This window comes from Rhipicephalus microplus, chromosome 9 (genome assembly GCF_043290135.1).
Source record: "Rhipicephalus microplus isolate Deutch F79 chromosome 9, USDA_Rmic, whole genome shotgun sequence".
NCBI lineage: Eukaryota > Metazoa > Arthropoda > Arachnida > Ixodida > Ixodidae > Rhipicephalus > Rhipicephalus microplus.
The window spans coordinates 104,088,294-104,376,651 of record NC_134708.1 but is presented as its reverse complement, the minus strand read 5'-3'; the positions used below and the strand labels follow the sequence as shown (position 1 = coordinate 104,376,651).

At 46.3% G+C, this 288,358-nt stretch overlaps 2 protein-coding genes across 2 annotated transcripts; both read right to left on the bottom strand.

The window, feature by feature from the left end:
• Nucleotides 1-2,553: 2,553 nt before the first annotated feature.
• Nucleotides 2,554-6,134, bottom strand: LOC119163113 (uncharacterized). Its single transcript, XM_037415047.2, has 2 exons — nt 5,788-6,134; nt 2,554-3,812 (listed from the first exon to the last, which is right to left on the bottom strand). The coding sequence occupies exons 1-2, from the start codon at nt 6,076-6,078 to the stop codon at nt 2,679-2,681; spliced, it is 1,425 nt and encodes a 474-aa protein (XP_037270944.2). The 5' UTR covers nt 6,079-6,134; the 3' UTR covers nt 2,554-2,678.
• An 85,323-nt stretch (nt 6,135-91,457) lies between these two features.
• Nucleotides 91,458-254,334, bottom strand: LOC142772319 (uncharacterized). The gene is made up of 7 exons (XM_075874519.1): nt 254,279-254,334; nt 209,189-209,387; nt 150,846-150,894; nt 126,994-127,094; nt 115,743-115,819; nt 96,750-96,813; nt 91,458-91,580 (listed from the first exon to the last, which is right to left on the bottom strand). The coding sequence occupies exons 1-7, from the start codon at nt 254,332-254,334 to the stop codon at nt 91,458-91,460; spliced, it is 669 nt and encodes a 222-aa protein (XP_075730634.1).
• Between the last annotated feature and the right edge of the window lie 34,024 nt (nt 254,335-288,358).

Genomic DNA, 288,358 nt, shown 5'->3' with positions numbered 1-288,358 from the left:
GTACCACTCCCGGTAGTCCTTTCAACAGCTCGTTCATGATTGCCTGGAAAACCTCAGGTGCACTTGAGATTCCGTACGGCATTCGAACATACTGGAACAACCCCATGTGAGAGTTTATAGTCAGCAAGGGTCGCGAGTCAGGGTGCACCTTGATTTGCTGATATGCCGTCGAAAAGTCCAGAAAGGTGAAAACCTTGCCCACAGCCAGTGCAGTGAACAAATCCTTCACCGCGGGCAGTGGGTAATGGCCGGTCTTCACACATGGATTCACCGTCAATTTATAGTCTCCACACAATCGTACTGTGCCGTCTGGCTTGTGAACAGCTACCAGCGGCGTGGCCCAGTCGCTGCGGGTTACGGGCACCAGTACGCCCTCTTTTTGCAAGTTGCCTAGCTCATGCTCGTCAGGTTCACGAATGGCATACGGCACAGACCACGCCTTGCAAAAGACTGGCATGCTTCCTTCCTTAAGCACCAGTTTTGCTTGGTAAGCATTTATCAACCCTAACCCAGGTGAAAAAACGCTGGCATACCTTGACAGGATGCTGTCGACAGACGGTTGTGCGTGCACCTCGTGAATGCTGTTTAGGTCCATTCCGAGGTTCGCAATCTAGTCGCGGCTTAGGAGTGCTGGCTTCTCTATTGGTACCACGATGATTGGCAGGACTTTCCGCTGTCCCTTATAATCGACCAAGACCTCCGCTTGGCCTTTCACTTGTAGCGTCGCTCCGCCGTAAGTCTTGAGCTTCATCTCGCACTTCGCAAGCTGCGGCGGCTACTTTAGCTGCCGGTAAACGCATTCCGGAATGAGTGATACGGCTGCGCCCGTATCTACTTGCATCTTCATAAGCTGGCCGGCTATCTGCACTCAACTTCTTATGGTTGTTCCGTGCCCACCAGATACACACCGTGCCGCAGCAGCTCTGTGCCTCCGCTCGCTTCGTCACTCACGTTGTGGGTGGTGCCAGGCGCCGGTTGCTTGCATCTGCACATGCGCGCCAAATGTCCCACGCGCTTGCAAAGATGGCATTAGAATTTACGATAACGGCAGCAACGGGCGTCATGCTCTTGACCGCATTGATAGCAGCTTTGCATTGAACTGTTCTTCGGCTTGCTGGCGAACTCCGGTTGCTTCCCCGTCTTCTTTAGAGCGTGAATGTCGGCATCCGTATTCGCAGTTGGTCGGAATCCCCTCGACTCTCGCTCCGCTAGCTCAACGCCCTTAGCAAAAACGCAGGCCGATTCAAACGTCAGTTCCTTCCTCTTCAGTAAACCCGTTTGAATGGTGGATTTCCGTAACCCAGCGACGAACCGGTCCCGTAAAGCGTCGTCGAGAAACGTACCGTAGTTGCACTTGGCTGCCGTGTGCTTCAGCGTGACTGCCGATGCCGCGACGGACTCCCCTTCTCCTTGGTACCTCCTGTTGAATTTGAAACGCTCCGCAATGACTTGACTTGAAGGCTTGTAGTGGCCATTCAGCACTTTCACCGTCCTCGAACGTCCTCTCTTCAGGTTTTGCAGGTAGAAGAAGGTCCTTGAGCGTCTTGTACGCTTTCTTTTCTGTGGCAGAGATGAAGGCTTACTTTTTAAGTTCTTCGTCTTGTACGCCAGCTACTTTGCAATAGTGCCCAAATAGTTCTACATACGATGCAAAATCTTCGTCCCCTTCTTCTATGAAGGCGTCAAATTCCCACATCTTCGCCATACCTTGCCTTTCGCCTTCCAGCTGTCGTTTCTCACAGGATCCGCCCCCGTCGTTCGGTGCAGCCTATCCCATCCTCATCGCCATCTGTTGTAGCCGGTGAGCAAGGCGACGCTGGACTCAGTTGGTGGCGAAGGTTTATTGTCATAAGTAAGCGGCTCGCATGCCAATATAAGTACAGGCACATGACGTAGCCTGTGACGTCAGTACGGCGCGTCATACGTTGGCTACTACAATTAATATGCGGCGTTTAACGTCCGGAAATTCCATACGAATATGTGAGATGCTGTAGTGGAGGGCTCCGGAGATTTCGACAACCTGGGCATCTTTACCGTGCCCCACACTCTGAGCACGCAGGCCTACAGCACTTCCGCCTTCATTGAAAATGCAGCCGCGGCAGCAGCCGGGATTTGATCCCGCGACCTGCGGGTCACCAGCCGAGTACTTTAGCCACTAGACCGCTGCGACATGGCTTGGAAGGTTAGTTTCATTGGGAACAACGACCCCTCACCTTATGAACAACTTTCGTGTATGCGTAGAACTGAACTGTAAAAGCACTTTTGTTGTGTCTCACATATGTGTGCACTATAGCAACACTGGTATACGATGACCATATCCTAATATAAGGCTAGGTTCTAAGAAAGTTTACCACGAAATGTTGCCAATGAAACACCAGTACAATTGCTAAGGAATGGGGACTGACTTCAGAGTCAGAAATTATGACTTGATTTCCCTCGTATACGGACAAAGCTAAGAAGACGCATGAAATTTCCCAACGGCCAGCTCCTACTTATTGCAGCCGACAAAAAAAAAATACCACCAAACAGACACGAAAATTGAGGCACGCAAAGTTTAGCAACAGCTCCTTTATTGAACTGCAGTCATCACTTCGCTAAGCTCATGCAAAACGCACGCGTCATGTGTTAAACGTACAGATAACAGCCTAATGTAATATAGGCAACGAAAAACATTGGTGCTAGGCGTTCTCACGTTGGGAATCGGTGGTTTTATTGCGCAAAACCTCAATTTCGAACTCCATTTTTCGTCCACGAAGGCAATCGTTCTTCTGCAGGTGATCAACTTCTATCGAGAAGGTACGGCGAAAGTGTAGCAGCCAGTCATCGTCGCGCTTACAATGGCAAGGCTCTTGAAAAGAAGACAGGTGAAGGCTCTTGCACGACTCTCTGTTGAACACCTTTACCCTAAGTGAGGGCATAAAGACCCGGGAGCCAGCCAGCTTTCCGTGAAATTCCACCCGAACGAAGAGGAACAGGTAGTTCCTGGAGATGTCGACTGTAAAGTACGCGTCTTTCGTGTGTAGCACGGTGAGCTGAGCAAAAATTATGGAGTTCTCCATCACGGACATATTCACGTCGCAGTTCTTCAAGGTTAGGTTGTACTTCACGGCTACATCAACTTCCGTCCAAGAATTCATCATCGACAGATGCGTTGTCAATTTTAAATGACACTTCACGTCTTGTGGTCCGCTGTTTGTGAAAACGTGTTGTGGATAATCTTGTGAAGAAGTCTGCCGCATGGCCTTCAGAACATCTGGAGGCAGCTGCGCGAAGAAGGACGGCTGGCGGCAGGTCTTCGACTTCTCCAGGTGAAGCATTCGCAGCGGCGTCGTGCTGGCCGGCTCCACTGGGTCATTTTCATAGTACGGCTGGTCCGCCACGCTTGTTAAGATCGCTGCCGCCGCGTTAGCTCGCTCGGCCTTGGAGGATACATTCAACTCGCGAGTGAACTCGGCTGACTGGGATTTGTGTCGTCTGAATTGCTGGGTGAGCGCGTTCAATTTGCTCTGCATTGGTGGCATCAGCCGGTCATGGTGTGGGTTCGTCAGCAGTGCCGTCATTTGTTCGACAGAGGTTTTCACGTATTGAGCTACTACCGCCGTGGACTCTGAGGTATTATAGGTAGTGTCCTTCGAAAAGAGACCAGCAGTACATCCAGATGCGTAATGCGAGGTGAGCACGCTGTGGAAGACTTCCTCGCCGCACCGGAAACACTCGACGATGTGAAACGCGCATTTGTCCTCGTAGTGTGTCAGTATTTCTTCCATAGCTCCCACAAACTCGCATCCATGCACCTCGTTCCAGCAGTGGACCTTGACATGTAGAGGAAAACAGACTTATTTGCATCCAGCTAGTACTCTTTATCACATTTTCACTATAAAAGAGTTGGAATCATTGGATGGTCTCGTGTGATTTTTAGACAGACAATGAATACGAAAGACAAGTAATTCAAAGAAAGCACAAGATAATTTATTAGCGGAGATGAATGAGGTGGCAGTTATTAAGGGGCGTTATTCTAGTACGTATACTTCTCTACGTTACCATGGTGCTGGCCACAGGTTTTGAGTTTACTGTGTTACCGGAACGCGCACACTTCAAATGTAGGGCTTGCCGTATATAAACGTGCACGTGCGTACAATTGACCAAATATTTATGAGCCACGTGAGCGCATAGCAAAAGCTCTTTGCGATATTTCCGCAATATCAACGAATGACGACAGCCCCACAGCACTCGAGACGCATCGCTCCTTTAATCTACGGCTCGCCCGTGTTGCGACATAGTGCAAAAAACGTTTTCATGCTTCACATTTCAACATATCGTCTTTTTTTTGCATTTGATTCTTTTCGATTCTGCACCGAGAACAGTTTTCGCGTCTTCTGTTATCAGTCGTAATCCTTATCACAAAGTGTTACCTTACCAATGGAACGCCATTCGAGGCACGCCACGATAGCGTTAATCATGCTATGAAAATGAAAAGGGCACGTTTAAGCTGTACCCAACCGATTCGTGTGAATACTGCTAATAATGCGCTACGGGGCAGTTGAAAATTGAAAGGCCACTGAATATTGCGACACTTTGTGCAACCCAAGTCATGAAGTTTGCGCATAATATTTACCGGGAAAAATAAAAAAAAGGTAAATGTTGTAATAAGGCTGCTGCGAGGCATTGAAATCAAAAGTAGAATGCACAATGTTTCTGCAATAACAATTTTGTGCTTTACTGCTTTATTCTGGCCACCTATACGGTGCCATGCGTCCAGCCTGTAGGGTGCCTTAGGGCTTACAATATACCTTCGGTAATCTAGCTAAAACAATGTGATCGTCATTCACAATTGCACTATGGCTCATTTCTACTCGACGGCTGTGGTTCCCGCAATACTGGGAGTAGCCGTGAATTAGGGTGACTTCCGAGATAGTTCGCAATCGTAAAGCATATCATATACGGTGGGTACCAAAGTGGCTGTAGTGTGTACGCGCCACAAAAGTCCGCGCTTGCGCAGATTCTTTCGGGTATACAGTAAAAAGGTAACGTTAAGATGTATACATCCAAGCTAAAAGGCCCTAATCTTCAAGCAATACTTTCCACTCCTTAGCAGGTACACGCCTCATAAACAGTTATGAGAATTAGCTCTGGGTAATGGCTACACGAGACGCTGCAGCTAACCTCTGTGCATTTTTAGTACACATAGCTAAAACGCAGAAAAAATACGTAGTAGCTTACGACAGTGGCACAAAGCTGTACTAACAATGGAGCTAGCGACCAATCTGGCTCATGTCGGCTTCTATAAGGCCGAATAAACTGTTGCGAAGTTTGGCTAAGCATTGCAACTCATAATCATGGGGACAGAACAATAATGCTTGAAGTGTCGTCGTTGCTACGTAAAGGGAAGAAAGAGAAACGAGAAAAAAAGGAAGGCAGACAGGTTATTTGTTAAGCTCCAAGTTAAAGCAACCATAGGCACCATCGTTCAAACTATCAATATTTAAACTGGCAGTCAAAGTTAGAAAGGCCTGATAGAAAGGCCACGCTAATAAATAGCACTATTTCCTGTAACAAGAACCTAATACCACTTCTACTTTTTATTCCTAATTTTTATTACCTATAAAAAGGAAAAGGGCGTCGAGAGAGTGCCCATGAGCAATGCGCTAGAGGTTGCAAATCATGACAGTTTTTTTGTTCACTCTGCACAGCATAACTTCCATATTAAGCAGCTTCCCTCTTAAAAAAGCTGCTGCGTCAACTTGCAGAATAGAACACCCTGGATGTACTACGCTCTTCGGTTCTCACCTTCAAGGCCTTCGCTTTGTTGTCCGGAAAGTCGTGGCCACTGCATTCCGCACCTACGAATGGTTCTCCATCCAGGGGGCACAGGCCATCAGCGCCATTTTGAAAACTGACTGCGTGGCACGCTTGGCAGAGGACGTGCGAGCATGGCAACACAAGTATCCGCTTCGGAATCATGCGGCAGAGGTCACACACGCGCAAGCTCGGCAACTCGTCGAAAAGTCTCGTAGGCTTCCAGTTCATGCCGGCAATGACATGACCGCGGAAACGGTACACACGTCTGCGTTCCGCCATAAGGAGCAGTGCGTGCTTTCAGCCACGAATACTAAGAGCACTGCTCCAGCGCGAATACTTCGTAGCTAAGTTTATAGGCGAGCTTATCGCTTCTGTAACTTTCTTTGTGTGCTTCAGCTGACGTAGCTGAAAGAACAGATTTGGCTACGATTATGCTCACGCTATCTCGTTCACCCCTGTGGCTGTCTCACGGCTGCAGAGGTGAACACTACGTAAACGAACTACCCGCTTATTCGGTATCACTAAAGCACAAAAGTGCTGTGACCTTTTCCACGTAAAATGAAATGGTTCTAAGGTATCATAAAATGAAGGTATAGTTGATAAAAAATTTAAATAATCGCTGATCAAAGATCTGCATAAAAAAGGGCTGACAGGGTCCGTTCCAAACTCATGTGAGACGGCCAGAAGGGCACAGCAATGTTTTATTATTTTGCATCTCTGTCATCCTACTTTTCTTCTACCATGCGAAAGGTTGCTGTAGGGCTTGGATTGATATGTGTGGTTTAAAGTCCCGAAACCACCATACTGTATACGAGCGCATGATATCGGAAGTACGCTGTTATATATCACCCTATAATACTATGTCATAGTGTGAAACGTACGTGTGTTATGCACAGTAGATATCCGTAATACTCCGAATACGTCTGTTGCTGTTTTTACAATGCCGTGATTGCTGGTGGCATGGTAATGTGAATAATTAATCACAGGCATTTTTACGTATGTATACTACATCATACAAAGATAATAGTCAATTTAATGTTGTTTACTGAATCCAGCAGAACGTTATTTCATACAGCAAACAAACGCACGAAGAATGTTTTTTTCCTTTTCTCAAAGAAGAAATCGGGTCACTAGGCAACACAGATTGTGATTCGACAATGCTCTAGAGAGTACATAATTTTTTAAAAACTGAGAAAAAGCTAGCAACATTGTTTAAGGGCATCTACTCCAAGGCTGGAATGTCAAGTCATTCGCAAAACCTGAATTTCATGTTCTCCAACATGAATTCCAACATTAAACGTCATTCGCAATTGCAAGTTTCCTACACACTAAGAAAAAAAAGAATCTGAAGAGACGGTTTATGACACGCTATTTCTTTTGGGTACTCACTTGACGCCTTTTAGAACGCAGATGCAGAAAAAAGAGAGTTGTTATTCACGAGAAGTCATAGAAATTTCGCAAAGCGAATTTCGGTTGCCTTCTGTGACGAAGGATCCACCAAAGAGAGAAAGGGACATTTGCCAAGAGCACGCACTCGGCCGCAAGAGGATCGAGCTTTCCCCGTAACCTCCTCACCCAAAACAGTTTTCCAAATTTTCGCGTGAAATAATAGGGACGAAAATTCCGCAGAACACAAACGAAATTTTGGTGGCAAAAGCAGTGCAAGAGTAAACAAGGATAATAAAGATGCGCAAGATTGTTGTACAAGCTCGTTCTTCGCTTTGTTTCGTTCCTTCATGTGAATAGATATTATCCTCCACGATGAATTGAAAATTCGTGAAAGACCATCCCGTCATCAAGCGAGACCAGCGATGCGATGACATAGACAAAGAAGATATCGCACCTAGCGGCGTAGGGCAGTTCTCATGCGTGTTCCGATGGCATGCCTTTTTATATACACGCTACGATAGTTTGTGGTAATGAGCAATAGTTTGCACGACACTGTTGCTCTTCAGCGCGACAATACAATGTCGTCTGCTGCAGATGATGACTACGAAGTGAGAGTGCTCACTTATTTAGATCCCTTAAAGTACAGCGTATTAAATGCGTATAGTTATATTTAATGAATGTTGGTTGGTTATGACTGCGCCAAAGCTAGGAATTAGGTGCTTTGATGTAAGCTTACAAAGGTTCCTGACGAAGTTTCTGTCCTCTGTACGCACACTTCTTTTCGCACTCGCGTTATCAGATCACAATAGCTTGGTCTAAAGTAGTAGACAAGCTTGTTTTAAACCCAACCAGTGTTTGAAGCTGTCAAGTGAAAAAGCGCGTCGCCCAGCTTACGCTTGGCCATGTCATGAGGTGCTTGATATCCAGAGACAAAGAGAAATTTTTACAATACGATGGTCGTAAAAGGAAATTGCCTTTGTTTCCAATTCAATGCGGTATATTGTTTTGTCGTTTCCAATGCGACGAATCTGAATTCTGAGGCAATACAAAGTATTAGGCGTTGTGTTTTAAGAAGACAACAATTGCACCCATCACAATCAAGTAGTTGAAACATTGTTGTCATCTGCCGCTGGTGTGCTGTCGACATTTTTTTCTGGAGCGGGTAAAATTATAAATATATTGCACCTTGTTTGAATGCAGTATTGATTATTCTGTGTAGTTTAACGTCCCGAAACCACCATATGATTATGTGAGACGCTGTATTGGAGGACCCAAAAATTTCGCCCACCCGTGGTTCTTCAACGAGTACGCAAACCTGGGCACACAGGCCAAAAGCAGTTTCGCCTCCATCGAAAATGCAGCGACCGCAGCCGCGATTTGATCCGCGACCTGTGGGTCAGCGGCCCAGTACTTTAGCCACTAGACCACCACGGCGCGGCTGAATCACACATAGTCACGAGGTGAAGACAGAGTTCGCATTGAACAGGCGGAGAAAGCATCAGCAGGTCGGTCGTTTTTTTTTTCCGCGCCAGAGCCTTCGCCTTCTATCTCATTATTGATTTTCGCATAAAAGCGTGGAGATGCGTGAGTGCACTGTCACCTTCGTCTTTCTCACAGCACGCACGTGGCATTTGCCTTTCTCCTTCATTAGCATCGTTCCGTTGCGCTGCCAAGCCACTCTACTTATAAATATGCACCTACACGCATTGGAGCCCACAAGATAATCGAGAGTTTGTTGGATAAGCAGGCTTTCATCCGGACGACATGCATGATTTCTGGTGGATGTTTTCAACGACTGAAACTGCAATTACCATCGCGGATAACTTCGTAGTCGACGTTGTTCAAGCGTCGGGTGACTCGATATGGGCGGAAGTATCGTCTTAATAGCTCTGTGTAAGTCCACATCAACGTGTAGGGATCCAGACGTATACCTTGTCGCCTGCTTTGTAGGTGACTAATTTGTTTTGTTGGTCGTACTGTTTCGCATCTTTTTGTAGCTGGTGACAAATGCGCACGTGGGCTAGCAGTTGGGCTTGTTTGGCGAGCTTACCAAATTTTTCAACTTCGGCTTGAGTGTTGCCACACTCGTGCGGAAGCATGGCGTCCAATATTCTCGGCCGAGGTTTAAATTGAATAGCGTCATTGCAGTAGTTTGCTGCCGCGCGGTATTATAGCTGAAGTTCACAGAATGCGATATTTCAACCCAGTTCTTATGTTCTGTGTCGACATACATGTGCAGCATGTCTGCGATGGTTTTTATAAAGCACTGAGTTAGTCTGTTGGTTTTAGGATTGTACGTCGTTGTTCTCAGGTGAGCTGTACCACTAAGCCTGAGAACTGACTCCAAAAGTTCTCCCATGAACGCAGTTCCTCTATGCGTGATTAGAACTGTTAGAGCATTGTTGCGATAGACGACGTTTTCTATGCAGAAATGAGCCGCTTCTCCTGCTGTGCGCCTCGGCATGGCCTTAGTCTCTGCGTAGCGAGGCATGTGATCAGTGGCACAATTAATTCGTCTGTTACCTGTGGTAGAAGCCGGAAATGGGCCCAGAAAATCTATACAAATTTGCACGTATGGCTTTGTTGGTTTTTGAAGGAATTGTAATATGCTTGCCGGCTTGCCGTGCAGCGCTTTTAGTCTTTGGCAGTCAGCACATTTTTGGACGTGATGTTCTACACAGGCAGGTAGCTTCGGCCAGTAGTAATTATTTGTTTTGCAGTAGGGACAATGTTCGAGCGTAGCCAAGGTTACTGGGGTTCGCTTATTCAAGACAGGCTCCCAGAATTTTTTTTCGCTGTGATGCAGGGACGATGAGCAAGTAATAGCCGCCGGTGGAAGAAACGTTCTTCTTGTCTAGAATATCGTCCCTAAACAAAAACAGCAGTCTTCTGGTGAAAATTGGCCGCACGTCTTCTTCGCGGCAAGTCGATAGGTGGAAGCAGGTAAGGTTAACTGTGCTGCTCTTGTGAAATAGTGGCCGCGTTGATGACTTTCAAGAATGCGGCAGCCATAGGCTCATCAGTAATAGCGGCAGGCTCGACGGGTGACAACGAGAGACAGTCAGCGTCAGTATGCTTCTTCTCTGATTTATAAATTACACCCATATCAAAATCTTGAAGCCTAATGCTTCAGCGCAGCAAAGTGCCAGATTTGTCTTTCAAGTCAGTGAACCAGCAAAGTGAATGGTGATCACTGACGACCTTGGATGAGCGGCCGTACAAACATTATCGAAATTTGAGAACCACCTAGACCCCGGCGAGGAACTCCTTTTCGGTAGTCGAGTAGTTCTTCATGCAAGAGAGAGCTCTGCTAGTATAAGGCATCACTTTTTCGGAGTAATCTTGCCACTCTATCAGTATGGCGCTCATGCCTAGAGCGCTGACGTCGATGTGAACTGCTGTTGGCGCTTCCTGGTCAGTGTGCACAAGAACTGGAGCTGCTTGGATGTGGTGGCTCCGTTTGTTGAAGGCAGTTTGTTTCTCGCCCCGAAGAAAGAGACATCCTCTCGTGTAAGCTGTGTCAAAGCTGCCGCAATAGACTAAACGTGGGCGATGAATTCTCGATAATAGGTGCAAAGTCCTGAGAAGCGCCTAACTGCTTTTCTGTCTTGCGGTGCAAAAAACTTTGCAACAGCGTCAATTTTGCCCGGGTCAGGTCGAACACCTTCGTGGCTGACGACGAAGCCTAAGAATCAAAGTTAATTGAAACTAAAATGGCGCTTCTCTGTTCTTAAAGTCAGACCAGCCGAACGTAGAGTTTGCAGAACTGTGAAGGAGCGACTTAGGTGTTTCTCGAATGTAGGTCAGAAGGCAATAACGTCTTCTAGATAGACCACAAATGTCCGCCTCTTCAGACATAATGGCAGATTAATCACCAAACGTTGAAAAAAAGGATGGTGCCGAGCGTAACCTGAATGGGTGCACTTTAAATTCTCAAAGAACGTCGGGAGTCTTGAAAGCAGTTTTCTCACGGTTTCTCTGGTCGATCCCTATCTGCCTATGGCCGCTTCACAGGTTCATAGATGAGAATTAGCGCGCATTCCACAGCCAATCGAAAGAGTCATGTACGCGTGGCAATAGATATACGTCTTTTTTTGTGACTTGGTTTACCTTGCGTTCATCTGAACAGAAACGTAAGCTGCTGTCTTTCTTTTTAACCAATAAGACGGGAGATGCCCAGGGACTTTTTGAAGACTTTATTACGTCGTCTTTAAGCACCTTTCGAACTTACTTTTGAATGTTCTTGTGTTCTTTCGGAGCCTCACGGAATGAATGTTTTGGGATTGGTCTCGTATTTTCTCCAACAGTGGTTCGGTACTGGGTCATTGGTGTCTGCTTCACCTTTGGCGGATACGAAAACAATTTCGTAACTTGTGTATCAGCTCTTAAAGGCGCTCTTTATCTTAGGGTGACAGGCTAGACGAAATGGAAATAGACGAAAGCTTTGAGGCTGGGACGGTTGCGTCATATGGTTCCAAAGAGAAGCGATCGTTGCGTTGGTTTAAATAGTCGTATAGGGAATTGTCGCACCCTTCTGGATGTGATGGTGCTCGTTTCTGAAGTTTAGCCCGCCCGCCAGTTCGTACCAGAACGCTTCTCGCGTTGAAAATACATTGGGTACGCAATAGCGTGACTACCCTACTGAAACGTTTCGTATGCAATCTTACGGAAAACATGTGGACTCCGTACGATTTCCTTTTGAGCTCTGCGGAAAAGACCTGGATTTTTATGGAAGCATACGGATGTTGTATGGCATGTACGGAAGACTTTTTGGAAAAAATGAAAGGATACGGAAATTATATGAAACATACGGAACATTTCTTTTGGAAGATATGGAAAGATACGGAAGTCATGACGTATATACGGAAAATTGCTTACCGAAAATACGGAAAGATGTGGAAATATGGAAAACTTTACGGAGCATACGGAAACTTCATCAAGGAAGTTATACGGAGCATACGGAATATTTCTAAAATAAGGAGTGCGAGCAGACTAAAAAGACTGAAGATGTTAATGTTTCTAGGTTCAAATGGCAGTCTGAGCTACGAATACAATTCGATTCGTAGTGGTGCTACACCGCGGCCAGAAAAAGTAATGTCATTGTGATTGTACGTGATGTCAATGTCGACAATTTAGAAAGAAATGGCCACAAAAAATGAACAAGAAAATTGTAGAGTGATAAAAAAGTTAAGATATACAATATTATTATTCCCTTGCCAAAATGACGAGCACATAAACGAAAAAAAACGTCGAAAGGACGAGCGCTCATTTGCAACATTTATTCGTCAGTTATTCCTCTTAAAAACATACTAATTTGCTAAATAATTACGCATAGAAATTTAATATCGAAGAATAAATTGTCACCATGAGCCAAGACGACCCGTTTAACCAGTATACACAACGCTGATAAAATAACCACAAGGAACACGGCATGCGCGGCGCGACAAAAAAAAACTAAACAGCAAGATGAGCGTTTCAGGTCTATTCAGGTTTTCTAGAACGCGAACCAACAAATGAACACCTGGTATCTTGTGGTGCGACCGCACACATGTCGAGCTACTTGGTTATTGGCTTTCATGCAAGTTATCAAGAGAGAAAATTTAAAATACAGATGCATGAAGCCAAATTGCCTCTCAGGTTTACTTTAGGATAGGCAGTGAATCCTCATGCACATGAATAATGCCTCTCTAAAGTACACAGAAAAATGAAATAGAACAGAAAAAAAAGAGAGGAAGAAGATGAAAGAAAGGCAGGTAGCTTAACCAGGTTGATGATTTGCTGCCCCACAGTGTAGGTAGGGTTAGAGGAAGTGGTCAGAAAAATAAATAAGTATGAGAGCACAACTGATGTGTACGGACACATAATGATGCTTGTCATTGATGCACGGATGGTCGTGTTTAGAGCTGTGTCGTTTTGAGATTTTCAAAAGCATTGTTTCAACCCAGCTAGCAGATTATGCTTCCATTGTAGTGCTATATAAGAGACAACTTATGGGCCAGCTCTAATGAATAAGAAGATTATAGATGAAACAAATGCTTTAAAATATACAATGACTTCATGGACGCATACAAGCAATGTAAAGCGCAATAAAGTGAGGACGCATGAGCTTCTCTTGACGCTTCAGTTCTACATGGATGCTTCAACTGTGCTGCAAAGAAATTTACCCATGTCTCTGTGTGCAACATTGTCCTTTTTAAACTATCTATATGTATACCTAGAATTCCTACTGCGAGTGAAGCTACGTAGCGCGCCATAACTCTTCCTTTCATTAAAGCAATTTTTCAAACAATGAACATTCTTCATTTTCTGTCTCTTGACTTCATGCCGGCAATTCTTGGTTTGGCTCGAGCACTATTGTGCAGCCCTTATTTTGGAGGAATCAAAAAACGTCACCCATGTCAGACGTCTGTCGCTGTCTGCGCGCCGGCACGCGTTATCTTAGAGCTCTCGCTCCCTCTCTCATAGCAACAGCTGCGAGCTTGCGCGCTTATCCTCGCACCCAGTAACCAGAGCAAGGTGGGGTGGGCAAAGTAGAGGAGAGTAAGTATAGTGGAGGAGCGCTCTTGCGAGTGAGGGCGTTTGAATCACAGGAGATTGGCGGAGGTCCTGTCTGAGTGAAGACAGTGAAGGAGACGATCGGTACAGTGCCTCACCGCTTTTCTCGTCGTTCACCCTCTCTTCTTTCAGTGCCCCACTGTCCCGTCCACTCAATCGTATATATAATAAAACGAGCATGTAGTGGGTTTCTGGCTGTTGCGTGGCTAGTGTCATTATTACTTGTGCGTGTCAAAGGGATTCGCCGGCAGAATAGACGACGACGAACTCGCGCTGCTCAATCAAAGCTGCTCCGCTGTTCGCTACACTGTTGCTTGCACTGATTTGATTACTGTGACAAACTGGTGGAGGTGCTGGGTACAATCCCAATTCGCTAGTTTGAACTCAAGCCACTTCAAGCTTCTGCCACCACTCAACAATTCTGGAGGAAAACCTGGCACCTTGCCTCAGCGGCCGCTTGCTAAGACCAGCTCCTGAATTTGGTCCCTTAAGCTCGGCAAGATTCACCACCACAACGGCACGTCAGATGCAAGAGAGCAACGCAGACCAACTCGCAATCACCCCAAGCGTCGTCTACACAGCACGCACCCTGAAGCCGTTTCATGGTGATGTTATTTGAGGACGCAGATGACTGCCTAGACCACTTCGATCGGATCGAAGCCGTTAACAATTGGAACGACACCAAGAAGCTTCGCTACGTCTATTTCGCACTGGAAGACTATGCTCGCATCTGGTATGAGAATCATGAGCCATCTCTCACCAACTGGCAAGAATTTCAGCGACAGCTATGCCAGGAGTCTAAAAATTCCGAAAGAAAAGAAAAGGCTGAGCAGGCTCTGCAGAGCCGCGTTCAGAAGTCAAATGAAAACGTGGCTATGTTTGCCGAAGACATGTCACGCTTGTGTAAGTGCGCTGACCCAGGGGTGGATGAAACAAGAAAAGTCCGACTCCTCCAGCGGGGTATCAACGAATTACTTTTTGCTGAACCCATACGCAAGCTTCCAACTATTGTCGATGAGTTCATCGCGGAAGCTACTACCATGGAACGGGCACTTCAGCAACGCTCTCCACAGTACGACCACCAAGCTTCTGTTGCCGCGGTGTCACCTTTCACCCGTGGACAGGACTTATCAGCACTCCGCGAGCTTGTGCTGAGCGTGGTCCATGAGGAGCTCGAAAAAGTCCGTCCTACTTCTGCTCACCCAAGTGCGACAATTCTGGGAGACATTATTCGTGATGAACTCAGGAATGTGACCCAACCATGGCTCCGAATGCGTGTGGAAGCTTCTGCTCTGTCTTACGCCAAAGCATTGAGGAGTCCTCAACCTTCTACCGGACGCCGGCCACCCTCTACTTTCTCACCATCACCCCGTCAACTCGCACCTGCAAATAACTACAACAGCACTTTTCAGTATGACGTTCCGCGTGAAGCCACCCGTAAATCTGACGTATGGCGCGCCTTTAACCACAGGCCTCTTTGCTACAAGCGGGCCATCTGTACCACCAGTGTGCGTATCGCAGGAAGGGCCTTTAGGGGTTTCACCCTAACGCGTGTCGGCCAAGCAACGGGGAGCGTCCTCGAGATATTCAGCAATACCTAGCAGCGCAGAAGCCGTTTCCTCCAGCATAAAGCCACCGGCCATGCTCACCTTCTCCTCGGCGCTTCGACTCGCCTGGTCATTACGCCACGTTCTCTAGTGTACAAAACATGTCTCCAAGTTCTGGCCCACGCCAGGAAAACTGAGGCCAGCGTCCTCTGGGGGTAGGGCTGCTCTTGACTGATCTGACGAACATCCTCCGCCACAACACGTTAACGACACCGATATTTCTGTCACAAAAATTTCTGAACGCAACGCAGTAATTTCCGCCGATATTTTTATAACCGTCGACAATCGCTCGACCACCACACTCGTGGATACTGGCGACGATTACTCCATTATGAATGGTGACTTCGCGGCTGCTCTCCGAAAAGTGGTAACGCCATAAAACGGTGCGCAGCTCCTTACCGCGGGTAGTCATCTAGTGATGCCGGTCGGGAGGTGCACTGCCCGAGTACATATTGGCACTTCGGCCTTCATCGGGACTTTCGTCGTACGGCGGGAATTATTTCTATCCATGTTTTGAAGTGTGCTAATTTTGATATAGCGCTACGCTTTTTCGTTGGGCTGTTTTTCTCTTTTTTCTTGATAATTGAACTGGCTACTCGGCAGAATTTTGTGTTTGTCAATATATGAAAACAGCCTTTGGTTTTGGCGCTTTCAAATATTTTCGACAGAATAGGGAGGACCGATATCGGTCTGTACTTTGGCATGTCATTGTTAAGGCCATCTTTATCTATAGCACCTATTCGTGGTAATTTGTTCTTGTGTGGGAAAACAAGTGCTGAGAACAATAAATTATTAATGTGAGTAATAGCCCCTAAAATAAAGTAAGATACTAGTTTTGATCTCTTAGCAGCAAACTCCTCGTTTTCTGGCCCATTGCATTTCCTAAAATTAACTAGAGGGCAATCTGGCGCTGCGATCGTTCAGTGACCTTGGGAATGATGGGTAGCACGCACATTTGCCTACTCTTCGTACTTGCGGGCGGCAAATCGTATTTGCGGCTTTGTTTATTGCCATGTTTCTGTTTTGTTTTGAAAAAGAGATTGAACCGTTTTGGACTTCGTGAGCCGATTTCGAAAGTAAGTCTAAAAAATTAAAATGGTGAAGCGCAACCGCTAAACATTTGCTGATACTTGTTTCGTAAGAAAACAGCTCCAAGCCACACAAATACGCACGAAGCCAAAAGCAGGCCGGAAGTACGAATATTAGACAAATGTGTGTACTACCCATCATTCCCAGGCTCGCTGAACCGCCGTGCGTTGCAGCTCTCATAGACACTAGTGCCAGAGTTCCCTGCAGTGTATATTACGAAACTCTAGGTCTGGTCCAACATTACTTTTCAGCCACCTTATTGACGCTTCGACATTAGCAGTAGGCATTGGTTGCAGGAATATTGTACGTTCGATCATAGCTATAGCTGAGATGATATTACAACAGTCATTTTTCTTTGGTTGTTTATAACATCCAGCATTTATGAAATGTGTGCTCAATAGGTTGGTCAAGTCGTTTCACATATATGGGCCACTTACCATCATTTCTTTTATATCGCTGCACTGATTCATTCTATTCCTTACTTCATTCCTAATTTTCTATACTTCAAAACTGTTATCCAATACGCTCTCCATTTCGCAGTGTAGTAATTATTCGTAGCTTTTAACAGCTCAGTGGTCAGAGTAATTCCAATTTTTTGTACCTACAAAACACCTCAGTATTCGACAACAAATGAATACGTGAGACAGCATATTCTTAACATTCATAGGTTGATATAAATTTTTGTTCACCCAGTGCTTTGAGTAACTTTTTTTTTATCACAACGCGACAAAATGACCATTCGAGTACTTATTTCTGAAAAAGCATTGACCCATAAAGAAAAATGACGGGGGCAGTGTCGGCATTTGTTTGCTCCAACACAATTTTCGAGCGAAACCCTTAAACTAAGTTGCTACATAATTCGTCTGAGATTTCGTTTAGACTCCATTGAAAATATATCGGCACATGGCTCTTACTTTTATGAGAAGCAGGCCGCAGAAATGCTGGTGTTGGTCACTATTAACGAAATAAGAACATCCGCTTTTATTGTGATCTGCGGAGAGGCACTTGTTATACAAATGTCTAATAACAAGGAACTGCGTGTTGCAATTCTAGTGGGCAAATGTGCGTAATTTTTGCTATTATACATAGTCAATATGGTTTCAAATTCTTCAGAGTACTGATCTGATGATTTGAGATCAACGTTTATATCCATGCAATGACATATGAAGTCAGAATGAAAAGAATTGACGCACAATAACGTGTGAAAGAAACGAATAACTTTTTTCCCGAGTAACTTTTTATACACAACCACAGCAAGCTTCTGCACTTCAGAACATGACCTTCAACGTGTCGTCATTTATACCAGAAAGTTGAGAAACTTTTGACAAGCAAGTGATTCCTTGAAGTGTATAAAAAAGCCCCCTCCCACAATAACGCAGCGGCAGATATGTGCTCCGAGTGGTACCCAGATAGATAAATACCCCAAGTCCGTGAATATAAAATCCTAAAAACATTCTCACGTTGATTGTCACGGTACAAGAGCCTATAAATTGAGAAATTTCACTTTTTATAGATGCTTCAGTTAGGGACATGTGGAAAAAGAGAACGCTTTCAGGGAGTGAGAATTCAGAAGAAAGAGTCAGTCTTGTGAAAATTTATACCTTGTTCATGCTTGAGCATGATTAAGTGAAGGCGAAAATGTTCAAGACGTTACGCTAGAAAATATGCCACTAATCATGAGCCCCAGTTTCCGCACCTAACTAAATAAGATCAGCTTGTGTGGCAAATTGGGGTACGAGCTACCTTTATTAGTTTCTTGTCCGAGTTGTTCGTGTGTTCATCCAGACAAATTTTCTGTTTTCTTTTCCTTCCTAGTTTCTGCTAAAAGCAGCGGTGTATCCACCTGTGTAAGGTTCTCGTTTCCTTTAATGTTCATCTTCGCCTTATTTCCAAGCACTGAACTGTCTATGTTCACTTTTCTGCATTCGGACATAGTCATGAAAGTACAGTCGACATTGTTCTGCTAAATGCAGTTTGACTGACATAAATATGCATATATGCTTTTATAAATTAAATGCAGGAAACAGAGCATGGACACTGAATTCGGCACCGATGACTTCTCGTCTTGCTTAATAGTTGCCATCGCAAAATATCGGACAAGCATAAAAACTATACAAAGGTCCCGTGAACACACACCTATGTACTTTGTCAAAGTTTTAGAATACAAGAAATTGTTCAATGAATAGAAAATTTAGTACAACAGCAATATTCAACTGAAATTCAATTGTCAGCGCATAAAAAATTCACCAAGATGTCACAGCTACAACACATTATTAGGTGGTTGAAGATTGTCCCTCAACTGCAGTACATCAGGGACAATATGCGAAACAGCTATGGTAATATATATGACTGCAGAAGTGAAAGCTACAAAAACACGAAAATGCAGGAAAGGTTTAGTGAAGAATTGCAGCTCACACTAACCTTGCTCATACTATTTCAATGACATTTACTTTTTATCGTTTTACTATTTACGTTTTTGGTTCCGTCGAGGGCTTCACCCTAGCGCTTTCAGCGAAATCTGTAAGTTTTTTATCTGGGCACACACCCAACATTTTTGCTGTTGATATTGGCCGTCTATTCGAACCACAAGACTTTTACAGATCTTTTCAGATGCGGAGCATTTCTTAGTCGCATCATTACCAGACCCAATTATAAAACATTCACGCGATACCCCATCCCCTCCCCCTCTCTGCGACGCATTTACTTGAGTTCCCCCCTCTCCTCGCCACGAGAAGACGTGGACGGCTTTTTATAGAGGAGCTCACATTTGTTGGTGAGTTACCAACTTGTTAAACTCGGAGGTGTCCGAAAAATGCACATCACTTCTTTTTTCTAGTAGAAGATGAACTCTCAGGAGAACACACTTAGGCAAAACAACTTGAAAGAGTTTTTACGCGCGTCATTTTGAGGAGCTGTATACGTTTCATGTCTCAACTGACCGAAGAGGAAAAGAGGTTATTTTTCAGAGCGCACGATGATGAAGCGAACCGGAATCTATATAACATAAAGATATAAAATCACTTGGTTTAAATGGCTGTTTGAGCGAGTAAGTTCCCACTTTAATAGACGCTGTAGAATGACAAGAACGTTTACAAAAGGCAACGAAACACGCTTCACATACGTTCATTATAGTTCATTTCAATATTACTGCGAACCTATTTGACGAAACCACAGGATAATATGAACGCTCCCTTTTCACTATGTAGCAACTGATACGGCCGACACTTTAAGTATCCCGGCTTTTTATTTGCATTGCAAGTGCAGTTCTTTTTCTCGTCATAACAGGCGTTGTTTCTGTCACGTAAAGCTTATTGTCAAGCTGTTTACTTTAGACAGGACTATTTCGCTTGTCAAAGCCTTTATTATTACGTTATGAGAGAACGCGTGCAAAGTACACTGGGTAATTAGGTAATAAACTACGAAAACTGATACGCTCAAACTTGAGACCTGTCACTGGGCTTTGGTTTGAGCTAGTTGATGACGAATACTTAGAAAAAACATCAACGCACGAAGCACAGAATAACTGTCTACAGTTTCTTACGTCTTCGTATCATTCGCACCTGAATAAGATTGCATGTGTCTAATATATTGGATAGTACGAAGCACTAATTGGCCAGAAGGTGAAAGTTATTTATATAGCACGCCTGCGTGCTGGCGGCGTTGCGAGACACGTGATTGCTTGTGTTAGTTTCAGTTTGGACAATTCATCACAAATACAGGGCCACTCACCTTGGTGAAAGCATGTTTGAAAACGTATTGATTCAGCGATGACACGACTGACTTCTTTTCTGAACTTAGTGTGCATCACTTTGGCTCTATTGGGCTTTGCAGTGAGGTGCTCTCAAAGACGTAAGTAAAACGCACGAAACGGGTAACACAGTCACTGGCATGCTTTGCATGAACACGGGATTGTTTATCACGCGTTACTGTTGTAGGTGTACCTATCTCACAGTGACAGAATAGTGAGGTGGCGAAACTCACTGCTTCACCAATGCACCATGTGCATAACAAAGTTCTTGTAGTTGCAGCCGTTTATCCGTTAGCTGGCAGAAAAGATAATTTGGGTCCACTTTTTCGCTTCAGTGTTTTTAATGAACGTAGCTGGCGTGTGTCGGAAGTGTGTTTTAATGTACGTGGCCGGCGTGTATCGGCAGCATTAAAATGGGTATGTTACCTCTCTGACTCTTTCAAAATGATTTCATGGTGTAGTGTCGTACACCTGAATGGTCTTGAATAAAAGTGAATAATTTTCTTCGCTTAGAAAGAATTTTAGCGCGAATTTTCGCTTGCACTGTGACTTAAGGCTCGTCGTTCAGCCTTTGCTGAAGGGTTGACAGGAGGGCTAGTTGGTACAAATTCATAATGAAATAATTGGAAGCGCAAACCAACGGGACACAAGAGAAGAGACAAACAAGCGCAGACCTTGCTGATTACATTTCTTTGCGTACTACAGGCTCTTTCAGCATTTATCTATCTATCTATCTATCTATCTATCTATCTCTCTGTTGGCCCGTCCATCCATCCACCTGTTCGTCAGTCCGGCCGTCCGTCCGTCTATCTGTCTGTCTGTCTGTCTGTCTGTCTGTCTGTCTGTCTGTCTGTCTGTCCGCCCACCTACGTATTGGTCTACTTACGTCTGGGAAGGACACCCACCTACATGTGACTGCTCTCGTGATCATCTCCTTAACATTGGTTGAACCAAAATTAGTACGAGAAGGCTTGAAAGTATGATAATTCTGACTGTCTAGTCATGGTAACAATAACGTGAAAATCCCGTCGCGTAAGACGCCAAACCTCAGGTGGACAGTTTATATCTACCGAGGAAGGGCATGAACAGACGTTAGTAATTTAAATTGGTAAAGAAAAACGCAAAGTGGAAGCGCTGACTCGAGGGATCCAAAGAATATATTATGGGGAGGGCAAAGCCAAAACTTTTGGGGGGAGGGGGGACCTTCTTAAATATTGGGAAGGCACCTCTTGAAAGTGTCTTTTTTTTTTCTGTACGCCGTGACAGAAAAAAATTGTTGGTGGGGGCTAAGGGGCTGAAGGCCCTGCTTGCAATCCCTTGGCTACGCCACTGTGTTATGTTTCCAGCAGAAATCAAACTCGAGCATTCTGCATGATAATAAATTGAATTACCACAGAGCCCCGCTAGGTGTGCGACCTTCTTTGGAAAAATACCCTGTGCAGGTGTAACGTTGGTGAAATGTCAATTGTGATTGCTCTTCTGCCCATCTACATTTATATATATTTCATAATTACTCCAATAATACGAGCGTTAACTTGGTTTAGCATCATTTGTAGCTAATTGCCATCTATTGATGATAGTTCATGTATATTTCTCCAGAACAACCATTCTCACAAGCACAAGCAGTACATTTTCGCTAACTGCTTGTGGTGTTCACTCTGCCCACCTTCCTCTTGGCATCGTTGCGGAACTACTTATAATAAACGTATTCGAGTATTTAAAACAAATGTCAATGGGTGTAACATTTGTACATTTCATTAGCGCTATTTTGTAACGTTTCACTGAATGAAATATTGCACCACAGTCATCCTCCCTCCTCATGCTTCGCATGAGATCGATTTCCAGGGTACAGGAGATGTGCCGTATTGTGTCTACTCACTTCTTTACTTTCTTTGCTGTCAGAATTTATTCTGAGAACCTTACGGCAGCGCACATGTTATCACCACAAAAATCACGTTTGAAACATGGATCCTTTTGACAATGTTCACGTAAAAAGTCACTCGTTTCTTCTGTGTAATTCAAATATAGAAAACAAAGTTACTTGCGCTGGTTTTCAAGTGATATTTATTGAAAGGCAAGCAGCCAGTTTTTTTGACATGCGCTTAGGTTATCTCCATTTGAAATGACTCAATGGTGAGTTGTATATTGTCACATTCTAAATAAAGGTGACGATTTCAAGGTGGCTTCACAAGGTCCAAGTCCCGAGAGTGGTCGGCACAGCACAGCCAAACCAAAAACACATGCACGAGAACTACATGTAGCTCTCATGCATGCGCAAACAAAGACGCTGCACATGCACATGATGCACTGCACATGCACATGGTAAACAATCCGTGTTCATGTGAATGTGCCGATGAAGACGCTGTGGCGTCTTCGTCTGCCTCTTTTACGCTGGCCAATTATGCGCTTGGAATGGCCCCTCCTCCGGAAAGAGTATTTCAATGCTGTACTCGGCGAGAACTTTCTGTCGAAGCACAGCCAAAGCTACGAGACCGGAGCTTGTCTACATGTGTTACTACACCAAGTAGTCGACTTCCGCGCGATTTAGAATTCGCTTTCGCGAGCGCATCAACCCTATACTTTTTGCATGACCATCATACAATAAATCTTACAATTATTTGGGAAAAAGTGAATTAAATGTTCATTTTTTAAAGGGAAGAACTTGAAACTTCTTTGAGGCGCTGAGATTCGTTTGAAAAGGAAAAGAAAGGTACGGCCGAGCAGGTCCTGGGCGATTGCTACAATGTAAAGCCAAGAAATCATTTCCTCAATTTTAGTCACATAGTTGGTCGGCATCGTTGTTTTCCTTCTGTTAGAGACGCTGGAACTTGCTGGATGTGCTCACATTAATTTTAGGGGACGTGAAAGCAACGAGAAGAAGGAGAAATCGTGGCACCGATCGGTCCTGAGCGGGCGTCTTACGTTCATAAATGTAAGTGGGTGAAACGCAACCTTTCGTCGGCCAACAACCCTCTTTTTTACAGTGAACAGGGTAATATACATTAACGCGTGTATTACCCAGGCGAAGTGCAAGAAATGACTCCCTGTGTAGAGACCGACCGTTACGGTACGTGATCTTCAGCGTTGAACAACATTAATCAGCGAAAACACTGACCACGTATACAACACAATTTAGGACAAGATTCATTGGTTTTACGTACAGTTTGTAATCGCATACTTCTTCCAAGCAGCTGTTATTCCTGAAGACTGGCAGGTCGCTGGTGTCACTTTCAAGGCGGCTATAGCAATTACAGTTTCATTTTTGCTGATGATATCACTCGCACGAAAATTCTTGGTAAAAGCTCGTGCGGAAAACAACGTATTTCAAGACGCACCACTGTGTACATCTTTCTTTGCTCGATGAATACCGATCATCTAATGAACATGCATGTGCTCGCTCACAAACTTTTATGTGAAGTTCCTGCAACCGAATGAAGCCATAGTTGTTTACCGGGGCAGAAAAATGGTAAAATGGCACCAGAAAATCAGAAAACTATAAACAACAAAGAACGAAAAACCTGCATGAGTCAAGCTTCATAATAATAATCTGAACAATCTTGAAGATAATACTTTATCTCTTGTTTTTATATTTTCTCATATGCTATGCAGTATACAAAAGTTAGAGTTCGTGGACTACATGCAGAAGCGTACTAAATAAGGGTGTGCAAGGACTTTGTAGCCTTAACTGTGCTGCTACAGAAAGTTGTCGCGGAGTATAAACAATGCGATTGCGGTAAATAAACAAAAACCTAATGTTCCAAAAATCATGAGTGTCACGAGGTGTTGTGTGCTTTTAACCGCATCACTTGCACAATCACAGGCTGTGACTTATTGATTGATATGTGGTGTTTACCGTCCCAAAACCACCGTATGATTGTGAGGGGCGCCATAGTGGAGGGCTCCGGATATTTTGACCACCAGGGGTTCTTTAACCTGCACCCGAATCGGAGCACATGGGCCTACAACAGTTCCGCCTCCATGAGAAATGCAGCCACCGCAGCCGGGAATTGATCGCGTGACCTGTGGGTCAGCAGCCGAGTACCTTAGGCACTAGACAACCGCGGTGGGGCAGGCCGTTGCTGTCTTCTACATGATGGTTACCCTTCGTCTGGAAGAACTTCGTAGTTGAGGTCACTCACTCGTTAAAGAAATTTGTAAGGACTTGACTTGATTTATGATTGATGTGTGGGGTTTAACGTCCCAAAACCACCATAGGATTATGAGAGACGCCGTAGTGGAGGGCTCCGGAAGTTTCGACCACCTGGGGTTGTTTACCGTGCACCCAAATCTGAGCACACGGGCCTACAACGTTTCCGCCTCCATCGGAAATGCAGAACATTGTAAGGACTGAAATAGCGACTCAGAAATTTTTTTGGGAAGACCTGCCGGTGCGGCAAAAGGAGGTCTAGACTACAACTTCGTCCCTGGTTGTTAATCGACTCGTCTGTGGCGGATGTTGTAGGGTCGTGTGTCGATGTCTTGTTGTTTAATCATGCCCACACTCGCCGGTTGGCGCACTTTTTCAGGTCGTTGAACAAAACTTTCGACATCTTCGTCAAGTTTGTCGATTCTGTCAGTGTTGCATAAAAGCGTGACATCCAACATCGTCCGGACATCACCACCATAGAGAAAAAAAATGGCGTGAAGAGGGGTTTTTTTTTGCATGGCGGAATCGAACCCGGATGTTATGTAAGCGAGCACCTCATCTCACGTCTCGTTTTGTACGTCTATGTACATAACCATCATATCAGACACTGTTTCGTTCACCCTTTCGGTCCGACCATTCGTTTGGGGGTGATAGGCTTTAGATGTGTGATGCAGCTGTAACTTAGCTGAAAGACATGTTCAAGGAGCCTTCCCATAAACACCGTCCCTCTATCTGTGATGAAGCAGAATTGAGCGCCATGGCGTAGAACAATGCTTTCCGTGAAACACCGAGCAACTTCAGAAGCTGTGCATTTGGAAAGAGCGACTGCTTGGTACGTAGCAGGTTCAATAATCTCTAGCGACGATTATTCACTTGTTTCCCGAAGACGACGAGAGAAACAAGCCGAGGATATTCATGCCGACCTGATCGTAAGATGTTCCGGGTGGCTCAATAGGGTGAAGTAATCCTGAAGGCTTCACAGATAGGGACTTTGGACGCTGGCATTCGCTGCATGCTTGGGCATTTAGGGGCGAAGCTCTTCATAGCAACACCCATTCATCCCGGTCGTAGTAGTGTGTAACCAGTCTCAACGCTAGTACCAGATGTAGGTATAAGTAAATGCGCGCAACCTTTACAATTGAAGTGAAAACAAGCTTACGTTATTCATTAATAATAATTGTAGTTCTTTCTGCTAAAATAACTTACAGGGACTAGTATTGGTGACCTATTCTTCAATAAATTTTGCCTTGAATTTGATGCTTACAAAAAAAAAAACTAGTATCAGAAGGACGCGCATTAAGCACTATCTGACAATAAAGGGTTGTCACGTTAAACTCGTTGGGCGTAACCTCCTTGGCTTTAGAAAGGTTGAGCGAGGGTTGGGCCGCAGTGCAATGAATACAGAAAACTTGTATATAAGCCATGAACGCAAGGTGGTGAAATGTGGGAAGTAGACACGATGCGCAGGCCACAAGAAAGTGTGCGTGTGCCACCTCTCGTTTAGTCGCAAGAATGTCCGCTGGATGACGGTACTTCAATATGTGGAATTTGTGATGATAAGATTTGAGATGGTGGTACTTGGAGTGTTCACTAGATGGACAGACAGAGAGATGCACGCACGGTCGCATGGATGAACGGAAGGACAGACGCAGGGACGGGTGCATGGAAGAACGCAGGCACGGACGCACGGATGGACACACAGATGGATGCATGGACAGACGTACGGATCCACGCATGGACGAGTGGGTGGACGCATGGACGGACGGAAGCAAGAACGAACGGACGGATGGACACTTCGCCCCACTCTTCAGTATTCACCTCGTGGATATGCATATTTTTTGCTTAAAGCAGCGGTAAGTTTCGACCAGTAGTTAGACTTGCTTACACTAACGAGTGTCCGGGTAATACACAGGTGGCCAGACGAATCTTTGTTATGGTAGGCAAATAGACGTTCGTCACTAAGGCTTGCTGGAGTGGCCAATCGATAAGTTCGCTCGCTGGCACCTGTGTTCCTTTTGTACAACACGCCCTGTTGTGAACAAAATAATGAGAATCCCCGAGCTACATGCCAGGGCAGAGATACATTGTGGCCCTCGAGACGTTTAATCATAGGTCGCAATTCGACCTCTCGCTCTTCTGTAGCTGCGTCTGTTATGCTACTGGCTTCAAGAAAATATGAGTTATCTTCAATGTTTATGCGGCCGACTCAACTGACGCGTGTGAAAATGTCTGCATCTTTGTGCGGACGACCCAATTTATACGCGATAGTAACGTCATACTTCTGCTATCGAAAGCTCCACCAGGCTGGTCGTCTGGAAGGGTCTCAAGTTCGCCAGCCGGCACAGCGAATGGTGATTCGCTGTGCTGGCTTGACATCTTGAATGGACAGCCAGCACCTTGAACCGACATCTGCAGTGGTAAGGCTGGAACTCAGCAAGTGCCCATACGACGGAAAGGCACTTCTTCTTTGTGGTGCTGTAGTTGGACTCTAGGTCAGATATGGTGAGGCTTGCGTCAGCACAAATGAATTTTTTCCTGCCGCTGTCTGTGTACCGCGCCCAGACCAATCTTACTGGCGTCGGTCTGAATTTCAGTCTCGGCTGCCTCGTGGAAGAGCCCAAGAACAGGTGGTGATAACAGGCGATGCCACAGCTTGGTGAACACCGGTTTTTGTTCGGAGCTCGAAACGAATGATCTGTCGTTTGTAGTGAGCGAATAAAGGGTTCGTGAGTTTTTGAAGAACTGCTTATAAAGCGCCAGTAGTATGCACATTACGCAAGCAACTGCCGAAGACCTTTTCTATCAGAAAGAGTCAGGAAGGCTGCTACAGCGACTGTTTTCTCGGGGTCAGGACGGACGCTTTCCGCGCTCAAAACATGAGGAAGGAACTTGAATTCGTCGTAACAAAAGTGACATTTCTGAGGCTTTAGCTTAAGGTTAGTCGATCGGATTGCCCCGAGTCCTTGTCTTAGCCGATTTAGATGTTCGTAGAAGGTGGCTGAAAACAAGACCACGTCATCAAAGTGGATAAGGCAGCTTTTTTCACTTTAAGTCGGCCAACACAGGGTCCACCGTGCGCTGAAAGGTAGCTGGTGCACAGCAAAGAAAAAACAGGACCCCTCAAAATTCGTAGAGACCATTCGCCGGGACAAAGGCTGGTTTTTCGCGGTCACGTTCGTCAACCTTGATTTGCAATTAGCCACTTTTCAATTCAAAGGAAGAAAAATACTTCACATTGTAGCCGCTCAAGAGAATCATGAATACGTGGTAGTGGATAAACGCCTTTTTGTGACGTTGTTGAGCTTTCTGTAATTGACAAAGAAGCGAAAGCGTGCCACTTTTATTTTTGACCAGGACGACAGGTGATGACCACGGGGTGTTAAAAGGCTGAGTAACACGATCGTCAATCTATTCCTTCACTTGCTCCTTGACTGCTTGACGTTCTTTCTGCGAGACACGGTATGGCTGTTAGTGAATAGGTCGCGCATCGTCGTAATTTTTATGCACTGCATGATTGGCGTCTGACTTCTATCTATCTATCTATCTATCTATCTATCTATCTATCTATCTATCTATCTATCTATCTATCTATCTATCTATCTATCTATCTATCTATCTATCTATCTATCTATCTATCTATGTATCTATCTATTTATCTATCTATCTATCTATCTATCTATCTATCTATCTATCTATCTATCTATCTATCTATCTATCTATGTATCTATCTATCTATCTATCTATCTATCTATGTATCTATCTATCTATCTACCTATCTATCTATCTATCTATCTATCTATCTATCTATCTGTCTAACCGCCTACGACTTTTAGCTCTCCTGGCCGTTTGTATAATGGTATCAATACCAAACTTAGTATGGCGTAACGCGACTGTAGAAGAACATATTTTCTAGTCATAACGGGAAAATCATGACATGGATGTCGTGAATGTCATCATTTATATTTCATGGTCCTGCAGCTCTTGTGGTGATTTCGTTGACATGGCGTGTTGCAAAACTGGTATGGTATGTCATGATTGCATGGCGAACACAAGCGACAGACCCTAACATGAAAATCATGGCATGCATGTCATGTAACAACATGACTACATGTCAAGCTCATGATGCGCTCGCGGCCGTTTCGCTAGCGTCAAATATACAAAATTTGGTATTGCAGTACGTAAATGGATGACCAAGGTATGTGACTGGTGCAAACATGATCATCATGAGGTGCGTGTCATCTAACCACATCCCTACACGCCACGCTCATGATGCGCTTGTGGCCGTTTCGCTAGCTTCACCTACGCCAAATTTGGTATTACGTGACCTGAATGGATGACGAAGGTATGATAAGGTCCAAGCATGATAATGTTACGAGAAGGAGGCCAACTCGGAGGGGTATTCAGAGATGTAATTACGGCCGGTTAAGTGAACAGCACCAGCCACACAGATTATCTCGCGCTAGTCTATATGCTGTGTCTTCTTCAACTCCCTGCACTGGCACGTAGCATGACCCCCGGTGGTGGAGGCACCGTTCCGTTGTTTAAAGGTCATTATTTGACGCATTCTTCTAGGACTTGATCCGCGAGACGTGTACAACAGCACTAAACCGCACATTAGATGATGATGGATAGATGGGAATGATCTCGTAAGTGACAGGTGTTACTTTACCATATATAATGTAGGATCCCGTGTAATGAGACAGACGTTTTTCCGATAAGCCCAGCCGACGATGAGGGCACCAGAGTAAAACAAGGGTACCAGGAGTGAATTGTACGTCTCTATGTTTCGGATCGTACCGACAGCATTGGTTGGTTTGCGACGCCATCAGCCGAGTGCGAGCAAGATGACGGGCATGATCGGCTCACGCAATCGCATCGCAGGCATACTCGCTGGTGAACGAGGTGTGAGCTGAGATGACTGTGTCCAGTGGTAAAGTCGGCTCTCTTCCGTACAATAAGTAGAGCGGCGAAAAGCCCGCTGTGTCGTGACGGCATGAATTATACGCGAAAGTTGCGTAAGGTAAGGCAAGGACCCAGTCTCGGTGGTCGGGCGACACGTACATAGCGAACATATTTGTTAGAGTGCGGTTAAATTGTTCTGTGAGGCCGTTTCTTTGAAGGTGGTAAGCGGTTGTCAGTGTGTGTTGCGTGGAACAAGAATGCAGAATGTCGGCGATGACTTGGGATAGAAATTTACGGCCACGATCTGTGAGAAGCTGTCTCGGAGCACCGTGAATCAATATAACGTCCCGTAACAAGAAGTCAGCGACGTCCGTTGTACAGCTGGTCGATAGAGCTCGCATAATAGCGTAGCGTCTAGCACAGTCTGTAATAACGGCTATTCATTTGTTTCCCAATGTTGATGTGGGAAAAGAACCAAGCAGGTCTAACCCAACGCAGCAAAATGGTTCCGCGGGTATGTCAATTGGTTGAAGATTGCCAGCGGGTAGCAGCGACGGTGTTTTAAGACGTTGGCATAGGTCACACGTGGCAACGTATCGGCGTACTGAGCGAGCAAGGCCTGGCCAGAAGAAACGAGGCCGGACGCGCTTACACGTTCGGGATACGCCAAGGTGTCCAGCCTTGGGAGCGTCATGAAGTTCAGTGAGAAGACAGCGGCGCAAATGCTCAGGCGAAACAATGAGAAGATTGGGCCCGTCTGGTCGGAAATCGGGACGGTATAGCACAACCTTTTGAATGACAAAGTAGCGGACGGAAGCGTCATTTGGAGAGGATTCCATATGGGTGATGATGTCAGGCAGCACTAGATCGTGCTTCTGTTCTTCCCCAATATTAAGGAAGTCGGACACTGACAAGACAAAGTTTTCCGTGGGCTCGTCAATGTCCTCAGGATCATCAGCAGGGTTTCGGGAGAGGCACGTGGGATCATGGTGTAGGCGGCCAAATTTGTAGACCACCGAATAGAAAAACTCTTGCAGGCGCAAAGCCCAGCGACCAAGGTGGCCTGATGGATTTTTCAGAGAGTTAAGCCAGCAGAGCGCGTGGTGGTCGGTAACTACCGAAAAGGGGCTTCCGTGTAGATAAGGTTGAAATTCCGCCACCACCCATACAAGAGCCAAGCACTCACGCTCTGTGATAGAATAGTTACGTTCAGGGGTGGATAGAAGGCGGCTGGCACATGCAAAAACGCAATCATGGTCATGTTGTTTCTGAGCCAGCACTGCACATATGCCATGTCCACTTGCATCTGTACGGATTTCCGTAGGGGCAGCCGGGTTGAAGTGTGCCAGAATCGGAGGAGTAGTGAGAAGAGCGATGAGAGTTGAGAACGTAGAAGCCTGTCCTGTGCCCCATGAAAACGGGACGTCTTTCTTGAGGAGTTCCGTAAGCGGCCTCGCTATGTGCGCAAAAATTTTCAGGAAGCGTCGGAAGTAGGAACATAGACCGATAAAGCTTCGTACATCCTTCGCAGATCATGGTAAAGGAAAGTTTTGGACGACGCTGATTTTTGCCGGTTCTGGTTGTACGCCGTTAGCGTCTACTAAATGGCCAAGTACTGTGATTTGATGGCGTACAAAGTGACGATAGGACGAGATGAGCTGCAGGCCAGCGCAACGGAAGATTCTCAAGATGGCTGAGAGGCGCTCTATATGATTTTCAAATGTTGGTGAAAAGACGATGATGTCGTCTAAGTAGCACAAACAGCTGGACCATTTGAATTCTCTGAGCAGGGACTCCATCATTCGTTCGAAGGTGGCTGGAGCGTTACAAAGGCCGAAGGGCATGACCTAGAACTGATATAGGCCATCGGGGGTGATGAATGCCGTCTTTTCACGGTCCACTTTATCTACCTCTATCTGCCAGTAGCCGGAATGAAGGTCTATGGAGGAAAAATAGTGGGACCCTCAGAGGCAATCAAGCGCATCAGCTATTCGTGGCAGGGGTACACGTCTTTTTTTGGTAATTTTGTTACGGTGTCGATAATCAACGCAGAAACGCCATACTCCTTCTTTCTTGTGAAATAGCACTACAGGAGAAGCCCAAGGACTGCAGCATGGCTCAATGATGTCTTTGGCGAGCATTTTATTGACTCCACTTTGGATAATGTGACGCTCGGCCGCTGACACCCGATATGGACGGCTATGAATATGATTCTCATTAACTGTGTTTATGGGGTGGGTCATACCAGCAGCTTTCCCCAACGAATGGCCGCTGAGGTCAAAAACGTCGATGTAGGACAGCAGAACCTGGTGAAGCTCATCAAGCTGCTGCGGCGTTAAGTTGGAAGCAATCATTGACTTAATAGCACTGTCGGAGCAAGTAGCAGATTGATGTTGAGCGTGGGGGTCAGAAGGAGCAGCCATTGTGAAAACAATTACCGCATTGTCTTCTAATATGCAGAGCAACACCAAAGAAATCCCTTGTAGCAGCGCTTGAGGTATCAAGCTGAAGTTCATAACTGGGAGGCACATAGAATTTTCTGCGACGGACAGAGTGGTGTGCGGTAATGTAATGCCACGGTTTATGTGGACATCGGTGATAGGGGTCAGAATATAGTCACCGTCGGGAACTGTTGGTACTGAGACAAGTTCTGTGTTGGTCACTGTCTGTGGAGGGAGGCGCGCGTGTCCCGTTATGCAGAGATGACTTGGCCATTGTGCAAGAGGTTCTGTTGCGGGCAAGTGTAGATGAAGCGTACTGGTCGAACGGTCTAAGAGGGCGGAATGCGCTGACAGAAAGTCGAGGTCCAAGATTGCGTCGTGGGTGCATTTATCAAGGACGGAGAAAAGAACAACTGTGTGTCAATCTGCAATGCTCACACGAGCGTAGCACATTCCAACGATAGATGCTATTCCGCCATTCGCAACACGGACGAGCTGAGTGGTCGCAGGTGTGAGAACCTTCTTGAGCTTGCAGCGAAAATCACTCGTCATCACGGAAAGTTCAACGCCAGTGCCGACAAGAGCAGTGACAGGTACGCCGTCTACTTGTACGTCTATGAGGTTTCGTTTTCTTTGTATCGTGAAGAGAGGATTTTCGGTCAGTCCGAGCGATGCAAAGCCACCTCCGGGGCCTGCAACACTTAGTTTTCCGTCGGGGAACCTCGTGGGAAGGCGGCGAAAGACTTTCGGTGGGGCTGTGGAGAACGAGACTGGCGACGTTGGGGGGATGTAGAGCGAGAGAAGCGGTGTTCAGTAGCAGGTTTCTGGGCAAAGTAGTCGCTGCTGGTCTCAAGGCGATAGACAGGACGTCCATGGATGGGACGAGAGGAGGCTTGTGCAGGAGGATTCCAGCGACTTCTGCAATGGCGAGAATTGTGCCCGATTTGGTGACACGAGAAGTAGATTGGCTTGTCATCGTGTGTTCGCCATGCGGACGGATTACGGAACGTTCAGGGAGAGCCAGTCGGGTAGAAACGTGCAGGATGGTAGTCGGTGTGGGGAGGTGGTGAGATAGTGTGAATTTCCAAGCTGGCGATTTCCCGCCAGACGACTGCTTGAATGAGGGGCACCGTAATTGGAAGTGAGGGGTCATGGGATGATGGTCTCACATTAGCTGGAGCAGCCGCTTCAAGTTCACGCCTGACGAGTCACGTCAAGTTGTCATAGGTGTCTGGTGGATGATATCTGTCAAGACACGAGGACGTCGCAGTGGTGTACGGAAGGCGGTGGAACTTATGGGAGATGTGCCTGCTTTTAGCTTGTTGGAACCGGCGGCATTCTAAAATGATCGCATCCACAGATGACAAATTGTTGAATACCAACATGTCGAAAGCATCGTGGGCGATACCCTTTAGGATATGCGCAACTTTTTCAGGCTCGGACATGTTTTCGTCAGCTTGGCTGCACAGTGAGAAGACAGCCTGAATGTAACCGATGTAGGGCTCCACGTAAGATTGTGCGCGAGTCGACAACTCATTTTTCGCAGCTTCACGACGACCAGAGGTGTTGCCAAAAAGCTCACGGATTTCTTCCTTGAAGCTGGCCTAGCTTGTTATGTCATGCTCGTGGTTGTCAAACCAAACACGAGGGGTTTCATTGAGATAAAAGATGACGTTTTCGAGCATAAGTGTGGGATCCCACCTGTAAGTGGCGCTGATGCGTTCGTAGAGGCGTAGCCATTTGTTGACGTCGGGACCTTCGCGGCCCGAGAACAGGCCGGGGTCTTTGAGTGCGGAAAGCGTCACGAAATATGTTGCTGCGTCACGAAATCCTATGTTGTTTGTTAAGCTGTGCGTGTGGCTGCACCAAACTAGCGCCATAAGAGCAGAAGGTACAGGAAAATCATAAACTTGTTTTGGTGCTGTACCTCTCCTGCGCTTTTTGAAATGAATGATGCGATTTAAAAGTTGTCGTTGCTGCGCCACTGAAACAAATGGGGAGGTGCAGCACTTGGTGAAATGGGTCATGTGGTGCAGGCACATCGAACAAACCCTTAAGTACACTAGCGTCCTAGCGTTTCACCCCCATCAAAATATGGAATCTGTGGCTGAGATCAAACAGTGTGCTGTTGAGCTATGCAGTGCGCCACAATCTAACTAATAGTGTTACAGTTTCAACGTTATCGAAGAGTAGATACTATGCCACAGTAGACAGCCAGTGCTTGTGGCCAATCTAAAGCACCCCTCCGTGACCACTCCTCTATGCACCCCTCCATGCCGCATTCAACCTCCTCTGCAGGTTGAATGCGGCAATATGTGTGGTAAAACATGCAATAATACAGCATTGAATGTGTGAGGTTCGAAATTACCTGTTGTAGGACACATTCAGATGTTTCAACGTGCTTACAGAATAAACATTCGGGGGTAGTCATCCTGTCGTTGCATGGCAGTCTGGAAAAACAAGTAGCATCACCAGATATCAATGCATGAAATTATTGCGTATTCTATGCATGAAATTTTTCCAAGTAAACAAATAAATTCAGCTAACAAGTAAACAGCAGTGTTTTAAATATATATTTAATAATACCTCATTACACGTGTATCACTCAGGGCTGCTTCTTCCAAAGGCATGTGATGTAGCAGTTTCCTTGCACATTGTACACAGCTGCTTCCATGTGAGGTAGGTCAGGTGGCTGTAGCAGAAAAAGAAGTATGTCTCAATTATGTGACGCTTTCTTTGTCACACCAAAGCAAAACCAGACCCATAAATATGTGATGTTTCTCAAACGCGACTGCGGTAAACTATTAAGTAACAGGTTTTTTGCACTAACGTATGGGCTAGCTACGAAGAAACATGCGAGCCAACAGTGATTTAGTTGCCTTTTATCATCGCAACAGCCTGATTGGTGTTACCTGGCAATAGAATTTTAGACTTAACTATTGAGTCAGCGCCACGTTCCCACGTGAACTCACGCCGCAAGCAACAAACGTTTTTTCGGTGACAGAATTAGACGTTAAACAATTTTACAATTTAATATTGCAATGCGCTGCCACCGTGTCATGCCTAAGCAGTCATTGGCAAAAAAACTACATATGTTGAAATGAACCTACTAGCTCCACAAAGAACAGTCCTTAAAAAACCGAAGTGGGTTATACTCACCGACCCGGGCTTGCAACGGGTGTTCATACGGTAAAAGCTTCAACGGCCGCTTCATTCTCCGGAAGTCACTTGATTTCTCTTCGCGAAAGCATAAGAACAAGCTGAATTAACACAACGAGAAAGAGTGTGTCGGTCGGCAGAGGCTCGAAATATTTACAGCGAAACGAAACTGTCCGAGACTCATCCGATTGTACCACGAGCAATTCCACGAACGTACCACGAGCCGTCACACCCGTTGGCCGCCGTATACTCTGAAATGAGAATAATGATGTCGATAGGCTGCTGACCTCAAGTCAGCTGGAGCAAACACTATTACAAAAAAATAATGACGCAGCACATCTTTAAGAAAAAACCACTTGCTAGAAGAACAAGTTGTTTTTATTTGTATTGGTACGCAAAGATGCAGTATTTAATTATTTTAGAATTAAAGGTTGGCCCCAACGACGACGCCCCCGCAAAAAGTGAAATAGTGTGAGGGGCGAGAGAGGTTAATAAATCCACATTAGGTGTTTGACGCAGGAACGCCTCGTGGTTGAATTTTTCGCCACCTACAGGTGATCCCTTGAAGTTAAGAGTTTCCAGGGCCATGTACGGCGCTGACGCGGTCATCGTAGAAGGCTTTCCATACAAGGTGTCGCGCGTAACACATACTATTTGAACACCAGTAAAGCAGTAAGCACGAAGCGAAATGAGGTGGACAAGCCCATAGCTGCGAATGATTGGACTACACTTCATCGTACGCAGCCTGCGAAGGAGCCCCCTAAGGCCTTCCCGTCCTACAGCTTCCTCCGAGCCTGCTCACGTTGAGGACGTGTTAAGGGCAGATCGACAGATTATCCTGATGCTACCATCCCTGGTCACTGTTCTTGTTGACCTACTGAGAAGCCTAGGAACTACAACTGCTCGAAGTGGCCTACGGGTGCTGGACGCGTTCAGCCCAGTCCTCGCCGCCCTCACTTAGAACCATGGTAGGATATCAACAATCATGCCACAAAAAGGTCAGAGAAGCTTATCAGTTATTCAGTGGAACACAAGATGATTGAGATCACGGATTTCCGATTTTCGTCAGTACGGGTTCTTGAACCGCTTTTGAATTATCGTGATTTCTGAACCAAACTTAACAAACCCAATCAGACTATCAAAATACGTATCGATTCCGCCACAAATCTGCAACGAAAGCAGCAAGGTTCTTGTGTACATTTGTCGTGAGCTTATTTAAATTATTCATCCTTTTCCCCTCATGACAAAAACCAGTATGTTTGCCAGACTGTGAATCGAAAACCTTCGCTTTCACATTAGTGCGTATTTACTAATCTCCTTCAGCTCACCTTGAGAGAAAAACACTGAATTACATACTTGCTAGCGTACCGAGTCCATGGATAATTACAAGGGACTTCAACGCTTCCACCTAATTTGGGGAAACTGAAAGTCGATGCCACAGGCGGGGAACTGGCTTTACTTGTGTCGGCCCATGAAACTTCTCTACTTGATGACAAAAGCCTTAGATTTCTACGCAGCCCACGTACAGCAGCTGCTTGGACTCGACATTTGTGTCCCGTCGCTTCGCCACAAGCGCCAAGAAGTTTTAGACATCAAGAGGCGTGGTAGCAATCGCATACCCAGTTATCTCAACATAAAAGGCTTTGCCAGTCATCAACCGCCGAAAACCATCCGGAGGATCGGTTTGTTTGCATTCACAACCTTTCAGAAGACGCATGTGCAAAAGGCTTGTGCTCAGGCATTGAGCAAGCAATCAAAGAAGCATCGCAGAGTGCGATGTGCACGCTGACGAGCTCTTCAAGGCCTTCGGAAACGGGCGTGAGGTTTGAGTGACTTCGTGAGTTTTGTCGGCGTGCAGAGCACAGATATCGGCGCCTAAAGTCCATTAAAGTTCTACGCGTAAAAGGCGCATGCAAAAGAAGATCCAGCGCAGTATGAATAAACTGGAGTTCCAACGATAGGTGACGTTTTGCGATTCTCTGGACCCTCGCAAACCCCTCTCTCAAATATTAGGAACCGTGTGAGGCCTACGCATATTTTCCGAACAAAGTTTCACGTTTGAAGCCCTGGCGGTTTTCCAACGTAACAAGGACATCGAGGTAGCAGAAGATTCTTGTAATAAAATTGCGGACTCAACACATTGCACAGGGGTCCTTACTGCTGCTGCCGCACCAAACTCTTTTGATCCGTGCATGGACCTGCCTTTTTCGGTGGAATTGTTGGATAAACCATCTTCGTCGCCCGGGCCAGATGGTATATCATACAGCCTATTGTGCAACCTCTGTGATCATGCACGTAGTGCTTTACTGGACGAGTTTAATGAGTCTTGGCCTGCTGGAGCTCTTCCCAGAGAATGGAAAACAAGCCGTTTCGTTCTAATTCTCAAACATGGAAAATCACCTCTAGAGCTGACGTCATACCGACCAATAGCGCTGGCTAGTTGCATGGGCAAGCTGATGGAGCGAATGGTTCTTGCCCGGCTCGAGATGTTCTTAGAACAATATCTGAATCTATTCAGACGCCATGACCGGCTTTCGTCGTTTTGCTAGCTCCATTGACTACGTCATTGATTTCGTGACATGCGTGCAGCACCAGAAAATGAGCCAACGGCTATCTGTAGCATTATTTTTGAATGTTAAAGGAACTTATGATATTGCCTCCCATTAAGCAATACTTAATGCCCTCAAGTCTGTTGGGTTGGGTGGGCCAGTGTACCGCTGGATCTGCCACTCCCTTCACATGAGATCATTGCTTGGGAAACTGATAATAGGCCGACATTTGAGCATTACATACACCATGGTGTTCCTCAAGGTGGTGTATTGAGCGCCACACTATTCAGTCTTGTCAAGATCAGCTTCGCAGAAACTATACCAGAATCTGCGCAGATATCTATCTATGCAGACGGTATTGTTGTTTTGACATCTGGTGTAACACGTCCACAGATTCCTGCGAAACTTCAGAAAGCTGCACACCCTATTTCGGCATACCTTAGAGGGCAAAGCCTGGAGATTCCTTCAGACAAATAGGCGCCAGTTGCGTTCACACAGAAATCAACGACGTCATGTCTTATCACCATCAATGAACAAATTATCTGCTGCACCCGCACGCAAAGGTTCTTGGGAGTGATCGTGATTGCAAATCTCTGCTGGAATTTCTTTGTGGCCACTCTGAAAAAGCGCGTAACAGACATCTTCCAACTTTTTAACTTCCTCGGAGGAAAAAAAGTGGTGCACGTCAGTTTACGGAATGTTGCACCTATACAGGACGTTGTTCCTGGGGTTCGTGCGGTACAGCTTGCCTGTTTTGACGAAGACCTCCAAAGAAGCGTACGTATAAGCAAAAACGCCCAAGGTCAGGCACTCAGAGTTTGTCTTGGATTATCATGCTGCACATCCACAGCGGAGACCATGAGAATCGCCACAGATCATTCGGCCTCAGTGCACATTACTCTAGAGGTGCTTTGAGTGCATATTAGGCACCTTGCTCGCGCCCTTGCCCATCACCTCGCTGCGCTTCAAGAAGGCCGACCGAGTGCCTCGTTCTGTAGGAGAATATTGAGTTGCCGTGAGTGCCTTCCAGCAAACTACACACCTCCGGAAGGTATCCTGCCACTACCTAGCGTTTACACCGTCCAAACCTACGCATGAAAGTGTCAGGAATTCAAAAACAGGTAGATGTCTCGACACCATCTTGGAAGCAGCTGACCCTACACGTGCTGCACGAAGGATACAAACACCACGTTAAACTCTATACGGATCGTTCAAAAAATGTTAAGGAGTCTGCAGGAGATGTGATCTGCCCAGCAAAAGGCAAAACTATCCAATTTCGAACATCTCACAAAACAAGATCGACAGCCGCAGAGCTCCACTGTGCACTTCGCGGGATTGATCAAGAAGCACCTCTAAAACAGTGCATTTTAACCGATTGGAAACCAGCTCTGTATTTTATTCTAACTGTGCTACGTCGTAGACCTCAAGACGAATCGGTGCTGGAAACAGGACAATTGTATCAGCAAGTACTACAGAGAGGACATGATGTACCTTTTCAATGAATAACAGGCCACTGCGGAATCATCAATAACGAGCATGCTGACCCTGCACCAAAGAACGTTCACGAAAATGGCATGATGGATCTCATTCCACTGTCAAGAAGCAAAGCAGCAGCAAGAATTAATACGCTTGTACACGATGTCACCAGGTCTCTGCGGAACACGCCCGCATTTCTACGCACCCGTCTTCACTGTCTGGACCAAAACCTGCGACTTTTCATCCCATCTGGGTTATCCAGATCTGAGACAACTGTTCTCTCACAAGTGGCTTCGGGTGTATTTTACGAACGCCTTTGCTTGCCGCATCAAAGGGGCAGAAATCGTTGCTTGTGATCATTGCGGCGCTGACGGAACAATTGAACATATTTTGTGTCAGTGCCCTCAATAAAACTCTTAGAGACAGTCCTTGTCAGCAGTGTTTGCACGCCTCGATGATTAGTCACTTTCCGAAAAAAACTATATATTTCGGAAATATCAAGCTTCACGCCAAAAAGCGATGAAGGCCCTGATAAAGTTTCTGCGATAAGCCTGCCTCGACGAACGTTTGTAATGTTTTATTGTGTTTGTGTGTTTTCGCTTCTATCCCACTTTCTTCATCTCACTCCCTTTGTCTTACTTTTTAGCCTTCTGTTTCCCCTTCCCTAGTGTAGGGTAGCAAACCAGACAGTTGCTTTCTGTTTAAGCTCCCTGCCTTTCTTAATACCAGATCTCTATCTTTCTGAAATAACGTACCCTATACTTTCCATGCCATCATTCTCTGTTAGTTCATAATAATACTGTGTCTTCAAAAAGAAAGCGAGCCCTTAATTCCAGAGTTCGCTTCCTATTTATTGGTGATGCATTTCACGTTGAAAGTAGTAACAGCTCCGTACGCTCATTTGTGAAGCCTTTTATTCCTGACTCACTAAAACAGCAGAATACATTCATATATAAGAAAATACGCTGTGGATTGCTTGGCACATATCCGCTTTTCAGCCGCATATTCATCATGTTTTTGTGTAGGACAGTGGCATCACTCAACTCTCAAATATAGCTATGCCGTTAAAATCTGTCCAGAAAAAATGGGGACCAGCGTTAGGTAGTTGTGTCGTACGATTATTGTGACCTCTGTCATTAGCTCCGCAACCACTACAGCACCAAATGGCGGAGGCCATGCGATAATGCAAAAACCCATTTATTTGCAGATCTTGAAAACGTCAAAAAAGGCTGCGAGCCCGGGGAGATGTTGCGCTGCATCAGCAGTCTCGTAATACCTGGATGAGGTGAAAACACATGCGGCGTGGAGGTAGCACATGCTGTGTGCACAAAATTACGTATACTGTGCTGCTGGTGTACTGACAAAGTGTACCGCCGAAAACGAGACAAGAAGTGCGTTCCCAAGAATCTATGTCTAACGTGAGATATTGTTTCAGCAATACTGTGACTGTGGAGGTGGCTGAGATTTGTGGAATGTCATACAATAAAATAGGTCATTGTGAAATATTCAGTGGCTTGAATTGTTTATATCAGCGTGTATACCAGCAGTTAGAAAAAATCCCCGCTAATATAGAAACATGAGTTTCAAAATCCGCATATTGGTTGCACTAAATCTATTTTGATATCATTTTTATATTCTTTGCTGACGGTACACTGTCAGCATTCCGATTTCCAACTGTAATGTTGAGCTTTTCAGCCGCATACTACCCCCGTCTTAGAGTAACGTAAACATAACTATCACGACTAATATGAATAGCGTTCGACCTGTCGGTGTCTCTAAATTGACTAAGTCGAACACATACTGTCCAATATCATAATAATATTTTAGTCTCTTGTAGTGCCGGTATTGGCCGCTAAGGGCTGAGCCACTCGGACGCCTCTCGAATGGGCTCTGCCAGTTTTTCACTTTCGTGGCTCACTTTCGCGGTGATCGTCTTTCGCGGCCAGACGATCACCCGATTCGTCCGATGCCAGATTATACCAGGTGGGCCTACTTTTTTTTTGAGCCGTGACACTTCTTTTAAGTTCCCACAACGGCGTCGTCCTAGCTACGCCATCGCAGTGCCGACGCAGTGCCATCGACGCGCTGGCAACTAGGCGACAAGCCAGGCCCCCGGCTCGTTCGAAGCCTGCGAAATGAATGTTGTGGAAATAGAGGGGGAGACGCTGTCTCCCGAAGAGTACAACGACACTCAAGGATGGGTTGTGGCTTATGAACGACGCAAGAAAACAAAAGACAAGAGAAACGCGGAACCAGCCAAGAACGCGGGAGGTGCGTCCATGGAAGCGTCTCGGAGACTGAAGGTTTTTTTGCATCGCCGGCCAGTGCCAAAAGAACCGCAACTACCAGAAGACGATTAGAAGGTTGTAATACGCCCAGGAGGAGGTCTGGACTTGACGCGACAGAGTCTAGTGGTCATACGAGACTGTGTTCTACGAGCGGCAATAGTACAGCCTGACATTGCTGGGGAAGATACTCTCAGAATCAACATTCGACAAAATACCATGATCATGAGCACACCTAGTCTGGCCAATGCGAAGGAATACAGCAACATCAAGGAAATTATGATCAATGACAAGAGCTATGCTACAGCCGCTTATGTAACAGCACCAGAAAACACATCCAAAGGGGTTATCCACGGAATACCGAAGTATGATAATCAAAAAGACATAGAAAAAAAGCTTGGTCAATCAGAGGAACCCGACGATTCTACATACACAACGTATGGGACTTACGGACTCAGTGGTCATTGTTTTCGAAGGGTTGTTTGTGCCGTATTTTGTATACTACCGTGGTGCCGAATATAGGTGCTTCCTATACAAGAAGCAATATGAAACATGCACTACTTGTGGTCGAATTGGACATCGGGTGGATGCTTGCCCACAGCCTGACAGCAAGAAATGCCGTGGTTGTGGGGTGCTCAATCCAACTGAAAACCACCAGTGCGTCCCTAGGTGCAGCCTTTGCGGGAAAGGCCATCTTACAGGGGACAAAAAAATGCAAAGAACGGTTTAGGACCTCGTACCTTTTGAAGAAAAGATGGTGGAAAAAGGAACAACAACAAGGCGATGAACAATGAGAATTGAAGATTTTGTCGAACACTAGAGCAACACAGGCTTGGAGGGAAGGGTATTCACCAGCAAATCCAACGAAGGAGAATGGCAACGCCACTCAGGACAGAGGGGGACGATGCAGAGATCGTTCCAGCTCCTTCCCGCGGCTCGCCGAAGGGGAAAGAGAAGGGACTCAACACGAACCCAGATCCACATCCAAATCAAGGTCCACTCGTCAACACAGATCCAGGTCACGGGCCAAATCCAAGACAAGGGCAACGACATCACCTCAAGGACAGTCCCACGAGGGTCCTGGTGGCGGTCGGGGCAGTCAACAAATGGTGAGCTGGGTGGGCGAGGTATCAGGGGGGTCTCTCCGGTCTGGGAGTTTGCCTGAGGTTGTGGCAGAAGGGTGCACCTTAGGTCAAGAGCTAAACCATATTAAAAAAATGCTAGAGCAACTCACCCGTGAAAACGCGAAGCAGAGGGACGAAATAAAACAACTAAAGGAAGAGAACTCTAAACTCAGGCAAAATCAGCTGCGCGAGTCAGCTAGCTCCATAGCATCGTGTAGTCGAATTTTACCTCCAGCGCCTGCACAGGAGTCAGGAGTGCCTGCAGCGAAACGAAGAGCAGAGGAAATATCTCCTGTAGAAAATGAAGACCTCTCAAAATCTCTGGAAAAGAAAGTCGAGAGTATGCTCGGAGAGCTTACTAAGGAAATGCAACAACAATTCCTCTTCCCAGGATTGCAGCTGCAGCTCGTAGAAATAAAACAAAGAATAGATAGCATAGAAAATCGACTAACGCTGGTGGAGAACACGCAAACAGATTTGAGGTTTATAGGAGCAGGCCCGGTTAAAACTACCACTAAACCCTACAACCGGCCGACTACGACCGAAGTAATCTAAATCGCAGGGAAAGGGACCATTCCTAGACATGGCACGACGTAATCAGTATAAAATTTGGCAGTGGAACTGTCGTGGGTATCGCCGGAAAAGGGGTAACTTACAACAGTTCCTAAACGGAAAGGAGGCACCAGACGTCATCGCCTTACAGGAAACTGGAGGAATGGCTAAATTGTCGAATTACAAATCCTGTGGTACCCCTGATGAAAAAATGTCCGTAACAACCCTCGTGCGAAGAAGTCTCACGGTGATAGAACATGATACAGAAATCTGCGATGTCGATCATGTTCTTGTTGAGTTAGTTCCATCGCAGAAGAGTGGTGAAAGTCTATTCATAATAAATGTCTATAGCAGCCCTAGACAAAAAACCAAATTTAGGTCACTTTTTAGAAAAACGACCAGCATTACTAAAAAGCAAGCATTGGTTATAGTAGGAGATTTCAACGCGTTGCATGATAATCAAGTTATGACAAAGAAAACATCAAAGGTAGAAATCTCTGGATCGATGCCCAACACGAGGGCCTTACGTTAATAACCGACCCCCTTTTCCCAACTAGGATTGGAAACAGCGTATCCAAAGACACGTCTCCTGACCTCACGTTGACTATCCCGGCTGCGGCGGCTGCATTTCCAATGGAGGCGGAAATGTCGTAGGCCCGTGTGCTCAGATTTGGGTGCACGGTAAAGAACCCCAGGTGGTCTAAATTTCCGGAGCCCTCCACTACGACGTCTCTCATAATCATATGGTGGTTTTGGGACGTTAAACCCCACAAATCAATCATGACCTCACGCTTACTAAGAATATCATCGAACCTTATTGGCTTAATACACAAGAAAATATGGGCAGTGACCGCTATATAATTGAGACCACATTTCAAGCAGGTCCACGTAAAAGAGGAGGCAAAGAATTAAGGATGGTTGAATGGGATAGCTTTAGAAAAATCAGAGAGAAGGAAGCATGCGATGTCATCGAAGACTTAGATGAATGGCTAGGGAACCTTAAGCAAAATATTCAAATCGCAACTAAGACCATACAAAAACAGAAGGACTAGAAAGCACAGACAGTAAGCTTCTACATATGTGGGAGGCAAAAAAAATCCTAGAAAAACAGTGGAAAACACAAAAACACAACAAACGCCTTAGAAAAAGGATAGCCACCCTCAGTAAAGATATTGAGAAGTACGTGGAGCAACTATGCAGACAACAATGGGAGGAAAAGTGTGATGCGATGGAAAAACAAATAAGTCTCTCTAAAACATGGAACCTGTTAAGATGTCTGATAGACTCGGAAGCGAACAAGACAGCACAACAGCAAAACTTTATTAGACTTGTCCGTAAATACAAAGGCACGGAGGAAGAACTGATCGAAGAAATCAGACAGAGATACATTGGGGATACAACCAAAGAACAATTAAGCTCGTACAAAAGTAAAGAAAATGATTCCCTAGACCGCCTCATATTAGAGGCCGAGGTACGATCGGAACTAATGAAACTGAGCACAACATCAGCCCCGGGCCCCGATGGGATCACGAATAAAACGCTCAGAGACGACAAATCTATCACAGCCCTTACCGAATATATGAATAAGTGTTGGGAAAAAGGTAAGACACCCAAGCAATGGAATACGGCAACAATCATAATAATTTACAAGCCAGGCAAGAAACTAGATCTTGATAATCTTAGGCCTATTTCCCTGACATCCTGCATAGAAAAGTTATTAGAGCATGTCATCCTAGCTTGCCTGTCAAATTATATGGAAGACAATGAGCTCTTTCCTCATACGATGGTAGGCTTCAGAGCAAAACTGTCTACACAGGACATTATGCTTAAGATTAAACACCAAATAATTGATTCGGGTCTCAATACACACGACACAAAGGTCTTAAATAGATGTTAAAAAGGCATTCGATAATACATCACATAAAACTATACTTGCCAATCTTCAAGCGTTAGGGGTAGGAAAAAGAGTATACGATTATATAAAAGACTTTTTAACTGACCGGACTGCAAGAATAATGCTAGGCGAAGCAGAATCCCAAGAGTTTATTCTGGGCAGCAGAGGTACGCCGCAAGGCTCAGTCCTATCACCCTTTCTTTTTAACGTGGCCATGATAGGTCTCCCTACCAGACTGAAGTAAATTCCAGGACTCCACCATAGCCTCTATGCAGATGACATTACCTTATGGGTAGCAGAGGGTAGTGACGGATACATAGAGGAAACTTTACAAGCAGCAGTTAATGTTGTAGAAAAATATGCCATCCATACAGGATTACAATGTTCACGGAAAAAATCGGAACTTCTTATCTATAACCCGACATGAAGCGGTCGGAAAAGCATCCAGGAAAAACCGAACATTAAAGTCTTTGTTGGAAAAACGCAAATACCTACGGTCGAAAGTATAAGATTTCTGGGACTCCGAATCAGCTCAAACGGACACAACGGAGAGGTGATTAGAATACTTGAAACCAGTGCGAAGCAAACTATGCGTCTATTTAAACGAATTGCAAACCGGCACTATGGTATGAAGGAAAATAATATGATAAGACTGGTACAGGCTTTTGTCATCAGTCGTATTGTATATGTGATTCCGTACCTCAGACTGCAAGTGGCCGAGAGAGAAAAGATTGACAGAATCATTAGACGAGTTTTCAAACAGGCGATCGGACTTCCAATTACTACCTCTAATGATAAATTACTTCAATTAGGGCTTCACAACACATCGGAAGAGCTTATAGAAGCTCAAAGAATTGCACAATATGAAAAACAGGTAGAGCCATACTAGAGAAACTGGGTATAAACTACGCAAACCAATTTGGTGCCAAAAAGATATCCCGTATGAAATCAGGAAATGTTTAGTGATCTTACGGATTCCAAAAAACATGCACCCCGAACATCACAAAGCAAGGAAAGCTGAAAGAGCGAAAAATATACATAACAACGTAAAAGATTTACCGGAAACAACATACGTAGACGCGGCCAAATACAAAGGAAATGACAACATGACTATAGCAATAGTGGACTACAAAGGAAATCATAAGGTCAGCGGCTCGGTGAGAACGAGCTTTGCAGAAGAGGCGGAGGAAGCAGCTATTGCAATGGCCATAGCATCCACCTCGAGTTCACTCATTGTTAGCGACTCGCAGACGGCTGTGAAAAACTTTGCATGAGGGCGAATATCCCAAATAGCTTTAAGAATATTGGTTGGATGCGAAGACCAACGAACAATAGAAATAGTCTGGGCACCCGCTCACTCCTCCTTGCCCTGCAATGAGGCTGCACACCAGACAGCTCGAGGACTTACAGACCGAGCCTCTGGATTGCCCTGGTCGAACGGGGAGGACGATGAGAGATTTGAGCGGATGACTGCTTACAGAGATATTGCAGAGTATTACAGGCTAAGCTGGAAAATTTATCCTCCCACGCACTCGTCATTGAACAAAGGACAGGCGGTGGCGTGGCGCCTACTCCAGACCCACACGTTTCCTAGTCCGGTAACAATGAACCGCTGCGTGCCGGAACTTCATTCGGACAAGTGTACATTTTGCCACAACAGGGCGGACTTGAGCCACATTTTATGGACATGCCCACATGCCCCCATGAGAGGCGAATTTCCAGACAGGAGTGGATGGGATGCCGCGCTCCTCAACTCTGACTGTCAATTACAAGCCCGCTTAATACGGCAGGCCGAAGACGCCGCCAGGGCCCATGGGATCATGGCCGTCGTCTAGGTTTGGTCCTCCCTTCTCCTCTCGCACCTGAAAGGGGAAGAGGACCTTTGTGCTAATTAAATAAAGTTTGTTCATCATCATCATCTTGTAGTGCCACAGGTATTTGGCTTCATTGAAAACTGTTCATACTTATTAAGCAAGAACAAAAATTGGCAAATCCCACGTACAGTTGGAATCGATGATATGCGAAGCAGGAATGAGAAAGGTTGATATGTCATTTTAAAATCAGCGCGATGTTACGAGGTTGAGGTAAATGATGCCGTACATGACATGCGTGTCATGACTAATATGTTTGGAAGTGTCGTTTACCTTCGTAATTTATTCACGTCACGTTATACCAAATTTAGTATATGTGGAGCTAGCGAAACGACCACGAGAACGCTATGTTGTCTCGTTCTTTCATGACACGCTTGTCAGGATTACAAAGTTTGCACCAGTCATATACTTTCTTCAATCATCCACGTCACGTAACACAAAATTGGGTATACGTGGAGCTAGAAAAAGCGCCGTGAGCGCATCATGAAGGGTCCATTATACTCCAATGCAGTGTTAACACGCGCGCACGCTGGGCACTGTGACGCTAGTTAGCAGAACGCCTGTACTCTATAGTCTGACGCCAGGCGTGAACACTGTCTGTGGGCGCGAAATGCGACATCCTGCATTTCGTGCCAACGCGTTACCCAGACAACACTGCATATCCCTGTTTTCATGGTGGAGGGATGCCGGCTGCGCTGAAACGCGCATGCGTCAAAGCAACGCATCGCGGCGTGCAGTTGCTAGTATATGGCAAGACCGGCGCCTGGCGTGGAACGCTGGTGTGACGCGACGAAATAAACGCCGGCAAGCACGCGCAGCGCGTCACGTTGAAATGTATTGGCGCCTTTACTGTGGTATGTAGTCATGTTCTCACGTGACACGCACCTTATGATTATCATGTTTGCACCAATAATAATATACCTTCGTCATCCAATTGACGTCACGTAATGCAAAATTTGGCATACGTGAAGCTAGCAACATGGCCACCAGTGCATTATGAGCGCAGCACACAGTCATGTTGTTACATGACACACTTCTCGTGATTATCGTGTTTGCACCAGTCACATAACTTGGTCATCCATTCAAGTACCATAATACCAAATTTCCTAAATGTGACGCTAGCGAAACAGCCGCGACGGCTTCATGAGCGTGGCATGTAGTCTTGTTGTTACATGACACGCATGTCATGAGACGCATGTCATAGAATCTGTCGCTTTTGTTTGCCATGTAATCTTGTGATACCATACCAGTTTTGCAACAAGCCATGTGAACGAAACCACCACAAAAGCTGCAGGACTACATTCTAAAAAAATATCGATTGAAAAGGGTGTCTTTTTGTCCCACAACAATAATCGTCGTCAGGCTTGCGTGCGCTTCCTTTCTTGAAAACTCGGTGCTGGCCACTTTCCTATCGAGAATGCATTGTAACCCTGATAGTGGGCATCTCGATCGTGACCGGAATATACCGGGCGTGGTGCAATAGCGCAATGATGGAACGCAAAATAGATGACGATTATTGTTGTGGGACAAAAAGACACGCTTTCTTGCTCGGTCTTTTTTTAGAGTGTATGAAATCTTAATCATGATATTCATGACGTACATATTATAATTTTATTGTTATGACTAGAAACTTATGTTTTTGTACAGTCATTTTATGCTATACCAAGTTTGGTATCGATATCATTATCTAAACGGCCAATAGAGCTAAATGTCGTAGGCGGATAGATAGATAGATAGATAGATAGATAGATAGATAGATAGATAGATAGATAGATAGATAGATAGATAGATAGATAGATACGCTCAAAGTCGCTGAAGTTCGCTAAGAAATACTTCGCACTTAAAAAGAGGCGACGTAAAATAGATGCACGCAGGACAATCATTTTCTAGCAACTACTTGTCCTAGCGAAAACTATCTAAAAAGTGTCTTGATACACTTTTTTGAGTAACCATAGAATTGTTTTTCTAGAGAAGTGTATATCCTCACAAATAGAATGCCGCAAATATTTTAAGAATCTGTCCAGTACGAGTGGAGCTACAAAGATTTTTCACACGGTGCAATCACATTCTCTATTCTCTCGTCCTGACGAAAACGCTGGAGTCGTGCCTCGTGACCTCGAGAAATTTTTTTTCTTCGAAAACGCGGCTTTTTCAGTGCAATCATGCACGCATGCCTAGACAAGTGATGGCCTCTTGTGGCGACCTTTGGAACAACCAAGTGTACCATGTTCAAATCAGCCAGTGACCGATAGATGGGCTTAGTCGCCTTAATTCCGTGATTTGTCGATAAAAGAGAAAGCTGTTTTTAGCTGACTTTGATAATTTATTGCAAATTCCAGGCTGCGTGGTGCGCTCTAATACATGACTCGAGTGTTGTCAGAAGCCGCTACTATCAATGGGCAGCGTTTTCTGACCACGCTCAACAAATGTTGCAGGGCCCCTTTAAGACAACTGCAAAAGCTGAATGAACATGTAAGCGCACATAGCGATACACGTAAAATAATAAACAGTAAAAAAGCACAGAAACGTTCACGCCACTTTATCTGATACGAAAGTGTAAGAATGACTTACACAGTGTTGTTTGTTTTGTGAAATAAAAATGAACAAAAAGACGGTCCTCTGATTGCCCAAGATGTTTGGTTATAATGTTTATATTGAGTGTCAATGTTATCAACGAGGGCGGGGCGGGGGGGCACTCCTGTTCATTTCAGTAAGGCACGAGGAGTTTGTTTTGACGTCTTTTTAGGCTGGCCATGTACTTTCAGGATATGACTTTCACACACCTGCCTGTCTAACATACATACACATGCCCACAAGTCAAGGATATCCTCTACGTTATCTTCTTGTTCAATTCCACATCCTTCTTTATGTGTACTGTGGCACAGTTTTTGATACTTTATTATTCTGATATTTTTAATGTTACCTTTGAGCATACACTCCTTGATTTCTTTTTTTTTGCTAGAAATACTACTTTCGTGTTCTATTTCTTTGCAACTTTTGTTATTCAAGGAGAAAGACCATGCATCCGGAATAAAAGCCACTTCTGTAAAGGAATCAAACTGTCTGCACATTTACCTTGCTCATTATTAGTGTAATATAAAATTCTTCAGAATTTTAAACTGGTACTAGCCCTTGTGAATTACTTCTTTTGATCAAATTTTCCCGTTCAGACGCACGTTACTTACCAGTGTGTAAGAACATGGTAAGTTGTAGTTTTGCAGAAGTTTTTGGTTTATTATTAATACTTTGTGTGGTATGCTTGGTGATGCAGGTCAGCCGTTGCACAACATTTTCTCCGGCTGCCAGTATTGCTTTTTATCACACTCAGTCGAAGCGTGTCCGACCAGATTAGCCCTGACCACACAGACACTGCGGCGCCAGCATGGCACCCCGTGAAGGGCAGCAGCGCCTGAGACTGCCGAGCATTTCGAGTTCCTGGTAACTACGGTGGTATCTTACACCATGCCGGTAACTCTGAAAAAAGAAAACCCACCCTCATGTGGGCAACAGAATGAGTGGGTTGAGAAATTTCATTCTGAGGACCCCTTGATTGCCTAATGGCACTGTCGGCCTACGCATGCACGAGTTCTTTCCAGGATTCCGCGTGGTGGGGGGACTGGTCTCATCGGTTCAGCTGACGCTGCTAGCCGTGTACTGTTTGCGCACTTTAAACTTGACGGTGAGATTCCGTTGCGATACCCCGAGATCGCCGTCGACCTTTCGCCACAGTGCGGCTTACTTCTGGCGGCCCTCGGAAGTGCCGAACGTGTTACGCGTTAAAGTGTAGCCGAAGTCTCAGCAACCTTTGGTGCATGTTGATTGATTGATATGTGGGGTTTAACGTCCCAAAAGCACCATATGAATATGAGAGAAGCCTTAGTGGAAGGCTCCGGAAATTTCGCCTTTGGGGTTCATTAACTTGCACCCAAATCTGAGCACACGGGACTACAGCATTTCCGCCTCCATCGGAAATTCAGCCCACAACCTGCGGGTCAGCAGTCGAGCACTTAAGCCACTGTACCACTGCGGCGGGGCGTTTTGGTGCGTGCTTCTGCATTGACAAGTCTTCGACTGCTTCCGCACTGATTCCTGCAAATATGCTTGTAAGTATATCCGCGTGTGGTCAGCGAACAGTTTCTTCTACCGCCCACAGGAGACAGGCAAAATATGGCTGATAAGTCGTGAGGCAGCGTCGTTGGATGCTGCTTCACATATTTATTTATTTACAGGTACCTCAAAGACCCCAGTGAGTGGGGTTTTACGTGAGGGGTGTTGAAGCACGAAAATTACACAACTGATCAACAAACACAAAAAAAGAAAACAAAAACTGCACGAGCGTATCACGAAATGGTATCAAGCACGCTCTGTTAATAAAAAGCATACAATGCCAACCAACGAAGCATACCAACGAAGCATAAAAAGCATACAACGCCAACCAGCGAAGCAGATAACACCACTAAGGATAATCGCATACATGACACAAAAATAATCAGTACAGAAGTTTTTCAACGGCAGCTTTGAACTGAATCGGGTTTGTTTTGGTGACACTTTCAGGAAGGTTGTTCCATTCGATGGCTGTCAGAACAGGAAATGAATTTAGATAGGCGGTCGTGCGTGCACAAGGTGGGTATACTGCTTTTGAGTGGTTGAGGTGATTCGATGGGTGGTGAGCAGTTTTTATGTGGAGGCTTTCGCATGATAACGAGTTGTAGAATTTGTGGAAGAGGCAAAATCGTGCTACTGTACGTCGTGTTTTCAGACTTGGCAATTTATTTATGCGTTTAAGAAGTGTTACGCTTGTGTGGTATGAATAATCGGAAAAGATGAATCTGGCCGCACGGTTCTTAACGGATTCAAGGATGATACTTGAGTTAGCTTGTGGTAAGTCCCAGACTGCACACGCGAATTCCAGCTTTGGGCGAACAAGCGTTTCGTAGGCCAATAATTTAACTGTGGACGGAGCCAGGTTAATGTTACGTCGGAGGAAGCCCAGCGCGCGATTCGCGTCACTGGTAATGCGATTTATGTGGGATGACCATGTAAGGTCGTGAGAAATAAGAAGACTCAGATATTTAGTGGACGAGACAGGAAATATAGCGGAGCCACTTAAGAAATATTTGTACGTGGAATAGGAGTGACGCCTGTGGAATGACATGATGGATGTTTTCTGAACGTTTAGCACCATGAGGCATTTGTTGCACCATTCGTCTATCTTCCTTAGGTCTTGCTGGAGTGCTACGTTATCACTGGGATCGATAATAGGGCGATAAATGACGCAGTCGTCCGCGAACAACCGAATGCTTGAAGAAATATTGTCTGGTAGGTCGTTGATGTATATGAGAAAAAGTAAGGGCCCGAGGACCGTCCCTTGAGGGACACCTGATAGGACAGGAGATAAGGATGAAGAACTGTTGTTAGCGTAGACAAACTGCTGTCGGTTAGTTAAAAAGTTTGAAAGCCATGCAAATACATGTTCGTCAAGCTTTAAATGTGAAAGTTTAGATAGCAAACGCTTGTGGGGAACTTTGTCGAAGGCCTTCTCGAAATCTATGAAACTAGCATCGACGGGGACGTTAATGTCTAATTTAGAAATAATGTCACTTAGAAAGAGTGCCAATTGAGTGTCGCAGGAGAGACCTTTTTGGAAGCCATGTTGATTGGGATGAAAGAACTTTGCGGATTTCAGAAAGCTAGCTATGTGCGTGTAAATGATATGTTCCATTATTTTAGAGCAAACACATGTAAGAGAGATTGGGCGAAACGCGTTATCTGAGGCTTTCTTGGGGACAGGTACCACTTTTTCTGTTTTCCAATCTTGGGGAACAGAACCTGTTGAGAGGGACTGCTGGAAGATATGGCTAAGAATGATGCTAGAGAGGTGTTTGGTGTTTTTAAGAATTTTTGCATTTATGCCGTCAACGCCTGAGGCCGAAGATAGCTTCAGGGAGTCAATGACGTTTGAGATGCCGTGTGGTTGGAATGTAATGCTGGGCATGATGGAGTGCAATTTAGTAGAAAGGGACACAGGGCCGTCGTCTGGCTCGCGGGTGAATACTGAGCAGAATGTGGAGTTAAGGGACTCGGCAACCTTGCAGTCAGGAATAGCAGTTCCTGAGGAGTCAAGCAAGGAAACTGTAGGGATTACGTGTTTGGGGTTAATGGTCCTCCAGAACTGCTTAGGGTTGGTGCGAATCAGAGCTGGCAGTGTCGACGAGAAGAAGGTGCGTTTGGATTTAGACGGGAGTGAATCGAACTTTTTCGATGTTGCTCGATATTTATCCCATGTGCGTGGGTCGGTGCATGTTTTTGCCGCTCTAAATTGCCTATTTATTTTTCTTTTGAGCCGTTTTAACGTAACGCTGAACCATGGGGATGCGATCCGCTCTGTTATTGTTTTTGTAGGTATGTATTTTGCAATCAAACGTTGCGTTTCACACTTAAAGATTGACCAATTTGTTTCAACCGAGCGAGTTTCGAAATCCAACAAGAACGAATAGCAAAAGTGGCTCAGTTCAGCGTTCATATCGAGATAGTTACCTTTATCGTAAAGTGTTATTGTTTTCGATAATTCCGGTAGGCGTTTGTGTAGGCAATGAAACGTACCATGAATAATAGCATGGTCACTGATACCATCCAGATAGGTGAGTGGGGAGAAACTATCAGGGTGAGAAGCAAGAACCAGGTCAAATAGATTGTTCAAGTGGTTTGTAGTTCTTGTGGGTGATGTGACCAACTGCGAAAGCCCGAACGAAAGACACGTGTTTATGAAATCGCTTTCGACGCTTTTGTGCGCTGGCGTGATAGCGGGGTTGCACCAGTCAATAGCCGGAAGGTTGAAATCACCAAAAATTGCAATACGCGTGTTGGGGTGAAGGGTTGAGACCAACTGCAACGCGTCGTGGAAATTGGGTACGAAGGAGGCGTCGGCATCTGGGGGGCGATAGCATATGCCAATTATGACATGAGGATAGGCAGCTGTGCATCGAATAAACAGTATTTCGAGTGGGGAACTAATGACAACACGACAGCACTGCAAACTACGATGGGCACCCAACAGGACACCACCGCCTCGCCTGTTTACCCGATCACATCGGAAGACGTCGAAATCTGGGAAATAGAGCTGTACGTCTGCATTACTTATAGAGGGGTTTAGCCATGTTTCTGTAAGAATTACAAAATTGGAGTCGGTTGAGGTAACGACGTTGCTTAGTTGGTCCCTTTTGGGAATCAGGCTACGGATGTTAGTAAAAATGAATGATATGATACTGTTATTGGAACTGGGAGTTGTGTTTGCAAACCGCTATGCATCGCGCTGTACAACCTTTTCGCTACTGTGGTCATAGAAGTAAGTGACGTCACCTATCTTTAATTTATCATGTCGTAGCTTGTAGGAGGTTCCTTGTGCTTTGCCATATTCAACCAACTTCTTGCGAGCCACGCGTGTATTAGGCGAAAAATCTTCAGAGATAGCAACATCCGACTCCTTAAATTTCCAGCTGGCACTAACAACCTTATCCTTATTTTTGAAATAGGCGAATTTCACAATATTCGGCCTTTTTTTAGCCGGGTGTAATGTGCCCAGCCTGTGCGCCCGCTCGATGTCCCGTGGTTGGATGTTTATCTTTAGTGCGGCTGAACAGTGACTAATAACCTTTTCTTCAGACTGCGCCAACGTTTCGCCTGCATGGTCAACTAGCCCAAAAAACTGCAGGTTTTGGCGACGAGCCCTGTCTTCGGAATCGTCGAGGCGGGACGACAAATGAGAAATTTGTTTTGCGTTCATTTTGGCGAGATGCCCGATTTCCTCTACCTGGGTTTTAATGCTCACAAGGGACGCGCAGTCTCCCTCGATTTTAGTTAGACGTACCTTAATGTCCGCGAACATGGTATCGGTTTCGTCGAGTTTGGCTTTCATGAATCTCATTTCGCTTAACAGTGTTGACTGGCCGTTTTTGAGTTCATTAGGAATTGCGGCTATATCACATGGTTCATCAGCGGAAGGGGCACCTTTTTAGGAGGACCGGGGTTCTCTTCTACATCTCCGCATAACATCAATAAATCCAACAAAACAAGACTGCAATCAAAAGCGATAGAAAAACAACACTGTGGGCTCGGCAGCACAAGCAAGGCAGGATAACGCGTGCGTCGCGCGAACAAAGAACAATTGTTGGGTACCTGCATGAGAAAGATGGTATTCCGGTGAGCCCAAGCCATCGCTCGCGTGCCGCCGAGCCCACTGAAATGGGCGCCGGTCCGGGGATGCTTTTTATAGGCTTCGGGCGTTGTCGATGGCGATCCGATCTCTCTTGGCCATTTGTGAAGCATGCGCAGGGCAAGGGGCAGCCAGGTTGACGCGTTTTCCACAGGGCAGCGACGTTGCAGCACGTGCCAGAATCGGAGATTGCTGGACTGGTTGTCAGGCGGAACCGGAATTTCCGACGAAGGCACGTGGCGTCCCGGTATCGCGTTGATGGCGCAGCCAGGGGTATCCTTGGGCAGGGCCGGCGAGCAGGCCAAGAACAGAAGCTGCATGAATATCATCAGGGTTTTCTTCGGGCAGATGGTTCATAGTTGTTTATTAAAGTTTTTCTTCCTCCTCCTCTACTAGATAATACAGCTTTCACTGTAAAATGCTAACAACCAGGCGAAATCGAACGTGAGACCCCTTGCACCGGAGCCCGTGTAATTACACTGTGGGCCACGAAGTCGCACGTCCTCCAACATTTGAACATCAAGCTACTTATAGACCTTTGCATAGGGCAAGGAGGTCCCGCCAAGCAACTCACATTCCTCTTCTCTGGCATGCAGGTGACAGCTTGGAGTGTATGTGTTGGTGCTGGTATATGTGGCATTATCGAGCAATTTGCCATGTATTAAGTCAACCTGCGGATTTTTTTTTCATTGCTATGACGGCCAAGTATTGGTCATCAGGGAACCAATGGGCTGTTTTTAGGGGCAGTAAAAACTACAGAAAAAGGAAACCGCTGTCGGAAGAAGTATGCTATGTGCGTTACCAGACACGGAGTTTTTGTGACTGTGGACTCTTCAAGATGCATCGTTTTCCTGTTAAGGAGCAGCAGCCTCTATGGCTTCTAAACTTAAACAGGAAAAAGTTTGTACCATCCGCGGGTACTCGGGTGTGTTCAGAGCACTTCTTCTCTGGTAAACGAACCGCAACGACTTCAACACCGATGCTCAAGCTTGGCTGTGAACGGAAGGTACGCAGCCTACAGCTATTCCAACGATGACAATATTTGCCCGATAAAAAGCCCCACGTAACATTTCTCTCTATCTCACGTGAATGTACCGCGGCACCGAGAGTAACTCAAATATCGCAATTAAAAAAAGAAAATAAAAAGAGTGCGTGCAGGAGCATCAGCGTCATTTGATGTAAGAGCTGTATTCAAGTGCACACTTGTAAAAAAGAAAAAAAACGTGAGCGAGTAAGATATGGTCATGCCGTCACAGTTGAGAAACAAATCAGACAACAGCTAGTGCGGAGTTAACGAAAACTGTCAGTGCCACGAAATAAAGACGAGCCACTGCACTCCAACGCGCAGCTTCATTCATGAGCGGTAGCCGACGCGATGGCATGTCGCAAAAAAATGTAAAAAAAGTGAATGACTACAGCTTCTGAAAAATATTCACTATGCACTCGAAATGTTGTTGCTCTTTCTGGAAAAGAAAACGTGAAAATACTGCACATTCTTCAAGCAGAAACAGTGCTTTGAATACACTGCATCAACAGAGGCGGACTCGTTCGTGACACTCTATAATGAAGCAACTGACATTTAACGGCTTCAACGTTGTCAGAACGTCTCATTGACTAATTTTCTAAAGAACCTGGATCACTTCAGTCAAATATCACCGCGTAAAAACAAAAAAAGGTATGATAAAACCACAGCCGCGTGCTTACCATCTGTGCAAACAGCGAGCTTCCCGCATGTCAGGTGGGTTGCCAGACCAAAAAAAGGCCGTCCGCTAGCAAAATAGCAGCGCCCACAAAAAAAAAAAACGTCTATACACACCCCTCGTTCATGGCCATGCCCATCTTGGAGGAAATATACGCGTGTTTTCAACAATACCGAATAGATGGCCCCATAAGCGCACTCTGGCTACATGGCTAAAGCCCCTAGACCTTTACAAAGTAGCGACACTCTTTTCGTACGCTCTCATTTCCCCTCGATGTCCTCTCTCCTTCGCACTCATTTTTGAACGTGGCACCACCGGCCTCGCTCATGCCTAGCAAATGCCCTTTCGCGGAGAGAGCGCTTGCTTGCCAAGCAGCGCACTGGACGCAGTCGTGCCGTCCGTCCGAGTCATCCAAAAATGATCTAAACGAGTGTTACGACAGCTCTCTGCAGCGCCGTATAGCGTAGAAAATATTTTAGCGATGGTGAAGCACACATACGGGTCAAACAAATGCATTCACCAAGGGTGAACTTGTGCCCAAAACTGAATGGACTGTTGCCGTAACACTGCGATTCAGTCGAGTACCAGAAAGGCTGGTCAGCTGCCTTTTTACCCTGTGCAAGATGTGGGAGCGCATGGCACATACGAGTCGGGTTTGGCCAGGTGCTCCTGCCACGATGGTTTCTGCGTGGCACAACAATACCGCGCGCGTGCGTGCACCGGGTGCATTGTGTTTGGTGCTTTCGTTAAATGAGTCGAGATGTCGGAGCAACATGTGCAGAGAACACTCGCAATAACTCAGTGAAAGCAACAGCTCGCGCTGAAGAATGACGTGGGACGGCGGAGTCGCTGACGGCCAATTATAGCGCTTGGTGAAGCATTTAGGACTTTAATGTTTCAACACACCAGAAGGCGTATTTTATTTATATGTCATACCTTTGAACAGCTGTGGTTGTTTTGTTGAGTGGTAGACCCACCAACCATATTCCGCAAATGCGCCTCGTTGACGCATCTGACGTAAAATTTATATCGCTGCAAGAATGACCTAGTGAACGAGCGAACTAGTCTACTACCGCAAGTGATTCCTTGGTGAAAGCTCCAGTCGCGGTTGTAAACCTTCGCGACAAATAGCTTGTAAACATTCACCTGAATGGTACGTACCCACGTAATGACATGGTTTGGCCGCAAATAACACACGCACAAAGTGAAAGAACACTTTGTGTGCGTGTTGTTTCCGGCCAAAATATGTCATTAAGCAAGTACCAACTAGGCCAACAAGCAGTATTGTTACAATGGTACGTACACGCGTGACGTTCCTTAATCATGAACGAACCGAACGACTCCGTTGGTTACGCAAGCTTTACACAGCTTTTCTCGCATCGCATGTTCCCTGGCCGATGGTAAACCTAATGAACCAGAGAAAGTAATGTGCTCCGAAATATACGAATACACGAAACAAGTGCATATTCTTCCCAAAAAAGGAACCATATGGTAGTGCGAAGCGGCGGGGAGATGGTTCGCTTGGCTGTGAGAAGCTATGCTTTATTCATAGCTTGTGCTGGCGCTAACTATGACCTGCTGACAGCGCTGACGCTGGCGCTCATCGTGGCGTTACGTTGCAGATAAACCTGGGAAGGCGCACAGCACGCAGTGATAGAACATTGTTTCATACTGGAACATGCCAATCGTTGCTAATGGGCTTTGAGAGACAGAAGACGCAAATTGTATGCAGAGACCCACAGTCCACTTTTAGTTAACGCGCATGAAGCGAACTTTTAGTGTTCGACAACATGCAGGAGAAATCTTGAACCAACATTACGTGAAAGTTAAGATCTACTGTTTATATGTACGGGCTGGCCAGTGCTGCGCAATCAGTTGTTTCACAGCGAAAGCTGTATTGAGATCACAAGTCGGGTCAAGTGCAGCTGTATGTTGTCCACCACCGCTGCCGATGTCCATAATCACATCGCGCGAAATTACAACAAAAACCTAGTACCAATGACGCTGTGGGGCTTGAACTCTGGTCCGCTAGGTGCAATCCCAATATTCTACCACAGAGTTACGCCGGTGCTTGTAACTTGTTGTTAAACTTGACTTAAGCAGGCATCGACCTAGCACCAATAGCACAGTGGGGCTTGAACCCGGGTCCACTGAATGCCAGCCCGGTATTCTACCCCTGAGCTACTTCGGTGCTTGTGACTTTTCGTCAAACTCGCCTTAGGCAGGCTTGAGGTCGAGAAATCAATTCCGTCATACGACTTATAAAGTGTTTTACAACAGCGAAAGAACAACCAGTCATCGCACAATGCGATTAGCGTAACGAGTGTGCCGTCAAATGCTCCAAACTATTACAAAAGCTTGTTCTTGTTTCTCTATTACTGTGCTGCATACCCACTTCAGCCATGATTCCTCATTGTCGTCAGCCACTGCATGGACGATTGGCACAAGATTCCTGGCAAGTATTTTGCCGATACCACGCTTCTCAGAAATATGACGAAATATAGCATAGCGAATGCCGGCCTATTACCCAAAAGTTTATTATTAATGCTCTAGTGAGTACCAAGCAAGTGCGCTTGCAGCAGTTACCCAATGAGTGTTTTTAAAAGGCTCTTAAAGGCTGCTTTTCTAGCTTTCGCTGTGACTGCGCTGCGCCTACCGCGCAGGCCTAGCGTTTATTTTTAATCAAAAGACTCGTTGCAACCATGCCTTTTGTAGCAAATTGTTGAGCTGAATGGTTGGTATCATCAAGAGCTTTTGGTTGCTACTAGAGTCGTTCTGCCATCAGCGTGTGCATCAGCCACCGACGGCAACCCGCCACATAGGGATGCGAAGAGCGCTGGTGTTCACTTCTATTTGTATCCTTCCGTGTATGTTTCATATGTGCGTGAAGTCCCCTGTATGTTGCGCACTGCTTACGTTACCCGCCCTCTCATACTCGTGTCTTACCGTGTGTGTGCCGCAAAGCGAACACGTCGCGCTGCTAGCTGAGTCAAAAGAGAGTGCGCAGCATAATGTATTTGAGCGCTAGACTCTGGAGAATAGACACACGGGAGAGGAGAAATGAAGTGAAGACAGCATTCTGCCGCATCCTCGACCTCATCTCAGCTCTTCGCAAGAGCACGTGGAGAGTTGGCGCATGCGTAGTAAGGGTTGTGACGCCACACGCCGGATTGCGCTTCGCCGTAAGCTGGTTTCCATCTGAAAGCTGACATCTGCTGCATTAACCCACCGAGTCTAAGGAAAAAATTGTTAGACTCCCAGCAGGAATTCAACCCCAGAGTTCAGCGAGGCAACCGAGTATCCTACCACAGAGCCACGCCAGGTCTCGCAACTGCTTTTCGATCAGATCATAATGTTTATGAAACGTCATTCGAGAATGCAGTGATGACTGTTTATTCCTACAATAACTCCGCGAAAAAAAAAAGACACATGAACAGACAAAGCGCAAGCACAAGCGCAGACTAGCTTCTGAAAGTTTATTGAGGAAAACGCAAATATACAAAGCAAGAACTAACGAAAAAGATTAGAGGCTGGCAGTTGGATAATCTATGTATAGTTGGTGCGATGCGACCGATGGCCTCGCCCCAAACGAGTTGTCATACATGTCGATATGAACATTCGGCATATCCCAGGTATCTAGAGAACCGACACCATGCGAACCCTGCAGACAGAATGTGACCATGTTGTATTTTCTTGTGACTGACACTCTATGAAATTATGCCGAATATGTACGCCAAGGTTGTACGCGAAACATTTTGAAGAGTTTCACGTGGTTAAATAACCAGATCTTTAACTTTCGCAATGAGGCCAACAAGAACATGAGTGTCAGAAGCGATAAGCTGATACAAAGCAATGGTGCCCGCGAACAAGGTAGCCCTGGACACTGCTAATAAATGAACGTCAACCCATGGCACCTAGTACGTACCTGCAATTGACGTTTACCCGACGTGATGGCTGAATCATAGCAATGGATATGCAGCGTTTAGAAAATTGAATATTCAGCACTGCAACGATAATAGACATTTTATGAACATTGGAGTCTAGACTGCGCTTGGCTCTGTCGTACAATGCTTGACTGCTACGCAGATATTTGGGGTTCGAGTATTTTTTGGTCATGACATTTATTTTTTCTATTCGTCGGGTCAACGCTGCTGATGTGATATTTTTTACTTAAAGCTCACACGTAAGATTAACCCATGCGTGTTCTCGCCCCACCCGCCTTTAGGTGCCACTGTCTTGAGGAAAGTGTTTGACGATGTACGCGATAAGATTGTGGCATTATTCAAATCATGAACAGCGAGTCACATTTGTCAACATGTTACGCCCCATACTAATTTTTGTTTAGTCCAAGTTATGGGAGAGATCACGAGAGCATCCAGACGTAGGTGGCTAGATAGATAGATAGACAGGTAAATAGATAGATAGAAAGATACACAGATAGATAGATAGATAGATAGATAGATAGATAGATAGATAGGTAGATAGATAGATAGATAGATAGATAGATAGATAGATAGATAGATAGATAGATAGATAGATAGATAGATAGATAGATAGATGCCCAGCAGGCCTGCACGCAAAGAAATGCATGACATTTACAAAAACAAGTGCTCTTTCTAAAGTGTTGCGCTTCTACTGTTGTATATACGGTACGCTACCCGTAGCCTGACACTCGTACGACTTTACTTTCATTGCATGTCCCTGAATTTGGTATGTGCTACAGCTTAACATATATGATACATTTACCAAATGTTCTTAACAATACGCACGTGTTGATGTAATGTTCCCAGGTAAGAGGCATGTTGAGTTTTGTTGTGAGGTTTCTGTATTTTGCTTCTGAATGTATTACGTGTTAATATGTGATGTAGCCCATAAGATTTTTGTCTTTTACTCCGGATACAGCTTACAAGGTCGTCTAAAGTTCTTTTTTTTACTACTCCACACACGGCCTTTAGCTACAACGTGCCGTAGCTGTGACACAAAGCAGCTAGTATAGAGCATACCACAGCCAACGATATAACCAGCCTTCTACTTCAAGTAGCCAGGATTTGAGAGTACAAACCTCCGGCTAATTTGTGGCTCCGCTAGGAGATGAGCCGCTGAAAAGACTACTTCCGCGCGGGATAGCTATGGGTCACGCCACCAGCAAGTCTGTCAAGCTGTATACAATCAGTCTATAGGGGTTGCATTCTATGGCGACAGCGTTTAGGAGCTTGTTTCGCAGAAATCTTGACGTCGGCGTCCTTGCTTGTGAGCGAAAAAATTATGATCTATGCGTGACCGAAAAATAAGAACAATGGAAATAAAATACACAAATGATAAAACATCCAGGGGCATAGTGAGGACTGAACCAGGGGTGTTTGGGTTTAAGTGGAGATTGAACCGACGTCGTTTGCAAGGCAAGCGGATGTTCTGCCACGCGGTGACGCCTCAGCTTGTGAGAGCAATTAATAGAGCTTCCTCTGCTCGAAAATGCCGTGAAAGTAGCTTTCTTGCTTCCCAAATACACGCGTACTGTACACATGCGTAACATTGCAACATGAAATAATGCAGTAACACTGCCGTGGTACAAGCGTCCATCGCCAACGGGCGCCATCATATTTGATCATCATAGTGGTTCTGTATTTGAAAGCCTGTACCACACTACAAAGACACACGTTACTGCACCGATTCCTTTAAGGCTACGTAGTAGGCGGCATATAGCAAATCCTAAAAGGTTTCATGCACTAAGTATTTGAAGTATGCACTAGAAACAGGATGTTTCTGTCACGTTCAATTTGTAAAGGCGAAGCTTTAGGGTTCCTGTTTTGTTTGGTTGGTTTTTCGGGCAATAAACTGGCACTTTTAGCAGCACACAATCAAAAATGTAGTGATGTTTTGTTGACTCACTCTTGTGGCCTCACACTGCGTGGGACACTGATGCCAGTTGTCTGTTTTCACGTTCGATGAGAGATCTGATAGTATGGCTTTGCAAGGCTTTGCCCTGTTAATTATTAGTAATTTTCCAAAGCAACTCAACTAGATATCGCAACTTTTCTGGCGGAATTCATTTTGTAACAAGCAGGTGATTACAACGCAATGGCGAGTGAAGCTGGGTGGCAATAAAAGGTTGTAGTTGCTGGTAGCGTTGCTTAGTTTTATGTTAAGAGGTTCACGTGTGAGAATGAAAACCAGACAAACAAACATGCGCTAACAAATAGTCTTGTGGGCTATATGTTGGAAAATATTAGGAAGTGTGTTTAGATTTTACGAACTCATTTTAGGATAAAACAGGCTGATGCCGGTGGTCCATTGCATTGTTACACATAACTTCTCCAACGTATAAATAAACCTTTGTATGCATTTCCTATTATTGAAAGCAAATAATACACGCCTTAATCATTGAGCACATATTTATTGAAGAAAGAACTCTCTCATTGCAGTCGTTCAGTTTGTTCATATTTAGACATGCTTCGTTTAATGGTAATTTTGCTATTAAGTATTCTGCTTATTACACGTAGTTATGTATATACCTCCTGGAATGAACAGGTATAGCCATCTAAACGTGACTTAAAATATAAAAGTAACGCTAGAAAAATGCCTACAAATAGAGGTGGACCGGTTGCTTAATTTGTCAGTAGACTATAGCAAAAACGTGATTTACATGAAGCATAACTGGTCATATAAACATTGAAAATAAAGTGTGTGTCTTATGAAGAATTCAACACTACTCGTAAAAACCGCGAACCCAAGCGTCATCTCCTCTCCAACTGTACTTGTCGCTTTGGTTTCCCTGTAACACGTTGAAACCTTACACTACGATGAAGAATAGAATAACAAGCGCAGCAAGTTGGTACGCACTTATTCTAAAAACACGGGGCGTGGAAACATGGAAACAATACCGAAGTCATGGTACCACAAACTTCTATATTACCTGAAGCTACACGCAACGAAGCAAAAAAAAAACAAGGAACGAAAACTCATGTGCATTTGCCCACGCAGTGGGCGAACATATTTATATGCACACGTGGAATATACGTGCAAGAAGCTTTGTGGTGGATGCCTTCATATTATTCTTGCATCATGCATTCGCACCACTCTTTGAGGCTTGGTTTGGCAGCATTTGGTTCACTTTGCGTTCTAATTCTGTGAAAGACGTTCCAATCAACAACCTCAAACTCTCGAGAACGGTCGTTCTCAACCTCCAGCTTAACCTCGAGAAGACAGTGATCACTGCCGAAGCTATGGTTGTTCATATGACATGCTCTACATTCTTGGCGATGGTTAGGTCGGGTGTTTCTACAGACGGAATTGCCTAATCTTGTGTGATACCCTTTACCCGTAATCAAGACCAGGTCTTGCTCGTCCGCAGGATGCCATAGGTTCCTGCCTTCGGGGTTCATTGAAGTACATTCGTGATGACTGGGACAAGCGAGCCATAGGGGCAAAACCCTGAGCGCGAAATTGAAATGAAAATGGGGAAAAAAAGAAGGTAGTTCAGTGAGCTTGCGTGGCTGCCTTCGATGGGTGTCGGCGCTTTCAACCTCGTGTACTGGGGGCTCGCCCCCGTCGAGCGTGACCTGGACGCCAGCAAGGTGTCATGGTGTGGGATATCGACTTTAGCTCGAGCCAGCGAGCTACACGAGAAGGCATGTCTCACCATGGACGCTACCACGACGGACTAAACACCACGTTGCCCGGTGCTACGGTCACCGCAACGACGGTGCGAGTGAGTGTATTCAGTGTAGTGGCAAGTTCATAGAGCCAATGGGGACAATGGGGAAATTCGGAAGCGGTGGTAGCACCGTCTGGGTTTTGTAGAGAATCGCAAAAAGATTGCAAAATGACTATTTTACTAATAAGTGAAAAGGGCTTCGTTATCTTCTACACCTAAATATATTCTTTAACCATATAGAAGTAAGAATATTGTTTGTATAATTTATAACTGCGGATAAAATAAATAGGTTTCAAAAGCACTAAGGTGTTTTGATAAGGCGGCTGGCCTTCCGCATTGCAGACAACATCGTTGTCGTCTGTTTCTGTAATGTGGCTTTCCCCCGCTCGTTGTAGCAGCCCCTTTTCCAATTTCTATCGTTTTCACATTGTACATTGTAGCAAACTGTTCAACACAATCTCATAAGTATTTTGCATACTTACTTTAGTACGTTGTCATGCCGCATACAGGCCGAGCGAAGTGACAACGCTGGTGACAGAAGCTTGCAACAATAAATTGTTTTATTGCAAGTCGTTCGATCGTTGTTTACAGAAAATAGAGGCCACGTAAGCAACTTTTTAGCACGTAGAGCAGTGAAAAATATGCATGCATTAGCTTTCACGTGCAAATACGTTATGCGTACTACGCACAGCCCTAACGCCGGTGCCAGGAGCACAGAAGATGTCCAGCGCTGGCTGATATATCCATCGCACTGCAGGAAACCTTCGCTGCAGTAAGTAAAGGCATACCGCTTACTTCCCTGCAATAGTGTAGCTCAAGATTTTGCCACAACTCGTTGACAGTATTCGGTGAACTTTCTGTATTGACATCAACATAATTGCGTGCCTTTCACGAGCAGTGCGGCGAGACTGTTTGTTTCCTGGTCTGCACTGTCAACTGAAGTGCGTCACTTTCCAATTTTCTGAGGCAGTAGTGAGAAAGAAGCAGATGACGAGGAAAAAGTCTAAAATATTACAGCCAGCCCGCTCCAAAGTGCTGTCGCTGTCTTGTTTAATCCTCTACAATGGCGTATTCATCAAAAACCTTCAGCGACCCAATCTTTGACATGACTTCCTCAAGAACGACGTGCCACTTCCTCGATGATGCATTTTGTCATGCGACACTCGTGGCCGGTATCAATCCCCCCAGCTGTGGATGGCGTCTATGCTTCCTCTGTGTTTTCTGGAGACTTGTCCAGCCACACATTGTTTCACGCCAACAATGCGCATGAACTAATCTTGCCTAGAGACGGTGTGCTTGTTTCCTTTTCGCCTGTTCACGCCTCAGCGCTTCAAGAACCCTCAATGGATGGCGTCGAGGCCTCCTCGGTGGCTCACGGGTGAGCACATCGCGGTGCAGCTACGCCAGCACACGATCTTCTGTTGCCCGAGAATGGCGCTCAACTATCCCGTTGTGATCGCCTCTCTTAAAGGAATTGTCTGGCACCGGATCAGCCAAGGAGTGCTTTTCACGCTCCTTCTTGGAATCCCGCCATATTAAATATAGTAACCACCTTGTACTCCTCAGCCGTCACTACCGGCTCCACGCGCGAATCACCAGATAGAGCAGCGGTCCTGTGGCGTACAATCACGCGGCTTTGCGTCACAGTCGATGCCGTGACAGATGCGAGCCTCACCGTCTTCCCAGTATTCTTCCGGCAAGAATCGCCGCCGGCGCTATGCTGGACGTAGCCGCCTCACACGACCTGGAGGCCAGCACACCCGAGCGACTCAGAGTTCCGTGTTGTCCTCATGCCGCTCGAGGACAAGCTTGGTGGCTTCGCATTGGCACTCTGTGCATTTTCACTTGCGTTTCCATAATTGCAAGCCGCCGGCGCAATACCAGAGCTCAGTGGCTTTGATGAGCACACCCAAGATTGCGTGGCGACCCTCCACGCTCTTGCGAGGCCTGGTCGGACCAGCAGAAATTGTGGGCTGCCATCGACCACCTTCCAGATGATGCTCCGGCTTGGCACAGTTAGAAAGGCGTGAGGCAGAAGACTTGCGGACTAAAGCAACGAGCTCGTTGCCAGTTTCGGATGCACACACTCGAATCTCCCTTCCACCACCCAGTCCAACCTTACCGCTACCGGTCACGGAGCTCTAAGGCGGTGTCACATTGAGGCTGACACTTCCCACTACAGGTCAACGATAGACGGCTGCACAACTGGGTTTAGTACCAACACCACACTGAAGCTCTGGTGTGTTCTTGCCTCAAAAATTGGTGCTAGAACAGGCCAAACAACCTATAGTACTACACACTTGTGCATTTAATGAAACGCACATGTCCACATATTTTGCTGAAATTCGCCCTGACCAGAAGGAGGTGGATCTGACGCTTTTCAATGCCTGAATGAAAGTGAAAAACTTGCCAACTCACTCAAAGACGTCCCTTCTGAAGACATCAAGGCTGCTGACACCTCTCTAATTGTTTTTGATGATCTCTGCGCGCATCACAAGTCTCCTGATTTGAGACAGCTTGTGACGAGGATGTTCCACCTGCACGCATGTATTGCAAGAATCACTCAATTGATAACGTAAGGGAGCCCCAAAGAGGGAACGTGAAAACAGCAAAAGCCAGGTTAGAGGTCAGCGCTGATATTCGACCCCGCTTTAAGCAGACGTCAAGAAAGACTCTCAAACATTCCCGGACTAGCTGCAAAATGCGCCGTGATTGGCGTTTGGTGCGGGATTTTCCCACACCGGATCCATAATTTCTTTCCCTGTTGTTCAAAGTATGGCGAAAGAAAGGCCAGCGTCATGCGATGAATCTTCAATCACGTCGATGCAGTAGGACGCATCCGCCAGAAATACCACCTGGAAACGTGCCCGTGAAGCGCCTCCTGCCATCAAGCTTCGACCACTGCAAAGCTTTCAGCTCTCTCCACAAAAAAACAAAAAAAAAACATTGAGAAATCTTACCTTCGAATTTGCAGGGAGGCTGAGGCAGCAGACAACCGCGACACAGCCAATGTCAACTGCTAAAGTCATCATCCGCAAAGGTTCTAGCCAAGCTTTAGCGTCTTCAGCGACATACTGAGCGGCCCCGACGACATAGCCAGTGCCGGCCGCCGGGAACATCTTGGACAAATTTCCAGGTGAGTTTTCTATATGGCTCATTGAAGCCTTTTCTGAACAGCCAGTGTCGCTCACCGGAGGCATTGTCAGTAGCCCGCACGCGCGCAGTCATAGCCAAGTGTGAGGAAGAGCGACACCGGCGCGCAGGCTGGGGCGTCTTGACTGTTGGCGTACTTCGCCTCTACCAGATGTCACATGTACATGACGTCGACGATGCTAATCTTGAGTGTGCAAAAAAACCTCCTTAAATCGCTCAACGTATGGCGGAAAACATTTAAGCTCAGAATATAGAAATACTCACTCGCACTGACAGCGGCGAACAGGGCGTCGCCCATCGATTATCTCACAACCGGTGACGTGTGTCGACATATATACATGAGCCGTTCAAAATGCCTGCGTTATCAATAACGTAAGTTCCTGAAGAATTTTTCAATCTTGACGTTATACGTATGTTTGCATCCGTTCTACAACTATCTCGATACTTCTTGATAGATTGACGCGGTTGCGTCAGACAGCTCTCACACGCGTAATGAGTCGATAAGAGAACTTCACAAAGCCAGGTGGCACTGTTGTTACAGGTTCGTGACGTGAATGAAGGGAACAGACAGCAGGTCTAGAAAGAAACTGTTTATTCGGGCCGAACTTGCGGCCACACAAAAGAAAATAAGACACTGACACCGACTGCAGCGAACAGAGCATCGGCCATCGATCAAGCGACAAGTGGTGAGGCTGTCGGCTTTTATGCAATTGTCATCCATCATCGAATATTCTAGCGTTATTTAGCCCCGACGTAGGTTCCAGAATAAACTGTCCTGCTTACGAAGTTGGCGCAATCTTAAAGAAATGACCTACTGCCGTCCCAAAACTTCTCGAACGCTGTTGCCCTAGTTTGCGCAGAGAAATACTGACAGTGAAACTGGGTAAAAACAAAACATGAAAGAGATTGTGGCAGTGCCCCCCTCTGCAAAAGGCATCATCCCGATGCTCGATAAAAAAACGAAAGTACAAAAATAAAGAAAATAAACAATAGGTACAAGCAATAAAGCATGGCAACAACAACAAAATGCAGACCTCAGGTTTTCGCATGAAATTCCTTGATGCGCATGGCATAGACGACTTGAGGTCAGCAAGGCATCATGAAGAGCTCGCATTGTCGTCTGGATCAACCTCGTAGTCGAGTGGGCCGAGACGTCAAATTACTCGGTACGGCCTGAAGTACCGTCGCAGAAGTTTTTCACTGAGGCCACGCCGGTGTATCGGCGTCCGTATCCAGGCATACTCCCCGAACTGGTACTCCACTAAGCTTCGTCGAACATTGTAACGGGCGTGGTGGGTCGCCTGCTTAATCTTGATATGGAGGCGTGCATGTTCAAGAGTTTCTGCGTGCTAAGGGTAGGGGTGAGACCGAGGTACTCTTCATCAGCGACATTTGGAAGCATGGCGTCGAACATCGTCACCGGGCTCCTCCCATATCTACTAACTTGTATGGCGTTGTCTGTCTCGTTTCTTAGACAGCCGTATTGTACGCGAAAGTCACGTACAGAAGGATTTCATCCCACGTCTTGTGCTCAACGTTGACATACACATGCAGTATATTAGTGATGGTCTTATTGAAGGGCCACTCGCCAGGTTTGACAATTTTGAGTTGACAAGTGCAAAGCGTAGATGAGACGTTCATGATCACGTCTGCCAAACTTTGCAATGCTACGCACCGCGGAAATGGGTCAAATTTCAAGATGAAAGCTGCACCATCTCGTTTTTGTCGGCGCACGCCTAAAGAATGAGGGCATGACGTGGGCGTATCATTGGCCCTACGTACACGGCAATGCAGTGGCGTTGGTCCTCTACGTAGACGAGTCTGCTTTGACGTTGTCAACAGTATACCACCTGATATAGCTAAAATTATTTAACACAACATGTGTAGCTTATGTATTTGTTGCTTTAAGATATTAAAAAAACTTCAAGTAAATAATGAGACGCAATCAAAAGTTGTGCGCGTTTTTCTTTCATTTGATCCCCTGAAATGCTTAGAGATACGGGGCTAGTGCACCAGCTTTCCGCAAGCGTCCGTGGCCCCGCGGTCAGCGCATTGAGCAGACGACCACCATTGAATGCTCCTACGCGTTCTCGCACTCATTGTGCTAATCTACTCTACCACATCTGAGCCAGCGTTTCCAAACCATCCCGCAGAAACAGGCAGAAGACCACAAAGTAATGCTGGTCAACAAAGCAACGCCACTTGCCCGCTCGGGGGTTAGACTTGTTTGAGCACTTCATGCGCACGTCACCTCTTGGTCGGATGCCGGAGAGGGTGGGGAAGAAGTTTGGCTTGCGAAGGCTACGCCAAGGAGCGGCAAGGGTTTCGAGATCGCCTCTTCTCACACTCGTTGCGCGCCGCTTCAAAAAACATGTTTTCTTGTCTCGTTCTTAACCGAAATAAAATTTCGAAGAATTTTTGTGGTAAAACGTTCCTCATCAGACACCCAACAACTTTCAATGTCTAGCTAAAATTCGGCATAGGGCCTCATGAGTGGCCCTTTAAGAAGCTTAGTGAGGCCACTGGTCTGTGGATGGTAGGCGGTGGTCTGGCGGTGACTTTCCTGACTGTAATTCAGGACCGCCTTAGTTAGGTCCACTGTAAAGGCCATAGCTTTGTCAGTAATGAGGATATGTGGAGCTCCGTGACGCAGGACGATGTTCCCGACAAAGAAGTTTGCTAGTTCGGTGGCACTGCCTTTGGGCAGGGTACATCTCGGCGCAGCGCGTGAGGTAGTTGGTTGCTACGACGATCCATTTGTTCTCGGAATCCGACGTCAGGAACAGTCCCGGTAAGTGCATGTCGATTTGCTGCAACGGGCGTAAGGTAGCTCGATGAGCTGGAGAAGTCCGGCTGGCCTAGTCGGCTGTGTCTTTCGTCGTTGCTAGTCCGGGTGTGTCTTCACATAACGACTTGCATCCACAGAAAGGCATGGCCAGTTGTACTTCTCCTGTATTCTTGTGAGCATACGGGAAACACCGAGGTGTGCAGCCGTCGGGCCTTTGTGTAGTGCATCTAAAACTTCTGGACGTCACGCTTGCGACGTGATTTATTGACGCTGTACGTCAAAAAGCTCGACAAATGGTAAACTTGAAGCGTTGAGGAGCAGCGGGCGTCATGCTGCTAAAATGCGGGCAAGCGCGAGCTCGTGTCTGGCGCTGCTATTGACGCTAGTGCTTGCTTGCTCATGTATTTCATCGTCGCCTTTTCTTCGGTAAATTTGCCCCCGGAGAACAGAAGAGCCATCCTGGCAACTCAAGGCGTTAATAGTATAGCATGGTCATAATAGGGTTTGATGCGAGAGACGTGGACAGTTTCTCGGCTTCAACGACGCAAGTCACCAGATGGTGTCAAGTGCTCCACCTCGTATTTGACAGGAGAAGCCCGAGCAACAATGTGGTAGGGGTCGTGATGGCGGCCAAGAACTTGGAGGGCCAGCCAGGAGTATTCATTGGGAACCAGAGCCAAGCTAGGGCATGAGGTCAGTCGTCGTCCCCCTTAAGCTTCTCGTGACCTTGGTCCTTTTCGTAAAGAAAGGAGCCAACTGCCGATATTCTTCTGTGACACTGGCAATGTCGGAAATAAGACTCTACTCGCATGCGTCAAATGCGTAAGGAAACACGGTGTCTAGCATACACGATGGCTGACGTCCATGTATAAGAACGTTGAGACTCTCGTAGGCGCTTGCGTTGCAGTGTTGTACGCATACTGGTCAATGGAAGGACGGCGTTCTAGTTTGCCTGGTCGGATGTGGTGTACAACGTCAGCATGTCACCAAGAGTGCGGTTAAATTGGTTAGTCAGGACATTTGTAAGCGGGTGATAAGTGGTCGTCTTGCGATGAACGATGTTACCCTGAACGAGCAGTGCTTCGATGGCTTCGCATAGAAGAACACGTGGTCTGTCCCTCAGAATTTCCGCGGAATGTGCCGTGGCGTAGGGCGAATTAACGTAGAATAAAAAACGCATCTTCTCTGGCTGCTGCTGTGGGTAATGCTACCGTTTCTGCATAACGCGCAAGCTGGTCTCTTTCGATAATGATCCATCTATTCTCAGAAGTAGACGAAGGAAGCGGGCCATAGAAATATATGCCAACGCGATCAAGTGGACGCGCCGGACACGAGAGAGGTTGAAACGTACCAGCCATCATTGAGCGGGAGCCTTTCGTCGCTGACAGGCTGTACAAGCGTGGATATACTTGCACAAAAGTGAATAAATTCTGTGCCTACAGCACCTCTGACGCAATTGGGTGTAAGTTCTTAGCACGCCTGCGTGGGTGATTTGCGAATAAGCGTTGAAAGCAGCACACACTTGTATGCGCTTGTGGTGAGGTTTCACAAGCAGCCACCTCCGATCAATAGATGTGTAATTCCGCCGATAGAGGAGACCATTATATGTGGCGAAACGGGGCGCTTGACGACGTAGAGACGTGGAACCGTGGGAAGCTGATGAACCCACCAAAAGTCGTGCAGGTGACAGATCCACGCATCTTTGCATTGCTCTTCTGGCATGTCGGTGACGTCGACTGGCAAGAAGGAAACGGACGTTGAAGCCGTGGCGGATGCAAAAAGTTAACGAGAAATAGCGTCCACGTCAGACTACATCTAGCCTGATTAGTACACAAAAAGAACGCCGCACATTTTCAGCCTGAGCACCCAGCGACGGAGTCGTTTCGACCGATCTTTCATCCACGAGAGCAGACACACAGCGTGGTTATCGGTGACGACGCCGAAAGGGTGGCCGTAAAGGTACGGATTAAGGTTTGCTAGAGTCCAAAATATGGCGAGGCATTCTTTTTCGTGACAGAAGAACTGCACTCGGCTTGCTTCAGAGTTCGACTTGCGTAAGTGACGACGTATTCCTTGTATCCCGGCTTTTTTTTTGAACCAACACGGCACCAAGGCCGACACCGTTGGCATCAGTATCAATTTACGTGGGCGCATCCGAGTCAAAGTGACGTAGTATTAGAGGCAATGTTAGTGAGCGGCGAAGCGTCTCGAAATATGTGTAGAACTTTCGTGACCAAGCAGTAGAAAGGCCGCTGAAAGCTGTCGGAAATTGTGTAAGAGGGGCGATAATATAAGCGAAATCGCGCACGAATCGGCGAAAGTAGGAACACAGCCCAATAAAACTTCAGAGCGTCTTCACGGAAGTGCGCTTGGAGAATTTCGACGTGGCACAAGGTTTCGCAGGGTCCAGCAGAACGCCTTCTTTGCAACCAACGTGACCGAGTATCTTCAACTGGCGTGCTGCAAAATAACACTTCTTATGTTGAGTTTAGGACCAGCTGAGCTGAGGCCCGACTGAATCCTTCGAAGGCAGACAAGGTTAGTCGGAAAATCTCTAGAGAAGACGACGATGTCTTCCAGGTAGCAAAGGCATGTGTTTAGCTTATAGCTGCAAAGGACGGTCTCCATCATCTGTTCGAATGTAGCTCGGGCGTCGCACAATCCGACCAGCATGACGTTAAACTCATACAGTCCATCAGGCGTGACGAAAGCGGTCTTCGAAAGATCAGTGTCAGCCATCAGTACTTGCCAATACCTCAAGCGTAAATCTAGGGAAGAGAAATATTCAGCTCTTTGTGAGCACTCGAGAGCATCATCGATGCGTGAAAGCGGGTACATATCCTTCTAGGTTATCTTATTGAGGCCACAATCGTCGACATAGAATCCTACGATACCAGCCTTCTTGCGCACAAGGGCGACAGAAGAAAACCAGGTAACCAGGTACTTCGGGACGGCTGAGTCACTTCCCATTGAAGTATGTGCTCTACTTTTTTGTTAATATACTTGCGCTCTACCGCGAAACTCAATAGGGTTGTTGGCGTTACGGAGCATGCGACCTGGTGTCGACGTAGTGAGTGACGCTCTTCGTGCGGCCCAAGGCTGGCCGGGTGCACTTGGAAGATGAGTGGAAATCGTGCCCAAGAGCGAAATGTTTGCTGTGTAGAGAAGCCGCCGAACACTGAAGTAGGTCTAACTCTCAAGTGTTCTCTAGTGGGTCTACCCAAAAACGACGCCGCTCGCGCTGAGAGTCCGTGCTTGGCCGTCACTGTCGCCATTGTGTATGCTCGCTGTGTGCCTGCTAATAAACGCCATAACAAATTGGTGGAGAGTGCTACGATCCCCTTCGATGCTCTTGGAACTAAGCTCATGTATCCTGCAATCTATCATGTCCCATGACGCCTCTCAGCAAACGCCTCCTCCCATGCCACTCCCTTGTCCCAGTGTCCCCAGGATCCGAGATCCACCCACCTTCACGGGCACCGAAGGCATTGACGTAGAGGACTGGCTCGCCATTTACGAGCGCGTGAGCGTGCCCAACAATTGGGACGAGGACGGCAAGTTGACAAACTTCGTGTTCTACCTTTCTGGCGTTGCAAGCTTGTGGTACAACAACCACGCGTCCGATTTCGCAACCTGGTGCGATTTCAAGACCGCTATCACCAACGTTTTTGGCCGCCCTGCCGTTCGTAAGCTGCAAGCCGAGCAGCGCTTATGCGAACGTGCTCAGCAGGCCGGTGAATCATTCACCAGTTACATTGAAGATGTCCTGGATCTGTGCAAGAAATCCAACGACAGCATGTCCGAATCAGACAAGATCCGGAACGTCATGAAGGGCATTGACGATGATGCCTTCACGATGCTGCTTGCCAAAAACCCAGGCACACTAGCTGAGGTCATCACACTGTGTCAGAGCTACGAGGAGCTCCGCCGGCAGCGTTCGATGACCCGTCGCTCCACACCAAGGGATGCAGGGCTTGCAGGCTTGGAGGCGAGCTGTGATCAGGTGGCACTGCTGGCAGACCGCAAGTCCTTCATACGTGAGGAAATCACGCGGCAGTTCTCTCTCCTGCCCTTTGCCCAACCACCGGCTGCTCACCAATCAGCCACTACCATTCTTCCACCCATCCGCCGAGCAATTGAGCAGGAAATAGCGGAGGTCATGCCTGCGTACCAACCACAACAGCTTCCGGCCCCTGCGCCCCCAAATTACGCCCAAGTGGTCGCCAGGCCGCCTCCAGTCGTTCAACCACCCGCCCCACTGACTTACGCCAAAACTGCCGCACGACCTCCATTCTTTGCAGCAGGTATGCTGGCTACATATGTTGACGTGACCTCTCACCCTCAGCTCCAGCACCCCCTGCAGCCTTTCCAGCCACCGCTCCGTCCATCGGCTCTTGCGTCATGGACAAGACCTACCCCAGCGAACCGATGGCGCAAACCCGACAACCGGTCCATATGCTTTGCCTGCGGTTACGCCAGTCACGTAGCCCGCTATTGCCATCACGTGTAGCCGGCTCCAATTTCTTCGCCTGTTGCTGGCCACCTCAGCCATTCCTATCATGACGAACCACCGTCTATGCTACCGCCGTCTCGCCCAGGTCCATCTCCTCGAAGGTCGCCATCTCCACGACGTCGTTCCCTGTCCCCCATGAGGCGCAGTTCGGCTACTCATGAGCGGGAAAACTAGTCGTCGCAGTCCCCGAGGCAAGGACTGCGATGCTATTGCAATGTGAAAACCCTCAGAGCCGTTCATCTAATGTCATAGACGTGCTTGTGGACGGTGTTCATGCATCTGCTCTTATTGACACTGGAGCTGCAGTATCCGTTATGGACGAAAACTTTTGCCGCTTGCTTCGAAAAGTGACGACGCTGATTTCTGAGTTGTCCCTTCGTACTGCCGGTTCGCATCGTATCCATCCTTCAGCAGAGTGCACAGCTCGCGTTGTCGTTAAGGACGTTCTGCATGTCGGCAAATTCATCATTTCTGCATGCTCTCATGACGTTATCCTGGGGTGGGATTTTCTCTCCCGCAACGACGCCGTCATCCATTGTGCCGCTGCCGAAATTGAACTCTCATCCTTCTCGCATTTGACGCCGGAAGACAGTCCCTCGAAACTGAGCAAGATTCTCGTGAAAGATGGTACCATAGTGCCTCCAAGCTCCGCGATGGGTGTATCTGTCTACTGCGCTGGACTCTCCGACACAATTGCACTCGTTTCGCCATCCGACCGTGCTTGCCGAAGGAAAGGGTTGCTAGTACCTTTCGCGACCATGCAAATCACCTAGAGCAACGCCGCTCTTTTTGTGACAAACTCATCGCTTTACACTGTTACCTTAGTTCGAGGGGAATGTCTCGGCAGAGTGGAACCAGTGGATAACGCACAAGTCCTGGACGTACCTGATGACTCGCGTTGTCCCAATTCGCGTACCATCAGTGCTGTTTGCACTTATGATTCATCATCTCCTGATGTATTTGGCCCCTACATTATTGACAATTTTACGTCGGTACAGCGTTTCCAGTTTCTGGACCTGCTGCGAGATGTCATTCTTCTTTCGATGTCGGGCGAAGTTCTCTTGGTCGCGCGTTCGCTGTTACACATCGTATCGACACTGGTGCCCATCCACCATTACGGCAACGTCCCTACCGCGTGTCGCCTGCTGAACGTCGAGAAATTAACGAGCAGGTTGATGATATGCTCAGACGCGACGTTATTCGGCCCTCGGACAGTCCATGGGCGTCTCCTGTTGTTCTTGTTGCGAAGAAAGATGGTTCTGTGCGGTTCTGTGTGGACTATATACGGCTCAATAAGATCACTCGCAAGGATGTTTACCCACTGCCACGCATCCATGACGAAATTGACAGCCTTCACGGAGCCAAATTTTTTTCTTCTCTCGATCTGCGCTCGGGGTACCCATGGCTGATGACGCTTGACCGAAGACTGCGTTCATCACACCCGACAGCTTGTACGAATTCAACATCATGCCGCTTGGCGTATGTAATGCACCTGCGACCTTTGAGCGCATGATGGACACCGTTCTGCGCAACTTGAAATGGCACACGTGTTTGTGTTACCTCGATGACGTTGTTGTGTTCGCCCCAGATTTCTCCACGCATCTCCAACGTCTGAAAGAAGGTTTTGCACGTGTGAGCAATGCCGGCTTGCAACTAAATCTGAAGAAGTGTCGCTTTGCAGCACGGCAACTCACCATCCTTGGGTACGTCGTGTCTAAGGATGGCATTCTTCCTGACCCAGCCAAGCTTCGGTCCGTGGCTGAATTCACCAAACCTGCGTCCGTCAAAGAACTGCGTAGTATCGTGGGCTTGTGCTCATACTTCCGACGCTTCATACGAAACTTTGCTACGATTATATCACTGCTGACGAAGCTCCTTGGAAGTAACGGGCCCCTCAATTCGTGGTCGTCTGAGTGCGACGGCGCGTTCGCGAAGCTCCGTCATTTGCTGACGTCTCCTCCCATTCTACGCCACTACGACCCTACGGCCCCGACGGAGGTGCACACAGACGCCAGCGGTGTAGGCCTCGGCGCTGTCCTGGCGCAGCGCGAACCCGGATTCTCTGAATATGTCGTAGCATATGCAAGCCGTACGCTCACGAGAGCCGAGACAAACTACATCGTCACGGAGAAAGAGTGGCTGGCGATCGTCTGGGCCCTTACAAAGTTTCGACCTTATTTGTATGGTCGCCCATTCGATGTCGTCACCGACCATCATGCACAATGCTGGCTTTCGTCCTTGAAGGATCTCCCAGGCTGTCTCGCCCGTTGGGCTCTTCGCTTACAAGACTACGACATCCGCGTGCTGTACCGCAACGGATGCCAGCATGCTGGCACCGACGCCCTCTCGCGCTCCCCTGTGCCTGAAGGTAATGTGCTCTGCTCAGTATCCTCGGCTGCTGTTTCTGCCATTGATGTTGACATCATCGCTACCGAACAGCGAAAGGATAAATGGATCGGCCCGCTCATCGACTTGCTCTCTAATCCATCCGCAACGCCATCCACGCGTGCCTTGCGTCGTCAAGCTCGCCATTTCGCCATCCGTGACGGCCTTCTACACCGACGCAATTACTACGCCGATGACCGGCAATGGTTACTCGTGATACCCCGCAGTCTGTGGTCAGAGATATGTGAATCCTTCCATTCTGATCCGCAATGCGCGCACTCTGGGGTATTCAAAACCTACCATCGCGTTCGACAACGCTACTTCTGGCGCGGGATGTACCGGTACGTGGAGCAGTTCGTTCGCTCCTACCTCGCTTGCCAACGCCGCAAACCGTCAGCACACATGTCACCAGCCAGTCTGCAACCGTTACCTTGCCCTGAGCGTCCGTTTGGGCGCATAGGTATCGATTAGTATGAACCACTTCCTCTGACGACGGCTGGTAACCGCTGGGTCATCGTCACCGTAGATCATTTAACGCGATACGCGGAAACCGCCGCTATCCCTGAGGCTACTGCACGTGATGTTGCGTCCTTCCTACTGCATCGATTCATACTGCGCCACGGTCCACCTCAGGAGCTTCTCAGCGATCGAGACCATGTCTTCTTGTCAGAAGTCGTCGAAGTCATTCTCACGGAGTGCCATTCTGTCCACCAAAAAACAACTGCTTACCACCCGCAGACGAATGGTCTGACCGAACGCTTTAACCGCACCCTCGGCGACATGCTTTCGATGTACGTCGCCGCCAACCACACGAATTGGGATACTATACTGCCCTTCGTCACCTACGCCTACAACACCGCCCCTCAGAGCATGACCAGTTTTTCACCTTTCTTCTTGCTGTAGGGAAGGCACCCGTCACACACCATCGACACGATACTCCCGTACACGCTGGATCCATCTGAGTGTGCACCTATTGCCGAGACAGCCAGGCTTGCTGAAGAGTGTCGCGAGCTGGCCAAGACATTTAAGACGCATGAGCAAGAGCAGCGGAAGAGCATTCGTGATGGCTCCACCACTTCTGAACCCACGTTCCTTCCTGGTTCCCTTGTATGGCTCTCAATCCCGACCTTTTAGCTGTCCTTTCTTCCAAACTACTCCCGAAATATGAAGGTCCCTACCGTGTGATCGAGCGCACATCTTCATTCAACAATCTTGTCGAGCCAATTGAACAATCTTCGGACATGCGCCGTCGCGGGCGTGACATAGTCAACGTGGAGCGCCTGAAGACTTACTATGACCCGCTCGTAGTGACAAGCTGTCAGGTCGCTAGGCGGCTCCCTCTTCGACCCCGGGGTAATTGTAGAGAAGCCGCCGAACACTGAAGTGGGTCAAACTTTCAAGTGTTCTCTAGTGGGTCTACCCAAAAAGGACGCCGCTCGCGCTGAGAGTCCGTGCTTGGCCTTTACTGTCGCCATTGTGTATACTCGTTGTGTGCCTGATAATAAACGCCATAACATCTGCGATACGATGTTGGTAAGTCATCGGCAATCAAAAGACGACGCATATCTATCGCTGAAAACGTAAGAACAGGTGGCATCATGGCGTTAAGCTGAAGGTAAGCTTCGTTCTCGGCGATGTCCGCGAAACTCCAGAGGTTGGTGCCTTGTAATCAACCCACAGATTCCCCTCGAAGCAACGTCATGATATACGTGAGTGAGTTTGCAACGAGCACGATCGTGTCAACAGATCGAATTGAAAGTACTGCAAGCGGCAGTCGTAAGCTGTGGCGACAAAGGAAGACTTGCGATGGAGCGGCGAGGGCTGCCCCATCCGGTGCAGTCAGGCACGTTAGGGTGACAATGATCCACGTGTGGGGGCAATATCTGTGCCCTCGGCGACAGGTTCTTGAGCAGGAATATTCTCTGAAGGAGACGTCTGTAAGGGCAACAGAGCGACTCCACCACGTGAGCAGTCTATGATGGCTCTATGGCTTGAGAGCAAGTCCCACCCAAGAAAAATGTCCTGGGAGAAGGAAAGCAGGACGACACCTCGATCACGTAGAGTGCGTCTGATTTGTGATCCGCGCCATGCACACAGCTGATGGGGCAATGCAATGAGAGCTAGCAGTACGGAGAATCAGTCCTGACAGCGACGTCGTCAGCTTCTTTAGCTTGCGGCACAGTGTCTCAGAAATCACGGACACGGTGGCTCCAGTGCCCATAAGTGCTACAGCGGTGGTTCCTTCAACGTCGACGTCAGTAGCAATTTGCGACGAAACACTTGAAAGTCTTGGGCAGTCCAACTTTCCTCCACCTCTTGCCTCTGAAGCTGCAGCAATCAGTTTCCCTCCTCAGTACCCGAGTGGCGACGCATGGGGAACCGAGAGTGTCGTCGAGGAGATGGGGATCGGGCACTGAGAGAGAAGAGGCGGTTATTTGAAATTAGAGTGGGTGGTGTGCTTGGCGACTGGGGATCGGGCATGGTCATCGTGTTGAAAAAAGAAGGTAGATAGCGGCGGCAGTGGCCAGTGACGAGGCCAGCGACAGCACAGGTGAAGCAGATGGGCCTGTTGTCTGGCGTTCGCCACACGAACGCCGGACAACAGGGCGCTGGGCGGTGCAATGACGGAGGCGAAGGTGCTGCGTAGGGAAGCGGCGGTGCAGAAATCGTGGTCGGTGGTGAGGCGGAAACTGGCATCGCAGGGCGGGCATAGAGTGACGGCTGCTTAGGTGGCCGAGAGGCGACAGCAGCGTAAGTAAGCGGCGCAGAGACGGGCTCAGAGACGGAGTCATCGAGTGGAGGCTGCTGAGGGGGCCAAGAGGAGATGGCAGCGTAGGTAAGTGGCGCAATTACGGGTAGTTGCTGGGACATTGGAGGCAGTGCCTCCGAGATTTTGGTGCGAAGGACTTGCTGAATATCAGGGGCCAACGTTTCCGCAAGTGGGTTCGTGAAAGGAAGCTGACGCGCTGCCTCCTCATGGACGAAATCCTTGATGATCGGTAGCAGCGACTTCTGGTCGGCATGGTGAGCAGTAAGCTGCAAGCTGGATGTTGTATCGGGCGTTGTGAGGACTTGACGTGCAATATAGCGCTGCCGACGCAACTTGTCGGAGCTTTGAAACAAGGACACCACTACTTCGACAATAGGGGGGGGGGTTGCTTGCGAGCAGCACCTGAAAGGCGTCGTCTTCGATGCCCTTGAGGATGTGCTTGATTTACTCCTCTTCAGTCATGGTGGAGTTGACATGGCAGCAGTGGTTCAGTGCATCTCCAAAGTAACTTGTAAAGTTTTCCAGGGAGCTGCACCCGTCGACGCAAGCGCTGCTCTGCTCGAAGTTTGCGAGTGTATGGCCGACGGAAGACGTCCGTAATAGAAGTCTTGAAGACAAGCAATAATAGAGGGTCACTCTTGTGGTTGTACCACAATTGAGTGATGTCCGTAAGATAAAACTAGACGTACCGAAGCTTAATTTGGCCATCCCACCTGTTACTGGCACTGGTACGCTCATACTTTCTTAGCCATCCATCCACATCTGAGTCTCCGGAGCTGGTGAAAATGGGCAGCTCTCACTGACGATGTATAGCGCCGCAGGTACGGGGACGGCTGAGGGTCCAGGCTGCAGAGGGCTCTCATTGGCCATGGTAGTAATGAGGTCACGAATCTGGTGAATCTTCCGGGAGCGAAATTCCTGGTCGATACACGGAATCCACGTACCTCCACCAAATGTGGCATGATATATGGACACTGGACGTCAGGAAGGCTCGAAAAATGGTAAACGTGAAGCGTTAAGGAGCAGCAGGCGTGACGCAGCCAAAATGCGGGCAAGCGCGAGCTCGAGTCTTGCGCTGCTATTGACGCTGGTGCTTGGTAGCTCATGTCTTTCGTCGTCGTCTTTTCTTTCGTACATGCAGAATGTACCACGGTGAAGTAGTGCGCTCGATGTGGCGAGGTTTTCTTTAGGAGAATGCCATTACGCAACAAATACGGTCATAGTCCTCACTTAAATACCTTTGGAACAACGAAAGACTTGCCGAAGAGGTATTCTACATGGCCCTTGATTTTAGTGTCGGCTTGCTGTCGTTCTGCGAAGTCGTCGACGCTTATGCTGGATTCACACGTCTGACGTGATCGTGGACGGATTAGTGACTGACATGCAGCATGTGGGATTTATCCGCTGCTCGCATTCACACGACAGCGCAGAAGGCGGGAATGAATCGGCTCTACTCTCGCTGTCAGGTGCGTAGACGACAGCGCAGACGGCCGAGGACCACAGAGCAGAAAACTGCTTAACTATGACAAAAAAGCGTGGTCTCGTCATTCAGCTTGCAGCCGTACGGAGCTGGTCCTTCGATGCTCTCACAAGTTCGTTCATTTTCAGCGATAGCCGCGTACTGCGCGCACAGTTCAGAATAAAGTAGCCTAACCTTCGTATTGCGCGCTCTTCACGGCAATGGTGACTTAGATTACAGTGGAAAGAATTATGGCTTTTAGCCGAATGCATTTCGCCGCCGTCAGTTTTGTTTCTATCGCCGAAAATTACCAGTGATCCCATTTGCGATTTTTGTCTGTCGTTTTGAAAAGCGCTCCCCGCGGAACGAAGAAGGAGCATAGGAACGGTTGACGTATGGCGACGTAGCACGCAATCCGTGGGGTCGATTCCCGAATTCGTCCTTCGTGTGAATCCAGCTTTAAGGGTCCCAAGAAGCAGCCCCAAACCTCGTTGTGCTGTGGCTGCAGGTGAACGGGAGCGTGGGGCAGGCAGTCAGCGTCAGAATTTCTTCGCCCGTTCTTGTAAACGATGGTGACGTGAAACTGCTGAAGTCGCAGACTCCACCATGCGAAGCGGCCAGAAGGGTTTTTGTAGTTAGCTTGCCAACAGAAGACATGGTGGTTGCTCACACCTTTGAAATGTTTGCCGTAGAGGTCGGGGCGCAACATGAGGGCAGCCGAAATGATGGCAAGACAATCCTTTTTCTTTTATGGAATACTTGATTTCTACCTTAGCAACCAGCTCACATAACTGTTGACTCTTGCAAGTCTGTCAATCTTCTGCACCAGGATGGCTCCGAATCCTAAACTGCTTGTGGCGGTGTGGATTTTCGTCTCGGCGTCTTCGTCGAAATGCGCAAGTATCGGTGGTGTCCACAGAAGCCATTTTAGTTCTAGAAATGCTTGCTCCTGGGGCGTTTTCCACATGAACTCGACGTCAGTCTTTTGAAGGTTAGTGCGGCAATTCGAACGAAATTTTTGATATAGCGCTTTTACAGGGCACACAGCCTTTTTTGTCGGCAGGTGGCAGGAATTCGGCGATGGCTGTTGTCTTCTGAGGGTCAGGGCATACTCCGGACTTGCTTGTTACGTGTCCCAAGAACGAGAGCTGCTCATATTCAAGGTGGCTCTTTTCTGGCTTTAGATTGAGCCCGTAGGTCTTGTACACTTGGAGTACAGCTTTAAGGCGCCTTATATGTTTGTGGAAGCTTGAGGAAAACATGACGACATCGTCCAAACACACGATGCAAGTCTCCCACTTCAATTCAGTCAGCATGGTTGTAATAACACGCTGTAACGTCGCAGGCGCCGAGCAAAGTTCAAAGGGCATGACCTTGAACTTGGGGATGCTGTCTGGTGTAATGAAGGGAGTCTTTTTTTGGTCTCGCTCGTCAACTTTGAATTGCCAGTAGCCAGTCTTGAGATACATTGATGTAATGTATTTCGCGTTGTGGATTCGGCCAAGGGCATCGTCTATTTGGGGTACAGGGTATACGTCCTCCTTCGTAACCTTGGTGAGGCGCCTATAGTCAACGCAGAAGCTTAGTATTTCATCTTTTTTCTTCACTAACACCACCGGTGATGCCTATAGACTCTTTGAAGGCTGGATAATGTCACTTGTTTCTTCATGGCCTCGCGTTTCCGCGTTCAAACTCTGTACGGCCTCCGATGGAGTGGCCTGGCATTTTCGTCTTTTCTGATTGGATGATTTGTAACAAGGGTCTGTCGAACTCTTGATGATGACAAAAAGCAGTTCTTGTACTTCAGGACCAGGTTTCTGAGCTGTTTCTGTTTATGCGTCAAAAGGCATGCAATAACGTCAAAAGCTGGTTGAAAAGTTCGAGTCGTCAAAGTAGATTCCACAGAATCAATTACTGCGAAAACGTTACTGGCTTTCACCAACTCTTCAATGTGCGCAACCGTCATGCCTTTGCTCACGTGCTGGCACTTGCTGCTGGGGTACGTAGCATCAATCCGCCGTTCCCTTCTCGCTGCTCGGCTGTTCCTCTGGCAACGCAAGTTTCAAGGCCGATCCACAAGTGCTGGTCGCTTTCAACGACGCCTTGCATGTCTGTTGATTCTTTAGTGCCGCCGGAATTCCTAATGCTAGAGCGAGGAGCAACGGCGGCTTCCTCTCCAAGCTCATATAATGCGTGCTTTCTTGATGGCATGTGCGGTGGCAGTGCTTTTTTGGTGCATAGCGTCTTCGACTTCGTTCCCAGGTCAGTGAAAGTAGTAGAAAAGTACGCTCAAGAAGCCCTTTCCAAGGATGACATCAATTGATCAATGCTGTAGTACGACGAAACGTGCGGGATAAAGCTGGCTGTTATTGGTCACTGTGGCCAGTGTAAGTAGGTGACCTCTTTTTTTGTTAATTATAAGGCCTTCCCAGGCAGTCCTAACGTGTCACTGATGACGGAATAGTGAGCACCGGTACGGACGAGATCTTGGACACTGTGGCCGTCGATGAAAATTTGGAGGTCGCTAGTTTGTCGCTTCACGTTGCAGTTCGGTCGTGGCGTCGGACCACGTCTACGACGGTTTGTACCACTGCTTCGACATTGCGTCATGAAGTCGTCTTTTGGCGATCGCGTTTTGATATCAGGATTATGTTGACATCGCAGTGGGCTCTCGATATTTTGACGCGTCATCGTCGTAGGTAGCAGAGGATCTTCGGAAGTTTGTCATACAGCTACCGCACTTGCATCGCTTGCTGCCTTCAGTTTTGCGAGTGTGGACTGGGAGAATGGCCTTGAGTAGGGCCTGTGTACTGGCGACGGTGAACAGTTGTCGTCGGAATGCGGACTGTACTCCCGCTAGGTAGTCGGCGTTATCACGTGGTGTTTGACCCCATTGGGGACACGGCGCGTTGATGTCGAAGCCCCGTAGACCCATCTGTCGGCACTGGCAACAGCGCTAGATTTGCCCGGCCTCTCCGCAATGGTATCAGAGTGGACAATTTTCAAGTGCGTGCCAAACATCGGCTTTTGTCAGCGCGCTGCGCTGTCCCGCAGACGAATGGTAGTGCGTCGGTGGTGTTGGTGACAGCGGTGGCATCTGGCGACAGAAGTGTGACGGGGTGATATCTTGGCGTTGGCGTACAGGAGGAGCATGACAGCCGACTGCAGCAGCATAGCTCATGGCTGGCCGCTGCGGCTGCGAAGAATGAAAACGCCGAGCAATTGCTGGATGTCCTGGCGTACGACGTCTGTGATGGAATCCACGTGATGCTGCGATGAAATAACCGATTTTCACAGCTCTCCATGCACAATTGCTCTGATTGTCTCACGCAGGTCGGCGGTTCTTAGCGCTCGTATATAAGCGTAGCTTGAAGACGAGAAGCTATAGTTGTGCTGCCATGTGCGCATCTCGAGCGTCTTTTCTATTGTAATTGCTTCCGAAATGAATTCAGCGACTGTCTTTAGGGATTCCTGATCAAGCACGGTGAAGAGTTATTGCTTCACTTCTCGCATGATCAGATGGACAATTTCCTCCTTGGATATATTTGGGGTTATCGGGGTGGAAGAGACAGGTCATTTTTGACGTGAAAATTGTGGCACTTTCATTTGGCAGCTGCACCCGGGTCTCCAGCAACGCAGCAGACTTCTCTTAGCGAGCGGCGCTCGTAAATGTTTGCAGTAATACGCCGCAGAATAGATCCCAAGTTTCAAGGGCAGACTCCTGATTCTCGTACCAGGCCCGTTCCGCATCTTCAAGATAAAAGTAGACACTACGGAGCTTCTCTTCCTTGTCCAGTGGTTGAGGGCAGTTACACGGTCGTAGCTCTCCAGCCAAGTCTGGGAGTATTCAAACAATGACCCATGAAAAATCGGTGGTTCCCTTGCCTGCTGCATCAAGATTGTGGGCTGTGGGAAAGCAGTGTTTATAGTTCCCGCGGTCGAGGTCATGGTCTTCGTCTTCCGAGCCTTGTCTTGTAGAAGCCCGTTTTTTATGGTAATTCTTGCTGCCTGCGGCTTGTTCAGTGCTTGTGGCTGGCGTCGGTGTCTTCTTCGTGGCGTGGGCTCATGGCTTGGCGTTTTCTGGTACATGAACGAAGCAGCACCTCTACCAGATGCAAGCTGAAAGATTGCTTTAGTTGAGAGAAACGCTGCGAAGCGAGCGCTTGGCGGGGAGAAACCGAATATGTTTTCGTTTCTGCTGTACCAACAGAAGCCACGGTGGACTGAAGACTCCAGCGGGCTGCTAACAAATTCTGCAAAGCACTGCCGGAACATAGGCGACGATTTTTAAACCTGAGAAAACTGGGTTATCGCCCGATATCAGCCTCACAACAGGCATAAAGTAGCGCCGCGAAAGAGGGATTGATAAGAAAAGAGGTTGGCGGTGCGTCGAGGGTGTTGAGGTAACGATATTCTGTGCCGCTACTATTTGGCGTGACGGAGCTTTCCTACTGAGAGAGGGGGGCGAAGGAATTGACTGATTTGTGGGGTTTAACGTCCCAAAACCACCATATGATTATGAGTGACGCCGTAGTGGAGGGCTCTTGAAATTTCGACCACCTGGGGTTCTTTAACGTGCACCCAAATCTGAGCATACGGGCCTACAACATTTGCGCCTCCATCGGAAATGCAGCCGCCACCGCCGGGATTTGAACCCGCGTCCTGCGGGTCAGCGGGGGACGAAGGAAGCCGGGGCAAAGTGGCCGCTGTGACAGCTCAGTGGTCAGAGACGAAAGAAGCCGGGGCAAAGTTATTAGCGCTATCTTTTGTGCCACTTGCGAAGCAGAACAATATTCGGCAGCGAATTGTCGCGATAGAGAAATATACTGTATAAAGAGTGACAATTGGAGCCTTTTCTCAGCCCAGTCAGAAGGGGTCTGACCGACCGTTAGAGGGCGTAACCATCCTTTCTTTTACTCCTTTGTTAAGACACGTAATGGTCTCTTCAAGAGGACATCAAATACCCAAGTTTGGCATCGATTTTTGCAAAAAAAAATTATTGATTTGCGCAATTTTGCATATATGCTCTACATTATGTCCCGCTGATGACATTTAAAGCCTTACAACAAAAACAGTGAGGTATGACTAGAAAGCGTTGTCTTTCAGCATTTGTTTTGCACAGAAAGGCATATTCATGTCATGCAGATGTACTGTACATGTATTCTCTTTGTGGAAGCATGCGTGTGTAGCATAGTGTTAAAGACACTCGCTTTCGAAGAATAAGGGTACGAGTTCCTAACCCAGCATCGGAAACATAACTTTCTGTTACTTTGTTTATGCTGAAGACATTATCGGGTCTTACCAGTCACTCGTGGTGCTGAAAGCAGTGCAGTAGGTGGGCCGCAGGGCTCTACAGGAGTGTCCGCTCTTCATGCAAGTATGTTGCTCTATGTAGTTCCAGAGTTTGCTAACCTAAAGTATTTTTACTTCCTGACCAGATGTCATGGCCTTGTGAAGAGAACAAAGGGAGCTCAATCTAGGTCGAATAAAAATCTGTTTATCTGTGCGAAACTGGTGACCACGCATAAGAAAACTAACCCTCTATTGCATGAACTGTGAAAAAGTCATTTTAGAAGCATTTTTCAGCTTTAGTAAATATTGCAGGAACCTAACCCTTTACAAAATTTTCCTAGTTTTAGCGGTGGTGTTACTAAAAATTAAACATTGTCTCAAATATCACGAAGCATGAAGAAGCAGAACGTACTTGTTCCAATAGACGAAAAGCAGCATCATGTAAGGTTCTCAGTTTAGCGCGATGTTTGCATTGAAATGAAACAGTTTTTTGCTGCATTCTGGTGCATATGTTTTGCCCCTCCTGCATCTTACTGAGGACCTCTTTGTGCAAGATTGCAGTTTACATATTTGTCTCTCCTCATCAAATTCTGACCAGTGGCTGACTTGGTTAGATCAGACGTCTTTGGTGGCCTTGTGGCAGCTGGCTCCCTGCATTTTTGACTTAAACCTGGAATTCAATGTCTTCTCACGGAGGCCTACCTGGTTGCTTTTGGGTAGGCACTTGTAGTGAGAGATATGGCATTCTGCAATTGAGGCAATGGTATGCTTTTCCTTCGCAAGCTGCTCCTGCACCCTCCCATACATTAGCCATGCTGCTACTACCGAATGTCTAACCGACAGACAGACAGACAGACAGACACACAGACAGACAGACGGACAGACAGACAGACAGACAGACGAACGAACAGACGAACGTACGGACAGACGGACGGACGAACGGACGAACGGACGAACGGACAGACAGACAGAGAGACAGACAGACGGATAGAGAGAGAACATTATTGAGGTCCTGAAGAACACTACCTCAGGGAGGTAGAGCAGGCCTTTTGGCTAAGATCAAAGCGTAGTCACGTGGCTTGACCACCCTGCACTTTTGATCTTCGTGAAAGCAACCGGAACCCGCGCGGTTACAGTGACTTCTTTTTCCCTTTCTTTATCCATCCCCTATCTACGGTTATCACTGGTCTCGGGTGCCTGCTGCCTGCTGCTGCCTAGATTGCTGCCTGCTGCGTGCTTGCCTGGTGTTCTGCTGCTATCGCCGCTCGGACCTGCTCGCCTGGCCTCGCCACCCAATCCGCTGCTTGCTGTCTGGGTCCGTTCGCAGCCTGGCTGCCTGGCCAGCGGCACTCGCTCGTCGCTGACCTCACCGCCTGCTCCGTCGCTCAGTCCCGCCTGATGCGTGGATCTGGGCTCGCCGCCTGCCCAGCGGCGCTCGCTCACCGCTACCGCCTGGTGCCGACAGCTCGCCCTCTGCTCCCGCCTGCTGCTCCGACGCTTCGCCAGCCATGGGGTTGCCCTTGCAGGCCTCCCTGCCGCCACGCCCTGGGATCTGCCCAGACCGGTGGTGGTCACCGCGTCCTATGAGGTTGGCCTAGAAGCACGGCCCTACCGCCTAGCGGGGCCGCTGGAACATGGTCTCCGGAGGCAGTCCTGCCCCTGATGACAGAGAGGATGACGGCGACCCTCCTATTCAAGAGCGCCAGTCTGAGCGTGCGGGTACTACTCTCATGCTGTTTTTATCTCTCCCGGTGACGTTCCACTGCTGCGAGGAGGGCTGCGTGACCGCCTATAACCTGGAGGTCTGGAGGTCGCGCCGCCAGTCGCTGCAGCCGCATCTTGAGGGGGAGCCTGGCGTGTGGATTCCCAGATGGTGTACCTCTGCACTATCTGCGGCGCTACGCTGGGAAAACGGCTGCTTGGTGAACCTCCAAGCTGCTGCTCCTCCCCCCCCCCTTGCTCACCGGTACCAATGCCCGACCTGCTCGAGCTCCTTCACTTCGAAGAAGGAGCTCTACAACCATGAGTAGCGGTACCGGAGGGAGGAGGCACTCCTGGCCAGGCGTAATGTTTTCCGTGGTCCACCAGAAGTTGCTGCAGCTGGTCCATCGGGACGGTCCCGTTGTGCAGGGGGCACGAGGAGCTCACCTCAGAAGAGCCCACCTAAATGGGCTTCACCCCCACATCACCCCTTTCGTCAGAGGTTTCCCCTACGCAGATCGAATGTGAGGTAACGGCGGAGTGGCTGAACATCGCGGACCAACACCCCCTACCCAACCACCATTTTGGGGCCCCTCTCACAGCAGGTCACACCCACTACCCCTCCGAACAGTCATGGGGCTCTAGCGGCGCCCATACACGGAGCAAGGCCCGTCGTCTCTACGAGTCTGTTGTCACAAGGCTCTTCGGATGACGACGGTATGGGGGGCGGCCCTGTGCATCGGGCGGCCGACGCGGGCGACGACCCGACGGGCGGCCTTGTCAACCTGGCAGCACCTGCAGTAGAAGACGTCAGCTCCTCGGAAGAGTACGCCAGCTCAACTGAGGACGACACTTGGGAGCAACCTTAACAAAACATGGGGTGCGTCATCGAGTCACCAGTGCCTGATGAGCAGGCGATGCCACTCGTGGACGACATCGGCAAAGCGGGACGAGCACCCACCGACCTGACAGCGCCCCCTTGTGACCTCACCGGCAGCCACTACAGCACACAGGACGAAGCAGCTGACACCCTGGGGCCCGCGTGTGCCTGGTTCCTGGCGGAGGTGATGGCGGAGCTACGGGACCTTGGCCGGGGCCCAATATAGGTGGAGCAGTGGGCGTGGTTTGAGCCCATCCTGGACCACGACGAGGCAGCCACCATTGATCATCTATGTCTGTCCTGTTGGGGCTCGCGCCAAACACTACCTCAGTACGAGATAAACCTTAATAATGCTTCTCTGATACAGAGACTATAAAGAAGGAAGCGGTGACAGGTCGTCCGTCTCAATGTAGAGGGCCCATCCAAGCTCTGCTCCATCGACCCAGGCACCCTCCAAAGCCCCTACACGCAACTCTGGCCCTTGTAGCCGTGAATACAACTCTTCGTATGTCACGAGCACCCACGATGGAGGAAAAGAAGGCATGCCATTTGCTCCCAGATCAAGTCGTAGCCAAGCTCCGGAGGTGTGAAAGTACAGCTCCTGGGAAGACCTTCTGACCCACCACCACTGGAGGCAGGTATATCCTGACGGACGGTTCCTGGCGGCGGTGTTCAACGTCTGCCTTCTATACCACCGCGCACCCCAGAGCTGAAAATTATCGAGGACCATCCTAATATACAAGAAGGGCGACCGCGAGGATCTTACAAACTGACGACCCATTGCTGTTGGTTGAAAAATCGCCAAACTGTATGCCGGGTGTATCACAACCCGGCTGCAGTGGTGGTTGGGCGACCATGTGGCCTTGTCTAGGTGTCAGTAGGGCTTTTTGTCGTACGATGGGGTGCTTGAACACAAATTTGTGCTGCAGGGATGCCTGGATGACGCCAAGTCAAAAGAAGAGGAGCCGCACAACATTCTTGCTTACGGCGATGACCTGACTCTGCTCGCCGAGGATCCCGTTACCTTGCAGCGCCTGTCTTAACGTCGTGACAGCCCTCTCGGACTGGCTGTGACTTCGACTCTAGCCCGCAAACTGTGGAACCCTTCACCTGACCGGGCGCTACCCGGTGTTCACAATGCCCACCACTTTCACAGTTGGAAGCGACCCGGTCCCGGCGCTGGCGCACTACGAGGGGCACCGTTTCCTGCGGCAACCTGCGGGCTTCTTGGTGCTCCCGGACCAAACGACCTTCGACGAGGCCAGCCACCTAGGTAGGAAGCTGCTCTCCTCAGTGCTCAACCCAAGGCAGAGGCTGGATGCCATTAGAACGTTTCTCTATCCAGCTCTCAATTTCACCGTGCGGGTGGGCCGCGCCACCTAGGAAGAGAGGCAGTGCTTGGACGACGAGCTCTACCCCCTCATCAAGAAGACAGTCTATGTGCCGGACAGACATCAAACAACTATGTGTAAGGGAGCGCATGAGTTGGCCCTGCAGGGATCCGTTTGGCGGCGGAGCTTAGCGACAACTGCCGGGTGGACGGGACCTTCAAGCTCCTGACGTCGATGGACATGGAGGTCTGGGAGAGGGCAAGGAAGGCGCTCCACGAGGTGGTCTCCAGGCGGCTCCGATGCAATGCTCAAGACGAGGACATCAAGGCCTACCTTTCGGGTGACACGGAAGGCGACTTCAGACAGACCCCCACTCAACTTCAGTCTGTCTGGACGAAGGCCCGCGAAGCCTCCCGCCGCTTAACTGTCGCCTGGGAGTTACAATACCAGGGCGCCCACATCACCTGTGGAGAGGCCATGGTGGCTGCGCGGAACAAAAACAAGCCGGCGAAAACCCTCCGGGTCATCCTTAGCCAGAGCCGGGACCGTTCCCTCGAGGCGAAACCAAACCAGGGCAAGGTGATAGCGTGTGTAGTGGCGGACCCCACTACCTCCCACTTAATGCGGACCAGCCGCTACACCAGATTCAAGGAGGGGGGCTTCATCCACCAAGCCAGGCTTAATTTTCTTCCCCTAAACAGCACAGGCATTTGGGTATCTGCAGCGGACGAACGGTGCTGACGCTGCGGGTACAGTGAGGAGACGCTACCGCACGTTCTCTGTCACTGCATGCGGCAGAGCCGGGAAACGACAGAGCGCCACAACGCCATAATCGCACGCACCAAGAAGGCTGCCCTCGGGAGGTTGATCGTCATTGGGGAGAACCAACTGGTTGGTCTTCCCGGCCTGCGACCCGACCTGGTCCAGGCACGAGGCGAGGAAGCCCTGATTCTGGACTTCTGCTGACCCTTCGACAACATACTCCAGGCGTTCAAAGAGGCCCGGAAGCTCAAGGAGGAGATGAACGCCCCCTTACAGCGATATCTCCTTCAATGGTTTCAGCGCGTCACCGCCGACGCTATCGTCGTCAGCTGCCTGGGGTTGTGAGATTCGGCAAATGATCGTGTCACCCTCAGACTGTGTTCTAAAAATTATCTGCGCAACATGAAACGCTTGTGCGTCAGTGACACGATCGCGGCTTCTACTGACATTTAACACCACCACAACAGAGTGTAGTAATTATATTGTAGATAGCCTAGTTTTTAGAGAAGTGATTTTTCCATGTCTTTAGATTTATACACCTCTTCATTTTCACAATTTTAACCTATTTGTACTAATAGTCTTTTAGCCCTTTTGTTACCGGTTTTTAACTTCTACACTTTTAACAAGTTTTGCATTTGAGTTCAATTTGTAAACATTATGTTTTTGTGTACGTTATTATGGTTACAGGTAACTTATTTAATAGATTAAATACGATGCACCGTGCTCGGCGAACAAGATGGCGACAGTTCATCAACAACCAGCCACCAACGTCATCTTTCTCTTTCTTGCAGCAAGGCTGTGCCGGCTGTTGTGTGTCGTAACCCCTGCCCCCCCCCCCCCCCCGGCGGTAGAAGCACCGTCTCGGTGGTTGAGCAACTCGGATGCGGTAAAAGGAGGGTGATAAAGCTTGAGTCGAGCTATGTGCACGATGTCCCTCGAAGGTGATGATGATGACGTTGAATCAGCCGGAACGATCTCGTATGTAACGTCAGTCACCTGGCGAACGACGTGGTATATGGTCCAGTGTAGCAAGACAGCAGTTTTTCAGAAAGCCCTACACGCTGAGTGGGGGATCAGAGGAGGACAAGGGAACCTGGTGAAAAGTGCACGTTTCGATGATGGGAATTGTAGAGCTGTCTTTGGTGCTCCTGTGAGGCCTGCGGGCGGCTGCGGGCGAGTTGGCGTGTGCGTGGTCGGCTCGCGCGATGGCTTCGCCGGCATACTCAGTGACCGAGGGCAGCAAGGTGTCAAATGGTAAGGTGGGTTCTCGGCCGTATAGAAGATAGAATGGTGAATAGCCGGCAGTGCCGTGATGTGACGAATTATATGCGAACGTCACAAATGACAATTGAACGTCCCAGTCCTGGTGGTCGGCCACTACGTATTTAGAAAGCATGTCGGTTATGGTGGGGTTGAGGCGCTCCGTAAAACTGTTCATTTGCGGATGGTACGAAGTGGCAAACATGTGCTTGGCAAAGCAAGAGCACAGGATTTCATCAACGACAGCTGATAGAAAGATCCGGCCCCGGTCAGTGAGAAGTTGGCGTGGAGCTCTGTGTACTAAAATATAATCATATACCAGAAAGTCCACCACATCGGTTGCGCAACTCGTCGGAAGTGCTCGTGTGATAGCGTACCGTGTCGCATAGTCAATGGCGACAGCGATCTATTTGTTGCCTGAGCTGGAGATCGGGAATGGGCCAAGCAGGTTGAGGCTAACTCGAAAAAAAGGCTCCATGGGAATGTCGATCGGCTGAATGAATACAGCTGGTAGGTAAGATGGCTTTTTGCAGCGCTGGCAGGGCTCACAAACGGCGACGTAGCGTCGAACAGAGCGGGCAAGACCAGGCCAAAGTAAACGATGACGTACATGGTCGTATGTGCGAGAGACACCTAAGTGGCCCACCAAAGGAGCGTCATGAAGTTGATTGAGAACAGTCGCACGAAGATGTGCTGGTAAGACGGGGAGCAAGTAATGACCATATGGATCGAGGTTACGGTGATACAGGATCCCGTCTTTTACCAGGAACATTTGTAGAGATGCGTCGCGACGCATTGACTCAAGCTTGTGAGATGATGGTTCGCAGGGAAGCATCCCGGTGCTGTTCGTGGCCAAGGTTGAGTAGCTGCGTCACAGAAGGTCTGGAAAGGTGTCAGTATGGGCAGCCCCTTCCACAGGGTAGCGTGATAAACAATCCGCATCTTGATGTGACCGCCCTGTTTTGTACGATATGGTAAACGTGTATTTTTGTAATCGTAGGGACCCACGAGCGAGGCTTCCTGTGGCATCCTTGAGTGAGGCCAGCCTGCAGAGCGCGTGGTGGTCGGTGAATACCCGGAATGGACGCCCGTATAAGTATGGGCGAAACTTGGCGACTGCCCACACAAGAGCGAGACACACGCTCCGTGATTTAGTAGTTGCGCTCGGCGGTAGATATAGCAGTCGGCTTGCATATGCTATATCACGGTCATGTCCGTGTGGGTGTTGCAATAGCATTGCCGCGATGCCGTGCCCACTAACGTCAAAGCGAACCTCGGTTGGAGCTGATGGATCAAAATGTGCTAAAATAGGCGGTGTTGTAAGGAGCGTCGTGAACTGGGAAAAAGATTAGGCTTGATCAGCACCCCAGAAAAACGGGATGTCCTTATTCAGGAGGTTTTTCAGTGGGCGTGCAATGATGGCGAAGCCCTTAACAAACCGTCGAAAGTATGAGCACAAGGCCACAAAACTGCGAACGTCTTTTGTTGACTTCGGAACAGTAAAATCCGTGACGGCGCAAATTTTCTCGGGATCCCGGAGGACTCATGCGGCATCGACGATGTGGCGAAGTAAGGTTATTTGACGACGAGCAAAGTGGCATTTTGACGAGTTCAGTTGAAGTCCGGCTCGACGAAAAACTTCAAGAATCGCCGATAAACACTTGAGATGGGAGTCGAATGTGGGCGAGAAAGTGAAAACGTCGTCTAAATAACATAAGCAGGTCGACCATTTAAACCCTTGAAGCAATGAGTCCATCATTCTTTCGAATGTGGCCGGCGCATTACAGAGACCAAAGGGCATAACTTTGAAGTGATAAAGACCGTCAGGAGTGACTAATGCGCTCTTCTCACGGTCCATCTCGTCCACAGCGATATGCCAATAGCCAGACCGAAGGTCGATAGTGGGAAAATACGTAGCACCGTAAAGGCAGCCTAAGGCATCGTCGATTCTAGGCAACGGGTAGACATATTTCTTCGTAATTTTGTTGAGATGCCGATAATCTACACAAAAGTGCCTTGTTTCATCCTTCTTTCTAATCCGGACGACAGGAGAAGCCCAGGGGCTACAAGAGGGCTCGATTATGTCTTTTGCAAGCATCTTTTACCCCCGTATTCACAAACGCTCCTTCACTGAAAGACTCTCCTCGACTTAAAAAGGTCGATGGGAGCGCCATCTCTTGGCAGACCATGTCACTGCATATCGGCAATATTCTGCAGCGATTCTTGAGAAGCGCAGCGTCAATTTCAGTCGAGCAGTGGCGCAGTGCTCAACTCAGTGAACTGAAGGATGAAATTCGATTTGAGGAGCGTTTTTGAATACGGGGGTTACACTTTCTGTTGAATGACTGTACGCTCGAACGCGGAAACACGGTATGGACGTCAGTGAATGGGACTCTCGTCACCAGTATTGATGCGATGAGTAACAACACTCGTTCGTCTTAAAGCCGCGCTGGCGAAGTCAAAATTGTCACTAAAGGACTCCAGGACTGACGAAGGGCTTCCGTTTGATCAGGAGCGAGGTCTGATGGCACCATGTGGTCAACGTCGACGGCCGATGAACGTTATAGAGTTGGTTCATGGTCTTAGGTGCAGCACTTATCCTTTCTGAAGGGTTCAACCGTATTGCCTTGTAGAGCAGTAATTTTGGCCAGGGAGATACCTTGTGGAAGAATTTGGGCAGTGAGGGCAAAATTGACAATAGGAAGGCATTTGCGCTTTTCAACGATTGTCAAAATGGTGTGCGGAACAACGACGCCATGCGTAAGCATCACGGCTCGAATTGGTGTCACCATGTAATCGCCGTCAGGTACAGGTGGTGTAGAGAAGAGGTCTATAGGTGTGACACAGTTAGGCGGAAGGCGTGCGAAATCAATGCAGCAAAGGCGCCTTTTGGGTGGGTTGGTCAATTCAGAAAGTAGAGGAATTTCAAGGTCAAGACAGCCGGCTTAACGATCTATAAGTGCCGAGTGAGCGGTAAGAAAATGCATGCCTAGAATTACTTCATGAGGGTTTTTCTATAGTGGTGAAAAGAACAGCAGTGCTTCTATCGGCGATAGTCACAAGGGCAGAGCACATGCCAATAATGGCGGCAGTTCCCCCATCGGCGACTCGAACGGAGCATTTATTGGACGGACGCATGGACGCACGAACAGACAGACTGGCAGACGAACAGGCAGATGGATGTATGCGTGTGGCGAATATGTGCCGCAGTCGATGCGAGATACCACTTCATTGAGCGTTCACTAGATGGACGCACGGATGGTAGGACAGGCCGACTAGAAGGCAGACGCACAGATGGACAGACGTGCGGACGAATCGACGTACAAACGAACAAATGGATGGATGGACTCAAGAACGGGCGCCGGAACAATTGGATAGACTTATGGAAGAACGCACGGACGGTAGGGTGGACGAACAGACGGACGGAAGCATAGACGCGCTGAGGGATGCTTAGCCCCACTCATTATCATTCACTCCATGGACATGCTGTAATTTTTTTTATCTCGCGCGAGGTGGTTACGGACACCGGCGGTGGCGGCGGAGGCACTAGCGGCGCACAACTGCGCGTGACCCGAGTTGTGATCTCATAAAAGCTTTAGCTGAAAAATTACCGATTTCTCGCGTTTGCCCCCTCCGAGTTGGGCGCGACATCCCAAAATGCATTTGCCTCTGTTTGGCTTTCGTTCAAGACATAAGGAATCACTTGTTCTTATTAATAGCGCATAACTATGAGAATAACTCCAACAGTATCTCGTTCTCAAGAAAGCAGCCCACATCTTCAGGAAAAAATGGTAAATGGTATGTGCCAAGTATGGGACGCTGTGCAATAGAGGGTTAAGACAATGGCACTGATAGCGGCCAATAGAGCTTCGGCTGTCGATCAACTGACAAGCGGCGAGCCGTGACGTCTTTTATACAAATGCCATCGAATATTCCAGCGTTATTGCTAGCGGCAACGTAGGCTCCAGAATAAACTGTATTGCTCACAAGGTGGGAGTAATGCTAACAAACAGATCTACTGCTGTCTCGAAGCTTCTCGAACAGTGTGGGAATAATTTGTGCGGGAAATTACAGACAGTGAAACGGGGTGACAACAGCCCATGAGAAGAGAATATGGCAATAAATTCATACAATACAAACACTCACCACATACACATGTCTAACGTTAAAGTTCCCAGTGAAATGTGGCACAAAGTAATGACCTCCAGTCACTAGATCGTCAAAGCTTGCAACGACAGGTTCTGTTGCATAGTCGGCCAAAAACATGATGTAGTCTGTCGTCTTTCTTACAGTGATTCTTACGGTAATCTCAGAGTTCACGGGCCTTGCAAGGTCCTTTACTGCGCCTGGAGCAATAACTCTAATTCTGGAAAGGAGGAGCAGGAAAGAGATGCGCGTAGGTAAGAACTCAATAATAACAATGATAGAGGAAGTACAGCTTGCGTGCAACAGAGCAGCGAAGAACACGTGTAAATAAATGCCATTACCATTTAAAAAAACTGCACGTTGATTGCCTTTTTTAGTTTACGTTATTCAGTTTTGTTTTCAGAAATCATGGCTTCAAAAAAAAAAAAGCTGCGCTCTAATTTGCTTTTGTTTATTTCTTCTGTAGTTACGCTGTAACTAACTTTAGCTTCCGCTGATTATATATTCAGCGAGAGAGAAAACGAGCAATGTGGGAACATAATGACCTGAAAGATACTGGACGCTAACGCCGACATCCCCGTGGTAAGATTGGGGGTGAGAACGCCCGTTTCGAGATTGAGTTCCTCTCGTTGGGCTTAAGGCAATTATGTCGCTTGTGTAGCAGAGTGAAGTAGGATGAGGGACTGTGGGACTTCTTCTACAGCGAAAGCTGTTATGACATCAGACCTTGGGTCACGCGCGGCGCCGTATCTCTCCGCCACCGCTACCCGTAAAATATCGCGCGAAGTTATAGTAAAACCTAGCACCAATAACACAGTGGGGCTAAGACCAAAATCCTCTGGATGCCAGCCCAGTAAGTTACCATAAAGCCTAACCTGCTGCTTCGAACCTAATGTCAAACTTGCCTTAGGCAGGCTTGATGTCGGATAAGCATTCGCGTTCATATGACCTATAAAGCATTTTAAGACAGCCAAACAACAATCAGTCGTACCACAATGCGAATAGCGTAAGGGGTGGGTCGTCCAATGCTCCAATACATAACAAAACCTAGTTGTTGTTCACCTATTAACTGTGGCACATACCCACTTCAGGCATACTTGGTCATCGTCGTCAGCCACTGGATGAAAAATTGGCACAAAATTCCTTGCAAGTGTTTAGCGGATACCATGCTTCTCAGAAGAATGACAAAAATAGCATAGCCAATGCCAGGCTACAACTCAAAATTTTTTATTATAATGTCGTAGTGGGTATTAAGCATGTGTGTTTACAGCAGCTTTCCGATGAGTGTGTTGAAAAGGCTCTGAAAGGCCACTCTTCTAGCTTTCGTTGTGACCGTGCGGTGTCTTCCGGGCACGCCTGGCTTTGTTTAAAGACGATTGGGGACCTTCGACGCAAAAGTGTTGGCAAAAGTTCTGCATGCCTGCCCGCCCGCGTACCTGTCTTCCTGCGACGCCCACCAATGTAGCTCAAGCTTTAGCGTTTGTACTTGTGCCATTGTCAATTTATAAGCAATTAATGCGCATGTCTAAGGCACCATAACAACACATATATTCTGGATGTGCATCTTTTACTAGCAAAGACATACATAATTTTGAGGCCCGTAGCGCTTATCATGCGGCGCTGACCATGCAACGCTTGCACGAAAAGGCACGTGTTTCTGACGCTTTGCTAAGACGAGACGGAGGTAGCACATGTCCGTCGCCTTGCGTTCTACACCTTACCATCTTTGCGACGGGTGTGCAGACCAGTCTCAAAGCCAGGGGCTTTATTCTCTAAGAAAACTGCCTGATAGTGCTCATGTCTCACATGTGACGTGACTTGATGCACTCGTTCGCCTCCGCTGCACGCTCGAGGCACCCTAACGCGGCGCCTCCAAAATAACATTCACAGATTTTCTCGCATAGAACAGCGAATAAAATATTCACTCTCTCCAAACGCAAGTCTATCGTCTTTCGACGACATTTGCAGATTAACATTAAATTACGGGGCCAAGTTTTTTCTCAATGCTGTGCATACCAACGACATGCACATCGACGGACTACAACCTAGGTTGCTCTAAATGTATAATTGCCGTATTTAAAACGTTTATTAAAGATCATAAAAATTCTAGAACATTACACCACATAAAAACTCATAGTTTAGGAAACGTCGTATATCTTGACCTAATACCTTGTGATAAATATCTATAAAACTGTGAAGACCTCGCCACATTGTAGAAAAACTATGCTGAAAATAAAAAAAGCAGCCCACTCAAATGTCTTTAAAATACGTTTCTCAGAAGTTTCTAAGATGCCATTTGCACATACAATTTTATTTTTGCTGATTATTATGTCCTACGTTAGGGCACTTGCATAGGAAGCTGTAATAATAATTTTCAGTTGCTTTGCTCTGTAGTCGCTATTACAGAGGGACAGCTAAGGATGTTCGCAAAAAAAGGGATCATGTCGTACTTCTAAGTTTAGAACAGCTTCAATTCTTGTAAAGCATGAAAACATAGAAATCGAAATTGAGAAAATCTTGCCACTTCATGACATAATACAGAACTTGGCAAAGTGAAAAAGACATGATACAAATATGGTGGCACATAAAATAAATTTTGTTGCACGATTAATGATGAGGAACAATTCTGTCACAGAAATAAGGGCGCTCACATGAAACCTATTATCCGTCACAACCATTCTGTGATACGTAAGGTTCGCCTCAAGTAGCTGTAAATAAACACAATCATCAAGAAAAAAGGTTGGCCCCGTGTCAGCATGTTAATCTGCAAATGTCGTCGATCGAAAGACGACAGTCTCGCGTGTGTAGAGCGTGAACAAAACATTTATTTGATGTTCGGCGCAAGAAAATAGGTGAATAGTATTCAGAAGGTGCTGCGTTAGAGTGTCTCGAGCGTGTAACGGAGGCGAATAAGCGCATCTAGGCACGTTAAAAACGAATGCCATCTGGCAGGTATCTTCGAAAACGAAGGCATCCGCGACCGCGGAGAAAGATGTGCGCCAGTTACGGAGGTGATAAGGTGTAGAACGCAAAGTGATGGGTGGATGCCACCACCGTCTCGTCTTAGCAAAGCGTTGAAAACACTCGTCTTTTTGTGCAAGCGTTGCATGATCAGCGAAGCGTGATAATCGCTACGGTCCTTAAAATTACGTATGTATGCCTTTTCGAGTGAAAAACGCACATTCAGAATAGATATTTGTTTTTATTGTGCCCCAGACCTGCGCAATAATTGATTTTTATTACCAATTGCACAAGTATGAGCGCTAAACCTTGAGCAACATTTCTGGGCGCTGCGAATCGCATCAGCCGTTTCAAACATCTGGTACCGTTAAGAATGAACAAACATACAAATGTACAGACATACAGACCAAAACTTTCGCGTCGAACGTCCCCAAGAAAAACTATCGCCTTTAAACAACGCCAAGCCTGCAAGGAAGGCGCCGCAAAGTAACAGCGAAAGCTAGAAGAGTGGCCTTTCAGAGACTTTTACACATTGGGTAACTGCTGCAAGCACAATTGGTTGATGCCTTTTGCGGCATTAATAAAGAAAATTTACGGTAGTAGGTCGGCATTCGCTATGCTATTTTTTTCATTCTTCTGAGTAGCGTGGTATACGCTAAATTATTGCTTGAATTCAAGCGTAATTCCTCATCGCTAATCAATGACGAATTATGCTTGAAGTGGGTGTGAGCCGTAGTTAATAGCTGAACAAAAACAAGCTTTTGTAAAGGGTTGGATAATTGGACGACCCGTTCGTTACGCTTTTCGCAATGCGCGACTAATGCATGTTCTTTGGCTGTTTTGAAACGCCTGATAATTTATATAAACGAGATTGCACGCTCGACATCATGCTTGCCTAAGGAAAGTTTGCCAACTAGAGCCAAGCACCAGCGTTGCTCAGTGGTATAAACTGGGCTGGCACCCAGTGGACCCAGTTTCGAGCCCCACTTTGTCATTGGTAATACGTTTTCTTTTTCTATTTTCGCGCGATGTGGTTAGGAACACCGGTGGTGGCGGCTTCAGCGGAAGACAATGGTGCTGCACGAGATCCGAGTTGTAATCAGATAAAATCCTTCGCTGTAAAATTGATAAGTAGCTGCAAACTTGTAGTTATCTCGCATTGATAAATCTGTTATACCAATACTGGAGCGGAATGAGTTGAAAGACCCTCCACCAACCCCAAGCACACAAAGCATTGTAATTAGGAAGGAAGACGCGTTCCAAGCAGAAGTTCGCAGTTTTCATTCGTTCCAAAATCATTATTTGGCAGTGCTACACAATACCACTGTCCCTGGAAATCAACTCCTAAGTGTTGAAAACTTGAAAAACGCCAGGGCTGCGCGGAAGCCACAGCACAGTCACAGCGAAAGCTGAATGGTGGCCTTTCAGAGCTTTTTCTGAACACTCATGGGGAAAGTATTGCAAACACACATGTTTACGACCCACTAGACTATTATTATTAAACTTGTTCGGTCAGTAGGCTTGCTTTCGCTGTGCTATTTTTTGTTATTCTTAGAAACGTGGTATCCGCTAAACACTTGCAAGGAATTCTGTGCCAATCGTTCATGCAGTGGCTGACGACGATGAGGATTTCTGACTGTGTTGGGTATGCGCCACAGTTAATAGGGGAACAAAGACAAGCTTCTGGGATGAGTTGGAGCATTGAACGGCCCACTCGTTACGCTATTCGCGTATTCGACGACTGGTTATTCTTTGGCTGTTCTAAAACGTTTGATAAGTCGTATTACCATGATTGCTTACCCAACATCACACTTGCCCAAGGCAAGTTTGTCAATTAATCACAAGCTCTGGTGTCACTCAGTGGTAGAATACTGGGCTGGCACCCTGCGGACACGGGTTTGAGCTCCACTGTGTCATCGGTGCTAGGTTTTTGTTTGGGTTCCAGACCCCAGCGGTGGTGGCGGTGGTGGACAACTGCATGTGACCCAAGTTGTGATCTCATAACAGTTTTTCCTGTAAATGTTAAAACTGCTAAGCAGTTTCGGGCCATTGGGGCAATAATAGGTACTAAGAAATATTACGGCAGCTTAGAGGTATTGCTGCCAAGTCTGAAAAAAGTGCTGAGGTCAGCAGCCTTTGTTTTACTTCAGGTGTCTTCTTTTCATCCTCTTTGTTTTGTTTTGTTTCTTTATATTTGAGTTCTTTTCTCTTCATTTTTGTTGATATTTTTTATCCCCACTTTTTCTTTTCCTAATTTCTCCTTGTAGTTTTCTTTGCTTCATCTTTCACTTTGAACTCGTGGCTTATGCTCTGGTGTGCTTGCAGCGATAGTAGTGATGTTTCCGTTTAAAATGATCGTCAGCGCATTCGAAGAACTTCAAGCAGAAGATTTTGGCACTTGCGATCTCTGAATAAGCTACAGTTTTTTTATATGGGCCCTTTACCTCTGTTAGATCATGCTGCGACGGCAGCATAAGAAAGCCAGACTCTCTAAGGCATCCGCACTTGAAATAATGGTTGCAAAATAACTGCAGTTAAAGTTCATTGCTCGCATAATAAGTATTCAGCAACTTTCTCACAACAGGTCTCTCGTGAGTAAGTTAGCAATGAAAAATTATTCGCAATGAACTCCACCACCAATACAAAAGTTATTTCAAAAGTTATGAATTCCAAACAGCACCTCCCACATTAGATAAAAATGATTATAGGCGGCAGTGTCTGTTACCAACTGCATCCGCTAAACGAGATCCACTTCGTCAACTTTTTCCCTACTGTCGTTGACGACAAAGACGTGCGCTTGTGACGGATATGTCGTGAATGGCTACTACTAGAAAAAGCAAACGCTGAGCGCGACAAACGGCTTTGTGTAACACTTTACCCTGCCTCACTACCGCGATCGAACAAGGTCGAAGAAGAGATGGTTACGGAACGCAACTCAATTCTGAATATTTGTTGCCTTTCTCGTGGCTTCAGGGTTCACATTCTTCGAGCTTTGGTGTGGTTAATGCGTTGCACGTCATAGTGATTATTTTCTCTATAAGTACATTATTCTAGACCAAAAGTTTTTGCAATAAAAAAAAGATACTTCTTTAATGGCCAGAAATCGGAAGCTGTAAGGTAGATCTCATTAAAGTCACGCTGGCAGTAGTAGCAAAGTTGTTAGAAATGTAGCAGGATGAGCGCTTTCGGGCAGTTTTGAAAGGTCAAATTAACGCTGATTGAGCTATGTGCGATACGGTGGACGCGTACTTTAGTCACGATCGTACTGATGTTTGCTAGAGCTCTGATGTAGGTGTGGGGGTGCTTGGCGGGAGTTTGGGTGGAGATAACGAGGAAAAAGTTTAGCGTTGGTATTAATCTATGCAAAGATAATGCCACAATAGATCATTGGTCAGGTAAAGATTAAAGTACTAGTAGCTATTAGGCTGTTCCTATTTAGTTAATTTTGTGTCGTTCATAAATTTCCTAGATACTGAAAAACGTGTGATGGGTTATGCTTTTACGCTTCTTTGCTTTAAGAACCATGAACCCCGTATTGCACCAATGAGATACGCTATAAAGATCAGCTTGAAGAAGTAATTTGTTGTTTTCGTTAGTTATTCTTCGGTACAGTACGCAGCCGTCTACATTAATTTTTATGCATGATTCAAAACTATTGGCTAGATCCTTGATGTAATCTAAACAATATTGGCCGATCCCACGTGCCGTAAGAGTAGATGACTTGGGAAGCACAAATTAGGAAGGTCAATATGTCACTTTAAAATCAGCACAACGTTGCCAGGCGGACATGAATCACGCCGTACATGACTTCTGTGTGATGATTATCTTGTGTGCACCAGTCATATACCTTCGTCATCCATTGATGGCTCGTAACACCAACGTTGCTATATGTGAAGCTATCGTAACAATCACGAGACGACTATGAGCGTAGCATGTAGTCATGTTTCACATGACACGTATGTCATAATTATCATATTTGGACGTGTCAGTTGCCTTCATCGCCTGTTCACGTCACGTAGTACTAAAGTTAGCATATGTGAAGCCAGCAAAACGACCACGAGCGCAACATGAGTGTAGCATGTGGTTATGTTATTACATGACAAGTATGTCATGATTGTTATGTTCAGACGGTCATATATATTCGTCATTCATTGACCCAACGTAATACTAAGTTCGCTATATGCGAAGCTAGCGAAACGGCAACGAGCGCATCATGAGCGTGGTATGTTGTCATGTTCTTAGATGACCCACAAGTCATGATTATCGCATTTGCACCAGTCACACTTTCCTCATCCATTGACATCACCTAACACCAAATTTAGTATATGTGTAGCTAGCCAAACGTCAAAAAGTTCAATTTAAGCGTAGCATGTAATCATGTTGGTACATCCCTTACGAAAATGCCAGATATGGCCTATATATGTTTTCTATAAGGCCTTATACGATAATATAGGGCCACTTATAAAGTTTTTTATGGCCATATATGAATTCATAAGGTTTATAAAGTGGTTTACGTATGTCTATATAAAATCAGATATGGCAATATATGAATTTATATTGTTATATAAAGTGATTTATATATGGCTACATTCTCTCATATATGAGCAAATTTACATGAATATAATGCACTTATGAGGTTTTGTACTGCCATGCATGAGAGACTTTATGTCTCATATCAGGGTACTTATTAAGCTGTATAATCCCATACATAAGTGTACTTGTATATATATATATAAGGGCTATTATAAAGCTATAGTATATACTGCCATATATGACAACAAATCGGCTATGAATATTAATGTGTCTGACAATCTTTGAAATCAAGGAAAATGGAGCATGGGCTCACTGCCTTCATAGTTTCTTGTGCTTTGATAAGAGAGGCATCATTAAAGTACTAGACACAACAATCATGTCTCTAAATAAAGAAAATAAATTAACTTTTTAACCACCAGAAAATCGTTTTTAGGTTGAATAGGAGAATATCTTTCCTCTGCAAATAACCCACCGCCCCTTTAAAGTTTAAAACATTCAGCCCCTGGCAATCACCGCGGAGCAGTGAAATTGAAAAAAGTCATGACCTAAACCAAAACCGAAGCTCCGACGGGGTAAATAAACAGCTAGACGAAAACGTCACTGTTCACAATGGCGATTGTAAGCGTCTGCATCTATATAACGTAAGTGTGCCATACTTGCTCTAATTGCATACAAAATCCGCCCAAGAACAGAGCGAAGTCAATCAACGGCTGGTAAAACGAAATAGCGCATTCTGGATATCTAGAAAGAGCAAGGCAGCTGCCTTAATCCGAGCTTCAGTTTTTTGTGAGAAATTTGCATATTTTTTGTTCGCTAGTAAATGCCAGCAACTACTTTCGATAAAATTCAAAAAGCGGCAGCGAGCTATTGACAAGAAGAGCTACCATTTCCCCATTTGGCCAGACCACAAGTCTTCCTCAGATAAAAAGTTATTCAACTCAGTATTCTTCACTTCACTTGTAACTAATTGATGTCTCTAATCAGCTTAAGATGCCTGGTACCACAAAAACATTTGAAGGCAGCGTGGAAATATCTTTTTGTATTTTCTCAGGATATTTCCTAATTAAAACACCCTGTGTAGAGTGCTCACAAATTGATGTGCATCCATATGTGATTTATGCCTAGTTGCATTGATATTGATGGTATAAGACCTTTTATGAGCATTGTAAAGTTTGCTAACTGCACCACAGAGAGGCGCACTCACACATATATGTGTGTCCAGGTATGTACATAGCTATGTATTTGATTAGAAGGAACATAGTTCTTCTGCGGGCATAACTAAAAATTTGAACATTGAATGTGACAAATATTCAATGATTTATGAGTTTATGACACTGGTGAAGACAAAGGTTTTCGCATAATTATGTTTTAACCTACAATATAATTTGGGCCAATTACTAAACATTACCTCAAAAGATCATCCTAAGAAATTACCACACTATCATATACTAATGGTTCTGAAATATTTGCATGCATTTTTTTTAAATACCATAGCACCGACTTGCCAACAGCCATTGTTCATACTTAGAAAACGTATAGAAACTCCAAATCTGTGAAGAAAATATAAATGCCTGAGGTTCTTTTTCTCCTCAAAAATAACAGTCTCTTCTGAACCTAATGCTTTAGTATTTGTCTTTATTAGCTATGAAATTAAAAAGACACAATAACCAGCAATGCGTAACTTCACGCCAAACAAGAACTAATGCCTTCGAGACTTTTTTGACAAATAGATAGTACAACCGTTCTCATAAATGAAATTTGTGGATTTTATAGACTTGATAAACCTTTCATATGATAATTTTGCTGTTCAGATGTTGGTGTTTGTTTTTATTCTTTTGGAATACTTGCAGGCTACTTTTGCAGTTATACTCATCCTGGCTGAGTAGTCTTACACCTGCATTGTGTTTTAAATAAAGTGATAAATGTGCATTAGATGGGAACCACTCTATCTCAAGAAACGTTTTATTTTGAAAATCGCTCTAATGAATATTTCAGCCAAATCACTTGTATATGCCACATTTGTTAAGAAAGAGTCACTTTCATATCTACTGCACTGTGATTTCGATTATATTTACAAAAATGCTTCTGAATAATGTAACAAATAAAATCTTGTAATAGACGTGCAAAAAGAACTCGTTATTAATAGTCAAGAGCCATATATCAGCTGTAGGTAGCAGTTCATGCTATAGATAACACTCTAAAGGCACATCAGAACATTCCATAAACACAGAAGCACATCACTAAAATATGTATAATGAAGCAGAAGCATTGTTGTAGTGTGGTGCAACTGCGTAGCACAATAAAATTGATTATGTAGCACCAAATTTGGAATTCTTTTTCTACAAACTAACCTACATTAGGTGTTGTTCGGTCAGAACGTGAAGATTATGTGTACTTACGTTACGTGAAATGCATAAAAGCGGCAGTTGTTTCCTCCCTACTCGGCTGTTGCTAATTGCAAAAACTCAATGCCGGATTAAGGTTCAGCAGAACACATCGTAATTTGTCAGGGAAACAACAATGAAAGCAATAAACGAAAAGCTCCAGTAAGCAAATAAGTATATGTACATTCAAATAGCTTGTATTGCATAGCTGATAGCAAGATCAGTGCAAATATGAATTATCATGGGGAATACATATATGAGGTGTATGTAGTAGCAAATATACTGCTGTTACATCGAGCACCCGACAAAGGCTTTTACATGGTCACATGCTTTTGCTTCAGTTTTCTGAATACCATCTGTGTTTATTAGTTTTTAACATAAAAAAATTGCACTTCAATAGAGTGTTTCTTGCCCTCGTTATTGCGTGAAAATTACTGCACTCTATTACAAAGTTTTACTCTAAATATAGTCAATGCCCCTGTCTGCACAGCGCTGGCAAGTGTACTGTCTCATTTCTCTCTTACTTATTGCCTAATGTTTCACACTACCCGCGTTGCAAGCACTTGCAAACAAAACAGGAAAACTGAACCAGTTTTCTTTTGCTTGATGTAAAATGGGTAGTGTTGCATATATAAATAATCTTTGTACCTCTCGAAAAGATTGTAAACCTTCACAGCTTGTGTAATGTTCACTGTACATGCAGTCTATATTAGCTCTGGTAAATTAGTCATTTGAATTATGCACTGTTTTGAATGTGGAACGGAAGGGAAGATATCGGCATTTGTCATCTTGTTCCATTACTTGCCCATCCCTCTTTTTTTTCTTATTATAAGGCACTCCTGGCACCAACGTTTCACACTCAAGTTGCTTGTATCTTTTGAGAGTCCTGAAACTGAGATCATTCTGGCCGACCATAAGTGACGAGCATTGCCTAGAAGATATCCTTATTTGATTTTAACGTAAAGGCAAGTACTCATCTGAGTTGTGAGCATCTCTTGACACCTTTTCTGGTTTGATGTAGACGGAGGCCCCGCGTGATTTCCAGTCGTCAGGCGAGTATTGTTTGGCTGCTTACGCCAGCACTGCTTAAAAAAACACGGTCGAAGCTTCATATGGTTTCATTCGTCACTGCCCTCGGGTTCCCCGATTCAAAAACAGGACATTCAGCGTCGTCCGCCGAAGCCTGAGCGCTTGTAGTCTCAGCCTCGTATTCAAATCCCAACTTAAACGTATCCCTATTATTTGAGTCAACAGCAGCCATATGTCCTCCCTTAACGCGTTTCGTCAACCTACTTTGTACTTATCGCAAAACTTTCGTCGTACTTAAGCAAGGCTCGGTAAAGGTAGCCCAAGACCTATCTTCAGGCTTCTTAACAGCATGAAGGGGGAGGACAACTTTGCGTATTTCGCTGATTATGTAGAGTGCGAAAAAGAAATATTGATGGGCACAGCGTACGCATACATGTCACCGCAGGGGCAAGGCCACAACGATCGACGGAGCCCGATGACCTACCACAAGCAAGACTTTTCATGCCGCTCAAGCCTAACAAAAACTGCCGTGAAGAACCTGCTCGATGTGCTGTTTCTGCCGGAAAATAATCATGGTCATGGGTTTGTTGTGCCACGTCTCGTGCAGCTGCTTAATAAATCGCACCTTTTACGTAGTTGGCAAGTTTCAACTTCAGAGTGATGGCCTTGTCAATGTTTCGTACCTGACCGTGTAGTGTAGTCAAGCCGAAATCTGCTATGTTTGCAAAAAAACACTTTTTCTCATACCGGTAAAACTTCTAGAAGTGCTGAAAACACTTTCCTAGTTGTTTGATAGGCCGTTCACGTATGTATGATGTGTTGAATTCTACGCGAACTGTTTTACATTTTTTTTTCTTATTTTGTCTGAAGTCACACGGTGTCCCTTTTGGTACTTGTTGATAAAATCCGCCAGGACATTGCTACTTTGTCTTGGTAATTTACTTGAGTGCATTATTCCACAATAAATGCATATTCATAAATAATGCTGTAATACTGCTCAGTTTATCTAATAAACAAGGTGAAATTTAAACGTGAAAGAAAATGGCAAACACTGTAGGAAGCATATTAAGACTAACAAACACATAAATTGTACAAGACATCGAGATAACCACAGTAATCTGATGACCGCACTGCTTCGAAGATAGTTACAAAAAAGTAGCTAGACGAAAAACGCGTATTTCACCAAAAACTGCCAGTCCCTGAACGAAACTTTCTGCTGTTTGCATTTGGATGCTTCTCTGCATACTGTTATTGGTTTATTGCCATAAAGTTTATTTATTGCTGCCCGAGGTAATGATTTTGTAGCAAAATTTTACTTAGCCTCGCACCCCGGAGCTATACTTCAGGAATTAACAAAGCCTTTCGTAGGGCGTGCTTGTGACAAGAAAAAAGGGGTTTTTTTATACTTATCTTTTACTTTTCATATACATTTATTTTTCTTCCTATTTCATAAATGGCCTTACCGCGATAACTTAGACATTTCATGAATACGGCAGTGAGAATATATCCGCTGTATTCATGAACCGACCTCAACTTATCGCAATAAGACTACTTACAAAAGGACGAAAAAGTTATAGGAAAAATACAAGGTGAGTTTTAGAAACATCCCTAATATTGTGATTAGTACGCCTTATTAAGGTCTATATATTTCAACAGCCAACACAATGTGCATTCATGTATGGCCTACCAAACAACTGGAAAATTTTTTTTTCGCAAACATAGCAGATATGTGTTGGACTATACTTGTGACCTAGTCGGCTATAAGACATTGACAAGACCATCGCTCTAAAGTTGAAGTTTGCCAACTGCACAAAAAGTGTGATGCAATAAGGAGCTGCACGAGACGCGGGCACAGAAAACTCATGACCATGAATTGTTTCCGGAACAAACAGCACAGCGAGCAGCTTCCTCACGTCAAGTTTTGTGAAGCGGCGACAGCACAAAAAGTCCTGCTTGTGGTAGGTCACCAGGTTCTGTCTATTGTTGAGGCCTTGCCGCAGCGGTGACGTGTATGCGAACGCTGCGCAATTCAATATTTTGCGCTCTACATAATCAGCGGAATACGCAAAGTTCTCCAACTCCTCCACGCTGCTTAAGAAAACCTTAAGGTAGGTCATGGGCTACCTTAACCAGCCTTGCTTAAAGGGGCCCTGAAACAGTTTTCAGGTAACCATGGAATAATTTCACTGGAAGAGGTTATTGCCTCACGAATTCAACGCCGCAAAAAAATTTCAGAATCCGTCCAGTGCGAGTGGAGTTACAAAAATTTGTCGCAAGCTGCAGTTGCATGCCTTCTTCTCTCATCCCGACAAAAGCGTTGAAAGCTAAGCAAAGAGGGATGGCAGGGCCACAGAAAAACGTCACGCGCGCCTCATGGCCTTGAGCAATTTTGTTCTTTTTTTTCCCTCGAATGCGAGGCTTTTATTGTGTGATCGCGTGCACACCTGTAGACAAGTAGCGGCCTCCGACAGCACTTTATGAAACGAGCGAGCACGCCATGGTCAAATAGGCCGAAGGTTGATAGATGGGCTTACCACGAGTGATCTTTAGGCATATTTCGTGATTTGTAGAGAGAAGAGAAAGCAATTTTGAGCTGAATTTGATAATCTATTGTGAATTTGAGACCGCATTCTGCGCTTTTGTATTTGGCTCGCGTGTTGTTGGGAGCCTCTACAACTGGTCGGCTAAGAATTCTGGCCATGCTAAAAAGCGTTGCAGGGCCTCTATTTATTAAGACGAAAGCTCTGCGATAAGTATAAGGTTGGTTCTTGAAACGCGTTAAGGGCGGACCTATGGCTTAGGAGTTGAAGTTAGGTTTCTGAATACTGGGTTTAGTCACTGGAAAGCAGTCCTAACTGCGGGGCACTCGTTTATTGGGTATTAAGGCGGGCAATAAAATAGTTCTGAAATAAGGATGCTAGCATTGATTCCACATTGCGTTATAGCAGGCATGATTCAATTCCAATGTTATCGAAGTTTTAGCGTTATGCAAAGCAACAAGTTATTGTGAAAAGGTTGCAAACAAAACTTTTACTTTCAGGGGCCTTTTAAGAACTGGAGAAGTGGAAGTTACGAGGTAAAAGCAAACTAAGTTATTGAAAACACAAGGCCCCAAATGACTGTGATAGTTAATAGCTTTACAGAAGCAAAAGAGACCAACAAATCAAGAGCAGGAAATATAAGTGAGACTGCTTATGCATCACTTATGGTAGCAATCAAAATAACAAGAGAAACGGAAGTACAGTGTTTATGTCACATATGGTTACCGAGTCAGCTGGTCTTCGAAAACAACAGCCGTTCTTTTGTGGCTTTCAGACGCCTTGGTAGCGTGATAAAGTAGGAGAGACAAGAACATCAGAGAGCGTTGCAAGTTGACAGGCAATATAGATACTGGACAAGTGGTGTCCGGATTTTTTTTGTTGAACTATGAACCTATGCTTAGTATTGCACCACGCCATGACACGTACACATCTGTGTGGCATTTCACCCATGCTGAAAACTCTGTTACATCCTCATTGCCAAGCAGCACATACACACCTCTACTTTTCTGTGGAAGTATGCATAACCGTAGTCCTGACACCTTCATCAGGTATCTTATTTTGCTGGCTAGCAAATACTTTATAACCAAAACCTCAGAATAAAGGCTAGTATGTGACAGCTTCTAGCATGTGTCCCACGCAGCACTGCTTTGCTTCAAGGTAATATAACCATGCTCTTTTTACGCTACCACTCATGATAAATTTAAATATGCTGCCGCATTTTTGCAGTCTCATCTGATTAGTCAGAAAGGCCAATATTAGTGGGACATGTTTGTGCATGAATATTGTTCGGACCCTCCAAAACTTTTGGAATGAGTATCAATGCAAAGTATGCTTCAACTTCCTGGAATGGAGATGACATTCATCTCATTTCTAACTTTTCTCCCTTTGATAGAGGCTACACGTCTTGTGTGTTTGAGGTGAGCTAGTTTTTGCATTTCTTTTAATGTAGTTCCACCGTAAACGTCAAACTAGACACTTCTTTAGAAGCTGCCCAGTACTCCCACTTGCCTTGAGCTGTGGTTGTGCTGCAGTGACTTTATTTCTCTCTTTACGTACAATACAGATTGAACGTGAACCTTTAAAGCTACATTTAGCTTAGATGAACTGTGACAGTTCAGAAAAGTAAGCAAAATGAAGATTGAACATACAAAGCTTAACTACTAAGAAAGTATGCCTTAATTCGTCTCTTTAAATTAGAGCCTTTTCTCGTGTAAAGTTCATATGTCATGTTTTAATTTCCTAAAAACCTCATCTGCAACCTTGTGCAGGTTAACTTTGGTCGAAGAAAGTGGTGGGTAGTGGTGTTTTCTGTGAAAAAAGAGCAAAATACTCTTTCGCACATCATAACATTGTACAACTAGAGCATCACTTTTGCCCCCTGCTCTGGTTTTGTCCCAAATGTCAAGGTCACCACCCTTAAGGGGACGGACGTTGTGCACAGCAGCGTGAATGACTGAATAGTTTTATTTTTGTTCTATCATAGGCAAATAAAAACTGAGATTAAGCGAGGCTGGCTGGAACGAGAAGAATTGGGCAAACATGGAGTTTTTTCTTCTTATGCAGTTTCATCTTCCACCATGCCATTGTCCAACAAAAGTAGTACATTCTCATTTCGCACCTTTAAGTGAAAGCTCGTCACATATACATTGTAATTGCGATGTTGTGGTTAACCTTTGTACATAAGAATTAAGGCATGACTTCATTAGTAGAAAACACAAGCTGTCTAGAGAAGTCTGTGCTGGCATTGTTCGCAAGCTTATCTTGGCTGACTTGGTGAGTATCTACACAAGGGAAGTTCAAATAGCAGCGGCAACAATATCATAACAGTAGGGATACGAAAATATATGGCAGAACATGTGCGCAGCAATAACTATGCATCATACCGACTGGATGAAGTCTATGTAAAGCAATTGTTCAGGAAAGAAGCTGGAAGTCGTGTCTGTATCTGAAGTTTGTTATGCTGTACTTTCTTTCATTGCAGTCAGCGTAATCGTATTCTCTTTTTGCTGGTTCCCTGAAAGGCCGTGCAAATGTTTTCTTAGAAGCAGTCCTATGATTCAGTAAGAAATATTTTATTTAACATAAAAATGTAAGAAACGGCTGCATCCCTTTTCTTTCGAAGATTTGTAATCCTACACACACATGTTATGCTTTTTCATGATATAGTTCATGCAAAGCTAAGTGTACATTTGCGCACGTTAAAGAACCCCCGCTGGTCTAAATTTCCGGAGCCCTCCACTACGGCGTCTCTCATAATCATATAGTGGTTTTTGGACGTTAAAACCCACACATCAATCAATAAGTGTACATTTGCTTTCATACAAATAAATTAAAACCAGATTGATTGCTTAGATAATAGTACTCATCATTATACTTCCAGCCTCTACCTTGATTCTTCACCCCAAAATATAATGTCGTGTAATGATGGCGCTGTTTAGATTGAGATTGGGTCAGTTTTTCCCAAAAGAAACTTAATCAATAAGTCACTAATATGGTTGAGTTAAAACTTCATCTAATGAAGTTCTAGATTATGAAGTTCTTGATCTAACAAAAAATTCTATTCTCCAGAAAGCACTCATGTGTTATCACCAATGTGTCGTCATATATTATCATCACCTCGAAATAACACACTAGCTTTGTCATCAAAACCGATTTCATGAAAAAAAAAATTGAGTAATGGAGTGGTCACTTCCTTCCGATGCCGCAGGCAAATTTTTGTGCGAGCTTGTGCTCTCCAATTCGTCAAAAATTTTGGGCGCCCTACTCCCCCCATGAAGCAAGAAAAAGAAAGGAGGGAGCACGACATCACACTGCCAGCCTTTGCAAGCCAAGCCGTTTTGCAGCCCGCAGTGTCGGCCCAACACATGACCTTGTGCACGTATAATGTCATGGGGTCGTGACGTGGCTGAACGCGGTAGACTGATAGTCAGGTCGAACAGCTTATTTGGCAAACCTGTGCCCGGTAAACAGAAAGTCGGGTTACAGTAAGTAGGTTACAGAAGTCGGGTTACAGTAGTACAACAGTAGTACGACAGTAGTGAAACGTGTTGGCAGTTATAAACTTGCTACTGAACATTCTAGCATTATCACTAGCAGCGACGTTGGCTTCAGAATAACCTGAAAGATTCACGAAGTGTGGGTAAAAATCTTAACAAAATGGTTTACTACAGCCTCGAAACTTCTCAAACGCCGTAGGCGTGGTTTGCGCGGAACTTAGCGTAACATGGCGATAACAAAACTTGAAGAAATGAACATGGCGTTGCCCCTTTCTAAAGAAGGCATCGTCCCAGTGCTTTAACTGAAAATTAAAGTTTGAATATGATGTAAGAAAAAAGAAGCAATAAATTACGATACAGCAACAACATCAACAAAAAATAGACAGAGTTCGTTAACGCACATAAAACGGCTAGCGGCGCATGGCATGGACGACCTAAGATCGTGATCGGCGTCATTGAGAATTCGTGATGCCATCGGGAACAATTTCGTAATCGAGTGGGCTAAGCCGTCTTATAACCCTGTATGGTCCAAAATATCATCGCAGAAATTTTTCGCTGAGTCCACGTAAGCGTATCGGCGTCCATATCGAAACACAATCACCGGGCTGGTATAGACGTCTGAGTCTGGAGTTTTGCGGACACGCAGCGCCACCTGCCGAGGTAGTTTTGAGTAGTGCAAAGCCCGACTCCCTTGCTCAGTTTTCTGCGCAACCAGATACAACTACAGCGTACGAAACAATGATTGAGGTAAATATTAGATGCATTTCAGCAGTGAACTCTCAAAAAGGAGCTATGAATTTCTCTGCGCTAGTTGGATGCGTTACCGAACTAACGTGAAGTGCTTGCTCGTTCACTCGCCTAAGCCATGGTGAAAACAGCAGACGCAACTGATCTGTACTCTACAAAAAGACTCCGGTCGACGCTTCTGTTGCATTGGAAATTACCACAAACGTAGATGACCTCAATTTTGCTGACTTCCGCAGCTTTCACAAATCAGAATGGCGTGACATTTTCGCGTCGTATTGGGTAAGCGAATATTCGCATTCTCCACATCCATTTTATTCAGTACGCGGGATAATGTAGGTCTTCTCTTATTGTTTCGAGTATACTTGACGGCGAATGGTAGAAACTTTCGTTATGAAGCTTAATATACACTCTGACTGCGGTGCGCGACGTGCAACAGTATATCGACAGGTGACGCCCGGCCGCGATATACAACTCACACGCTGCGACCACCGATAATCTGAAGTTATCATCATCACACAGCATTATGCACACTAGGGCTTCGAAAGCTCCAAGTGTCGGCTTTAACTACACTCTACGGCAAAATTGCCCGAAAAAAATGTAACGGAGCCCAATAGGTGCGCGCGATGAACGGATAGACTATTGAGAAGCAACCACAAAGGGTAGCGTGCCACGTGAAACCACTTAGTCTCTAAACACGCTCCAAAGGGATTAACCGCCCAGGGATTGCAGGCAGCGCGAAAAGCGTTGCCAAGGTGACCAACCATTCTTCTCCTCCTGTGCTGGCTCAGTTTTTCCCCGTATTTCGCCGGCGACGGTTGGCGTTGCGTCGCGCTCAAAGTGCTCGACCCCGGCCGCCTGAATTCGACGATCTAAGAATTGTGACGTGGTGCTTGTGTGTACGCTTGGATGAGCGTAAGCTGCTGCTATTGCGTTTCGCTACAATCATGAAATCTGACCACCGAACCTTCTGTCTCCCCCTAATCGGCTTGCCTTTCTTGGGAGTCCAGTTATTTACCCTGAATGACCTGCGGTTATCCTGTCAATGCGCTACATGCCCGGCCCATGTTCATTTCCTCTTCTTGATTTCAACTATGATATACTTAACCCCAGTTTGTTCCCTAATCCACCCTGCTCTCTTCTTGTCTCTTAAGGTGACACCTACCATTTTTCGTTTCATTGCTTGCTGTGTCGTTCTCAATTGAAGCTGAACCCTCTTTGTAAGTCTCCTGGTTTCTTGAGAGATAGTGGCAATATACCTGTCATATTTTGAGAGTGCTTGCCAAATGTGCTCCACCCCATTCTTATTCATCTAGTTACTTTAATCTCGTCGTTCGGTTTGCGGCCACAGACAAGGTGGCCGCAAAATGTACTTGTATTGCTAATGTCATTTTTTTCACACAAAGCGAGTTCAAACAAATTTCAGAGTTAAAACAAATTTTGAACTCCGAATGAACTTACTCGGATGGGCCTTTGTATGTACCAGAGTAGTGTGCGACGGTACCGATTTCCATTCTAACGAACTTCAAAATCGAATCCTGCACCAAAGAGCCCAAATAATTTTAGTAAACATGTGCATAATATAAATGCAATGAACATATCTTGAATAACCATTTCATTGTAAATGCTGCACAATAATATTCACCGACTTCTAAAAATGCACCTCCTAGCAAGCATGTCGCAATGAAAATGACATCTTGCGCCCGCCACGTGTTTTTACGAGTTTACCTTCTGCGCTTACACAGCTGTTATGATATGGTGTAATTGCACTTACGCTTTGAGGAACATGTATATCTTCATGTGTGCATGTGTTATTGGTCCCTTTATGCTCCGTTGTGTTTATGAACGCTTACACAAAGCTTGTGCAGTGTGGCAATGTGCAATGTCTGTGCAATATGACTTGGTTTCAACTAATAAATGAGTGAGCAATCAATGCAAATGAGAAAACACTTGCATTTGCGCATGAGCACTGAGGCAGCATGCCCAGGTAGCCCAAAACATTGTGTCAATATGGGTGTTACAGTGGCTACAAGGTATATGAAAAGTGGTAGCGCAACATTACATCGAGGACCGTGTATACAGAAGTTAGTGGCTTGTTACCACCATCGCCAGCTACGCATGGAGACAGCTAACACCAAACAAAAACTGAAAAAAAAAAGAAATATGATGACACAAAAGGAAGCCGTAGTGACGTCGTTCATTTACCCTACAATGCAGGCAATTTAAATATTTCCAAAATGACGATGTTTACGCGTCGTTCTAAATGCGTGATTTTATTGCGGCCTATGGCTCACAATTGCGTACCCGAAAGAAGCGGAAGACCAACACTAAACTTTAGCAAGCAAAGTCATTTCATTAGCCAAATAGTGTAGTTGCAATATACAGCAAAAACATCGCAGATGAAATTGTGACACACCTGTTCGCAAGCACAATATCATATTAGTTTGAAAACTCACAATGGCAAATCGTGGGAAAGCTACTGCAGCGGGACAACAGCCTTGAGAATATCACTTTGAATATCACTTGAGAATATCACTACCAAAGAATGCCGCGCCTTTTTCCTTAGCGTGTCGCATTCGCCACCAAGGTGAGGGAAGGCTAGCTTTGAGCCAGCATTGGATGGCGGCAGTCTCAAGAGCGGCTATTTACGCATTCTTTGAGCTTGTTCAGCCCTCAAATGTCATGACGGTGAACATTACATCAGCAAATAAATAAACTACGGTAGGTATACGAAGAGAACCACCCCGCACAATTGAGCGAAACCTCGCGTACCGTGCAGTGCCCTAAACTAAACACAAGCTCTGATATCATATCGAGTTTATTCGAATAGGTCGCGAAAGTTCGGGTGCAAAGTGGTTCAAAAGCCATTGCCAGCAAAATAGGCTTCGGGAGTTATGGGAGCGTGAAAGGAACAAACGTGTGTAGAACTATGTGCAGAGGAAAAAACGCCAATAGTGAAGAACAGGTTTTTTTTTTAGGGCAAAGGGATTACAATGTTTTAGAAATGACATTTCTTTTCCAGCAGTAATTAATAGGCATAATGAGTAGAAAATTCGACAATCTATGTTATGATGAATAAAAAAATTACTTTTCTTGCACTCTCTGCCCACGCCACTATTATTTAGGGCAGCCCGTGCACTGCATGAAAAGGCACGTTCGTGAAAGTTGTCTGCAATTAAATCCCCTCACGCTTTTTACTCCCGTATTCTAGAGCACCCCTTCACTCAACGCTTCACCTTCACTTGAGAATGCCGATGAGAGCGCCCTGTCTAGGCACGGCAAGTCACTGCATATCAGCGATAATCTACAGCGATTCTTGAGTAGCGCAGTGCCATTTTCAGCCGAGCGGGGACGCATTGCTCAACTCTGTCGAGTGAACGGTGGAAGTCGAGTCGAGGAGCGTTTGTTAATACGGGATAAGTGTTTCTGACTTGCTTGCATTATCTGCTGTAGCAAAGTTGTAAGGCGCATTTTATCTTTGGTGGACGTTTTGAGTGCAGTGTGCAATAGGTGGCAGCATGATGTGGATTACATTCAATGCCGAGTGATTTCGTCGTTACCCGCAGAACCATTGTGCTGTGCAAGGATGCAGTAACAACAAACGTATACCCCTGCGACCCTTGATGTCCATGTCTTCTAAGTAAGAAACAAGGACAACAGATCGTCATACTATGCTCGCTGGTCTTTTATGCATCAGTATTCTCGCAGACCAGTTTCTTTCTTGAGCACGCAGTGTCTACCATTTTTCGTGTTACGGGTGGGAAGATTGGAGAGTTAGCTTTGACGCTACATTTTGCATGCCTGCATTCACAGACATAAAATACTTTATTGCAGCATAATGCAAAACATAGCGTACGAGTTTCGGCCAAGTTTGAGTGCTTTCTACCATTGCGTGCAGTGTAATTTATTTGAGATATAGTCACTATAAAGAAAATACTAGCGTCATAAATCAGGCGTGACTAGGCGTCATTACTTCCTGTTAGAACTGAAGCCCACGAGTATTGTGCATGTGAAAGGACCGGCGTATCTGCGAACTTGCGAAGCAAATATGACATTCTGCAAATATAATACAATATTTGAATCAAAGCTGTTGATTGCTTTGATCCAAGTGCGGAAGATTCCATGAACGCCGATTGAAATTTGCAGGAATACCTTGCATTGTAATACAGAGGCAAACTAAGTGATATTAAACTCAAACAGTCTAGTCATAAGCTGGAACTGGATGAGCGTGCGTTGACCTGAAGCTAACTGGTCGAGGACTCGTCGGCGATTGCCTCAGCGCGAGTGCTTACTGGTGAAAAACCATGAAAAGTAATTCAAGATCACATTTCACAATATTGCGAACAAGAGTATGTTACGTCTTTACCAGCTATTGTGCCACTTGCGCTTTATTTTTTGTTCCGCTAGAATGGTTCTTTTTTCACAGAGATGGCGAAAGCCGTATGAGCATCCGATCAGCCGTTATTTTTTGAACGTATGGGATTCTATGTAACTTTCACAGTTATATCTACCTTGAGAAGATTGCATGGATACACCCCTCCCACCCGTGTGTTTGCGGCACCTCAAGACAAAATTACGCAAGAAGCCATTCATACAGTTGTCGCATAAACAATAAAATAAATTTGTAGTAACCTAGACATATATAACTTACGACTATATATTCGAAAAAAAAACTTATTTGAGCCTTCAATTTCGATTCTTTGCCGCTCTTCACCTAGCGGCACCTAAATAGTCGGCGGGTGTTGATGTCTGTGGCAATAAATTTCCGAGTTTCGCGACGCATATGATTTGATCGCGGTAGATATAAGTGACCCAATCTCGGCTTAATATTGCCGGCAGTGAGGAATTATTGGCATCACCGATAACTTTAGCCGTAGCACTGGGCCAATATAGCCACCCTTCATTTAATAATGAGTTTTCACCGGCAATTTAGACCTGGTTTGCCACTGTCCACTAGTATGTGCTGGGGTAGTGATTTTGTAGTTTGTTTTGGAGGACCGCTTTTGTAGTTCTGCAGCCAAGGTCGCCGGAGGCACAGGCTGACGTCAGCGAATATTGGCCATCTTTGCCGCTGTTAATCCGATGTTTGGTGAGCGATTGGCTGTAGGACGGTTAAATTGGGTCCCCTTTGTCGTCCCTAAGGCACTGTAGAGCACAGTAGTTGTCTTTTGATGATAATATTCAGCTTCTGGAACATTTCTTCGTTCGAGCTGATGATTACGATCTGATGAAGACGATTATAGCCTAAATTATGTTCATTGATCTGCGTATTGATCAGACGTGGAAGCGTTGTATTTACACATTTTATTACCGGAACATCACGAGTGCGCTCTTCTCTGTAGTTTTATTATTTGTTGTGGTAGTCTAGAGGCTGTGGTGCGTGACTCCATACCCGCATAACACGGGATCTCGCATTATACTCGCAATATATAGCCACTTTATCTACAGGCTGTTCAGAGTTAATAAATTGATATGATGGCTTTGATGATGATGATTGTGGTGCTTTTTCCCCGCCGCGGTGCTCTAGTGGCTAAGGTACTAGGCTGCTGACCCCCACTTTACGGGATCGTATTTCGGCTGTGGCGGCTGCATTTTCGGTGAAGGCCGAAACGTTGTAGGCCCGTCTGCTTAGATTCGGGTGCTAGTTAAGAAACTCCAGGTGGTCGAAATTTCGAAGCCCTCCACTACGGTGTCTCTCACATACATAGAGTGGCTTTGGGACTTTAAACCTCACATATGAAATCAAATCATTGTGGTGCTTTATAGCTGAAAGGTCGTTTGATATCCAACAAGCACCGTTTCAGTTGATAAGAGATGTACACAATGATAACTTACATGGCTGTATAGAAGCGCTAAAGTTCCTCGTGCTACGTAGGTCAAAAACAAAAAATCATTAAATATATAACTGTGACCTGAAATGTGTGTAGTCAGAATAGATGGTGAAAGATTGTCATATCAAAGTCAAGGTGGATATACTTTTATTAGGCTTACGAGTCTCGTCAGCGCCCTTCCCTCCAAGGGCCACGAGGCAGGTGCTTGCACAATGTACTCACTGTAACAGTGGCCTCTCTGGAGAGGTCGTTCTACGGTATGCCTGTCTATATGACATGAAGTGTATGCGCATCTCTCTCACAAACCAACAACAATTATTCTGAGCGTGTCTAGTTCTTTGCACTAAATTAAAATGTTAAGCGCTGCAAGTGCTTCACCACATCTACCACACATAGGTGGATCGCCACCGGCCAGAAGGTGTGAGCGTATCGTAAATGTGTGTATGCTATATTTAGCATTCTTATGAAATCTATGTCACGTGACTTTCATACTGGCAGCCATTGACTATGTTGTGGTTTATTAACGAGGACCTGAATCTGCGTTTTCCTATCACACATTTTTTGCCAATAAGCTTTGATTTTTTTTCTAAAAAAGGTTTTATACCAATTGAGTGCAGGGATAGCTATGATGTATTCGGAGAGGTTTCATTGTTGAATGCAGCTAGCTAGTCCGCCAACACGGTTCTTTGTATCTCGTGATTCCACGGCACCCAGCACTGAGCTGCATGTTCTTTAGAGCACATACCTTGCACAGGTTTGAGTTGAGAAAGGCTAGAATGGGATTTTTGTGCCTGCACAGATTTTCAGGGCATTTACAATGCTTGAAGAGCGGGTGTACATAACTGCACTTTGTAGATTTAGTTGCTTTATGTGTTTTACCGCTGCAAGTATCGCGTAAGCTTCTGCTGTGTAGATGCTGGTGTTATGATGCAGAGTGCCGGCATCTGTAAACAATGGACCGATGGCTGTGTAGGACACTGCAGTGTGGGTCGCTGAAGCATCTGTGAAGAGTTCGGGACATCTGTATTCATGTTGCAGTACCAAGAAATATCTGCGGATATGTACGGTGGGCATGTGCTTTGCACCTCTAAGAAAGAAACATCACAATCTGTGATCTGCGACTGCCACGGGGGCGAGTAAGTAGGGCTGTCTCATAGAAGGCCAGTTTTGAAAGAGAGCAGAACCTGAGATGCCAATATTTGTAGAATGTGAAAAGTGTTCCTTGTCTGCGATCACTTTACTATAATATTGTGTAAAGACACGGAACACCTCTGCAAGTGGAGCGACCATTTGTCCTATTCCACGTACACACTTTCAGTGGAGCTAGTGCGAAAAGCACCCACAGAGAGGCGAATGTCTAGATGGTGAACAACATGAAGTATAGTTAGTGCAGTAGGTGCCACAGACTAATAAGTTATTGCTCTATAGTCAAGGCGAGTACGTATGAGGCCTAAAAACAAGTTCATCAAGCACATTTTGTTGCTACCTCATATAGTACGTAACAACACTTTTAGAACATTAATGGCTTTTAAGCATTTCTTTTGTTTATAACATGATTTGCAGTATGAAGGTTAGAGATAAGACAAAGAGTGTCACGTACCGAGCACTGATTTACAATAAAAAAAATTTATTTTTCACACCAGGCATGTATACCTATGCAGCTGTTGTCTGAGATCAGCACAGCTATCTTGGAAATCCGAGAGATTGCAAATAGGGTAGCGCTTAAGGAGGTTAATGAAGAGGACCAAGTCAATCCTCTCAAGGATGAGATAGTTATCCATGACGTTGACACAAGTCTGTCAGGTACACGTGATGGCAATATAGGTGACAAAAGTATAGAGCACCATGGTCTCTGCAGTAGTTAGCTGAAACCTCTCGGCTAAAGAAAGAGCACGTCATGCGTATCTGAGACTCCTGCTTCGGAGCCCAACGAAAAGCGAATGGCAATGACAAACCCTAAAATAGAGCCAGAAGATGATCATCATTCGAGCAAGAGCGGCTGAAACTCCCAGAGTAGTAATAGAGCTTGGAACGCTGTGAGCCCAAAACATGGTACTCCGTACCGTGCGGAGGCACACCAACTTCAAGACAACCGAAAGATGTGGCGTGCTTGGGACTGCGTAGCTTGGTGCTCGGACACCAATGTTTGGATTGACTACTGCTCCATCTATATGAACATCGAGAAGCCACCACAGTACACAGAAGCACATAGGAAGAAAGAACTCTGGTTCTGTGCTAGTACGTGCAAGATAAAGGAGGAAGAATACAAACCTGGTTGACCGATTCTGAACTGAACTGCCACACGACAATGGACTTCGAACTGGATGCATAACAGCAACAAAGGTGCCAAGCTAAAGGCATTCCTATATTCTTCAACACCTCGACACCCAGAAGTGGCACGCTGCATGAACTACTAACCGGGCCAGTCAAAAGGCGTCAACTCCTTTTTCTGAGAGGGCAAGCGAAGCCCTACTCACGAATGCGTCCGCCATGCTAGTAATCTCCAGGGTATCTCTTACTTCATGGGTAAGCTGGTCCCATTGACGCTTTTTAAATACATATGACAGCAAAACAGGGGCCCACCCACAATCTCGGCAATGAATGCCTAGGTGGCCAGACACCATCGAGAAAACGCTGTAAGCGTGTTCGTTGAGACGCTCATTCAGATATCACCCAATTTGTACTATGTATTGTTTACCACAGGACAATGGTACGGAATACACTATGTCATAAACGCATGCAACGAGCTTATTCCGATGCTTAGTTGGGCATGTGGTGGTCACCCTAGCTCCCGTGTTGATGGCCCTACACATGCTAGCCAGCTTCTCAGGAGCAGAAAAAAATAACAACCTCGACGTCACATCTGTCGGCTATTCTCTTTAGGTTGTGGGCAACGCCAAGGATGTAAGGAAGTACAGCGCACTTCTTATTTTGCGGTCTGTTTTCCCGCGTGTGAGCAAGCAACCTTGGACTAATTGGTTGTTCTTTGATCAAATATTCAGCCATTGTGGTCATTAAGGTACACGGTATCCTGCATTGGCGAGGCATTCTGCCAGCATAATATTATTGGCTTGGATCTTGTGTAGCATGACCTCCCCGAAAAATGCGCGAAGCACGCTCAAGCAACCAATTTAGATAAAGGTTAGCTTGTCGCCCAAGATTAGATAAAAAACTTACGATCACCATGACCAGCCAGACGTTGACCATTCAGTTCAATATCAGGTTCTGAGTGAATGTCTTTCTTTAAAGAGAACCTACACATGCGTTTTTGTTTTCATAAAGGGGGGGGGTTCAGTCAGAACGCGTTGTCTTCTGCCCATTTGCAGAACTTGTTTAAACTAAACTAAGCCAGGCGCTCACACAATACCAAGTTACTTGACCGGAAGCCAAGCGGGACGTCGTCGACATATGTGCAGTAAAACATATTGCCGGGAATGGGCAGGCGCAGGTGATTCATTTTGATAATAAAACGTTTTCAACTAAGTGCATCACCTTTCGGTACATTCGTTTTTCTAACAAATGTTAAGGCACGAACGCTGCCCACACGGACACGGAATGGTCGACAGAACAAGTAAATTTCAATTATGAAAAGCATTCTACCACCCACGCCAAGGGGCAAGTAACTTAATATTCCAAAGCGCCATGTCGTGTTCTAAGCCTTCTCTATATAGAGGAAGACAAAAATAAAGCATTGTTGTGGACGAAAGCGTCTCGAATCTGTGCCTCAATAAGTACCACATGGTAGGAGGTGGATCTACCCTCACTAGTCACGCAAACTGAAACCGGCAGAGCAAAATGTTTTTTTTTCGAGAAAACGTACGACTCGGTGGTTTCAAGGAAATGTACAACTCGGAAATGATTCTGCAGATTATGCTGCTCACACGTCACACCAAGAAACAAACAGCGTTCCAATTCCGCTTTCAAGAGCGGATGCGGCGAGACAGATTTGTCAACTGAGCCGCAGTCTCACACTGACTGAGTGGAACACACGAAGCATGCGACGTACAAGACTGCACGAGCTCGACGCTTCACTAACACTCCGGCCTCCACCCGGCCTACATCAACGTGATGCTTCGCTTCTCTATTGCTTTTGGCTGGTAGTTGCTTTCACGAAAGCTTATAAAACGTTAATCGGAATTACTGATAGTGCGGCGTGCGATGTTTGCGGCACTGATGAAAGTATCAAACACCTGCTGTGGCACTGTCCTCGATTTGCCTTAGATAGACAAGTACTTTCCAACGCAACGCGGCGACGGGATGATCGGCCTCTTTCTGTGCAGGCGGTAATACAGCAACATCCACATACCTCGACAGCCCGCAAGGCAGTGAAAGCCCTGCTGTGTTTCCTAAGAGAGACAGGCTTGTGTGAATGCTTCTGGCATGCAGTAGAGTTCTACACGCTGCAGTGAAATTACTGTCAGTCTCTCCCTTTTTTCTTTTCCTTCTCTTCCACCTTTCTCATCTTTCTTGTCCCCTTCCCTAATACCCCGGTGTAGGGTAGCCAGCCGGATGTCCTTCTGGTTAATCTCCTTGCCTTCTCCCTTTTGTTGCTTCCCCCTTTTTTCGCATAAATTGTGCAAATATGTACCTATAGAGACACTAAAGGCAACTATTAAGTCGACATGAATTGTTGAAATAATGGTCGGTGGTTCTCATTGGGTTAGCGCACTTCAACTTACAAGCCGGACCATCTCACGTCCCTGTTGCCGTGCACAACGTTGCCCGGCTTTACTGCGTGGCCGCGGACGCAAGTAGCATCCGAGGGAAAGTAGCGCGAGGCACATCCAGAACTACGGTGTTCGTTGGCTCCGAGATGGCAGACGTGTTTCGGCTAAACTGGACCCCGCTAGATGGCACGACGTGTCCAATTCAACCACGCAAGTTTAATTTTTCGAACCACTCGGGCCATTTCCTATAGTAAAGTCCGGTGGTTCTTTTTTTCATGAATCAAAGAGAAGCGAACAAGCAGCACTTTATTCCGTTTTTTATGCACAGAAGGTTCTTTACTTATTGCAGCTACTCCGAATACTAGTAAATAATTGTTGGTGGGTCACCTGACATCAGCTGGATGATTTTTAGAATGTTCTTTCATAGCGCACGTGTTCACGTGCATTTACCCTAATTTCTCAGTAAGTTGGGCCCTGCTCTTAATAATGTTGTCGCTTTATTGGTTGTCGTACATTGAGCTCTCAGTCTCACATAAATTCTTATTTTACTTTAGTGTTCCTTTACAAAGGTGTACACAAAAGCTATCAGAAGTAAAAATCACATAATTTGGTTCATATAATTATCTAATTATTTTATCACGTACTACAATGTCCTCATATATACTTATAAATTAGTTAGTTCGCAAAATTATACACAGCCAAATACTAGCGCGGAAAAATTGAGTATTTTAGCCCCTAAATGCCAAGGTATAAGTGCCTTAGATAATAGGTCCTAAAATTTCTATTCCTGTTCTGCATTGACTCCTTTGCTTGACATAGACATCCATGCAGGGGTAATAAATGGCCCCCGTTCGTACGCTTGGCTTTTATATTGTGCTACATTGGACTTACATAATGCATTATTTCCATCATATGTCCTACATACCACTATGCAGGTCATGTGTAGGTCGTGCATAGGTCCCATTTGGGCCCTATATACTACTGTGTAGCTCCTGCATAGGTCCTATTGTGATCCCAATCACCACCATAGGTTCGCATACAGTGCATATATTCATCCTTGTAGGTCTTGCATTAAACTTGCATTATAAAAGTTTATAGGTTCTTCACCAGAAAACCCTCCATTTGACTAACCATGTCCCCCCCTGGCATGTCGGCTTCATGCAACCTGGCCTTATGACTTAAAAGGCTACCAACTCATGCACTAAGAAATACTTCTAACAGCCCAAATATATCACAGCCACTTTCGAAAACAATTCATGTCTTATATATGCATATGTAAACCTCGCTAGAGAGCTTCGCAAGAGAATTCTGTTACGCAGCTTTCCATCGTTGAGCTGCCGCTCATTTCTTCCAGTGTCCAAAATGACTTTTCATTGAACTTAACAGGCGTTGCTGAATGGCTTTGTAAAAACTTTCGGCCTCGCAAACAAACTCACGCAGATCTTTAAATCCGAAACAGGGCGGAAGAAAAACTGCTTCAAAGCCACTGTTTTGGAAAAAATAAGTGTCTAACGTTGTGTTTGTGAGTATTTTGTCTAGTTATGAATGTGGTGGCCGTCAAATTTGAGGGTGAAGACATGCCAAGCCTACCGTTTCAATTATTACGCAATAACTTTAGTCGACTAATTTTTCTTATTTTTGCGGACAGCTAGTGGGGGGATATTATAAGCTTTCATTAGTTCAGTTGTCGAATCAATGCTTTTGTATTTATCAATAATTAATCTTATCGGTTTCTTTTGTAGCGCTTTTATTCCCTGTATATCATTTTTTGTGTACAGATCCCATACCGGAAATGCCTCAGTGCTCATATACTCATATTTAGGTCTAATAATAGCCTTCTAAGCTTGAAGTCTAACATTCACAATAGCCTTTGCAAGCTTCCCTTTGAAAAACCCGGTTTCCGAAATGCACAAGTGCAGGTTGATAAAATGTGTGCCGACCACGTTATGTCACCTAAAACGGTGCCCCCAAGTGTTGCTATCACAATCATTGCTTCGCCCATTTCGCAAAACTTTGACTTTTCAAGAATAAAAATAGTTTCGAGTCACGCTTTTTCATTTCTGCCTCGGATTCTCCTGGATAGCTAGATGGGTTTTTTGTAGTTGACTTTTTATGATCATTCTGTTCTCTCCGTAGATTTATGTTTTTCATTGTGCAAATCACACTTCGAAAACCACAGTAATTGCTGTTGTGTCTACGCCTAGATATACTCACAAGCCCACTCTCCATTGGTAAAGTGGCGGGTGAGGTGACGTAAATGTGCTTTGAAAGGTGCATGTTGGTGCCAGGTCCTATAATCTCCCAGTGGAAAGCACCTGCAACAGACAAGGTACTAAATAAGCTGCAAACTCTGTTACCTTAGTTAGCTGCAGCCGTTAACAAGTTCTACACACACTAAGGTTGAAAGAGGGCAGAAGTAGTTCTTGAAAGTTCGCTTCATACAATCTTCTAAACCTTTGTAGCAGTAAACGAGCTTAGAAAAGTCAGCAGTTGTTATATCACTCTAACACGAGGAATCGAAATCTTGGATGCGGTGATGCAATTATCCACTTACGCTAGGTTGAGTGATTGATACGTGTGGTTTAACTTCCCAAAACCACCATATGATTATGAGAGACGCCGTAGTGGAGGGCGACGGAAACTTCGATCGCCTGGGGTTCCCGCTTACCCTAGCGGCCCACCTGCCATAAAGCCTGCCACCTGCACACGCGTGAGATTTGCTCATTGTGCACGGCACGCTTCACCGCTCAGGCTTAGGCGCCTTCAAAAAATATGGCCGCACTGCTTCAAGCAGTTGCCGTCGATTATAAATCTATCAAGTGCCCGTTTTTCACTCTAGTAAACTCCGACTTGATGCCTTTATTTGCTTTTCATTTATGTCGTTTGGCTTCGATATCACAGCGTTCAGTTATATATGGCGCAGTTTTCGAGAGGCATACTCAAATCATCAATGTTGTAGGCTCAGCGTGTCATGATGGTTGTTTCAAAAATCTCGGAGGGCATACCTTGTGCGTTTTCTAGTAGTTTCTAATACTAGATTGTTGGCATCACTTGTCTTCGTGTGAGCTTAGCCGCAGGTGATGTGGTTTTGCGCGGCACTTTTCCAGAGGCGAATAACTTTAGGATCTCATGTTTTCTGTCACCTGCCCATGTGTCCGTCGCAGCACAGCACAAGGAAGGCACCCTCTACTCTCCTATGATACATCCTTCATGGCGCAGCACACACAAGTACTCTCTGTGGTTCTTCCGAACATGCCACATAACCAATGGGCATACCGTAACTTTCATGGAGCAGGGAAGCACAAAATTTGCTGCTATGGCAGTTATCATGCTGCTATGCAAATTACCCGCCAGCAGGCATCATGTTCATAAATTTTCCGACGTCTTAGGACAACACACTTTGGAGGAAATGACCTGATTTTGAGGAAGGAAGAAGACGGCGAAGCTGTTGCTGCTTGGCTAAGTAGCTCTGTCTGCATTTATCGTTATTTTTGTTTATATTACTGCTCAGCACTGCTCAAGACGTCAGACTACTCGAAAAGGTACCTGCCGTATCGGCGACCGACGCGTGCTGCGCAGCCCGCCGCGTCGAAAGGTGCTAGAAGAAACGAAACAAGCATCAGTGAGAGCGCCGCCATGACCTCCCAAGGTGTGACACCAGGACAGAAGCACCTGCTGGTTTGCGTAAGCATACCTGACTCCAAGCGACAACACAGCGTTGAATCAGAGGACGAATCAATTGTCGTCGGGGACCATAACGGGGCGAACCTCGCAGATCTAGACATGGAAGACGGTGGTTTCAGCCTTGTGCGACATCGCAAAGACAGGATGGTGGGCATTCCTGTGTTAATTGCTCCAACAACTGAAGGAGCTAACTTCAGGCAAGTGAACCCTATTGACCTAAACAAAGAAATTGAAACTATTCTCTGTGGAACCCCAGTTAAGAGACATTTCACAGCCCCGAAAGCCCTGCTCATGGATATAGAGATGGAACACCAAGCAAATATGCTTCTAGAGACCAACACTATCTGCGGCATTGTCATATCTGCCCCTGTACCACACAGCTACATGAAAAATACATTCATTATAAAAGGAGTCCCAAGATGGTACTTGGACGAAGAGCTGTTAACCTAAGAGTATACCACGCAAGAAGAATCGTACGGCGGGTTCAAACCTCATTCTCCGAGTGGAAATCAAGGTGCACTGGCTCTCTGGTTCTCACCTTCGCTCCCGATTCAGAGCGTTCAGAGAATATCAACCTTGGCTTCACCAGAAACGAGCTTGTATACTTCGTGGAGACGCCGCCACGCTCTTTTAAATGTCAGCGTTTTGGACATGTTGCTAAGCACCGTCATGGGGAACAAAGGTGTAAGCGCTATGGGGGGCCTCCTGACTCTAAGATGTGTACAAGTCAAAAAAAACTTGTGTGTGCGAACTGTGGCGGTGACCACCCAGCTAGCTACGGCCGATGTCCAGCACGAACAGCTGCGCAGCGAAAAAATAAGACGTTTGTTTTCGGCCCGAAGACTGCGAACGAACCATCGCTCACAAAGAAGACGTCCGGCACGCCACAACATGGCGGTTTGGGCAACCAGTACGCAGGAAATTTAAATCCAACAGGAGCTGGTACTGAGTCAACGCAAGTGCTCAACGCTGGTGAGAAATTTATCACTAAAGAGTCCGCCAAGTGCACCTACGCTGATGCACTGAGCCCACCTCAAGTACCATCTGGAAGCAAACAGCAAGAAAACCTCGAGCACGTTATTCGCGCTCTGTTCACCGCACTACATTCACACGTCGCTAAGATACCTGCGAGTTCAGCGAAGGACATGTTGTAAGCAGTCCTGGCTCTAGAGTCAGTGTTACTTTGCTCTGCTTCCACACACACACAGTAGAATAACGGCAATGTCTCACCCACCTGGTCTATTTCATCCTTCAAAAGTGCCCTTAATAATGCAATGGAACTGCGCCGGTCTTCTAAAACGTCTGTGCGAACTCAACCTTTTCCTGCACGACATTCCAATACTGACTCTAGTCCTCTCCGAAGCCGGTCTACCGAATGCAAGGACGCTCCCAGGGTACACCCGACACGGCGACCCGAGCATAACGTCGTTTTCAAATGGAAGCGCAACGATATACATAAGGCGGGAAATACGTCACGTCGCCTTACCAGTGCAAGACCTCTGTTCCAACTCACTGGAAGTCGGTGCTGTGCAAGTGTGCCTGGGAAACTGAAAACTGAGTCTGGTATCGGTGTACATAAGCCTACGAAAAAAGCTCTCCATGGAGACTTTTTTAAAGGACCTTCGCACTCAATGTCCCGCTCCTCGAATAATCTGTGGTGATTTTAACGCGCACCATTCACTCTGGGGAGATAAGAGTGTAGATTTTCGAGGCAAGAAACTTCTAGCAGCTTCGGATGCTGCCGACTTAGGTGTGACGAACGATGGCAAATCTACATTTTTCAGGCCACCAGATTCATGAAGTGCAATAGACCTTGTACTTCACTCCACGGACCTTCTGGTATCATCGACCACGGCTACAGACAGGATGGGCAGCGACCACTTCCCCATATTCACCAATATTCTGGAATTTTGAACTGCTGGTCGACAATTCTGCAATTTAACACGCTAGGACACCTACAGAGAAGCGTCGGACAAATCCACTGGTGAGCTGTTCGCAGATATGTTGCAAAGCAAGCAAGCGGCAACTTCGTTGATGAAACTGCCCGACCATTTTGCTGCTCCTGACTTGTAATTTAAGAACCTCTGCACCGCACGTAGACGAGCGGAGTGGAAAATAATGAGAACAAAAGGAAATCTGTCTGCGAAAACAGAATATAACAGGATAAACGCTGGAATCCGTCGCCTTACAAAAAATTAAGACAAAATCATTGGGCCGCTTTCTGTGAGAGCCTATCAGCGTTTACGCCCTTTACAAGGATATGGGCAGTAATAAATAGTCTTTCTGGAAAGATCCGCTCACGTAGGCCATTCGAAGCACTCGCTTTGAAACAAGGAATAGATATGCAAACCTTTGCAGAGGATTTCGCAGACGTGTACACATCTGGCAGATCAGCAGGAGTGGTGATTCCTCTGTCACCCAAGTTTTTTCACACGATGGATACGCCATTCACCTTTCGAGAGCTGGATATGGCACTTAGCAAATTAAGAAGATGCTGTGCCATGGGTCCCAATTTGATCAGCAATCAAATGCTGACAAATCTGCCATCTGAGCGAAAAAGGGCCCTTTTGGACATATTTATTCATGTCTGTGGCACGCGAGAGGTCCCAGTAGTTTGGAAGACAGCATGGGTGGTGCCAGTCTTAAAGTCCGGAAAGGATCCTGCGAGCCTCGCATCATATCGACCGGTATCTCTTACATCATGTGTGTCTAGGTTGATGGAAAGATTGATATGTACAAGATTAACTTGGTACCTTGAACAAGGAAGACGATGACCATCGTGTATGACTGGATTTCGCCCACGACTGAGTGCCCAAGACAGTGTTTTAGGCCTATTAAGCCACACCGAGCACCACCACATCAGCGGACTCTCGACACTCGCCGTCTTCATGGACGTTGCCAAGGCATATGATTGTGTGCTTCAGGCAGGCATCGTGAACAGGCTCCAAGCCATGCGTGTGTCGGCAAATGCTCTTGGGTTCGTACATGAATTTCTCAGAGACCGCAGTGTCCGTGTTAGGCTTGGAAATGTAACGAGTGAAGAGAGAAGCGTTTCCCTCGGCGTCCCACAAGAAAGCGTTCCATCTCCCTTGCTTTTTAACGCTGTCATGGCCAGCCATCCTGTCACTCTGCACTTAGCTCTGAAAGCAGTTAAAATATCCATCTACGCCGATCACATCTGCATTTGGATCTCAGGGTACCAGCACAAACGTTTGGCCCAGATAGCACAGAGCGCTATTTCAATCATTGAGCGTCACTTGTGGACGCTTGGCCTATTTTTATCAGCAGGAAAATCGGCCTTCATGCTCTTCCCGGGAGCGCGACGGAAGTCAACACGTCTGTCGCTGAATATTCGAGGCCACTCAAATTGTTGTGCAACAAGTGTCCGCTTCCTGGGCCTTATTGACGCAGCTGTCAAGACTGGGCGAGTCCTTCGCAGGCACAGCGCTTCTCCAGCGGCTAAGAGCAAGAACTGGCTCACATTTCAACGCGGCACTAAACACATTTCAATATTTAGGCTTGAAACTGCCTAAACGGCGCCCTATGGACCCGCCATGGTCTTTTGTGGATGTTGAGTGTAACTTCAGCGTACCAAATCTACCAGCGAAGCGCATCATTCACGCCGCGGAAGCAAAATTTCTTGCGCTGGACCACTTGAGCACCATGTACCGCAGCCACCTAAAAGTGTACACCGACAGAACAGTGTGCACGCAAATGGATAGCTGCGCAGCGGCTTTCTGCATACCCTGCCTTGGCGTGTCTTGGTCGGGCCACCTGGATCGCGTCATTTTGTCCACCACGGTAGAAAGCGCTGAAATCAAGGCGGCTTGGCGAAAATTGCGATCCTTTTCTGCACGAGATGTTGTAGTGCTGACGGACCCAAAATCGGCGCTACAAGGACTGCATCATGGCCTACCTCAAGAAAAGTTCACCAGGCAATCTCTGGCACTTATCAAACCCCTAAATAGCAAGAGTTTTAATATAAAGTTCCAATGAATCCCACCCCACGTTGGCATTGAAGGCAATGAAAAGGCTGATGATCTTGCATGCGAAGCACGTACATCTGTTCCTGAAGTAAGAACTCCCAAGACTTACCAGAACAACAAAGATGTGATAAACAATCATTTCGAGGCGATCTACAAGTTTCCACACCAAGCATGTGTGATTCATGAATTTTCTCGTGAACAAGCGACGCTGTTGTACCACATAGAAACCGGCTCCGCATACACCCCGGCCTGGTCATTCAAGACTGGGAGATACGCTTCCCCGTTCTGTGCCTTCTGTGGTGATATCGGGGAGATTGAACATTTCATTTGGCCTTGCCCACAGTTTGATGTGAAAGAGCAGCGATGATCCGTACCTTGCGAAAAGGCTGTCAGAGGCACCGGACAGTTGATGACGTCATCTTTCCTCAAGGACCCGCGGCAACTAGGAGAAACATGCAACGAATTTCGTTGGTCGTCCTGCGAGGCACTGGGCTGTCTGACACGTGATGACGATTTCCAAATTCAGGAGATGCTCAGGCGGAACAACTGCCGGCCATACAGGCCAGGCCAACCCCACCTGCTGCAACACCACCACACCACCACCACCACCACCACCAACCTGATTTGGATGGTGGCGTGTTCATTATGTTAATTACCTTTGAAAGGAAAAATTGACAAATGAATTCATTAGACAATATGAGTAATAACTTGAACTTGTCTGATTTCAAACAAATACTTTTAAACGAACATCATAAAAACTGCAATAAAAAAGAATACGCATCTCTATGTAAGACAACTGAATCACGTTACACTTACGCTCAGTTCCTTTGGACTCTTGTAAAAATTATTAAAGTGTTGAAAACACTCCTGTAGCCAAAAATCAAATGTGACTGCGCCGAATAGAAGAATTCGCAAAAAAAAAACGAATTTAAGTTCAAGTTTTGTAGGAGTTTCTGTAGTACAGCTATAGTTATTCCGCCCTGCCGTGGTGGTCGTGTGGCTAAGGTACTCGGCTGCTGACCCGCAGGTCGCGAGATCAAATCTCGGCTGCAGCGGCTGCATTTTCGAAGGAGGCAAAACAGCTCAAGACCCATGTACTCAGATTTGGGTGCGCCTTAAAGAACCCCAGGTGATCGAAATTTCCAGAGCCCTCCACTATTACTGTTAGATTACTGAGAGTATAAATAGGGAAAACATTGATATACTGGGTACCATTTCTCCGCCTGTTCAATCATTCATTGCACGCGGGAATCTACCCATCGACGTTGAAAACCGCTAAAAGGAATCCGATCTAAAAGAAGAAGACAATTTGAACCCCTGATGCTATCGTCGCACATCTGTTCTTAGTATTATGAATGCTATCTTTGAAAAATTCTTGCTGAGCGCGTTCAATTTTTTGTTGAAAAATATAATGTATTTTGTCCACAACCGCATGGTTTCAGACCTAAACACTCTTTATCCACAGCAGTACTTTCATTAACGGAGGCTATAATTACCGCTTTTTATTATAACCAAGTAGTTGTAGTTGCTTTTCAAGATTTAAAAAAGGCTTGCGACACTGTCAATCATGGCATTTTACTGAAGAGGTTAAGTGATTATGGGTTTCGAAACAATGAACATCATTAGTTTTTGCATTTATTTTGGTAATCAAAAACAAATCGTACTTATGAATGGCATAACGTCGTCCCCTCAGGCCCTTAGTACAGGAGTACCGCAGGGTTCACTACTCGGTCCTCTGTTTTTCACAGTATATATGAATGGTTTGTTCCAAACATTGAAATTCGCTGATATATCAATGTATGCTGATGACACCGCTATAATAATTACAGGTGACAACATCCAGGAACTACAGAAAGAAGTCTAAGTTGAGGTTGGTTAATTTTCAGAATTATTCATTGCAAGTAACTTATTGGAAATGAACCATTCTCAAAGTTTAACAAACTGAGGGGCTCTGACGCAACCAAAACTAAATATACCGCTTTCTATTAACGCCCTAAATGATCATCGATGGTTCTTTTGTACTGTATACAAATCAATGCCCACTACAACGCGCCGACTCGTACACCTATCTTGGCTTTATTCTCGATCAGCATCTACATTGGCAGCGTCCAATCGAAGCTCTTAGTTCTAAGCTAGCGCACAACAACAAGGAAGCTGTAATCAAGATTTTGCTGCTGATTGGCTGGCAAGATTATCGCGTAGCATCAGGTTGTTTTGCATTGTTCCAGGCGCGTGAACATTTTCCAAGACACTTTTTACTGATCCTGTTTTTTTCATTTCTTGAGTCTTACCAGACATGATGTATTGATATATGGGCCTGGATATTCAATACTTACCTAGATCCTGTTCGAAGTTTACAGAAACAAGCGCTCCTAACTTTTCAGTCTTCATGGCAAAATGAAGGAATTAAAGCAATATTTTCTAAATAGCAAATCACACCATTTCGTTTCTTACGCGAATTAAGTATGGTAAAGTGCCTTAGGAGTGTAATAAAGGACAACTATTCATTTACCATATTAATATTGCGAATGGCAAGTCACCCCACAAGAAGCTAAGCACTTCGAACTTTAATATACCCTTGGCAAAAAACCTATATGGTGAGAGATTAGTAGAATTTATTGGTGCGAAAATATAGAATGTCATACCCGTTGAGGGAAAGCAGAGCAATACCGCTTTACACTGGTTAAGAAAGTGTTATTAACAGCAAATGGCATCTGTACAAACTTGTCACGTATGCAACCTGTACACACACTCATATCGATTCTATTGTTTTCTTTCTCTTCGCTCTCAATTTCGATATGCTTACCACATCTAAGATATGCACGACATGTTGCTTCGTTGTGATATACCATATATTTTTGTGTTAAATATTATTGTTTCATTTATTATAATAACGGGTTTTATAGGTACAAGGGCATCCGAGGCCAAAGAGTGCCAGTACAAGCATTGTCTCATTTCAGGTTATTTGCCTAAAAATAAAAAAATGGTGTGTAGTAAATATTTTTAAAATATTTAAAACACAGTGCATTCAAAAAGAACGTAACATCGGTAAAAAGTCTTCATTTTGTTGGGCATAAACTTCTGTGACGATAGATGACTCGACAAGGTCCAAGACCCTCGCGGCTGAAGTCCTTCCCTGAGCAAGAACTGCGAAGGCTCAGACATACTTGTGTTTTTTGCACCAGGCTCAGCCTGGTGTCTAGAATAGAATGATGTCACTGATAAAAATTTCGCTTTCCCAAGATAAGGAAGAAGTCTTTTAAAGTTAAACACTGCATCAAGTGAGAAAAACAGCGCGGTATGATGTGGGATATGATACCAGTAGAGCTCCCTGAAATCGGTCAGTCGTGCATGGTGAAGCACAGGACATTGAATGAGGTCATGCAAAACGGTTAGGCTCTCTCCACAATGTATACATGTGGGTGGATGGGAGCCTGTCCAAAGGTGTTTATGCGAGGAATAAGTGTGGCCTATGCTGAGCCGTGCTAGAGTGACTTCAGTTATTCTGTTGCATTTTTGTGGGATAACTTTCCTTAGTTGGGGTTTTACAAGGTGGAGTTTGTCGTCGACCAGTTTGTACCATTCATCTTGCCAGTGTTTGCGTAATCCTCCATGCACAACAGGTTTTAAATCCACACCGGGACCAGTGGTTACATCTATGGCTTGCCGATCAGCGGCTTTTCGTGCATTTTTGTCCACTATGTCATTGCCCTCAACCTCAGGATGACGTGGCACCCAGCCAATGACAAAGGAAAGATTTACCTTACAAGCTGCACATATTTCATTAAAGAGCTTGTTGAAAGCGTGGTTCTTGCTGTGCTTGCCACAAGAAAGGGCAGTGAAAACACTTAAAAATCTGTGTACACTATAGACTTTGGTATCTTTTATTGTATAATGTGCTGTATAATAAACAGGAAACCATAGGCTTCCGCTGCGAACATGCTCGTATGTGTATGCATGGTTCTGGTGTCGGAGAAGGTTTGTCCGTAGGCTGCACAGGACACAGATGTTGGAAACTTTGAGCGAACAGAGAAGAATTCGGCTGCAGAATGTTGGCGCTCTGTGGACAAGAAATGTTGCTGAATTAATTCATTTGAACAATTTTTTTCTTTTTGAGGCCTTCGAAGGACATGTCACAAGTGATCGACCACTGCTGCCAAGGGGGAATGTGCTCAACATAGTCACTTTCCTGTAATTCATCAAAACAAATTTCAAGTTTTTCTACCACTGGTCTTATTGCCCATGAAAACGGTGGAGCGATAGAAAGACGGTTAGCGTATTACTGAGTAGTGGACCAATCATTCATAAGTGCTTTGCATGGGTGCTGCTTCAGGGATATAATTTTAACTGCATAGGTGGCTCCTAGGTATGTGCGCTGATAATCTAGCGGCCACTGATCTGACAATGCATAAAGGCTTTGTACAGGGCTGGTACAAAATGCACCAAGTGCCAACCGGATACCTAAGTTGTATACAGGGTCCAAATTTTGAGTGCTGTCTTTGTAGCTGACTGATATACTGTGCATATATAACCTCTTCCTGACAAAACCAAGCTTCGAAACAGAGATATGGGACAGTGACTGTCCGTCCCCAACGACTGAAGTGATAAAATCTTTACAAGGTTCATGGTGTTGAGACAATTCAACTTCAGCTGTTTTATGTGCTGCAGGAACGTGAGTTTGGAATAAAAAATTACACCAAAAAATTTTCGTTCTTTCGCGATGAGAAAGCTTTGTTCATTCAGTAGTATGCAGGTGTCAGGATGTACACCACTTCGTCTGGAGAAAAGCACACTAGTGCCTGTCAGCGTTGAACCTAAAACCATTCGCATCAGCCCATTTTGCAAGGCGCTTAACACCTAGTTGTATCTGGCGCTCACATACAGTCAAGTTACAAGATTTTAAACTGATTTGGATGTGATCTACATAGAGAACAATATCGCAGGAAGAATAACAGAGTAAAGAGAGTTCATTTATCTATAAAAAACGTGCAGGCTAATACTCTGTCCTGCGGCACACTGTTTTCTTGAAGAAATGTGCGTGATAACATACTGCCTGATCTTACACAAAACTTCCTTTCAGACAGGTAATCTCTTAAGATGGTGATCAACCTGCCACGCATTTCATAGGACAATAAGTCTTGCAGTATTCCATATAGCCCGGCAGTATTATATGTCTTCTCAAGATAAAAAAAAACAGAAAGACAGTATAGATTGTGTACAAATGCGTCACGTATATATGACTCGAGGACGACGAGATTGTAAGTTGTGGATCTAGCTGTACGGAAGCCAGACTGGCACGAGTCTGATATACCGTTGTATTCAAAGTAATAGATTAGGCGGCGAATAATCATTTTTCAAACACTATGAGTAGGCAACTTGTGAGTGCGATAGGCCTGTAACATTTGACTGGAGAGGGACCTTAGCCCTGTTTGAGGATTGGTAGGATCATTGCCTCTTTCCAAGCAGAGGGTATTTTGCTAGTACTGAAAATATTGTTGTAAAGTGCAGGCATTTTAGGGTTTCATCAGGAAGATTTCCGATCATTTTATAGGTAATTGCATCATTGCGATGGGCAGACCTTCCCCAGGAACCAAGGGCACGCTTGAGTTCTTGTAGTGTTAGTGGTTTATTGTAACCTTCTGGTATAGTCTTGTTCGGGCGCAGAGGTACACTTTCAGCTATGCTTTTGCGGCATAAGAACTTAGCAGAATAATTTTCTAAGCTTGATATTTTCTCGAAGTGCTCACCAAGAGCGTTTGCCTGTTTTATTGTAGCACCACTATAATTCACCAAAGGGAAGTAATTTAGGCCCTGTTCTTTGAGTTTACGCACCCTGTTATACACCTTGCTGGCATCTGTGTAGGAGTTTATTGAGGATATGTAATGTGTGCAGCTTTCCCGTTTGGCTATACGGCGAATACGCCTGCCGTTCGCTTTGCAACTTTTGAAGTTTATCAAATTTTCTATGGCTGGGTTGCGAGAAAAAGTCCTCCATGCTTTGTTTTGCTGTTTTTTGGCTATTTCACACTGCCGATTCCACCATGGCATTGCTTTGACCTTATTATTGCTAAACTGCAGTATGCACTTTTTAGCACAAGTGAGGATATAATCGGAGATAAATTCAGCCATCTCTTCTACGCCCAAATGGTCCACGTCTTCGAGGCGTAGTGTAAATAGCTGTCTAAATTTCACTCAGTTTGCCCCCTGAAAGTTCAACTTTTTAGGACGAAAGTTTGGTCATTCCATTGTTTTGTTTTTAAAAGAGTCAAAAAATGGTCACTTCCATATGTAATATTGTAACTTTCTAATCTAGGTAAGGTGGGAGTGACGGTTACCCAATGGCTATTCTATGCATGAATATGTATTGTGTGTGATACTGTAGTATGTTGGCTCTGCCTTATTGAACAGACAGGCTCCAGATGAGAAAAAAAAGTTTCCTCTAGCTCGACCTCTCGCATCACATCTGGTATCACCCCACAACAAACTGTGAGCATTAAAATCTCCAAATAAAACATACGGTTTTGGTAGCTGATCAATCAGCTTTTCAAGCTCTATTTTATTGAACAATTCGTCGGGGGTATGTATATGGAACAGATAGTTACCAAATGATTCAATAAAATAGCGCGAAGGGCGAGAACCTCAGCGGAGCTTTGTAGTGGAATGTGCTGGCGTGCTACGAATCTTTGTGCAATTATTGCCACACCTCCCGATGAGGAAATTCCACCATCCCAATCCTTGCGAAGAGCCACGTATTGATTAAGGAATTCATGTGAATTGACTCTAAATGAGTTTCCTGAACGCAGAACACTTTAGGCTGATAATAATTTAGTAAGTCTTGATATCATCAGGGTTATGAAACATGCCCCTGACATTCCACGGAAGTATTTGTGTGGTCATATTGAAGAAAATGTATGTGTCCTGTGTTCAGATGAACATGCTAGAGATGCCTCTTAAAGACAGGTAACCCTTCCGGTTACCGAACATTTGACGGAGCGGTAACGGGATGTTTTCCTATTTATTGCGCTCCACGGAGCGCTGATCTTTGGGCGTCGATGGCGCTGGTGTTCGTACATCGATTCCCATAGCCATCTCCGAGGCGCTGGAAGGTCGTGGACCGGGCGCACAGACTTGCGTCACCGGCCTTTGAATTCGATTCAGCTTCGGGGCCTGTTGAGCAGAAGACTACAGACCCACCTTTGATGTTGGTGGCGCAGCAACAGCAGCAGTCACCTGAGGGGTGGAAGAAGTGGCTACTGGGCCACTGTTGTTGACCGCAGTAGACTGCCGAGGCACTTGTGGCAATACTCCTCGTTGCACCACCTCGGCAAAACTGGTGTGATCAAGGCATGACAGATGGTTCCTTGTTTCAAAGAATGTTGTGTTTTTTATTACATTTAGTGAGGTGATCTCTTTTTTGATCTTCCATTTAGGACATCTAGAGTAGGCTGGATGACTTGCATCACATTTCGCACAATGTGGAGACGATTCGCAATCGGTAGACTAGTGTTCATTGGAGCTGCAATTGGCACATGTCCGCTTTTCCCGGCATGCCTGGGATCCATGTCCATACCGCTGGCACTTAAAGCATCGCCGAGGGTTCAGGATGTGCTGCCTCACGCGAAGTGTGATGCAGCCTGCATTTATTGTGGTAGGGAGCACACAGCTATCAAAAGCTAGTAATATGTGTTTAGGGCGGATCTGCTCATTGTTTCGGCGAATCAGGTTCTTTTAAACTTCAAACGTTTTGATTCTGGAAGCCATTTAGAAGTTCCTTATCACTGAGGTGCAAGAAGTCATCTTCCGATATTCCACCCCGGCTTCTGTTCATAACGATAGTTATAGCGCGAGAACAGAACGACGACACAGAGACAAGAAGGACACGAACGATACTCTGTGTCGTCGTTTTGTTCTCGTGCTATAACTATTGTCATGCCATACCAACTAGCCCAAGCTGCCACACTTCTGTTCATTGTTCTATGTGCACACACGTTTACTGGTATGTCGTCAATACATTTCAAGTCATTCCATTTCTCAAATTAGTCTTTGTCCTTAAAATCGTGTAGAGAATCACCGCAAGGCTTTTTCGTGGCCTAGTAGCCTGGTCCAATGGTGTTTTCAAGATATTTCGCCACCAGGAAGGGAGACATAGTACGAGCAGTCAAGTTTCCCTCCCTATTGATTACTTGATATTTTGGGAAATTCTCAGTGCTGGAGTAGCTGCACGTTAATGGAGAACTAAACCACTATGGCCTGGTACCCCGACTGGTACCCCTGCACAGCAGCAAGGTTTTTGTGATCGGCAGCTGTCATTCATCGTATAGGAGTTTCGTACTCTTGAGTGAGGCCTGGTGGTATAACGCAGAAGCGGCTTTGTCTCGGTTTGTCGCCGGCGCTTCTAAGTGTGCATCTCGAAGTGTTCATACATGACTGCTCAGGCTTTTTTAATATATTGTGTACATTTTACGGATTCACACGCAGTACTGGTAATGCAAAGGTAGTTTAGGCAACTGAGTACTCTCTGATAATTAAGGTTCACTATAGTAAAAAAAAACTTTGAAGATTGGGTGACTCGAAAATAAAAGGCATGTGTGTTGAACGGTTTTCACGCGGCCCCTGCAAATAGATACCTAAGCGATGAATGTTTATTGCTTTATTATTCGTAAAAGCAGCGTCCCTGTCAAGCTATTTGGGACGTCAAAATGCGTGTATACATGTAGAAATCGTGCAAACGAATTTTGTAGTGTGACGGCAGCACCAGAAAAATGCAATAATAGGTTGATATCAGTGAAACAAATGTAACGCGATGATGACCGGGTGCTTTGAAGCAGGCGGATTGCAGCAGGAATACTTGGGGACACGTACGCGCGTCTGTTTTCTTCGTGCCATTAAGGGCCAACGTCAGCGAACTTCGGTTGGGCTAGTGCCAGCAACGCAACTTTTCTAGTCAGCGGACGGCGCCTATACCCAGCGACTGAAGTGCAACGTGAGGGGCGGCGTGCTGTGGTCGGTATGGGTGTTGTAATATAACGCGAAGCTCGTGTGCACGTTTTGTGTACGTGTAATAAACATAGTGTGCTTCACCGGTAAATTGTGAGAACTCACGCTTGCGCATGTTCGGTTAATCAATTCCGACTGCAGACATCTTTGTACCACTAAGTGCCAATTCATAGAAAATATTCTAGATGCTTATCTAAATTACTATCATAACATTTCACCTATAAGACCTAGGATAGCTCATGGTATCTGAACACAAAGCACGACCATTATTTATCTTGCGGACTTTGCTTAACTCTCGTATGCCTTTATCCACAATCATTTTACGTGCTACATAACATCATGGGCGAGCACCTATCCATCTCATACCCTCCCACTTTAACATCTCCAAAATCAAGCCATTCGCAGTTTCGCATCCTGACATTCAGTACTAGGTTCACCAGCATGTCCCCACTTTTTCAGCCACATAGTTTGTAATTTATTCAAATATTACCTGGGTATTGGTGTGTTTAATTATCTTAGTTCCGCAACAGCCAATGTTTTTTGAAATCTCCATTTGTGAACGCTAATCTAACCAGGCTTACCTGAAACAACAATTTTTTACTACCGCATACGCGCACTAACTACTGCAAACACACTAGCATATTTGCTGCTATACATTTTTTTAGAAATCAATACCATTATGCAGTGAGCGATTTGTCTTGCACACCTTTTAAAAAAGACCTTCATCATTTGATTTTTTAATCACCGCTAATCTGTATTTCTATATTAGTATTCTTTTACATTTTGCGCAATTACTGTACGAGTTACCTTTATATTTATTATTCATATAGATTTCAGTTGTCTGTTGTATCAAAAAGAAAGTCCTTTTGGTTCATGATTGTACCGCCGTTTTTTCACAGCCATGCATAAATACTGAACATTGTTCTATTACCGTTTCTTCTGAATTTATATCGCATTTTGCCTAGTCTTTTTTCCTACAATAATTACTTACCACTGTTTAGGTGCCATTTTGCTTGAATTATCAACATGTATATTTCTCACAAGAGGTCCACTATCAGCCTTGCGCTATGAAACCTTCCGTATATACTGACCCCTATGCATTTATACAATTTTCAACAAATAAGCCTTTTATTGAAGAAAAAAACTCTACTGATTTGTTCTCTTTGGAAGACATGTTTAGTTTGTTGAGTTCTGGTTGGGTCACCAGACTAGTGGGTTGTTAGCTCGTAAGGACACGAGACTAGTGTGATCTGTTCTCATTGGGTAACGCTCCTGGTGCATTGTGTTCTCTTCACACAACAGCTTGATGTCACGTGTGGTAAGTCCACCAACGTGTTGCGATGTGATCTTGTACGCCCACTAGTCTGCTGTGTATATTTTCTCGGGTGAGCCAGCATGCTTTGGTGTGCTATTGTAAACAAGGAAAGCCATCACGAGGTGTAACAACTAGCTCTTGTACAACGTGTTGATTTGCCCTGCACGCCATAGTACACCAAGCACGTGGTATAACAACCAGCTCCCAACATTCATTTTCTGAATATAAAAGAACACAAGACAGCCCGACAACTTACGAGAAAAAAGTTAAGATCCCGCGTAACTTGAGAATAGAAGTTTTCCAAAGCATGAGCAGAGGGAAAGTGACCGTGTTGTAAGTTCTTTATTGAACGAGACGTTATGAAATGACGCAAAACGTATGATGATGATATTTGATGTTTTGTGGCGCAAGGGCCATTTCACGGCCAAAGAGCACCAGTTCATCTTACTAAAAATATGGACAATTATTGTGATATGCGGCTGTATTAGGGCCATAAATTCCTCGCGGTAAGGTGGGTAAAAACATACAAGTAATAAAACCATGACCATGCCGTGAAAGGTGTGTGTGGTGTGAATAGATGACAAATGTTGGTTATAATAAAGAACGATAGTGGACATGTATGGCATTAGCACAAGTGCCTCCCTCGTTCATACCCTTGCGTCAAAGGGCCGTGAGGCAAGTGCTTTCTTGTGTCGCCATCGCAGCAAAAACCTCTCTGGAGAGGTCGTGCTACGGAATTTCTGGTTATATGATGTGAAAACTATGAATTTCTTTTAAAAACGCTAACAATGATTTATGACTAAAAAGCGGTTCCCTACCGACGAACATTGCAGGGTGTAAAGGTATATGTTGTTGGTAGGGTAATGGAAAATGTTGTTTTCTTAGTTTCTAACTGTTTACACTGGATTAACATGTGAAGGACTCTTAATGCTTCCCCACATCTGTCACACAATGGTGGATCGGCACCAGACAAAAGATATGTGTGTGTCGTGTATGTGTGTCCTATCCTGAGCCTCGTTAGTATTACCTCTGTATGACACGATCTTGACACTGGCAGCCAATGACCAAGGTGTGGCTTTATATTGTGTAGTTTGTTTTGTGTGTGTTTATCCCACTTGCTCTGCCAGTAGTCCCTGAGGTTTCGTTTGAGAGACGGCTTAAGATCAAGGGCCGGGATTGATATGGGTGTAAGGGCAGTGCTTTTGTGGACGGATGCAGCCAGCTGATCCGCCATCACGTTGCCTTGGATCTCACGGTGCCCTGGCACCCAGCACACTACAACATGTTGTTTGAGTGTGTAGAGTGTGCATAAAATGGAGTAAAGTAAGACAAGGACTGGGTTTGTTTTGTTTTTTATTAGTGTGCAGAGCCGTTACCACACTGAGCAAGACCGTAAAAATTATTGCTTTTTGTATTTGTAATTGCTTGATGCGTTTAACTGCGACAAGTATCCCATAAGCTTCCGCTGTGAAGATACTTGTGCCTGGATGTAGAAGGCCAGCATCCGAAAAGGATAGGCCGACAGTAGCGTAGGACACAGAGGAGTTAGACTTGGAGGCATCAGTAAAGAACTCAGGACGTGTGTATTTGTTTTGAAGTTCCAGGAAGTATGTTCGGATATCAGCAATAGGCGCATGTTTTGTAACTTCTAGAAAAGATACATCGCAGTGTATATATAGTCTGCCACTGCCACGGTGGCAGGTATGCTACAGGAGCCATTAAACTGTGTTCAAGTGACACTCCAGTTTTCTCAGCTAGACCCTACAGGTGAACTGAGAAGGGCTGCCTCATCGAAGGCCTGTTTTGAAATAGAATGGAGCTGGACAAATCATTATAGTGGAATATGAGGGGTGCTTCTTGCCTGTTTTCACCTTAAGGAAATAAACAAAGGACATGTAAGTTTTCTTCAGATGAAGCAACCACTCATTTGACTCAACGTAAAGGCTTTCTACAAGGCTGGTGCGAAAAGCACCCCTAGAAAGGCGGATACCCAAATGGTGCACGGGGTCCAGCATCTTCAAAGCACTTTGAGTCGCAGACTGATAAACCACGGCCCCATAATCTAAGCGGGTGCGAATGAGGCTTCTATACTGGTTCATGAGACATTGCCTGTCACTACCCAACGTAGTACGTGACAACACTTTTAAAACATTCATGGCTTTTAAACATTTTGTTTTTAGATACTTGTGCTGCAGTACGAAGGTCTACTTGTTGTCCAAGATTAGGCCTAAGAATTTGTGCTCCGCATTAACAGACAGACGTTGACCGTTCAGTTCAATGTCGGGTTCTGAGTGCATGCCTCTTTTTCAGGAGAACAAGACACACGTGCTTTTTTGTGGGCTCAGTCGGAATCCGTTTTCCTCTGCCCATTTGGAGTCCTTGTTTAAACCTAACTGAACCTGCCACTCACACATTGCCAGATTGCAAGATCTAAAGCCAAGCTGGACATCATCGATATATGTGCAATAAAACATATTGCGAGGGATGGACAAGCGCAAGGAATTCATTTTGATGATAAAAAGTGTGCAGCTAAGCACACCACCTTGTGACCCGCCTGTTTCCTAGACAAATGTTTGGGAAAGAACCATGCTCACTCGGACACGGAATGTCCGGTTTTGCTGGTAACTTTCGATGATGTGAAACATTCTTCCGCGCACGCCAAGGTGGGACAAGTCTCTTAGAATTCCAAAACGCCATGTTGTATCATAAGCCTTTTCGATATCGAGGAACACAGAGAGAAAATATTGTTTATGGACAAAGGCGTCTTTGATCTGTGCATTGATCCGATCAAGGTGGTCTATGGTGGATTTACTCTCTCGAAACCCGCACTTAAATGGGTCGAGCAAATTGTTTGTTTCAAGGAAATGTACAAGTCGGCAGTTTATCATTTTTTCGAAGACTTTGCACAAGCAGCTTGTAAGTGCAATAGGCCTATAACTCGAAGCTAAAGAAAGGTCCTTGCCCTTTTTTAAAATGGGAATAATATTAGCCACTTTCCAGGAGGTAGGGATAGTGCCAGAAAACCAGATAGCATTGTACAAAGTAAGGTTTTTCGTGTTTCGATTGGTAGGTTTTTTAACATTTCATACACCACACGGTCAGAACCTGGGGCAGAAATTCTGCAGGAGTTTAGAGATGTTCGGAGCTCAGGTAGACTGAAAGCTTGGTAATATACCTCGTATCTAGTGCATTTGTGTTCAAGTTTCTGCTTTTCTGTTCTTGTTCTGTATTTTTGGAACGTGTCAGTATAGTGGGACGAATTGGACACCTGTTCGAAGTGTGCAACGAGGAAGTTTGCCTGATCTTCCAAGGTATCACCCTGAGTGTTTACGAGTGGAAGTGTGTGTACTTGTTTTCCTGCTATCCTACCGACCATGTTCCAGACTTTAGCCTCCTGTGTGTATGAATTGATCCCGGACAAAAACTTCTGCCAGCTTTCTCTTCTGGCCTGCCGACGCGTTCTCCTGCCTTGCGACTTTATTTTCTTGAATTTGTCAAAACTTTCGGCTGTCGGTGAGTTCTGAAGCCACCTCCAAGCTCTGTTTTGCTGTTTGCACACATTTCGGCATTCAGAGATCCACCACGCAAAACGTATGCACAAATGTCGCAGGCACAGACAATTGTTCAACAGTTTCGGATCTTCATGAATTCAGTTGGGCGCACTTGTGCAACAATCCCTACAAGAACATCAATGTTAGCAAGAACAGAAGCGATACGTTGAGATGAAGCACTAGTGCTCACGAGCGAGATAAGCCTGGACACTGTTACATAAATCAACGTCAGCGGATGACACCTAACGACAATTTACGTTAACCTGGCGCGATGAATATATCATAGGAGTACTTGAGAAACGTTTATACAATTGCATAGCCATCGCTGCAACGACTGTGGACGTTTCCCGAACTTTAGGGTGTATTTCAATTGTAGTGCCGAGATCTGACGCAGATTACTGGTAGAATACTTGCCTGCCAAGCAAAAATGATAGGATTACACACCTCCTGGGACCTTTATATTTCGTCCTTCAACAATTTTGGTGAAGGATGCCAATGGTAGCTTTTGAATGCGAAGCATTTCTTGGCAAGCTTTGGCGACTTTGAGCTTATCTGTGTATCTATCAAGCCGCCTACGTGTTTCAGCTGTCTAGGACACTCTGATAATGGTATCAATACCCAAAATGGTATGAAATAACATGACTCTAGGGCAAAAACAATTTATTGGTCGTAGCATGAAAATTATATCTTCTATGTCAAGAATGTCATGATTTACGTCTCATAGTCTTGCTGATCTTGCGGTGGCTTTGTTCACATGACATTGCAAAACTGATAAGGTAAGACATGACTGCATGGCGAAGATAAGCGACTCACCTTAATGCGCTAACCATGACATGCATGTCATGTAAGTCATGAATACACGCCAGGCTCATGGTGTGCTCACTGTCGTTTCGCTAGCTTCACATCTACCAAATCTGGTATGTCGGGACTTGAACGGATGACAAAGGTGTAAGACTGGTGAAAACATGATAATCATGAGATGCGTGTCACGTAAGAACATTACTACATGCCACGCTCATGATGCGCTCACGGCCATTTCGCTGCTTTACATATACCGAATTTGTTATTACGAGACGTGAATGGCTTACGTAGGTAAAGGACAAGTGCAAACACAATAATCATGAGAACCGTGTCGTGCAATACCTTGATTTTATGCTACGCCAATCGAGCGCTCGCGGTAATTTCACCAGCTTTACATATACTAAGTTTGATGTTACGGGACGTGAATAGATGGCAAGTATATATGACTGGTACAAAGATACCTCCCTCTCGTCATGCCATATCGATTGCCGCAGCAGGCGTTGATGATTACAACTGCATTTTACCCTCACCACCGAAGTCACCGCGCAATACCTACCCACGACCAATGTACGAGGACCGTTTTAATTTTCCCCGCTAGCCGTATAACAGCTGCCATTACGACCCGAAATGAGGTGTACCTATACGGCACCTGTACCTGTACCTGTACCTCAGGTTTGACGTTCAATTGAGCAAAGGGCACAGTTGGTATTGAACAGATTGAATTCCTGTGCGACGTTATCGGTGCTAAAGGCATCAGGCCCAGCCCTTTCCTATAAAGGGTATGATAGAAATGCCGCCACCAGCCGATAAGGTCGCAGTCCAACGAATGCTGGCTGTTGTACAATATTTTACCAAGTTCGTGCCGTCGCTCACTGAGAAAACAACACTGCTAAGAAGATTGATAAAGAACGACGCGGTTTTTAATGGTCAAAAAACCACGCGCACAAATAGAAAGAACTATGCGATACTTTGATCAAGCACCCACTGCTAGCAATATTCGATCCCCCCCTTCTAAAAAAAACAACTAAAGTGTCGTGTAACGCGTCGCAAAATAAAATAGGCGCCGCACTTCTGCAATGTCATGGCAGCCATTGGAAACCCGTGGCATATGCGTCAAATGTTTTATAGGATAGCGCAGCAGTGTTCTCAAATAATAAAAGAGGCCATGACCATTCTGTACGGTAGTGAACGATTTGACCACTTCGTATACGGACGCAAAGTAACAGTCGAAACTGATCATTGCCCCTTGATTGCCATCTATAAAAAAGCAATAGGCGATATCCCAGCCAGGCTGCAGCGGTTTTTCCTATGGTTATTGCGTTACGACATTGACCTATGTTTCGTTCCAGGGAAGCAGCTGGTGCTCGCCGACATGTTATCAAGGGCTTCAACCAAAGGCGATGGGGCTGACACCATGAGTGACGACGCAGACGGGCACGGTGTAAGTTTAGTGTCGTCACTTGTCAGTGGCTATGCGTGGAATAGGCTTATAACGGAAACCAGCAAATACCGTATCTAAGATCTGTTCGTGACAGCATTATTGCCGGCCTGCCTATCAAAAGACAGCTCAAGTCATTTTCTGGCGAGCTATCTGAAGTCAAAGGCGTCCTTCTTAAAGGCTGCCAGTTTATAATACCAGCAAAAATGCGAAAGGAAATCTTGTATAGGTTCCACCAAGGACACGTTGGCTTGAATAGGAGCCAATTAAGAGCGCGGCGTTCAGTACTTTTGTCTGGAATGAATTCAGATATTGACAGTTGTTTAGACCTGCGCAGTTTGCAAAAAGTACGCGTACCACCAGCCACAAGAGCCACTTCAAATGCGTCCTGTGCCAGACCAAGCCTGGTATAGGGTTGGTATAGACCTCTTTCACTAGGACAGGAAATCGTACTTCTGCGCCTACGACGCCTAGTCAAACTTCCCCAAAGTAGATATGCCATAGAAACGTCGGAGAGAGCGGCCATTGAATCAATCAGGGCTATCTTTGCCCGATATGGTAACCCTATGAAGGTTTGTACAGACAATAGCCCACAATTTGCAAGCAAAGAATTTACTGCATTTTCACGAGCGTACGAGTTCCTACATGTTACTCCCAGTCCAGGATTCCCGCAGTTCAACTGGCTAGCGGGAAAAGGGGTACAAATAGTGAAGAGGATCTCGAAAAAAGCATTGAAGCTAAACAAGATGTTTGGCTGGGGCTTCTCTCGTACAAGACTACACCGCTGGGAGGCGACGGCCGATTGCCTGCAGAAAGGCTCAAGGGTCGGATTCAGCACTTGACGTTGCCGTGCATCCCAAGGAAGGTCGGAACCCCGGTCTTCAAGTGCCGCCAAATGGAGACCAACAAGCGCCCACTGGCTCCTCTAAGAAAAGAAGATGTCGTACGAGTGAATAACGGGACGTGGACTACAAAAGCAAAGGTCGTAGAGCCGTTGGCTCACACCCGGTCCTACAACACCTTCACAGGAGGAGGTAGGCTACTACGACGTAACAGGCAACACATTTTACCCACTCAAGAAGCCCTTCATAAAGATCCTCCAGAGCTTGTCGAATGCGACGACGCAAGTGCTTCAACTAATGTGACACCAGTGCGAATGCCCACAGCGCCTACTGTGGCCAAAGCTCCAACCTCTACGTCACCTGTTCCTGCTCTGCGGAAGTCGCTTTGGCAGCGTAGACCCCCTCGCCATTTAACTTACAACAGAAACTTTGTCCTAGTGCCATGAAGCAGATGTGCAACCTGTGTTGACGACGGGACTGTCGTACAGATGAACTACTGACGTAATCTACGCAAACTGCACTTTTCTTTTCTTTCCAGTTCCGTGTAGTCTCCTCTCAAACAGCCCCGCCTCGGTGGTCTAGTGGCTAAGGTACTCGGCTGCCTACCCACAGGTCGCGCGTTCAAGTCCCGGCTGTGGCGGTTGCATTTACGATTGAGGCGGAAATGTTGTAGGCCCGTGTGCTCAGATTTGGGTGCACGTTAAAGAACCCCAGGTGGTCGAAATCTCCGGAGCCCTTCACTACGGCGTCTCTCATAATCATATGGTGGATTTGGGACGTTAAACCCCCCATATCGATCATCAAGTCTTCTCTCAAACAGAGGGGAATGTATTGAGTGTGTTATCTGAAGCAAGCCCGCGCGGTGCGAAAACGGTGCTTCTCGCAGGCTGTCACCCTTGCCACTGACATGTATATAAGCGCACTCGATTAAAGGTAGGGGCTCCTTTTCCAGCAACTCGAGGCTGGCGTCTTGCTTTATCGCATCGTGCGATACAGTTATTACGGGTAATAATGTATAGTGGAAATTATATTTTCGTGAAAACACGTACAACGTTGCTGCGGTTCACGCACAATCCGCTCAGCCCTTCGTCGTCGTCATTCTCTGGCTGGTATCTACTCATCCCCTGACACCGTGACATCACGGTGAAGCCCTTCGCTATCATAATTCACTGGTATCTACTCATCCAATGACAAGGCCCCGCCACAGTGCGAGCAATAAAACCTGTTTGCTGATACCTGTAAAAATTCATATAATTCGTGGCGAGGGTATTGATCACCTGATGTTACACCTGAAAAACTGCTACAGAAATGGCTCCTTTAGTAATTTTTTGTTATCAGGTGGAACTTTGCACAATAACTGTTCTGGTTATATATTTCTTTCAAATAAATTCGTTGGTCACTCTTTCACAATAGCACTAAAAATTTGTTTAAGGTTGATTCACATGCACTTACCGTACCAAGAAAATGCAACAGCGTTCCAAACTGTTTCATAATTAATTGTCTATAAAAAGAGAAAAAAATATTTACGCTATAAAGCATACCATGTTACGTGCCCACATTCTTTTCATTAGCAAGCAACTAGTCGTAGATAAGTTATTTTTTACAGCAATTAACAACCCAAAGTGAATCACGCTTCGAGAATTGGCGTAGTACAGGCAGCCGAGTAACTTATATATATATATATATATATATATATATATATATATATATATATATATATATATATATATATATATATATATATATTTATAGAAATAATGTCAACCCTCTATTGAGGGTCATTACAGGAAATGTACGACACACTGTACAGTCGAATACATCTCCCAATGATAAACCAGGTATACATATTACAAATCCGTGAGAGCTCTTCATTTCAAACGAAAAACACACACCCTGATTCGCAATACAACAAATAACATTCGCAAAAATATTTACAATAAACCACATAAATGTAAATCAAGTAAATGCACAAACTCATTAACATCACCCGCATTGATTATGTCACTCGGTAACCCATTCTAATCTTCAATGACATCGGGAAAAAAAGTATGACGGTACGCCTTCGTTCATGCAAAATAAGGGTGCAATACTCGTGTATAGTTTTCCCTCTCACTTCGTTTCCCAGGTACTTCTATGTAGTCATTTCTGTTAATTTTAAACTCACCTTCTAATAATTGAAAAAGAAACTTTAACCTATTTATGCGTCTCCAACAATGTGATCTGGAGCGTCTCCAGATCACATTGTTGTAGCATTTCTGTGACTGAGTCGTTCTGCTTATATCTCGAGCATATAAAGCAAGCTGCAAGCCGCTGTATGCGTTGAAGTTTATTTACAAGCACGTTTTGGTGGGGACTCCAGACAATACTGGCATATTCCAGTATCCGCTGTATGAAAGTCTTAAAAGCAAGAAGTTTTACGTCCATACTAGCACCCTGCAGTTTTTTCTTGATATGTACAATTTTTGTGAGGCCCTAGAGCAAACATAATCGATATGTGTGTGCCACTTAGGTTATGCGTTATTGTGAGACATAGATACTTAAACGCATTAACTGTCAACAAGGTGTTATTCCTGATACAGTATTCAAATAGAATTATCGTTTTTTTCCCTAGAATTGTGGGTGACGGTAGATTTCAAATAGTTGATGTTCATTCCCGAAGCTTCACACCATGAGTGTAATTCCTTTAGACATTCGGCAACGTTCAATTGGTCCTTCCTACGAGTCACTCGCGCGTAAATTAAACAATAATCAGCAAACAGTTTAAGATTAACATGTGGTTTGCGATATCTGCGATATCATTGACATATATAAGATACAATAAGGGCCCAAGAACCGAGCTTTGTGGAGCCCCAAAAAACCCTTCTTGTGAGCTAGACATAGAGTTATCAATCTTCACGAATTGCTACCTGTCATTTAGGTAGGCTTTAATCCAATTAAGTAAAAGTTGACTTAGTCCAGCGTAGTGAAGCTTATACAGTAATCTGTCATGAGGTACCTTATCGCAGGCCTTAGCGAAATCTATGCAGATGACATGAATTTGTTCATTCATATCTAAAGCTGTGGCAAAGTCATGAATAGTTTTGATAAGCTGTGTTGTAGTCGAAACTTTACTCCTAAAGCCATGCTGATAAGGATAAAAGTAATTTTTATTTTCCAGGAATGTGATGACATGCTTGACAATGACATGTTCCAATATCTTGTAGCAGATAGATGTGAGCGATACGGGACGGTAATTATTGGCGGACAACCGATCATTACTGAATTTGAAAAGACAACTGAATTTGAAAGCAGTGAATCAGGTTGTAAGCCATGCGGGAAACCACGTTGCCAAGTCCACAAAAACATGACCACCACTAGTGTTACCAAGGCTTTGTCCCCAGGCTTCGAATTCAAAATTAAGGACGCGCTGATTTGTGGCAGCCAGATTGTGGTATATATGCTGGATTGCGAGGTCTGTGACCAGCTGTATATTGGTCAGACTGGTACGGCGTTCAGACTACGTTTATATAACCGCAAAGCCCATGAACATACACTACTAAATCTCCCTTTTTCTAAGCACCTGAATTTGCCAGAACACTGATTCGATAATATACGATTCACCCTCCTAGAGTCAGGCTTCCGCGGGACTCGTGAATGGGAACAAAGGGAGTCATACTTCATCCACAACACTAACACAAGGCATCAATGAAAGCATCGGCAACCTATCCTTCCTTAAGACTTGCAGATGTAAGATTGGACATGAATTGAGTCTGGCATAATCAATATAATAATGCTCGACATGCTCAGAGGATGTGCCCTATAGTTATCCGGAAGATTGGGCCAACCGAACATTTTTTCATGTTCTGTTCGCATTAGCATTTCTTTGTTTGACGACTGTTTTCATTTACTTTTTGTTATTAATTCACTTAAATTTTATTATTGCTACTATTTTCTTTTTGTATTGCTGTTTTGTTGATTCGCGTTTCCCTGAGTTTCTAGAGTTGTGCACATATCACTCGCACAATATCAACGGTTGCATTATCTCTGTTAATATTTGTTTCATTTTCACATTTCTTTCTCTTTTCGACCATTCAGTTTACTTAGTTTCCCTTATTATTTGGAAGTAGGAGAACGCAACCAGTGCCAGCCGGTTTCAATTACAAGTGCTTCATGGTGTGGTTCAAAAGGGCTGAATATACGCACGCTGTCATATTAACATGTGCTTTTTGGCTCAGCTTTAGCCTGTACTTTTCAAACGGCCTTGTGTGTTTGCACCAGTTTTGTCCTGAAATCTACCGCCCCTCGCCACACACATAAGGAACATGTCACTGTGGTCTCAGAGCCCCACAGCGGTGGTCTAGTGGCTAAGGTACTGGGCTGCTGACCCGCAGGTCGCGGGATCGAATCCCGGCTGCGGCGGCTGCAATTCCGATGGGGACGGAAATGTTGTAGGCCCGTGTTCTCAGATTTGGGTGCACGTTAAAGAACCCCAGTTCGTCAAAATTTCCGGACCTCTTCACTGCAGCGTTTCTCATAACCATATGGTGGTTTTGGGACGTTCAAACCCACATATCAATCAATCAAATCAGTGTGGTCTCAGCGGAAGACCTGTTTCTACTTTTTTTCCTAAATTACAATAGAAGGGGCCGAATCGGGTACTCTCCGGAGTCACCCCTTTCGCTACAAGTAATGGCTTGCCACGGAAGTTCACCATCAGTGTCCCTTAATGACCGTTGGCGGTGCGTCGCGCAAGCCGCCCTGCTCCCTCCTTCTTTTATCTTTTTTCTTTTCTTTATTTTTTTGGTACTCATTTGAATTTTTAGTTGGTTTATTTGGCTTCTGCTGCAACTATAATTTATGGTTGGCCCGAACATACGACACGTGCCTCACTCTTAACGGGACCTCTCTCACCCTTCTCTTTTTTGCTAGCTCGAGTCAATGAAACTTGAACACTTTGGCACAGCATACCTCACCACTGTAAAACATTACTAATTTGTCGCTCTCTCCCGTTTTTTTCTTGCACACCCATGTCGATGCGGCCTGTTCGCATAGCGTCGCACTTACGAACCCTGACGAAGAGCGGTCCACCGGTCACAACTGTTGGAAATAAAATTAAGACAACCGCTAAGTTGTGTCTCTTCTCTTTTCAAGTACGTTTGGCCCATCGGGAAAAACTTATTCAATATATATATATATATATATATATATATATATATATATAGATATAATATTGAGATATAATGAGATATAACAGACAATATTGCCAAGGAATGTATAGGGGAAGTTATAAGAACTAATGTAATATAAGTAAGAAGAAAGAAAAGTGAGTGGAAAAATAACTTGCCGTGAGCAGGTATATATATATATATATATATATATATATATATATATATATATATGTGTGTGTGTGTGTGTGTGTGTGTGTGTGCGTGTTTGTGCTATTAACAAATGAGCACACATACGTGACAGTAGCATACTTTTACGCGTAGCATTGCAGACGCTGCCCGGCCTTTGTCAGTGAGCACACACACACGTATATATATATACATATATATATATATATATATATATATAATTATATATATAAATATATATATAAATAATTATATATATATATATATATATATATCGTCAGTGTGACGAAGGCTAGCCACCAGCCGAAACGTATGTGATGAATAAAAGTGTTTCCTCGTAAGTCGTGCTTTCTCGCTTTCGTTTTTACTACGGAGCTATTGCGCTTCCTTCCTCGCTAGGTCTATATATATATATATATATATATATGTATATATATATATATATATATATATATATATATATATATATATATATATATATATATATATATATATATATGTATGTATATATATATATATATATATATATGTCAGTGGGAGTAATAATGCAATGGGCCAGGTAGTCTTCGTGAAGGTATGATATATGGCACAACGGGAGCGTTGTCAACAAGGATAAATATATTTATTTCCCAACAGTTTCGGGAGGGGTCCTCCCTTCATCAGGGGATGAGTTATACTGACACGAACTTCCAAACTTCTTTGCTGCCGCGTCCGTCTCGCCTTGAAAGATGTTTGCGAGAGTGAGAGGGAACTAAAAAAGGGGAAAAAACAAAAAGGGGAGAAAAAAGACGAAAAAAAAGAAAGAAAAGAAAAAAAGTAAAAAAGAGGAAGAACCACTGTCAACACTGAGAACGAAACCAACTGTCCGTGTACGTCCACATATGGTTCATATCATGTGCTGTTCAGTTCTCGACGTGTGTCGGGCCACCCAAGATTGTCGCCGCGGTGCCGGGAGGGTCCGTGACGGCGTGCGTAAAGAAAGGGTTTCCCCGTAATGGGGCGGTCGGCGTGCGGCGTGCGTAAGGAAGGGTTTCCCGTTAATGGGTCGGTCGCCTATTTACCATCAATCTTCGTCCGTTTCCCTTCAATGGTCATCAAGTGGTAGGCGAACGTAAACACTTTGTATGTGACCTCAAAAGTCCTTGAGGTCAAATTGACCTCAAGAGCCGTTAATTTGGTAGAAGCGGCACTACCACAAACAATCTCACCTCGTCGCGTATTTTTCAGTGTTTCTCAAATTTATCGGACAATTTTTTTTGCCGCAGAGTTGCCACCCTATCCAGTCGGTAAAGCATTACAGAGACATTTATTGGAACGTGCAGCTCGGTAAATTGCGGCTCGGCTGGCAGGCGTATTGATTTTCAGCCTTGGATTACGGCAATGTGTTTTCTGTGTGATATTGGCACCACCACACAATTCGCCGTTTCAACTGAACGCTTGCACACCAAGCAGCCTCGCCTGGAAACAGCACTAACAGCGCCGACTATGACGAGATATATGTTACCACGTTGCGCGCGTTGAAAAGCAGCGGCGATAAATCCAATATTGTCGCCGTTCCACATGTGTGTGCACAAAAAAAAAACAATTAGGTGCTTTCTAAAAGCAATAGTGGGCGTCTTAATTCGTGGTCTCACTGTGGAAATATGGAAACCTATCGTTCTCTCACAGGGAAAAGAAGCAGACGACACGCAACGCAAAACTGGCCCCGTATCTGTATGTTTCATTGCAATGGTAGCCTAAAGACGATATTCTTGCATGTGCACCCTATTGAAAATCCTGGGTTGGCGGTTGCTGGAATTATTGGTGGACATGGTGCAGAGAATAATGAATATGGTGGAAATAATATTGGCTATGGTGGAAACTGTAGTGGACATAATGGCCGATGATGGTGAGAGTGGCAAAAATGATGGTAGATAGTTATAGTGGTGGCGAGCTAATAAATGATGGTCACGTTGTAAAATGGCGGCTGATGACGGCTAGAGCTGGAAAAATGGTGGCAGATATTGGTGGTGGTGGTGAGCCAATGGTGGGGACGGTGCAAAAATGCTGGCTGATGGAGGTGAGGCAAAATGTCCTTTATGGAAGGCTCTGTGAGCAAGGGGGATGACGGTGGCGTGATAGAAGCTTCGTGGAAAATGGTGGCATAATGAAAAAGCACATGACAGTATGTCATTTCACTCATTTGTCGTGTTTATTTCTTAAATGCGTAGAGATGTATGTTTACGGTGAAAGAAAAAGAAACGCTGCTCATTACGCTTTCTAGCACGTTTACTTTCTAATTCATGTGGTGTCAACATCTCTTCAACTTTTTCTGGAGCGTAGAATATGCGGCCGTGAATATGTGTACAATTCGCGCACGTATTTACATCAGTTTGACATATGCGATGTGTTTTTTTTGTTGTAATGATCAGAAGAGTCGAGTTGTCAGTGTTCACAGTTACAATAAATGTTTTACACTGACGCGCAGTTGCCGAGAAATATATGAGCTCCAGTTCGCGATTGCCCCCTTGCACTGTTAGAGCAGAACACAGTGGTCATTTGACGTCGCCACACTATAAACGCAACTCTGGCAATTCTTGCATGATATATTGCTTGAGCCATAGTTTTAAGTCAACAAAGTACGTGCGAATAGGCATAAACTTTCACTTTCGACATGCATCAAGACGAGCCCCAGAGAATTTGACTTTCACTCTTCTCTTCTACCACCATAATTCTCACCAAAGTTCTATTCTACTGACCAAACTCCTACAAGTGTTATCAGCGCTTCTGGGTTTCAGAATACACAATTTTGACGAATAAAAATGACAATACAGCACAGCTGCGGCATCAATTAACCTAAATGAAGCCTTTTTTATTGCGTATGGTGTCCGCGCAAGAAGCGACAAACATCAATGCGACGCGCTTGCAGCACTTACACTAAATGTACACCTCCCCTCACCGACAGCCACCGCTCGCACTCGGCGGCACTTCACTGGCTCTTATGCGAGAACACAGACTCATCAATTCGTATGCATACAGAACCAATATGACAGCATAATATTTCTGGCTCACTGCATTCTTTTTGGCCACGCCATTTTGTAGTCGTTCCTGACGACAGAGCAACAGTGGTGCGCTGGCACGCCTGCGCTGTGCATTGCGCAAGAAACATCATGATCAATTGTTTGGGCGTACTTTTCGAATGAGTTTAGAAGCGTCATAAAGTCTGAACAAATATCGCATTTCGAAGGAGCAAGAAACGGACATTAAACTTGGCATTAACCACTACTATACTCTACCTGCTCCTCACTTCACTGAGTAGTTTTTTTTTCTTGCAAATTATAACAAAAACATAAATCTGATGCCATTTTCGCAGTGGCAGTCACTACAGGCAGCAGTTGTTCGTGTTTATTAAATGTAGAAATTTTATTATCACGTGCAGATCCCAGTGATCTCCAGTAAACGACAAAAAAAAACTGAAGTTAAACAGTAAGTTTGTGAGTTAACTACTTCTTCAACACCAAAGTTGCTACCTGTCGGCGTGGCGCAGTGGTTAGTGGGCTCTGTTGAGAATCTGAAGTTGGCAGGTTCTGTTCTGTGCTGTAGCACCACTTTTTACGGGTGCTTTCTATATAGCTTTTTATGCAATTATTTTATTATTTTTTCCGTAGCAGCTCGTCACAGTGGTTCTGACGCTGCTTCGCGCTCCAGCATTGCCAGCTCGAGCGCGCCATCCACCATCTGCTCCACCATACGCCACCATACAACATCTGCCGCCAACATTTCCAGCACAATAATCTAACAATATGGCAGATGGTGGAATCTACCCTTCCTATTGTGGGCGTTTTTTTTTTCAATAGAGGAGAAAGCGACCCAAGCGTTTATTTGATGTTCTGCACGAGAAAACTGGTGAATTGTATTCTGGACGTGCTGCGCTAGAGAGCCTCAATCCATGCAGCGAAGACAAACGAGTCCGTCGAGGCACGTCAGGCAAGAGCGCTATCTTGCAGTTATCTTCGAAAACGAAGGAAGGCGTGCGTGCCCACGGAGAGAGATGCGCGCCTGACGAAATGTAGAATGCACAGCGACGGCCAGCTGCCACCACCATATCGTCTTAGCAAAATGTTGGAAACACTTCCCTTTTTGAGCATCGTGTTGTATTGTCAGCACAGCTTGATAAACGCTATGGTCCTTCAAATTACCGATGTATGCCTTTTCTAGTATAAAAGCACACATACAAAATAATAACCTGTTGTTATGGTGCCTCAGATATGCGCAGTAATCGCTTCCTAATTGACAATCGCGCAAGTATGAATACTGAAACTTGATCACTATTGGTGAGCGCTGCCGTTGAGGTTTGCCGTTTAAAGTATCAGTTCGTGCCGTTTGGGGTATCGTTAGGGCAGACAAACAGACAGGTATACAGACAGACCAAGATTTTTGCATGGAAGTGCTAAAAAAAACAAAAGACCAACGTTTTTAAGAAAAAGCTCACGGAGCGGGTGAGCTCCGTGAGCTTTTTCTGAAACCTTCCTACGCACACCCTTTTTCTGAAACCCTTCCTACGCAAGAAACTGTGAAGCTCACGGAGCTTCACAGTTTCTTGCGTAGGAAGGGTTTTAGATCTGTTGCAAAGACAGTAGCGGTAGGATTAATAGCGCGCAATGTCATGACGTGGCCACTTGGTCAGCTAACACAATGCCCTCGATGCTTCTATGACCAGGTGCCCAGCAATTAGTAACATGCTGGTTGGACATATACGCTGTACACAGTACGGAATGCAGCTCAAATATTACCGGATTTCTGAATCTGAAAAGGTATCTTATGAATTCACGAAGCTTAACGGGTCTGTGAATATAATTGATTTTTGTATGTTTGATTTCCGTATATGCTTCACAGGCGACAATAGTGCAAAGCTTTCAGCCGTAATTATACTTGTTTCCGGGTGAAGTACAACGGATTCCGAGAATGATGGTCCAACGGCTGCATAAGCCACCCCTGCATGCGACTTCGAAGCGTCGGTATAAAACTCTGCGCATGAGTAGTTGGACTGGAGTTGTCGGAAATGCATTTCAATATGTGCTTCTGGTGCGTGTTTGGTGATCTCGGCAAATGAGGTGTCACATTGCATAAGCTGCCACTGGCACGGCGGTAAATGTTTTGCTGTGGGCATAGGAGAAAGTTCTAGCAGCGGAACACCCATTTCCACACTTAGGTTTCTCACACGCAAAGAGAACGGCTTTCTCGCTGCGGGTCAATTATGGAAGAGGGTGGCAGCGGTGATATCGTTTATAGGTGAATAAGAAGGATGCATTACGTTTGCGTGTACCTTTATAAATTAAGTGAAAGTGCTATAGGATCGCTGCAGGTGAAGTCACCTCTTATTTGACTCTACATAGAGATTCTGGATCGGACTTGTCCTGAAAGCACCGGTCGCAAGTCGGATGCCCAGATGGTGAACGGGGTCTAGGATTTTCAAAGCACTTGGCGTTGTGGAATGATAAATTTTAGAGGCATAATCAAGGCGCGACCAGTCAAAGCTTTTGTACAAATTCAAGAGACACTTCCGATCACTACCCCATGTTGTACGTGATAGGAGCTTTAGGAGGTTCATCGCTTTCAGACATTTCATTTTTACAAATTTATTATGGGGAATAAACGTGAGCTTAGAATCTAAAGTGGTTTCCTGGAATTTAGGCTCACTGCTCACAGAGAGTTGGTCTCCCTTGATTGCAGCATTTGGCAATGGCATTACCCCTCGTTTGTTGGAGAAGAGTACGCAAGCACTTTTCTGAGTGTTTATTTTAAAACATTCTCATGCCCCCATTTATAGAATTTATTCTTTCCAAGCTGCACTAGTCGCTTGCGGATAGACATATTGCATGATTTGAAACTCATCTGCACATCATCGACATACACGAAACAAAACATCGCGCTTAGAATTACTGACTGCAGGGAGTTAATTTTTACAAAAAAATGTACAGCTAAGCATGCCCCTTTGCGGAACACCAGTCTATGGGTAAATGCTCTAGAGAGAGCATTTTTCATTCTTACGCGAAAGGTTCAATTAGACAGATAGCTTTCAATTGTGTTTACCATGTTCCCAATTATGCCCATGGCGACAAGATCGCGTTGAATCCCGCATCGCCATGTGGTATCGTACGCTTTCTATAAGTCTAGAAATACCGGAAGTACAAACTGCTTATGAATAAATGCATCCACTATATATGTCTCTATGCGAACAAGGTGGTCTATTGTCGACCTCCCCTCTCTGAATACACACTGAAAGGGGTATAGTATACTGTTACTTTCTAGGAAGTGGATTAAGCGCCGGTTGAACATTTTTTCATGTAGTTTGCATAGGCAGTTTGTTAACGCTATTGGCCTGTAGCTGGTGGCCTAGAACGGGTCTTTGCCTTGTTTAAGCACCGGGATGACTATCGCTTCCTTCTATGACAATGGATTATATCCAGCTTCCCACATGATATTGAAGAGGGTTAGGAGTGTTTTTAGTGCTTCGGGATGAATGTACTTGATCATTTCGTACAGTATACGATCGCCACCTGGCGCCGAGTTGTTGCAGTACGCAAGAGATGCATTAAGTTCAGCAAATGAAAATGGGCAGTTGTAAGTCTCCCTGGACGGACGTTTACATTTAAGGCGTTGCCACTCTTCGCGTTCTTTGAATCTTAGGAACGTTTCTGTATAGTGTGATGCACTTGAGACATATTCAAAGTGTTACCTAGGCAGTCTGCCTGTTTCTCCAGGATCTCCGCTCGACTACTTACCAAGGGTAGGGGGTGTGACTCCCAACCCATTAACTCGTGTACCCTATTCCAAACCTTTGTTTTGTCGGTGTAAAAATTTATACCGGATATGTACCTACTCCGACTTTCTTTCTTTGCAAGACGACGCGTTCTTCTGGCTTGCGACTTAACTTGTTTGAAATTGACGAGGTTTTCAGTCGTTGGGTAATTTAGAAGTAGTCTCCAAGCTTTATTTTGTCTATTGCGCGTTTTCCGACAATCGTCGTTCCACCATTAGATGCGACGCTTATTAGTCATTGCGTTGGTTTGCTTAATACATTTCACTGCAGTATCATAATAAAACCTGTTAGGTATGCTACAGCATCACCTATATTAAAATCAGCAATGTCATCTCCATCTAAAATTGTAGTTTCTCGGAACAGTTCCCAGTTGGCTGACTTGGTGTTCCAACGAGGCAAGTCAGGCGAGCATGTATCTTCTTTTGTTAACTTCAACATAATCGGGAAGTGGTCACTCCCAAAGGGGTTCTTGAGAACGAACCACTCCAGATATGAAATTAATGTACTCGAGACAATACTCAGGTCTATATTAGAGTATGTGTTATGTGTAGTGTTGTAATATGTTGGTTCTTTTTTGTTCAGTAGACATGCACCTGACGAAAACAGAAAGCGTTCTATTAGGCGTCCTCACGCATTTAAACGGGAGTCGCCCCATAGGGGATTATGTGCATTTAGATCACCAATGACTATATATGGCTGAGGAACTTCATCAATGAAGCTTTGAAATTGTGTCTTCGAAAGTTAACAGTAAGAAGGAATGTAAATAGAGGTAAATGTTAGTAGCGTACTGAAAAGCACTGCTCGGACAGAAACTGCCTCAAGAAGAGTTCGGAGGTTTAATTGCTTACAGGCAACACCTTTATCAACTATTATAGCGACACCTCCCGACGAAGTGGCAGTGTCTTCATGGTCTTTGTGGAAGATGGCATATTGCTTTAGAAAGTTTTTTTATGTGGACTTTAGATGTGTTTCCGGAACACACAGCACCTTTGGAGTATGTTTATTAAGAAGTTCTCCAATATCATCGAGGTTATGGAGAAGTCCTCTCACATTCCTCTGTAATATCTGTGTGTCCATTTTGAATGTGTTTTGTGCTCTGTGCTCAAGGTTGGAAAGTTAGCTCACGGACCTTTTCCATGGGCCATGACACGAGATTTTTTTTTTTGGATCAGTCGACAGAGTTGCGCCGATTCTTAGGTGCTGGCTGCGCCCTCACTCTCGGTGATGCGTCCATCGCCTCTTGCAAGGCGCTGGACACGCGCTGTGGCGAGTGCTGCGTTTGTTTTGAGGGCCTCGCCTCAAAACACGAGACCTTCGTGGCCCCCAGCCCGGAGGTTGGTGGGTCTTTTTTGTATGGCGGAGCAGCACTGGCTGCAACCACCGAGGGGGCGGATGGCGTCACCGCTGGCTCACTACGCGGCCACCGGCGGCAGACAGCCGCCGGGGGCCGTCATGGCGCTGCCCCCTGACGCGTCACTTCGGCAAAGCTAGTTTCTGGTAGGTAGGACACCTGCCTTCGTGCCCCCCTAAATGAAATGTTTTGTTTCACTTTAACTGTAACAATTTCCTTTTCTTTTTTTCAGCATGGGCATGACCGTGAGTACGCGGCTCCCCATTACAGTTCGCACAGTGTAGAGAGTTTTCACAGGCATCAGATGTGTGTACTTCAGCACTGCATTTCACGCAAGTTTGGCAGCCTAGACAGTTGTGTGAACTGTGGCCGAACCGCTGGCATTTGAAACATCGGAGAGGGTTTGGTATATATGACCTCACTCGAAGCTTCATGTACCCAGCCTCAACGGAGTCGGGCAGTACACTTGAATTGAAAGTAAGTATCAGGTGCTTAGTCTAAACTTCTTTGCCATCATGCCTCATCCTAATTCGTTTCCCGTTGATGACATTCTGTTCGCTAAACCCTCCAGGAGTTCAGCCTCCATCAGCCCTAACAGGTCATTATCTGAAACAACGCCACAGGTGGTGTTCATGGTTCGGTGTGGAGTCACTAATTATTTGGTATCTCATATTTCATTAGATTAGGCAGTCTCTCATATTGTTTCTGGTCGCGGATCTTTAACAGGAGGTCACCACTTGCCATTCTCGATGCTTTATAACCTGGGCCAAAGACTTCCGTCAAAGACTTTGAAACCAGAAAAGGTGAAAGTGTTCGCACTGATTTTCCGGGTGTGTCAGCGTGGATAACGTGGAATCGGGGAAAAATACTTTCTGGTGACCAAGAAACTGGAAGACTTCATCAGTGCGCCCTCTTTTCTAAGGGCGATCAGAGAGTGGGGGGAAGGAACTAGCCATAAGTAAATGTTTACTTTCGACAGCGGTGCCAGCCACCCACCATGGAGTCCTACAAAGGGACTCTGCAGGGTCTGTAAGTACAGGCCCTGCAGATGCGAGCTGCACGCCACCACTATAACCGAATATGATGTATCCAAGGTACGATAGCCACACAGGGTTAACCCTTGCCGCTAGGAAACACGGAAGTCAATGAAAGTGAGAAGAGGACAGGAAATAATTAAAGTAAGAGAAAAGACGAAGATATGAGGTGGAGACAGGAAAAAGCGACTGCCGATTCCCCCGGGCGGCTCAATCTGCGGGTGCCGTCTACGTGAAGCCGGGGCCAAAGGGGTGTGTTGCCGCCACTGGTTGGCCTTACAGGTCCAATCACCTAGAATTGGCTCAACCCCCAGGATACCGTTTTCTCCGGACACAGCAAAACCACGGACGGCTAGGCGTGGGAAGGGGTCGAACCCCCACCCCTCCCCCCGTTAGCTCGGGTCCGTGTTGTCGCTACACACCAAACGCCTGCTTCCGCAGATGTCCCTGCGGGGCGTTTCACTGAAAGGATTGTCTTAGTTTCTTGGGCCACAAAGATCACTTCACTTCACTGGGCAGGCCCCGTTGGCAAAAAGAGTGTGTTTTTCAAACACAGCGATGTAACAACTTCGACACTAGTTGGCACTGATATCTATACCTGTGATTACGTTTACTGTGTCGTTGTTGTTTAAGCAGCGCGTTAAGCGTCGAGCTGTAAACGTTCTTAGCACTCATTCTTTTTGTGTTGTTTTCGCGTGTCATTCGTGAGTGAGCAGCGCGTGCACGTTTCTATCTGCAAGCCGCTCTGAACGTCACATTAGAAGTTTGTTGTAGGAAAACAGCCATACGGCCAAGTTGATAGTTGTTAAACACGGAAGATAAAAGTGGGGTGCGGTACGTAACACGGGCAGGAGGAGGGTAGTTCGCCTGTGTTGTTCTCTTCTCCTCCAGCTCGTGCTACGTACTGCGCCCCACTTCTATCTTCCATAATGGACATTTGAAATATTGCTATAGCATTCGTTGCTCCGCCCGTGCGGCGAATACGTGACTTTTTTTTCTGCGATACTTCAAAGCAGAAGTTTTAGTCTGTCCATCTATTCAACTACCCGTGTGAATGTTTGACCACTTGCTGAAAGCGAACTCTTGCTGAACGCCCACGAACCTCCTGCGTGCATTATTACTACTGAGCATTCCCAATCAAAGGCAAATACTGCGCATGTTTAGGCATAATATCATTATGTGACAGTTATGTGGTGTCTGTTTTCGTACCTAAAAATAGCCAGAACTGCAATATTTATAGCCTGCAGTATGTATTACGCTGCGCTGACAATGCGAAGCTATGAAAGATAAAGCGGGTGTCTAGGTTTCGCAAAAATGGCACGGTGCTGCCACTTGCCAGTTGCTCTGCGTTGAAAAAAAAAACTTCTTTACTCAATACTACTGCTAAAAGACATACATACACACACACACACACACACACACATATATATATATATATATATATATATATATATATATATATATATATATATATATATGCCTGCCTCATAGAATAAAGAACCCACTATCTGATTAACAATAATAAGCATTCTATTCTTCCTCTCTAGACAGAAGACTATCATGTTTCGACGTCCTTCGACGACTCTGATGCTCGGCTTGACCTGCCTGCCAATACTGCAAGTATCGTGGCCACTTCAGTCATTTCTGCCAAAAAAGTGAGCAAGATGAGCGTCGGGGTTAAGTTACGACATGCTTGAGCGTGACTTCTCCGCTGCATGTTCTTATTAAGGTCAGCGTTACTGTTCTCCATCTCCGCCCGCACCGACTTCGCCAAGGAACAGCCGAACGACCATGCACCCTTCAATTTCTGCGATGTTCTGTGCAGGATAGTTGCACCTGTCATTTTGAGCCAAACGGAAAAAACGAAATCTTTGTGATATTGCTGGTTTTTTGAGGAATGTTTTAATTATCCTATGACGACCGATAATTAGCGGTCACAGAGGGCTTTCGCCTGCTATAATTGGTTCTGGCGCATACACCATGCAAGCATAGCCTTTCATATTTGTTTCCTATATTTGCGCAGAGTGTTTTCTAGCTCACTCGTGGTGTTAGACCTGAAGCCCACAATATGCAGTGTATTAACAGTATATGAAAAATAAAGTCATGCCATTGTTGTGCGGTATTGGAGGGGCTATTCATGATTCAAAAAGTCGCCAGTACGTCCGACTCCTGTAATTAGAGTACGTGTACGTGTGAGTGGATCTGGACAAAAATTAGTATAGTTGTGCACGGTGATATGCAGAAAAATTCTTCAACGTTTTCAGGAAAAAATACTTGAAATAGGAAACTTCGATGTCTTTGAATGGGAATTTTTTCACGCAGTACAGGACATCACTGCTCATCTTCGCCCTTCCGCCAGTTCTATTCTACACTTCGGCCCACCACTTGTATTGACTCTTAAAATTTATTGACGCTGTTTGGGAAGGAGAAGACACATTCAAAATGCAGAACGAGATTTCCCAGTCAGGCATGCGTAACCTGGTATCTATGGAGGTGGAAAAGGTGCATGACGATGTTTTAGTCAACTTTGGGGTGACATTTTCTGTTATGCGTGCTGATTCGTGTTAACATCTAAAGAAGGTAATGCTTTATATAGACTCATTGTTAGCTGCTGCCCATGGGAACGTCATCATTCTTTCCTCGTTTTGTACTGTTGGTGTTTTAATCGACAACATCCATCACCGTGTGCAGTTTGCAGTTCTCCACCACGGTTCTCATCAAATAGATGTAGGGTGCGATTTCCTACCATATTCTGCCGTGGCTATTTATTGTAGACAACGCGTCGTCCACCTTACTGACACCGACTACATGGTCGATGGGGACATCGAGAAGCTACTTCGCATGGTCGCTGTGGAAGACATCAAACTGTGACTACTCAAAAAGCAAATTTTCAGCATTACATCCTAGGAAATCTAGCACAGCGATGTATTGGGCTCCACGCCACCACTCTCCAATCGTAAAGGCATAGTTCTACCATCTCGTGTGCTTCGTTTTAGCAATGGCTGTGAATTCATACCCGCTGGAAATCCGGCGCCGGAGAAGGTCCTACTGCAACGGAGCACTATGATGGCCCGTGTTGCCGACACCTGGCCTGTATCTATCATGCCACTTCAAGCCATCGCATACGAAGACCCTTCCCTCTGTGAGCATGGTTTTTCCTCCACTTTTACCACAGCCATCAGCAACAACTTGACATCACATGCGCGGCAGCTGCAGCCCAATGAACATTGAAACTCCCTCGAACATCCGAATAAAGTCCGAACGTCATTGTCCTATGCAGTTGTTCAGGGGACATCCGATGAATACTAATGTTGGATTCAGTTCTTACATCCGTTTGGCTTAATCTGCGCCCTCGGGACGCAACAAGGAAGGCGTATTGTGATATATATATATATATATATATATATATATATATATATATATATATATATATATATATATATATATATATATATATATATATATATATATATATATATATATACGTGACGCTGACACTCCCGTGCCACGTGATAGCCAAGAGCAGCCGAAAACTTATGGAAAAAATGTCCTCAATTTGTCAAACACAACACTCACACCCGCTCAGCTTCAACGTTTGTCGAGAGGCTTAACCTTTTGTCCATCATCCGGTAGATTCAATGAATTTGAACTGTACGAAGACCTCGATAACCTTGCGCGTAATCTCCGCCTCTGTGAATACTTTCATGATCGCAAGGACTGTACGGACGAGAATAGATTGATTGGTGGTGACAAATCTTGATGTCCAGGTAAGCAGAGGGACAAACACCCCGATGTGTATATATCAGCAGTTCAAAAAGATATCATAAGCGTATGAAAAAAATTGGCCATTTCGAAACTACTTATCAAAGTCAGAACGAAGGGCACTTGATGAATCACGAAAAAACACTGGAATTCCCATCAAACCCCCTGATAAAGAGGGCTGCATAGTAATTCTAAACACGTCGGACTACTTAAAGGAAGGAGAACGACAACTATCAGACACAAAATTCTACAAAGAACTTCCAACAGACCCGACTCCCGAATTTGAAAGGGAATTAGAAGTAACCCTAAACAATCTCCGCCGGGACGAGAAAATTACTGGCAAAATGTTAAAAGCAATGTTACCGGTCCATTCTATTCCCGGTCGATTCTATTTGTTCCCCAAAATACACCAGGCAGGCAATCCGAGACGTCCGATAGTATCCAGTAACAGCACATCAACAGAAAATATATCAGAATTCATCAATTTTTAATAAAAAAAATCACCCCAAATTTTTCCTATTACCTAAAGGACACTAACCACTTTATCTGCGACCCTTCAAGTCTCGACATCCCAGGCGGCAGTTTTCTGGTGTCCATGGACGTCTGCTCACTGTACACCAACATACTCCACCGTGACGGTATAGCGGCTATGGTTTCTGAATATGTAAAATCTGACTCATCAACTAGTGTAAGTGGCGAAGTACTCTTTACACTTCTTGAACTTGTACTACATTATAACCATCTTGAGTTCATTGGCAAGCATTTCGTTCAGGTCAGTGGCTTTGCAATGGGCACGAAATTGGCCCCAAACTTCGCGAGCACCTATATGGCTTCACTTGAAATCCAATTCATTGAGGGACGCACCTTGAAACCTTTCTACTACAGATGATACTTAGACGGCATTTTTATGATATGAAACCATGATGAGGGAAGTCTTTTCCGTTTCATAGACAATTTTAACTAGTGCCACACGTCAATTAAATTCACACACCAAATTTTCAAAACTAGCATTAACTTTTTGGACGTCACTGTCATGATCAAAATTGACCGCTTGCCAACAAACCTTTACAAAAAGCCTACAGACCGTCAAATGTACCTACATTTCAACAGCAGCCACTCAAAGCATTGCAAAACGGGTATTCCGTATTCTCAAGCCTACCGGTACCCGAAAAATATGCACAAATATGCGGGAATTTGACAGACACGCGGAACACCTAAAGCATTCCTTATTGAGACAAAATTATCCGGAAGACATTTTTGACAATGCCATACTACGTGCTCGCAACGTGAACAGGAATGATATAATTGAAGGACCAAACAGAGTATCTAAAGCGACTTCCCAAACGAACCTTGTACTCACTTACTCCTCATCAGCGCCACGAATCAACAACATACTTTCCCGCCATTTCAACATAATCAGGCAAAGCAAACGACTAACTTCTACTTTCTTGAAGCCACCTCACGTGGTGTACCGCAGGGATAAAAATCTGAAGGAAATTCTTGTCAGAGCAAAAACAAACACCACCAAAATTCAATCAGGGTGCCACCCCTGCGGAAAAGATCGATGCAAGGTATGCCCACAGATGGTCAGCACGTGAATCTAGAGCGAACTTCTCGGATTTCAAATTCTGCATAACTGAAAGCCTTAATTGCGACTCCAGTAACGTAATATACATGCTACAATGCAACATCTGCGGACAAGAATATATCGGCCAAACAGACACGCCATTTCGGCTGCGGTTCAATATTCACCGGTACCACGCCACTTCACTGCCGAAGCTATTTTTATCTAGACATCTGCGCCTGCCAAACCACAGTTTTGAAAATATCAGCGTAACTCTTTTTCAGTCTGGTTTCTCAAACACGCGTGAGCGCGAACAGCGTGAGGCATATTGTATTTTCATATTTCGAACATTAGTAGCCGGCATCAACGAGGACCCCGGAAAACTCTTCTGCCTCCGAGAAGTAAGCCAGGAGGAAATTGGTGACAAATATTGATAGCTGGTGACCATGCTTGTTTTTTTTTGACTGACTCGTACGTGTACACTGTCCTTTCTTGTTTTTTGTTTACCTTTTTTTCCTTTTTTTCTTTTTTTCACATGCACATACAAAGTGTTTATGTTCGCCTACCACTTGATGACCATTGAAGGGAAACGGACGAAGATTAAAGGTAAAGAGCCGACCGACCCATTAAAGGGAAACCCTTTCTTTACGCACGCCGTCACGGACCCCTCCCGCCACCGCGGCGACAATCTTGGGTGGCCCGACACACGTCGAGAACTGAACAGCACGGGATAAAAACCGGATGTGGACGTACACGGAAAGTTGGTTTCCTTGTCAGTGTTGACAGTGGTTCTTCCTCTTTATTACTTTGTTTCTTTTCTTTCTTTTTCTTTTGTTCTTTTTGTCTTTTTTCTTCCCCCTTTTTTCTTTTTTTTCTCTTTCTTTCCATTTTTTAGTTCCCTCTCACTCTCGCAAACATCTTTCAAGGCGAGAGGGACGCGGCAGCAACAAAGTTTGGAAGTTCATGTCAGTATAACTCCTCCCCTGATGAAGGGAGGGCCCCTCCCAAAACTGTTGGGAAATAAATATATTTATCCTTCTTGACAACGCTCCCGTTGTGCCATATCCCATACCTTCACGAAGACTAACTGGCCCATTGAATAATTACTCCTACTATATATATATATATAAATATATATATATACATAAATATATATATATATATATATATATATATATATATATATATATATATATATATATATATATATATATATAATGCCGCGAACCATGCATTGGGTTTGTTTATTAGTGTTTTGTTTTTTCGGCCTGGCTGCGCCGGCCTGTGTTATCGCCGTTTTCACAGCGTTTAGAACAAACGCTATCACGGCGTTCGCGATACAATTCGACTATTCCAGAAACCCTCGCGCCGAGGCATATAAATTCCCGCACAGCCGATGCCACGTCATTCGATCGCCGACGCTCACTAGCGTGCCCGTCGTTTTGCTGGCCACTGCTTCGCTGTCTGTGTATTTCTTCAGTTGTTAGGGGAGCACAGGTTCGCTCCAATAAACTTGTTTTCCTCATAGACAACTGCGTCGTCTTTGCTGCGTGAAATCTGGTGGATGTGCGGGGTACATGAACCCTAAGCCATTGCCAAGCCGACAAGCACGCCCAACTCGTGTCAGCAGCCGACAGCAAGGCCTTCAGCCAGAGTTTGGACTGCTCCCGGATAAAAAAAAGGGAAGAAGACGTAAAAACCACGATGATCAATGCAGGCACCATGACCAGGGCTACCAACCCTCCCGTCGTTCTGCAACAACCTCGTGAGCCCCCATCATTCCGAGGATCTCCTGGTGAAGACCCGGAAAAGGGGCTGGAGAAGCTGGAGCGCATCCGCATCTTTAACAGGTGGGATGACGAAGAAACGTTTCGTCATGTCTTCTTCTATTTGGTGGATGCAGCTTGAACGTGGTTTGAGAACCATGAAGGCTCCCTAACCGACTGGACTGTCTTTAAGAGCTAATTCCTCAAAACATTCGCTACGGTTGTGCGGAAAGAACGAGCCGCCCTTTTGTTGGAGACGCGAATGCAACACCCTAACGAAGGTGTTGTACTGTTCGTTGAGGAGATGAAGATGCTGTTCCGGAGAGCTGACCCCGAAATGGCAGAAGAGAAGAAGGTGCGCTTTCTGATGCGGGGAGTTAAACAAGAGCTCTTCGCTGGACTCATCCGCAACCCCCCTAAGACCGTCACTGAGTTCGTCACCGAGGCTTCGATGATCCAGAGGACCTTGGATATGCGTTCGTGGCAATACGATAGACCACTCAACACCCTTTCGGTGAACCCGGTAAACGCCCCTGGATTGGCGACGGAAGACTTGCGGGAGGCCATCCGCGCCGTCGTTCGCGATGAACTGAGGAAATTGTTCCCAGCAACGCCGCAGCCCCAAGTCGCCTCCCTCACTGACGTCGTCCGCGAGGAGGTTCAGCAAGCACTGGGGAATTCCACACCGTCGGAAGCATCTTGCGAACCACAAGCGATGACCTACTCCGCTGCTGCTCGTCGACCCCGACCCGTCCCAACCCGTTATCAAGAGGCCCCGCCGTACCGCCGCCCAATGTCGCCCGCCCGACCCCCTGTAACCCGAAACTAGGCGCCCAGGAAGACCGAGGTGTGGCGAACGCCAGATAATTGTCCGCTGTGCTACCACTGCGGAGAGGCCGACCACGTCTACCGCCGCTGCCCCTACAAGAGGCTGGGTTTGCATGGGTTCTCCGTCGACGCACCCCGCCCGCGAGCCGGCCAGCGCCCATTTGAGATCGAAGAATACCTGTCGAACACCAGCCCTGGACCATCCCGTTTGAACCGTTCGCCGTCGCCCTACCCGTACCGATCCCCCAACCGTCGCAGCCATGCTGACTTCGCCCGTGGAAGGTTCCCCAGCCCACGAGGGGGAAACTAAAAGCAGCAACTTCTGGAGGTGAAGTTGCACAATGGCGAGAAAATGAAAACCCTCCAACGACGCAAGAACGTGACTCACGACATGCCCTCATCCCGACGACCCGACGACACCCTGACGAAACCCCCGAAAACGACGACAGCTACGCTGCTACGAAATGACGCTACGAAATGACGAAGCCTGCCGCTGAGAAGACGACGATGACGACGCATAGTGCCCGACCATCAACACGTGCAAGCCGCGATACGACGCCCCGACGCACCCGAAATTCGAGGAAAGCGGCATCCGACGTCCAGTTGTCCATCGACGGCCTTGACGTAGTCGCCGTCGTCGACACGGGAGCTGACTACTCGGTCATGAGCGGGTCATGAGCGTCCAAGCTAAAAAAAGTTACGACCAGATGGGACGGTCCGCACATACGCACAGCAGGAGGCCACCTCGTGACCCCAAGTGGATTGTGCACATCGCGCTTCACCATAGACGGCACTACGTACTCTTCGGAGTTCGTCATTTTGCCTAACTGCTTCCACGACGTAATTCTGGGAATGGACTTTTTGACGGACGATGGCGCAATAATTGATCTGCAGACCAGGTCGATAACGTTTTCTTCCGATCACTCCACGACGCCGCCGCCGAACCTCGGACACCGTGCTGCTGTAAGGATCGCCGACGATCACGTCACCCTGCCAACCCCCGCCAGCTTGATGATCGCCGTCTATTGTGAAGGTGCTGCTCCTGACGTCGACGCTATCGTGGAGACTGACCAAAGGTTGCTTCTAGACCGCGGTGTGTCTGTCGCAAGAGGCATTGCGCGGTTTAAGCAACGCAGATCCTACGTTTTGGTCACCAATTTCACCGAGGAGTACCAGCATCTAAACAAGGGCGCTGCAATTGCGTTCCTTGAAGAAACGCAAGAAGCGAGTCAAGTGATCGCGGTCGCCAACTTTGAACGCGCACGCGCAGATGCTTCCAGGCTGCCACATCCTTTCGACGTGAACCCGGCGCTGTCGCAAGCAAATCGGGACAGATTACTGGAGTTGCTCCGTCGCTACAGCGAGTGTTTTTCCTCGAACTCGAAGTTTCGTCAGACACCTTTGGCGAAGCACCGGATAATAACCGAAAATGGAGCCCGACCTACCAGACAGTCACCGTACCGCGTTTCTTCACATGAGCACGAAGCCGACCGGTTTCAAGTCGATGACATGCTCAGCGACGACATAATACAGCCATCAAAAAGTCCGTAGGCTGCGCCGGTTGTACTCGTGAAGAAAAAAGATGGCACTTTAAGATTCTGCGTTGACTACCGGAGACTAAACAAAATCACCAAAAAGGACGTGTACCCCCTGCCACGAATCGACGACGCCCTCGACCACCTCTGCCACGCCAAGTACTTCTCATCCATGGATCTGAAGACCGGCTACAGGCAAATTGAAGTGGATGAGAGAGACCGAGAGAAGGCTGCATTTATAACCCCGGACGGTCTATTCGAGTTCAAGGTGATGCCGTTTGGGCTGTGCACGGCGCCCGAAACGTTTCAGAGAGTCATGGACACTGTGCTAGCAGGCCTGAAGTGGCACACTTACCTCGTATACCTCGACGACGTTGTCGTATTTGCCCGGACTTTCGACGAACACCTCACAAGGTTGGAATCTGTACTCGAGGTCATTCGTACGTCAGGGTTAACGCTGAAGCCTGAGAAGTGACGTTTCGCGTACGAGGAACTCAAGTTCTTGGGTCACGTCGTGAACGCCGCGGGAGTCCTACCTGACCCGGCAAAAACATCAGCCATTGCGAACTTCCCAAAGCTGAATGATAAGAAGGGTGTGCGAAGGTTTCTCGGACTGTGCGCATAATACCGGCGCTTCGTTGCAAACCGCACGCATTGCAGAGCCACTCACGCGCCTGACGAAAGAAAGCACCCCTTTCAGGTGGGAAAACGACCAAGAAAAGGCATTCTGCGAGCTGCAACAACGCCTGCAAAACCCGCCCGTGCTCGCTCATTTCGACGAAAACGCCGAAACAGAAATGCACACGGACGCCAGTGATATTGGTTTGGGTGCCGTCCTCGTCCAAAAGCAAAGCGGTTACGAAAAGGTAATCGCCTACGCAAGCCGTGGTCTGTCGAAGGAGGAGAAAAACTACTCTGCCTCTGAGAAAGAGTGCCTGGCTATCATATGGGCCATTTCAAAATTTCGTCCATACGTCTATGGTAGACCGTTTAAGGTTGTGACAGACCATCATGCGCTGTGTTGGCTCGCCAATTTGAAGGACCCCTCTGGCCGTCTTGGGTAGTGGAGCTTGTGCCTGCAAGAGTTTGACGTTACAATATTCCACAAATCCGGCAGGAAACACTACGACGCCGACTGCCTGTCCCGCGCCCCCGTCGACCCACCACCACAGGACTCCGATGAAGACAGCGCGTTCTTCGGAGTCGTGACAGAGAGCGACCTAGCCGCCCAGCAGCGTGCCGACTCTGACCTCCGCGCCATGATCGACTACCTCGAAGGACGCAACGTCGCCGTGCCTAGGGCGTTCAAGCGCAACTTAACAGCATTCAGCCTCAAAAACTCCATCCTAGTGAAGAAGAATTTCAACCCCGGAACGAGAATGAATCATCTACTTGTCATCCCCGCAGACCTTCGTGACGAAATTTTGGAAGCGTGCCACGACGACCCGTCTTTCGGACATCTCGGAACAGCTCGCACGATTACAAAAATCCAGGCGAAATACTTCTGGCCCCGCCTTACATCCGATGTCACCCACTACATCCGGAGCTGCCGTGACTGCCAGCAATGAAAAACACCACCGACGAGACCAGCCGGACTTCTGCAGCCGATCGCCGTCCCAACGAGGCCCTTCCAACAGATCGAAATGGACCTTCTGGGCCCGTTCCCTACATCCCGATCCGCGAACAAATGGATTGTCGTAGCGACCGACTACATGAAGTGCTACGCAGAGACCACCGCTCTTCCTAGGGGAACTGCACAAGAAGTTGCAAACTTCTTTATTAACCAAATTGTGCTGCGACATGGAGCCCCTGAGGTCCTAATCACGGACCGAGGAACGACTTTCACTGCGGAGCTCATGCAAGAAACCTTACGCTACAGCAACACAGATCACCGAAGAACGACGGCGTACCACCCCCAAACGAACGGACTATTGGAACGGCTCAATAAGACAATCGCGGATATGCTGTCTATGTACGTCGACGTTGAACATAAGACGTGGGACGAAGTCCTCCCGTACGTCACGTTTGCGTACAACACGGCTATTCAAGAAACCACGCAGAAGACACCGTTCGAGCTCGTCTACGGAAGACGGTCGACTACGATGCTCGACGCCATGCTTCCTGACGTAGAAGACGACGACCTCAACGCCGACGTCCAAGGATACCTCCAACGTGCGGAGCAGGCCCGCCAGCTCGCTCGAGCTCGTATAACGGACAAGCAACTGGTGGATGCCGGATGCTACAATCTCCGACGCCGAGATGCCAAGTACCATCCTGAAGATCGTGTGTAGGTTTGGACTCCCATTCGACGACGTGGACTCAGTGAGAAACTTCTACGACGCTATTTCGGACCCTACCAGATTCTACGACGTGTTGGCGAACTAACGTACGAAGTCATCCCCGATGGGGACTCCCGTACATCACGACGACGCACGCGGCCCGAAGTCGTCCATGTGGTTCGCTTAAGAGCTTTCTACGGACGATGACGAACTTTTAATTTGTGTGGACTGTCCCTTATGTTAGCATCGGGTCGATGCACTCTTAGAGGCGAGGGGGGGGGGTAATGCCGCGAACCATGCATTGGGTTTGTTTATTTGTGTTTTGTTTTTTCGGCCCGGCTGCGCCTGCCTGTGTTATCGCCGTTTTCACAGCGTTTAGAACAAACGCTACCACAGCGTTTCGAACAAACGCTATCGAACAACGCTTCAAGCGTTGTTCGTTAGAGGCGCTGTTCGAACGAACAGCGTTTCTAACAAACGCTATCACGGCGTTCCCGATACAATTCGACTATTCGAGAAACCCTCGCGCCGAGGGATATAAATTCCCGCACAGCCAATGCCACGTCATTCGATCGCCGACGCTCACTAGCGTGCCCGTCGTTTTTCTGGCCGCTGCTTCGCCGCCTGTGTATTTTTTCAGTTGTTAGGGGAGCACAGGTTCGCTCCAATAAACTTGTTTTCCTCATAGACAACTGCGTCGTCCATTGCTGCGTGACAATATATATATATATATATATATATATATATATATATATATATATATATATATATATATATATCTTGTTACAGTGAGATGCTTTTTTGCAAGAGATGATGAATGCGAGAGTCCAGGGATCTGGTAGATCACCGCTCGTGCCAACCTCGTTCTCCTCTTCTTCAACGCGTCCCCTCAGTATTGTAGCGATTCCCCCTTTGCAGACGATGCCCACCGGGCGAGTTAGGCTTTGTTGCGATGATGATAGCGTTTTAAACGGGCGACATGAACGACGTTGGTCTTGCTTGAGCGGCGGCCAGTTGACAACAGCCGAGATATTACGTACGTGACGTCACTGAGGCGTTCCACGAAAACAAACGAACCAGTGTAGTTGGCCAAAAACTTTTGGCAGAGGGCGCGCTTCCAAAGCGGCGTCCATAGCCACACAAAATCCCCTTTCTAAAACAATACGAGCTGGTGACTTCTGCCATAGCAATTGTTAGAGCATTTCTGGGCGATGAAAGTTCGAAGACAGGCGATCGGCCGGGCCTCTTCTGCGCGGCAAATGGTTTCAGCGAGAGTAGGTTGATCAGTCTCAGAAAAAAGAAGAATAGTGTCAAGATCTGTACAGGGTTGGCGTGCGTAAAACAGATAAAATGGACTGTATCTCGCTGTTTCGTGCTGCGCAGTGTTGTAGGCGTAAGTGATAAATGGCCAGATCGCGTCCCATGTTTTATGTCCGGAATCAACATACATGGAATTTATATTGACTTGAGTCCTATTAAATAGTTCCGTCAAAGCACTAGCCTACGGGTGATACGGAGTAGTGTGACGGAAAAGGCACGAAGCGAGACGAAGGAAGTCTTCAACTACATCAGCGACAAATAGCCGCCTGCGATCACTGATGATGATACGGGGGGCGGATCCATGCATGATATAACGTGCGACAGCATTAACCGTGGGACATGAGTGGCTGTTGCCGCAGGAATCACCGCAGTTTTGGCATAGCGTGTGAGGTGGTCAACGCCCACAATAACCCATCTGTTGCCGTTCGTTGATCGCGGAAAAGGGCCGAGCAGCTCAACACCGACGACGTCAAATGGTGAACCCAGGGGTGCTACGGGATGAAGTAGTCCGGCTGGTGGAGTTGTAGGACGCTTGTGGCGTTGACATTGCTCACAGCTCGCAACATATGCAGTCACACTTTTACGCATCTTCGGCCAGGAGAAGCGTTCTTGCGTGCGATAAAATGTCTTTGAAAAACCCATTCGGCCAAATGTTGGGTCATCGTGCATTGCTCGAAGAACGTGTTGTCGCCGACTGGTAGGCGCAACTAGAAGCAGGCGAGGGCCTACGTCAGAATAATAAATTTTATAAAAAACGCCATCCTTTACGACGAAACCACGTTGATCATTCGTTCCAGAAATGAAGGAAGAAGCGCGACTGTTTTCACTGCGTTGCTCTGCTCGACACGTTGTTAGGTTAGAAAACGGGGTATCCACAACAGATTTGTAGACGATTGGGGGAACAAGATTGTTGAGAGGTGTGGGATACAATGGAGCTATCCAAGGCGAATGATCACAGAAGCGCTACCTCAAGAACTACGCCGAAGCCACCGACTGGCTGGTCTAACACCGTTCTTTATGGATCCGGTTGCTGACGGTGACACCACGCACTCTTCTTCTGGTGCTACGTGGCCCCGACACATAGTACCACGAAGCTTCTCTGGGAGGGTTGGAGAAGATGTCGACGAATCACTGAAACACTTCAACCGTGTGAGTAAGTACAATTGTTGAGATGCAGCCTCCCAGTTGTCCAACGTCGGATTGTTTCTTCAAGGGACGGCGTTGGTGTGGTTTGAAAACTACGAAGAAACAATAACAACCTGGGAACCGTTTGAGTGAAAAATAGCGAGCTGCTTCGGGGACCCATTTATGAAGAAGGGCGCTGAGCAAACTTGATGAAGCATGCTCAAGTTCCCAGTGAGACATGCACAACGTATATTGAAGAGATTCTGAAATTGTGCAAGTCTGTAGAACCACGCATGAAAGAAGATGACAAGGTTGGGCATCTCCTCAAAGAGTTTGCTGAGGACGTCTACAATTTTCTCATCGGCAAGGACACCTTGGCGTCTGTAGCGGATGTAATTCATCACTGCCGCACGTTTGAGGCACTGAAGGCTAGGCGCATCACTCCAAAATTTGGTAGACTTGACAACGTCACCACCGTTGCAAGTGTCCACGTCCCTCCAACATCATCCTGTGATCTTGCCTCGATGATCAGGCAAATTGTACGCGAGGAACTTGGATGACGTGATGTTGTCAACCCGCTGAGGGCACACACTAGCAACGCCTCCCCGCCATACGACGCAATGTGTGCTGTCGTTGATGTCACACAATATGATGTGCCCCAATCAAGAGCACCAGAGCCCCCAACCGACAACCTACATAATCGCCGTGGTTTCCAGCACGCCTCCCCCCAACCACCTACAATGGTGTTTTCGTGGGACGAGCATGGGCACATGACGCCTCGTGGAAGGTTTGGCGACGTGCGTGAAGCCCCTGTATGCTATACCTGCGGTCTCCGTGGACATGTGGCTCGATTCTGTGGTCAGAGGCGTCACCCCGGCAGCGCTATTACGAGAGATCATCAGCTTCTCGCCAAACCGCTGGTGCGGTGGTAGGCGCTCGATGCGGGACGCGTATGTTGGGGACGACTTCCAGCAAACCACCCACAGTGATACACATGTGGGAAGCAATTTCCACCGGAATTTACGCAACGGCTCACCTTCCTTCTAGCGAAGCTTGACGCCCCCCGCAACGCGCTGGTTCCGTTCCCCTTCTCCTGATGGACACGTCCCCTCAGTAACGTAACAATTTATATATATATATATATATATATATATATATATATACCACTCCAACATTGTATATTTTGCATTCGGTATGTGTTTAGTTTGATATCAAGCCGTACTAGTTGTAATAAAATTTTGTGTGCATAGGTCGGTATCAACGATTCTATATTTTTATTTCACAATCTCAATCTTGTGGCGCTTATTACCGCTGTTGTTCATTTGCTTGTTTCGATGTGCGGTGGCTGTGTACCGTTAATTAGCAGTTTCAAATTTTGTGCGTTTACAGCTCTAAGTTTTTTCTTTTTTTTTTTAAATTGAAATATTAATCGCTTCACGTGTTTACATAGTTTAAATAAACATATTGTTGCGGAAGATAAGAGACGCCGTATCGACGAGGCTGTGGATGAAATATATTTCAAACCAGCAGCAGGAGTGGCGTGACCGGCAGACCAGACATCGAGTGGAGACCTCTGCGTCCGGCACACACGCGCATCGTCCGACAAAACGTCAACATACATGTAGCATAATCTCCATCGGCAGAAGCGCCGTCTGGGCGCATCCAGGTGTCAACGTCAGTGGGAGAGTGGTAAGGCTTCAAGCGTGCGACATGTACGATATCGTTGGCCCATGGGGGCAGTTGAAGGCGATGAGGCAGCAGGGGCAATTTCATATGTCACAGGAGTAACCTCACGAAGGACTTAAGATGGATAAATGCAGTGGGAAAGAAGTTTTTCGACAAGCCGACTTGACGGGTCGGGGATCACAGCAGCACCAATGAACCGGGTAAGCAGTGTACGTCACGGTGCCGTTGATTGTATAAACGCCGCTCGTTCTCTTGAGGTGCCACAAAGCGAGTGCGGGCGATTTTGCGTGCGTAGGACGCCCGAGTGATGGCGTCAAGGGCATATTCGCTGGTCGGTGTCGCGGTAGACAGAATGACTGTATCTAGGGTTAATGTAGGTTCTCGGCCGAACAGCAGGAAACATGGGGAGTAGGCGGCAGTGTCATGGCGCGAAGAATTGTAGGCAAATGTGACGTACGGCAACGCGAGATCCCAGTCGGTGTGGTTGGTAGAAACATACTTAGAATACATGTCTGTAAGAGTTCGATTTAGACGCTCCGTGAGTCTTTGCGGGTGGTATGACGTAGTCAGCTTGAGTCTCGTTTGACAAGACTGCAAGATGTCGGCTATGCCTTTCGACAAAAAGGTGAAGCCATGGTCTGTAAGCAGCTGCCGTGGGGCTCCGTTGTGCAAAATTACGTCCTTGAGGAGGAAGTCGGCGACATCTGTGGTGAAGCTTGTTGGAAGAGCTCGTGTGATGGCTTAAGTAACGCGTGGCGTAGTCGGTGGCCATGGCTATTCACTTGTTGCCCGAGGAAAGCAAGGAGAAAGGGCCAAGTAGGTCCAAGTCAGCGCGGATGAGTGGTTTTGACGAAATGTTAAGTGGTTGAAGGCATCCAGCAGGAAGTGTCGATGGTGTTTTTTAGCACTGGCATTTCTCACAAGCCACAACGTATCTTCTGAATGAGCGTGCAAGCCCAAGCTAAAAGAAGCGTCGGCGTATTCGGTCGTAACTTCGTGACAGACCAAGGTGACCAGCCGTCGGAAGGTCATAAAGGTCGTGTAGAACTTCCGAGCGAAGGTGTTTCGGAATGACAACCAGCAGGACTAGTCCATCCGGCTCAAAACTTTGCCGGTAAAATACACTATCGTGGAGCACGAATGAGCGATTGGACTGCTTGGAAGATGGTGATTTGAGACGCTCAATGATAGCACGCAAGGACGCATCATGGCGCTGCTCGTCACCGATGGATGTCATTTGCGAAAGGGAAAAGACACAAGGCTCCGTGTCGGTGTCATCCATAGTGCTCGATTCAGAAACCGGGTAGCGGGATAGCCAGTGTGCGTCCTGATTTAGACGTCTAGAATTGTATGTCACCGTGTGTGTCTACTCTTGTAGTAGCAGAGCCCAGTGCGCGAGCCGGCCAGTGGAATCCTTCAGTGACGAAAGTCAATATAGCGCATGGCGGTCCATTATTACAGAAAAATTAGTGCCATATAAATATGGGTGAAACTTCGTGACTGTCCAAACAAGAGGAAGACATTCACGCTCTGTTATTGAATAGTTACCCTTGGCAGCTATGAGAAGGCGTCGAGCGTAGGCAATAACTCGGTCGTGTCCTTGCTCGTATTAGGCTAGGACGGCTCCAATTCGACCACTCGCATCGGTTCGGACTTCTGTCTGAGTGGATGGGTAAAAGTGGGCCAATATAGGTGGAGTCGTGAGGAGGGTGATTAGGTGAGAAAAAAATTGCAGATCCCACGAACAGTGTGAATAGGTGATATACGAAGCACGAATGAGAAAGGGTGATATGTCATTTTAAAATCAGCACAACGTTACGAGGTGGAGATAAATGATGCCGTACATGACTTCTGTGTCATAATTATGTTTGGATGTGTCATTTACCTTCGTCATCTATTCACGTCACGTAATACCAAATTTAGTATATGTGGAGCTAGAGAAACGACCACGCACGCTGTGAGCGTGGTACGTTGTCATGTTCTTACATGACACGCGTGTCAGGATTATTGTGTTTGCACCAGCCATATACCTTCGTCATCCATTGACGTCACGTAACAGGAAATTTGATATATAAGAAGCTAGCTAAATGGCCGCGAGTGCATCATGAATGGCCCACTGTACTCCAACGTGGGGTTGACGTGCGCGCACGCTGGGCACAGCGACACTACGTTAGCGAAACGCGAGCACTCTATAGGCTTACGTCAGGCGTGACCAGCGCCCGTCGTCGCGGCCCGACGGCAACCGGCGAAATGTGACATGCCGCATTTCGCACAAATGTGTGACCCAGACAACAATGCGTCTCTCTCTTTTCATGACGGAGGGAGGCCCAACGCACTGAAACGGGCATGCGTCAAAGCAACGTAGCGCGGCGCGCGCTTGTGAGTACATGGCAGGACCGGCGCCTGGCGTCGCCACGCTACCGTGACGCGTCCAAATGAACGCCGGCGAGCACGCGCACCTCGTCACGTTCAAATGTATTGGCGCCTTTACTGTGGCAAGTAGTCATGTTCTCACATGACACACGTCTCAAGATTATCATGTTTGCACCAGTCACATATCTTCGTCACAACGCGTCCGGGTCAGGCTGCACATCTGATGGTTTGACAAGGTGGCCAAACACCGTAATCTGCTGGTGACCGAAGTGACATTTCGACGAGGTAATTTAGAAGCCAGCAGTGCGGAACTTGTCGAGAACCGCTGAAAAACGCTGGAGGTGAGTTTGAAATGTAGGCGAATATACAAGGACATCATCCAGGTAGCACAGGCATGCTGACCACTTGAACCCTTGTAATAGCGAGTCCACCACATGCTCAAAAGTGGCTGGGTTGTTGCATATCCCAAGCGGCATCACCTTGAATTGATATAGGCCGTCGGGAGTAACAAATGCAGTCTTTGCTTGGTTTTTCTCGTGAACCGCAATCTGCCAATAGCCAGAACGTAGGTCAATTGAAGAAGAGTATCGTGCGCCATGAAGAGAATCAATGAAGAAATCGGGCAAAGGATCAACGTCCTTTTTGTGATTCTATTAAGATGGCGGTAATCGAAGCAGAAGCACCACGTGTCATCTTTCTTTTTAACTAGCACAACAGGAGACGCTGAAGGGCTCGAGGAGGTTTAATAACTCCTTTGGCAAACATCTTGTTGACTTCTTCTTGAATTACCTTACGCTCTGTGGCAGACACCCGGTGTGCACTCAGCGGTGAATGGGAGGAGAATCTCTAGTATTAATGCAGTGCTTCACCAGGGACTGCTGTCGATGTCAAATATGTCGCGGTAGGAAGCCAGAAGGCCAATTAGGTCATCAGATTGCTCAGGTTTGAGTTTCGGGTCGATCATCGGGTGCAAGGCCGCATCGAGGGGTGTGGCGTCCTGCGGCCGACATAGAAGATCGGAGCATGCGTCTGCCGCAAAAGCGGTGACAAGGTCGTCTAATAAGGGTCGAAGCGTGGCGACTGAAATACCGTGTGGTAGTACTTGCTGCGTGAAACCAAAATTGATAATGGGCAGACATGTTCAATTAAAGCCCACGCTTACGACGGAGTGTGGCATAGTGATGTCACGCACCAGAAGAACATCTGGAATAGGCGTGACGACATATTTATCGTCAACAACGGATGAACTTGTTGCCATTTCAATGCGTTTGAGGGCTTTTGGCGGTATCGCACTGAAGTCTGTGGTACAGAGGCTTTTCGGCAGCTCCGGGCGAAAATCTGGAAGAAGAGGAAGTTCTAAACAGAGAGTGCCGGCGGAAGAGTCGGGCCACAGGAGATTATATTTGAACGAAATGGCGGACTCTTTAGCAGTAGTATCCCTGGGTGGGCCCACCATCCCAGTTTCGCCAGATACGGCTTACGTGACAGCGCAAAGGTTCCGAAATGCTTGCCTGCAATGGGGAAAAGGTAATTTGGATAAATTCAAAGATTTGGAGAATTCGAGCTATTGCTAGAATAAACAGTGGTGTTCATCTCGCCAGTTATAGGTCACTTATAACCAGATTGCGCGGTGCAGTTCCACAATTAAATTTTTACCTTAACAAAGCTCGGCTCAAGGTGTCACAGCTATGCATTTGGTGCAACAATATTGAAGCAATTGAACATTTCACTTTATTCTGTCATCGTTATTCTTATCAGAGAAAAAGATTTTAAGTAGCCGCATTACAAAAGCTAGGAATACAAGTAAATCTACCAGTAACTTTATCACTTTGTGGAACTTCAATTGGTTACTACCACAGGGATGTATGCTCCGCTGTGTTTGATTACATCGACGCAACTATAAAATTACCATGCTAGTGAACCCCTACCTCTTCAAATCTTAAGTTTATAATTCGTAGTTATGTCTATCAAAAACGAGAGATGGTTTGACCGCCTGCTCAACAAACATTTTTGTTTTTTGGTAGTATTATTTTTGAACTACCTTTTCAGATTGGCTTCATTTTCATTTTATTGTCATTTAAGTATCCTGCCACCCGGTTCTTGGCCCATCCCCCTCTGTGGGTAAGCGCCATTCATCAGAAGTCATCATCATCATCATTATCATCGTTCAGGGAGAAATACGTCGATAACAAGTCTGTCCCAAAGTTGAGGTCATGAGGGCAACTGTCACACACGGTAAATAAAACAAGAACATTGCGGCTGGCGAGGCTAATACGAGCGGTACACATTCCAATGACGGCTACAGTTCACCATCAGCCACACGGACGGCTTGTGTTGCAGCAGGCGTGAGTACTTTTTTGAGGCGCGACTGAGACAAGCCCTCCATATAGACACCTGAGCTCCAGAGTCAACTAAAGCCATCAAAGAAAGACCGCCCACGTACACTTCCAGCAAGTTCTTACTAGTAAGTAGCGTCAACGAAGGATTTCGGTCAGTCGCACTTGATGCAGTACTACTTCCAAGAGCTGTATACTTTAGATTTTCATCCGGGAAGATCCATAGTTAGTTGGTGATGGATAGCGTAAGGTCGAGGCGACGGAGAACGGTGGCGTTGCGGTGACGGTGAACGAGCGGTGGAGCAGCAGTTAGGTGCGCCGGAAGCAGGATACTCACGGCTAGGCGAATACCGATGGGGGTCCGCGTATGGCCGAGGAGAAGAAGAAATTTGACTCCAACGGGGGTGGGGGGGGGCGTTTAAGTGCTGCGGCAGTAGCGGGAAACATGGCCAACTGGGTGAACGCGGAAGCAGATCGGCTTGTCCTCTGCTGTTCTCCATTCTATCGGACTGCGGGATCTGGGCAGAGAGTATGGATCGTGGCGTGGTGCATTTATTGGCATCGGTCTGTAATCCGGCCAGCAGATGGATCAGGCAACAGAGAACCCAAGGTTAGCAATTTCTCGCCGCACGGCTGTCTGAATAGTTATCACCACCGGAGGTGTTTGCACGTTGCCCTGGTCGAGTAGAAGTTGATGAAACGGCGACGGACTGGCCGCCTCAATCTCGCGCTGAACGATGCGTGTGACATTCTCGTGCAAGGGTGGCGCGGTACCGAGATCGGTACAGGTTGACGGGACAGCCGTGTTAGAGAGCCACGAAAATTGAGGCCAAACTCGGCGATTTTTGGCCATTTCAAAGCAGCGCCATTCCTTCATTATAAGATCCACGGTGATGACGTTGTTGTGCATGAGCAAGTTGAAAGCGTCATCCGCGATGCCCTTGAGTATGTGGCCCACATTGTCGCTTTCGGTCATTTGCTCGTTCACTTTGCGGCACAACGCGAGCACGTGCTGTATGTACGAGGCATACGACTCGGTTGATGACTGCACATGGGTGGAGAGTTCTTGTCATGCGGCCCTTTGTCGGCTGGACGGGTCCCCAAAGATATCCCGTAATCGTTCCTTGAAGATGTTCCAGCTGGTAAGCTCGGCCTCATGAGCATCGACAATACACGCGGGGTGCCATCCAAGTAAAAGAATACGTTGGCGAGCATCATGGTAGTGTCCCAACGGTGAGACAGGCTAAAGCTCTCGTACATGCGGAGCCAGTAGTCGACGTCAAGGGCAGGCTGGGCGGAGAACGTACCGGGATCACGGGTGTAGGACATCTCAAGGTACGCAGTAACTGGCGCTCCAGCTGAAGGCGGTGAAGGGTTGTTATCATTAGATTCCATGGCCGGAGGCTGAAAGGCGCGGCCACTGCGAAGCTTCGTGGTGAAGATGGGTAACGTTCTACCTCCACCAATTAGGTTGCGGAAGTGAAGAGACGCTGTGTCAACGAGGATGTGATAAAATATATTTCAAACCAGCAGCAGCAGCGTCGTGACCGGTAGAACAGACACTGAACGGAGACCACTCTTCCTTCATTTCTTCCAGCACACCCGCGCATCATCCCAGAAAATGTCAACACGCATGTAGCAATATTTTTTATATATTTTAATGTCACCACAACGCTTCTTAATAAGCAGTAAGAAACTAAGATGCGCAATTGCGGTGTTCGTCTGTGTGGCTGTAACCATTTTGTTTGGTTGAACGTGCTTACCTTTGCTCGATTGACGGCTGCCCCTTGAAGAGTTGTGTTTCAGTCGATTTCTTTCGTGTGCAAAGTGTACCTGAGTTCTGTGTTCGTGTTTTGGGTTCTGCAAATGTTTTGATTACGATAATGCGCTACACTCAAGCGAAGACATGTGGCTTCGTATTGTGAAGCACTCACCAGGTACATACCACATTGCTGCTGTCGGTGCTCTGTCAACACCGCGTTCACTACGTTTTCCGTACCATGTGCATGACAAGCGAATTTTTGTGTACGTGGCGAGTCCGTTCGTCTGTAGCATTTCATCAGGAGAAATGCAAAGTTGTGCGAGCGTAAGCCCGGACGAGTTTTCCTTTTGTATGGAGTGTGAAGCATGCACGCGCAGAGGGAATTTGGCGGCAGATTTGAGCTGAGTTGGGACGGCGCCCACCTCTGTCGGCAATGGTGTTGGAGGGGGCCCTTCTCGCGAGTGAACACTATTTTTTTTAGTAATAATTGAGCGTTTTTAGCTGTAGGCGTTGATCTTGGCTAGGGCGCTGAGCCTGTCAGACTTATTTTTCGCTATTAAAGTGAACGTGTTTACGGCAGTTTGATAAGATGTACGTTCCATTTTAAACAGCTCCACTATTGTTAACCGTTATGCCTACTATCAGAGAAATTTTTTTCCTTGCGAGTGGCTGAATGTAAGCCGGTGTATGCACCCACTGCGGCGCGCGTCTTTATAAATTTCCGTGATTCGCGATGGGTGTCAGTGTGCAGCGAGTTGCATCGTCTTAGGTAGAACTCGCAAAGGTTGCTTTACGCTTAGATGTTCATGCCGTTCATTTAGTAAATTTCGAACTTGTGGTATACACCTGCAACATGGAGTACCTGATGCGGCCACAACCCGTGCATTTTAAGCCATTTGTTAAACGTGAGCTGCACTTTGGAACGAATATTTTATGGCTAAACATGACCGAATCGCTAATCTTTATTGTGTGAGCACCACCACTTTGGTCAATATTCTAAGCGTTCGAGCACCATACATTTTGCTCTGCTTGTTTCCACGATGTTTGAATTTTGTTATTTTGTTAATTTTTTTTAAATATTGTATGCGCCTTGCCCAACTTTGGTGTTGAACTTTTGCTAAACATATTTCCACTTCTTTTATTAGACTGCCTGTGGTGCTTAGGTTAGGGTTACTGCCTTTTTAGCCAACGAAAATCATTGAAAATTTTCACCATAATTTAGCAGTGCACAATAGTTGTTCAGTGACCTTAATTTTTGATATTATAAATATAATTGTTTCGGTGTGACCAGCCTGAAGAAAGCTATACTATTTGTATTTGAAATCAAATTCATATTTCAATTTTATACGTTGCCAGCAATGAATACTTGATGAAAGTGCATACCATGATGTGTGTGTTGTGCTATCAATGAATTTGATGATGATGATGATGATGATGATGATGATGATGATGATGAACCTTCAGCTTTGCTGGCACTCGCCCACAAAGGGGGACCGGCCAAGAACCGGGCGGCAGGATCATCAAGTGTGCTAAGTCAGGCATTCAGGTAGTCTGGTAGCCGTAAATAATAATGATAGACTAACAACGTAACCTTTTTGTTGCCATTATGTACTCGCACACAGCAGAAAAAATCTTCCTGTGGCTATAACCTAATGTAATTCCTCCGAAGGATAAAATTAGTTCCACGTTTATTTTCAAACCTAGCTTCTCAATTGGTTCGACCAGGTATCTTTTCCTTTGATGAGAATATCGTTGACAGGATAAAAAGAAATGACCTATTGATTCCGATTGCTTGCAAAAGAGACACAACGGAGATGTTGTTCTGGTGATTGTATTTCTAATCTGGTGATTGTATTTTCTAACTGCCGAGATACACACCACTGTGTGTTCCAGCAAAATCTTAGATGTAGGAAGTCTCTGACTTTATCCAATGATGATTTTTCTGTTTCTTTTGCAGACAGCATTTCTATATCTGAGTGCTGTTACGTAGACGAAATAAGGTAAAATAGGTGAGAGTGGTCCGCTTAAAGATGCCTGGGTTAACGAGTCTGCCATCTCATTCGAATAAATCCCGGCAGTGACCAGGTATCCATATCAAATGAAATTTTTTCAGGTTTGCTAGTAATAAACTGCTAATCATGCTCAATAATTTCAAATATTTTGCTGTAGATAGTGCAGTGCATACTGAGAGAGAATCGGTAAGTATGACCGCTTCTGATTTGCTTGCAGGAAGTTTACGAAGCGCTAGAATTATAGCAAATCATTCAGCGATGAATATAAGCGTGTAATCTGGTAATCGAACTGAGAAAGAGAAATACAGAAGATGCCTACTTCAGCCTTTTCCTTCAATACGGATGCATCCGTCGCAATAATGTTGTTTATGGACAGATGAGTCAAGTAATCTTTTAACCGAATATTTATATTGAAGGGGAAGTTGTTTCGCATTAGAGGGAAAGATATCATCAAATTTAATTCATCATCAAGTTTTGAATTAGGCGTCTTCGTTATGCCAATCTGATAAATATTTACATTGAGAAGCTCTAGCAGCGCTTGAACGAACCTACTCTGAGGGGAGTGTAGTCTACACCATTGTGTTTCAAAGAATGCGTTTGGTTCTTGAATAAAATTGTAAAAAGCTTGTTGCAGAGGCGAATTGTATAATTTAAAGAAAGTTTCAATTGTAAGTATTCTAAACCAAGTTAACAAACGTGGAAGGCGCGCTTCTACATACCAAACATTATTTGCCACAAATTTGGGGAGTCCAAAACACAAGCGTAAAGCTTCTCTATCTAATAATATTAGTTGTATCATCTTGTAAGCCACGCTGCCTGAAAATAATAACCACTCAAATTCTATAATAGGCCGCACATACATCTTGTAGATCCTCACCAATGAACTCCTACGCAATTCTTTTTTTCTGTTTGCCACATTGCGTAACCACCCCAAGGCACGTGACGCTTTACAGCCAACCTCGTCTATATGGCTTTTCCAATTTAGCGTCCTATTATATACGATGCCTAGGTATTTCAGGAAATCGACCTGGGGAATGAGCTCGGTTCGATACATCAGGGAAATGTTGACATGATCCTTAAAAGAAAATGGCAGAAGCGCACTTTTTTTGACGTTCAATTTGCATGTCAACGCAATGCACGAGGGCAACTGAAGAATGGCTTTGACACATCTGCGATGTGGAAATTGCATATTATTTCACAAGGTTGCAACTGCGTTCGCCAAGAACTTCAAGAATGTTTTTGTTGTAACATCTTTAGTTTTTGTATATCCTGCTAGTTTACGAGACATTGTTGCAAATAATATTAAATAGACTGAAAAATTCAGTTTTGTGAAGAGACTGTTGTCACTAAATTTTTTATGTGTTACCATCGCGGCCTATGCAAGACATTTGTGCAAACTGAGCGGGAAAAAAATTCCGGACAAGCCTGTCATCAATGGTAGCTTGTGGAAAAGTTGGCTGCAGTTATACAACAGCCGGGCATGGCTTCAGGTACTTATGGAAAAATAACTTCACAGAGCCACCTGGTTGCTTGCATGTTCAAGTAGCTTGCATGTTGGGGATGCTGAAAACTAAGCCCTTGGTTTTTCTTTTAAAAAGTCAGTGCAGTAGGTTATGTATGTAAGAGCCACCTTTGCAGATAGCTATGATTTTAGGACACAATATGCTAATATATTTATCAGTGTCAGCCGTGCCATTGCATATGACTGAATATTGAACCTTGTAAATACTGCAGCAGGCCCCATTTATGTAATAAAAAACTTAAGCCAGTCACATTTCTACATAGGTACACAAAATTCTTCTATGCCTGTGCTTCAATTTTCTGCAAGAAAGTTTAGTTACGGCTTCCATCGTTATGCATGCAGGAAAGTCAGCACTATCACACAGTTACTACTCTTTGATGGGCCGCATATAACCTGGTCACAGGTCAAAGCCATTGGCATACATTATATTGGTCACACTCTTACTACCGGCTGGATAGCTAGCAATGACTGCTCCTCCCCCCAGGGAGTGATACTTTGCTGATCCTCGCTGCCTTGTATGTGCAATCATGGAAAGCACAATTAGACTAGGGAGTGGGATATCTCGAAGAATAGGTATGCTCGAAGTATTTTTCCAAGTGGGAAATTGTAGAAACACGACTGCCACAAACGTTTCTACACAAAACTACCCAATTACTGTAGCCACCGAAATTTCGCCAATTTCAGCTTATCACGCAGCTGACAGCATCACTGTGTTACTTCATGTCCCCTGGACACGAAGTATATCTGCAAAGGCGGTTTTCTATTGTTAAGGTTGAATTTTAATGCAAACGCAAGGCACATCTCGGAAAGTATCAGCGCTGCTTCCTAAGTTTTTTGCAGCATATATTTTTTTAAATCTACTTAGTGAGGTGCCCTCATGAATTGCTAGTCATGTTTTAACTTTTGTGTCATGTGCAATTAGTCACTTTCGAAATCGAACTTTTTGCATTGTGATAAAGGTACAGTAGCTCAATAATTTGTTTTTATTTTAATATTCACAAAATATTTCATTTTATTGGTTTTTGTAACCTTAGTGTATTGTCTTTTGGAATATATTCTCATAGTGAAAACAAGTGATTTCTTACAATCATTCTTAGTCATACCTAACATTGCCTATACCTAACCATGTGTGATATGTTACAGTGATACTTAACGATGTTTGACATTGTTAATGATAACTTGCAGAAGGCATTCTGAAATATGGTCCCTCAAGTCCATGGAATAAAGGAAGCAGGGTGACATTTTTAGGCTACATTAGGATATTTGCTTTCTTCAATTTGCGTGATATGTAATACGAATACTTTTTGCTGGGTTTCACGCGTCTCAAACCACAATATATGTTTATAAGGGATGCCATAGTGAAGGACTTTAGAAATTTCGTCCACCTGGGGTTCTTTAATGTGCACCCATGTCAAAGAAGACGGGTCTCAAGACTCTTTTTCGATGAAAATTGCGACACCACAGCCGGGGTTTGGTTCTGCTGCCTTCAGTTCAGCAGTCAAGGGTTACAATATTTGTACTGCTGATTGTGAGCTGTAGTGTTTCTTTCAATGATGGATCCTAAGTACTGCAGTTTGTTGCCAACCAGGTATCTCTGCTAGTGCACTGATGGCGTTTGTCACAATCGCAATTTACTAATATATCATATTGCTAACCTATTGCAATAATAAATAATTGCCACGTGAGTTGGTTCTGACCTTATTACTGTTCCGTCTTTTGTACTATGTAAGACTGCACACATTTGTTATTGGCTCCTAAAGGCCTACAAGTCACTGTGATATACTTCTCAAATTATACAACAGAAGGTTGGTTTGTTTTTGGAAAGCTAAGTATTTTTGCCATAGTGTTTTGAAAGCCACAAAAAGAGTCTTCTGGTCAGAAATTACTGTCATGATCAGTTTTTTACGTTACACATGGGTTTTTCTGCTTAGAGAAATGAGTGTACTCTGAATTACCTAGAAAAATACCGAAAAAGTGAAAACTTTTATAATGATAATCATAAGTTCAAGCTTCATTGCGTTGATGCTGATTTGTTAATCTTATTTGTTTTCAACCATCACCTGATGTACATTACGAGTTCAAATATAGTGTGTTAAAAACTCTAAACTGTACAGTATAAATGAAAATAAATAAATGAATTGGCTGTTTCACATGCTTGTTGATATACATTCCACTTATAACAGCCTTCATTACGCAGCACCATACAGGTTATCAATAGACCTAATTTCTGGTCTGCATAGAGTAAATGATTGATTTGATCGATGTGGGGGGTTTAATGTCCCCAAACCCCCCCATAAATATGAGAAACGCCATTCTGGAGGCCTCCGGAAATTTTGACCACCTGTGGTTTTTTAACGTGCAACCAACTCTGAGCACAAGGGACTACAAAATTCCACCTCCATCAAAAATGCAGCCGCCACTGCCAGGATTCCATCCCGCAACCGGCGGGTCAGCAGCCGAATACTTTACGAACTAGACTACCGCGGCGGGGTTCTGCATAAAGGTAGGCTGCTTATAGGACACATACAATGTGCACACTTGAGTATACGTTAACATGATGGCAAAATAATGACAGCTGGAAGACACACCAAACGGTTAAATATCGAATACATACAGGACGGCCACCGATGGGACACACATATGACGGACGCTATGCGGAGACAGAAAGTCAGCGACCAAATTTTTACATCTTGGAGACAAACAGCTTGGATGCGTCCTCATGCTGCCTCAGGTAACAATACAGTACACTTGCAAGCCATCACCAGTTTCATAAGAATGGCGGACTTTTGCTTTTCAGTTATCATGAATCAAGCATGTGCTTGAGTACTATCATGTGTAAACGCAAAAGCTCGACTTATAAAAAAAGGGAATGTGGTAGCATAAGTCGCGACGCTTTACAGTGATTAGCAGTTGCAATACAGCAGTTTGCGATGCATACAAATATAAATGAATAAATAAATGTGTAAAAGTGTGGAACGATGCAAGTCTTACTATACTTGGTAAGTTCTCATGGGAAGTGGTGTGCAAACTCCACCAGATATACATTGGGTAAATCACCGACCACTTAAGGACACTTGGACGTTCATCTTCGTTTACAATTTTTTATTTATGCAGCTGGTCACATGGATAGAAGAGGTGCGGTGCAAACACAAACACGAAAACAAATAAACACAAACTGCATTGGTCATGTCTCGTTGCCGCATAGAAGTGTACGAGACAAGACAAACACCATTTGTGTTTTGTTTGGTCTTGTGTTTGCACCGAACTTCCTCAATCATTATGACCAGCTGCACCAATAAAGCACTATAAATCAAAATGAATGGTCGACTAGGTGTCCACTAATGCTCTGTTATTTACCCATTGCTTATTTAGTGGAGATTGTGCAATAAAAACAGTAATACAATAAAGTGGCCTATATGTCCGTTCAACATCGGCATATCCGCCCTGGAAACCCGCAGCACTCATGCTGGATTGCCCAATAGTATGTGCCTTAGAGCCCGGCGGGTGTCCGCGGGACGCCGACAGGCGGTTTGTGGACTACCGGCGAACGACCGAGACATCCGAAAGCGTCTGTTCAGTGGACGTCAATTGGTGTTTAAAGGCCCATGGGGTGCTTTCATCGTTAAAAATACAGGTCCATTATTTTGATATATGCTCGTCTACGTTGGGGTGCACTACTAAAACTACTACAGTGCATGAAATTCAGACAGGTGGGACACCTATCGTACACCACACGCCATTCTGTGTCTTTAGTTCAGAAATAATTATGGAAGAAAACGTTGCGGTGAGGCTTAAACGAGAATATTTCATCCGTCATCTAGCCCTTGGCTCTCTTCTGTTGTTTTGGTGGGTAAAGTTTAAAGATGGCTCTTTGCGATGTTGCGTGGACTACAGGGTGCTGAATAGAATCACTCGCGAGGAATCTACTCATGCCATGCAATGAAGATACTCTTGATTCCTTACAAAGCGTGGAATTATTCGAAAGCCTTTAATTGCGTTCTTGGTATTTACGAATTCCCATGCATAAAGAAGGTAAAGAGAAAGCAGTGTTCCCAACCACCGATTGCTATATGAATTCAACGACGTTCCTTTCGGTCTCTGCGATGCACCCTGGACTACTGAGCGAATCATAGACACGGTTCACCGCAACCTGAAAGGGAAACTTTCCTTTGCTACCTGGATAACATTGTTGTCTTCGCATCTACACTGCCTGAGCGCCTAAAACGATTGGACCAAGTTCTGACGTGCCTTGCCGGTGCCGGTATCGAAATCCACACTAAATATGTTGTTTTATCCGCAAATATATCACAGTGTTAGGACAGGTTGTTAACAAAAATTAAGTTTGGTCTCACCCTGACAACGCTGCTGCGGTCCTTCGTTTTTCTTCGCCTCTTATTTTCATCGCTTTATCCAGAAGTTGGCATCCAGGAGCTGCTCCATTACTTTAGCTACTTGCTTTCAACATCCCCTTTCTGACCACCAGACTCGCTACGCAGAGACAGCCTTTGTGATTGATAATGATGACGATGTTTGTAGCTTTGTCGCGCAAGGACCATTTGGTGGCCAGTTCATGGGACTGGAGATGTGGACATTGATTGTGATAAGCGGCTGTATTGGGACCTCAAAATTCCTCAGACTTAGGTGGGTAGAAAGATAGAAGTAATAAAAAGATGGCTATGTAGTGAAAAGTGAGTGTGTACCAGACAATATCATGGGTCGAACAGCCCCTTTATTGCTTATAGTGACGAGTTTGAGTAGGCCAGGCGGGTGACGTCACGCTTACGTAGGAGCGACAGCTTGCGCTCGCTATCGCGGCCGTGCCAACTCGGTTACATCTTCCTCTCCTTGGGGCAATATAGGTAGCTCTGGCATGGGGTACCGACGAAGCTCGCGACGTTCCCGAGTGATTCTCCGTGGTAGTGGCGGCTCTGGAACGGGACCCGAGCCTGGCAAGCCTGAGGAAGGTGTTGTGGTAGTGTCGGGGCATGGTAGCTCTTGAACCTCCCGGAGATGTTCCCGTGTGCGTCGCATTTCTCGGCCATCTTCTGTTTTTACCAGTACGGAGTGTGGAGCTCCCGCTGATCCCAGCACAACGACCGGGGACCACGTCCGTGTGTGCGTGTCGTACAACGAGGCCCTCCGACCCGGTGAGAGGGCGCGCAGGTCCCGAGCACCTCGATTGTAGTAGACCTTCTGCTTGTGGCGAATCTCCTGGAGACGGGAGTGCACCTTCCTGTTGGGCAATGGTGCCGGCTTCAGGTGGCAGGAGGGAACCGGGAGCAGTGTTCTCGTCTGTCGACCCATCAGCCTCTGCACAGGTGACATCAGAATAGCATCACGTGGAGTATTGCGCAACTCAAACAGAGCTAAATGGAAGTCTGGGCTGTTATACGAACACTTCTTCAGCAGCGTTTTCGCTTCTTGAACTGCCCTTTCGGCCATGCCATTTGCGCGAGGGTGATAAAGGCTTGACGTCACGTGGGTGACTCCTAGTTCATGCAGAAATTCACGGAACTCTTGGCTACTAAAAGGGGGCCCGTTGTCACTACAGAGCTTCACTGGTAAGCCGTGGACAGAGAAAACTATCGCGCACCACTCCTTCAAGTGCTGGGCTGTTGTATATCGAAACTCTCTTATTTCAAAATAAAAGGAGTAGAAGTCTACAATTAAGGCAAACTCTTTACCACCGTGATGGAATAAGTCCATGCCAACCATTTCCCATGGCAGACTGGGGACATCTGCGACAGTAGAGGCATCTTAGTGTTTTGCTTTTGGTGAGCCTGGCAAACTTTGCATGATGCTGCAACCTGGTCAATGTCAGTCGACATGGATGGCCAAAACATGACACTCCTAGCCCGAATTTTCATCTTTTCCGCCCGCCCCGCCGTGGTGGTCTACTGGCTAAGGTACTCGGCTGCTGACCCGCAGGGCGCGGGTTCAAGTCCCGGCTGCGGCGGCTGCATTTCCGATGGAGGCGGAAATGTTGTAGGCCCGTGTGCTCAGATTTGGGTGCACGTTAAAGAACCCCAGGTGGTCTAAATTTCCGAAGCCCTCCACTACGGCGTCTCTCATAATCATATAGTGGTTTTGGGACGTTAAACCCCACATATCAATCAATCAATCAAATCATCTTTTCCGCCCCCGAGTGGGCCATATGAAGAAGCCGAAGGATTTCAGCTCTCTTAGCGCTTGGTACGCTTACCTTGTTGCTGCGAAAGACGAGGCCATCTTGTGTATGCATCTCTTCTCGATACGCCCAAAATGGCCTGGCACATGCTGGGACGTCCTCTTTGTTTTCCGGCCAGTCAGTCTCTGCATAGGATCGGATGGTCGACAGAGCAGGATCCTTGGCGGTTGCCACACGTAGTTCCTCGAGGCGACGCTCAGAAGCTGGAACAAGGGCAATGACGTTAACATTGAAGCGCTCGGTTTCTTCCGTCAATAACGCCTTGCTTGGAAAACGAGAGAGCGCATCAGCCAAAAACAGCTCTTTTCCTGGCTTGTACAGTAGATTAATGGCGTATCGCTGCAATGTCAGTCACATTCGTTGCAGTCTAAGTGGGCACTGGTGAAGTGGTTTACTGAAAATTGGCACCAACGGACGATGGTCGGTTTCCACCGTAACCTCAGATTGGCCGAAAATATAGTCGTGAAATTTTTCGCAGCCATGCACAATCGCCAGAGCTTCCTTTTCAATCTGCGCGTACCGCGTCTGAGCATCGCTGAGCGATCTAGACGAGAAAGCGATAGGGCGGCCATCTTGTATCAGAACGGCGCCAACGCCCATGTGGCTGGCGTCAACAGAGAGGGTGACTGGCTTTTTCGGATCGAAGTAAGCAAGCACTGGCGCTGTTACTAAGGCTTGGCGCAGCTCATTGAAGCTGCATTGCTCTTTTCTATCCAGACCCAGGCAATCTCTTTGCGCAGAAATGTTCTTAGTGGTGCGGTGAGTACAGACATTCGAGGAATGAAGCGCTGCACGTAATTCATCGTTCCGAGAAAGACTTTCAATTCCTTACTGTTACTTGGCGCTGGCATGTCCAAAACGGCTTTGACGCGATCGGGTCCCAGGCTCAGTCCTTGCGTGGTGAAAACGTGTCCCAAGTAGCGAACTTGCTCCAGCAAAAAGACACATTTCTGTGAGTTCAGACGGAGGTTGTGCTCACGGCAGCTTGCAAGCACCCCGGTCAAGTTGTTGTCATGTTCTTCCTTCGTTGTGCCCCAGACTAATATGTCGTCCATTACAACCGCTCCTCCAGACAGGCCCTCCAAGAGGCGGTGCATGGCTGCTTGAAATATTTCCGGGGCGGAAGCAATTCCAAAAGGCATGCGGATAAACCGATAGCGCCCGTAGGGCGTGCTCATTGTGCACAATCTGGAGCTGCTGTCAGAAAGTTTTATTTGCCAGAACCCGGATGTTGCGTCCAAGGTAGAAAAATATTTAGCTCCAGCTAGTCGTTGCGCGACCTCTTCTAGAACAGGCATAGGGTAGTGTTCACGCAGAATAGCTTTGTTAAGCTCCGTTGGGTCGAGACAAATTCTTACTTTATCACCTTTAACTACGGCTATCATATAGCTTGACCATTCTGTTGGTTCGGTTACCTTGGTTATGACGTTGTGCTCCTCCATGCGTTGAAGTTCGGCCTCTACTTTTTCTTCAATGGCGACCGGAACCCTTCTGGCTGGCACAACAACACCGACGGCGCCGGGTTTGAGCTTCATTTCGTACTCAAAATTCTTCAGCTGTCCCAATCCTGTGAAAACATCGGTGAAGGGCTGAGCTGCCGGGTGGAGTTGCTGCGTCTCGACGCTATCAAGGTGATAAATCAAGCCAAGGCTTTCTGCTGCTGCTCCACTGAGGGTTACCGGCACGTTTTGCTCTATGACGAAGAAGGTTTCATCGTGCTGTTTATCGTTCACGGATATGGCCGAAAAAACTCGTTAACGTGGCTCGGCAGGCTTCCGAGTCTTTCTCGGAAGCGACAAAACATCTTCCTTTGAAATCACACAACAGTTTGCCCCAGTATCAAGTTTGCAGACCATCGGACGGCCTTCAATGGAAACTGTCGTGGTCCACTGGTCGCTAGCGAGTGCGTTCACGGTTAAAACTTCCAGAAAAAAAATCTGACCTTTCGTCAACATGTAGCTCTCGTACTTCCCTGCGCTTTGCATCTTCGCTCTGCAAGAAGGATGACTGCGAGCATGCTTGGGCGAAATGATTCAATCCTCCGCATTTCTTGCACGCTTTTTCTGTTGCTGGGCAGTGGCTGCCGTGGTGAACTTTGTAGCCACATTTGTTACATGGCTTTGTTACTCTGGCCTACGCATTTACGGCTGCAGTTTCAGCGCCTTCAGTGGTGCCACATATCTGTCGAAACTGCTCCTCGCCTTGCTCTTGGGTCGACAGATTTCGACTACTCTTTGGTAAGAGGGGTTTTCAGAAATTAACTTCTTTTGCAGTCCCTTGTCCCGGATACCGAGTATGATGCAGCTACGAAGCATGCGCTCTTCTAAGTCTCCAAAATCGCAGTGTTGGGCTAGCGTTCGCAATTCGACAAGCCAGTCATTGAAACTTTCGTCCTCTTTTTGGTCTCGGGAGCCGAAGCGAAACTAGTGGTAAGTGAGGTTCTTCGCGGGCTGGTAGAAGTCTCCAAACTTTTTAATTATAAGGGTTACATCGGTTGTGTCCTCTCCTGGCTCAAACTTGAACGAAGCGAACACTTTTCTAGCCTCTTCCCCTATGGTCACTAAAAGCGTCGCCGCCTGCACTTCTTTTGGTTGCTTGTTCAGCTGAGTTGCCGTGGAAAACAGTTCAAACTCACTTTTCCAGGTCTTCCACCCAAGCCAAGCGTCTCGCGATGTGTCGAGGGGCTTCGGAGGCGGCAGGAGCGTTGTCGGCAATGCAGGCGGTGTCGGCAACGTAGGCGGTGTCGTCATGCTGGCTGTTTTCCGCTGCCACCATGTGTACGAGACAATATCATGGGTTGAACAGCCCCTTTATTGCCTATAGTGACGAGTTTAAGTAGGCCAGGCGGGTGACGTCACGCTTACGTAGGAGTGACAGCTTGCGCTCGCTATCGCGGCCGTGCCAACTCGGTTACAGTGAGTAGTGTCCATGGATGACAAAAGTTTGTGGTAATGAAAAACTATTGTGGACATGCACGGGATTAGCGCAAGTGCCTCGTTGGTTCACACCCTTGCATTCCAGGACCGTGAGGCAAGTGCTTTGTTCAGTGTAGCTACCACAGCAGAGACATCTCTGGAGAGGTCATGCTGCAGGATACCGAGGTAAATGATATTGTTACACACAAAGAACACCAGGACGTACATGGCTGAAGGGGCCATTTATTTGGTCACGAAGAGAAGCGCCGGAGTGGCCAACTGCTTGATAATCACATCATCGTCGTCTTCTCTCTTGCTCTAGCCTTGGGTGGCCAGTACTTTCAGCCATCTTTTTTCTTTCCAGGTATGCGCAATGATTCCTCCTCCAGCAGACGAAGCCCACCATGCGCAGTAATAAATTAGCCTTTGTGTGTACAACATCAGTCGAGCGACATGGACTGGTTGGGTTTTATCGGCTCTTCTGCCATTTCTCGTGAGGCGAGCTATTTTGTACGCGACTTTCGTGATTTTTTTTAGAACAACAAATGGTTCGTCATATGTGGCTAAGAAATTGTGGCATAAGCCGCGTCTTCGTACAGGAGTCCAGAGTTACACTAAGTTACCTGGATTGTAAGTGACAAGCTGGTGGTGGACGTTGTAGTGTGCCTTCAATTTGTCCTGTGATACCAAAGTGCGCAAACTTGCAATGCGACGCGCCTCTTCTGCAAAGCAGAGGATTTCGGCGAAAAAAAGGTCCTCATGCGTCGAGAATGGCAAAAAATGTTTCGAGTGTGTGTCCCGGCGTTCATGCGTACATCAAGCAAAAGGGGCTATAGCCTGTTGCATCTCCCTAACGGTGTTGACAGCATACGTTATCAATGGTAGCACGTAACCCCAGTTCTTGGGATTGGAGGCCACAAACATGAAGAGCATGTTTACAATTGTTTGGTTGGTGTGCTCTGTGAGCCCATTTTTTGTGGATGGTATAGCACGAGAGACGAAGGTGGGGTTCACTCAATCGAAGCAGCTCTCCTATCATATCTGCCGCGAATTATCTTCCACGATCACTGGTCATCACGTGAGGTACGCCATGTCACACTATAACGTGCTGCAGCAGAACACAGAGACATCGCTGGCCGTCGCGGTTTGTATGGCAGCAACCTCGCAGTAGTGCACGAGGTAATCGTCGCCTACAATTATGCAGCGATTGCCCTTTGCCGACATTGGAAAAGAGCCCACGAGGTCAACGACCACTTGTTGGAAAGGTGTGCTTCGAGGTGGCAGGGGCTGTAGAAGACCAGCTTGAGCAGTATATAAACGTTTGTGGCGTTGACACTGCATGCCGCTGGCCACATACAAAAAATGGCGAAATATGTACTAGGACAACGCAGAAGGAGCAAACAGCGAGAGGTCGAAACACTGTTCGTTGATGAATCGATCATCATCTTCCTTGGCGTAGGGAGTTGGTTCATCTCGTATATCATAGAGATAAACCAGGCGTCGCAAAGCAGGCGGATGCTGAGGGCGCGGTTGCCGGTCATGACGGAAAGCTGGCAAGCGTCGTGTTCTCCTTGGCTGCGGGGGTGTGCTGTACTCAACAACTGCTGCACTAACCATCGATTGCCAAGGGGTCGTAGAAGGCGGTGGCGTAGCCTCAGCCTCACGTGGCGAATATACTAAATGTTGGTCGTATGCAGAATGGGGATTGACTGCTGAATGTGTCTGCTCTCCACAGCGAAAACTTCTTCACGAACAATCTGTCAAATCGTCAACGAGAGATCTGGGCAGGAGCTCCTGTCGATGCTGGCAACCGTTGTAACATTTGCGAGCTGGCCGAACTTTGGAGCAATCCTGCGCATTTAGAGCTGTTCGAAAGTTTAGCAATGCCGAATGACGTCAGACACTAATCTCAGGTGGTCTTTTACATTGAGAAAATTATAGACGTCCTCGGCAATGCCTTGAAGTAAATGTCCGACGTTGTCTTCTTCTGACATCTGAGTATCGACTACCTTGCAGTGCTTCAACACACCCTCTGTATACGTGGTGCATGTCTCACCTGACAGCTGGGCGCGTTGAGACAATGTTTGCTCTGCCCGCTTCCTTTTGACGCTCGAGTCGCCAAAACACGCCTTCACTTCTGCAACAAATGTGCCCCACGTCGTCAGCGTGCCCTCGTGGTTTCTGTACAACACAAGTGCAGTATATGTCAGACAAAAGACCGCATTGGCGAGCTGAGCGGTGGCATTGAAGTCGTTGCACTTGCTGGTTCGCTTGTACTTGACAAGCCACTCGTCGACATCTTGTCTTGATTTTCCTCTGAATGTTGGTGGGACTCGGCAGTGCGGCACGGCACCTGTTGGAGTTGGCTTTGAAGCGTTCGATGGCTAATTTTGGGTCGTTACCATAGGCGCAGGTGGGAGTCCGATAAGGCGGCTGCTGTCGCGAAGTCCTGGTAGTGAAGCTCCCGTCGTTGGGTTTGTCTCACCCAGTAACTTCACCAATCTATTACACACAAAGAGGACTAGGACTTACACGGATGAACAGGTTGTTTAATTTGTCGCGAAGAGAAGCGCCGGCATTTCCAATGGAGGCGAAAATGTTGTAGGCCCGTGTACTCAGATTTGGGTGCACGTTAAAAACCCCAGGTGGTCGAAATTTCCGGAGCCCTTCACTACGGCATCTCTCATAATCATATGGTGGTTTTGGGACGTTAAACTCCATAAATATAAACTAGAGAAGCGCCGGAGTGCCCAAAAGTTTGATGATCGCAGCGTCATTGTGCGCCTCTTGCTCCAGCTTGGGGCAACCAGCACGTTCACCCAACATCGTTTTCTCTCCAGGCATGCGCAACAATATGAAAGGTACGAACTTGTCTCAAAAACCCCAACTACTATTTATGTGTGAAAAGTTGTTCTCTACTCAAGAACAATGCAGGATGAAGTGGCGTTTGTTTTCGGTAACGTAATAGAAACTGCTGCCTTCTCAGCATGTCTAAATTTTTACACTGAATTAAAATGGGTGGCATGGTGAGTACTTCTGTATATCTGTCACATAAAGCTGGAACGCCACCAGAAAGAAATGAATGTGTACTGTGTGCATGTCCTGTTATTAAGCTTGTAAATATAACATCTGTGTGGCGTTATTTTGATACTTGCGGCCAAGGACCAAGTTGTGGATTGGTTACATGCGGTTATTGTTTGTGTGTGTGTGTCCCATGTGCACTGCCAATAACCCCTGAGCTTTCGTTTTAGAAAGGGTTTCAAGTCAAGTGCAGAAATTGGGGACAATGTATTGGTAGCAGTTTCGTTGGCGGATCCAGCTAGCTGGTCTACCAAAACATTGCGTAGCGTTTCGTGAAGCCGTGGCGCCCAACAGATTACGACATGCTGTTTGGATGAGTAGACTGTGGATAAGAATAAGTAAAGCGAGACAAGGACGGGTTCTTGAGCTTTTTAAGAGTTTAAACATCTTTTACTACGCTTAGAGATTCGGTGTATATTATGGCATTCTATAATTCCATTTGTTTAACGTGTTTAACAGCCACCCTTAGAGCAAATGCTTGGCCAGTTAGAATGTTAGTACAAGAGCGCAGAACGCCGACTTTCAATAAGGACGGGTTGACTGCTGCGTAAGAGACAGAAGCGCTGAATTTAGAGGCATCCGTAAAGCGCTCCGCAGATGTGTATTTATGTTTTAATACTACAAAAGATGCCTGAACATGTGCTATTGGCGCGTGCTTCATAACCTCTAAGAAATACACGTCCCAATCTATCGCCTGCCACTGCTACCGTTGCAGGCACATTGCAGGAGCCATCAAACGGTGTTCAAGTGGCACACCGGTTTCAGACCCTCACAAAGAATAAGTAGGGCTGTCTCACAGAAGGTCGTTTTTCGAGCACAGCAGTACTTGACATGTCAATATTTGTAGAATGTGAAGGGTGCTCTTAGTCTGCGTTCACTTCATTATAACATTCAAAGACATTTGACATCTCTGCAGGTGGAGGGACCATTCATTTGATTCCAGGTACAAGCTTTTTAAGGGCTTAGTGCGAGAAGCGCCCGCAGAGAGTCTGATGCCCAGATGATGGACAGGATCGAGCATTTTAAGGGCAGTAGGTGTCACAGACTGATATGGCATTGACCTATAGTCTAAGCGAGTATGTATGAGGCTTTTATACAAACTCATGAGGCACTTCTTGTAGCTTCTCGTAGTGCGTGACAAGGCCTTTAGAACGTTAATTGGTTATATGCACTTCTTTTTAAATACTTTATTTGTGGTATGAACGTTAGCATGGTGTCGAAGACTAGACCTAAGATTTTCTGTTCAGTATAAATAGAAAGACGCTGCCCATGCAGTTGAATCTCAGGTTCTGAGTGAATGCCTCTCTTCCTGGAGATCAGAAAACACTTGCTTTTCTCTGCACTCAGTCGGAACACATTTTCTTCTTCCCAATTTGAGATTTTGTTCAAAACAAGCTGAACTGCCACTCATACATGGCCAAATTAGAAGACTTGAAAACAAGCTGGAAGCCATCAACATATTTTCAGTAGAACGTATTTTAAGGAATGGGCAAGCGAAAACAATTCATTTTGATAGTAAAAAGTGTACCGCTAAGTACACGACCTTGCGGCACTCCTCTTTGCTGGACAAATGTTTGCGACAAAACGCTGCCCACTCTGACAAGGAATTTTCGATTTTACAAGTAACTTCCGATTGTGGTAAATATTTTAGGTGAACGTTCGGCAAACGTTTTCTAAGACGGTGGTTTAGAGGTATGTACAGAAAGCAGACGGTGACTACGTCGTTTATAACTGTTCTGAGAGCCATAGCCTCAAGGGAATTTTGAAGGGGTAATTGCGTAACTGCTATTCCTTGACTAACTAAAGCAGCTGCACCACCGGATGATGGCATGGAATCATGCCGATCCTTTCGGAAGATTACATAGCTATCTATAAAGTATGTGCATGTTCATTTTAAGTGCACACAGCAGCCTTGTATTGTGTTCATGGATGAGATCTTGTAGGCCATCGAGGTTTCTGAGAATAGCTGGAATGTTCAACAGTATTATTTGTGGCTGCATATTAAGAAAATATGATGCTGTGTGTACAGCGAGTATCTAGAGTTGAAGTGAACTTGTTGATTCAGGTGGCGGAATGGTCGTCCGTTCCTATTATTGGCTATTTATTTTTTTTGGCGTGCTCCAAAATGCCAAACCACTCTTTCGGTACCAGGGTACCATCGTATATATTGCCTACTCGTAGGCACTGGATGTCCGTACGTGCGAGCTTGTGGTTCAAATTTAAGCCTCCCCTGGGAAAGAGATGCCTTGAGACCAGATGACCCTGAAGCCTCCAGTCTCGATTTTCTAGTAGGCGGAGTGGACTGAACTAGGGCCACCTTGAAGCAGACGCCAAACTCGATGGCTCAATCTGCGCTGGCCGAAGGAGTGGCGAAGGCTGGGGTGGCGGTGCCCCCTGACACGCCACATCAGTATATGAAGGTCCATAAAATGGTGATACTCTTCACCGGGCTTCCTTAAATAAAATGTTCTCCTTCACCTTCACTGTAAGTATCTATTCCTTTCTTCCAGTAAGCGCAGCATCGTGAATATGCAGCATGGTTTCCTTCACAGTTTACAGTGTGGCAGTTGTTTGCAGTTGTCAGAATTCTGGACGGAGACTCCACATTATTCACAAGTTCCGTGACCACGACAGCTTTGCGAGTCGTGGCCATATCTATGGCACTTAAAAGAAGGACGGGGGTTAGAAATTTATGACCTCATTAATGCTTCGTGTAACCAATTTGAATGGTTTCTCGTAGATGAAGCAAACGTGATAATTAGGTGTTTTGGTGGTGTTTGTTGGTTGTCGCTTCTGATGACACTTCTCTGTACATGGTGACGTTCTGGCTCTTTCACCCCTCCTTAAGTTGAGTTTCGGTCAGGTCAAGCGAATCAGCGTCAGATACCACTACAAAAGCTGAGTTCAAAGATCTGTGTGGTGTCGCAGTAATCGGAGTGTCACCGAAAAAATGAAAGACTGTGTACCTTCTCAAACTGTGCTTTCTCTCGAACTTCGATGAGGATGTCTCTGCTGGCCATTTTGGTAACTTTGTATCCGGTCCCAAAAGTTATGTAAGACACGTGGTTACTCTAAAGGGGGATACGGTTCCGGCGTGCGTTATTTTATTGCTATGTATGACATGAAAATGAGGGAAGTTTTTGTTTGATCAGGTGAAAAAACAGAAGTCTTTGGTGCGTGTGTGCTTTAAGGCGGCACGATTACTTAGCATAGGAAAAGTTCTATGCATGCCTGTTTATTTTTTTCAGACGTGTTGGCGGCCCCCCACCACGGTGCCCAACGAGGGGACGCTACAAGTTAGTGGATGCTGAAATTTGGAGACGCCAGTCCTACAACGCGACCTTAACTCATTGCGCCAAGACCAAGGTAGTCTATTTCCACAGGGTTAACCCTAGCCACCAAAAAGTTTGCAAGTCAACGGGAGAAAGTAGAAGAGAGGAATTAATAAAAGTGAATTATAAAAACGAAGATGTAGAGAGAGAGATAGGACAAGGCGACTCCAGATTTCGTCTGGCTGGGTCAGCCCAGGGGTGCCATCTACGTGAAACCGGAGCTGAGGAGTATGTTGCCTCAGCCGGGGGCTTAAGGATCAAAACACAAAATATCACCTTAACTCCCAATATACACCCCCCATACACACACGGATTCGCCACGCACGGCTAGGTGTGGACGCAATCAAAATCCTCCTGTTAGCCCAGGTCTCTGGTGTCACTACACCCCAAACGCTTGCCTATACAGACGCCCCTGTGGGGCTATCCCTGTGATTACAAGCAGAGCTACAGAAGATGCTGACTACATTATCCAGGCCACATTCTTGCGCCATGGGGCTCCTCGTGCACTGCTTAGGGACTGTGGAAGAGTGTTCATGTCACAAAAAGTAAATAAAATACATTGCGCTTCTGGAAATACTGCTAAGACAGTGTGAGCTACCACCCCTCAAGAACCAGTCTCAAAAAAAAAGATTAAGTCGGGCCTTTGCTTACAAGATAGTTGTTTACATTCAAATCAACCACAAAGACTATGATATCCTTTTACCCTTCCTGGCCTTGGTATACAACACGGCCAATCAGCGCACAACCGACTACTCACCGTTCTACTTTGTAAATAGACAAGGCCATATTACTTTTTCCAAAATAACGATATGTTGAAAAATATGTCATATTACTGTCTAAACAAGAGCGAACGCCAATATAAAGCTTAGAAAACGGGCAACCTACCTGGCGGCCTTTACAAGATTTCTTACTCTTAGTCTTAGCTACGTGAAGAAGGGGCCAAAAACGTACTTTGCCTTGTTTAACTGGCGTTCATACTGCAGCTATTCCCGAGACACCTGTAAAACTAGCCTGCACTGTGGCGTGCGTCAGAGACTTCTCTGAAAAAACTTTCAACGAACTACTTACTAAAGGTATGGCCTTAATCAGAGGAAAGACTGATCTCATCTAAAAGATGGCGACTTCAATGAAGGATTTCTTGGATGTACTTATTTATTTTCATTTATTCAAGTAAATCACAGGTTCTCATTTAGAGTTATATGCGAAGGTGTAATGCATTATAATTTAAATAGCACAGATCGCGAAATGGGAAATGCAGGAAGAGATACTTGTACAAAGTGTATACCAAACACAAATGTTTCAATGCGCTGAAAAATTAAGTACTAATAAGGTTGAAAGCGAGAGACGAGCTGCGCAAACCAAAAGAAAACAATTGACTCGACCATACCAGTTGACCAAGAGCGGGCATTCTTTCCACAAGCCGAAAAATGAGGCTGTACGGAAAAAACACAAACATTTAAAAAAGGTATGAAAACAATATAGCAGTTTTTTAACGTTTCAGGCTCACGTTTACTAACAAGTTTATCTAGAAGATTGCTCTAATACTATATGGCAAGAGGAAACGCCGAAAAATTAGAACCCTGTGTTCGACCCAACAGGCGTTCTCAGTTCGATGATTGTGAAGGCGACGAAATATACGATGCGCACGGGTAAGCGGTAGTGTATATAGGTGTTTACTGCCGATTACCTTATAAAACAGGCTGGTAAGTGCGATGGTTCTGCGAGACTCCTAACGATGGAAGTGATAGCTTTGCTTTGATATAAAACACGCTTGATTGACGCCTGTATTCACGGACGATGAAGCGAGCTGCACGATGTTGTAGACATTAGTATGAATTCATCACATATGTTTGGTGAGAACATCATATGGACGATGAAAATTCCAGCTCAGGACCTACTCATGATAAGTAGCCTAGTTTTTGAGTCATTGACGAGGCTTCTCGGAGATGTTTTTCTAGATAACCAAGTCTACGAGAGGCCCATGTGGTTATTTTTTATATGGTCGCGCCTAGACAAGTCTGATGTCAGATGACTACTCAAGTATTTATTTATAGAAGTCTGGTTTACGCAATGATTGCTAAGCGAATAATCAAATGCCGGGTTGGTATGTTTGCGACTGAAAGTAAATACCTTGAATTTGGCCGTGTGATGGGTCAGTTATTTTCTAGGATAAACACCAGGATCTGGTTCTATCAAGATCCAGTTGTAAGACAACGTGGTCAGTACTAGTGGAAATCAGATGGTTAACTACGCAGCCATCGGTGAATAACCTGATGTAGATGCAGTTCCGTCGGGGAGGTCATTAATGAAATTTAAAAACAATGAAGGGCCTAAACACTTCTTGTTGGACTACAGATGAGACGTCACTTAACTCAGAGGAATGATTGCCTACGACAGTGAATTGCTTGGGAGATAAAAAATTTCGAATCCACAAAGTGTGTTGTATAATCAAAATATTAAGAAGATAGTCCAGCTAAGAGGCTACGCGATAGATGGCTTTAGAAAAGACAATAGAGATACAATCTGTCTGGAAGCGTCATTCGTATTCTGGTGTAGTTGATCGGTGAATTCTATGAGCTGTATTTTGCAGGACAGTGCTTTCCTAAAACCATGCTAATTTGCAAAAATGATGTCTTTTTTAAATTGTGTGGAAATCGAAGCGATAATGTGCTCGAGCATTTTGCATAATATGCTTGTTATTAATATGAGTCAGTAGTAAATGACACATTGTTTATCACGGGTCTTAAAGACGGGAATAATTTTTCCCATCTTCTGATCATCGGGGATCTCACTTGTTGATAGGGTCGTTCAAAGATATCAGAAAAATAGTGCTAGAAAAGATGACGGTGTTTTTGCAAACTATGAATTTTATGCCCTCTATGTCAGCACTACTTGATATTTTAATTAAATTTTAATTAAATTAAATGATGGGATGAGCCCTGGGAGGTGATGAGTATTGGTGTACCATGTACATTATCCATGTACTGGTGGCAGCGGCAGCAAAGGCAACGGCATAATGAAGTGGTTTTTTTGGTAAACACAGCCGTGCAGTAATTAATAATCATACTTTAGTAGTCCACCAAGCTGTGCAACAAGATTCCGACTATTGTCCATTAACGCTATGTGATCATGGTTATTGGGAAAAGCGATCAATTGTCAAAAATTTCTGGGATTGCTTTTTATGATGGAAAGAAGGTCATGCGACTAAAATTGTTTTTAGCGACACAAATATCATTACAGTACTTGCTTTCCAACGTCTTGTGTATTTTCAGTTTGCGTCAGCGCCTGTTCTCTTGCAATCCTAAAGAGGCACTTCTGTGTATTTCGAGCGCTAGAAGGGACCTGTTGAAGCGAGGTTTTCATTAGTTTACATGAAGCTTCATGTCGGGTACATGAGCTTGGCTTAGTTCCATTAATTATATTTTTGTAAGCTCTCCAGTATATTGACGCAGGCGTATTTTTCTTAACTCTGTGGACACTTTAGGTCTATCAACTTATTATTGAAGGCGATTCAGCGGGGAATGAGCCTGATTCAAGCGAACTAACATTTAGATGGAAGGCCAAGCTTAGGTGAGTGAACACCGGTACAGTATTTCATCCAACCGCGATTTGTGAATTCAGCTATTGCCTACTGAATTCTTTTCAGGCATCATACTCTACAAGTCAGGGCCCAATAAATCAGTTTTTTGAGAATGCTGGTATATATTTAGAATTGCAGAGATTGTACGCTCGAAATGCCCTTTGCGACCGTCTCAATGACACAATATATCAACGGCAGCTGGCCTATTCTTTATAGCAAAATATTACCTCAACTTCGTGTGCTACGCTGGACACTTTGAGCTAATTAAGTGTGACTGTCTTGTCGTGTTGCAAAATGTTCTGAAACTTACCTGATACGCCGCACCTCTCACTCCGTCGCTTTGCGCACGAATGGCAAAGGAGTAGTGGTCACCATAGTAATAAGGCTTGGTTCCTAGTGAATAAAGTAAATCACCTGAAGTTGGTTTCAGAAATGCGTATGCATAGTTGCCATTCCATTTCCACAGTGCGAATGATCTTTTATCACTGCCGCCGATCGCTATCTCGTAACTGAAACAAAATATACATCGATATGTCATATACACAATAAGGCAACATAAAGAAAATTGAATGCAAATCATACACATTTTGACTATAGGCAGGTTACGACGTTAAAATTTCGCGATTGATGAAAACCAATACTTAAAGGCGGCTGTGGCCTGGAGTTCAAAGTTGGGTGGTCTGGGATACTGGTTGGCAAAGACCTATACGGGTACCCGTTCTGTGTCTGACGCTGGGGCTGGGCAGGCAGCGGTGTTGCATAGGGCTGTATTTTGACGTGTGGAGTGCACTTGTCTAAGTTGACACCTGTCGTCATAAAACAATCAGTGTAGAAGAGTGTGACTAGCACCGATGGCGGTGATAATCCTGGGCACGCAAGGCTTAAATAAGGTGGTTGTTGTTCTGTCCCTCGGACTCTTGACAGAAAACTGTTTAACTAACTTGAATTTTGCAAAGGCATGTTTGAGAAGACTCTCATTTGCGTGCTGTTTAATCTTGAGGACGCCTTCTTGCCACTGGATAAGAGAAAGCACCAACAACAATTTACTCAGGTGACAGGACCTGAATCCAACTTGCACACTATCGACATGCACAAAATATAACATGCCTTTAGGAATTGAGTATCGCAAAGAAGCCATTTTACAATAGAAAGGGTACAGCAAAGTATGAGAGCACATTGTTATCGGTGCTCTTCCTGATCGTTGCTTCACTCATGCTACGTCTCATGCTGATAGGTAAATATGGCCAGATCCCACGTACCTGTGAATCTGCGTTATGTGAAGCATGCGGAAGGAAGGTGACCATGCTGCGATGTTTTATTGAGCGAACGTCATGAAATAACCATACATATATTGACAATTGTTACAAGCGCAGGCAGACGTTGAAGACAGGCGTTGAAGAGTTGCAGATGTTTATATAACAGGTTGTTTGCACTTGCGCAACATTGCCAAAAAGAACATGCCTATTAGCAACATCAGAAGCTAATACGAAGCGCTGATATGCTCGCAAGACTGCTGTCCGTGTACACGACTACATGAAGTAACTTCAGCACATGGCGACTACACAATACTGGCGTTAACCCGGCTGTATCAAAAGAATACTTAAGTAATGTTTTTAAAACTCGGTAGGCAGCACTGCAACCACTATTGGCGTTTCACGAAGATTAGCGTCTACTTGAAAAGTAGTCTCGAGACCTGTCCTAGCTCTGTCATGAAAAGCTTCATTGCCACGGACGCACAATGCTTGGGTTCGATTCCAGCTGGCACTCTGAGAATTTTGAATTCTTTGGGTCGGCGCTACCGATGTAAAATATTTCTTGAAACTCGCGGGTTAAAATTGCCCATGTGTGTTCTCATCGCTCCTGCGTAAATACTTAGTGTATATAACCTGTGGCACATACCCGCATACTAGCGGCATTACCCACCCGAAGGTATGTTTTAGTGTCTGGCGCGAAGTGTTTTACGACGTACGCAAAAAATATGCAGCGTGCGCGTTAACTGAAAGCCGAATTCTCATGTCTCTCATTCCCCCTTAGCAGTGTGACATTGTTCATATCTTCACCAGCGCGTCAAATTCTTCAAACCATCTGACCCAGCGTTGCTAAGTTTGGTTCACGCCTAATTGAGCGGATCACCACTCGAGCACCCAAATATAAGTGGTTAGATAAATAGATACGCTCAAAGTTGTTAAATTTATAAAACGCCTTGCGATTAAAACGCAAGGCCTGCGCGGAACACGCATCATATTCACAGCGAAAGCTAGAAGGGTGACCGCTCAGAGCCTACTAGACTCTCTTTGGGTAACTGGAACTGTTAAATACGTACACTACGCCATAAAGATTCATTCATTTTTTGGAGCAGGTCAGCATTTACTATGCTATCCTTCGTATTTCTTTAGGGAAGCGTGGTATGCACTTCACACTAGTGCGATTTTTTATACAGTGGATGACGATGATGAAGAACTATGATTGAAGTGGGTACGCGCCGGAGTTAATAGGTGATCAAGAACAAGTTTTCTAATGGGATGGAGCATCGGACGTCGCACTTGTTACGCAATGCACAGTGCGTGATGCCGGGTTGTTCATCTATTCTCTTAAAGCATTTTATTACTAATAGTAACTTGATTCCTTTCCCGACATAGAGTCTGCCTATGGCCAGTTTAGAAAAAGTTGTAAGCATTGGCTTGGCTCTGTGGTAAACTACTGGGGTAGCACGCAGCGGGCCGAAGTTCAAGTTAGACTGTGTCTATAATGTTTTTCTTATTATTTACTGCGTTTCTATTTTTTTCAATAATGGTTATGAACGGCAGCAGCAGCCATGCCGGACAACTACGACGCCTCGCGTGAGCCATGATCTGATATCATAACAGCTTTCATAGTAAATAAACGCCAGACGACCATGGAAGGCGCAGCACAGTCACAGTGAAAGCTGGAAGAGCGGTCTTTCAGAGGCTCTACTAAGCATTCACTGGGTAGCTAATGCAAGTACACTTGCTTGGTACCCACTAGGGCATTATTACAAAATGTTTTTAGGTAGTAGGCCGGCGTTCGCTATATGTTATTTTTCATCATTATTTTAGGAATCGCGGTATCCGCTAAACACATGCAAGGAATTTTGTACCAATTGTTCATGCAGTGGCTGACGACAAGCAAGAATTATGCCTGAAGTGAGTATACGCCCCAGGTAATAGTAGAACAAGAACAAACTTTACTAACAGGTTGGAGCATTGGTCGACCCACTAATTACGCTATTCACATTGTTCGACGACTACTTGTTCTCTCTTTTTTTAAAATAAGTTATAAGTCGTATTAACGGCAATGCTTTGCCGACATCAAGCCTGCCTAAAGCGAATTTACCACCGAGTGCTTAGCGCTGGTATGGCTCAGTGGTAGAATACTAAGCTGGCATCCAGAGGACCCGGGTTGAGTCGCACTATGTCAATGGTGCTAGGTTTTTTTTCTAATTTCGCGCGATGTGGTTACGGACACCGGCTGCAGCGACGGCGGGGGACAACTACGGTGCTGCGTGAGATCCGAGTGGTGATCTCAACCGCTTTTGCTAACACAAATCGGCAGATCCCGTGTACTATGGGAAACCATGATATGCGAAGCACGAATGAGGAATGTTGATATGTCACTTTAAAATTAGCACGACGTTACGAGGCTGAGGTGAATTACGCCGTACACGACTTCCATATAAATATAATCATGTTTCTGCGTGCCATTTACCATCGTCATCTATTCGCGTCACCTGATACCAAATTCCGTATATGTGTAGCTAGCTAAACGGTCTCGACTGTGCTGTGAGTGTAGCATATATTCAAGTTTTACGTGGCACACATGCCGTGATTATCATGTTTGGATGCATCAATTACTTTCCTCGACCGTGGACGTCGTGAAATACAAAATTTGATATATGTAAAGCTAGCGAAACGGCCTCGAGCACATCATGAGTGCGGCATATATTCATGTCGTTAGAATACATGCATCTCATGATTATCAGGTTTGCATCAGTCCCGTACCTTCGACGCTCATTAACCTACCGAATTACCAAATTTGGGTATGTGAAGCTAGCAAAACGGTGGCGAGCGCATCATAGAGGGCCCTGTAAAATTCGACGTAACGTTGACGCGTGCGCAGGCTGGCCGCCGCGACGCTACGCTAACAAAATGCTGGCACTATATAGTCAGACGCCACCCGTGAATGGTGCGGCCAGCGTCTGTCGGCGCGTCCCAGCGGCAACTGGTCCGAAATCCGAAATGCTGTATTTCGCACCGACGACATTAGCCAGACAGCACACAGTCTGCCTCTCTTCATGACGTAGGACGGCGGGTGCGCTTAAACGCGCATGCGTCAAAGCCACCAAGCGAGGCAGATCGGTGCCTGGCGTGGCATCGCCGGCGGGTACATGCGCCGGGTCACTTTGAAGTGTAGTAGCGTCCTGAGTGTGGCATGCGGTCATGTTCTCACATGACACGCTTTTCATTATTATCATGTTTTCCCCAGTGGCATACCTTCGTCATCCTTCACGTAAATTATTACCAAGCATGGGATATGTGAAGGTAGCGCAACAGCTGTGAGCCCGTCTTCAGTGTGGCATGTAACCATGTTTTTACATGACGCGCATGTTATGATTGTCATGTTTGTACGTATCATTTATTTATGCCGTACGTTCGCGTCCCATAATGCCGAATTCAGTACATGTGAAGCTAGTGAAACGGCTGCGAGCGCATGTTGAGTGTAGCATGTAGTCACGTTGTTACAACACACGCATGTCATGATTTTCATGTTAGTGTATGTCCCTTGTGTTCACTATGCATTCAATTCATACCAAAGCAGTTTGGTCACATGTCATGTGAATAAAACCATCGCAAGAACAGCAAGGCCATGATATGTAAATTACGACATGCATGACATATAAATGTCAAGATTGTTATGGTATGATTAGTCATGGTATGCCATACTAGTTTTGGTACTTATATCGTCTTCGAAAAGGCCAGGAGAGCTAAAAGTCGTAGGCGGCAAGATAGATAGATAGATAGATAGCTAGCTAGCTAGCTAGGTAGATAGATAGATAGATAGATAGATAGATTGATAGATAGATAGATAGATAGATAGATAGATAGATAGATAGATAGATAGATAGATAAATAGATAGATAGAAAGATAGATAGATAGATAGATAGATAGATAGACTCAAAGTCGCCAGCTGAAGTTCATTATGGAATGTTCGCATTTAATACAAAGTGCAAATTTTGAGCTGTGTGCTTTCATTTGCTGGACGCTATGACGTGAGTAGTGGCGTCATTTAAAGAGGTGCGTTGTTCAACTCGAGGCACTTCATGAAGCGATGCGTTCATATTTTGCTTCAGCGATTTTTCAAAGTGTATAATCGACGCCGAGGGGTCAGCTAATGTCGTTACAACTGCTGAAGGCCGGGTAAATTGCTGCATCAACGCTGCGAGTGCTTGAAAGGTAGCGGCATTCAGTGAAAAGTTAGCCGCCGACGGCGTTTGACTTGGCGCCAGCGTCGACTCACGGGTAGTTTGGATGTTGTGCAGAAGGTGGAGAAGATTGCCTTTCATGCCGCTCATTTCTAAGTCGCGCCTCTCTAGCTTTTCTCGGAGAAGCTCGACATTCAGGCGCGCCATTGTGGTGCTGTCCAATTCATGCCACTGAATTCCGGGCATTGTGAAATTTCGTGGTTACAACTAACTGGAGGCAAACGCCGGAGTAAGCTAAGTGCTCTTGGATAAGTTTAAATAGCGTTGAAGGCCGAGTAGGCTGAGCTGCTTTATCAATGTTCCAACGGCGTTTCGGCTAGGCTGGGTTTTTACGAACGTGGCAAAGGGTGCAAAGGCTTCGCAGACTATTAATGATTTTGTCAAATGGCTCGAAACCAATTTGCTTGCTCACTCATAGTGCTACAAGCTTTCACTAGTTGGTAATCTTCGGGCGGAGGCGGGCTTGACGAGACGCCATCATTCAAATGGGAAGTGCCGAAGCTCGACGTCCACTGCGCCAGAAGGGAAGTTTGGGGCAAAAGGCTGAAGACACATGGGCACTGCAATGGGCCTTTTCCTGGTAGGTAGTGTGTGCATGCACGCCGGCCTCCAGGAGGAACGCGCACGGTACGTGCCATTATTTTTGGTGGCCAAAACGTGACGACACGTGTGGACCAAGTGATGTCTGGTGCCGCCAACATGCAAATGTTTTTCCCAAGAAGAGGCGTAAACGCAGGCCTCAAAAAGTGTCTACCAGCACTTGGATGGCAATTTCGGAGTCCAAGAGCCACCAGTTTAGATATTGGTGATCTCCACTTGGGGTGCTGTTCGAAGTAGAAAAAGGCCCATTGCATATTACTTCAATGGCAGACTAGAAACACTGCGGCGAAACAGGGCGACGCTCGCATGAACACAAAGTGCCGCATCATGCTAGCAATGCAGCCAACGCGTGCAGTTCTTTGCATCTCAGCTGGGCGCTGTTAGCGAGTCGAGAACGAACGGCAGGCACAGTGGCTGCGGGGGCTGCCATTTGTCAAGAGGCATGGGAGATGACTCCGCGGGATAGCTGCCACTTCAGAAGGCTGAGATCTGAGATCAACGCGCGTGCACCGGCTTGCTCCACTGTCTTTGAAGCCAACCATATGGGGCACACGGGTCCGAGTGATGAATCCAACAACTATATTGGAGCTCCCTACTCGGACACCGCCGGCCAAACCATTGTGAATCCCAATATGCTACGAGCAGCAAGCTTGAGAGGGGTACTGCCGAAGCTTCCAGCGCCCGTTTTCAAAGGCGAGAACCGTGAGCGGCTGAGGTTGTTGGAGCGTTACGAGGCGACCATCTACACGCAGTTTATATCACTGGTACTGAAATGTTCAACTACTTGAAAACGTACTTAGCCGGCACTGCGAAAGGGCCATCGAAGGGACACGCCTCACGGAAGCGAACTACAGCATCGCAGTCAAGGTTGTTACCCAAACGTTTGGCCGAAAAGATCTCATGGACGGCCACATCAAAACCCTCCTTGCTATCGAGCCATTCGAGACATCTAAGGTTGCTGACCCGCATGTACTCGGCTGGTGACCCACAGTTCGTAGAATCGAATTCCGGCTTCGTTTCCTGCTTTTTTAATAGAGGAAAAAGGTTGTAGGCCCATGTGCTCCGAATTGGGGGCATGTTAAGGAACCTTTGGAGCCCTTTACTTCCGCGTCTCTCATATTATTAAGGTGATTTTGGGATATTATACTCCAACATATGAATCAATACACGAGCCATAGCTGCGGGAGCTGTCACTGTATGTCTTTGCATTCAGCAAATCAAAGAATTTGCGACAATACCAGTGCGAAAAACTAAACTTAGAGGTACCGCAGCAGCTTGGCCTCCTCACGGGTCTCTGTAGAGGTATCGAGCCGATCGACATCGACCTTGAAGATCTTGAGGTTCCAAAGGTGTGCACTTTAAAGGTCTCACGTTAGCACCAAACGCTGTCATTATGATGCGTCACTGCCATCTGGCCTTTGCTTAATAAGGCAGCTTACTTTATTAAGCCAGCCTACGTTTACAAAATCCATGACACCCATCAGAACATCCTGTGACATAAGATCTAAAGCTTTTTTTTCTAAATCTAACTGAAACACTGCTATACATCCATCAGTCGCATGGCAACAATATGAAAAACATCCGGCCTTATGTATAGTCACCACAATTCTGTGTCTTTCGAATCCATACGTCTGGCGTGGGCCGACACCACACGACCACCCCTAAGCTTGTGAAAACACTGGAAAGAACGTCGTTTGCTTGAAATCGCAGTGAAAGTAGCTTCCATACTTCACGAACGCAGGCGTCCGGTATACATGATTCACAACACAACATGATATATTGCAGTAATATTGCGCGATACAAGCGTTCATTGTATACGGGTGTCAGAATATGTGATTATCATAATGACTCAGTGGTTGGAAGCGGGTACTCCACTACGAAAAGCCCACATGCTACTGCACCAATTTTCTTAAGGCCAAGTAGTGGTTACATGGCGAATTCCAAAGATTTCATGCACTAGCTGTTTGAAGCACGTACCGGGAACAGGATGTCATTATCGCGTTCGACTCCAAAAGGCTACGCTTTCGGGTTACCTAATTTTTTAGTCTGCCACGAGAAAACGTTGGCTTGGAACGCCATGCTGCGCACAAGACGCGCGAGGAAGTGATTGCAGGATGGAGATGTGCGAGAGTGCGCAATAAAAAAATGGCAGCATATCCATGGAGCGAATGATGGAGAGTGGGGCGAAGAATTCATCCGTTCATTCGTTCTTGCTTCCGTCCGTCAGTGTGACCGTCCATGCGTCCATCAGCCCGTCCGTGCGTGCATCTGTTCGTGCGTCCGTCCCTGCGTTCGTCCATTCAGCCGCCCCTGTGTCCGTTCATGCGTCCATCCATGCATCTGACTATGTGTCCGTTCGTCCATCTATTCAACACTCCAAGTACCACCATCTCGCATCTTTTCATCATATATTCCCCATATAGAAGCACCGCCATCCAGTGGACATTTCAAGGACTAAACGAGAGGTGGCACACGCACACTTTCTTACGGCTTGCGCTTCGGGTCCACTTCCCACCTTTAACCACCTCGAGTTCATAGTATATACTAGTTCACTGTATTCATGGCACTGCGGCCGAACGCTCGCTAAACCTTTCGAAAACCAAGGAGGTTACGCCCAGCGAGTATGACGTAGCAAACTTTTTCAGTCAGATAGTGCTCAATGTACATGCCAATGGCTGCTAATGGGAAATGAGAGGCGGAGAATTCGGCTTTTACTTTCTTACGGCTTGCGCGTCGTATCTACTTCCCATTTTTAGCCACCTCGAGTTCATTCATAGTATATACTAGTTCACTGTATTCATGGCACTGCGGCCGAACGCTCGCTAAACCTTTCGAAAACCAAGGAGGTTACGCCCAGCGAGTATGACGTAGCAAACTTTTTCAGTCAGATAGTGCTCAATGTACATGCCAATGGCTGCTAATGGTGATCGCAGCCTGCGCGTTAACTAAAAGCCAAATGCTCCTGTCTCTCATTGCCCATTAGCAGCCATTGACATGTACATTGAGCACTAATTTTTATTGTTCAACAACGCACAGAAGAAGTCTCTCACCGGCACCACCTTGAAGGTCAAAATGTTATACTTGTTACATACTACGGGGGACGAACGGGTGCCGCTATAAGGAGTTTCGCCCCTAAAAAAATCACAACTTCGCTACGGAGTGATCCATGAGGAGCTGGGCGACGCATCCTTCCGTACGTGCGCATTGCCGTCCATCCAATTGTTCTTGCTTCCATCACTTCGTGCGTTCGTCTTTTCATCCGTTCGTTCGTGTGCCCATCTATTCGTCTATCCGCCCGTTCGTCCGTTCGTCTGTTAGTCCATGCGTTCGTTCGTGTGCCCGTCCATCCACCCAGCCACGCGTCCATCTATGTGTCTGTTTGTGTGTGCGTCCATCGGTCCATTGCTGAGCCCATCAGTGCGTCTGTCCATGCATCCATCCATGCGTCCAACAGACAGACAGCCATATAAAGTGAGAGACAGACAGACAGACGACGGGTGAACACGGCAAACGGATTATTCATGGTTTGCCAATAAAACCCTCCGAATCTTCGCCTCACTAATTTCCATTCACTCTTTGGATATACTGTGAGGTGAATACTACAGACATGCATATTTACAGATGACGACCAACCCACGCCTTAAGGAGGTTCACCTAAAAAACAACCAAGAAGTATTCAACCAGAGGAACACGGTAGTTAGTCTCTTATCTGTCTGAACAACCGTCATTATGAAAGAAAGCATTGAGAGCCAATAACAATTCAAACAATGACCTAGCTGAATTCGTCTTATTTAAGTGTGCCTTTGACATTAAATTGCCAAAAAAAAACAACTTGGCCGTGTCGTGAGCTATACTCTGGGTTACTGTCCGAGTAGTGCCCAGGAGCATTCAAGGGCCAGTCGACAGGCGGAACGCGCAGAAAAAGCTCGCGCATCTTTCGTACGCCCGACCAATCTTCTTTCAGGCACAGTGACATCTACTCCGAGATCGGTGACGTTGACCTCATTGCTTTTTCTTGAGAGCTGGTTTGGACCAATCGATGAGCTTCGTGGTGCGTCACGTCACAGATCACCGAGTTAACATTTCTGTGCGTATAAGGAGGTTGGCCGCGCGCAGAAAAAGAGCGCGAGCTTTTCCGGCGCGTTTCAGAGCTTGCTGACTGGCCCATTCAGCAAGGAACAAGCAACTCGCCAGCATACATACAAAACGCACTTCGTATCATGAAGATACAGGCTTGACCTTAGGCAAAACATCAACAAAATTTGGCTTCTACAGGTAGTTTGAAGTGAGAAAGTTTCTCAGCATGTCATTCAGTTCGTCTTCGCTGACGCGTCCGTACCGAGGTATGTAGCTCTGAGTCAGTTGCTGGCGGGGTGATATCAAAAAGCTTCGACTTATAACGTCATAATATTGCTGATCAATAGCGGGGACTGCTACATTGACCACGGTTGCTGGTACTGATGCAGCTGTTGCACAGGACTTGCACCTACTAATGTACACCGCAGGATGAAGCAGGAATACAACCGTTCCAGCAACGCTGGGCAATGCGGTGGCTCACCAAAGCTGCCACCTTGCCCGGCTTCCGGGATCTGTCCCCAAGCTCAAAAAAAAAAACCTTCGAGGCCTCCAGCTGGAGAGCTTATCTGGCTACCTGAACAGCTCTTCCAACCAGAACACAGGACTTCGGCGTCAGAGTATGTCATCGACGTGTGTATGAAGTTTTCTAGCCTGGTTACCTAGTGCGAACTACTAGGCCTCAATACCCACTACGGTTGGGCTAGTGGCTAAGGCACTCGGATTCTGAGCCGCAGGCCGTGGGATCAAATTCAGGCTGTGGCGGCTGCATTTTCGATGGAGGAAAAAATGCTGTAGGCCCTTGGGCTAAGAATAGGGCGCACGTTATAAACCCCAGGTGGTCGAAATTTCCGGAGCCATTCCTTACGGCGTGTCTCATAATCATACGGTACTTTCGGGACGTTAGGCTGCACATATCAATCATATCAAACAAACCACAAACCTGGCCTCAATGTCAAGCCAGCTCAAGTACCACCTGCCAACCTTCGCACTTCCACGCTTCATTTTAATTATACACCTCCACGGGGTTATCCCTGATTGACACTCTCACCTGGGAATCATAAATTACTCAAGCATTTTTCACAGCTTCTATAACGTGTTCATGAAGCAAACAAAAAGCACAATGTTCTACTAAAAAGAAACTATGCCTCTTTCCTGCAAGGTAAAGAAAAGTTATATCAAGATATTGGGCAAATGAAGCACATTCGAAGGCTGTACAACACTAAAATGGCGAGATAGCTTGCTAAGGGCAGACATTTCATTGCAACGTTGTTGAATTCACGGTTCATCGTTTTTTTCGGTGGCCTTTATTTGACTTGAATTTAGGCAAAGCCTTTTGACCCTACGTTTGCATTCCTTGAAACCATTTAACACAGCGCTGTAGTTTTTTTTTGTATTTGGGGCCAGATCTTAGACGAAAAAAATTCATCTAGTCAGACTTGAAATGGACCTTCATAGTGCATACGCGATATGTTCGATCTATCAGCAAAATAAGGTACGTTTTCTACTAGCCCGAATTATTGATACAATGTTCCCACATTGTTGGCACTGTTGAATGTCGCGCAAAATTTCGCAACATTGTGGCAATGGTGCCAGATGTTTCTGAACATTCAACAACATTGGGCGATGTAGTGCAAACAAGGTTGACGTAGCGTCCCATATTTACGTTGAACAACGTTGCCTTCTGCCCCGCCACGGTGGTCTAGTGGCTAAGGTACTCGGCTGCTGACCCGCAGGTCGCGGGTTCAAATCCCGGCTGGGGCGGCTGCGTTTCTGATGGAGGTGGAAATGTTGTAGGCCCGTGTACTCAGATTTGGGTGTACGTTAAAGAACCCCAGGTGGTCGACATTTCCGGAGCCCTCAACTACGGCGTCTCTCATAATTATATGGTGGTTTTGTGACGTTAAGCCCCACAAATCAATCAATCAATCAACGTTGCCTACTATTAATAAACTTCACCGACGTTCTGTATCATAGCTAAACATTGTCGCTCTTAATACAGAATTTTCCGGCAAAACATGTTTTGTGGGGAGGGGGGAATTCACATTGCTCAGCCACTTTCCCTTATGTTATATGTCAATGCTACATTGCTGGGCACGCTGGGAGAACACGGGTACACACGTACAACGCGCATCGTCCTAATAAAATTCTTATACCTCCTGTGAAATATTTAGTTGCAAAAATGATTTTCATTTACGCACTTATATTAGTACTGCAGTACCAGAGAGGCAAGAAGCACATGATGACAGGTTCTTTCCTCAAGTTTTTTCATCACCCCAATACGCTGTACAAAACGTTTAGCGCAAACCACGCCTACAGTGTTCGAAAAGCTCCGGGAGTGCAGTAAATCATTTTCTTAAGACTACGCTTTCTTCGTGAGTGTTTAAGATTATTTCGGAACCTAAGTCACCGCTAGCGATAACGCTAGATTGTTCGATGGCAAGTGTATAAATGCCGACATGCTTGCCCGCTTGTCAGTTTATCGCCGGCCGATGCTCTGGTCGCCGTTATCAGTGCCCATGTGAGGCTCTAATATAACCTTCAGTTTCCTGGCCACAAATTCAGCTAAATAGTCTGGCCACGGTCGTCAAGTGGCTAAGGTACTCGGCTGCTGACCCGCAGATCGCTGGATTGAATTCCGGCTGTGATGGCTGCATTTCCGATGGAGGCGAAAATGCTGTAGGCCCGTGTGCTCAGATTTGTGTGCACATTAAAGAACCCCATGTGCCTGGTCGAAATTTTCAGAGTCCTCCAGTATGGCGTCTCTCAAATTCATACGGTGGTTTTCGGATGGTAATCCACACATATCAGTCAATCAAGTTCGGCTGAATACATAGTTTTCTTCTGAACATCAAGTGCGTTACCTTCGTCTACGTCACGGCCCCGTGACATCTGGTTGAGGTGCTTGTTGTCACGACCCCGTGACGTCATAAAAGCAACTGAAAAACGGAGCGGAGCCTTTTCTGACCAGCAGCAATCTGAAGGTTATTGAAATCGAAAGGCCGCACACAGAGGATTTCTGCTTTGCCGGCTGAAAGACATCCGCGCAGTTTGAAATATTCGCGGCATTCAGCTAAAAATTTCACATAGCGGCTTAGCAAACAAACGTAAAGTTTTTTTAGATGTATGTTTATGACATAACTTAGTTTCTTAGTCAGTAGCCAGTCGCAAAATATTGTGAGGTTCTACCCTGAAATCTGTGGCATCATTCTATACGTTTAGTTTGTTATCTATTCGCAGTTCATCTTTCAGAAGAGTCACTTTCTTGTCCTGTTGTTTTCCTGCTTGGCACTTTGCCATAAAAGCTTGCGTTTCCTTAGAGTATCCACCGAACAGTCAATCTGAATGTAAATTTTCGTTCCCTTTACCTTTCGTGCATTTTAATAACTCAAAATTTTGCTGCAGTTTTGAAAGAATACAATTGATGGCCTCATTTTACCCGGATTTCCAATGCCGTGTGTTCTTGCGACAGAGTGCATTTTGCGTTCAGCTTATCCCAAAAAAGATTCTCAATCACCTCAGCGCGAAGAGTGGTCCCAGTTTCACTACTTTTCACTGAATGGCAAACGAAACCAGGTTTGAACGCCTGCTGCAATCTTCAAGGTCAGCTACCTTCGCTTGAAGCAGTTTGACCGTCTTTTCTAGCCCATCTACTCGAGCGACATGCGTTCCAAGTTCGGTGAAACGCTTGTTAAGGTCTGAAATTATTTCTTTTGCGTTGGACTGCTGACTCCTCAAGGTGGCTATCTCTGTGACCAACTTATTTTGGCCTTCTAGCAGTTTGGTCAACAAGGCTTCACTGTTCAGCCCAGGGTTCACTTCAATATCCCCGCACAATAAAAGTTGTCATACACCATTTTTTCCACCACAAGAATAAGTTGTTTAGGCTGGTGTCCAGCTCTCTTGTATCTTCAACAGACCTAAATATAGGATATACAACACAGTAATCTGCAACCAGTCTTAATCTGCAAACAGTCTTATTTGAGTGCCAGGGGTGATGATGGTGGTGATGTCATTAATATATAAAAGAAAAAGCAATGAACCCAAGACACTGCCTTGGGGAACACCTTAAGTCACTGGCAGGTAGCCCGAGCTGTGCACATCAATTGTGACATACTGTTGACGGTTATTCAAATAGTTCGCGATCCGAAAAAGTAGGATCTTGGGAATTTTTATGGATCTTAGCTTTAGAATTAATTTTTAGTGGATCTGAAATCTAAAAAGACAGCCTAAATTTCACCATTTACATCCAAAGCCTTAGCAAATGAATCTAATACGATTACTAATCGTATGATAGTTGAGCAACCTTTCTTAAAGCCATGTTCGCAGGTGGTTATTCTGAGTTTTCATAGGAATTCAGAAATACTAGTAGCAAATAAGTGCTCAAAAGTTCTACAGCTTGATTATGTCATTGATATGGGGCGGTAATTCTGTAGCAACGATTGATCGCGTTTGTTAAAAACTGGGACAACTCGACCCATCCTCCAATCACTAAGTATTTTTGCTCTTAACAAAGATTCTCTGAGTAGCAAAACGAACTATTTATCAGAGCTTTCTGCTTAACACCTAACTAAAAAATTAGGGATGTTTTGAGGGCCAGGAGTTGTTTTGGTTCAACAGCATGGACAAAACAAAATGCGTTGGTATGATGTGAAGTTCACCTCATGGGGTCGAATCACACCTGAGTCTAAAGATACACCGGGAGATAATCCTGGACTTGAATTGGTGAACATGCCATAAAATTAGTCATTGAAAGTTTCTGCGTTGGTGTTTAGGTTCGTAATAACTACACCATTAATTGCGATTTCCGGGACAGTCTTCTTGCTGTCAGGGAGGTGTTTCCAAAGGTGATCCGGTGCATCTTTAATGACGTTGGGCAATTTTGCAGTGAAATATAAGTATTTAGAGCCACGTACAGCAAGTGTAAGTTTTTCCTGTAGTTTGCTGATAATAACTGTGCGCGCATGCTTTTTTATTCGTTTTATTCTGCGCTTCAGTTGTAGTATACCCAACACCATCCCAGGCGTACTTTTACTCCCTTCTATAGATTTAGTAGGTATAAATGTATCTTAGCAATGTTGGACATTGTAGTAAAGGTTGCCCACATTGCACAGATATCACCGTCACTCTCAGCAAAGCCTGGGAGGCAGGTTTCCATGTTGTCAATGACGGTGGCATCACGGCTCTCAAATAATCTTTAATAGATATGTTTTTGGGGAATTCTGCAAACATCAGTCTTGACATTGGGCACACTGACTGCAACAAGAAAATGATCTGACAAACCATCTTCAACTGACAGAACATGCTCAGATTTATTTATTGATGTGTGGGGTTAAACATCCCAAAACCACCATATGATTATGAGAGACGCCGCAGTGGAGGGCTGCGAAAACTTCGATCACCTGGGGTCTTTAACGTGCAACGAAATCTCCACACCTTGCACCCAACATTTCCGCCTTCATCGGAAATGCAGCCACAGCAGCCATTATCTGATCCTGCAACTGTCGGGTCAGCGGCCGAGTAGCTAAGCCGCTAGACGACCGCGGTGTGACAATATGCTCAGAAAAGGCGCGGTTTCACAATGCAACATCTAATACAGAAGAGGAGCCCCGCCGCGGTGGTCTAGTGGCTAAGGTACTCGGCTGCTGACCCGCAGTTTGCGGGATCGAATCCCGGCTGCGGCGGCTACATTTCCGATGGAGGCGGAAATGTTGTGGGCCCGTGTGCTCAGATTTGGGTGGACGTAAAGAACCCCAGGTGGTCGAAATTTCCGGAGCCCTCCACTACGGCGTCTCTCATAATCTCATGGTGGTGGTTTTGGGAGGTTAAACCCCACATGTCAATCAAAGAAGAGGACGACCATTGCACACGTGTAGGCTCACTAACTACTTCGATTAGGTCATGTGTCAGCATAATGTCGAAAACAGTGTCAGCGTCTTCATCCCTTTTAATGTTTGCTTGGAAGAGCTCCCAATTGACACCAGGCAAATTTAAATCATCGATCAAAATGATTTTTTTATTTTGGTAAGAATACAAGTGCTCTTGAAGTTTGATCAAGTAATTTCTAGAAGCATCAGGTGAGCTGTAACATTCGCACAGCACAAATAAACTTTCCCAGCAGGACAACCTAGCACACAACACCCAAGGTCGGGAGTATCACTGATAAGCGTTGCTTCTATCTGATCTTCAACTATAACGGCTACGCCCCTGTCTCTGTGTATTCTGTCTTTACGAAATATCTAGTAATGTGGCAGAAATATTAGTTCATTTGCGATATCACTATGCAGCCAATTTTTCGTTATGAATGTAGTGAGGATCATGCTGTAGCAATTGAATATCAAGGAGGTCTGTCTTGTTTACTATGCTAGGAGCGTTAAAATTGGCAATACGCAAGTGGTTTTCTCTACCTGAAACTGCAATCCCAAATGATATACGGTTGAGTTCTAAATACGGGAGCTTTGAAACGTTGTCTTGGCAATCAAAGAGACAATTGTCTACCGTAGCGTTAGTGCAAGTCGGCGGTTCATTGGGTGTCATCGTCTTTATTCGTCATTTTTTTTAGCTGAAACTTTATTATTTAGTTGTTCATAACAAGCGTACACCACTTCGTTGATAAATAGTTTGTCAAATGCCAAGAAAACATTATCTCCTCTCTCACGGTTTTCTTTTTCACTTCCCAACAGCTTCCGCGTAACTTCACGAACTTTCAGAGAATAGTCCTCACCTACAGATATAGGAGTGTTCGTCAATTCGTGGCACTTATAAATACTATTGCTTTATCTCTCGTATTGAGCAGTCTCAGAATGACTGATTGGTTTTATTTGCAGAAGCACGACCCAATCTGTAAATGTGTTTAATGATGATAGGTTCCAGCCCTAGAAGATCATGAAAGATATTCTTATTTATGACTGCCTCCAGCGATCTACCGTTTTCACTCTCTGACTCCGATAGCCCAAAAATGACCAAGTTACGCTTTCTCTTGTGATTTTCAGGTTCTTCTACCTCTTGCTCAAGCGTAAAACAACTTCGTTCATAGGCGAAGGTTGGTCTCGACAATAACTGGCATTTTCGTCAAGTTTTGACAAGGCAATCACCTTTTTCGATACCTACTAATCGATTTCCCTTTACATAAGAACGAATGTCCTTAAACTGCTGTAATACTTTGAAGTGTTGGGAACGGGGTGTGTTGCAATGTCTTCCCTAAAATTATGGGTTTCCTTAGGCAGATAACAGCAACATAAAGCAAGCAACACTGCCGTGGGCACGGCAGCACCAGCAGAAAAAGGTCATTTAAACGGTAACACTTGCCGTAATATTTAACCCCTGCACAGCAGAAAGCGTATGATTGTCATGAAACCGAATTCGTAAGGTTCCACCGTGACCAGTGGGATTGCGGTTGAAAGGATAGCCCTTTATACTGTTTCCGCACGGTGTCGCTCCATGCGATGGCTGCGCGGCTGCTTCTGCGCTTGTTGACGTTGAATGAAGTGGCGGTCTGATGGCAGGCTATAAACGCTGATCATAGACGTCATGGTGGTTGAAATCACTGAACTCGTGAGCTGCCGCCGGGACAACGGTATGCTCTAGGCAACACGCAGTGCACAGGAGGTTGGATAACTGCACAGCAAAAACAGAAGATCGTCTGCGAACCACAATCTTTTGGTGCCGCAATGCCCAGTGGTAGCGCGCTTGAAAGGATGGCCCTATATACTGGTTCCGCACGGTATTGCTTTATGTGACTGCGGCGCGGCTGGTTCTGCGCTTGTTGACGTTGAATGAAGTGGCAGTCTGTAGGGCGGCATCAAACGCTGATCCAAGACGTCATAGCGGTTGAAATCACTGAACTCGTGAGCAGCCACCGATACAACAGTTTGCTCGATGCAATATGCAGTGCGCAAGACGCCGAATAACAGCACAGCAAAAAGCAGAGGATTGTCAGCTAACCCCACTATCTCGGTGCCGCCGTGCCCAGTCATCATCATGTACCGGTTCATTCTCAATCATGCATTTAACACATTGTGACGAGGTTTATTAGTCGATAACGACAACGGCAAGACAGCGTGAAGAACCGTCCAGCAGAGATCATCACCGCAGCAAGCCGAAGCACGAGGCGAGAGAGCCGGGCGTTGGCGATGCTGCTCGCCGCAGGCACATCTTCTTCTTCACAATCGCCCCCGCTGAAAAAGTAGCCATCCTGGCGACCTAATAAGTTTCAGGCAGAGGCTTATGGTATGGTTTCAGTCGGGGAACATGGACGATGTTACGTGCGCGCCAGCGCATGTCGTCCGATCTGGAAACTGGCTCAATTAGGAGATGAACCGGAGAAGTTTTCTCCAAAACGGTGTAAGGCCCCTCGTACCGGGGGACAAGTTTCGAGGAGAGTCACGGTGTTTGGTGTGGAATTGCGAGCCTTACTAGAGACCCTGGGGCATAGCTGGGATTTGAAAGGGTGGTGCTACGGTGTTCTTTCTTGCGGTGCTGCTCTTTAGAGGTGAACGCACGGGCGAGCTGGCGGTGAAGCCAGCTCGCCCGTGCTGGCGGTGGCGTGTAGAGAAGCATCGTAGACAGGTGGGCACTCGGAAGCATCAGGACGGTAGGGTAGTAGGGTGTCCGTTGTATGGGAAGGCTCGCGTTCATAAAGAAAAAAAGTGAGAATCCCGTGGTGGTTTGAATTGCGGTGTTGTATGCGAATGTGACATATGGGAGAACACGGTCCCAGTTGCATATGATCAGATGCCTCGTACATTGAGAGCATATCACCCAGCGTGCGGTTGAACCGTTCCGTTAGCCCGTTCGTCTGCGGGTGGTATGCTGTCGTTTTCCGGTGAATGACGTGGCATTCCGAAAGCAGAGTTTCGACAACCTCGGAGAGGAAAGCGCGGCCTCTGTCACTAAGGAGCTCACGAGGTGGACCATGTCCAAGGATAAAGCGACGTAAAATGAAAGAGGTGGCATCCTGAGCTGTAGCGCTCGGCAAAGCAGCTGTTTCGGCGTCGCGTTTCATATGGTCAACTGCCACTATAATCCACCGATTACCATTTGATGTCAATAGAAGGGGGCCGTAGAGGTCAACACCGACGCGATCAAATGGCTTGGCAGGGCATGGAAGTGGCTGCAATGCGCCAGTCGCTCGTGGCGCTGTTGATTTGCGTCGGTGGCAGTCAGGACAGCACTGCACGAAATTGCGTACAAAACTGTACATGCCGCGCCAGTAATAGTGATGGCGAAGGCGTTCATATGTTTTGAACACCTTGGCGTGGCTACATTGCAGATCGTTGTGAAGAGAGGCACATACTTGTGATCGTAAAGTGCGTGGAATGACCAGTAGCCACCGGCGGCCATCGGGAGCATAGTTGCGTCGATGAAGGAGTTGATCGCGGAGGCGAAATGGAAAGCTTGACGTCGGAAGGATCGAGATGCAGGACGGTTGAGCGTGCCAGATAGATATTTGATAAGAGATGCGATCCACGGGTCACGACGTTGTTCGGTGGCAATCGAGTCGAGATTTAGTGATGAGAAGGTCTCGAGGCGAGTGTTTACGCACGTCGGATCTGGTGATAAAGGTGAGCGGGACAGGGAATCAGCGTCAGAATGTTTGTGTCCGCAGTGGTATACGACGTAAATGTCGTACTCCTGGATGCGGAGTGCTCATCGCGCAAGGCGGCCAGAAGAGTCTTTCAAAGTGGAGAGCCAGCAAAGCGCGTGGTGATCAGTTACTAGATCGAATGGGCGGCCGTATAAGTATGGCCAGAATATTCCAAGCGCCCACACCAGAGCCAAACACTCTTTTTCTGTCACGCTGTAATTAGTTTCGGCTTTCGTCAGAGTGCGGCTAGCGTAGGCTACAACGTATTCTGAATAGCCGGGCTTTCGTTGAGCGAGGACAGCGCCTGGCCCGACGCCGCTGGCGTCGGTGTGCACTTCGGTAGGAGCCGTCGGGTCGAAGTGGAAAAGAATATTTGGGGAGGTGAACAGACGGCGTAGAGTAGTGAAGGCAACGTCAAATGCAGGGGACCAGGAGGAGTGGCTCACGTTACTGCGAAGAAGCTGGGTTAATGGTGACATAATAGATGCAAAATTGCGAACAAAGCGCCGGAAATACGAACATAGGCCTACAAAACTGCGAAGTTCTTTCATGATCGTCGGCTTGGGAAATTCTGCGACTGCTCGAAGTTTTGCCGGGTCAGGTAATACGCCGTGTTTCGATACGATGTGGCCTAGTATGACGAGCTCGCGTGCAGCAAAGCGGCATTTCTTCAGGTTAAGCTGCAGGACAACGTTGGTCAGGCAAATCAAGACGTGCCTGAGGCGAAGGAGGTGCGTGGGAAAATCATGGGAGAAAACCACGACATCGTCGAGGTACCAGAGTCACATATGGCACTTGAGGCCACGTAGCAAATTATCCATAAGACGTTCGAACGTGGCAGGTGCGTTACAAAGCCCAAAGGGCATGACGTTAAACTCGTATAGTCTGTCTGGTGTAATAAATGCCGTTTTTTGGCAATCGGCTTCAGCCATTGGGACTTGCCAATAGCCAGACCGCAAATCTAGCGACGAGAAAAATTCGGCTTCATGAAGGGTGTCAATGGTGTCATCAATGCGCGGCAAAGGATAGACGTCCTTGCGGGTTATCTTGTTCAAACGACAATAGTCCACGCAAAATCGGATAGATCCGTCTTTCTTACGCACGAGGACGACAGGAGACACCCAGGGACTGTGAGATGGTCAAATGACGTCTCTACGAAGCTTATCTTCGACTTGATCGTTGATGACGCGGCGCTCTTCAGCGGAGACACGGTATGGTCTTTGACGCAGTGGCTGGTGTAGGCCGGTGTCAACATGATGTTTGACTTGTGATGTGCGGCCCAGTTGAGGTTGCGACACATCGAACGAACTCCTGAACTCATGCAGAAATATCAAGCAGGTCGGCATGTTCGGTGGGAGTGAGAGTGTCGGCGATGGCGCTGGAAAACGTATCATTGGACGACTCACCGAGTGCCGACAGTGCTTTTGGGTGGTCGCAGTAGTCGTTCGGGACATCAAACAAAAACGAAGGGTCGAGATCCTGCAAGCGGCCGAGACATTCCCCCGCAAGCAAAGTGACAGGTGTGGAAAGCGGATGGCTTACGAACATAATGCTTCTTCCGGCGGCAAGGTCAATTGTTGTGAAAGACAGCGGCAGAGCTCGACGACTCTTGACGATATCGGAAGGCATAAAAAGGCTTGAAGCGTCAGTGTAGGCGTTCCATGAAACGGGGACAAGGGCAAAAATTCCAGGTGGAATATCGTTATCTTCGGGAACGAGCAACTTCGCCGGCTGAAGAGCATCAAGTAATGGGACATCACACAAGGGTGAAAACTCAACTTCGGCGCGAGCGCAGTCGATGACGGCATTATGGTGGGATAGGAAGTCCCACCCGAGGATGACGTCATGCAAACAGACAGCGAGAACAATAAATTCCATGATGTGAAGATTGCCTTCGATGGACACTCTTGCTGTGCAGGCTGCGAAAGGCGTTACTTGCTGTGCGCTTGCGGTGTGGAGCGACAGTCCCGAAAGCGGCGTCGTGACTTTTCGCAATAAACGGCAGAGATTAGCGGCAATACCAGAAACAGCTGCACCGGTGTCCACAAGGGCGAAAGTACAATAACCTTCACCAGTTACTGCAACCACGTTAGCAGGAGAGGGGCGAGGGCTTAGACAGTTCGAAAACGGCGCAGTTCTTGCCTCCTGAACTGCGGTGATTAGTTTTCCTCTTCGGAAGGTCCGGGCCGGCGACGCATGGGGGAGGGTGATCGCCGATGAGGAGACGGTGTGCGCTGCGGCTGGAAGTCAAGGTGGTAAGTAGGGGCATAGCAAGGTGACGAGACCGGCCCGTATTGGTCGAAGGGTTGGCTGCCAGGATGCGACGACCGGGCATAGTTGTCGAACGTCTGAGGTCGACGGCGGCAGTAGCGGGCAACGTGTCCGGGAGTGAAGCAGGCGTAGCAAATTGGTCGGTTATCGGGCGTCCTCCATGAATTGGTGACTGGTGGCTCCGCCCAAGGTGTAGTATAAGCAGCCGGGTGTGCGCGCTGTGAGCGCGTGGTGTAGGGTGGTTGCGGAAGCCTACAAACAGCGTCTGCATATGTGAGCGGGGTGGCTACGGGCTGCATATTTTGCTAACAGGCGACAGGAGGAGCCACAGGCTGCGCTGCGTACATTAGGGGCGCGGCCGCAGGCTGAATCGCTGGCGGATAGGCGACAGGGGCACCTACCGGCTGTGCGACATGCGGGCAGTTGACACGGCTAGATAGAGGCGGCTCGTAGTGCACAAGGGGAACAGCTTGTGCAACCTCTTCTGATATAGCAGTGCGAAGCGGGGCGCGTAAACGGGTGGTGGTCTTGTGAGCAAAAGGCACTAGAGAAAGTTGGCGGGCGACTTCCTCAAGGACGAAGGCTCGGACTTGCTGAAGCAATGGTGAATTGGCAGGCATGGTGTCGAAACTGGACAGCGACTCACCACCACGCTGAGGTTGTCGAGTCAGAGAGCGTTGCTTCTTCAACTCGTCGGAGCTCTGACATAAGCTGACGACTTCAAGAACTGTGCTCAGATTTCTAGCCAAGAGCATTTGAAATGCGCCATCCTCGATTTCCTTCAGGTTGTGTTTGACCTTGTCCGACTCGGGCATGGTGTCATTCGCACGTCGATAAAGGTCGACGGCACCCTCAATATAGCTGGTGAAATTTTCGCCAGTCTGCTGAGAGCAGACGCGCAAGCGCTGTTCTGCCCACTGCTTGCGGACAGCCGCCCGACCAAACACTTCAGCACACGACGTCTTGAAGACGCTCCATGTGGGTATGCTGTGTTTGTGGTTGTTAAACCACAATTCTGCGACGCCGGTGAGATAAAATATGACATGGCCGAGCTTGTCGGCTTCATCCCACTTGTTATTGGCGCTCACCAGCTCGTAGTGCTCAAGCCAGTCTTCCACGTCGGTCCCATCCGCACCGCTGAAGACCTTCGGGTCCCGTATTCTATAATGACCGGGGCAGTTTAACTGGGGCGACGATGCCGATGGGTTGACTTTGTCAGTCATGACGGGCGGTAGCGTGCGACTTCGCAGTTCCAGGGTGTAGCGAAGGGGATGAACAGCACTCTCCACCAAGTGTGACGAGGTTTATTAGTCGATAACGACAACGGCGAGACAGCGTGAAGAACCGTCCAGCACAGATCAGCACAGCAGCGAGCCGAAGCACGAGCCGAGAGAGCCGGGCGTTGGCGATGCTCCTCGCCGCAGGCACATCTTTTTCTTCACAACACATTTATTAACTTTCTGCCTGTTAGGTCAGTACATTCATTCACATCATCTATGTGTGCGTTCTTATATCCTTATATAATCACCTAGCACTTTTCTCCTAGTTCATTCATGTCATTTTCTATGCACTGCACCACTTCTTGGGTTTCCTCTCTGGCTTTTAACTCTGTCCACAAGTATACAAAAACCAGTAGCGTCAATTTTCCTGCAAGTTCCCCTTTTAGCCATAAATGTTACTTGCACTGCTGCTTGTTTCTTTGCCAGTCTGTACTTTTATAAACGAATGCCCCAATACCACCTCGCTTGCTGCTGCATTCTGTTCTATTACAATTTTCTCACGTGTATTGCGGATTGTTAGGTGGTTGTGTTATGCCCCTAAAATGCGTTTCTACAAACCCATATACCATCGGCCTCTCCTACCTTAGCGGTCTTTCTATCTCTTCCCACTTCAGCCTATTCCGGCCACCCTGCATGTTAATATACCGTGCGTCTGAATTGGCTCAGCCCTCGTGGCTACGTTGATTTCTGGCCAGGCCTCTGTGTGTCTTAGATATTGAGGCCACTTTGGAATCGTGTCTGCTATTCCACCTGTCAAACAGTCCCCCTGGTTGCTTTTCTCGTTACTAGATATCCTGAACTCCGAAGGGCCCACATGCTCCCCCAAAAACTACTGCGCGCCCTGCAAGTCACCAACCCAAATCATGACCTAATCTCCCATCGAAGTGAAGTCTGTCTTGTTGAAAACCACCCCACCTATTCATTTCTCTCTTTATTTCCACTACCTCAAAGCCTTTCTCTCGACTCATCCGTCATATCTCTTTGTTTGCGTTGAAGGCCGCTTTTTGCAGGTTGCCGTCACGCACCGGTACCTCCGGTATTGTGCATACCACTACCTGAACCTGAGGAGAAATGGCGCTGATGTCAACGACCCCTTTCACCAGTGTGGTCGCTAGTCCTGCTATATTTTCATTTTGGACGTCGTTTAAACCACCCGCACTTATCACGAGGTTTTGTCCATCAGCTGTAGTTTTGAGTTTTCCACTCACTTGTCTCATGACTGCTTCCAGCTTACGTCCTGGGACCGTCTCTATGGCAACCGTATTGTCACCTCTTACCCTTTCTTTGATTGCTTCTGCGCATCGATTTAAATTCGAGTCCCCAGCGATTCTCTTGCGCTGTGATTTTTTAAGCTGGAGCGTCCTGCACTTGGGGTTTACTTGCACCTGTAACGTCGGCTGCTTTGTCCCCTTCCACCCCCACCACTACCTCTCTGAAGCTAGGTCTTGCGCCAATTGAACCAGCTGAACCTGTTTTTTTCGAACTTGTTTGCTCTTGCTTCTCCGCCGTTCTAGGTGCAGGTGCTCTACCGTTTCGCCTGTCGGCCGCTCCTTTGTTGACCTTTGCTAGTGCCTCATCGGCGCACCTGAGCGTTTCTCCCATAGCCCTCGCTTTTTCATGCTCTGTTGGCAACGCACACTCCAGGTCGGTGATTCTCATCAGCAGTTCACTCTGGGCAACCATCATTTTCTCCATTTTTTCTTCGACTTCACATTGCCTACACTTGCGTCAGCCTATTCTGCAATAGCACCTGCACTTGTCTGCATTTGCAAAACCGCCCCGCATCCTGAACATTTTACAGCCTTTTTAACCATGTCTTTTTACATCAATTGTACTTACGAATTCTCCCACTCGATAATTACAAAACACGGCGTGCGTCGAACCCTCCACTAAGAACAAAAGTCCATGTTGTACTGCAAAAACTTGCGTGTTCGGTGCACGTGCACCACCCACACGAGGTGGCACGAGAAAAATAACACACACGCAGACACCCCAACGACTATATACCTGGTGAATGACCCCCGAAAAAGCCATACAATGCAACAAAAGCTATAAAGGATCAAAATGCTGCCTTATTAAGTATAAAAGCTAGCTCAAAATATGCAAAACAGTCATCTGCGCAGTTTATCGGGGCACTCATGAGACAAGCCAATTCACCGTGCCAGTCCGACCTGTACTTTCAACGCCGATGCAGGCGCCTGCTAGCAAGTTTCTCAAGAAACCGGCTGGTCGCACTGCAGAACCATTCACTGGTCACCGAATATATATCAGCACTAGAACTTGACCTCCAAGGTATTGTCCCTAAAAAATTTTTCTTGCGCAATGTGCACCAATGAGTACTCGCAGCCTGCGTTTTCATGCAGCCTGCGCAACCTACGCAGCCTGCGTGTTCAAGCGGACTGCGGGTTTTTGTGTCCACTTGAAGTCTTCTGTCGCTCAGTGGCCATTGAATGTTTCAGTATGAAACTCCGGTCCATCACTGCGTGCTTACCATCTCCCCGGGTCTCTGTCCAGTGCAATGCCACAATGATTGTCAGCGCCAACATTGCCGCCTTTGTAAGTGATAGTGCTCGCTGCTTCGCATCTGCACAAGGTTTCCTTTAGCGGGTGATTGGGTAATATTTTTCATTTCTCCTAGCCAAATGGGGCATTCACTGCAAAACTCAAAGCCGAATGGTCGTTTTGTTTTTGGCTATTCTCCATACACAGCTTTCGCTTTATATTCATTCGGCATCAATGTCAAGAGCAGTCTGCGTTCTCTCTGCGATCAGCTATGCTGTTTTAAACATCGTGCCTAAGCGCATGCGCCAAGAGCTGCGTTGCGAGTGACGCTGTTCAACTCATTACAGCCGCGGAACCGAGCCCTTACAAATCAGTTTGTACGAAGAGCTTCCCCATGGGTAACTTACAGAAAACTAGAAGAGCACCGACAGGGAAAATGTGAAGAACTGGCATTCGCCGGGCAGGTGGTTCGGTCCGGATGCAGAAACAGCCGCTGGTGGCCGAGTGCCACAAGCAATGGTGTACGAATGCTCCGGCAGCGTTCCAAGCCGCGCTATATTGCGAAAGAGGATGCAAGCACTGATGGCGGGTATATCCTGCAAACGACATCAACGAGTTAGCTCACGTTGCCAAAACGTTGCAACAAGCGGTGCTGCGGACACAACTGGGCCAACGTTACGATTGTGGTGGTGAACACCCGCTTTAAGCTGGAGCTTTGCCGGCGGAACTTTGGCTCGGTTGAGACGTCTGTGACCGCCTGTGGTCGGAGAAGAGTCACTGCTATTAACGCATTCCGAAACACATTTTACCATACATTAGCCCCCTTGATGACCGTGATTATGCGAGACACAATGTGTGGCATGTAGTAAACTCAAGCCAACCTCCAACTAAACACTGTGCCAGACTAGCCAAATGTGCGTCTAACCTCATTACGAAGGACGGAAATGTAACAATTAATAGCGCAATGCTTCAGCGCAGCGTCTTGTTTAACCTACTAGTAAAAACTGGGGCTGCAGGTTTGATTTTTCACTGGTTAACCCTTTTGTATACACAAATCTTGCTTGGTCGTATTTTCGTTTCTTCTAGCTGTATACAAGTTTCGCTGTTAAATGAGAAGGGGGATAGGAAAGAAAATCTGACTGCGTTCTTTTCTGCCTCCCTTATCGTGTTCACTTCAGACTGTGCAGCAAGTGGAGGTTGAGCCAACTTGTCTTTGAAGAAGCGTGACTCCAACAAAATTTGTAAAATCGAGATCCTTCGGCCATTCTTAAGTACAATAAGCATTTGTGCTTACAGATCGTTGTCGTTCTCACAGTCACAACCTCTCACTAGATACGATGTCGCTTTTCTTGTCGTTGAAGTACTCCGCCGTATAAGCGCAATAGTTGTAGGAGACCATTTCGCCAATATTTATTATCGGCGTTCAAGTCATTGACGTTGTTTGTGAGAAGAGAGCGTTGTCTATGAGGAAACGTTTGAAATAGGTGCAAAAAAATAAGGAAACCGATTGATATATCCCCATCACAAAAAACAGTGTCCCCAGCGTGACGCCAGTATATTTTTGGCACTGGTACACGCTGGAGACACTGCTACACGTTAGTATTTAGTGTAACTTCGCTGGGTGCACTGGAAAATAGCTGTGTCGCACTGGTAGGGGCGCTGGCTTAACCACTGTGATGCCGGTGCATACTGCGAAGCGCTGAAAGTGCTGAAACGTTCACTGAAAAGCGCTGGTGAAAACTGGAGCACGCACTGCTTCTACTAGCACAGCGTGCACATTACTGTATACGTGTGCCGTCGTATGTTTCGACGTAGTTGAATATAAAACACATGATTCGACGGAGCGGACAGATACTACCTTACTTGATATCAAGCATACGTAATTTTAGCGGTGCACGTACGTATCGCAGACATTATAATGCACCTTTTTTCGCATACGCCCCCACGTGTACCGACTATATTCGCATCAGCTGTGATTGCTGAAATGATTCTAAGTTACAGCGTTTATAAGCCTGGAGCTGGATGCCACTCCTAACAGAAAGAGAAAATTGTTTTTGCCGCCGAGGAGACGCTAGGGGGCGCCGATTCATGCGGTCGTCTAAACATCGGCTCCTTCCTGTTCACCTTTTTTTTTCTGTGAAACTTTGCTATGTGCTTGATGCCTTTTGCTCCAGTCGACGCCTGAAGTCTCGAGGACCACGCGGAAACAATTTTGTCACGATGGGTGGATCTTTTACCGAGTTTTGAAGGACTTGCTTGCTCAATTACGCCATGGGTTGCTAGGCCTAAGGTTAGGCTTAGCTAAGCCTAACGCTAGGTTTAGCGCGTTTGAGCTATCAAGATGGTAATGGAAGTCTCTGTGCAATGGGAGGACATTTCTCTCGAAGAATTCCAGTGTTCTAGAAGGACAACCACGCTTTCTAAGCGTAAGTCAACTAAAGCACCTGTTGTGGGCACTGAAGTTCAAGGTCCACCATACAGCAAGAACGCTGGTACCCAGTCTCCTGCCAACGTGAAGAAACGTCTTGCCAACGCGTTAAGGCTGCCTTATCTACCAAGGAAGCATTTTCGCATCATTAGTAGGCCTCGGGGAGGCCTGAACGTTAAGAATACCAGTAACGTCCGGATTTCTCAAGCCCTCGCGACAGCAGCGCGTCTCTCCGCTGCAGATATCACAGAACCTATCATTTGTCCTAACGCCATGCCGAACACTGTTGTGACTAATACGCCATCGCTAGCCAACGCAAAGACCTATGCAAGGCTAGAAGCCATCACCGTTAATAACGCAGGATACGATGTTAGCTCTTGCATTGCTGCGCCCGACCACACATGCAAGGGCATCTTTAAAAAGATTGATATAGAAATTGACGACGAAGAGCCCAGAAGGCTTCTTATTTAGCCGATGAATCCCACTGTTTTCGAAGTGCGGCGAATCGAAAATTCTTCCACAGTTGTTATCCTTTTCGAAGGACTTCGACTCCCAAATTACGTCATGTGTGGTCCCAGCACAGTCAAGCCCACCCTCTACCGACGGCAGACGGATGTTTCCTATACCTGTGGAAGACTCGACCACAGAGCCGACGTGTGCCCCACTCCAGGAAATGTTATCTGTCGAGGTTGTGGAATGACCTCCCCTAGCGACCAGCACGCTTGCTCACTGAAGTGCGCCTTCTCCGAAGGGCCTCATCCAACGGCCGACAGAACACTTACACCAAGATTCGAGATACCTTATATCGTCAGACAGCGCAGAAGAGAGAGACGCGACTTTGACGAAAAATTGGCAGCATATCCACGGAGTGGATGATGAAGAGTGGGGCAAAGCATTCGTCCGTCCATTCGTTCTTGCTTCCGTCCATCCATGCGTCTGTCTGTGTCACCGTCCATGCGTCTGTGTGACCGTCCATTCATCTGTGTGACTTTTTTACGGCTTGCGCTTCGTATCTACTTCCCACCTTTAACCATCTCGAGTTCATGGTATAGGCAACCGGCAATGCAGTTTACGAGATCTGATGGTAGCGCCAGAACAGATAGCCTAGCGAGTAGGCGTAGCAAAACCGAGTCTTCCAATGCGTAGCCTAGCGAGTAGACGCAGCACAACCAAACTTGCACGTGCACATAACTTTCTTATTAGTTGTGAGCAAGAAGGTCACGGCTGCTTATGTAAGCACCCAGAAAGCGTTCTTTGAAAGCGGGCAAAGAAGGGCACTGACACTTCAGCGAAATTACTTTGTTCAGCGAGCGTTCCATTTTCTTGGTATCCCTGGCGGTCGGTACCAACAATGCTGAGGCGGCCTAAAGAGCTTCGTTGCGCCCTCTGGTCCACTGTCGGGTGTCTATATACTAGTTCATTGTATTCTTGGCACTGTGGCTCAACGCTCGCTAAACTTTTCTAAAATTAAGGAGGTTACACCCAGCGAGTATAACGTAGCAACCCTTTCTTGTCAGATAGTGCTCAATTGACATGCCAATGGCTGTTAATGGGGATCGCAGCATGCGCGTTAACTAGAAGCCGAATGCTCCTGTCTCTTCTTCCCCATTAGCAGCCATTGGCCTGTACAATGAGCACTATTGTTTATTGTTCAACTTGGCACAGAAGAAATATCTCACCGGCACAACCTTGGAGGTCAAAATGTTATACTTGTTACACACTACAACGGCTACGAGGAGCTTTGCCCCTAGAACTTCCCACCGGTACATGAGCTGTCCGAACCAGCCAACCTGTCCGGCTTTTAGTCCAGGAGCTCGAGGGGGCGCTCGCGGTACTGGAGCGGTCCCGATCCGCAAGTCATTCCCAGTCCTGGAGCTGTTCCCGATGCCTGCTGCCATAGCGAGCGAGTGGGCTGACCGCGTCAAAAGATCCCAGAAACAGGTAACGGGGGGCGTACTGCCAGAGCAGAACAATGATAGAATTATTCAGCTGGAAAGGTAGAACGCTGCACTAAAGAAGGCGATCGCGCCACTTAGAGTCGAGATAGTCGCACTTAAGTATGCTAATAATGCTAAAAGGGAGGCTCCACAACTTCCTCAGGTCACTAGACTCGAAACGCCCGTTGAGACGCCCATGGAAACAACCGTGCAAAAACCTATGAAAACGGCCATGGAAACGCCCGTAAAAAACCCGCGGAGAAGCTCGTCGAAACACCCATGAAAGTGCAGTGTACTGTTCGTCCAGCCAAAAAGTGGGCTTTGACGAGGCCCACGTTTGATGAGGAACTGCATAGTTTTAAAACAGAGATCAGAGACATGTTCCATTCCCTTAGCCAAACAGTCCTATTGGTTCATGTTAAGGTCGATACCTTGGCGGAAAAGTTCAGCGCACTGGTTGACCAGGTCATTACGTTGCACGCTAAAGTCTGTGCGTTGAACGCTAAAGTCAACGCGCTCGAACGCAGGCACGTGTCTTTCGAGCCTAACCATGGCGCATCCGCCTAACAAGTTCAGGATTTGGCAGTGGAACTGCTAGGGGTTTACCCGGAAGAAGGCAGTTCTTTAGCAGTTCATTCGGTCTCACTCTGAAAAGCCGCGCGTCATTTTGCTTTAGGAGACGCTTTCGGATTCTGTCATTCAGCCGGGTTACACATCTCACGCTCTTTATGGTTACGGATGAAGGGGAATTCGCACGCTCGTATCTAAAGGATACACCTTTATCTCGCCTGATTTTTCTTGCAACAGTAGCAAAGTAGAGCACTCATTGGTCGAAATTATTTCGGGGGCTCATTTAAACAGTAGCATTTTCATCCTGCATATTAGAGTTCGCCCAATGACTCGAGACAAAGGTTCGCGACGCCCTTGAGTACGGCTTCGCCAGGGCCGGTATCTCCCCGCTTGTGGTGGCAGGTGATTTCAACGCTCCTCACCAGGCTTGGGGCTATCTGCGGTCATCCCGTAAAGGCGAGGATTTGTGGCAAGCAGCGGCGAACTTTTACCTCACCCTGGCCACCGACCCACTATTTCCGAACATGATGGGTAACTCCTGCACGAGGGACACCACGCCGAATCTTACCTTTGTTAAAAATGTTGAATATGCTACTTGGCCCAACTTGCGCGTGGATCTGGGTAGTGACCATAATGTCTTAGCTACTCATATTCGTGTAAAGGGAAAATCCGTAAGGCAGTTTAGTTTCACAGATTGGGATTGCTTCCGGCATATTAGAAAAGAACGCGCGCAAGCTGAAGACTCAACCCCCATCCTGGATCAATGGTCTAAACAGCTCAACGGAGACGTAGGTGAGGCGACAAAAAAGATACACAGGGATTTGGAAAACGAATAGGGTGGACAGCCACCTTGCGCTCCCCCTTCAGGTCAACTAATCATTACTTATTAGGTCGAAGGGGCAGAGGCTCAATTGATTGATATGTGGGGTTTAACGTCCCAAAACCACCGTATGAATATGAGAGACGCCGTAGTGGAGGGCTTCGGAACTTTCGACCACCTGGGGTTTGTTAAAGTGCACCCAAATTTGAGCACACGGGCCTACAACATTTCCGCCTCCATCGAAAATGCATACACCGCAGCCGGGATGCAGAAGCTAAATTGTCGGCTCCGCAAGAAAATTACAGAACTTAACCGAACCATCGAGGACCACTGCTGGACCCTCTCTAGATAGCAGTGGGATGAGGTGTAAAATTCTGTTGGTGGCCAAATTAGAATAGGAGGAAAATGGAGTTTGATAAAGCACCTTTTGCACCAGTCGAATTTAAAGAGTAATCAAAGGCAAGCCATTGCTTAACTCATACATGCCGCCAAACAGTCTGATTCTGAAGACGCTATACTGAATGGTTTGGCTCACAGATATTTAACCATTGGCTCCTCGAGCTGTGCCGACTATCCGTCTCACTCTGGACCCCCTTGCACCGAGCTCGGAGAGCCCTTTACCACCAGCGACGTTCGGGAAGTTTTTCAAAACCTTAATGGACGATCAGCTCCGGGGCCGGATGGCATCTCGAACAAGGCCCTCAGGAATATGGAAGACGAATCCATCAATTTTCTTACCAATTAGATCAATCGCATATGGAGAGAAGATTCTGTCCCAGACTCTTAGAAAATGGCATCGAATGTCTTCATTCCCAAACCGGGGCGACCTCCAAATTTGGGAAATTTAAGGCCCATATCGCTAACGTCCTGTGTCGGCAAGGTGGCAGAGCACATCATTTACAACCACGTCTCTAAGTACATCGAGAAGAAATGTCTTTTTTCTTACAACATGGTTGGGTTTCGTCCATCTTTGGCCGCACAGAACACAATTAAGCTGCTCAAACATCAAATCATAGACGTCAACACAAGGGACGTAAGAGGCATCCTGGGTCTTGACTTTGAAAAATGTTTGACAACCTCTCACGCGCGCATCTTAAACTCCCTTTCGGAACTTGGATTAGGCGAAGCCTTCTACAGATACGTCAGCTCCTTTCTCGAATCCAGGAAGCCATGCTCAATATCGGAGACCTCAAGTCGTCTCCCATAGCACTGGGTTCTAAAGGCACGCCGCAAGGAGTGGTGATATCTCCGCTTTTCTTAAACATCGCTATATGCAAGTTGTGCACACTGCTATCTAACGTAATGGACATCAGCCATATGCTTTACGCTGATGATATTACCTTATGGTGTCCCGGAGATAGCGAAGGGGCAGTCGAGACTGCACTCCAGGAGGCCATCGATCAGACAGAGCTCTCCCTTGCAGGCACAGGCTAAGGTGCTCGTCGAGTAAATCGAAGCTGCTTTTATCCAGGCCCAATAGAAAAGGAGCCAGGCCAAAAAACTGGAAGCCTTTATCAGAGGTAGACATTGTACTTCACAGCGGAAGTGGCACCCCCTTCCGAGAGCGGACGCAATTAGAGTGCTTGGCATGATTATAGAGTCACACGGGTATAACAGACAAACCATCGCTAAGATTTCAACCAAGTCCGAGAACACGATCAGGTTGATTAATAGGGTTTCGAACAGAATGGGGGGAATCAGAGAGCACAATCTACTGAGGCTCTTTCACGCATTACTCATGAGTCACATAACGTACGTTGCTGCCATTAACTCTTGGTATGCATTTGAAAAGAAGCTGGAAATTCTGATCAGAAAAAGCGTACAGAGGGTGCTGGGCATCCCCGTGCGACCAAGCACTGAAGAGCTTAAGCAGCTAGGAGCTAATAACACCCTAGATGAGATCATTGAAGCCCAAGAGACTGCACAGCTAATGCGCCTGTCGTCTACGTCGGTTGGGAGGAAGATTCTGTTCGTCCTAGGCCTCAGTCTGTCGTTCGTAGAGGATAATCTTCTTCAACTACCGGATGAACAGCGTCCAGCCATCCAGGTCTGTTCTCTTCCGCGAAACGGCCATCCTCAGCACAACGTAGGAAGGTACCGGGCTAGGGCCATCACACTTCCGAAGAATATCAGGAACGATCCTCATTCAGTTTGTTTTGTCGATGCCGCTCAGTATGGTCGCTCAGATAGGTTTTTAGTTATTTCCGTCAATCATATTGGTTCTATTATCAATGCTGCATCAGTTAGGGACTCAACTCCCTCAAGAGCCGAACAGTTGGCTGTAGTCCTCGCCCTTTGTATGACAGTAGATTGCAAATCTTCACCGACTCCAGGCCAGCGGTCAAAGCTTTCACCTCTGGTTCCGTCTGTACTGAAGTATTTAAACTAGTTGTATATAGGACACTTTCTCCACATACCAATACCTGGTTTCCTGCACATCTCGAGCCTCTTTTGGACTCTCAAGTAAACCTGAATGACACTGCTCACTCCCGGGCGTGCGCAGTAATCCTCCGCGCTGGGGCGGACGTAGGTCCGCAGGTTGGCAGTGAGATGTTCACAGACGCTTTACTTACATTCAGTGAAGTGGCCGAACACTACCAGTTGAGAAGGCGGTCATCTGCTGCTCCACACAATAAGATGTCTATACCTCAGGCCACCACATTTAGAATGCTGAAGACCGGGTCCTATTCAAGCCTATTTTTCCTCAGCATATTCTCGTCAGGGGCTTTTGACTCTACTTGTCCTGATTGTGGTGAGGTTAGTGACATAGCTCATATGCTCTGGCAGTGCCCCCTGTTACAACGCCCACGTCGGCTCTCAGAAGAACACTGGGACTCTGCATTACGAAGTTCAGAGTTGCTACCACAACTACGGGCTGTCCAGAATGTCCACGATGCTGATGATGCTGATAATGACGATGATATTTGATGTTTTGTGGCGCAAGGGCCATTTCTCGGCTGAAGAGCACCAGTTCTTCTTACTAAAAATATGGACAACGATTGTGATAAGCGACTGTATAAGGGCCATAAAATTCCTTGCGGTAAGGCGGGTAAAATCGTGCAAGCAAATAAAATCGTGACCATGCCGTGAATTGTGCGTGTGGTGTGAATATATCACAAAAGTTGGTGATAATAGAAAATGATGGTGGACATGTATGGCATTAGCACAAGTGCCTCACTTGTTCATACCCTTGCGTCCAGGGGCCGTGAGGCAAGTGCTTTGTTGTGTAGCCACCGCAGCGAACACCTCTCTGGAGAGGTTGTGCTACGGAATGCCCGGGTATATAATATAGACACAAAGAATTTCTTTTAAAAACGCTAACAATGGTTTATGACTAAAAAGTGGTTCCCTACCGTCGAACATTACAGAATTTAAAGGTATATGTTGTCGGTAGAGTAAGGGAAAGTGTTGTTTTCTTGGAGTTTCTAGCTGTTTGCACTGGATTAAATTGTGAAGAACTGTTAGTGCTTGACCACATCTGTCACACAATGGTGGATCGCCACCGGACAAAAGATATGTGTCTGTCGTGTTTGTATGTTCTATCCTGAGCCTCGTTAGTATTACCTCTGTATGACGCGATTTTGATGCTGGCAGCCAATGGCCAAGGTGTGGCTTAATAATGTGTACTTTGTTTTGTGTGTGTCTATCCCACTTGTTCTGCTAGTAGTTCCTAAGCTTCCGTTTGAGAGACGGCTTAAGATCAAGGGCCGGAATTGATATGGGTGTAGTGGCAGAGCTTTTGTGGATGGATGCAGAAAGCTGATCCGCCATCACGTTGCCTTGGATCTCACGGTGCCCTGGCACTTAGCACACTACAACATGTTGTTTGAGTGTGTAGAGAGTCCATAAAGTGGAGTAAAGTGAGACGAGGAAAGAGTTTTTTTGTTTTTTAAGAGAGTGCAGAGCCAATATCACACTGATGGAGTCCGCATAAATTACTGATTTTTGTATTTGTAGTTGCTTGATGTATTTAGCCGCCACAAGTATCGCGTAAGCTTCTGCTGTGAAGATACTTGTGCCTGGATGTAGAGGGTCAGCATCAGAAAAAGATGGGCAGAGAGCAGCGTAGGATACAGAGGAGTTAGACTTGGAGGCATCTGTAAAGAAATCAGGATGTGTGTATTTATGTTGAAGTTCCAGGAAGCATGTTCGGATATGGGGAATAGGCGTGTGTTTTGTAACTTCTAGGAAAGACACATCGCAGTCTATAGTTTGCCACTGCCGCGGTGGCGGGTATGCTACAGGAGCCATTAAACTGTGTTCACGTGACACTCCAGTTTCTTCAGCTAGACCCTTCAGGGGAACTCAAAGGATTGCCTCATCAAAGGCCCGTTTGGAAACTGAATGGAGCTCGACAATTCATAATTAGTAGAGTATGACGGGTGCTTCTTGTCTGCTTTCACCTTAAGGAAATATACAAAGGACATGTAAGTTCTCTGCAGATGAAGCGAGCACTCATTTGACTCAACATAAAGGCTTTCTACGGGGCTGGTGCGAAAAGCACTCATAGAAAGGCGGATGCCCATATAGTGCATGGGGTGCAGCATCTTCACAGCACTTTGAGTCGCAGACTGATAAACAACGACCCCATAATCTAAGCGGGGGAGAATGAGGCCTTTATACAGATTCATGGGACATTGCCTGTCACTACCCCACGTAGTACGTGACAATACTTTTAAAACATTCATGGCTTTAAAACATTTTTTTTGTAAAAACTTCATGTGCGGTACGAAAGTCAACTTCTTTTCCAAGTTTATCCCTAAGAATTTATGGTCCACATTAACAGACAGACGTCGACTGTTCAGTTCAATGTCGGGTTCTGAGCGCATGCCTCCCTCTCGGGAAAACAAGACACACGTGCTTTTTTGTGGGTTCAGTCGGAATTCATTTTCCTCTGTTCATTTGGAGACCTTGTTTAAACCTAACTGAACCTGCCGCTCACACATTGCCAGATTGCAAGATCTAAAGCCAAGCTGGACGTCATCGACATAAGTGCAATAAAGCATATTGCGAGGGAAGGACAAGCGCAAGGAGTTCATTTTGGTGAAAAAAAGTTTGCAGCTAAGTACACCACCTTGCGGCACGTCTTTTCCTGAACAAATGTTTGGGAAAGAACGCTGCCCACTCGGACACGGAAGGTCCAATTCAGCAGGTAACTTCCGATTATGTGAAACATTCTTCCGCACACGCCAAGGTGGGTTAGGTCTCTTAGAGATCCAAAGCGCTATGTTTTATCATAAGCCTTTTTTATATCAAGGAACACAGAGAGAAAATATTGTTTATGGACGAAAGCGTCTCTGATCGGTGCCTCGATACGAAACAAGGTGATCTGTGTTCGATCTACTCTTTCGAAATCCGCACTGAAATGAGTCAAATTGTTTGTTTCAAGGAAATGTACAAGTCGGCAGTTTATCCTTGTTTCGAAGATTTTACACAAGCAGCTTGTGGGTGCAAAAGGCCTATAACTCGAAGCTGAAGAAGGATCCTTGCCCTCTTTTAAAATGGGAATATTAATAGCCTCTTTCCAGGAGGTAGGAATAGTTCCAGAAAACCAGATAGCATTGCACAAAGTAAGGTTTTTCGTGTTTTGATTGGCAGGTTTTGTAATATTTCATACACGACAAAATCATAACCTGGGGCAGAAATACTGAATCTGTTTAGAGATGTTTGCAGCTCAGCTAGACTGAAAGCTGGGTTATATGCTTCGTATCTAGTGCAGTTGGGTTCGAGTTTCTGCTTTTTTATTGTTGTTCTGTATTTTTGGAAAGTGTCAGTATAGTGTGACGAGCTGGACACCCGTTCGAAGTGTGCACCGAGGAAGTTTGCCTGATCTTCCATGGTATCACCGTGAGTGTTTACTGGTGGAAGTGAATGGCCTTGTCTTCCTGCTACTCTGCCAACCAGGTTCCAGACTTTAACCTCTTGGGTATATGAATTGATCCCTGATAAAACTTGTGCCAACTTTCCCTTCTGGCCTGCCGACACGCTCTGATGGCCTGAGACTTCATTTTCTTAAAGATATCAAGATTTCAGGCTGTCGGCGAGTTCCGAGGTCTGAAGCAACCTCCATGCTTTTCCACCATGGGACACGTCGTTGTCCAGAGTGTCCATTCGTTTGTGGGATGCATTTTGTGCTGGCTCGATCAGAAACGCTGTGAAGTAGTTGACAGCCGCATCAACGCTTAAAGTGCATATGTCACTCCATCCTAAACGAGCGATGGTGTAAAACTGTTCCCAGTCGGCTCTGTTTATGAGCCATTTGGGAACACGTGGTGGACACTCAGTTGCTGTAGTTGTGCTCAAAACTAAGGACAAGTGGTCACTTGCGTACGGATTACTGACTGCTTTCCACTGGAGTAGAGGCACACGAGATGGAGATACTATGCTTAGGTCTATGGAGGAGTAGGTATTAATAGCGAGATTTTAATAAGTTGGTTCTTTTGATTTAGGAGACACGCGCTCGATGAGTGAAGGAGCTGCTCAATCAGTCGACCTCGCGCTTCGCAACAAGAGTCACTCCTTAGCCTGCTATGCGCATTAAAATCTCCAAGGATAACATAAGGCTCCATAAGTTCATCAATTAAAAAGTGTAAATCACGTTTTTGCAGCTGATAGCTAGGAGGAATGTAAATAGTACAGATTTTGATCATTTTATCAAAAAGAACCGCTCGAACAGCCACTGCCTCAAGGGATGTTTGGAGTTATAAGTGTGTGCAAGCAATCCCTTGATTCACTATAATCGTAACACCTCCGGATGATGTCATGGCATAATCACGATCCTTTCGGATAATAACTTATTTACGAAGAAAGTTGGTGTGTGTTGAATTAAGGTGCGTTTCTTGTACACACAGCACTTTTGGTGAGTGTTCGTGTAAAAGCTCTTGGACGTCGGCAAGGTTTCTCAGAAGGCCGCTGACGTTCCAATGTATAATTTGAGTGTTCATGGTGAATGTAAAATAGTGCTGTGTTTACAAAAAGCGAGTGGCTGTTTAGGCAGGGAGTTGGAGTTCACGTAACAGGGCCGTCACCAGGCCCTGTTATCTGCTTTTTTGTTGTCTTGGGGCGCTCCAAGGAGCCACGCCGCTCTTTCGGCACAAAGGGTACCGACGTATCCATTGCCTCCTTGGAGGCACTGGATGCCCGCACGTGCGAGCTGTTGGTTCAAAATTTAGGCCTCGCCTGGTGAGGTGAGGCCTTGAGACCTGAGGAATCTGGAGTCGCCGGTCTCTGTTTGGGAGTAGGTGGTGTAGTCTGGCCTACAGCCGCCTTGGGGGCAGGTGCTACAACCACCGGCTCGGTATGCGCGGGCCAAAAGAGTAGCGAGGGCTGGTGCGGCGGGGCCCCCCGACGCGCCGCATCAGCATATGTAGGTTCATAGAAGGGTGAGACTCTTCGCCATGCTTCCTTAAATGAAATGTTCTCCTTCACCTTTAATGTAATTATCTCTTTTTTCTTTTTTCCAGTATGTGCAGGAGCTTGAATATACGGCATGGTTTGCTTCACAGTTCACACAGTGTGGTGGTTGTTTGTAGTTCTACGAAACGTGGCCAAGAACTCCACATTTTGCAGAAGTCTGGCGACGACGACAGGTTTTAAAACCACGGCCATACCTCTGGTATTGGAAGCAACGATGGGGGTTTGGTTAGTACGGTCTGAGAGAGGTCTTCGTGAACCCTGTTTGAATACTTTCTGGCAGATTACTGGAAGCGAACGTGAGTATTAGGTGTTTCGTGTGTGTTATCTTTTTGTCTCTTCTCATGACAACTTTTTGTACATTGGTCACATTCTGACTCTTCTACCGTTCCAAAAGTTCTTCTTCGGTCAAACCAAGCAAATCAGCATCATATACCGCTCCACGGCTTGTGTTCATAGATCTGTGTGGTGTTACAGTGATTGGAGTGTCACCAAAAGTTGAAAGATTGTGTAGCTTCTCAAAGTGCTCTTTTTCTCAAATTTCGAGGAGGAGGTCTCTGCTGGCCATTTTGGTAACTTTGTACCCGGCCCCAAGTGTTTCTGTCAGACACCTGGCTACTACAACTTGAGATACAGTTCGGGCTTGCTTGCCGCTTTTTACTATGTATGACGTGAAATTGGGGGAAGTTTTCTTTTGAACGGTTAAAAAAACCCAAGTCTTCGGTGCGTACGCGCTTTAAGGCGGTACGATCATCTAACGAAGGAAAAGCTCTATGCATGAGTGTTTCATTTTCTTCAGAAGCGTTGGCGGCTACCCACCACGGAGCCTAACGAGGAGACGCTACAATTTGCGGATGCTAATACCTGCAGACGCCAGCCGTACAATCCAACTATAACCCAATGCACCTAGACCAACATAGGCTATTTGCACAGGGTTAACTCTGGCCGCCAGGAAGTTTGGAAGTAAACAGAAGAGAGTAGAAGACAGGTTAGATAAAAAGTGAGAGATAAAGACGAAGAAGTAGGGAGAGATAGATAGGAAAAGGCGACGGCCAATTTCCCCTAGGTGGGTAAGCCCAGAAGTGCCGTCTACGTGAAGCCGCGGCCAAAGGGGTGTGTTGCCTCTGCTGGGGGGGGGGGGGGCTTAAAGATTCGATCACCCGGCGTCGGCCCAACCCCAAGGATCCCCTTTTCCCCGGACACGGTGGAACCACGCACGGTTAGGCGTGGGAGGGAGTCAGAACTCCCACGTTAGCTCGGGTCCGTGGTGTTGCTACACACCAAACGCCTCCTTTCACAGGCGCCCTGGCTGGGAGAGTCCGCGATGCGGCGGTGAGGCTAGGCCTCCCTTTTCCTACGTGGGGGCGGCCCGCGACATTGCTCTAAATGAGCAGCGTTTCTCAGGACCCAATAAAGTTCTTTGTGTGTTTGTCTGTTTGCCGCCAAGTTCACGAAACCTAAATGAGCTCGCTCGGTCGCTTCACAAGGTTTCCAAGCGGAGACGAGAGAAAAAAGCTGTCGTTCGATACTGCCACACCGCGTAATTGGATGCCTGACCATGCTTAACTTTCTGCTTTCTTCAGGTAACAGTTAGAAATGTTTCGAAGCTCTATTGCAGAAATTTCAACCATCCCCAGTTGGCGCGTCGAGAGAGGTCTTACCCTGTACCCAGCCCTGCGAGCAGTATCGTGCCGGCCGCGTCGGTGTATATGTTACCGGTGCTTCTTGCTTCGTGTACACACAATTTTAAAGTGGGAGAATAACTGTAAAGTATAGTTTAGACATCCATGAACCTGAATGAACTATTTTGCCTTGTGTCGATGTTCGCAGAAGCAGCGCTGACGATCGATGCGTCGCGCTTCCAGCTACGCAGGCCATCACCGGAAGCTGCCGGCCGCGCTAAGCCGGTACTTCTCCGACTCATATGTAACAACACGCAATTTCCAATTGGTTACTTGGTAAGCCTTCGTGAACGTACTCCCTGAAATATGTTGTCAACGGATTGCGTTATTATTTCTTTGGGAGTTTTTTTTAATAGTTGTTATTGATATAAGTGATATAACTTTACATCGGCACGCTCACTCAGTACTGCCCGCGTACGCCAGAAAAACGGCTGTCACTTGATATCACCACTTCATAAATGCATGTCTGGCAATGATAGACCTTTTGCTTACTTGAGGTATAGTTTAAGTAACAGTTAAAAAGGTTGCGAAGCTCAAACGCAGAAACTTCAAGCATCTCAACTCAGCTGCTTCGAAAGCGGCCTTACCCAGTGCCCCGTACCAGCGAGGCCTATCGTGCCAGTCGCGTCAGGGTACACGCTGCCAGCTATTTTTACTCTAAGTAGGCTCAATTCTAAATTGTAACAATGACTGTAAAGTACAGTTTTGACATCTCTAAGCCTAAGTTAACTGCTTCGGCGCGTGTGTGGTGCCCACACAAGGAGCGACGATGATTGATGTGTTGTGCTTTCAGCAACGCAGGCTGTCACCGAGAGCTTCCTTCTGAGTGCAGTAGCCGGTACTTCTCTCACTCGCATGTAAGAACACGCAATTTTTAGTTGGTAATTTGGTACGCGTTAGTGAGCAGACACAAGGGCATACTTTTTCAGTGGATTGCATTACTAATTTCTTGGGCAGTTTTTTAGTTGCAGGTATCATTATAACTGCATGCAAGCATGTAGTCTGGAACGCCGGATGTATACTGCTATATCGTCGCTTGCGCGAAAAAAACAACAACTCAATATTCACTCGTGTGTGTGCATATCTACTGAACAAGTCACTTTAAATCATATGTACATTCTGACAAGTAGCAAGTGCGAGAACTATCACAAAAAAAATTATCGGAAGCAACAACCGCCAATCCATGGCTGCTCTTCCAGACAATTTAAAATTTTTCAGAGCTAAAATGTGGATGCTTCAAAAAGCTTTGCGCTGCTAATATCCGCATATAATTCGGTGCCCGGAAGCCATTCGTCACTGTCGAATCAAGACGAAATTGGTATTTGGAAAGGAATATCGCGTTCATCTTGACTGTGCAAGTTATAAACATGAAGTCGAACGGCGCTCAACAACTCAACAAGCACTTTGTGGTGTAGCTTAGTGGTTAGTGTACTCGGTTCGAATCGGAAGGTGGAGAGTTCAAACCTCATTAGCAGGCATGTAATTTTTTGCACTTTTTGTGTTTTTATGTTTTATTTTGATTGTGCGCAACTTCAAATATTTATTTATTTATGGCGAATGGGCACCCGCGTTTTAACCCTGTGAAGCCATTTTGCGGAGAGTACTGGGACGCTGCCGCTACAGCGTCCCAGTTTCAGCGCCATACTCGGCCCTTACTCTGACATGGAGCTGGACGCTGGTACCCTGTGGCGCTGATTTTTGCACAACTGATGGGCTAGAATTGATAACAGACCTTGAAGAGACAGGCAGGTGTAATACTACAGAGCTACGGCAGTGGTTGAAACTGATTCGCACAAGTTACTGTCAGCATTTCTCCAACGTAGGTATAGAGTCTCCTCAACGTGGGTGTGATGGTTAAAGGACGTTCGTCACTATGCTTGTTGATAGCGGACGAGAAAGCATTAACATGAACTTTTTATTTCATGGCATGGGTGGAACGGCTGACGACGCACGGATACGCTACCATGTGCAGCGCCGTTTAGTCGGACGTCGCGGCCAACCCAGCAGTCAGGGTCGCAACTCCGGAGGTCCTGGATCAGGCCACGGCTCACGACGACCACACCCGCTAGGCCTCGCCACGAACCTGCTCCCGGCCACTGCACCCAGGCAGGAGCCGTTCAGCAGGCCGCGTCCTTGCACCTTGCACCGGCCGGCGGACTCGACCCCGAGCGAACACACCGGAGCTTGATCTGGCCGACACGTACGGGTCTCACGTCCGGCTTTGGAACGCTGCCAGGAACTCGTCCTCTCGAGCGGCGCACCGTTTCGTCTGCCTTCGTGGCCTCAACTCTCGAGCTGCAGTGGCGGAGATGCCTTGACCAGCGCGACCTCGGACCTCGTTTCCAAGCTTTTGATCACCTTCCGGGCGTAGCGGTTCCACGTGCGGGTTCTGGCCAGCACAGCACCGTCTGTGCCGTGCTGAAATGCTGCTCTCTACAGCTGCGGTGCGGCAGCTCACTCACCGGCGTTCGTCGCCTTGGCCAGGGCACAGCCAGGTACCCTCGGGTACGCACCTCGTGAGCTCACGGCCCACTTCCGAGGCTGGCGCGTCGCTCGGTACGGCTCGGCACCGCTGGCGATCCTTGATTCAGCCAGCAACTCCCCTGGCACCTGGATCCTCGGCCACCCTGGACCTCGCCCGGCTCCGTGGTTCTCCGTGCACACTCCCGCGTCTCGCCAAGCAGAACGTCTCGCTCGTCCCTTGCCGAAGTGCGACGCTCTGGTGACACTGGCGCTTGATGGCATGGGTGCGACTACTGAGCAGTCAACCCGCATCGGAGACGCGATGCTCCATGCGGGGAATGGCCAGCCCGTCCAGCGAAGAGCGTGCGCCGAGACGCGATGCTCGACGCAACCGTGACCATTAGCCAGGCCACGTTCATCGCTGTGTTGAACGGCTGACCGCGGAGACGCCTCGCCGAGATCCGCGATGCCCTCGGCAAGGAAGAGAACAGCAGGCCAGGCCGCGCCCCGAGATGCAGCACTCGTGCCGGCAATGCACCCCAGCTGGTGGTTGGACGGCAGTAGCGTGGACGGCCGCGTTCCCTGGCCGGAACCTGGATCGCCTGCGTCCGACGCTTCGGCCCGCTGTCTACCGTCTGCCGCTGCTCCGGCTCGTCCCCAGCCACAAAGCCTTTTGCCACGTAATGGTCGCACGTGGACCAATCGTGGCACGCCACCTCTATGGGCCACCACTGGTCATGAGCTGATTGGCGCACAGTTGACTCGTAATCGCACGTGCCTTCTTCTTCTCTTCTTCATTTCTTGTTGTCGCCTTCGTGCCACCTGCTCTCCGCTCGTCTTCTTCAGTTCTGGTTTGATGCTCCTCGGCGTCTTCAAGTCCTTTCCTTACAGCGGGTAATGCGTGGCAGAATCGTAGAATCATACCGGGTTTCATAACTCCACGAACACCACGAAAACGAGTGAACTGCGCATTTAGTGTGTATTTTAGAGCTGGCCAACCATTTTAAAGTGTGTAGCTGGGAAGGCGTGTGGGACACCTTTCGTGAGTTCGTGGATACATAGAAATATTGGAAAGAAAGAATTATGGTCTTGTGGAGACTGAGCAGCTGCAAATGCAGGATAAATTATGTAGAAGATTTTTAACTGGAAATATTACGTCTAGGAAGGTTCATTTCCTCACGGCCAAGTAGGAGGCTATGCCCTGGAGTCTCTATCATGCCATTGTGTTGTACTCTTGAGGGTAAAGCTGAAGCAGCATCTGTTTTTTGAACCATGGGTGAATCTTTGCTCACACTTTCCTGCAGCAAGCACGTATTCCAGTCTATGTAATAGTAATTCCTTGTCTTCAAGATACTCCGCTTGCAGGTTCACTTCCAAGCAGGCGGGATTACTTTGCTGTGGCAGATGTCTGTACAGTGAGAGCGCTGACGTGACAGCAGCCCTGAGTGCAGCACGCGTCTTGTGCATACGGTTTGAGGTAATGATTGTTGTAGCAAAAAAAAAAAACGCTTGTTACAATCAGTAGTCCGAGCTTTCGCACCAATACAGGTTGTGAAGTTACTGGCCCCGTAGCAATGAGATAGAGCACTTTAATCATCTACCTTTGCGAACGATCCAACATGCAGTTTTCTCATCAACCCAGCCTACTGCGGGTTATTAATTTTACCACTGGTGTTCCATTTGCTTGTTGCTCTGTCGGGTTATTTACCACGAATCCTTTCAAATTTAGCCGAGAAAAGGTTACATCATTCAATATTCAAACACCACCATCTCACTTGTAGCAATGCACATACTTCCGCTTAGCTCAGATGAAGTTTATAGTAAAAAAACTTCTTAGACTAAAGAAATCTAGCCGGAATCCTCGGAACACGCTTGCGCTTAAAATATTACTGCTGATAGCGACTCTCAGAGAAAGTTGGGCCGCACCAGTCTTGCTTCCAGCATTTTTTACTTGCATGGAATACTCTCAAGGGTGTGCAAGTTTCACAGCTTCTTTCCATGCCCCCATAAGAAAGCGAAGTGTTATTACTATTTTTGATGCATATGTACAGGTAATAAAAACAATGTGAAGGACGCATAGCCTACAAGGTAAGACACTGACATTCGGAGCTTAAGTGCATAGGTTCAAGCCAAAGCAGGGAAATGGAAACGCAGTCTCTTCCATTCCTTTTTGCAAATATTAGTGCTATGCCTCATTGTAGCGAACGAACAGGTTATAAAATAATTACGCATTCGAAATACTTCGTAATAAAAACATTTTGAGGGTAACTTACTTGGATCCCGGGTAGAGCGTGTAGCCTATGACACGAATGGTAAGTCCTTCGTACATGTTGATAAAACCTTCAAGACTAACGGCATGATCTCGACCAAGCTGCGAAAATTCATTGCCATATAATCAATGAAGTTAGCTGAACTGAAAGTACATAAGCTACGTGCAACATTAGCGCATGGCCAGGATAAAGGTGTAAGGGCGGCTAACGTGAAACTGTGCACTGATTAGGCCAATGGCAAAATATGTAATATGAGCTAAGTCTCACACGCAGTATCACGAAGATAGGTATAGAGCGCAATTATACTCCTGCAATACTTCTCAGTTATTCAGCTACCTTTGTATGTAAGCTTCGGAAATCAGTACAAGAATTTTGTTGTAGCTTTAGTGCTGTTTCTGCCATTCTGAGACTTTCTCGAGTACTTTGATAACTCAGTGTGCATAGAAGTGAAAAAAGCAATCTTTCAAAAATCAGGTAAAATAGTTACAGCAAACAGAGCAGTGTAAGTGGTGTTTGAACACAGAATAAATTTAGTATAATTGCTAAGCGATGCTGTGAATAACAAGTATAAAATATTTGCTTAACAATTAAAGTTTTACGCCAAAGAACACTGTTATTCATGATTATGTGGAAAGAATATGCAGGCCTCAGGAAATTGCATTATTGATAGGTGGGGTTTTGCGTCTGAAACATACAACATGATTATGAGACATGCCGTAGTGGAGGGCTCCGTAATTATGAACTACCTGTGGTTCCTGAAGTAACCCAATTATGAGCACACGGGCGCAGAGCATTTTAGCCTCCATTGAGGATGCATCCGCCAAAGCTTCCATTCGATCCCACAACCTGTGGGCCAGCAGCCGGGTATCTCAGCCACTATGGCACCATGGCGGGGCTCAAAAAATTTCAGCAGAATATAGTTAATAAAAGTACACAAGTATACGTACACGGGCCTCAAGCTGTTTCTTTTGCATCCCAAACTCGGGCGCTTCAGCAGGTTTTTCATTCTCGTACCTTCGCGTGAGCAATCGGACGCTATGAACAACTGTCGCAGATGTTATTAGTTTATTATGGACGATGAAACACGTGTTGTATAGAAGCTTGAATTAAATTATTGAAAATAGAACTTGCCACTGCATATCAGTATGAGCAGGAGACGAGGAATTTATCCTATCCCGGTACCCTAGAGTAGAGCATGTGGCACAAAAATATTCAAGTCACCTTCGAAATTTGGTGATGAGGCAACAAGCTGTGTCCACACGATACCGACATGTCGCACAGTGATATAGGTTGGGAAACGAAACCAAAACTACACAATTGCTGAAGAATACGAAAAAGAGAGCGGGCACTGGCGGCAAAAGCGCGCGTGCCTGTGTTCGAGGCAGAGTACTGTTCGAGGCAGTATCAGGTTGGACGTCGGTCCGAAAACTTGCGGACGTCATCTGCGTGCAGTTCTATATCTGCAATCCAGCTGGGTGACTGGCCCAATGTCCAGGTGCTGCGCAGCTAATACGGCTGCCGTGTCTGACAGGTGGGCAACTGACGAATGAAGCCTGCAGTCCAGCTGGGCAACTGTCCCAGAGTTCATGCAAGGTGCCACGGTTCCTGCCGCCGTTCAGAGTAGCAGCAGGTACCAGTCTGCTGTGGCCCGCTGTTCCGGCTCTCGGTCCAGGTGGCTGGCACCACCGTGGTGTGCTGCCGGGACGAGCGTGGTGGCTGGTGAGTTACCACTACCATGCTGTCGCGGGTGTGGAAGACAGCTGCCCCATGGCGACAACCAACTCAGGCTGAGGCTGTTTCTCAGGCTGTTTTGTGTGTGCAATCTTGGATCGATTGAATTTCTTGCCTAGCAGTCCGGGGCTCAACAAAAACCCTAATTTTACATGACAATCTGGCGAGCATCTCACTCTGATGTCGTTAGCGTGAGTCAGCCTACGTCACGCCACGGCACGGCTGTCTTCTGCGCGGCAGTCCGGTAGTAATAGCTTACCAGCCACCACGCTTCTCCGGCATCACACCACGATCGCGCCAGCCACTTGGAACGGCAGCCGGAACAGCCGCCCACAACAGACCGGAACTCGCAGCTGCTCTGGTCGGTGGTGGGAACCACAACACCTTGCATGCATCCTGGGCCAATTGCGCAGCCAGTCTGCAGGCCTCGGCCGTCAGTTTCCCAGCTCTGAGGAACCACAGCCGGATCACCAGTGCAGCACCTGGTCCCTAGGCGAGTCACCCAGCCGGGTTCCAGAGACAGAACATCACGACGTGGACGTCCACGAGTTTTCCGGCCCGGACGTCTAGCTGAGAACTGCCTCGAACGCTGACGCGTGCGCTTTCGCCACCGGTGCATGCTCTCTTTGCTGTCCTCCTCAACGGCAATCGTGCAGTTTTGCTTTCGTTTCCAACGCTATATCACATGCACTCAGTACTATAGTCAGCACAATGTAGAGTTAAACAAAGCCCTCTAAGCAACGCTGACCTCTACGTCCCACAGGGTCGCATCAGTGAAGCCCTTCCTGCTGCCGTATTTCAATGAATTCTGGCTGGGGCACTAATCTTCATCCTGGCCTTCATTCGCTAATACTCTTTGTGACAGTGAAACCACCATGCAAATCGGTCTTGAGAGTCCATCGTATAAAACTATCGTCATTCTAAAAACACGTGCCAAAGAGATGGGCTTACTTCCGCTACTCCCATCTAGTCAACTAAAACTCTAGAAGGCGACAGCTAGCCCGAAAATTGGCGATGATGCAAGGGCGGCAAGCCCGACACCACATGGACGTACGAGAGCATACTAGAAAATGGTACACGAAATAATGGCTGCATGAGAATACCCAAGCAATGGATAGAATACGTCAAGAACGATGGGTTCATAGACCTATGAGAGGTGTGAACGTTTTCTTTCAGTGCCAAAGTCGGTCTGATAATTGGACCACAGTGTCGTGTAACGATTTGTGCTTAAGCTTGAATCTCTTTGCTTCAAAAGTCATCACAACAAGAACTTCGCATTACCCACCTAAAGTCTAACTTTGACCAACAAGCAACAGAAAAAAAAAACAGCCTGCGTTACCTAGCTTAGGCGTACACACAACCTAACTGCAACCAGAATAATATTTTTGTCGTAATAAAACGACAGTTTTGCCGTTTCAAGATTTAAACGGCTAACTGCAAGCGTCGTTTTAACGCGAAGGTGTTCTGCTGCAAGGTTCTTCCCGGTTCCAATGATGTATTTTTTAAACGTATATAGAAATGCAATTTATAAAGTAGCAAGCAACAAATGAAAAAATTCTAAAAAAAGTCGCGTCCCCGGGCGTTAAACTTATGAACTCACGCTCCACAGCACGAGGCAAGAAACCTTACTAACACAAAGCGTGCCATAGTGAGCAATGTAAGTTCGCACATGCGGGCGCATGTCGAATAGCCTCGAGCCCTCCATCGGATGATTTGCAGCGGCCGCTATGTGAAACAAATCAGCAAGGGCACCGCGTTTCCACTGGCTGTCACACTCGTGCCTTCATATTGTTGCTACAAAGCGGGAGCCTGTCAGTGGCTGTAGGCAATGATATGATTTCACTGGAATGCAACCAGCCCACTAAAATGCCCCACCACGCTGTGTAGCAGCCGAGATATCGCCTGTAACGTAGCCTGCTATCATGCACAGGTAAAGCTTGTGAAACATCTAGCTGATTCTGGCTGATAATGTTGATATGCCTGCCTTCTTGAAACTGTTTTTGTGGAAACCCCTTTTAAATTTTTTGCGTTATCACTGCCCTTGGCCGATGTAAAACAATGAGCTGTCATTGGAACTAATGTTCAATTCGCAATTACACTTTCTATTTTTACAATAACGCTGGATAGATAAAACCTACAATACATCATGTAAAAAGAGAGCACAACTCGCGCACGTGTCATCACTGATTATGACAACCTGCACTCGCTTACGTCAAAGCGAGGATTTTAGACACCTTTTTTTCTTAGCTCACAAGACTAAAGAAGCCACACTCTCACATTTTTTTATTTTGTCACTTTCATAGGCTTCGATAATTTTACGTGTAGTTCTGTCGTGAAGATAACGAGAACACAGGTGTTTTGAAATATAGGGATGCCGCCACACCTCTGATCGTCAATCTCCAAATGACCAGATACAGCTTTTTTTACGTTGTGTTGGTGTTTCCTAAGTCTTCGATTCCCACACCTTCTAGTTTAGCTTATGTACACGCAATCACAATTCAAAGCAATGCTTAGTCTATTTAGAAGCATTCACAATTCAAAGGAATGCGCTCGAGTTCAGCTGAAATTCAAAAACATTCCCCTGTGCTTGATCTTAAGATTTCGTTTCCCACTGCGTCTGCTATAACCGTTTTACACATTTCTTGAGCGTTTGGGAGCAGAAAGCACTACGTCCACACCAGTCTTTCTCGCTATTTTTCGTGACTTACGCGAAATAAAATGTATTTAGGACACAGCAGCAACCTAGGCGGCCTTAGTGTAGGCTACCCGATCCCTGGTGTTTGTCCCTCCTTTCCTGCCTATTTTTTGTGGTGCACTATAGCCATATATATGAATGAGATAGAGAGCGAATTATTTTAATGGGGAGCTGGAGCGGCTTGCCTAGCTTTTCACCTGACATGCTACTCCAGGTGCCGGGTGAGGGCAATTATATAGTTTCGTAGATTCCAGCTAGTGGGACAGGCGGTTTTCGTTGTTCTGGGTCACCACCGAGCTTTCTTTGAAGAATATCTTGCCCAGGAAGGCAATGGCGTTGGTGTTTCCCGTGTTGGCCACCTGGGTGATGTAGCACAGGTCGCGCGAATGGTCCTGCTATCTGCCCTGTCCACCCTAGTAGTGGAGCTGGCCCAGCCCTACCTGGGCCGGCGAATCTCCTTTACCGGCGAGGAACTGGTAGTACAGGATGAGGTCGCCGTGGATGAGTCGCGTTGATGAGCCCGGGTTTTCAGCCTCATGTAGAAGTCAAATTTGTTGAATCGAGGTTGAGCCGCACTTGTTGACCTCGTGCTCCACGACTTTGTCCACTTTACGATAGTAGGTCTGAGCCGCCTCCCAACTCGTGAGCACGCTGTTGCCGTACCAGCATTGGCACTGGTTCAGGCAGCGTTTTCGGAGCAACGGCAGTTTTCCCAGAGGGCGCCTCAGCAGCAGCAGCGTCTAGTTCGGCGTCTCGTTACGCTGGAGGAACAGTGTGGTCATCTTCGTGTCCTTGCTGTTTATGTTCCGCAGCGACGTCTCCTGCTGTGGGCGTCATCTCTCTATTTTTTCTTTCCGTCTTTAGAATCTGTTCTTCGGACGTTTCCTTGATAAGTGACTGCACAGGGCCCCTGACAAGTTAGGGCTAAAATCACTTCTTAGCCCTTCTGTATTTGGGAAATTCTGCAGCTTCTCGGCTCGTCATCATCGGCGCTCGTCCTCGGTAGTGCTGGAAGGTGGACTTTAGTAACGGGTGCCTGCAGCTTGTTCTTTTTGTTTTCGAAGCCTTCCCCGGAGTCATCTGAGTGGTGCTTCGAGGGAGCAGGGCCGTCTCCGCCAATGGACTCACCCCAGACGAGACCGGCAAAGGCGGCGAGTGCCAAAAGGCACCACATGAGCCACCACGCCCGACGCCACATTCTCCTCGCCGAAAGGGACGTGATACAGCAACAAGTTGCTAAAATGCTTGAAGGTGATGTGATTCAGCCATCACAAAGCCCGTGGGCATCACCTGTAGTACTAGTTAAGAAAAAGGACGGTACCCTGCGTTTTTGCGTGGACTACAGGAAGCAAAATTCAGTGTATAAAAAAGATGTGTATCTGCTTCCACGTGTCGATGACTCCCTGAATAGGCTTGGAAACGCTTGCTACTTTTCTTCTATGGGTCTCAGACGCGTATATTGGCAGATCGAGGTTCTAGACCCAAAACATCGGGAAAAACAGATATTGTGACGCCGGATGGTTTATATGAATTTAAAGTTCTACCCTTCGGTCTGTGTTCAACGCCCACTACTTTTCAAAAGCTCATGGACACAGTACTTTCAGGGTTAAAATGGAAGACCTGTTTAGCCTATTAACACAACGTAATAGTGTTTTTCTAAACTTTTGACGAGCATCTGAATAGGCTAGAAGTTGTTTTACAAGCCATACTTTCTGCAGGCCTCAAACTAAAACCAGAGAAATGTCACTTTTGTTTTGAAAAACTGCTGTCTTTTGGTCATGTCGTCAGCTGCACCGGCGTTCCGCCTCATCCCGAAAACCTTGCGGCCGTCGCACAGTTCCAAGTACCGTTCGATAAAGAAGCTGTCAGGTGCTTTTTGGGCCTATGCTTCTACTATGACCAGTTTATCGCCGACTTCACACGGATTGCGTCGCCGTTAACTCAATGAACAATTGTATCGGGCCAGTTGGTAAGGATCCATCTTGCTAGGAAGCCCAGCCACTATTACAAAGAACACACAACACAAGCGCTTACTAGAAATGTAACTCAATAAACAATTGTATCGGGCCTGTTGGTAAGGATCCATCTTGCCAGGAAGCGCCGCCACCATTACAAAGAACACACAACAGAAGCGCTTACTAGAAATGTAACTCAATAAACAATATAACGGGCCAGTTGGTAAGGATCCATTTTTCTGGGAAGCGCAGCCACTATTACAAAGAACACACAACAGAAGCGCTTACTAGAAATGTAACTCAATTAACAATTGTATCGGGCCAGTTGGTAAGAATTTATCTTGTGTGTTCTTTGTAATAGTGGCTGCGCTTCCTAGCCTGAACTTGTGCATGTAGTGCGTGTGAAGCCTTATGTGAACGACTGACTGCACGTTAAAAAATACGGTGGGTCTGAATCAGCGTCGGGGTGATGCTCCTATAAGGAGGGGCAAGTGACACGTGTGTTTATGAAAAAGAATGACGATGAGAATGTTTTGTAGATTCCACCCAGTGGAACAGGCTGTTTTGGGACGACAACGAAGCAAGCATCTTGCTGTACAGCTGATCCTGAACACGCTCTTTTCGCTGCCGTAAGATGCTGTCATCCTGTGTTCTTGTTGCACTGCGACAATATATACAATGATGAACACTCAACGCGTACTTTTACACACACGCATAAAAGTCACATAACATATACAGTCACTCTCATACACTGCACTATTTGAAACGTTTCGTTGAAGCCTGTGGCCCAAGAAGTTCCATGATAGTAAAAGGTTAATCTACCTCAATGGTGCTTGGTGGCGTTGAAACTTGTCGTGATGCGCAAGGTAAACTTGCTAGAGCCGCTGCATTGGTCTTATAGCAGAAAGCCCCCACCATGTCCAACTCGCTGCTGTTACGAGACAAAGCAACTCAGCTGAAGGGATGCAGTTGGGTCGGTGGGGTTTTCAGGCTACGAACAATACTACATATTCCTGACAGCAGCTTTTTTGAGCCTAGTTTTGAACAGAAAGGCCACCATTGCCTTTTATCTAGCCTGTCCAGGTGACAATTATTTCACTTTTGTATTCAGCTGGCCTCACGGATATCATCGGCATACAATGTCCTACGAGCACGTCTGCCAGATTGGCGATGTGCTTTAATAAATTTTATTTCTTGCACGTTAGGCATTTTTTAATGTACAGCACCGATTCATGCTGCATCAACCAGCTGATATCGACGGTGGTCTGCAAAACATGGACGCTTTGTTTCTGTGTCTGATACAAAGTGTTTAGCTCCCAAAGCCTTAGCACTGTTCAGATACTCTTTGCCTTCCTAGAAAAAGGGTGTTGAGATTCATAAAGTTATGAAATATTAGTGGCAGAGGCGAACTCACATGCAAAGAGACCATCTCGGTCTCCTGCTGGGACCACGTTCAAGCTTCAACGATTGGCGGAATACTCACAGCTAGCTGACCAGACAACCGAATGACTCTGGCGGCAAGCAGGTGTGATATGTGTAGTCTGCAGTGCACTTCAATATACAAACTAGAGATGTCATTCTCTGGTGCTTCGCTCATTGTTGCCGCATCTTGAGCTTTTGGCCGTGGATGGCTGGGGGCCTTAGATTCGGCTGCGAGAGACTGCGAAGGTGAGGCTGGTCGCTGCTGGCACGACGCGCGAAACATGAAGGCTGGTAGAGCCACCTTCGGACATCGTCGACGGCGATGCCTCCAGAACTTGGGGGAGGGGCAAATAGCGGACGTGACGATGTCCGGGGTCGCGGCAGGCTCCATGGCGTGTGGCGAGACTGCCGTCAAGGAGCCTGATGTGTCAGAAGTGTCGTGGGCCTTGGTGGTCGGGAGGACGTATGGGTTGCAGGCATGCCCAATGAACCATCGGTCAATGTTGTCGAACAAATGCACCTTGTGGCCCACAGGTCGATAGCAGCAGGAAGGTTCGAAATCACGTTGGGTGGGTAGTAGGGCGCATAAGTCATTGCGCTGGTGGCCGTTTGTGAGGTGGAGGTGCCCTCGTCGGGAGAGTGCAGTCATTGTCACTGCAGGGCTGCGGACTGGTTGGTTTCGTTCGCTATAATGCCGGAGAAGCTTGGAAGCAACGGGCTGTCGTAATGAATGGTAGGTGAGGCCGTAGCAGGCAAGCATCGCCGAGCAAAGTTCTTCGTAGGGCTTCGGGCTGGAGCTTGATGTGTCAGCGAGATGAAAAAGACTCTACCAGCAGCGTGCCGAGCAAGATGGCGTGCATACGAGGCTCGTTCGTGCCGCCATTTTCCGTGAGAGCGGCGTCTAGTTGCATAAACCATACTTTAGGGTAGGCAGGGCGGAACGGCAGCACTGGCGGGCAGAATCGTGGAGACATGGCTGTCGGTGGCCCGTCGAAGAGTGCATTCTCCAGGTCCCCATTTGTGGCGAGAGGCAGAGTTGCAACGTGACTTATAGGGGATTTGCTTGGGTGACTCGGAAGCTATTCATTGTTGCCCTAATGAGACTTTTTAAAAGAGAAACTTTTAGCATTAAGGACAAGATGAATACAAGTGCGGATTCCTCAAAGCGTCTTTACGAAGCCTGGCCTGCTCATGACATTCAGAACTCAATATTTTACATATCCTTGTTGCGTGCCTCTTGGACAGACTTAGGCCACTGCAGAGCTGAAAAACCTCTAATTGGATACAACGCTGTCAAGTGCAACATGCGCAGGTATGTTCTGGACACGTGGCGATGACTATTAGTGGGATGAGCAGTGATGTCGGAATGATAACCAAGAGTGGGGAGCCCATTGCTTTAGAAATATAACTTATAAGGGATTTTGTTTGGGCGAGATGGTAGCAATTTATTGTTTTCTTATTGCTGACTGTATAAAAGTGAAAAAGTTTAGATGAAGGACTAGATCAACACAAATGCAAAACGCTTTTGTCCTACTGGTCGTTCATCTCAAGAGCTTGTCTATTGAGCAGTGTTCAGTAAGGTAGGAATGACAAAGTGACATCGGTCGACGTGGCCCTGCAGACCTCACCACTATAATCTTCAGAGCCAAAGTAGAGTAGCGGCGTCTGCCTGTGTCTGTACCGCCAGTAGCGAGGACTCGTTCTCTTGTAGAGTGCGCCTCGAACTTCGATCAGGAGCAGCGCGAGAGGCGCTGCGGGTTGACTAAGGAAATGATGATGATGACGACTGATTAGTATAAAGGCGCTACACATCACATCGTCGGCTAAACGTGAACTCTGCAGTTGTTCTTCAAAGTTGCCGTCGACGCATGGGCGGAAAAGGTGACGATTTGTTTTGGACTATTGATGACAGCGCCGAACTCCCACAGAAACACCACACGAAAACCTGCTCTTTACAACGTTCTGGTAAAATTACAAAAGTGGCCATCAAGCTAAAAACACTGATTAGGAACCGAGCGGTGTAATTTTTCGTTGGCATCATTAGCTGCTCACCAGTATTTCTTATACTTGGCCCACTACATGGCGTCTTTACCTTCTCAAGGCGGTTACGAGCTCTTGTAGGATAGTGAACCATGCATTGGTCTTCATAAACTAAGCATTTTAGACATCGACTATGCTATAACAATTGGATTCACGCCTTTCTGACATCATGTATTCAATGTGTCACCGCTAACGACACTAGCTGCTTATTGGTTCCCGATGATTCTGGTTTCCTGCAAAGGTCTGCTTGGCCCCCTACTATTCCTAATCTATCAGAAAGGGACACTGAAGTCAAATGACAATTTACGTCAGGAAAAAAGCTCAATGTATGACAACATCTAAAACGATAATAATATATACAGTGCCCCACTTACCAAGAAATTAGGGTAAATGCGCAAGAACACAAGTGCTGCAGTAGGAAATTTTCAAAATGATCCCGATGAAATCAGTTGAACCACCTACAAATAACCTATAGTAATCGATCTAACTGCACTAAATAGAGAATAGTGCGGGAATCAGAAGATGCAATAAAAGGCTGCGTGTTTCTTTCTGTTTGATTCATGGAAAAACTAACTGCAAGACGTTACTATGGGGAATGAAGCGAGTTCTTAAAAAATTCATTTTTCGCGTAGTGACACGGGAAAGGTGGTCCTATCTAGCGGGGCACAGTTGAAACAAAAGCGTCTCCAATCTCGAAGCCAATGAGGGGAAATTGATCAATGACCATTGTTGCTGCGATGGCTCCTGCTGCTTTCGGTATGCTACTACTAGCACAGTAAAGCCGGACAATGTTGCGCATGACAACAGTGACGCGAGTCGTTCCGCTCAGTTCGCATTTTCTAGCGGGTACTTCGAAGTGCGCTAACCCAATGTGGAGCACTAAGACGTGATTTTATTTCAGAATAGGCCCTTCCTTGGCACAAAAGTAACACGACGGGCTTTGTGGACCGCCATTTTAACAATTAACGTCGACTTATTAGTTGGCTTTAGTGTCCCTTTAATGCCTTCTCTATTATTGTATCCTCAAAAATATGCCTGTTCTCTGATGACTGCGTCCTGTATCTAACAACAACTGACACCGCGGACATTCCACTTATTTAGGAAGATCTCACTACTATATCTAAGTGGTGTTAATCATGGCAGAAAAAAATAAACATCAGATAATGTAAATGTTTGAGTATTTGCCGTAATGCGATGGCTTCGTATACTAAGAGAATTTTAATTAACACTCCAATGCGTTACATCATGAATATAATTGGAGGTTTATATTACTGGCAACCTAACATAAAAACGCACATTGATCAAATAGTCAGAAAAGCCACTGGCACAATACAGTACTTTCACCGGAAGTATTCTCAAGCTCCATCATCACTGAAACTACTGCTGTACGCAACTTTTATTCTTCCGAAGCTTGAATATGCATCGTTATAGTACACCACATATTAGAACCGTAAAAAAATACCAGAAAAAATACAAAATCGCTGTGTTCCTTTCATTCTCAAAGACTACTTAAGAACTGCCAGTGTTACAAACATGAAAGATATCCTACACCTTCCACCGCATTCATACCGTATAAAACTGCCTCGACTGTCTATTATCTATAAAAGTTACTACAACTCATGTTTATGCTCTTTATTCATTCAGCCCCCGTCATGCATTTTATCACGCATAAACCATCGCCAAAAAGTGAGCATTCCACGCAGGAACACCGTTTGTTTTTCGCAGTCATTTTTCCCCAGAACGACGAAAGAGTGGGTCCACCTACCTTCAGCAGTCACCTGCATAACTAACACCAATTACTTCAAAATTGCATTTAGAATTTTCATCTCACGGTAATACAAGTGTTTGTTTTACACTTTTGAATTTTCAATATGTTTTTGCTATATTTCTAGACACTTGATTTTAAAAATAATACTTTTGCGCATTATGTTTTCATTATTATAACGTTTTTACCACTTTTCGCATTACTTTTTATTCTCTTCGCAGTGTATTGTGTATATGTATATCAAACAAACTCACATTCTAAAACTCCTGGGACAATTACTTGTTTTGATTGCTGCTTTATTATTTACTCCTATTTTACTTTTGTTTTATAACTGACAATTGCTAAGTGTCAGTGCGGTGAGTTCTATCTATCTTTCGTACCTATAACCGAGTACTTATGATGTATTACCTTTTTGATCCTCCCCTCTTCTATGTGCGTTTGTACCTTGAGGGTATTTAGGATAAGAAAAAAATTAAAAATACAGAAGTAAGCACCCGTGTCAACCATTGCTGCTACGTAGTGTCCGTCTATATTACCTGTGAGGTCAGTACGTACGACTTCATCGGAACTAGTACTCGTGGTGGTCGTCGTCAGATCAAAGTTTGTAGCGGTAAAGGCCCGTTATTTTAAGCGACATGAGCCTGACAAGAACCCGACGAAAACACGAGACAGACGCAAATCATCGGCCAACAAGTCAACCGCCGACGAAGTCGCTAGATTTCATAGTCACACTAGGCTCACGATGACGAGGACGCCTCAGAATACAACACGTATACGTAATGTAGCTTGACGAAAGACTGAAAACACCAGGAAAACGCATCTGCTGACCTGTCGTGAGCGGATGCGTTTCCGGGAGATCTGCAGCCAAGCGAAAATTCGCCGCACATCTTTGCTTCAAACGACCACGAGGTGGGAAATCTTGGGGAGTTAACAACGGCCACTCGAAAACTTCCACGGCGCCTAAATAGGCAGCTTGAGCACCGCATAAATCGTGTTAACCATGCCCGTCCCTCGTCCCCATGGATTATGGCGAGGGCTGCACCATGTAGCCGGAGATGGACAATTGCAGAGCAGGGAGCATGGCTGAAACTGAGGTGCAGTTGTGCAAGTTAAGTGGGTGTCCTGGTTGTATCTAGAATGCTACTACAGAACTGGCAAAAAAATGACGGCTAGCACGACAAGGCCCGCGCGCAGTCTTTCAGAGACCACCGGCGCAAATTTTGTGTCTTTGCAGTGTACATAAGCCTACAGGATAAAAGACAGCCCACTGACCAAAATCAGTGTCCTGTCTGTCCAATGAGAACGCGCCTTAAGGGGTCCTTTCGGCGTCTCGGTACTTGGCAACTTTGCCCCTGGAGTAGCCGGCAGCTAGTTTCCTTGGGGCGGGCACATGGAGCACTTTCTGATGGTTTCAGCGTAATTTCAGTCTGATTAAGTGGTAGTTCTGGGCAGTGGGATGTCACGTGGTTGAGGGAGATTGCGAGCCTTCCGACGTGGAGAAGAAGCTTCACTGGTAAGCATGTGATCAGCGTCGTGGTCACGAGGGTCTTCAAAGTGAAAAGAAGCGGAACCAGAAGAAGTCACAGATTCGCCGCAAAGGCGAAGCAACAATTGTGATAGCAACAAATGGAAAAAGCAGGTGAGAAATGGCAAGCAGATCAAAGCACGTCCCACGTTGTTCGTGCACAGATGGCGCACAAAGCGTACTGACAGGTACAGGTGAACGTGAATAAGTGTCTCAGCTGTTACATCGGCGTGCCTGATAATCTTGCTCTCTTCGCAAACGGAAGATGATGATATTTGGTATTTTGTGGCGCAAGGGCCATTTCGTGGCCAAAGAGTACTAGAGCTAAGGACATCGATTGTGATAAGCGGCTGTATAAGGGTCTTAAAATTCCACGCGTAAAGGCGGCTAAAACATAGAAATAATAGGGTCATGACCATGTCGTAAAATATTTGTAGTGTCACTGGGTGACAAACTTTTGTGATAACAAAAACCATGGTGGACATGTATGGCATTAGCAAGGGTGCCTCGATCATTCATACCCTTGCGTTCAAGGGCCGTGAGGCAAGTGCTTTGTTCGGTGTAGCCCCCACAGCAGAGACCTCTCTGGAGAGGTCGTGCAATGGAATGTCCGGGTATATGACGTGATGGGTACGGATGTCTCTCAAGAAAGCCAACAACAATTTATGCGTAAAAAGTGGTTCCCTACCGACTAACATTGCAGGGTGAAGTGGTATTTGTTGTCGGTAGGGTATACTGTAAAGTGCTGTCTTCTCAGCGTGACTAGTTCTTTACACTCGAATAGAATGTGTAGTACTGTGACTGCTTGTCTACATCTGTCACACAAAGGCGGATTGCCACAGACAAAAGAAATGAATGTGTACTGTGTGTATGTCCTGTTCTTAACTTTGTAAGTATTACTTCTGTGTGGCATTATTTTAATATTGGCGGCCACTGACGAAGTTCCAGCTTGGTAACATGCAGTTTATTGCTTGTGTGTGTGTCCCATGTGCTCTGCCAATAACTTCTGAACTTTTGTTTTAGAAAAGGTTTTAAGTCAAGTGAAGGAATTGGTATCAATATATTGGTAGCAGTTTCGTTGGTGAATATAGCTAGCTTGTTCACCAAAACGTTGCCTTGTATTTCGTGGTGCCATGGCATCCAGCAGATTGTGATAGCTGTTTGTATGAGTAGACTGTGGATAAAAGTGAGTAGAAGGCCATCTCATAGAAGGCCAGTTTTCGAGTGCAGCACAATTTGACATGTAAGTTTTTGAAGAATTTGAAGGGTGTTCTTTGCCTGCGTTCACTTTCAGATAATATTTATAATACAAGAAACATCTCTGTAGAGGGAGGGACCATTTGTTCGATTCCACTTACAGGCTTCCCACGGGGCTAGTGTAAAAAGCACCCCTAGAGTGACGGATGCCTAGATAATGAACAGGGTCAAGCGTTTTAAGGGCAGTAAGCGTCGCAGGCTGATATGCTATTGCTCCGTAGTTTAAGTGGGTACGTGTAAGGCTTTTATACAAATTCATTAAACCCTTGTCCCTTCCACAAGCCGTGCGTGACAACACTTTTAGAACATTTATGACTTTTATGCATTTGTTTTTTAAATACTTGATGCGTGCCATGAAGCTTAACTTGGTGTCCAACATTAGGCCTATGAATTTATTTTCAGTATTAAGAGCAAGACGTTAGCCATGAAGTTGAATATCAGGTTCGGATTAAATGCTCTCTTATACTGGAGAACAAAACAAACGTGCTTTTCTGTGCATTCAGCCGGAACCCGCTTTCTTCTGCCCAATTGGAGGTTTTGTTCAAAGCAAGCTTAACATGCCGCTATAATATGGCCACATTACAAGACTTGAAACAAAGCTGGACGTCATCGACATATGTGCCGTAAAACATATTACCAGGAATGGACAAAAAGTTTATTTTGATAATAAAAAAGTGTGCAAGTGAGTACACAACCTTTCGGTACACCCCTTTTTTGAACAAATGTTTGGGAGAGGAAGCTGCCCACTCGAACACGTAATGTCCGATTTGACAAGTAACTTTCGATTATGGTAAACATTCTGCCACGCACGCCAAGGTGGGACAGTTTTCCTAATACTCCAGAGCGTCATGTTTTATTGTATGCCTTTTCAATGTCAAGAAACACCGAAAGGAAGTTTTGTTTGTGGCTGAAGGCATGTCAGATCTGTGCCTTGATAGGAACAAGATGGTCGGTGGTGGACCTACCCTCTCGAAACCCGCATTAGTTGTGGTCGAGCAAACGGTTTGTTTCATGAAATTGTGCAAGTCAAAGGTCATAATTTTTTCAAAAAATTTGCACAGGAAGCTTGAAAGTGCTATAGGCCTATAACTCGAAACTGAAGAAGGGTCATTGCCCTGTTTCGAAATGGGAATAATATTAGCCTCTTTCCAGAAAGTAGGGATAGCGCCAGAGAGGCAGACAGCATTGTACAAACAAAGTAACTTTGTTTTGCATTTCGATTGGTAGTTTTTTACCATTCTATACACCACGCGGTCAGAACGGAGAGTGGAATCCCTACAGGAGTTCAGTTTTTTGGAGCTCAGCTAAGCTGAAAGCTTCGTTGTACACCTCGTATCTTGTACATTTCTGTTCGAGGTTTTGCTTTTCTGTTTTTGTTCTGTATTTTTTGAACGCATCAGTATAGTGTGACAATCTGGATAAGATTCTAAGTGTGTGCTGAGGAAGCTCGCCGGATCTTCCAGGATTTCACCCTGTGTGTTTACGAGTGGCAGTGTGTGTACCTGTCTTCCTGCTACACGACGAACCATGTTCAAGACTTTAGCCTCCTGTGTAAACAAAATAGATTCTGATAAAACCTTCTGCCAACTTTCTCTTCTGGCCTGCAGACGCGGTCTTCTGCCCTGAGACTTCATTTTGTCAAAGGTGTCAAGAATTTTGGCTGTCGGTGAGTTCCCAAGCGACCTCCATGCTTTATTTTGCTGCTTGCGCGCATTTAAGCACTCAGAGTTGCACCATCGCACACGTTGTTTTCTAGGTTGTTCATTTGTTTGTGGGACGCATTTCGATGCTGCATCAATCAAGAACGCTTGAAGTAGTTGACAGCTGATCAATGCCTAAAGACCATATATCGCGCCAACTTAAATGAGTGAAGGTATAAAACTACCATGTTCTGTTGCCCAATTGATCAATGTCGCTGCTTTGAAGGCTTCGCTGAATGCGATGGTTACTCTTAACAGCATATTTCTTTGTTCACTCCTATTTTTCCTTTTAAGTATATTCTTACCTTCTCCCTTCTGTGCGCCTTCAGGCCCTGAAGGTGGTGAAATAAATAAGTAGATAAATAAATGAATACATTAATTATTGAATAAAAATAAATGAACTCTACCCACTCGACTTTGCGTAATAGCCATTTGGGAACCTGTGCCGGGCATTCACTTTAAGTAGGCAGGCTCAAAACTACGGAAAACGGTCACTTCCGTGGGAATTAGTGTTGACTTTCCAGTGGAGTGGCTTTACGAGCAGTGTAGCTACTATGCTCAGGTCTATGGAGGAAAAGATATTGTTATCGAGGCTATAATAGCTTGGTTTTTTTATTCAGGAACACGCGCTGGATTAGAGAAGAAACTGTTCAATCAGTCAACCTCGGATGTCGTAACTTGAGCTACCTCATAGCCTGCTATGAGCATTGAAGTCTCCAAGGAGAACAAAAGGTTCCGGAAGTTCATAGATTGAGGACAGGAAGTCATGTTTTTTTTGTTGGGGATAGTTTAGAGGTACGTAAAGAGTGCAAATTTTGATGAGCTGGTCGAAAAGAACAGCTCGAACAGCCACTGCCTCAAGGGATCTTTCGAGTTGAAAGTGTGTGCATGTGATCCCTTCATTGGCTATGATGGCAGCACCTCCGGGTGACGTTACGGAATCGTCAGGGTCCTTTCGAAAAGTAACGTATTTATGTATAAAGTTGCTGTGTTTTACAATTACGTGTGTTTCTTGAACGCAAAACACTTTTGGCGTGTGTTCGTGCAGAATACCGTCGACATCGTCAAGGCTTCTGAGAAAGCCCCTGATATTTCATTCTATAATTTGAGTGTTTATGGTGAAAGTAAAGTAGTTTTGTGTGTACGAAGAGCAAGTGCCTGCTTAGGCCCGAAGTTTGAATTCAAGTAACAGGGCCATCACCAGGCCCCGTTATCTGCTTTTTCTTGGCGCACCCTAAGGAGCCACGCTGCTCTTTGGGCACAAACGGTACGGACATATCAATTGCCTCCTCGGAGGCACTGAATGCCCACACTCTCGAGCTGCTAGTTTGAATTCAGAGGATACAATTGAGACCTGAGGATCCTTTAGTCTCCGGTCTCTGTTCGGGTTTCCAGCACTGGAAAATGGCTACTCGAGCCCATGTCGGTCGCGTCGGTTGCGTACCGACGTCCACCTTTGGAGCACCCTAAATGCCCGCAGGCCCCCCTGAAGACACCTTATGGTGGCCACTTTAATATGTTCCCGTCCAAGACCCACATCAAGCAGGATGTTTGCAGACTCTGACGCCCACGTGCCTCGGTACGTCATGGTAATGTATGAGACCGTTGGGTAGGACCTTGCTCCCGTCGCTGATGTGGTGTGCATAAGCATGTCGGGGATTAGGTACTTCCTTCTTTTTGCTTGATGTACCACTGACAGGTTCATCCTCGTACCCACCACCTGGACGTCCAACACCACGCACTGCTCGTCCCTATAGACAACACAAGGTCAGGAATTCTGTCTCCTTGAGAGGTCTGGTAATGCGGCTGTTCTCTGACATGCCATTTCTTTTCTCTAAACCTTTTGGCTAAGTATCGAAGGATGCAGTCGTGCCTTGCACTTCTTTGGTAATGGGTATGGTGGCACCTTTGCAGTACGTGTCCCAGCGACTCATCGACATCACATCCGGTTCGGCACTTTTTAGAGAGGTCTTGTCCTCGCTTCAGGCGGGTGAGGTTGGGGATTGTGGCGATGTTAAATTTTACGATGTCGACATACTCTTTTCTTTTAAGAAATGTAGTGCCTTCCCCTATCCACGCTGTCGACCCCTTCGCCTCCGCACATCGAGACAGTGGCCCGCCTTCGTAACTCTGGTGAAGGATCCTTGTCCAAAACCTGTGTGATGCTGCAGAACTCTCAATGATGTCACGTCGAAACACCGCCAAGCCTTCCGCCTGTCTTATCGCGCATTTGATGAAGTCTTTACTAGCAGCTACCGCGCATCGGAAGTGGCTGCTAAGTATCAACTAATTCAGACGGCGCAATCTCGAGGCTGGTGTCACTGTCCTAAGGCACATGACACCAAGTCCGCCCTTCGGAACAGGGGCATAGTAGAAACCAAGTGTCACATCTTGCGGAAGGCTCAACCACTTACGCACAGTCCCTCTCACCATGGTGTCCAGGTTCTTCAAAAGCTTTGAGGAGACAGACCCCAAGACCAACCGGTGGATTTGCCTGGGTATCAAGCAGGCTCGCATGGCAACCATTCTTTTTGGCGGTTTCCGAGGACTTTTGGACAACCGCAACAGCAGTACTTTCAGATCTCCTCTAACAGTGTCATTAGTTGCCTGCATTCCGTCAAAGCGGATCCCCAGGTACTTCCACACCGAAGTATGGGAGGGGACAGTAATGGGGTTGTTTCCGATCATATATATGTGCTCGGTGTTGACTTTGGCCTTCTTGTCATGCCCACTCGGCAACATGGTTAGAGTTCTTGACTTGTCCGCATTGGCCTGGAGACCACGTTCCTTCAGGTCAGTGTGTTCAGCTGACATTGAACACGCTGACCTGGTCAGTGTGTTCAGTAGACATTGACGCCCAGCTCTGGTGCTGGCGGTCAGTATAATGTCATCTGCAAAGGCCATCAAATTAACAGACTGTCCTTCACTTTCTAAGGCAATGTGGGCAGGCTGATCTTCGAAAAACTCGTCCAGGACTAAATTGAACAAAAGGGGTGACAGAGGGTCCCTCTGTCGCGTACCTCTAAAAGGGTGAGCCAAATTGGTATGGCCTTCATACGTCAGCACAGTGTTCGCCCTCGAGTAGAAGTCGGCGCTATATAGGCAAAAGTCCTCAGAGAAGCCCTTTATTTTCAAGCCTTGAATGATCGCTGGTTTAGCTACTCGATCGAACACTTTTGCAACATCTACTGATGCGATTGCCAAAGGTCTCAATATATGTCTGGCTTCGTCGACCACAGTCTGCAGAAGAAGCTAGTTCTCAGCGCAGCCATCAACTGAAATGAATGCGCTTTGCCAAAAGTCGAGCTTCACGCTGGCCGTAAGACGCCGTACAAAGAGCTTGTGTGAAAGCCGCGTAAGAACGTGGGACACCGTAATTTGTCTATGTAATGCAGCTGTTGAGGCTCCTGGGACTTCCGGCATGAACACCGTACGTGCATTGCAGAGAATTTGTGGCAGATGCTTTTGCATGCGGAGTAGATTACAAACAAGTCTCAAAACTGCAATTGGGCAGGAGTGCAACCATTTAGCCAAAAATCCATCCGGTCCCGAGGCTGTGTTGCATAGTGGCATGACCGAGTTTATATCTTGTGCTGTTATTAGGATACTGGGATCAATAGTCCCACTTCCGCTTCGATTCGCTGCTAACAGGCCGTCTCTGGGGGCTGTTTCCAATACCTCACGCCACTCTTCCAAGAAGGCAGCAGGGTCCTCGACTTGTGACTTCCCCGTTTCGTCCAGAATGCTCCTGATGCAGTGAGACCCATTGTGTTTGAATAGACCCTGGCAGATTGCATATGCTCGTTGTTTTTGTTTCCGACGACTCTCAAGATGTGGAGTTCCTGGCTTACTAGGGGCTCTTCTCACCTCAGTGGAAACGTTTACAAGGCATAATTCCAGGGCAGACACTACGTGCTCACCATCCGGGAAACGTTTTGTAACTTCCCATGAGCTTAGAAATACTAGTGAGGTGGCCTTGTAACAAGTGCCAAGAGTTCTTCTCCAATGGCAGCTCTCGGATCAATAGACTCAACATCTTGTACGGTTGTCTGACTGTCTTCAAAGAGTGGTTCTTCTCCTCCTTCATCGCCTTGCCTTCTCGTAGCATCACTTCTTATCATTAGTTCTTTAACCAGGGTATGGTAGCCGGCTATTATATGAGACTTAATACCGTCAAATGTTCTAGAGGAGAACTTTTTGGCCCGCATCTGATTGATATTGTGCACCTTATCACGTAGCAGCTGCACCTCATATATCGCCTTAAGGTACTCTTCTTCTCTGGTTCATCGCGGCTTGGACCTCTCGACGTCAATATCGGCGTTATAGGCCTCAATATGAGCGTGTCGTCTATGTTGACTCAGGCCAATTTTGGATCAAAATAGTCGGCCACATTCAGGACTTTTCGGTCCACTGTCTTCAACAATGCTGCCCCCTTCTAAAGACTGGGATGGGGCGGCAGGTGCAGGTGCTCTATTTCTTATTTCGCCACTTGGGGAAGAAAAAGAGGAGGAATCTCTGCAGAATGCAGGGTCCTCCTCGCTGTCAGATGTTTCGGACAACAGGCCTGATAGTAAACGCCGTCGACCTCTTGGAATAACCCCTGAACTCCTCCAGATTGACCCTTGGCTGTTGCCGTCGGTTGGTCCACACACGACCACCGCAGGCGGAGTAGACTGGACTACAGCCGCCATGAGGGTAGGTGCCATAACCGCCGCCTCAGTAAGCGCGGGCCGAGGAAGTGACGAGGGCTGGTGCGGTGGCGCCCCCTGACGCGCAGCATCAGCCTATGTTGGACCATAGAACAACGAGACTCTTTTCTTAGCTTTCTTAAAAAAAAGTTTTCTTTCGCCTTCAGCGTTATTATCTCCTTTTTTCTTCCAATATGAACAGGAACATGAACTCACTGCATGGTTTTTGTCACAGTTTACACAGTGCGTCTTCTCTTTGAGATTCCCAGACACGTGACCCAGGACTCCACATTGTGCACAGGAGTGGCGACCACGACAGATTTTCGAGCAATGGTCATACCACTTACATTGAAATTAACGACGGGGGTTTTGCATGTATGGCCTGAGAGAGGTCTTCGTATACCCTGTTTGAATTGTTTCTGGTAATTCACTGGAAGCAAACGTCAGTATTCAATGTTCAGTTGGTGTTACTTTGTTGTCTCTTCGGATGATAATTTTCTGTACATTGGTCAGATTTTGGCTCTTCCACCCCTCCAAGAGCTCAGCCTCGGTAAGTCCGTGTCAGATACCACTCCGCGAGTTCTCTCCATTGATCTGTGTGGTGTTACGGGGATCGGTACGCTACCGAAAGTTGGGAGACGGTCTAGCTTTTCAAATTCTCCCAAACTTTGAAAAGGTCTCTGCTAGCCACTTTGGTTAACTTGTATCCAGCCCCGAGAGTTTTGGTGAAACATCTAGCAACTTCGAAGGGAGAGACGGTACTGGCTTGATTTCGAGGTTCCTCAAAGTGGATGGCATAAAAGTGAGAAAATGTTTCTAATGGCCTGTTGAAAAAGTTTGTCATCAGTGCGTACCCGCTTCAAGCTGGTACGATCGGTATGTAAAGGGAATGCTCCATGCATGATAGTTTCAGTTTTATTCGGCAGCGTTGGTGACCACCCAACATGGAGCCCAAAGAGGGGACACAAAGCGTTTGTAAATACTAAAAACTTGCCGACGACAGCCATACAACGTCATTATAACCCAATGCGCCCAGACCAATGTAGGCTATTTGCACAGGGTTAACTCTTGCCGCCAGCAATATTGGAAGTAAATGAAAGAAACATGAAGGCAGCAAAGACAAAAGTGATGGAAGAGACGAAGAGTTAGAAAGAGAGAAAGGGGGATAAGAAAACGCGAGTGCCAAATTCCCCGGAAAGGGTCAGTCCAGGGGCGCGGTCTATGTGAAGCCGGGGCCAAAGGGGTGTGTTTCCTCTGCTGGGGAGCCTTAATTGTTCAATCACCCGGCGTCGGCTTAAGTCTCAGAATCCCCCTTTGCCCGGACATGGCTCAGCTACGCACAGCTATGCGTGGGAGGGAGGCGAAACTCTCTTGTTAGCTCGGATCCGTGGTGTCGCTGCACACCAAACGCCTGGTCTCACAGACGCCCTTGCGGGGCTTCGCAAACGGAGACTGTGCAGTGAGGACAGTGATCTTTGTGCACCCGGCAACTACAACAGAATTGTTCTAGTGAAAGCACAAGGTGTGCGTTCTCCTCACCGAGAGATAAGCGCGCCCGAGTTTCGCAAAACTCGGGGTTTCGCGAAACTCGGCCGATCCTGCATAGCACCCAAGGTGACAAAGTTCTTATGTGAAGCTGTTCAAGCACCTGCACTCTGTGAAAAATTGCTTTTTATATATTTCACTCCATACGCCATGCTGGAAGAACATCTGTCGTGTCGCTCCTGTCAGCGCGCCTCCTAATTGCGGTCGTCGTAGGACCGATATTGCTCGCATATCTCGACTGAAACAATACATTAGGCATTCCCGACCTTTTCGGGTTCTTTTCCCATTACTAAAGGAGGAAAAAATAGTGTGTGCGCTGGCTGTTTACTTTGTTATCTTGATCTGTATATTAAAAACATTGTAATATCCATTATTGGTGTTTACAGGGTCTGTGTCGTTTGGCCACTGTCGTATCAGCCACCTTCAAAGTTATATATATATATATATATATATATATATATATATATATATATATATATATATATATAAGGGAAAGAAGTGTAAACCTAAGGGCCCGTTTGTCTGTGTTTTGACACAATAACATTGAAATCTAACAGGCAATAATGCCAAGAAAAGTATAGGAGAGGTTATGAGACTGAATTCTAAGGTTAATTGGAACAAAAAAGTTTGGGTGAAAATATAGGTTGCCGCGGGCAGGAACCTGCTCACGGCAACTTATCTTTTCACGCATTTTTCTTCCTCCACAATAACCTTCCCCTTCAATCTCATAACCTCCCCTACACTTTCCGGTGTATTATTGTCTGTTGATTGTTATATATATATATATATATATATATATATATATATATATATATATATATATATATATATATATATATATATATATATATAACATTGAACAGACAATAATACAAAGGAAAGTGTAGGGGACGTTATGAGATTGAGCTCCTGGATCAGTGGCGGCGACGCTGAACCTTACGGTCTAGGCTATGGCGACGCCCACCGCTGCGAATATCCAACGTAGGTGCTAATTTAATATCTACTGCACTAAAATCTGAAAGCGGGCATAAGAAGGCTACGTAATACAGAAAATAGATAGCCACTCGTCACTTAAAGCTGAAAAGTGGATTCCAAAGCATGATAGATGCAGTTGTAGGCGACAGAGGCCTAGATATAATTTTGAAATCGACAAGTTCGCAGGCCTAATACGAGTCCAGCAGAGAGAGCGCAGACAATCAAAAGAGGTCACTGGGAAAGCCCTTGGTCTTGAAGTGGCGATAAATTTAGGTTGAAAATTAATAATGATAACCACCAATCTTTCACGTAGGTGAACTAATTTTTTTTTTAACTAGGGGTCTACGCATATTTCTTTATATTTAGTTTCTGAATAAAAGTAAAATGAGAGTGGTGTCAGCCATCAAGCTTACATGTTTACCTACATACCGTAATTACGCTGATTTTTGGTAAATAAATATATCTCAAAATCATTAAACTTCCAGCTATATTTGCTACTTGTGTCTCGAAAGATGTAATCTACCTACTGTGATGTGCATGTTGCCAATTGCCCACAACTCTTTGTATGATAGCGGAGAAAATATGCTATTCATGAAATCAAGTGGCCTGGGTCTCACAGGGTAGATGATGTGGATGTCATTCTCGTTCATTACTCTCTGACGCAGCTCAGCATATGCGATTGGCAAAGCCCTATGTGGTGAAGCTGTCATGGCTATAATAGTGTTTTAAACGCTAGAAAATACTCAAAAGCGCACCACCGGCGAGTACTCGTTTTTGCGACGAATATAGTTCTGACAATCCTGCAAGTTATTGTGCATTGTTTCTACTTACTGGTATGGCATAAACTTATGGCCAAGCGTAGCATCCTAAATATACGTAAGGCAATATAATGCTCAAAAAGCTATTCATGGTTTCTCTGCAGAGCGTAAGTTATGGCAACATATATCTGTCAATATGTCAAAAAGCGCCTACTATTTCCGCACTTAGCCTTCACTACCTAACTCATGTTACATTGCAAAAGACATCAGATAATTACGTTTGTGACGGTGTAAGATAGTAATTGGTTGATATGGTCGAAGTTCAAGTAGCTGAGTGTTGATAATAACGTGAATTTCGGAGTGCAGAGTAACTGAAGCATTGTGGCCTCTAAAGGTTAACATATAAAAATGATATTGTGAGCAGGCCGATTGTCGAATAGGAAAAAGCGTTTATTGCTGAAGTAAGGCAAATCTTATTTTAGCAGAGACGCGATGAAGTGGTCACATGTACATTGTGCGTGGCGTTGTCACGCTGGCGCAGCTCTGCTACAGACCTGTCTGCGTGCTACCTGCGGCTTTATTTTCGCTTCGTTGAGGGCATCCATAGATGCGTACAAGAAATAATTTTGGCAAAAATAACCAAACTAGGAAACACTTCTTTCAGCAGCGGAAATAGGTGGTCCAGCTAGAATGGGCCAGCAAGTTCTTCTTTAGGTCAGTCTATGGCCGACTTTAAAATTCTGAAAATTGTCTTCACTGCCGTACTGTGAAATTAGGTCCATTCAGCTGGTGTAAACTAAACCAATCCGCCCAAAAGAGCATCTACCGTAGATTTCAAATATGTCCTCAATGAATACTTATGTCGCTGTTATCAACTGTCAATAAAACTTTGATATATGTCAACGCTTTCCTGTCACATTTTCGTTTATAGACGCTCGCACATCCCCCCCCCCCCCAATGCCAGGTAACACTGTCACAATGGAGGAGGCGTTTTTGAACAGATGCGTACTGTGATAAAAATTTTACTTTTTAGGATTTAACGTCCACAAACTGCTTTACGATTATGAGAGATGGCACAGTGAAGAGCCCCGGAAATTTCGGCCACCTGGGTTTGAATATTTTTCGCCTCTAATAAAGCACTCGGGCTTAACGCATATTCTCATTCATCGAAAATGCTGCCGCATCGGCCTGGCTTCAATCCCACAACCTGCGGGTGAGCAGCCGAGGTCGTCAGCCACTCGATCACCTTGGCGGATCAGATGCGCTCTTTCGTGCAATTGTTTCGGTTTCGCTAGCATATTTAGCTTGATTTCATCACTTCATGGTGATTGCCAAGGGCCACCTTTGATAAAATTAAAAGCGGATATGAAACATTCGCAGGTATGGCAGCCATTTCCACGTTCCTCTTGACCAGTTATTTCCCCTCGGTAAAAAAAGAATCAATTTATCTGTCTAATTATTGCCCCAATAATATTTACACGAATCTTAGGACACATTGAAGATAACGCTAGATACATTCTTTGAAATACCTTGCAGTATTTGAACAGTTGAGAGTGCCACTTCACTCGTTTTAAGAATGAAAAAGGAAGGAAATATTGTTGCAAGATTTGTTCTTGGACTCCCACTAAGAAACCGAAAAAGAGATTAAACGTATGAAAGATCCTCTACTGTGGAACCCGAGGGTGTGCGCCACACGGGAGTTCATTGAGTTTCTTTCGTAGAGACCACACTGCTCCGTTTATTATTGAAATAGTGACTGTACTGTTTGATGTAAGCATTGTAGTGAAGAAGAGAAGCTTCAGCGGCATTTCTCGGCGCATCAGGGGCATCGCCATCGGCATAAGCTCGTGCTTGCTGCGCTTGGCCGGACGCTGCTGACTGCTTCGCTTTCTGCATTCTGCTCTGCAAATAAACCCCGTTACAAATGGTGGAGGTGCTGGGTACCAAAATGACACTTCTTGATGTTGAGTTGAAGGCCGGCGTCGGTGAGACGTGTGAGGACGTGCTCGAGACGATTTAAATGGGTGTCGAAATCAGTGGAAAGGACAACTATGTCATCGAGGTGGCATAAACATGTGTTCCACTTGAGGCCTCGTAAAATAGTGGCCATCATTGTTTCAAAAGTGGCTGGAGCGTTACAAAGGCCGAAAGGCATAACGATAAACTCGTATAATTCATCAGGTGTGACAAATGCTGTTTTCAGTCGGTCAGATGCTTCCATAGGAACTTGCCAGTATCCAGACCGTAAATCCAGCGAAGAGAAGTATTTTGCTCCCTGCAAACAGTCAAGGGCGTCGTCTATTCGCGGCAACGGGTAAACGACCTTGCGGGTGATCTTGTTTAAACATCGATAGTACACAGAACCGAATAAGGCCGTCCTTCTTCTTAACAAGAACGAGCGGTGACGCCCAGGTACTGTTAGAAGGCTGTACAATACCCCGCTGGAGCATGTCAGCAACCTGGTCGTCAATAACGGCGCTCCGACGCTGAGACTCGGTAGGGGCGCTGCCGTAGAGGCGCGTGGCTTCCTGTGTCAATCTTGGGAGATATGTTCGATGTGCGACTGAGGCCTGAAGCGTGGCTGTCAAAAGAAGAACGAAACTTTTGCAGGCAGGTTCAATAACTGGCTTCGTTCTGAAGAAGACGTTGTGACATCGATGGAGCGGTGGAAAGCGTCAAGGAGTAACTGGTCAACAACAGAGTCAGAAATGAGTGCGCTGATGTCCGTAGAAAGTAAACTAGATGGAGCGTCAAAAATGTGACGGGCGTCGATCAGATGCACGTGAAGAGACATTCACCGTAAAATAAAGGTAAAGGCCCTTCTAGCGTATTGTACACGAGCGTCTTCGTGACGCCATGGTGGAGAATAAGGAGAGCAATGGGCAGTGGAGAACATTTGCGTTGAATGAACAGGGCAGAGGGCGTAAATAAAACATCACCGTCGGAAATAGCATCACACGACACAGTCACCAGCAGAGAAGAGCGCGGTGGTACGGTGGTGTCGTCGGAAACAGAGAGTTTATAACACGGCAGGGAGGCTTCGACAGCGTCAACATCAGGAAGTGCAGATAGCTCAAGTACAGCGCGACAGCAGTCAATGACGGCATTATTATTCGCAAGGAAGTGCCAGCCGAGTATCATGTCATGGGAACACGAGGGCAGCACTACGAATTCGACGATATACACAATCCCTTCGATGACGACTCGTGTGGTACAGGCTGCGAGAGGTGTTACACTTTGTGCGTTAGCCGTTCTAAGAAAGAGGCCGGATAATGGTGTCAGAACTTTGCGGAGTTTGCGGCACAGGTTGACGGAAAGGACGGATAGAGCGGCTCCGGTGTCGACAAGCGCCACGACAACGATACCATCGACTGACACTTCAATGATGTTAGCTGGACAGGGGCGAGGACTTGTGCATGGCGACGGGGACGCGGTTCGAGCCTCGGGAACTGCGGTCGTTAGTTCTCCTGGTCGGAGGGTCCGGAACGGCGACGCATAGCAGAAAGCGAACGTCGACGTGGAGATGGGGAGTGGCGGGTCGGGCCGTGTGGACGATCAGAAGGAAAGGAAGAGGAAGGAGTGCTTGAAGGCGTAGAAAAAACTGAGGGTCGGAAGAGGGCAGTTGTCGAATGTTCTGAGCAGTCTGGCGACGACGACAATAACGTGTCCCGTGGCCAACACCACCACAAGCAAAACATATGGGACGCTTGTCGTGGGTCCGCCATTGGTCGGAGTAGACTCTGACTTGCGGCTGGGAGCAGAAAACTGCGGCCGAGGCGGTATGGGCATAGGCGGCGGTGAATAGGTCGGCGGCGAATACATAGGCGCTGGCTGGAACGCAGGCTGTCAAGGTCGAGCAACGGCCTCGGCGTACGTGAGAGGTGCGGCGACTGGGGGCGGTTCACGGGCGGGAGGAAGAGCTTGTGCGACCTGGTCTTGAATGATGTTGCGGAGTGTAGATGTCAATCTGCGTGGTTGATCGGGTACGCAGGACATCAAAGAGAGCTGACGAGCGACCTCAGCGCGGATGAACTCTTGGATCTTGGGGAGAAGAGGGGCATGGTCTTCTCCTATGCCAAGGGTGGAAAGGCTGGACGAAGAATCATCGAGCACCGAGGGACGTTGGGTGGAAAGACGTTGCCTGCGCAACTCGTCAAAACTCTGGCATAACTCGGTCAGTTCTGGGACAGTTCGAGGACTCTTAGAAAGCAACATTTGGAAAGCGTCGTCCTCAGTGCCCTTCATGATATGCTTGATCTTAAGCTCTTCGGACATCGACTCGTTGACTCGCTTGCAAAGGTCCAAAACGTCCTCAATATAGCTTGTGAAATTCTCACCAAGCTGCTGGGACCGTGTATGTAAGCGTTGTTCGGCACGTCGTTTGCGTACCTCCGGCCACTCGAAAACTTGTGTGAGGCTCGTTTTGAAGATCGACCATGTAGGGAGTTCCGCTTCGTGGTTTATAAACTACAGCTTGGCCACGTCCGACAGGTAGAAGGAGACGTAGGCCAACTTGGCGGCGTCATCCCATTTGTTGTGAGTACTCACTCGCTCGTACCGTGAAGTTCAGTCGTCAACGTCCTTGTCTTCTGTGCCTGAGAAAACAGGCGGATCTCTCAGACGCAGAGAACCGGCGCAGAGAACAGTAGGTGGTGCCGGTGGAGGAGTTGGAGTGGCGCTTGCGTCGGTAGGCATAATGGATGGTACAATGCGATTCCGAAGCTCCAGGGTGATCGAAACCCAGCAGACTTTGTAGAGCAAATGTCACTCGTTGTGATGAGTGAAGAAAACGACAACGACGGAAGTGCGGGGAAAGGCGCGTGTAATGTGCGCGTGAGTGTCAGCGAATCAGCTGATGACCTGTGGTGGCTCACAGACGTGGCGTGCCACGATTGGGCCACATGTGACCATTACGTGGCAGTAAGCTTTGTGGCTGGGGATGAGCCGAAGCAGCGGCAGACGGGAGACAGCGGGCCGAAGCGTCGGACGCAGGCGATCCAGGTTCCGGCCAGGGAACGCGGCCGTCCACGCTGCTGGCGTCCAACCACCAGCTGGGGCGGCATTGCCGGCACGAGTACTGCATCTCGGGGCGCGGCCTGGCCTGCTGTTCTCTTCCTTGCCGAGGGCATCGCGGCTCTCGGCGAGGCGTCTCCATGGTCAGCCGTTCGGCACAGCGATGAACGTGATCTGGCTAATGGTCACGGTTGCTCCGAGCATCGCGTCTCGACGCAAGCTGTTCGCTAGACGGGCTGGCCATTACCCGCATGGAGCATCGCGTTTCCGATGCGGGTTGACTGCTCCGTAGCCGCACCCATGCCATCAAGCACTGGTGTCACCAGAGCGTCGCACATCGGCAAGGGACGAGCAAGACGTTCTCCCGGGCGAGACGCGGGCGTGTGTTTGCAGGACCACGGAGCCGGGCGAGGTTCAAGGTGGCCGAAGATCTAGGTGCCAGGGGAGTTCTGGCTGAATCGAGGATCGCCGAGCGGTGCCGAGCCATACCGAGCGACGCGCCAGACTCGGACGTGGGCCGCGAGCTCATGAGCTGCAGTGTGCACCCGAGGGTGCCTGGCGTGCCCTGGCCAAGAAGAAGGAACGTGGGAAAAAGAGCTCGAGGGTTGAGGCCACGAAGGTAAACGAAGCGGTGCGCCGCTCGAGAGGACGAGTTCTTGGCAGCGTTCCTGAGCCGGACGCGGGACCAGTACGTGTCGGCCAGGTCGAACCCCGGTGTGTCTGTTCGAGGTCGAGTCCGTCGGCCTGTACAAGGTACAAGGACGGGGCCTGCAGAACGGCTCCTGCCTGGCTGCAGTGGCCGGGAGCAGGTTCGGGGGTGAGACCTACCGGGTGTGGTCCTCGTGAGCTGTGGCCTGATCCTAGACCTCCGGAGTTGCGACCCTGACTGCTGGGTTGGCCGCGACGTCCGACTCAACGGCGCTGCACACGGTAGCGTATCCGTGCGCCGTCAGCCGTTCCACCCGTGTCATCAAATAAATCGTTCATGTTAATCCTTTCTCGTCCGCTATCGACAAACATAGCGACGAACGTCCGTAATCATTACACTCGTCAAATATATTGTGGAGCCCATCATCCCATCCACAGACCTACGCTACCGCGGCCGCGACACTGTCCACGTCTCTCGTCTCAAACCATATTACGACCCATTAGTCGTTTCTTCTCCCTAATCCGCCAAAATTACGTCTTTTTGTGCAGAGGGCGATTGTATTGAAAAACAGGAGCTTCAGCGGCATTACTCGGCGCATCAGGGGCATCGCCATTGGCATAAGCTCGTGCTTGCTGCGCTTGGCCGGACGCTGCTGACTGCATCGCTTTCTGCGTTCTGCTCTGCAAATAAACTCCGTTACAGTATGTTGGGTTTCCCGGGCATCAGCAGAATCTTTCTAGGCAGATATAAATACTCCTTGTGCGAGATGTGCGCTGCATTCTACTGATATTCGTCGACATCGTTCTTGTTTCAACAGTTGCGATACGCATGGTCTGCAGCAAGATACGTCAGGTTATTTCGTTAATCCGATGTTACACCAAGTGACTCAGAGCAGCGCGGACACAGACGCGGTGCAGGAGAACGGGGATTCGCTTGGCCGACGAGGCGCAGGCGCACTTTCAGGCTTGCTGAAGTAGGACCTCATTTTTGCGAATTATTTTCTAGCCACTCTATGGGCACTACAGAGCGCTTTCCTATCATTGTGATTGCGCACCATGTGATGTACGGATGGAAGACAAGTCGGGCTGCCCTAGTTAAGGCAATTTAAGTTTATTATTTCATAAATCACCGCTCCGCACTTGATAAACATATGTGGTCACACGCCCGAATGCACATACATACCGCCGGAAGTGGACGGATTGACGACCGCCACCATAGGTCACTGGTAGAACATCGGACACGTTTTTCGAAGGTCACAGGTTTGCAACCTGCCGGTGGCAAGTTATCTTTTTGTCCACTTTCCTTTCCTCCCATTTACATTGCTTAGATACCCCCCCCCTAATCGTTCATTTCCTGAAAAGATTGTCTTTTCTGGAATGATTATTTCCTAGAAAGTTCTCAATGATAATGTGAGGAAGGGTATCTTTATGCCAGAGGAATTGTTTTTGGCCGAGAAATGACATCGTATAGCAAAAAAAACATTAAAAATTTTATAACCAGGAGCGCCATGTTACCACTATTGTATAAGAGGTTTAATGTCGGCAATATGAACACTTATCTCCTGTTTTAGAACTTCGTTCAGGTATTACACACGATATCACTTCATTTGTGCCACGACTGAGACAAGTGCGTGCAGTGTGTCTTACATTAGGAACTCACTTTCAAATTTTCCGTTGCCCCACCGATTCTTGACTCTTTCTTAGCTCTTATCTATTTCTTTATCCCGCCTATTCATATCGATAATAGTTTATCGACGCTCTGTATTGCAATTTTTTGCATCCTGAATAACTTTCTCGTCCACCCAAAGCTCTCTGGTAGTTTGTACAGCCCCTCAACTTTCAGGATCAATATGGATTTGCCTGTTTTGCCAACATACTGACTTTTGCTAGACCTTTGAGCGAACCACTGTGTGTTTGTGTGTCGAGGGGAAAATGCACTTGGCTGATGATTGATTTGTGGGGTTTAACGTCCCAAAATCACCATATGATTATGAGAGACGCCGTAGTGGAGGGCTCCGGCAATTTCGACAACCTTGGGTTCTTTAACGTGCACCCAAATCTGATCACACGGGCCTACAACATTTCCGCCTCCATCGAAAATGCAGCCGCCGCAGCCGGGATTCGAACCCGCGACCTCCGGGTCAGTAGCGGAGAATGCACTTGGCTGGTGAACTTGACAGAAGTCTGTGTCCATCGTCGTTATGATACAGTAACATGAAAGATGTGTAATCAAAAGAGCGTTTGGAAGTCAAATATAACATTATGGCGACAACTTTGCCATCTGACAGCATCAAAAAATAGTTACCAGAAATTTATGGCGCTATTCAACTGGGAGCTGTTGCTAGGAGTAAATAAAAATGTATTCTATAGACAGCGATTTTGAAGGTCCGCCGCAAGTGTGAAGTGTGGAGGTTGCCTTCCCAGCTAGTTTCAAGCAACTTTTGTTTCACATGTTATATAGGACAAAGAGCCACAACTGGTGTCACGATTCACTCCTGTGGAGCCATAGATGGCGCGCATGGATGCGCAACCACTCAGCAGAAAAACAAACAAAAAACACGCCCCTCAAAGCTGTTTTAACTGCTTCTGAATGCAGTGAACACGACCTTAGAGTCCAAAGACGACATGATCTGAGTGTCAGATTTGATGACGACGATGTTTTTCGTCAGTCTGACATATCCGCAGCCATTGATACGTTTGTTTTGTTTTCAGTCTCTAATGTCTCCTTTACGGCAAGCATATAGCTGCTGAGGTTTGCGCATAATCTTTTAGCTACCCTACGAGGGTCACACGTTGCTGAGGCGTGGTGTACTGGCGCAAGCTGCACAGATGTTTCTCACAAGAAGTCCACCGAAACAGATGTTGGCCCTGACTACGAACAGCACGAAAAATTTTAGTACAGTGCGTCATAACGTTATTGTTGATACAAGGTGCAAAAATGCATAAAAATATGTTTGAATGCATATATTGAAACGCCAACCTATGCAAAAAAATGTGGCTCAGGGAGGGAGATGACGCTTGAAGAAATAGCAAAGTTAATGCACATCACGGGCATTCATTCTATATTGAACAACTGCAGGCTCCTATCGGAAAAGATGAATGGGCAGATCCCACGTACAGTGGGAATCGATGACATGTGAAGCACGATTGAGAAAGGTTGATGGGCCACTTTCAAATCACCACAACGTTAAGAGGTGGAGGCACATTATGCCTTACACGACTTCCATGTCATGATTATCATGTTTGCCCCAGTCATGTACCTTCATCATTCATTGACGTCACGTAACACCGAATTTGGTATATGTTGAGCTAGCGAAACAGCCTCGAGGGCATCATAAAGGGCCCAATATACTCTAAGGTAACATTGACGCGCGCGCACGCTGGGCACTGCGACGCTACATTAGCAAAACGTGAGCACTCTATAGTCTGACGCGAAGCATGACCGGCGCGACCAGCGTCCTTCATCGCAGCCTGGTGGCAACCGACGCGAAATGCGACATGCTGCACTAGGCGCAAATGCGTTACCCAGACAGCACTGCGTCTGCCTCTTTTCGAGATGGAGGGACGCCGGACGCCCTGAAACACGCATGCGTCAAAGCAAGGCAGTGCGCGCTGGTGAGTATTTCAGGACCGGCGCCTGGCGTGGCAACGCCGGCAGTACGTGACAGAACGAATGCTGGCGTGCACGCGTGCCGTGTCACGTCCAAGTGTATTCGCGCCTTGACTGTGGCATGTAGTCTTGTTCTCACATGACACGCGTCTCATGATGATCCCGTATGCACCAGTCACATACCTTCGTCGTCCATTGACGTCACGTAACACCCAATTTGGGATATGTGAAGCTAGCAAAACGGCTGCGAGCGCATCATGAGCATAGCATGTAGTCATGTTGTTACATGACATTCATCTCTTGTTTATCATGTTTGCACCAGTCTCATGGCTTCGTCATCAATTGACGTCCCGTAACACCTAATTTCGTATAAGTGAAGAAAGTGAACCGGCCGCCAGCGCATCATGAGCGTGGCATGTGGTCATGTTGTTACAGGACACGGCATTTCATGATTATCATGTTTGCACCAATCAAATGCCTTCATCATCCGTTCTCGTACCCTAATACCAAATTTGGTATATGTCAGGCTAGCGAAACTGCCGCGAGCGCATCATTAGCGTGGCGTACAGTTATGTTATTACATGACACGCATGTCATGATTTTCATGTTAGGGTCTGTCGCTTGTGTTCGCCCTGCAATCATGTCATATCATACCAATCTTGCAACAAGTCATGTGAACGAAACCACTGCAAGAGCATCAAGACAATGAAATGTAAATTGTGACATTCATGACATACATGTCATGATTTCCATGCT

Bases quoted from the DNA above. Each gene is read 5' to 3' on its own strand.
- LOC119163113 (XM_037415047.2), bottom strand. From the start codon at position 6,078: ATGGCGGAACGCAGACGTGTGTACCGTTTCCGCGGTCATGTCATTGCC. The intron at 3,813-5,787 runs GTGAGAACCGAA...CTACATGTCAAG, and splicing joins ACAAAGCGAAGGCCTTGAAG to GTCCACTGCTGGAACGAGGT.
- LOC142772319 (XM_075874519.1), bottom strand. From the start codon at position 254,334: ATGTACGAAGGACTTACCATTCGTGTCATAGGCTACACGCTCTACCCG. The intron at 96,814-115,742 runs GTAAGTTCATTC...CCTCCTTTCCAG, and splicing joins ACATACAAAGGCCCATCCGA to AATTAGAGTTATTGCTCCAG. The intron at 91,581-96,749 runs GTAAGAATCACT...CATGTTGCGCAG, and splicing joins CCGTGAACTCTGAGATTACC to ATAATTTTTAGAACACAGTC.